The sequence below is a fragment of the Somniosus microcephalus genome, chromosome 1 (assembly GCF_052327205.1).
Source record: "Somniosus microcephalus isolate GS21.2 chromosome 1, FLI_Smic_1.0, whole genome shotgun sequence".
In the NCBI taxonomy this organism is placed as follows: Eukaryota; Metazoa; Chordata; class Chondrichthyes; order Squaliformes; family Somniosidae; genus Somniosus; species Somniosus microcephalus.
Genome location: NC_140987.1, coordinates 423,389,487 through 423,677,844, shown reverse-complemented (window position 1 = coordinate 423,677,844; position 288,358 = coordinate 423,389,487). Strand labels below are relative to the sequence as shown.

The following is a 288,358-nucleotide window of genomic DNA, read 5'->3' as shown; positions in this document are numbered from 1 at the left end:
AACTCTGAACTCATGTAAGAAACAATCAGAAGCTACAATGGTTTAGAGTTGGGGGGGGTTCTGATCTCTACATGGATGAATCGAATGGGCTGAATGGCCTTCCTCATCCGTAATTATCTTGTGAATTGTTTCTTCTCTTGGAAGAGCTCTGGGACATTTTATTATATTTACTGCACTATGGCATAGTGGTTAGCACTGTTGCCTCACAGCGCCAGGGACCCAGGTTCGAATCCGGCCTCGGGTGACTGTCTGTGTGGAGTTTGCACATTCTCCCCGTGTTTGCGTGGGTTTCCTCCGGGTGCTCCGGTTTCCTCCCACAGTCCAAAGATGTGCGGGTTAGGTTGATTGGCTATGATAAATTGACCCTTAGTGTTAGGGGGATTAAATACGTGGGGTTACGGGGATAGGGTGGGATATGTGTTGGTGTAGGGGTTACAGGGATCGGGTGGGATATGTGTCGGTGCAGGCTCGATGGGCCGAAATGGCCTCTATCTGCACTGTGGGGTTTCTGTGATTCTGTGATTTAACAGGCTTAATAGCTGAATGGCCCTTTTTCATGCTATGCTTTCTTACTAAATCACCCATTAACCCTCGAAGTCATAAAGAGATTTACAGTTTCTACTTCTCAATTCAAAGTTGCTTAATTCAAATTATTTAATATTTCAAATGCTAGCACTAAATTCTCACTTTAGTGTGTAATTTACATTGCTTAATTCAAATTAATAAGTGATTCCACCTTTTAGCGCAAAAAATTCAAATTATCAGAAGTGGACTGCGTTATGTTTTATGCAATATATATTAATGATCTAGCCAAGGGAACTAGATGTAATATCTCCAAATTTGCAGATGGCACAAAGCTGGGTGGGCGTGTGTGCTGTGAGGAGGATGCCGAGAAACTCCAGGATGATTTGGACAGGTTGGGTGATTGGGCAGAAGCATGGCAGATGCAATATAACGTGGATAAATGTGAGGTTATCCACTTTGGTGGCAAAAACAGGAAGGCAGATTATTATCTGAATGGCAATAGATTGGGAGAAGGGGAAGTGCAACGAGACCTGGGTGTCCTTGTGCACCAGTCGCTGAAGGTAAGCATGCAGGTGCAGCAGGCGGTTAAGGCGGCAAATGGTATGTTGGCCTTTGTAGCGAGAGGGTTTGAGTACTGGAACAAGGATGTCTTGCTCCAGTTGTTCAGGGCCTTGGTGAGACCACATCTTGAGTATTGTGTGCAGTTTTGGTCGCCTTATCTGAGGAAGGATGTTCTTGCCATGGAAGGAGTTCAGCGAAGATTCACCAGGCTGATATCTGGGATGGCAGGAATGACGTATGAGGAGAGGTTGGGTCAATTGGGCTTATACTCGCTGGAGTTTAGAAGAATGAGAGGGGATCTCATTGAAACTTATAAAATTCAGACAGGACTGGACAGACTAGATGCAGGAAGGATGTTCCTGATGGTCGGGGAGTCCAGAACCAGGGGTTACAGTCTAAGGATAAGGGGTAAGCCATTTAGGTCAGAAATGAGGAGGAATTTCTTCGCCCAGAGAGTGGTGAACCTGTGGAATTCTCTACCACAGAAGGCAGTAGAGGCTAATTCATTAAATATATTCAAGAAGGAGTTGGATATATTTCTTAAGGCTAAAGGGATCAAAGGGTATGGGGAGAAAGCAGGGACCGGGTACTGAATTTGGATGATCAGCCATGATCGCATTGAATGGCAGAGCAGGCTCGAGGGGCCGAATGGCCTACTCCTGCTCCTATCTTCTATGTTTCTATGTTTCAATGTAAATATCTGCTATCTGCCCACTGTCCAGTGTCACTCAGAGTCATTCTTTGGTGCTCTGTTGATGATGTAAAATGATTGGTTGGAGGAAACCTGAGATCAAACTTATTGTACGTAGGATCCTTACAACTGACAGAGAGAGACTTCTCTAACAAGTTTTTTACAGCAAAGGTGAATGACGCTGTCCCAAGTTTATGAATTTTGTTCTGGGGTCCCAAGTAAAACTTAACATCACCAGCATCCAATCGCTCCCAAAAAAAAAATATTTCTCCTTGCGGTGAACTCATGCACAATTGGGCATTTTCTCTGTCTCTACTCTCTCTGGCCCGATCAGAATTCAGTGAAACCTGGGGAGGGAGGGGGAGGGGGTTAGGCTATCAGATAAAATGAAAGCTTTCGTAGAAACTAATGAAAACCACATAGACTATCCCTGCCTATACCTTTAATAATAAGAAGCTAAAATTTGGATCTGCACACATCTTGACAGACGCTGCTCCTCTCCCAGCCCGAGTCTAAGCTGAAGCATATTAGATTTTAAATCTGCATATAGAGTTTACATTTGCAGTAAAATATAGGTGCAGTACTTCTGGAATGTTCTCTTTGAGCTCAACAACAGCTGGTTCCAGTTATGCCCAAAATAAGATGACCCATGTGCTTTCAATTGCTTTCTGACAGTAAGCAGAAATATCTGTATGGGGGAGTTCTGGAATTTCCCTGCTGTTACTTATTCTGGACTCGCAGCACTCTTCAGTTTGGAGACTGTTACCACAGGCTGTCAGTTTAATGTTAACAGAGCTGCAGAATTCCAGAGATAAATTTCACTGGAATGATTTAATAGAATGGGACAACATGCTCCTCAACCTCACCCCATAAAACATGTTGAGAGCTCGATACTGAAATTGTTCATTATTTTTGTGCGCGGGGGGAGGGGTGGAGACAAGTTTGGCCCTGGATTACTGAATTTCATAGTCTTTTGTCTTATTTAATACAGAAAACATAACGTTCGAAGACAGGTAACCTCTATGTATCTGGTATGCCATTTGCACCAAATACCCATGAGAAGCCAGGAGTAACAACTTAACATTTCAATAGTGTTCATTTTGTACAAATAGACATATCAGGCACTTTATGTCCATTCACTATCCATCACCTTGTAGAGTGGATGGGGAAAGAAAGAGGGTGAGGAGGGATCAAAAGCACAGTCGAAGACAAGGGTCTTAAGGACATTTTAAAGACAGGGAGGGAGGTGGCAAGGCAAAGGTGTTAAGGGAAGGTGTTCCAGAGGGTAGGGGTGAAGGTGGCTGAAGGAGGGGCCACAACTGGTAGAGCAAAGGAAGTGGGGCATGCAAAGTAGGCTGGAAGAGGACGAGAGGGTACACAGAGGGACATAGAGCTGGAGATCATGGATGTAAACAAAGGGCAAGGGCTTTAAAGTGAGCATGAGAATCTTAAAGTTGATTCTCTAGCACATGGGAAGCCAATAGAGTTTGGTGAGGGCAAGGGTGATAGGGATGGGGGTTATAGTGTGGGTGATGGGGATGGGGGTTACAGTAAGGGTGATGGGGATGGGGGTTATAGTATGGGTGATGGGGATGGGGGTTACAGTAAGGGTGATAGGGATGGGGGTTATAGTATGGGTGATGGGGATGGGGGTTATAGTATGGGTGATGGGGATGGGGGTTATAGTATGGGTGATGGGGATGGGGGTTATAGTATGGGTGATGGGGATGGGGGTTATAGTATGGGTGATGGGGATGGGGGTTATAGTATGGGTGATGGGGGTGGGGGTTATAGTAAGGGTGATGGGGATGGGGGTTATAGTATGGGTGATGGGGATGGGGGTTATAGTATGGGTGATGGGGATCGGGGTTATAGTAAGGGTGATGGGGATGAGGGTTATAGTATGGGTGATGGGGATGGGGGTTATACTAAGGGTGATGGGGATGGGGGTTATAGTAAGGGTGATGGGGATGGGGGTTATAGTATGGGTGATGGGGATGGGGGTTATAGTATGGGTGATGGGGATGGGGTTTATAGAATGGGTGATGGGGATGGGGGTTATAGTAAGGGTGATGGGGATGGGGGTTATAGTAAGGGTGATGGGGATGGGGTTATAGTAAGGGTGATGGGGATGGGGGTTATAGTATGGGTGATGGGGATGGGGGTTATAGTATGGGTGATGGGGATGGGGGTTATAGTATGGGTGATGGGGATGGGGGATATAGTAAGGGGGGTGGGGATGGGGGTTATAGTATGGGTGATGGGGATGGGGGTTATAGTATGGGTGATGGGGATGGGGTTTATAGAATGGGTGATGGGGATGGGGGTTATAGTAAGGGTGATGGGGATGGGGGTTATAGTAAGGGTGATGGGGATGGGGTTATAGTAAGGGTGATGGGGATGGGGGTTATAGTATGGGTGATGGGGATGGGGGTTATAGTATGGGTGATGGGGATGGGGGTTATAGTATGGGTGATGGGGATGGGGGATATAGTAAGGGGGGTGGGGATGGGGGTTATAGTATGGGTGATGGGGATGGGGTTATAGTATGGGTGATGGGGATGGGGGTTATAGTATGGGTGATGGGGATGGGGGTTATAGTATGGGTGATGGGGATGGGGGTTATAGTAAGGGTGATGGGGATGGGGGTTATAGTATGGGTGATGGGGATGGGGGTTATAGTAAGGGTAATGGGGATGGGGTTATAGTATGGGTGATGGGGATGGGGGTTATAGTAAGGGTGATGGGGATGGGGGTTATAGTATGGGTGATGGGGATGGGGGTTATAGTATGGGTGATGGGGATGGGGGTTATAGTATGGGTGATGGGGATGGGGGTTATAGTATGGGTGATGGGATGGGGGTTATAGTATGGGTGATGGGACGGGGGTTATAGTATGGGTGATGGGGATGGGGTTATAGTAAGGGTGATGGGGATGGGGATTATAGTATGGGTGATGGGGATGGGGGTTATAGTATGGGTGATGGGGATGGGCGTTATAGTAAGGGTGATGGGGATGGGGGTTATAGTATGGGTGATGGGGATGGGGGTTATAGTTTGGGTGATGGGGATGGGGGTTATAGTATGGGTGATGGGGATGGGGGTTATAGTATGGGTGATGGGGATGGGGGTTATAGTATGGGTGATGGGGATGGGGGTTATAGTATGGGTGATGGGGATGGGGTTATAGTATGGGTGATGGGGATGGGGGTTATAGTATGGGTGATGGGGATGGGGGTTATAGTGTGGGTGATGGGGATGGGGTTATAGTATGGGTGATGGGGATGGGGGTTATAGTATGGGTGATGGGAATGGGGGTTATAGTATGGGTGATGGGGATGGGGGTTATTGTATGGGTGATGGGGATGGGGGTTATAGTATGGGTGATGGGGATGGGGTTATAGTATGGGTGATGGGGATGGGGGTTATAGTATGGGTGATGGGAATGGGGGTTATAGTAAGGGTGATGACTTGTAGTTTATGAATGGTAGAAGCAGAAAGGCTAGCAAGGAGAGCATTGAAGAAGTCCAGCTGCAACATGATAAAATTGGGTGAGGATTCCCACTACTGCGTTGAATAGACACTAGTTTATTGAATTGAGTGGTACAGTGACTTCATGCATTGTCCTTTCACCTCTGTGTCCTGTGTTCAGATCTAATCTAGACAAATAGCATGAAAGTTTCCTCTCTCTCTGTCTTAAATAAAAGTTTGAGCAGCATTTGTAATAAGGTGGATGAATTGGCTGCGCAAATCGAAGTAAACAAATACGATTTGGTTGGGACTACGGAAACGTGGCTCAAGGAAGGCCAGGACTGGGAACTCAACATCCAGGGGTATTCGATGTTCAGGAAAGATAGGCAAAAAGGAAAGGGAGGTGGGGTAGCATTACTGGTTAAAGAAGGGATTAACACAATTGTAATGAAGGATATTAGCTCTGATGAGGTGGAATCTGTATGGGTAGAATTGAGAAATACTAAGGGGAAAAAAACATTAGTGGGAGTGGTTTATAGACCTCCAAACAGTAAGGCGGAGGTTGAGGATGGCATTAAAAGAGGAATTAAAGAAGCGTGCAATAAGGGCACAGCAGTCATCATGGGTGACTTTAATCTACATATAGATTGGGCCAACCAAATGAGTAACAATACTGTGGAGGAGGAATTCCTGGAGTGTTTACGGGATGGTTTCCTGGACCAATATGTCGAGGAACCAACCAGAGATCAGGCCATCCTAGACTGGGTATTATGTAACGAGAAAGGATTAATTAGCAATCTTGTTGTAAGAGGCCCCTTGGGTAGGAGCGATCATAATATGATCGAATTCTTCATTAAGATGGAGAATGAAGTAGTTGACTTGGAGACTAGGGTCCTCAATTTAAATAAAGGAAACTATGATGGTCTGAGGAGCGAGTTGGGTAGAATTGATTGGGGAATGGCACTCAAAGGGTTGACGGTGGATAGGCAATGGCAAACATTCAAAGACCGAATGGATGAACAACAGAATTTGTTCATCCCAGTTTGGCATAAAAATAAAACAAAAAAGGTGACCCAACCGTGGCTAACAAGGGAAATTAGGGATAGCATAAGATCCAAGGAGAGGGCATATAAATTGGCCACAAAAAGCAATAATCCTGAGGATTGGGAGCAGTTTAGGATTCAACAAAGGAGGACAAAGGGATTAATTAAGAAAGGGAAAATAGAATATGAGAATAAGCTTGCAGAGAACATAAAAACTGATTGTAAAAGCTTTTATAGATATGTGAAGAGAAAAAGATTGGTGAAGTCAAGCGTAGGTCCCTTGCAGTCAGAATCGGGGGAATTTATAATGGGGAACAAAGAAATGGCAGACCAACTAAATACATATTTTGGTTCTGTCTTCACAAAGGAGGACACAAATAACCTCCCAGAGATGCCGGGGAACATAGGGTCTGATGAAAGGGTGGAACTGAAAGAAATCAGTATTTGTAGGGAAATGGTGTTAGGAAAATTGATGAGACTGAAGGCCGATAAATCCCCAGGGCCTGATAATCTACATCCCAGGGTACTTAAGGAAGTGGCCCTAGAAATAGTAGATGCATTGCTGGTCATCTTCCAGAACTCGATAGACTCTGGAACGGTACCCATGGATTGGCGGGTAGCTAATGTTACCCCACTATTCAAAAAAGGTGGTAGAGAAAAGGCGGGGAATTATAGACCGGTAAGCTTGACATCGGTAGTGGGGAAAATGCTAGAGTCCATTATAAAAGATGTAATAGCAGAGCACTTGGAAAGCAGTGACTGGATCGGACAAAGTCAACATGGATTTACAAAAGGTAAATCATGCTTGACTAATCTACTGGAATTTTTTGAGGATGTAACTGGTAAAATAGATAAGGGAGAACCAGTGGATGTGGTGTATTTGGATTTTCAGAAGGCTTTCGATAAGGTCCCGCATAAGAGATTAGCGTGCAAAATTAAGGCACATGGGATTGGAGGCAAGGTATTGACTTGGATAGAGAACTGGTTGGCGGACAGAAAGCAAAGAGTTGGAATAAACGGGTCATTTTCTGAGTGGCAGGCAGTGACTAGTGGGGTACCGCAAGGATCGGTCCTAGGACCCCAGCTGTTCACAATATATATTAATGATCTGGACGAGGGAATTGGATGTAATATCTCCAAATTTGCAGACGACACAAAGCTGGGGGGGAGGATATGCTGTGAGGAGGATGTCGTGAAACTCCAGCACGATTTGGACAGGTTGGGTGATTGGGCAGAAACATGGCAAATGCATTATAATGTGGATAAATGTGAGGTTATCCACTTTGGTGGCAAAAACAGGAAGGCAAATTATTATTTGAATGGTAATAGATTGGGAGAAGGGGAAGTGCAAAGAGACCTGGGTGTTCTTGTACACCAGTCGCTGAAGGTAAGCATGCAGGTGCAGCAGGCGGTTAAGAAGGCAAATGGTATGTTGGCCTTCGTAGCAAGAGGGTTCGAGTACAAGAACAAGGATGTCTTGCTGCAGTTGTACAGGGCCTTGGTGAGACCACACCTTGAGTGTTGTGTACCGTTTTGGTCGCCTTACCTGAGGAAGGACGTTCTTGCCATGGAAGGAGTGCAGCGAAGATTCACCAGGCAGATACCTGGGATGGCAGGAATGACGTATGAGGAGAGATTGTGTCGATTGGGCTTATACTCACTGGAGTTTAGAAGATTGAGAGGGGATCTCATCGAAACCTATAAAATTCTGTCAGGCCTGGACAGACTAGATGCAGGAAGGATGTTTCTGATGGCCGGGGAGTCCAGAACCAGGGGTCATAGTCTAAGGATAAGGGGTAAGCCATTTAGGACTGAAATGAGGAGGAAGTTCTTCACCCAGAGAGTGGTGAACCTGTGGAATTCTCTGCCACAGAGGGCGGTGGAGGCCAGTTCATTAAATATATTCAAAAAAGAGTTGGATATATTTCTTAAGGCTAAAGGGATCAAGGGATATGGGGAGAAGGCAGGGACCGGGTACTGAATTTGGATGATCAGCCATGATCTCATTGAATGGCGGAGCAGGCTCGAAGGGCCGAATGGCCTACTCCTGCTCCTATCTTCTATGTATCTATGTATCTATGTAGCAGCGTTGCCCAGTTCCATATTGAGCAAACCCAGCAGTAAATTGTCCGCCTCACTCAGGGAGGACAAAGGGATGGCTGGTGTGTGAAGTGAGTAAGTTCACACTGATGCAGCAGGGTTACTCTGGTATGGTGGGGGTTAGCATGCATTGTGGGGGCAGAGTAAAGGGTACTTTGTTGTGCAGCCTGCTATGCTATAACTGACCAGGAAGTGGCTGAATTGAGAATGTGTTCCATTTCCAAGCACTAACATCCCGGCCTTGATGAGCAAAACAACAAAAATCACCAATATATCTTAGAAACATGTAAGATAGTTTCACAGTGAACTGATATATTTCAATACTACCTGTATCTCATCACAGTGCTTAGGGAACATATGGGGGAAAAATTGCCAAATGCTTTCTCAAAAAAATGTGCTACTTTTAAAAGAGTATTTGCATGTAAACAATTACCTAATTCTCTAAACAACTGCAAAGCAAGTATTCATGCTGTGTATGGGATAGAAACATAGAAACATAGAAGATAGGAGCAGGAGCGGCCCCTCTAGCCTGTTCCGCCATTTAATGAGATCATGGCTGATCATCCAAACTCAGTACCCTGTCCCTGCTTTCTCCCCATATCCCTCGATCCCTTTAGCCTTAAGAAATATATCTAACTCCTTCTTGAATATATTTAATGAATTGGCCTCAACTGCCTTCTGTGGTAGAGAATTCCACAGGCTCACCACTCTCTGGGTGAAGAAATTCCTCCTCATCTCAGTCCTAAATGGCTTATCCCTTATCCTTAGACTGTGACCCCTGGTTCTGGACTCCCCTGCCATCGGGAACATCCTTCCTGCATCTAGTCTGTCTAGTCCTGTTAGAATTATATGTTTCAATGAGATCCCCTCTCATTCTTCTAAACCCTAGCAAATACAAGCCCAATCGACCCAATCTCTCTTCATACGTCATTCCTGCCATCCCAGGTATCAGTCTGGTGAATCTTCGCTGCACTCCCTCCATGGCAAGAACATCCTTCCTCAGATAAGGCGACCAAAACTGCACACAATACTCAAGGTGTGGTCTCACCAAGGCCCTGTACAACTGCAGTAACAGGATCTGTGATAGCCACCCAGAGTCAAATAACCAAGGACTAGATCCTCTGTCAATTCAGAGGTTCAAGCTCCTGCAGGAAGAGTGCCAATTCTGCCAGTTTGTCATAAAAAATTGTTCCCCTTCACCCAAATTACCTCTCTCGGTATGCTAATCTACTTTAGCTCCCAGTCCCCCAGTGCCTCAAATTTAAAATTCTTATCCTTGTGTTTAAATCACTCCATGGCTTTGCCCCTTCCTATCTGTATAACATCCTCCAGTGCACACAATTCCCTGCACCCTTCCCCAACCCCAACTCTCCATTCCTCTAACCCCAGCCTTTTGTGCATCCCCCCTTTTCCCCTCCATTGTCGACACTTCAGCTGTATAGGCCCCACGCTTTAGAATTTCCTCCCAAAACCCCTCCACTTCCCTCTCCTCCTTTAAGACACTCTTTAAAACCCACCTCCTTGACCACATTTTATATCCTTCTTTCACTTGGTGTCCATTTTAAACTTGCTCCTTTGTGAAGTTGTTATTAATGATTTTCATCTCTGAAATGGTTAGCACAACAAGACAGTAACTTCATAATGTGGGAGAAAATGACTATTAATAAATGGATTCTCCAACCTAATAATTGATTTTTTTTTTAATGAACAAATTTAAGGGTTTGCTCGTTTCATGGATGATTAGTCTGGGAGCTGCCTTGCTGTCTATTCAATGTGATTTCAGTCTGCATCCGACTCACTTATACTGGCCAGCCAGCTGGAAAAGTCAGACACACTGACAGAAATCCCCAGTGATAAAACTGTTGTTGAAAAAAGGTTTGTGTAAATCAGTCAAATTATTATTGAGATACAACATGTGTGACATCAGGATCCCTACCATTGGGACCCCTTTTAAAAATCAGCCATAAAGAGTTAAGATAGGCTCGTCTATCTACCTCTAACTATGATTGTCTAAATATTTAGAGTTGATCACAGGCAGGGGTACAGACATACACATTGATAGACAGGAAGAAAGAGAGACATAGAGACACACTCAGAAATAGAGAGGGGAAACAAACCATCGATGCACATAGATCAAGGGAGAGCATACACACTGCCAATAACAGAAGCATGGAAAAGCAGAACACAAGCACAACAACAGAGAAAGGCATATTGGATGTAGAAAATTAGACTAAAGAGGACTGACAGAGAGAAACAAACACACAGGCACAAAGAAACACTGATACTTAGACAGAAATATGAACAGAGAGCAGGAAATAGAAAGACAAAAAGAGGGAGACGCACAGATTGGCAAAGACAGAAACACAGACACATATACAGTTGTACAGAGTTGGAGAGAGAAAAAGAAAGAGAAAGAGATGTATACATTGAGATGGGGACATAAAAATAGCAAGGAAGAAAGAGACATATAGAGGCATACTAGATGCAGAGAGAGTTGGAGACCCTGAGATGTAGACTACCTGTAAATATATTGGCCTGGATTTTGCTGTCAGCAGCGAAGGAACGACGCTCTTCATTCACCATGCTGACAGCTGCCCACAGACTTTTCACAGGCTTCTCAGTGTAGATTTCCTCTACTCCGGCGTCTTTTCCAGCACGGCGCCCTCGACAGTGGATCAGTGCCACCTGTGAGTAAGTCAAGAACCAGCGAGGCTCTTCAACCAATCAGATTGAAGAATCCTCACTGAGACACATGTACGGGGGTGATTTTAACCCTACTCGCTCAGCAGAAGCCTAGCGGGTGAGCAGTTAAAATCACCCTGGCTCTTACCTGCCCGACAGCCACCGTGATCACAACATGTGTAATTTTAGGATAGCAAAATACTGCGGATGCTGGAAATCCGAAATAACAACAGAAAACGCTGGAAAAACTCAGCAGGCCAGGGCAGCATCCATGGAGAGAGAAAGAGAGTTAACGTTTCAGGTCGATGACCTTTCGTCAGAACTGGAAAAAAGCAGGAAAAGGAACAGATTGTGAAGCAAGTTAGGGACTGGGAAAAGGGGGAGGGGATGAAAGAACAAAAGGGAAGATCAGTGATAGGATAGAAAGCAGGAGAGATTGAGAGATATTAAGAGATATTCAATGCAAGAGGAGGTGGTAATGGGACAGGTTAAGGAACAAAGGAAGGCTCTAGATGAGGTGTGAATTGCACTGGCAGAATGAAGGACAGCTGCCATGTGGGAGGGAAGAAAAAAGGCCAAACAAAAGGGTTCCCCTTGTCCTCACCTTTCACTCCACCAGCCTCCACATTCAACGGATCATCCTCTGCCATTACCGTCACCTCCAGCGTGATCCCACCACCAAACGCATCTTCCCCTCAGCTCCCCTTTCAGCATTCCGTAGGGACCACTCCTTCCGTGACACCCTAGTCCACTCCTCTACCACCCCCAGCACCCCTTCCCCTTCACCCGGCACCTTCCCGTGCAAACACAGGAGATGCAACACATGACCTTATACCTCCCCCCTTCCCACTGTCCAGGGCCCCAAACACCCTTTCCAGGTGAAACAGCGATTTACTTGAACGTCCTGCAATTTAGTATACTGTATTCGCTGCTCACGATGTGGTCTCCTCTACATTGGGGAGAACAAACGCAGATTGGGTGACTGCTTTGTGGAACACCTCCGTTCAGTCCGTAAGGGGGACCCCGAGCTCCCGGTGGCCTGTCACTTTAATTCACCGCTCCATTCCCACTCAGACCTCACCGTCCTCGGCCTCTTGCATTGTTCCACAGAAGCTCAGCCTAAGCTTGAGGAACAGCACCTCATCTTTCGATTAGGCACTCTACAGCCCTCTGGACTCAACATAGAGTTCAACAATTTCAGATCATAACCTCGGCCCCTATCACATATATGTATATTTTTTATTATTTTTTTTTATCCACCCTTTTGTTTGGCCTTTTTTCTTTCCTCCCACATGGCAGCTGTCCTTCATTCTGCCAGCGCAATTCACACTTCATCTATAGCCATCCTTTGTCCCTTAACCTGTCCCATTACCACCTCCTCTTGCCTTGAATATCTCTTAATGTCTCTCAATGTCTCTCAATGTCTCTCAATCTCTCCTGCTTTCTATCCTATCACTGACCTTCCCTTTTGTTCTTTCATCCCCTCCCCCTTTTCCCAGCCCCTAACTTGCTTCACAATCTATTCCTTTTCCTGCTTTTTTCCAGTTCTGACGAAAGGTCATCGACCTGAAACGTTAACTCTGTTTCTCTCTCCACGGATGCTGCCTTGGCCTGCTGAGTTTTTCCAGCGTTTTCTGTTATTATCTGTAATTTTAGCCTGCTCTCCTGAGCAGGCAGCAAGGACACGCACCCAGAGACATCAGGGTCCTTCTTTACATATGCATGTTGCAGCCTGATGACATCATTGAGACACAACTGTAAGTTTAACTCAGGCCAGAGCAGGGAATCCACCTGGAGTTAAAATTGGAGCCATAGAATCCAAACCCCAGGAAGTATAAAGCAGGAAATATAAATTAGATTTAAATGATGTACAGAAAGCAAAATAAAGATTGGAAAATACAGATGGAATTAAGGGAGGGAGATAAAAGAGATAGACAGAAAAAGTTTTTAAAAAATTAATTTTAATTTTTTTTTAAATCTCCAACATTAATTTTCTTCTGAGGGAATGAGACTCCACACTTGTAAAATTAATTTTTATGGGCTAGAGAGGTTGTTCAGCAGTAATTATCAGTTATCACACCGTTAAAAACTCACTTACTCCTGAATGCACCAGCCCTAACTTTTTCAGCCATTTTTAGTGGGGAACCAGTGCACAAGTACCCCAAGTTCACGCCATTACAGTGATTTCAATGCCGAGTCTATCAACGAGGACTGCAACAGTGCCCCCTGTGGAGGAACGGGGTATGTTTGACAGCAACTTTAGGATTTCTGCATTTAACTGCGCCTGTGTGGACACCAGAAGTTGTGCTTTCAGCCTCACTGTTATTATTACCACAAAATCCGGGCCCTTTTATTTATAGGAACAAATCTGAAAAGATAAAAAGCCAATATAATTGACTCCTTGTAATTAGGAGTCAGGTTTATTCTCACAGATTTTAGCAAGGCCTTCCAAAAATGCTTTTCTAAACAGTCACATTGGTCAGTGACTGAGCCCTTACAATGTGCAGTATACTAATTTACTTAGAAAGAAAGACTTGCATTTATATAGCGCCTTTCACAACCACTGGATGTTCCAAAGTGCTTTACAGCCAATGAAGTACTTTTTGAAGTGTAGTCACTGTTGTAATGTAGGAAACGCGGCAGCAAACTTGCACACAAGGTCCCGCAAACAGCAATGTGATAATGACCAAATAATCTGTTTTTGTTATGTTAGTTGAGGAATAAATATTAGCCAGGACACCGGGGATAACTCCCTTGCTCATCTTCAAAATAGTGCCAGAGGATCTTTTACGTCCACGGCAGACAGGGCTTCAGGTTAATGTCTCCTCTGAAGGACAGCACCTTCCAGGCAGTGCAGCACTCTCTCAGTACTCCACTGGAGTGTCAGCCTAAACTGTTGTGCTCAAGTCTCTGGAGTGGGACGTGAACACACAACCTTCACATCCAGACGCAAGGGTGCTAACAACTGAGCCATTGGCAGACACTAGATTTGATTGCTCCTTCCTTTGTATAGAAACATAGAAGATAGGAGTAGGAGTAGGCCATTCAGCCCCTCGAGCCTGCTCCGCCATTCAATGAGATCATGGCTGATCATCCAAATTCAGTACCCTGTCCCTGCCTTCTCTCCATATCCCTTGATCCCTTTAGCCTTAAGAAATATATCTAACTCCTTCTTGAATATATTTAATGAATTGGCCTCTACTGCCTTGTGTGGTAGAGAATTCCACAGGTTCACCACTCCCTGGGTGAAGAAATTCCTCCTCATCTCTGTCCTAAATGGCTTACCCCTTATCCTTAGACTGTGACCCCTGGTTCTGGACTCCCCGGCCATCTGGAACATCCTTCCTGCATCTAGTCTGTCTAGTCCTGTTAGAATTTTATAAGTTTCAATGAGATCCCCTCTCGTTCTTCTAAACTCCAGCGAGTATAAGCCCAATCGACCCAATCTCTCCTCATACGTCATTCCTGCCATCCCAGGTATCAGTCTGGTGAATCTTCGCTGCACTCCCTCCATGGCAAGAACATCCTTCCTCAGATAAGGCGACCAAAACTGCAGCCAATACTCAAGATGTGGTCTCACCAAGGCCCTGTACAACTGCAGCAAGACATCCTTGTTCCTGTACTCGAACCCTCTCGCTACGAAGGCCAACATACCATTTGCCTTCTTAACCGCCTGCTGCACCTGCATGCTTACCTTCAGCGACTGGTGCACAAGGACACCCAGGTCTCGTTGCACTTCCCCTTCTCCCAATCTATTGCCATTCAGATAATAATCTGCCTTCCTGTTTTTGACACCAAAGTGGATAACCTCACATTTATCCACGTTATATTGCATCTGCCATGCTTCTGCCCAATCACCCAACCTATCCAAATCATACTGGAGTTTCTCGGCATCCTCCTCACAGCACACACGCCCACCCAGCTTTGTGTCGTCTGCAAACTTGGAAATATTACATCTAGTTCCCTCGTCTAGATCATTTATATATATTGTGAATAGCTGGGGTCCTAGGACCGATCCCTGCAGTACCCCACTAGTCACTGCCTGCCACTCGGAAAAAGACCCGTTTATTCCAACTCTTTGCTTTCTGTCTGCCAACCAGTTCTCTATCCAAGTCAGTACCTTACCCCCAATCCCATGAGCTTTAACTTTGCACGCTAATCTCTTATGCGGGACCTTATCAAAAGCCTTCTGAAAGTCCAAATACACCACATCCACTGGTTCTCCCTTATCTATTCTACCAGTTACATCCTCAAAAAATTCCAGTAGCTTAGTCAAGCATGATTTACCTTTTATAAATCCATGTTGACTTTGTCCGATCCTGTCACTGTTTTCCAAGTGCTCTGCTATTACATCTTTTATGATGGACTCTAGCATTTTCCCCACTACCGATGTCAGGCTTACCGGTCTGTAATTCCCCGTTTTCTTTCTACCACCTTTTTTGAATTTCCTTAAATTATCCCTCCTTTTATGTTCTTCCTTTTCTTCTTCTCAAGAGTTTGATTTCTTCACCAATAGTGTTGCATATAAAGTCTCTGCTCCCTTTACCTTCGAACCCCTGTCAGAACCAAATGTTCAACAAATTCTTTTTGAAAGAAGTAAATGGGCTTAGGCATGAATTACCTTTTGCTTGGGAGTCCTTTCCTCATAACTCCTCTATAGGGAGTTGCAGAGAAGTTTTTTCTGATCTCCGTTCTTTTCCAATTTCCCCTTTGCTCGCCTCCTCTATCTGATTCCAGTAACTCCAGCTGAGTGGCAGTTCCAGGGCTGCCTGCAGCCCCTTGGTACCTCACCCAAATGCCTAGACAGTAAATGTTGGTATGCAAGACATAGAAGGCATGACAGTCCTTTTCTCACTCATATTCCAGCAGGGGCCACTGAATAGCAATACAAGACTGCTGCCCTAGGAATTGAACTCGGGACTTTGTGGTCTGTGTAGATTAGCTCTACAACACTAGCCTATCTGGGGAACATGTGGTGCCAATTTCTAATCTTGCTTGCAATCTTCAATTTTGCTACTCTTGCCTTATAGTCATAACATTAGGACAAGTGATTTGACAACAATAAATCATTTGCTGCAAGAAATCGCTTGTCCAATATATGATCACAGTAATTTCTTGCTGGATTGGAAGAGGTTCTGGGTTGGAAAGAGTTAATCGAATCAGGTTCACTAGAACAGGCCTTGTGACCTGAGAATAAATCCTTTGAGGTAACATGAGTCTTACTGCAGTTGCCTTAGCAACAAGTCCTCTGTTTATAGCTGGGGTCACTGCAACAACAGTGTGTTCTGGCCTCTTGCCCTGAAGACCTAAGGAGAGGAGTGAGATGCAGTTGGTTTTTGGAGCATTAAAAAGGCAGCTGGGAAAAGACTAAAACCAGAATTAAGAAAGGGGTCAGTTGCGCAGATTTCTGAGCTTGGTAGTGGATCAGGAAGTACTCTGACAACCCCTGCTTACCTAAGCCTTGAAATTAAAAGGTGGGATAGTAGCATAAGAATGTTTAACACATTTATCTAAAATTACTTTGGTAATTTAGCAGAGGCATTATTAACTGTTTAAAATGGAAAAATTATTGCATCCATTAAACTATTCATAAATTGTTATCCCAGCAGAATTTAAAAGCCATGTAATATTTTTTTAAATCATCATAAAATGTTAACCCCACCCCCATATTTAACCCTGAGTGGGGTTTCTGACCCCATATCTTCTCCATTACAAAGATTGCCTACTTGTACCCCTGCAACATTGCACCATCTCCACCCTTGCCACAGCTTATCTGCTGCTGAAATCCTCATGAATGCTTTTGTTACTTCTAGATTTGACTATTCCAACGCTCTCCTGGCCAGTCTCCCATCTTCCACCCTCCATAAACTTGAGGTCATCCAAAACTCTGCAGCCCGTAACCTAACCCGCACCAAGTCCCGTTCACCCATCACCCCTGTGCTCGCTGATCTACGTTGGCTCCTGCTCCACCAATGCCTTGATTTTAAAATTATCATCCCTTTGTTCAAATCACTCCATGGCCTCACCCCTCCCTATCTCTGTAACCTCCTCCAACACTATGACCCTCCAAGAACTCTACAGTCCTCCAATTCTGGCCTCTTGTGCAACCCCGCTCCCTTTTTCCCCACCATTGAAGGCCATGCCGTCAACCGTATAGGCCCTAAGCTCTGGAATTCCCCCCCATAACCTCTCCGCCTCTCTGCCATTCTCTTACCTTCTTTAAGAGCCTCCTTAAAACCTACTTCTTTAATCAAGCTTTTGCCCACCCATCCTAATACCTCCTTCTTTGGCTCGGTGTCAATTTTTGTCTGATTACGATCCTGTGAAGGGCCTTGGGACGTTTTCCTACGTTAAAGATGCTTTATAAAGGCAATTTGTTGTTGTTCTCTTTTTACTTTTGTGAAAACTACAGCAAGCCTCTTACTCCTCTTAAATGTATATCTCAGAAGCTGACTGCAAGAAATTCTGTCAAAAGGTTGCTGAATTACTGCATATGGCAGGCCTGACATGTATTAAAGTTTGTACACAGCTCTCTTGATGTTCAATTGGTAGGTACACTTCACAGTATAGGACTGAGCCATACTGATCAGAAAGGTTCCAGGCTCCATCCCTGGCCTCAACTATGGATAGGAGCACGAAACTAAGGTCTTTGTATCTGAGACTAGGAAGGAGATAAGAACATCAGTCAGGTTTCCCATCCAAAGCTTTATCCAAAGTCCCTTGCTGGCGATTCATACTCCCAGTGGGAAGGTGGCAGGAGTGTGTCGGAGACTCGGCAGATTTGAACTGCCGAGTGTCATTTGAATTCCGCCGGTCAGCTGTTTGGCCATTTCCAGTTGAAAATGGCAGCTGGTTGGCAGGAAAGGACGGGTATCAGAAAGCCCGGAGACCATGCACTGGCATTGGAAGAAGTGGGGGGAGGGGGGAGGGGAGGGTGGTTGCAGGGTCTCGTGGCTGGGCAAGGAGGCAGGGTTGCAGAGACTCAAACGTTCTTTATGGATCTCACTGGAGCATCCCTGCTCTTCCGGGCTCCATTATGGAAAGATTTTTTAACGTACCTTTCACAGGCCTCGCTGGCTTTCCGAGAGGTTTTCCTGGCGGGTGCCCCATTCAAAAGCTGGTTATAATTCCACCAGGGTCCCATGTGCGTCATGGGACCCCAATTTGCATTTATCAATGAGGTTCCCTGGAATACACCCTCAATAACCAACAACATTAAAATTGCAGATCGATGGGAACTGAGCGGGAAATGACGCCACTCCATTTTAACTGTTCCCTGATTTTATTCCTGCCGGTCGGGGGGGAGTTAAAATTGGCCCTCTGATGTCTGGATAAGGGCTGAGTAGAGGATCGAGTCAGCTGTGATGCTCTACAGTTGAATACGCTACCAGCACTCACTGCCTCGGCACACAGAGAAGGGCCACTTCGGTTAGGTTCTGGAAGGCTGAACCCCAGCCAAAGTCAGCATCTTAAGATGAGGGGCGAAAACAGGAGGGGGTTAAAGCTTGCATGTAAACAGAAAGCAAGAGTAACAGCTTTTGAGAGATTGGACCTTCATTCACTTTTACTCGGGATGTAGGCAATGCCAGCAAGGTCGCACCCTAGTTGCTCTGAGAAAGTGGTAGTGGGCTTTCTCCTTGTGGTAACGGTGCTCCCACCGACAGTGAATAGCTCTGAATAGTTTTCCTTAATACTCCAAGCTGTTGTGCTCTCAGATTACCTTCTATCTACAAAACAGGGCTTCAGGCATCAAATTCCAAATGAGATGTTTAGAGCCCATAAAGAAAATTCCTGTGAAAAAAATGACCTACTTTATTTATTGACGGGGATCAAGGAATAAATCTAAATGGAAACAGATTGTAAGCAGAGACTAGGTGACTCTTGCTAAAATGTTATTTTAATTAAACACAGAATTACTTGTAAAGTTTGGAGCAGTGCTGCCTGGCAACAGTGCATTAGAAACATTCGATTACGGATTGTTTTCCCCCTTACCCTCCAAGCCCACAATAACACACATCTATTTTTCCCATTTTTATTAAGGTGTCTCTTTAGGCACAAAAAGCAAATCTAAAATTATAAAGTGTCTGTGATACTGTGCCAGATATAAGTAGACCAGCACAATTAATGAATGAAATGCTATAGGTAGATTAGAGCTGTGCCTGGAATATTTAGCACTGTCAGCCAATCCTATTCTGGCTTCCTTTTGTGTCTTAACACTCAGTACCTTGCAAGCTTTGTGTTGGCCAGAATAGGAATAGTTGACTATGCCAAATCTTCTGAGGTGGGACCTGATTAGATCTACAGAGTAAGTCCTGGTTCTGGATTGAGCTTCCTGCTGGGAATATGCTAAAGGAAGGGAGGGGCATGGTGGGAGTATCTAGTGCAGGTGTAGCTCTTAAAGGGCCGCAGCTGCCATTTAAAAGGGAACATTTTCTCTGTAGCAAAATGATCACTGGCAGCAAAGGTTGCAAAACTGTTGCACTCTGCTTACAAAAAAACTCCCAGTGATGGAATTGTGGAGCTACTGCTTCACAAAATGGGCCAGAGGAGGATAGCCCTTATGACACTGGAGGGCACCTCCCCAACAAAAGAGTCATCCAGACTGCTTAGGAGGAGGTAGCAGAAAGTGTGAACACGATATCCAACATTCAGAGGACCTGGAGCAGTAGAGGAAGCAGTTTGCCAGCCTCTGCCAACTTAAGACTACCCAGTATTTCTGTACACAAAGCAGATGGGCAGAGAATGCAGGACACTTAACTGAGACCAGATGCAAAGCACTCAGAAAACCTGAGGAAGACACAGGGATATGGGAGATATCAGCAGTGAGATTAGTTTGGATTGTTCTAGTAAAGAGTTGAAACAGACACGATGAGCCAAATGGCCTCCTTCAGTGCTGATGGTTCTATAAACCTTACAGTGTTCTCTAGCTTCATATGCATGACCACACTACAGCACAGTAATTGTTCTAGCTTAAAACTAGAACTGTGGTGACATCTGTAAAGGACTGCCCAGAAAGCAAACTCCCAACAAAATCTGGCTACATAATATGGGTTAATTTACTCACACACATTGGAAGACAGCTAGAGAAAAGCCACACAGGGCACTACACTTTAGGAAGGATGTGAAGACCTTGGAAAGGATGCAGAGGAGATTTACTGGAATGGTACCAGGAATGAGGTATCTCAGTTATGTGGCGAGACTGGAGAAGCTGGAATTATTCTCTTTAGAGCAGGTGAGATTTAATAGAGGTGGTCAGAATTATGGGGGATTTTGATAGAGTAAATAGGGAGAAACTGTTTCCACTGGCAGGAGGGTCGGTAACCACTGGACACAGATTTAAGATAATCGGAAAAAAATCCAGAGAGGAAATGAGAAAAAAAATTTACACATCGAGTCGTGCACTATCTGAAAGGATGGCGGAAGCAGATTCAATAGTAACTTTCAAAAGAGAATTAGATAAATACTTGAAAAGGTGAAATTTGCAGGGCGATGGGGAAAAAGCAGGGGAGTGGGATTAATTGGATCGCTCTTTCAAAGAGCCGGCACAGACACAATGGGCCAAATGGCCTCCTTCTGTGCTGTATGATTCTAAGAGGAAGGCCTGGAAACTTTTTGCTCTTAAAAGCATTTTAAGACACTACTGTCAAATCCAGGGGTGGAGATTAAGAGTGTGATGGGGGAAATGTATTATGTTTTTAATTCTCTCCTGCTCAGCGCCAAAGAACAATCTTGGAAACTAGTCCTTGACTCCCTGCTCTCTACAAACCTGAGTGTGACTTAAAATGTACAATATTTGGTAATGTAGCATTCCCCACAGTTGAACAGAAAAGGTTCTTCCTGTAGGAAGCTCACTGAATTAATGCTCCTAGTTTTCAGATAAAGAATGATAAAAGCTACAACACTTTGCTAGTCTCCTAATAAGTACTGAATTTGGACCAGCATCAGTAATACAAACTTATATGTGAGTGTTTTGTCCAACAACCACAGTGCCTCTTTAAGTATTCATCTCTAGCTCAATGAATCGAGAAGAACTGGAGCAGGCTGCCAAGCCATATCCCTCTATCTAGGCTTAGAGCTATTCAACAACCTCTCCCGCAGAGAAACCTTGTGAACCATCCCCTGCTGTGAGATACTCTGCCCCTCCATGTTAGTTCTCACAGGCATCTGGACTGTCAATGTACATGCTGCAAATGGAATGCCACCTGGCCTGATCTGCACAAACGAGGCTAGGCACAAAGCCTTTTTACCTTAAATTGATTAATTTCAGGACAAAGAAACCAGTCTGTTTTAACTGGTTTCTACTTGCTTTGCAATTAAAATTATTTGTATATGAAAAATACAATCTTGCTGTGAATAGTTCCTCCACAGCGGCAATTTCCAGCCAACAATAAGGAATGTGAATTCTACCCCCAACACAGAAAGTAAGCCTGGAGTAAGACCAATTTAAAATGACGATCCACATAAATATGGATATTAAGAATATAGGGGTAGAATTTCTGCGGGAATCCCTCCGATCTTCCACGATAACTTTGGCAGAAGGTCGGCAGAGGCCCTGGAGAAGTGGCAGAAAGCGCCGATTATGCTGTTGCATCGAGGTTTATGCCAGCTTGTGCCAAAGTTATCCAGAAGATCAGGGAACCCCTGCAGAAATTTACTCCATAGAGGTTTTCTTACAATTTGAAATGTAACAGAAATTCCTTCTGTGTCACATGAAGTCCATCCGGGTCCAAACTAATAAATTGTGATTGTTTTGTCCTTTTTCCTTTCATTACAAAGATAGGGACTAGGGGTAAATGATTTTTTAATGAACTGATTGGTGTTAAAATGAAAATAGTTTTTTTCTTTGAGACCACCAGCTAGGAACAATGTAATGTTGGTATTGTCTGTGAGGAGTCTTTTGATTGTCTGAGCTGGTAATTGATCAGGTAAGGTCAGATGTGGGGATGTTCGCTGATGATTGCACAGTCTTCAGTTCCATTCGCAACTCCTCAGGTAATGAAGCAGTCCATGCCCACATGCAGCAAGACCTGGACAGCAGCAGCAGCGGCGGCGGCAGAGCGGACCTGGGAGGAGTGGCGAGGCTGCAGTGGCGGTACCAACTCAGCACTGGCAGAATTTTCAAAGAGTGATGTCAGAAGTCAAAAGTGAGGTCGGCACAAGGGGAGGGAGCTGATTGGTGAGTATCTGGTAAGTGTTTTTACTTGGCTTTCTTAAAGTTTTTAAGTTTATTTCAGCTAGGTTAGTAAATTAGAGGTTAATTAGAGGTATGGCAGGGCAGCTCACACCCGTGGAATGCACATCCTGTGCCATGTGGGAAGTCCAGGACACCTCCCGTGGTCTGGACGACCACGTGTGGGAAGTGTCGCCAGCTACAGCAGCTCGAGCACTGGGTTACGGAGCTTGAGCGGCGGCTGCAGTCACTGCTGTGCATCCGCGAGGCTGAGAGCTACGTGGATAGCACGTTTCGGGAGGTGGTCACCCCGCAGCTTAAGAGTGTGCAGGCAGAGAGGGAATGGGTGACCGTCAGACAGAAGAGGAGGACCAGGCAGGTAGTGCAGGAGTCCCCTGAGCCCATCTTGCTCACCAACCAGTATTCGGTGCTGAGTACTGGTGAGGGCGATGGTTCCTCTGGGGAGTGCAGTCAGAGCCAAGTCCACAGGTGGGGGGGAAGAGGAGAGGGAGAGCAATAGTGATAGGGGATTCAATAGTTAGGGGAGCAGACAGGTGTTTCTGCGGCCGCAGACGTGACTCCAGGATGGTATGTTGCCTCCCTGGTTCCAGGGTCAAGGATGTCACTGAACGGCTGCAGGACATTCTGAGGGGGGAGGGTGAACAGCCAGAGGTCGTGGTCCATATTGGTACCAACGACATAGGTAGGAAGAGGGATGAGGTCCTGCAGGCAGAGTTTAGGGAGCTAGGAAAGAGATTAAAAAGCAGGACCTCAAAGGTAGTAATCTCCAGATTACTATCAGTGCCACGTGCTAGTGAGTTCAGAAATAGGAAGATAGAGCAGATGAATGCATGGCTGGAGAGATGGTATAGGAAGGAGGACTTTAGATTCCTGAGGAATTGGAACCATTTCTGGGGGAGGTGGGACCTCTACAAGCCAGACTGGTTGCTCCTCAACGGGAACAGAACCAATATCCTCATGGGAGGGTTTGCTAGTGCTGTTGGGGAGGGTTTAAACTAGCTTGGCAGGGGGATGGGAACCTAAGTAATAGAGTCAATAGGGAGGGAAGAAAAACTGGAATTGGAAAACAAAAACATAGAAAGTAAATTGGAAGGACAGAGGTATCTGTAATGATCAATAACATGTCATTCTATAGTGGACACTAGGTGGAGCCATAGAGCTGTGTAGAGCTGTATATAGCTGTATGTATATAAGACTACACTACCCAGCTGTATAGATATTAAGACTACATTACCCATGAGGCACTAGGCTACCCACAAGGCAACAGTCAAGATGGCAGCCTGCACACAGGAGCACACATGCAGAATCTCTACAGATACTGTACCTAGTCCACATGTGTTCAATAAAATGTCTAGCAAAAGCTAGCTGTGTTCATAATAAGAATGTCTATTTATTAATGAACATAAGATGGTACCAGGATGGTGAAGATCTGCTGAAAATTGTGAAAAGCGACATGGAGAATTTGAAGCCACCAGAGCGTTTGAAACTCACAGAAAAAATCGACTACAATTGGCAGACTTTTAAACAGCAATTCGAACTCTACATTGCAGCCATCGGATTCGGTACGAAGCCAGACGCAAGGAAGATAGCGTTGCTGCTTACGGTTGCAGGCCCACAGGCGATAGAGGTATTTAATACATTTGTATTTAATCCAGAGGAGAACAGAGAAAAATTAGAAGATGTGCTAAAAAAAATTGATGCACATTGCTCTCCCAAAAAGAATGAGACGTATGAAAGATACATCTTCCGTTCTCAGACACAGCAACAAAATGAGACTTTTGATAGCTTTATAACTGATCTGAAACTGAAAGCACAGACATGTAATTTCTCTGAGCTCAAAGCATCCATGATTCGTGACCAGATTGTGTTTGGTATTCATGATAAAAAAGTCAGGGAACGTCTGTTGAGAGAAACCGAACTAAATTTGGAAAATGCGGTGAAAATATGCCAAGCCAGCGAGCTAGCTCGAAAGCACGCGAAGACTTTCAGTGAAATCAATAATGATGCGATTGTAATGAGTGATAATGCTGCTGTCGGTGCTGTGTCCTACAAGGGGAAGAAACGTGGGCAGAACAGAAATGAAAAGCAATCGGAGGATGAAATTTTTAATTGTAAACGCTGTGGTTACAAACACCAGTTAAGACAATGCCCAGCATTTGGAAAAATATGCACAAAGTGTAATGGAAAGAATCGCTTTGCCAAACAATGCTTTTCAAAAGTAAAAACTAAGGGCAACGAGTTAATGTAATTGAGGACACTGATTTAAGTGAGACATTTTTTGTAGGAATGGTGTCATGTGACAATATCAAAAAGGATACAGAAAATGTGCAGCCCTCAGAAATGGACAATGCTGAACATAAAGTTAATGCAGTAAAAGAGGACAAATGGATGATCCCACTGCAGGTAAATGGAGCATTAGTTACCTTGAAACTAGACACTGGGGCAAAAGCAAACTTAATCAGTATGAGTGACATAAAAAATATGAAAGAAAAGCCCAAAATACAGAAAAAGTCAGTACTACTGAAGAGCTATAATGGACAGAAAATAGATAACCTAGGTGTATGCAGACTTAAAGTGACAGTCAAAGACAAAGTGCATCATCTCATGTTTTCTGTTGTGGCTGAAAGACTTGATTCGATACTAGGTGACTGTGGTGATTATTACTTGATTAGTAAAAGTATTGTGATTCGTTGTTTGTTAACTGCCTTGGGATATGTGTTGTAATCTCATTGGTAGTTGATGATCACATGATGTGTTGTGGCTACCTTAAATTCAGTCCTTTTCTAGCTTTAGTTGGGACTGGATGTAGAAAGATATGCTGCTGATTTTAAAGTTAATAAAGCCTAACTTTGGAAGGCAAATCTATTCTTTATTTCAATTTATTAACTTTATGTTAGAATGGAGCGATATCTTCAACCAGAACGATTCAAGGCTGACCCCAATTCTGCTGGAGTGGATGATAAATGGAAACATTGGTATTGTACATTTAAAAACTTTTTGGGCGTGTTGGATCAAGAGGCTCTAAATAAGCTGAATATGCTGATCAACTACATTGACCCGGATGTATATAAATATATTTTGCACTGTAAAACTCATGAAGAGGCTACTTCTACATTGGAAAAGATTTTTGTTAAACCAAAGAATGAGGTATTTGCAAGTCATCTTCTATCTGCCCGTAGGCAACAGGTGGGAGAATCTTTGGATACTTATTTACAAGCACTTCGGTGCCTTAGTGTTGACTGTAATTATAAGGCTGTGACGGCTGAAGAATATAAGGACGAATCGGTACGGGATGCTTTTATTAATGGATTACTGTCTCAATCAATTCGTCAGCGGTTGTTAGAAAATAAGACTCTGGATCTTAAAAGTGCTTTTGAGCAAGCTTCTACATTGGATATGGCTCAGAGAAGTTCGGACTCTTATGCTCTTTTTAATCGGCCTGCGACTATGGTTTCGGCAGTTTCGGATGAAAAGGAACTATGTGGACTTAATGGGAGTGGTTTACTAGATTTTGAAACAGTTTCTACTTCGGCGGCCGTTGCCTCTAGGATTCAGAAGTGTTATTTTTGTGGGAATATCCGGCACCCTCATCTGAAGTGTCCTGCTCGGGAGGCTGTGTGTAGTAAATGCGGCAAGAGAGGTCATTATGCACGTGTGTGCAAATCATCAGGTTCAATTACCTTCCCTTCTCCTGGTGTGGGAGGGTCTTCCTCCACTACCTCTTCTGTGACTATTCAGCCTTTAGATAGGGCGTTTATTGCATCAATTTCTGCTGCATTTGCTCATGGCCTAAACAAAGCTATAGTTACGGCTCAAGTTAATGGGTTGGAAGTGAAGGCCCTTATAGATACGGGCAGTACTGAGAGTTTTATAAGTCTTCAGTTTGCGAAGGAGAAGCATTTGAAAATTTCGCCTGTTACGTATCAGGTGTGTATGGCTCAGACGACCCTTATTTCACAAATAGCTGGCTGTTGCTTTGTGAAAATGGTTCTTCTAGGTAATACGTATACTGATATACGCCTATCTGTTTTGCCTAATCTCTGTGCGGATATTTTGATTGGACATGATGTGCTTCAGTTACACGAGTCTCTTAGTCTTTCATTTGGAGGGACTAAGCCACCTTTATCTATTTGTGGATTAACCTCTTTATCTATTCCTCCATTATCACTTTTTTCCAATTTGATGTCGGATTGTAAGCCAATTGCTACCAAGTCAAGAAGATATAGTAGTCAGGATAGAGAATTTATTAATTCTGAAGTTCAACGTCTCTTATTGGAAGGAATCATTGAACCAAGTTGTTCGCCTTGGCGAGCACAGGTAGTTGTCACGACTAATGAGAGACACAAGAAACGAATGGTGATAGACTATTCCCAAACTATTAATAGGTATACTCAATTAGATGCGTACCCTTTGCCTAAGATTGATGAGCTTATCAATAAAGTATCTCAGTATAAAGCTTTTAGCACTATTGACTTAAAGAGTGCTTATCATCAGATTCCTATTGTTAAGAAGGATCAACCATATACGGCCTTTGAGGCTGGTGGAAAGCTGTATCAGTTTTGCCGAATACCATTTGGTGTTACTAATGGTGTTGCTTGTTTTCAACGGGCAATGGATGCTTTTACAAGTGATAACTGCCTCTCTGACACCTTTTCATACTTAGATGACATCACAGTGTGTGGCAAATCAAGGGTGGAGCATGATTCTAATTTAAAAAGATTCCTTCAAGCTGCAGAAAAAGTTGGTTTAACTTTTAACAAAGAGAAATGTGTCTTTTCGACTACTGAGGTAAATCTATTGGGGTATATTATTTCGGGAAATAAGATTAAACCAGGTCCAGAACGTCTGCGACCATTGATCGATTTACCTTGTCCTACTAATTCTAAGGCTTTGCAACGAGTTGTTGGACTGTTTTCTTATTATTCTAATTGGATTGCAAATTTTTCACGGAAGATCCAGCCTCTTATTCGGGTTACGACATATCCTCTATCATGGGAGGCCAGGACATGTTTTGAGAATTTTAAAAAGGATATTTTAGGAGCAGTTGTGCATTCCATTGATGAGCAGGTTCCCTTTGTGATTGAGACGGATGCTTCGGATTTTGCAATTGGGGCTACTTTGAACCAAAATGGAAGACCTGTGGCCTTTTTCTCAAGTACTTTGAATAATAGTGAAAAAAGACATTCCTCAATAGAAAAAGAGGCATACGCAATAGTAGAAGCATTGCGTAAATGGAGACATTATTTATCGGGGCGACATTTCACGTTGGTAACTGACCAAAAATCTGTGTCCTTTATGTTTGATGTTAAACATTTTGGAAAGATTAAAAATGATAAAATAATGAGATGGAGGATTGAGTTGGCATGTTACCATTTTGACATAGTTTATCGTCCGGGGAAGGATAATGTTGCTGCTGATGCACTGTCGAGGGCTTATTGTTCGGTGATTCATGGAGATACGCTTATTAATCTTCACAATGCCTTATGTCATCCTGGGGTTACGAGGATGATACACTTTGTACGCAGTAAGAACTTGCCTTTTTCAGTTGAAGACGTCAAGCGGATGACTTCATCATGTTCTATCTGTGCTCGGTGTAAACCGAATTTCTTTAAGCCTCAACGAGCTCATCTTATAAAGGCTACTTCTCCTTTTGAACGTTTGAGTGTTGATTTTAAGGGACCTCTTCCTTCAACTACTCAAAACCGATATATATTTACTGTTGTGGATGAGTTTTCAAGGTTCCCTTTTGCTTTTCCTTGTGCAGATGTATCAGCTGCTACAGTTATTAAATGTTTGACTCAACTTTTTGTCATCTTTGGGATGCCTGCGTATATCCATTCGGATCAGGGAAGTTCTTTTATGTCTTCCCAGTTGAAGGAATACCTTCAGAGTCGGGGAATTTCTACTAGTCGAACTACCCCGTATAATCCCCAGGGTAATGGACAGTGCGAACGATACAATGGGGTGATCTGGAAGGCAGTTATGTTGGCGTTGACATCCCGGAACCTTAAGAATACACAGTGGGAAATGGTACTGCCTGATGCCCTGCATTCCATTAGATCATTGCTTTCAACGGCTACTAATGTGACCCCCCATGAAAGGCTCTTTAACTATCCGCGGAGATCTACTACGGGATATTCGGTACCTTCATGGCTTACTAGGCAGGGACCTGTGTTGCTTCGACGCCATGTTAGATTGTCAAAATATGACCCCTTGGTGGAGGAGGTGGAGCTGTTGGAGGCAAATTCCCAATATGCTCATATTCGATTCCAAGATGGGAAAGAAAATACTGTTTCAATTAAAGACTTGGCTCCTTGTGGGGGCCAGCCCTCTTCTGAGGATAATAATAATGGTCATGATTCGGATAATGTGGATGCTGTTACAGATACTACGAATATTTCCAATCCGATTGCAGATAATCATACTTCTATTAGTCAGCCTTTGATAGATGTTTATGACCGTCCCAGTGCATCTTCTGATGGGATTTCTAATCCGGAAACCGTTGAGAATCGGGATATGGATAGCCTTCCTGTTGAAGATACTTCTGTGCCTTCTGGCGTGGGAGGGCAAGGAATTTCACCAAGGTTAAGAAGGTCGACACGAACAAGATATCCGGTCGACCGATTGAAAATGGACTTTTAAATTGATAGTAATGTTTTAAAAATTGTTGAAATATTATAGTATATTGTTTTAGTTGAGAGATACTTAATACTTATGCGTAATGTTATTATTTGTTGTTGTTCATTTAGTATTGTGTTATGTAAATAGTTTTATTCTCGTGCATAGTTTAGTTGTAAATAATTAATTGTAAATTGTAAAAGTTATTAGGTTAGCGTATATTTTAAAGGAGGGGTGAATGTGGTGATTATTCCTTGATTAGTAAAAGTATTGTGATTCGTTGTTTGTTAACTGCCTTGGGATATGTGTTGTAATCTCATTGGTAGTTGATGATCACATGATGTGTTGTGGCTACCTTAAATTCAGTCCTTTTCTAGCTTTAGTTGGGACTGGATGTAGAAAGATATGCTGCCGATTTTAAAGTTAATAAAGCCTAACTTTGGAAGGCAAATCTATTCTTTATTTCAAAGCTTGTGAAGACTTAGAACTGGTCAAGAGAGTCTACCATATAAACTGTGCCATAAGCAGACCAGATGACTCAGGTGATGAAGCAGAGAGCCCATCAAGGATGAAAAGGCCAAAGGGTATCCATGTCTTCAAAAAGCCTAGTTTCTCCAAGAAGAAAGAAAAAGACTTTAAGGTCAAAGAGAAGCCAAAGGAAGAAAAGCACAAAGAGGAAAAACACAAGGAGAAAAAGTCCAAAGATATAACCGCAGCAGATGTTGTTAAGCAGTGGAAAGAGAAAAAGAAACAGAAGAAGCCTGCACCAGAGCAGGAAGCAGTTCCGGTGGATACTCCTTCTTCCCTCAGGCCAATCTTTGGTGTTCCATTAGCCGAGGCTGCTGAGAGGACTATGCTGTATGATGGGATCCAGCTGCCAGCAGTTTTTTGAGAGTGCATTGACTACATTGAGAGTTATGGCATGAAGAGTGAAGGAAACACTGAAACCCTCTCCAAGCAAAGATCGCAAGGAGACCTCGATCTATACAAGAGCAGATTGATGACAATGCCGCAACTGCATCTTGTCATTCACCGCCAGAACAATCTCATGAAGACACATCAGACTTACTCGTGTTGAGAAGATCCACACGTGAAGTAAAAAAGCCTGATTGTACTCAAAGATTAAGTCTATGTAAAGCTTTGAAAATGTGTTGACTGTTTTGAAAATGTTTATGTTTATAGAGCACTAACAAAAGTGTTACTGATATTATCTTTATTGTTTTCTTGAAAGTTGATTGATATTGATTTTGTTAAACCTCAAAGAAAGGGGGATGTAATGATCAATAACATGTCATTCTATAGTGGACACTAGGTGGGGCCGTAGAGCTGTATATAGCTGTATGTATATAAGACTACACTACCCAGCTGTATAGATATTAAGACTACATTACCCATGAGGCACTAGGCTACCCACAAGGCAACAGTCAAGATGGCAGCCTGCACACAGGAGCACACATGCAGATTCTCTATAGGTACTGTACCTAGTCCACATGTGCTCAATAAAAGTGTCTAGCAAAAGCTAGCTGTGTTCATAATAAGAATGTCTATTTATTAATGAACATAATAGTATCAAGGGCTAGATAGTAGTCAACAAGGAGGTTTGCCTGTACTAAATGGTATATACTTCAATGCAAGGAGTATAACGAACAAGGCAGATGAGCTGAGGGCACAGGTAGATGCTTGGGACTATGATATTATAGCTATTACAGAGACGTGGCTGAAAGAGGGGCAGGTATGGCAGCTCAACATTCCTGGTTACAGGATTTTCAGACGGGATAGCGAGGGAGGTAAAAAGGGAGGGGGGGTCGCGGTATTGATTAAAGAAACTATTACAGCTGTGAGGAGGGATGATATGTTGGAGGGATCATCAAATGAGGCCATATGGGTCAAATTGAAAAATAAAAAAGGGGCGATCACACTGCTGGGAGTGTGCTACAGACCCCCAAACAGTGAGAGGGAGATAGAAGAACAAATATGTAGACAAATTTCTGAGAAGTGCAAAAACTATAGGGCAGTAATAGTAGCGGATTTCAACTACCCCAATATTAACTGGGTTAAAATTAGTGTGAAGGGTATAGAAGTTGCGGAATTCCTAAAATGCATCCAGGAGAACTTTTTTAGCCAGTATGTAGCAAGTCCAACAAGGGAGGGGGCGGTTCTGGACTTAGTTTTAGGGAATGAAACTGGGCAGGTAGAAGGCGTATCACTGGGGAAGCATTTTGGTGCTAGTGACCATAATTCTGTTAGATTTAAGGAAGTTATGGAAAAGGACAAGGATAGACCAGGAATAAAAATTCTAAATTGGGGAAAAGCAAATTTTGCTAAGCTCAGAGGGGATTTAGCCATAGTGGACTGGAAACAGCTACTTGAAGGTAAATCAGTGTCAGAGCAGTGGAAGGCATTCAAGGAGGAGATCCGAAGGGTTCCGACTAAACATGTGCCCTTAAAGAAAAAAGGTGGGACTAACAAATCTAGAGCCCCCTGGATGTTTAGAGACATACAGGGTAGGATAAAGTAAAAAAGGGAGGCGTATGACAGATACCGAGGGCTAAATACTCCAGAATCTTTAGAGGAGTACAGAAAGTGCTGGGGTGCAATTAAAAATGGTATTAGGAAAGCAAAGAGAGAGCATGAAAAATTCTTGGCAAGTAAAATCAAGGAAAACCCAAAGATGTTTTATAAATATATTAAGAGTAAGAGGATAACTAAAGAAAGGGTAGGGCCTATTAGAGATCATGAGGGTAATCTGTGTGTGGAGGCGGGAGACGTCGGTAGGGTTCTTAATGACTATTTTGCGTCTGTTTTCACAAAGGAGAGGGGCGAAGCAGACATTGCTATCAGGGAGGAGGAGTGTGAAATATTAGATGTAATAAACATAGTGAGAGAGGAAGTATTAAGGGGTTTAGCAGCTTTAAAAGTGGATAAATCCCCAGGCCCGGATGAAATGTATCCCAGGCTGTTAAGCGAAGCAAAAGAGGAAATAGCAGAGACCCTGACCATCATTTTTCAATCCTCTCTGGCTTCAGGTGTGGTGCCGGAGGACTGGAGGACTGCTAATGTGGTACCCTTGTTTAAAAAGGGAGAAAAGGATAGACCGAGTAATTACAGGCCAGTCAGCCTAACCTTGGTGATGGAAAAATTATTGGAAAGAATTCTGAAGGAGAGGATAAATCTTCATTTAGAAAGACACGGATTAATCAAGGATAGTCAGCATGGATTTATTAAGGGAAGGTCGTGTCTGACAAACTTGATTGAATTTTTTGAGGAGGTAACAAGGAGAGTAGATGAGGGTAGTGCATTTGATATAGTGTATATGGACTTTAGCAAGGCTTTTGATAAGGTTCCACATGGCAGACTGGTCACGAAGTTAAAAGCCCATGGGATCCAGGGCAAAGTGTCAAGTTGGATTCAAAACTGGCTCGGAGACAGGAAGCAGAGGGTAATGGTTGATGGGTGTTTTTGTGACTGGAAGGCTGTTTCCAGTGGGGTTCCACAGGGCTCAGTACTAGGTCCCTTGCTTTTTGTGGTATATATCAACGATCTTGACTTAAATATAGGGGGTATGATTAAGAAGTTTGCAGATGTTACTAAAATCAGCTGTGTGGTTGATACTGAAGAAGGAAGCTGTAGACTGCAGGAAGATATCAATAAATTGGTCAGATGGGCAGAACAGTGGCAAATGGAATTCAATCCGGAGAAGTGTGAGGTAATGCATTTGGGGAGGGCTAACAAGGAAAGGGAATACACATTAAATGGTAGGGCGCTGAGTAGTGTAGAGGAACAAATGGACCTTGGAGTGCATGTCCACAGATCCCTGAAGGTAGCAGGCCAAGTAGATAAGGTGGTTAAGAAAGCATACGGAATGCTTGCCTTTATTAGCTGTGGCATATGTAGGGGGGGGCGTGTGGTGGTGTTGTTTGGCGCGTACGTACGCCCAGTCAGTTATGCCCCTGACTGTTTTGTGAGCGGTTCGAATCGCTCCCACGCCCCTGGGTTCTAGACACCGGACTTAGGTACAAGGCGGCGGTACAGAGAAGACTCGAGTAGACAGGTGGTTGGATGTAAACAAGAACCAAGATTTTATTGAAGAGGAAAAACTTGATACAATCTTATGGGAAAAATTACTAGTGTACACTTCTACAGGCAAAAATACAAAAGAGTAATAATAACTATATACTTATACAGGGAATGGGGAACACACGGCACATCGAGGGAAAACAACTATTTTAACAATCCCCTTATCCTTATCCCACCCCCTATACCTAACCAGATTAAGCTATGAGGGGTCAGAACTTCATGCTCACCAATCAAAAGGTTTGTTACACTCAAAAACAGCGGTTGGGTTCGCTCTTGGTGCTCTCTGGAGCCTGTCGTCGTCACGTGGCCTCCAAGCACCGCAAGGGTGTTGTCCGGGTTCGAGTACCCCAAAGTTAAAGTCTCTGGGTACTTTACCTTGCAGGGATGATGCTTCGTCAACAGCCGCCAGATTGTGTTGGTGTGCAGTTATTCGAAGGTCGGCTGAGGCTGAAGGCCCGATAATTTGAAGCCTCCCCTCAGTTTGTCTCCTCAGTTGGTCTTCTTCAGCCGGTCTTCCTCAGGTGGCCTTCCCTCCGGTGGTCTTCCCTCCTCCCCTCGTCGCGTCCCGCCTCGCCTGAATTGTCCGTGACCGCCCGACCCGGTGCCGGGGCTAGTTCCAGATGGAGTGGGGAAAAGGGCACGGGCAAAGGCCAGGGGGTAAGCGCGGGACGGGGAAAGAGCGGGAGCCACGAGGGCGAGGGGCCGAAGAGCAGCACCAGCACACCAACCAACAAGAACACCGAACACGAACACACCCGACTCTTGCTACCGGAGGGGGCCTTCAATTATACCTTCGTCGAAAACCCTTATCTGCGCGCCAAATCAGGTTAGTTCTTTGTTTTAATCTTGGCGGGCTATTTTAAATAATGGTAGCAATCCATACTAACTGGTTTTAGATGGCCGGTAATCGCATCTACCGGCCAAATAATTGACTTGTATTGTCCTGAAAGTTCCTTGATGGGCCTGTCCAGTCTCGATGGCTCTGTTAATCTGTTTCCGATAATATATGTAGACTGCTTGATGGCCTTAACTATAGGCCTAAATTGAATTTAGATTTGCCTCCAATTTGGTCTAATGTATAATTCAGAGTCCTGTCTGGTTCCAAAATACAAAGTCTCTCGTCAAGGAAGCCTGCAGCTTGGTTTCGATTTCTCCAAGCTGTCTGCGTTGCAGAGTCCATTTTAAAATCTCACAGGCTTGCTGCCACGAGGCACGGACGCCATCTTGGGTACCCTTTATGATTTAAAATGTCCACACAGGGTCCCGTTTATTAATAACCTTTGGGGAAGTGCAGAAATTTTGCAAATCTTACAGTCCCTCCTGTGATACTAAAACTTGCTTGAAGTATCATACATATAAAGTGAGCAAAATTTTTCTGACTCTCCATAGTCAACCTTCCCCTGTAATTACCTGTCTAATATACCCACGACACATGCACTTCCCATTCCGCAATAATGTAATGTACATCAGCATTCAGAGAGTAAAATTACAGACTTTACACACATCCAAGCATGGAGGGGGTCCAACACCCCTGCACCACTTGGTACACAAATCTTTATTAAACCGCGTCGCAAACAACAAAAGAAAAACCTTTAATAAAAATAACAAAAACAAAAGAAACGACAATCCTTTAATCAAAATACAGGGAAAAGACTTAAACTGGCGTATCTCCTTCCACCTTTACATAATGTTCCTTCCAAATCCAAATTTTAAATCCTCCAGATTACTGCGGCCCTCTCCCAGTAACCACGTCCCATATAACACGCACACCTCATTCTGCGCAGCCTGGTCAGAAGCATTTCTGTCCTCCCTTATGAGAGCATTTACCATCTTTGCGTGTTTTTCCAACTCGGCTATGACCTCCTTTAAATGGACCATCATGGCCTGGTCCTCATGCAACTCCGAGCCCACTACCTTGTTCTCATCCAGCAATATCCTTTTTAACTGTGTTTTTAAACCGTTTATCTGGGTCTGCAGCTCTATGTCATCCAAGCTGTTGATGACAGAGGACCCAGTATTAAACGCAGTAAAAACATCATTCCATACACCCCTTCTTTGCCTCCCTGTGTTACCCAAAAATTCTCGGTGTGTGGTGTAGAGTTCAGTCTTGTCCACGTGGGCAAAATCAAATTTGTAAAATTTTTTGAATATGTTTTTTAATAGGGCCTGGTATAACTGCTCTGTTTCTTTGGGGCACCACTCCGGTAAATGTACCTCGGTGAGATTTAAAATCACGGAGGCTACCGCGTAGTGTACCCCCTGGTACAGCATCTGATCGGTGGGGACTAATACCAACCCATTCCCTGGTCCCTTGGCGGTGGTGGTGGGGCAATCTTCCCTGGATAACCTCGCCGCCTGCACTGTGGGCGGGGCACAAGTTCAGTGGCATTGACTGGGATCTGGGTGTATGGGACCGCACACACCTTCAGGCTGGTATCCCACTTCATCCACTCCCCGGTGTCGTGCCACTGCCGGTGGAAAACAATGGATATGCCTGCGGGGCAGACCATCTCTGACCCCCACATACAGATGTAAATCCCTTGATCCGGTTGTTGTTTCTCCTTGTGTTCTTATACTATAAATAATACAGACACTTTTAGCTCATTTTAGTTACTGCTTTTACTAGCTGTATTTTTGCCTTGTTTCTGTGCTGCCGCATGGTGCGGAGTGATACAAGATGTCCGACGCTGCACTGTGCACTGCCCGTGCACAGTGTGCCACATAGCAATATAACTACACCATACCAAAGTAGTTCCATACCAAAGTAGTTCCATTTAACGATGTGATACTATAACAATGTAACATCCCTCTTTCTCAAAAAACTAAAACATGAAATTTAACTATTTAAATTAACAAATATTGGGCTAGAAATTCAGTATAGCCACTTTTGGGGCGGTAAAGCCGGGCGGCCGCTAAAGTTTGCGCCCGGCGCAAAGTCGAGGCCACTTCGCCGATATTCAGTAGCTTCGCCCTAAGAGTTTGCTCGAGCGCTAAAACTGGCGATGCACGACTATCTTTAGGCGCTAAGCCGGGAGTGCTGAGCGATACCGCCGAGGCCGGGCGCAGCGCAGGTGCGGTCATTTCTTGATTGACAGCAGACACCCTGGCGCCGGCCAGCTCTTAAAGGGGGAAGGGTCGAGTTGGTCTGCTGCCACGCCCTGGACACTGCAGCCCTCCAGCTAGGCCTGAACACTGCTGCTGGACCCAAATAACGCCTGAAAGGATGGAGAAGGCCCGTGAACGAGCGCAGCGCTTCTCAGAGCATGATCTGAGGGTGCTGGTTGGCGCTGTGGAGAAGAGACGCCATATCTTGTTTCCGGACAATGGGAAGAAGCCGGCAGCCAGCGTCTACCGAAAAGCCTGGAGGGATGTCGCCAACAGGGTGACATCCAACAGTGAGGTCCCCAGGAGCTCTGTACAATGTCGCAAAAAGCTGAATGACCTCACCAGGATTGTCAGGGTGAGTACCCTTTCCAGTGTCCTCCTCATCCTTGCATGTGCACCTCACATTATGGGCAAAGGGACCTGAAAGCCCTAATGGGCAGCCCTCATGCAGCAGCTATGGGACAGTCATGAACATCAATTGCACATTCTGCACTTAACACACTGGCCAAGCTATTCCACCATGGGAGGCAGTGCACACAAGATCAGGGCTACACACTGGCCAGGCTATTCCACCATGGGAGGCAGTGCACACAAGATCAGGGCTACACACTGGCCAGGCTATTCCACCATGGGAGGCAGTGCATACAAGATCAGGGCTACACACTGGCCAGGCTATTCCACCATGGGAGGCAGTGCACACAAGATCAGGGCTACACACTGGCCAGGCTATTCCACCATGGGAGGCAGTGCATACAAGATCAGGGCTACACACTGTACTTAGAGGCCGTCCTTTCTCTTGCAGGCCAAGCTGGCCAATAATAAGAGGAGCCGGACTGAGACCGGGGGAGGCGGACCCCAGATCCAGCAGCTCACCGAGCTGGAACAGCGCGTGGAGCACATCATGGGTGCCCGGGTGATTGGCCCCGTTGCATCTGGAGATGCCGACCCTGTTCTGGGCACCAATGGTAAGGACATCACCTTTTGGACCTCTCTCGTCCCACTTGCGCATCAGATCTACATCCTTTGCCACTGTCCGACCAATGCGCTGAATGCCACCACTCATGCCTCCCTTGGTGACGCCCTCTCCTCACTCGAAAGCTACTCTTGTGCCTTCCTGCTTCCAGATGGTGAGGAGGAGGTCCCTGAAGCTGCCAGTGACAGCCCCTCAGAAGAGGAGGAGGAGGAGGAGGAAGAGGAAGGCGGCCCATCAGGGGAACCCTCAGCCGCGGCAAGCCATGCCAATGTAGGGGACACGTCTTCCCTGGAGGGGAGCCTGGGGGAAGTGTCGGAGGGGAGTGTAGCTCCTGGGACCAGCGGCGTGCAGCAACGCGGGAAGGGTCGGGCAGCTCGGCGGCCTTCTCCCCAGAGGGAGAGTCCGGCCTCCAGTGCGGAGACGGTCACCGCCGAGGAGCTGCGCCTCCTCGAGGACATGTCCGCGGACTCGGAGCGCCGGCACACGGAGCTCATGGGGGTAGTGGCACGGATGCCTGAGGCCATCGAGTCCCTGGCTCGGAGTGTGACCGAATTCGGGGCCTCGCAGGCCACGAGTTTGGTGGAATTCGGGGCAGCTCAGGCAGCGAGTCGGGCGGAATTCGGGGCAGCTCAGGCAGCGAGTCGGGCGGAATTCGGGGAAGCTCAGGCAGCGAGTGGGCAGGTGATCAGTGGTGCCGTGCAGTCAGTGGCTGCTCTGATGCGGTCACAGACCAGGGCAACACGGGCACTCACTGCTGCCACACTCGCTGTGTCAGCCAAGCATCGCCAGGGCACCCGCCGCGCTGCAGCAGCACAGCGGTCTGTCCCTCGGCAGATTGCTGCGCATGCTGCAGTGCTGGCCCGGGCGAGTGCCAGTGTCTCAGGCGACCAGCGAGCGCCTGCCATCCGCTAGCTAGCCCCCATTCCTCCAGCCGCCACTGCCACTCCCCCAGTGGAGCTGCCACGAGCTGCTGCACCGACTGATGCTGCCCAGCCACAGCTGCAGCGTTCACCAGCCGGCCCCTCGAGGGCCAGACCTCGTCTAGGCCGACCCCCAAGGGCATCTGCCGTCACGACATGTGCCCCTCAGGAGCCTTCCCCCAGCCTTGCAGCAGCCACTGGGCTCACTTTGAGGAGGAGCAGCAGGGCGTGCAGGGGCCACAAAAGTTTGCACAAGGCATCGCCCTCGCGGGCCACAAAGTAGAGGGTGTGCCCAAATGTTTTGTTTTTTGGAATGGGTGTTTTGTGAAGGCTGAGGATGAAGGCCATTTTTGTTTACATCTTTTGTTAATCCTCTGCAGGTTGTGGGAGTGAGTCATGTGTGTGACTGTTTTTTGGGGGTGTCGTCTGTTTTTGGTTTTCATGTGGGAAGGGCCCTGAGTTTGTACAATAAACCATTTTCTTTATTCAGATTGTCCATGTTTGATCTTTGAAGTGTTTGTTGCCTTAACCGGCTGAGGGCTTGCGGAGCGGCTGCAATCATGTTCTTTCATTGGCACAAGCCATTCCCTGACAGGGGGCCTAGAAGTGACGTTCAATAAGCCGCCGACGGGCGGCCCTTGGACCTTCTGCCTCCCTCCTGGGCTGGTACTCCTCCTCCTCCTCCTCCTCCTGCTCCTCCTCCTGAGGTGGTGCTCCAACGTGAGGTGGCAGTGCCTGAGTCCTGCGGATAGCCAGGTTGTGCAGCATGCAGCAAACGACGACGAATTGGGAGACTCGCTCCGGCGAATACTGCAGGGCTCCCCCGGAGCGACCCAGACAGCGGAACCGTTGCTTCAGGACGCCGATTGTTTGTTCGATGATGTTCCTGGTCGCTTGATGGCTCTCGTTGTATGCCTCTTCAGCAGGGGTCCTGGGCGCGCGGAGCGGGGTCATGAGCCAGGTACACAAAGGATAGCCTTTGTCCCCGATAAGCCATCCTCTTGGGTGAGGCTGTGCCTGGAACATGTCAGCCACAGTTGTCTGTCGCAGGATAAAGGCATCGTGGCTGCTGCCTGGAAAGCGGGCATTGACAGCTAGGATGCGCTGCCTGTGGTCACACACCAGCCGTACGTTGAGGGAATGGTAGCCCTTCCGGTTGCGGTAATCCTCGGCATTCTCCAGAGGTGCCCGCATAGCCACATGCGTGCAGTCAATGGCGCCCTGCACCATGGGGAAGCCCGCTATTCTTGCAAATCCCACTGCACGCTGCTGCTGCTTCTCCAGGGTCATGGGGAAGGAGATGAATTGACGTCTCCTTCTGAAAAGGGCATTGGTCACCTGGCGGATGCAGCAATGCACGGCGAACTGGGAGATGTTAGCAATGTCCCCAGCAGCGGATTGGAAGGAGCCGGTGGCATAGAAGTTCAGAGCCACCGTCACCTTCACTGCCACCGACAGAGACGTCCTGCGCCTCAGCTGTGGACGCAGATCTCTGTGAAGCAGCTGGCAGATCTCTGCAACCACCTCCCTTCTGAATCGTAGCCTCCTAACACACTGCGCGGCAGACATGTTGAGATAGGAGAACTGCTGGCGGTATTCTCTGAGTGGGTAAGGCCTCCGTTGCCGACGCCTGTTGCCCCCTCTGCGTCTAGCCAGGGCTGCCACTCTCTCACGGCGTCTGTGAGCCCTTCGGACATAATGCTGAAACTCAGCGTTGGCACCCAATGCAGCCCCCATAATATGCTGGCAAACACTGAGATATCAATGAAGGCAAAGAGAATTGCAAAGCTCTGGCCTGAAGCCAAAAATACCTGTCCTAGTGTTGGGCCAAAGCAGTAAGCTCTCTTCCTTGGTCTCTCTCCAAAAACCCGTTGCACAAGAGTGAGTGCTGCAAAATGGCTGCCCTTTATAGTGCAGGGTAAGTGCCCTTTAATTTGCGCTCCCCGCGGCCCGCATCGGCTGTGAACCGTTCCACTTCACAGTCGTTCGGGCCGCCAGGCGCACAATGGGGCGGCGCGAGTGAAGTTCCGGTTCCGGGCGCACAAAGGGCGTTGCACGAGGAAATGACGTCATGATCTGCGCGCGCAGATGAGCGCGCGCAATGACTTTGCGCCGGTGCTAAATGTCTACTGAAGTTGGGGCGAGGCGCAGATCGCGCTGCGCCCGGGCGCTAAACGCCTAGCGCTCGAGATCTACTCCTCCTAAGGCGCTAACGGCTGGCGCAGCCAACTGAATTTCTAGGCCATTATATCTAAACTATTATTATCAACTACAAAGAATCGTGAGTTTTTTTTATTTGCGATATCGCTCAGGTGGTTGGATGTTATCCCTCCATCTTGTGGATTTGGTGGTGACCATTCCTCTCTGCGGTGTTTTGGTGTGTTCCACTCTCGTTGTTGTTGTTGCTGTTGCCTTTGGAGTTGGAGTGTGCATGCTCGTGGTTGTTTGATTTGTAGCACTTGTTTCTGGTGTTGTACTGCTTGTGGTAGCTGGTGTTGTCAATGTTGCTGATGTTGTCTGCTGCTTAACCAGTTCAGGTGAAGGTCTGATGTGGAGTCTGTTCCGTCTGTATTGGTTACCAGGTTCAGTCTCTACGAAGTAGGATCTTGGAGTATCAGCTTTTCCAACGACCTTGGCTGGATTCCAGGTTTTCAACACCGGGTCTTGCACATGCATTGATTGTCCATTCAGCAATTCTGGTAGCGTCTTTGCATGTTTATCGTAATGTTTGCTTCCTACGATTTGTGCTTCTGCCAGCTTTTGTCTGAAGTCCTCCTGGTCCTGGGGAGGATGTATTTTTGCTGGTAGTGTAGTCTTAAACTTCCTCCCATTCAGCAATTCCGCAGGTGATTTCATGTCTGCTTTCAGTGGTGTTGATCTGAGTGATAGGAGGGCAAGGCCTTGGTCTTCCCCCATCTCACTACTTTTGATGAGAGTTCTCTTGACAGTCTGGATCTGTCTTTCGATGAACCCGTGTCCCCTTGGGAAATGTGGGGATGAGGTTACTATTTTGACCCCATACTTTTCTGCCAGAGCTCTGAATTCACTCGATGTGAACTGGGTTCCATTGTCACAGATTACCTTTTCCGAGATTCCTTGTTCAGCAAACAAGCTCTTTGCAATCCTGGTGGTGGTTGTGGCTCTCAAGTCTTTCATCCTTCTCACAAAAGGAAACTTGGAATAGTAATCTGCCACTATGAGATACCATTCTTGATTGCACATGGAGAGATCTGACCCAACAGTGTGCCATGGTCTTGACGGTATTTCACTAGGTATCATCTCCTCTCTCTGTTGTGCAATTCTGTATTTCTGGCATATACCACATGCAGAGACCATCTGTTTGATATTTTTCTACATGCTTATCCAGTATACAGCTGATCTGGTTCTCAGCTTGCATTTCTCCATTCCCATGTGGCCTTCATGTATGAGATGGAGAAGTTGTGTCTGCATCGTCTTTGGCACAATGATCCTCGATCCAGCAAGGAGAATACCGCCTTCTACTGCAATATCGTCTTTAACCGTCCAGTATTGACGAATTGTCGCCTGTGTAGTGTCCGTGTGTTGATAAAGACACTGAAGACAGGAGTTGGTTCATAGGTATTTACTAAGCAAAGTCTGGGGGGGGTTCTAACGGATATACACAATATACAGGCTTATATAGCCTGAGTGGCAATTACCGGCATTACAGCACACCTGGGGCTCTTAAAGGCACATACACCACAATTCCTCCCCTTTTAGCTAACCAGTACATCATATTTTAAGTAATTATTAATTACATGTTATAAGCAAAATAATATACATTGCTGTAGTTAATTAATTATAAGTCAGTCTCTCAGGAGGCTTCCTGACTCGGTCCAGATAATGCCTCGGGGGTGTAGTAGTTTCTGGTGGTGTAGTAGGTTCTTCTGGCAAGGCTGATTTGGCTTGAATGCCAGTGTCGGGTTCATCGGGTTCCAGTATCACCAGATCGGAGGTAGATATGGGTATCTCTACTTCATCGTTAGATGTATAGAGTTGTGGTGTAGGTTGTCCCTTTTCGGATTACTTTATGATTTGGTCAGCATGGTGCCTTATTATGCTTTCTCCGATGTCCACGGTATACATCAGTGGTCCTAGTCGTGTGCAGATAGTTCCAGGCTGCCATTTCTCGGTACAGTAGTCCCGGACCAAAACTTGTTGACCTATCTGGAAGGTTCTAGTTGGCCTTTCATTCATGCCTTGAAACTGCCAGTTCTCCACGTCCCTTCTGATGTTGGGCTTGACCAAATCCAGCCGGCATCTTAGGTTTCTATTGAAGAACATCATGGCGGGAGTTTGGTTGGTAACCATATGTGTTGCATTCCTGTATGCGAATAAGAAGTTATCCACCTTGTGCTGAAGTTTTATGTCTTCATTGCCCATGGCCTTTATGGCCTTCTTGAAGGTCTGGACAAACCTTTCAGCCAATCCATTGGTGGCGGGATGGTATGGGGCGGACGTGTAGTGCTTAACCCCATTGTTTTTTAAGAACTTCCTGAATTCTTCGGACACAAATTGCAGTCCATTATCAGAACAGATCTGTTCCGGCAGCCCATTCCTGGCAAATATGGTCCTTAATACTGTGATGGTTTTTTCCGTGGTGGTGGAGGACATCTTTATTACCTCCGGCCACTTGGAGTGTGCATCAACCGCGATTAAGAACATTGAGTCCATAAATGGACCAGCAAAGTCGATGTGCACCCTTTGCCAGGGAGATGAGGGCCACTTCCATGGATGTAGAGGGGCTTGTGGTGGAGCGTTTTGGACCTTCTGGCATCCTAGGCAGCTCTTGGTCATTTCTTCGATGTCTCCATCGATACCTGGCCACCATACAAACGCCCTAGCTAGGTTCTTCATTTTCACTCCACCCAGATGCCCCTCGTGAAGCTCCTTTAGCACTTTATCCTGGAGTTTGGGTGGAATCACCACTCTGGATCCACACATCAAGGTTCCTCGGCACACTGACAGCTGTTCTCTTCTTTGCGAGAATGCTGGCAACAGTGGTTCGCCATGTGCTGGCCATCCCTTCACTGTTAAATCGTAGACCCATGAGAGAGTCGGGTCATTTCTCGTCTCCCTTTCAATGGCAGAATTTGTCACTGGTAGACATTCCACTATGGTAGAGTGGAACATCTCTACTGGGTCTACTGTAGGTGCCTCTTCTACCGTTGGCAACGGTAGGCGCGATAAACCATCAGCATTCCCATGCTGTTTTGAGCCTTTGTATTCTATGTTGTATTGGTGTGCCCCTAGAAAAAGGGACCACCTCTGTAGCCTTTGCGCTGTCATAATGGGAACACCTTTTTTAGGGTTGAATATGGAGATGAGGGGTTGATGGTCAGTCAACAAGGTAAATTTTTGTCCGTGTAGGTAATGGTTGAATTTCTTCACTCCCCATATCAGGCTGAGTGCTTCCCTGTCGATTTGGGCATAGTTACGCTCAGCTGAGTTTAATGAGCGTGACGCAAAAGCTATCGGCCGTTCTGAGCCATCAGGGAATTTATGGGATAATACTGCTCCTATGCCGTAAGGGGATGCATCGCACGCCAGTCTGATTGGCAGTGATGGGTTGTAATGAGCCAAAACTTCTTCGGATGTGATTAAGTCTTTGCATTTATGGAAGGCACGTTTACAGTCTTCATTCCATTTCCAAATCACTCCTATTTGTAGAAGTTCATTAAGAGGGTGTAGAAGAGTTGATAAGTTCGGTAAAAATTTATGATAGTAATTTATTAATCCCAGGAACGACCTTAATTGTGAAACATTTTCAGGTGCTGGGGCTTTTATGACTGCTTCAATTTTTTCAGGTGACTTATGCAACCCTTCATTATTAATTGTGTGGCCACAATATGATATCTGATTTTGGAAAAATTCGCAATTGGGGCGATTTGCTCGTAGGCTCCGTTCTTTCAGCCTAGTGAGCACCTGCTCCAAATTGGCAAGGTGCTCGTTGTCGTTTTCTCCTGTTACAAGGATGTCGTCTAGGTAGCATTGAGTCCCCGGAATCCCTTGCAGGGCTTGCTCCATAGCTCTTTGCCAGATAGCTGGAGCTGATGCTACTCCAAAAACCAGTCGATTGTACTGGTACAGGCCTTTGTGTGTGTTTATCGTGAGATACTTTTTAGAGGCCTCCTCAACCTCCATCTGTAGATATGCCTGTGCCAAGTCAATTTTGGTGAAACGTTTCCCTCCGGATAGTGAGGCAAAAATATCTTCTATCCTCGGAAGAGGATACTGTACTGTGTGAAGGACCGGGTTTACAGTCACCTTGAAGTCACCACAGATGCGAATTTTTCTCTGTTCTTCAGATTTATCTTTATTCAATGCTTTTTTCATGACTGGAACGATGGGTGTTGCCCATTCGCTCCAATCTATTTTGGATAATATGCCTGCTTTTTCCAAATTCTCCAGCTCTGCCTCGACTGCTGGACGTATTGCATATGGCACCGGTCTTGCCTTAAAAAATTTGGGAATTGCTGCATCTTCCACTTTTATTGAGGCGGTGATGCCTTTCAAGGTTCCTAATTTCTCTTGAAACACTTCTTTGGCGTTGGCCAAGATGTCTTTTAATCGTTCAGGTATGATGTCATCATTGTTTTTTTTCTTACTGGTCACCGTCAGTGCCTGAATGGAGTGCCAGTTTAAACGTATCTTTCTGATCCATTCACGTCCCAACAACGGTGGACCACCATCTTGTAGAATGTATAAATACAACTTTTGTATTTCTTTGCCGTTGTATACAACAGGCACCCTTATTTTTCCTTTGGGGTATACTTTCTGCCCCGTATATGTTTTTAAGATAATGGATGTGTCTTTTAGAGGTATATGCAAAAATAGCCTCTCGTAATCCCGTCGATTTATTACGGTTAGAGCTGATCCTGTATCTAGCTCCATTTTAACTGGGGACCCTGCTATTGTGAGGGTAACCCAAATGGTTTGGTAATCATCTTTGGCAAGTACATTATGTAATTTGAGACAGCTTAGTCTCTTGTTTTCGAAGTCGCTATCGCTTTTCTGGTCTTCGGAGCTACTGTCCGTCATCATTTGTACCTTCCTGTACTTTTCTTTATTGATTTTTTTTTTTCTGTCTGTGGATTTATTTTGTCCAGATCGGCATACCCGTGCAATGTGTCCAATCTTTCCGCATTGCCTGCATGCTTTGTCCTTGAACCAGCATTCCCTCTGGTTATGGGTGGATCTGCCGCAGCGATAACATCTTTCGAAACCCCATGTCATTTCATGGGTGCCGAAGTCCTGTGTCTTTTGTTGTATCTCTGCAGCTCCTTTTGCTGCTACTTCGTATGATACAGCCATACTGAAAGCTTTGTCCAATGTTAAATCTTTTTCAGAAAGCAGTCTTTTTTGTGTTCCTTCACTTAAGAGACCGCAAACGAATTTGTCTCGAAGATAATCTGATAGTCCTGCCCCGAATTGGCAGTACTTTGATAGCTTTCTTAATTCGGTTAGGTAATCAGCGTTACTTTCATTCTCGTGTTGATTTCTCTTGAAGAACTTGAATCGTTCCGCTATCAGCAGCGGTGTTGGGTCTAAGTGCTCCTGCAGGGTATCAACAATTTCTTTAAAATTCTTGTCCTTTGGTTTGGCTGGAGTGATTAAATTTTGTAACAGCCCGTATGCCTTTGCGCCCATTAAGTTCAGAAGTACTGAAGCTTTTTTTTCATCTTCTATTCCATTTGCAGTGCAATATACCTCTACTCTTTCCACGTATGTGGTCCAATCCTCTATTTCGCTATCAAAAGCATCAATATTGCCAGACTTAGGCATTTCAGAAAAGATATGGCGCTTCCCGCGCTTTTTTTTCTTTTCTGTAGCAAAGATATGGCGCTTCCCGCGCTTTCCCGCCGCTGCTACCGATAACAACGCTGTTTACTGCGGTTTCCGTTTTTTTTTTTTTTTACTTACTGTTGGAGACTCGTTCCCGCTGGAGTTTCTCTCCAGGTCTGAACACTGACCTGCTTGCCGCGCCGGCCGTCTCCCGAGTGCTCCCTCCCAGTCCGTTATTGCTTGCCTCCGATTTCGCTGCCTGTTTCAGCTGTAGAGCCAGCCGCTGGAGCCCCAGCCTGACGCCCAGGAAGGATTAGCGCAGTACCTGCCACCAGCTTGGCCAGCTGGTGAAACCACAGCTTCTCTCACTTCCTTGAGTCTTCTGGACGCCCGAGGAATTGATGTCCTTGAGGTGCTGCCGAATTGCAGGTAAGTCCGTTTCCACTTCGTCGCCACTGTAGTGTCCGTGTGTTGATAAAGACACTGAAGACAGGAGTTGGTTCATAGGTATTTACTAAGCAAAGTCTGGGGGGGGTTCTAACGGATATACACAATATACAGGCTTATATAGCCCGAGTGGCAATTACCGGCATTACAGCACACCTGGGGCTCTTAAAGGCACATACACCACAGCCTGTACCTGTTGGATTCTCTCCGGCCACCCCTGTGTTACTTGTTGTGTGAGTAGTTGCAACTCCTCATCTTTGCTAGTCTCATCTCTGATTTGACTGAGCTTTGTAGGGGTAACATTCACTAGGTGGTGGATTTTTACTGTTAGGCCCTCCACCTCGTGTTTCTCATATGGTGACAATCGAGACAACGCATCTGCTAGCACCATTTCCTTTCCTGGCTTATATTTAAGCGTGAAGTCATAGCTTTGGATCCTTAGAAGTATTCTTTGCTGGCCCCTCAGTGTCGGTGACATAGAACATGCAGTTGATGTTTTTTCTTTTATGTGTCCCTTTGATAAAGGTTATTCTGAGTTGTTTAATCTCACTCCCCCCGTATGCTGTCAGCGTGACATTACTTGCCTTTAAACAACCATTTTTCAGGTAGCCATCTTCTCTCAGGCTTTCGGGAAAGATCTGCTGGCACAGTCTCAATGGGAGAATGTTGCTCTGAGCCCCTGTGTCCAGCTTCAACTTTAAGTTGATGGTTTTGGGCCGACCTTTGACCTTTTTTTTGATTTGGATGATGGTGTGCAATTCTCTCCTCGGAGTATTTTCCACTCTGGACATCTCGTGAAGCTATATCTTTATGGTTTCGATGTTTAGTGCATTGTCGTGATCATCATCATCATCCTGCTCATCCATGGCATGGATATTGTGTTTCTTTCTCTGGTTCTGCTGTCCGCCTTTGTTTTTGATGTATGTTCCTTCTTTCTTCGTTCTACACCTCTTTTCCCAGTGGTTTAGTTTGCCACATGCATTGCAGCTTGTTCCATATGCTGGACATTTCCTCTTGTCTGTGTAACCATGCGGTCTTCCACAATTCCTGCACATGTTTCCCCCATTGTCATGTGCATGTCTTTGTGTGTTGTACTTTTCTCTCACTGCATCCACTCTGTTGTCCGTCTCAGAAGCCGTCCGCATGTCAGCCGTTTGAGAAATCAACGTTTTCATTTGCTGCTTCATGGCTTCATGAGCTCTCGCAGTATCTACAGCCTCTGTTATTCTGAGCTTTTCTTTTCCTATCAGGGCTTTTTGTACCTCTACATGCGCTGACCCCCATATTAGCTGGTCCACAAGCCTTTCTTCCATTTCCTTAAATTTACACTTGCTGGCTTCATTTCTCAGCCTTGTCAGGAAATTGTCAGCTGTTTCACCGGGTTCCTGTCTTAGACTCTGGAATTTGTATCTGTGTATATGGTGATTGGATTTAGGCTCTAGATGGTTGCTGAATTTATCAAAAATTGTCACAGGGTTTTCCTTTTCCTCTTCAGTCAAACTCCAGCTATTATACAAATCTAGACCTTTTTCTCCTGTCCACAACAGAATGTAACTAACCTTTTCCTCGTTGGTAGCGCCCTTCAGGAAGCTTTTGAATGTAAGCTCACATTTCTGTTTGAACTTGCGGAATGCTTCTACGATAGCGTCGGCTTCCCAGTTCATGAGGGGTTGCATTTGCACAGTCGTCATTTTAGTTTCCCGTACGATTCACTCTCAAATCACCGCAGACATCGGCACTCACAATCAGCTCATAAAATCACTTTTCGTCTTATTCATAGTTCGTATAGCACAATTTTGTACTCACTTATACCGCTGCCACCATGTTGTGTCTCCTTGTGTTCTTATACTATAAATAATACGTCACACAACACCAAGTTATAGTCCAACAGCTTTATTTGAAATCACAAGCTTTCGGAGCGCTACTCCTTCTTCAGGTGAAGTGGAGAAATGCATAAAGACACAGCTTATATAGTCAGAGAATCATGTCAGATGTTTACAGGTAACCTTTCCAACTGCCATTTATCGCACCTCGGCAGAGAGATAATCACAGCAGTCAAAGGTGTGAATGGTGTCCAAACAGGTCAGTCAGGGAAACATTACATCAAAGAACAATGAGGTGGGGTCACAAGGGGTCAAATATTGCAGATGCTGGGGTCTGTATGAAAAACAAAAAAACAGACAAAAAACATTTTTTTTTTTTTTTGGCTGGAAATCACAGCAGGTCCGGCCGCATCTGTGTAGAGAGAACAAGCCAATGTCGACTCGAGTCTGGATGACCCTGCATCAGGTGGGGTTACATGTAGCGTGACATGAACCCAAGATCTCAGTTGAGGCCGTCCTCATGAGTGCGGAACTTGGCTATCAGTTGCTGCTCGACGATTTTGCGTTGTCGTGTGTCTCGAAGGCCACCTTGGAGAATGCTTACCCGAAGATCGGAGGCTGAATGTCCTTGACTGCTGAAGTGTTCCCCGACTGGGAGGGAACACTCCTGCCTGGTGATTGTTGCGCGGTGTCCGTTCATCCGTTGTCGCAGTGTCTGCATGGTCTCGCCAATGTACCATGCTGCGGGGCATCCTTTCCTGCAACGTATGAGGTAGACAACGTTGGCCGAGTCACATGAGTATGTACCATGTACCTGGTGGGTGGTGTCCTCACGTGTGATGATGGTATCTGTGTTGATGATCTGGCATGTCTTGCAGAGGTTGCTGTGGCAGGGTTGTGTGGTGTCGTGGTCGCTGTTCTCCTGAAAGCTGGGTAATTTGCTGCGAACAATGGTCTGTTTGAGGTTAGGCGGCTGTTTGAAAGCGAGTAGTGGAGGCGTGGGGATGGCCTTAGCGAGGTGTTCATCGTCATCGATGACATGTTGAAGGCTGCGAAGAACATGGCGTAGTTTCTCCGCTCCGGGGAAGTACTGGACGACGAAGGGTACTCTGTTGGTTGTGTGCCACCTGAAGAAGGAGCAGCGCTCCGAAAGCTTGTGATTTCAAATAAAGCTGTTGGACTATAACCTGGTGTTGTGTGACTTCTTACATTTGTCCACCCCAGTCCAACTCTGGCATCTCCACACTATAAATAATACAGACACTTTTAGCTCATTTTAGTTACTGCTTTTACTAGCTGTATTTTTGCCTTGTTTCTGTGCTGCCGCATGGTGCGGAGTGATACAAGATGTCCGACGCTGCACTGTGCACTGCCCATGCACAGCGTGCCACATAGCAATATAACTACACCATACCAAAGTAGTTCCATACCAAAGTAGTTCCATTTAACGATGTGATACTATAACAATGTAACACCGGTTCCCACTACTTGTCTCAACACACGCTTAGTCCTCCATGAGTCCTGGTAATCGTCCGATGGGTGTTGTTTCCCAACCGTTCCCAGTCGACTTCAGGGTTCCTCATGTCCTTGCTCAACTTCCTGAGCCACCACCATCTATCCAGTGGAATGTGTCCTTTACACGTCAAACATATTTGCTTTCCAACGGTGACGCTGACCCTCGTGGTAACGACTCATACCCTGGGGCACAGGAGGGAGGCTTCCCCGTACGTGAATCCGGTTTGGCTGGAGTACTGAGACGAATTGGACCCCAGCCATCCTGGTCACCTTCCCTCGTGGAAGTAAACGGTGGTTTCCTCCGCATCCCGTTCACCACTCCCATCGATTGCCAGGGGCGCCTTGTCTCCTGAACACCCGTAGATGTGGGAGTCTTGGACGTCGCCCCCCCTTTGCACACTCATCCCAATCAAGGCGAATAGGATCACGATCCATTCCATTCCGAAAATCTTTCTGCAAAAAGATACAAAAACATGCAGCCAGGTCCCCAAGAGATTCTCTGGCTTGGTGAAGCATGGTCGGGTCCCGCGACCTCGACCCAAAGATACACAGGCTAATCCCTGGTCGGACTGCGGCTCGCCGCTACCCCCGGCGTGACCGCACTGTCCTTCACTGTTGGTCCCTCGCAGCCCGTGGCTGCTGGCTGAGGACCTCTGTCCTTTGACCTCTCCCTTGCTCGAGGGGCGGCCCTTGGTAACTGGAGGGCTGGTGACCATGGCTTTCTCGGCTGGGGCGTCCGTGGGGACCTTCTAGGGGCTTTGACGGGTGGGGCTATCTTGGCCGCTGGGTCTTTTACCCGAACCGCTGCTCCCCCAGGCTTGACCCCTCCCGAACCTGGGCTGGGGGCAGGTAACCTTTCGCAGCCTGCTGCCGCGAGCTGAGAGTCTCCGCCCCCAGGTCCCATGGCTGGGTCCGGGGCGGGGTTTTCGACCTCAGGTTCTTCCCTCTCTACACCTGGGTTAGGGGCGGGGTTTTCGCCCTCAGGTCCCTCCCCCTTGTCTGGATCCCAGAAGAGTGGGGGAGTGTCCCAACCGATGGGTGGGATGGTCCCTCCCTTCAAGCAAGCCACAGTGCCTGCCTGTGCAGTCTGTGAACTCACTCCTGCTGCAGGCTGAGGATCTTTATCCTCAGACCCTTTTCCAACTGGCTGTTTTCCCCTTTCAGGTGTAAACAGCTTACACTGGTTGATATGGAACCATTTTGTACGCCGGGGCATCTTCACGGCGTATACCATGGGGCTGGCTTTATCTACTTATCTACAATACTGTAGGGCCCCTTGTACAATGGTTCCAAGCTACCTACTCGGGCATAATTCCTTACCATAACCCGATCTCCTACCTCCCACTCGTGGTGCTTTCTCGGCTCGAGCAGCAATCGGTTACTCCCAGCCGCCTGTTCATGGACCTGCTTCAGGTGCTCAAAGAGGTTTCGGGCGAACCTGTCCCAGTTTACCTCCCTGAGCTGACCCTCCATGAGCACCGGGGCTAGTACATGGGTGGGGGTCCGCATAACCCTGCCAGTCATTAGTTCGTATGGGGGATACCCCTTGCTTTTAGACTGGCGAGCCCGATTCCCCATCAAAACCAACGGTAGGACTTCAGCCCATTTACAGGGCGAGTCCACCGTTTCCTTTCTTAACCTTTCTTTCAGGGTCCGATTCATGCGTTCTACAATCCCCGATGACTGGGGGTTGTGGGCTACGTGCCATTTCCCTTCGATGCCTAGCAGCATCAGGGTGTTCTGCATCACCTGTCCGGTGAAGTGGCTCCCTTGGTCGGACTCCACAAACTGTGGTAGTCCCCACCTCGAGAACACTTCCCGGACCAGGATTCTGGCAGTACCCAGAGCTGTGGCAGTTTTACAGGGAAAAGCCTCTACCCACTTGGTAAACACGTCCACCAGGACTAGGCAGTACTTATAGCCTCCCTGGGCATTGGGCAGAGGCCCGATGTAGTCGACTTGTATCGACTGCCATGGTTGAAGGAGATGCAAACATAAAGTAATACCGTTCAGCCCAAAACTGGATGGTTGCTGATTCCTCTTTTGGATTTCAAGGATTCCACCTTGAAGAAATGAGTAACTTCGAGTACAATGCTCAATTTTGGCCTTTTTGTAAATGATGAGAGTTAATTTTGTAAATTGATGGCAGATTGTTAAACGAGGCTCACAATGCAGACTTGTCTGTTTTCCTCAGAGAAAACGAGGCACTGTGGAAGGAGATATCATCCCTGAAACAGAAGTAACTACAGCAGCACAAACTTATTCGGAAGGTGTGTCATTGAATATTTTAACTAAGTGGAGTTTCCCCCTTTTTTCTTAAGTACAAACTTTAAAAAAAAGCAGTTCTGCAAGTGTGTGAAATGAGTCTACATGTACATGAATGGTGTTTTCTTTCATGTGTAACAAATTTTCAATGTTTATAATTCTTCATCTTGGGGGGGTCACCATTGACCAGAAACTGAACAGGACCAGCCACATAAATGCCGTGGCTACAAGAGCAGGTCAGAGGCTGGGTATTCGGTGGCGAGTGGCTCACCCCCTGACTCCCCAAAGACTTTCCACCACATACAAGGCACAAGTAAGGAGTGTGATGGAATACTCTCCACTTGCCTGGATGAGTGCAACTCCAACAACACTCAAGAAGCTCAATACCATCCAGGACAAAGTAGTCTGCTTGATCAGCACCCCATCCACCACCTTAAACATTCACTCCCTCCACCACCGGCGTTCCGTGGCTGCAGTGTGTACCATCTACAAGATGCACTGCAGCACCTCCCAAACCCGCGACCTCTACCACCTAGAAGGACAAGGGCAGCAGGTGCATGAGAACACCATCACCTACAAGCTCCACTCCAAGTTAAACACCATCCTGACTTGGAAATATATCGCTGTTCATCGTCGCTGGGTCAAAATCCTGGAACTCCCTCCCTAACAGCAGTGGGAGTACCTTCACCACACGGACTGCAGCAGTTCAAGAAGGCAGCTCACCACCACCTTCTCAAGGGCAATTAGGGATGGGCAATAAATGCTGGTGCCCACATCCCAGGAATTAATTTTTAAAAAGTCATGAGTTTTAAGGAGGAGGCAGATGTTAATATAAGGACATATTTGCAGGATCTATCTAAAGTGTAATTGTACCCGTCTTTCATGTTTCCTCTGATCTGTGTTCTAGTCCTGGTCTGGATTTTGAATATTAAATTTAAGCAAGAGTGGCATGCCCATAAGAATACCCATGCATGGAAGATATATAGCTCTCTAACAACCATAACTGTACAGGCAGCGGCAAAAGAAACTGTTCCACTTTAGGCCGCTACCAAGAAGGCTGCATCTAATTTAAGATCTTCCTTTGTGCTACAAGGCCAAATCTTTGCAGATATGAAGTTGTTCAGAGATAGCCAGCAATAACACCTATGTCCTTTTAAGATCAAGGATGCAACTGATGGGAACGGGCCTACTTAGAAGTGCCTGATTTAAAGAGGCACTCAACCTATGCTGCTTCTGCCTCCTAATTGTATTATCAGTTGGACTTCTTGTTTAAGTAAAATTGTAGGCTATAATGAGCCTTGCACATAGTCAGTGCACATGCTCCAAATGCACACTGCGCACGTGCACTGCATTTTGCAGTGCTAGGCCACAGACCGCATGCCTTCTAAGACAAGGACCTGGTGCCATTACGCTATTTTATCGGCCCCACAGTATACTGCTATGTAAGTACTATTTAAAAGGATATTGGTATTATGCAACCAGCATTCTAACAAATGTTTCTTTCTGTTTTTAAGAGTACTTTAAAACCAGCCAGAACCCTTAATGGCACTAAGAAGGTAGCACCTCACAACATCCACCATCCCTCACTCCACTTGTTGCAAGCACCAGCGGGAGTACATTCACTCTGGGATAGAAGGTCAGCTTGACAGGGAACATTGGATGACTCACAGGCCATGTGAGCAGAAGCATGTGATGGTGGCAGTGGAGGAGCAAGAACATTAACCCCTGGAATTATTCCCAGGCCTGCATGAGCCATCTCACTTAATCCTCACTCGAGCAATTATTCAAATTTAAACTGCTGTGTAAGTGGGCCCGTGTGTATATGACTGACAGATCCTTTTCAAATTTGAATGGTGGGATATTCAAAGCCGAGAAAGTCATGGTAACTCTGCTCTGGGATATGATTCTGAATCGGAGGCGTACGTTTGCAATTCCTGAAACAGAGGAAAAATTGGTTTGAATTTCCAATATACAGTTTTGATTAATGGCTCCCACAGTGATAAGGGATTTTAAAAAAACACTATTTAGATATTTATATAGGGTTAGCTTAGTTCTTAAAGTTACAATCTTTTATTTATTTTGTCCACTGAAGGACTTGGTTGGAAAGTCTATGGTAACCATATAACTATTTTGTATAGCTTACTTATCTGCTTGATCATCTTTTGTAAAATTTGCTTAATCATATTTTGTAAAATGTGCTTGATATTTTAAAATGAAAACAAGGCCTACTGTGATCCTACACTGCTTTTGAAGATTGTTATGACATCTTATTAAGGCATTGGATAAGTCCAGTAGAATGCAATTACCAGACAGGGTCTGCTGTTCATTTCCTGGCACATTACCGAACGCTTCTCTGAATCTCAAGGCAAGGATATACACTCTTGAAGGCATGGGGAGTTAGGACCTAGCCATGAGAGATCCAACATACGAGAGACAGAGTAAGAAGTTAAGAAAATATTTTAACACGTAACAGTTATATACAGGAGAATAGATACTTAGGAATGTGCTAACATGGCAGAACATACCTAGGAGTGTATTAAACACAGGATAATATATGTAATAATGTTAAACACAGGATAACAGATATTTAGGAGCTTATGGTAAGGCAATAACATACAAAACATATATATGTTTCACTGTTATGTGAGTTTAAATTAAATCCAATATCACTACAGTTCAAGTCATATGGTGCCCCAGAATCAACTGTATATATTATATACAGTAACACAGCATGAATGTGTTCCAAGAACAAAACACATCTCAGGGTTCAGATGGCACAGATAAATTGCTGAACCTTTACTCTCATATTTCATGGGGATCATCTGAACCCCACTGCGCATTAATCCAGGGTAACACACTTTAACCTATATGTTATTTGACATATGTTCATTTTACTGAGGTATAACACTCCTGTATAGAATACATTCTGTGATAGGGACAATAAAACTTTTGCATCCATCATGGAATAATGCACTGTGCTTTACAGAAAGATGACCAATATATTTTATGTGTTACAGAGCAATATAGTAAAATAACTATAGGAGTAAAACAGTTTTTACTTCTCTCTATTTATGCTGATTCAAATATTTCAAGTCTGTCATTTTACTTTTTTGGTAAAGCTTCCAAATTCTTCACATCTTTAAGTAGTTGATAAGCATGTTCCACTTTGCAAAGAATCCATTCTTAATGTGTGGATTAGAAACCACATCTCATAAAAGGGTGGGATGCGGAATGTGCTCCTTGCAGATTCCAAAGGACTACAGCTTCTCCAGCAAAACCACAAACGAGTAACAGGGAATGAAAGAGATGACTGGACTTTCCAATTACTCAGTTGATAAATGCACACTCACTGAGCTATGCAGACAAGGAAGTCCTTGGGGTCAAACCCGGTCTGTGCTGCGTTAGCTAATCTCATCCACGATGGAAATAGCAATCTTTCGACTGGCCTCAACTTCCCCTGAGTTAGAGGGAGGAAAAATCATCGAGGGTTCATGTACCAGAAATTGCATGTATGTGGGCATCAGGTGAGAACAGGCTTGAGCTCATCTATCATGCCCCCTGCATTCAAATAGCTGCCGACGACACACACACATAGAGGATGGCCACGTGGGTGACATTTGGAGGGCAGGAAGGGGAATTTCAAAACAAGTAACTGGCAAGACATAAAGGAAGCAACTGTAGTGTCCGCGTATAAATAACACACGGACTGCAGGAGAACGGTAATAACAGGTGTTTACTGAACAGAGGGTATGCTGGAACTAACTGTACAAATTACTACACGGTGTTATATACAGGTGTGGTCACTACTGGTACTGCAGTATACAGGGGCTGTAAAAGATAGTTCCTCTCTTAAAGGTACATACAATACAATTCCTCCCCTTTTAGATAAACAGTACATAACATTCATTTAACAATTAAATAATAACTAATTACAATTACAATTTTCTTTGTACTATATACATCAGCTGAAAGTAATCATTTATAAATTCAATCTTTGAGGAGGCTTCCTGATTCTGTCTGGATAGCGCCTTTCTCGAGTATCCTGTTCTTGCGGCGGTGTCGATTCTGGCTCATTGTCATTGGTTGGTTCATCAGCTTCCAATACCACTGATTCTGAGGTAGATGCAATCTGTACTTCGGGTTCATCACCAGGTGCGTATGATCGTGGCATGGGTTTGACTTGTTCCTGTGCCTCTAGAATCTGGTCAGCATGGCATCTCATGATGCTCTCTCCAACGTCCACTGTGTACATTAGTGGTCCCTGCCGTGTGCATATCGTTCCTGGCTGCCATTTTTCTGTTTGGTAGTCGCGGGCCAAGACTGGTTGCCCTATCTTGAAGCTCCTGGTTGGCTTCTCATTGATGTGCTGGAATTGCTTATTCTCAACATCTCGTCTTATGTTTGGTTTGAGCAAATCCAGGCAACATCTTAACCTTCGGTTAAAGAACATCATGGCTGGCGCTTGGTTGGTGACTGCATGTGTTGCATTCCGGTAAGCAAACAAGAAATTATCCACCTTGTGTTGCAGTGGTATGTTGTCGTTATACATCGCCTTTATTGCTTTTTTAAAGGTTTGAACAAACCTCTCAGCCAATCCATTTGTGGCTGGATGATATGGGGCGGATGTGTAATGCTTTACCCCATTATTCCTCAAAAACCTCCAGAAATCCTCGGACACAAACTGTGGTCCATTGTTGGAACAAATCTGTTCTGGCAAGCCATTCCTGGCAAAGATGGTCCATAGGACTGCAATAGTTTTCTCCATGGTGGTGGAGGACATTTTGATGACCTCTGGCCATTTCAAATGTGCATCCACGGCGATTAAAAACATTGAGTCCATAAATGGACCAGCAAAATCAATGTGTACCCATTGCCATGGAGATGAGGGCCACTCCCATGGGTGTAGCGGGGCCTGTGGTGGAGCGTTTTGGACTTTCTGGCATCCTGTGCAGCTCTTGGTCATTTCCGCAATTTCTTTATCGATTCCCGGCCACCACACAAACGCCCTGGCTAGGCTCTTCATTTTTACCCCTCCCAGATGACCCTCATGAAGCTCATTGAGCACTCTCTCTCTCAACTTGGGTGGAATTACCACTCGGGATCCACACATCAAGGTCCCCCGGCACACTGACAGCTGTTCTCTCCTTGGCGAGGATGCTGGCAACAGTGAGTCGCCATGTGCTGGCCATCCTTTCACCGTCAAATCATAGACCAGAGAGAGTGTCGGGTCATTTCGGGTTTCCTTCTCTATACTTGAGTTTGCAACAGGTAGACATTCGACTGTGGTCGAATGGAATATCTCAACAGGGTCCACTGCAGGTGCTTCCTCCACCATAGGCAGCGGCAGGTGCGACAGCCCATCAGCGTTTCCATGCTGTTTCGTGCCCTTATACTCTATTTCGTATTCATATGCCCCTAGAAAAAGGGACCATCTTTGCAGCCGTTGCGCCGTCATCACCGGAACGCCCTTCTTTGAGTTAAAAATGGAGACAAGAGGCTGGTGGTCAGTCAGTAAGGTGAATTTCTGCCCGTGCAGGTAGTGATTGAACTTCTTCACCCCCCACACCAGGCTGAGGGCCTCCCTGTCAATCTGGGCGTAGTTACGCTCGGCTGAGGTTAACGAGCATGATGCAAAGGCTATTGGCCTCTCTGAACCGTCAAGGAATTTGTGCGACAGCACCGCTCCAATGCCGTAGGGAGACGCATCACATGCCAACCGAATCGGTAGTGTTGGATTGCACTGGGCCAATACTTCTTTTGAAGTGATTAGGCATTTACATTTCTGAAAGGCACGCTTACACTCATCACTCCATTCCATGCTACTCCAGTTTGCAGCAGGGCGTTCAGTGGGTGCAGAATTGTAGACAAATTTGGCAAGAACTTATGGTAGTAGTTCACCAACCCGAGGAACGACCTCAGTTGCGACACATTTTCCGGTGCTGGAGCCTTGACTACTGCCTCAATCTTGTCTGGGGACTTATGTAACCCCTCTTCATCAATCACGTGGCCACAATACGAGATTTGTTTCCTGAAAAACTCGCATTTGGGGCGGTTGGCTCGTAGCCCATATTCTTGTAATCTAGTGAGCACCTGCTCCAGGTTGGCAAGGTGTTCACTGTCATTTTCGCCCGTAACCAGGATGTCGTCCAAATAACACTGGGTCCCCGGGATCCCTTGCAGGACTTGTTCCATCGCCCTCTGCCAAATAGCCGGAGCTGATGCTACCCCGAATACCAGTCGGTTGTACTGGTAAAGACCTTTGTGAGTGTTTATCGTGAGGTATTTTCTAGATGCTTCTTCTACCTCCATTTGTAGATATGCTTGGGCCAGATCAATCTTCGTAAAGCGTTTCCCTCCAGATAGTGAGGCGAAAATATCTTCTATCCGCGGAAGTGGATATTGTACTGTGTGAAGGACTGGGTTCACAGTTACCTTAAAGTCCCCACAGATGCGAACCTTCTTCGGCTCCCCAGGTGTGCTGCTCAATGATTTCTTCATTACAGGAACGATGGGTGTGGCCCACTCGCTCCAGTCCACCTTGGACAGCACACCCGAATGCTCCAGACTCTCCAGCTCTGCTTCGGCGGCTGGGCGGATCACATACGGTACCGGTCTGGCCTTAAAAATTTTGGGTTTGCGTTATCTTCAATTTTTATCGTTGCCGTTACACCTTTTAGAGTCCCAAGTCCTTGCTGGAACACCTCTTTCGCGTCAGTTAGAATTTTTGACAGTCGTCCAGGTGTGACGTCATCATCCTTTTTGTCAGCCACAGTTAGCGCCTGAATGGAATGCCAATCCAATTGTATTTTTCGGATCCATTCACGTCCCAATAATGGTGGTCCTCCATCTTGTAGTATATATAGATACAGTTTCTGTGTTTCCTTGCCGTTGTATTTAACGGGCACCCTTATTTTTCCTCTGGGGTAGACTTTTTGCCCCGTATATGTCTTCAAGACAATGGACGTGTCCTTCAAGGGTATGTGTGAGAATAGCCGCTCATAGTCTCGTCGATTCATGACTGTTAGGGCTGATCCTGTGTCCAATTCCATCTTTACTTGGGACCCTGCTATCATGAGGGTGACCCAAATGGTTTGGTGATCCTCCTTTGCGATCACATTGTGTAACTTTAGACAACTTAGTCTCCTGCTCCCGGAGTCATTATCACTCTTCTGATCTTCTGAACTACTGTCCGTCATCTTTTGTACTTTCTTGTACTTTTCCTTAGTAGTTCTTTTAGTGTTGGTTTTCTTTCCCGACCTGCAGACTCGTGCTATGTGTCCCACTTTTCCACATTGCCTGCATACTTTGTCCTTAAACCAGCAATCCTTCTGGTCATGGGTTGTTCTGCCGCAGCGACAGCACTTTTCTGCTCCATATGCCATTTCATTGGTGCTATATTCTTGCGGTTTCTGTTGTATTTCCGCAGCTCCCCATGCTGCTGCTTCGTAGGATACTGCCACGCTGAAAGCCTTTTCTAGCGTAAGGTCCTTTTCCGAAAGTCGTCATTTCTGGGTTCCTTCACTCTGGAGCCCGCAGACAAACTTATCCCTTAAGGTATCTGCCAGTCCTGCTCCGAACTGGCAGTGTTTCAATAACTTGCGTAGTTCCGTAAGATAGTCAGCATTACTTTCGTCTTTGTGCTGGTTTCTTTTATGGAACTTGAATCTTTCTGCTATCAGCAGCGGTGTAGGGTTTAGATGTTCCTGTAAGATATTGACAATCTCTCCAAAGCTTTTCTCCATTGGTTTAGCTGGGGTAATTAAATTCCGCAATAGGCCATACGTTCTCGCGCCCATCAAATTCAATAATACCGACGCCTTCTTTTCATCGGCCACCTTATTTGCCTTGCAGGACACTTCAATTCTTTCCACATACGTGGTCCAGTCTTCTATTTCGTTGTCGAAAGCAGTGATGCTGCCACTCTTCGGCATCTTGGGTGGTTTAAAATGGCGCCTCCCGTGCTTTTCCTTCTTCCCCAATGGATTAAAATGGCGCCTCCCGTGCTTTTCCTTCTTCCCCCGCTGCTGCCAACGCTGCTCCTAGCGTTCTAAATAGTAATGGCGGTGCCTCGCGGCTTTCTGCGCGTCTCTCTTTTGTTAATTAATTTTCTTAGTTTTATTCTTCTTTGACGCTGTCCACTGCGCGTCTCTTTTCCTTCCCCCTTTTTTATTTTCTTTAACGCTGCCCGGCTCTTGAGCACCGGCCGCGCCCTGTGTGCTCCACCCTCTCTCTCTCTTTTTCTTCCCGACGACGCTGCTCGGTCCCCTTGCAGAGCCGCTCGATCAAGCTCTAGCCCGCCGCAGTCCGAGAAGGGTCAGCGCACTACCTGCTACCAGCCAGATTTGCTGGAACACCTTGACTGGAGAACCAAGCCAAGCTCTCCTCAGCCTCCCCTGCGATTCTCTGAACTCCGATGGATCACTGGGCGGTTGCCCGCGGTCGACGCCCGTTGCCCTGGCTTCGACCTCCAAGAAGCTTCTTTTCAGGGATGGATCCCCGTGAGGTGATGCAGTACTGCAGGTGAGTTCGAACCTGCTCGTCGCCACTGTAGTGTCCGTATATAAATAACACACAGACTGCAGGAGAACGGTAATAACAGGCGTTTACTGAACAGAGGGTATGCTGGAACTAACTGTACAAATTACTACACGGTGTTATATACAGGTGTGGTCACTACTGGTACTGCAGTATACAGGGGCTGTAAAAGATAGTTCCTCTCTTAAAGGTACATACATTACAGCAACCAGTAGGAGAAAGCAGTAAAAGCAGCTTATTTTGCAAAACTATATCATGTATAGATTAGAAAGGCAAACAGAATAAACATAAATCACAAAGAACTTGAAGCTTTTTGCATATATAGAGATTTCTGTTTTTTTAAATGAGTTTTGCACGTATCGTTGTGAGGGATGTCAACGCAGTGGGATGTAACAATTTTACACTTATGAGCCTGGAGTTTCACTCTCAACCAGTCCCAGGTCATGCATGAGTTGGAGTGTGTTACAGGATGGACCATATCCCCCCAAAAATACTTCTATTCCACTGCAGCAACTACTCCTAGGTCAAGTATAACACAGGCTAAATGTAGATTAAACCTCCCTGTATTCTGCTCTTACAAATATGCCCTAACACCAGCATAAGAATAACCTCCTGAATGAAATGCACCATGGTGAATTTTTTAATTCTCATATAAGTCATCACTATGGCTGGAGCAGCAATGTTTGCAAAATCCATTTTTTTGTCATTGTTTCTGAAGCTCCATCACAGGGGTGGAGGAAAGAAGTTGATGTATTTCCCAGAAGGGATGCCTTCCACAGTCGAATAACCTGATGATATTCACTGAAATATTCACGTATGAAGAATGGCCACTTAGGTGAGGCAGTGGAGGGCAGCAGGCACCCATTGAACTGTGCTTCAGCATGAGTCAGCGCCATCAGGAGAGGAAAGGAGAAAAGGGAGAAGAACAATTCAGAGGGTGGACTGAATAAAAGACATTATAAATGTAATCTTCATTGCATACAGTGATTTTTTTTTACAACTGATCTGACCACTGATGAGTCACAACATGAGAAATGTGTCACATTATAACATAATTATTGTAAATCCAAATGCAGTGATCAATCAATTCGAGATTGTGAAATAAGCTTGGCCGCTATAATTAAACAATAGCTGCCCACAAACCTGGCTGGGCCTGAGGCTAAGTATGGGTTCTTGTACTGGAGCACCATCCAGCAGCATAACATATGGGCCTGGATATTCTGGGGCCTAGAAACATAGAAACTAGAAGCAGGAGTAGGCCATGCGGCCCCTCGAGCCTGCTCCGCCATTCAATGTGATCATGGCTGATCATCTAAATTCAGTACCCTGTCCCTGCCTTCTCCCCATATCCCTTGATCCCCTTAGCATTAAGAAATATATCTAACTCCTTCTTGAATATATTTAATGAATTGGCCTCAATTGTCTTCTGTGGTAGAGAATTCCACAGGTTCACCACTCTGGGTGAAGAAATTCCTCCTCATCTCAGTCCTAAATGGCTTACCCCTTATCCTTAGACTGTGACCCCTGCTTCTGGACTCCCCTGCCATCAGGAACAGTCTTCCTGCATCTAGTCTGTCTAGTCCTGTTAGAATTTTATAAGTTTCAATGAGATCCCCTCTCATTCTTCTAAACTCTAGCGAATATAAGCCTAATCGACCCAATCTCTCTTCATATGTCATTCCTGCCATCCCAGGTATCAGTCTGGTGAATCTTCGCTGCACTCCCTCCATGGCAAGAACATCCTTCCTCAGATAAGGCAACCAAAACTGCGCACAATACTCAAGAGGTGTGGTCTCACCAAGGCCCTGTACAACTGCAGCAAGACATCCTTGCTCCTGTACTCGAATCCTCTCGCTATGAAGGCCAGCATACCATTTGTCTTCTTAACCGCCTGCTGCACCTGCATGCTTACCTTCAGCGACTGGTGCACAAGGACACCCAGGTCTCGTTGCACTTCCCCTTTTCCCAATCTATTGCCGTTCAGATAATAATCTGCCTTCCTGTTTTTGCCACCAAAGTGGATAACCTCACATTTATCCACATTATACTGCATGTGCCCAATCGCCCAACCTGTCCAAATCGTACTGGAGTTTCTCGGCATCCTGTGTGGAGTTTGCACATTCTCCCCGTGTTTGCGTGGGTTTCCTCCGGGTGCTCCGGTTTCCTCCCACAGTCCAAAGATGTGCGGGTTAGGTTGATTGGCTTTGATAAATTGACCCTTAGTGTTAGGGGGATTAAATACGTGGGGTTACGGGGATAGGGTGGGTTATGTGTTGGTGTAGGGGTTACGGGGATCGGGTGGGATATGTGTCGGTGCAGGCTCGATGGGCCGAAATGGCCTCTATCTGCACTGTGGGGTTTTCTGTGATTCTGTGATTTCTGTGATCCTCCTCACAGCACACACGCCCACCCAGCTTTGTTTCGTCTGCAAACTTGGAGATATTACATCTAGTTCCCTCGTCTAGATCATTAATATATATTGTGAATAACTGGGGTCCTAGCACCGATCCCTGCGGTACCCTACTAGTCACTGCCTGCCACTCGGAAAAAGACCCGATTATTCCAACTCTTTGCTTCCTGTCTGCCAACCAGTTCTCTATCCAAGTAAGCACCTTATTCCCAATCCCATGCGCTTTAACTTTACATGCTAATCTCTTATGCGGGACCTTATCAGAAGCCTTCTGAAAGTCCAAATACACCACATCCACTGATTCTTCTTTATCTATTCTACCAGTTACATCCTCAAAAAATTCCAGTAGATTAGTCAAGCCTATGACCGCGTATGTGCGTACGTGGCTGTAATTACTGTAGTGTATGTGCCTTTAAGTCAGAACTACTTTTACAGCTCCTGTATACTGTAGTACCGGCAGTGACCACACCGGTATATAAGCTTTGCGCATGCCTCTGTACCCCCAGTCTAGAGACTACCCTCCTCCAGTAAAGACCTGTTTATTGTTAATGTACAGCATCCGTGTGATTATTTAATAATAGCATATCCACTGAACCACGGATCCAACAATTACCGCGCAAGTTCTGGGTTTACACATGGGCTGCGCATGCGCGAAGACCCAGAACTTGCGATGTCATTTTCTTGACAGATCCTCCGCATTCCTGGGACATGGACATCCGCTGGCGGAGAGCTGGGCTATTTTACCAACTCTTGCCCAGCAAATGCCCATGAAACTCTTACGCCTGGTAAAAGCAGGCGAAAGGCCGTCTTTTACCAGCATAAGGGTGAAAATAAATATTAAAATAAATCATTTTAACACTTAAAATCCGTTAAAATTAGTTTGTGTTATTTTTGGCCCCTTAAAAAATGTTTACATTTATTTTTCAAAAAATTTAATTTTTGTTTTAAATGTTTAATGAAATTGTTTTTTTAATTCATTTTAAACATGTAATGATTTTTTTTAAATTCAAGGTTGTGTAGATGTGTTTTTTGGGTGATTCCTATGAAGCTTATGGGGATTGCGTACGGAAATGAAATTCCCATAAGCATAACGTGAATCCCCTTTCTGATTGGTTGGGCCAGCCCACGTGATCCCAGGGGTACTTTATGCATAGAGGCCCAGGAGCGCGAGTCTCCGTGGATCTAGGACCATCAGGTAGGTGCGTAGCTTTATTGCGGTTCGGAGGCATCCGCCCGCAGGAAGCCTCTGACCGCAAAAATCAGGCCCATGATTTCCAGCGAGTTCAAAAGCATTCTTCTGAGCTTCTGTTTTATTTTTTCAATTTTTCTTCTGGAAAAATTAATTTGCATTTATCTAGCACCTTATCACACAACTTGTAGGTGTTCTCAAGTTCAAATGCAGAACAGCAATAACGTCCAAAACAAAAGCAAAATACTGCGGATGCCGAAAATCTGAAATAAAAACTGGAAATAGTGGAAATACACAGCAGGCCAGGCAGCATCTGTGGAGAGAGAAACAGAGTTAACGTTTCAGGTCAGAACTGGAAAAAGTTAGAAATGTGACAGGTTTTAAGCAAGTACAGAGGCAGGGAAAGTAAGGAGGGGAGGAAAGAACAAAAGGGAAGCAATAATGTCCATCTGTTCCTTAGCAGCAAACAGCCCACGCACTTAAGATACTTGTCCACCAAAAGGTCACAGAGAGGTCACGGGGATGACTGGTGTAAAAAAAAAATTGGAATGTCCCATTAGATGGAAAGAAGTTCTAGTCCCATTTTACTAAGCAGAAAAACTTGGCCAAAAAAAATGCTTTTAGTCTAACCCCCTTCCCCTTCACACAATATATTCCGACCTGGTTTTGAGATTAGCTGTAGCTGAGGTGCAACTTTGGACATGGCATCATTCTACTTTACTCAACCTGCAAACTGTGACCTCTGCCCTTGTCAGGGTAATCAAATATTTCTGCTAACTGACTGTGTTTTTGGTGGGATTTTTTGATGACGTGAGCAGTCTAAACCAATTCGTGGACACAAGTCACTGACAGAGGAGACTAACTGACCCTGGAAACAGCAAGTTAGATTTTTTTTCAATTGAAAACCTTTCAAACAACTGCTGTTGCACTTTCACTGTATGCATTATAACTGAACACTAAGAAGGAACTTGCTTTTATTTATATAGCATCTTTCACATCCTCAGTCGTCCCAAAGGGCCTCACAGTCAGTTCAATACTTTTGAAGTACAGTCACTGTTGTAACGTAGGTAGCTGCAGCAGCTAATTTGCACACAACAAGGTCCCACAAATGGTGCGATAAATGACCAGATAATCTGATTTTTAGTGACACATAAAGAAAATACTGCAGATGCTGGAAATCTGAAATAAAAACAGAAAATGCTGGAGATACTCAGCAGGTCAGGCTGCATTTGTGAAGAGAGAAACAGAGTTAATATTTACGAGAAATAGAGGTAAACGAATATGATTTGGTTGGGATTATGGAAATGTGGCTCAAGGATGGCCAAGACTGGGAACTCAACATCCAGGGGTATTTGATATTCAGGAAAGATAGGCAAAAAGGAAAGGGAGGTGGGGTAGCATTACTGGTTAAAGAAGGGATTAATACAATTGTAATGAAGGATATTAGCTCTGATGATGTGGAATCTGTATGGATAGAATTGAGAAATACTAAGGGGAAAAAAACATTAGTGGGAGTGGTATATAGACCTCCCAACAGTAAGGCGGAGGTTGGGGATGGCATGAAAAGGGAAATTAAAGAAGCGTGCAATAAGGGCACTGCAGTCATCATGGGTGACTTTAATCTACATATAGATTGGGCCAACCACATTAGTAACAATACTGTGGAGGAGGAATTCCTGGAGTGTTTACGGGATGGTTTCCTGGACCAATATGTCGAGGAACTGATATACCTATCAATTCGTCCAATGAAAAGCGACGAGTTAGGAAAGTAACTATAGGTTTTTATTGACTAAATAACAGAGCCCACCCTCATGGGTGATCGGATCCAACAAGGAGGAATACCAGCTAGTCGACTACCTTTATACCTGGGCAGGTAGGTGGAGCCATGGGCGGAGTCAGTGGTGGTCAGCCCAGGTATAACAGCGTGACAAGAGGCGACCTCGTATAGTGCTACAACAGTGAGAACAGTGATAACAATATAACAGTGATAACTATAGTGTAACGATAGTGAACGATAAATGTGGTTTACCACATTCACCCCTTCTTTAGATTTGAGTCCGGCGGGGTGAAGTGTACTACCAGTTCTGGTATGTCAGTCTGTCCGGAGGCCTCGTAAGCCTCTCCGATCGTCGCAGCGGCGGTGTTGCATTATCCGGTGTTAATGCTGGTGTCTGCGTGGTCGGCGAAGGCTCGTGGGGTTCCGGCGAAGGCTCGTGGGGTTCCGGCATGCCGTCTACCTGGGCTGGGATTGGGGGGGGGGTGGGGGGGGGTAAAGGTGGTGCCTCCGGAGTGCCCGAGGGTGCGAGGTCTCGTAAGGAGACAGTATCCTCCCGCCCGTCTGGGTAGGCCACGTAGGCGTACTGGGGGTTGGCGTGCAGGAGGTTCACCCTCTCTACCAGGGGGTCCGTTTTATGGGCCCTCACGTGCTTTCGCAGCAAGACGGGCCCCGGAGAGGTCAGCCAGGTTGGTAGAGTGGTTCCCGTAGTCGACTTCCTGGGGAAAACAAACATTCGTTCATGGGGGGTGGCGTTAATGGCAGTGCAAAGTAGTGACCGGATGGAATGCAGCGCTGTCGGGAGGACTTCCTGCCAGCGGGAGGTTGGGAGGCCCTTAGACTTTAGGGCTAAGAGGACGGCCTTCCATACCGTCGCGTTCTCTCTTTCCACCTGGCCGTTCCCTCGGGGGTTGTAGCTGGTGGTCCTGCTTGCAGCAATACCTCTCGCTAGCAGGAACTGATGGAGTTCCTCGCTCATGAAGGAGGAGCCCCGGTCACTATGTATATAGTTTGGGAACCCAAACAAGGCGAAGAGGTCGTTCAGGCATTTGATGACCGTGGTACTGGTCATGTCTGGGCAGGGGAAGGCAAAGGGGAAACGGGTGTACTCATCAACGATGTTGAGGAAGTACACATTACGGTCAGAGGACGGGAGGGGCCCCTTAAAGTCGATGCTCAGGCGCTCGAAGGGGCGGGTGGCCTTGATCAGGCTTGCTCTGTCCGGCCTAAAGAAGTGCGGTTTGCACTCGGCACAGGTCTGGCAGTTCCTGGTCATGGTCCTGACCTCCTCGATGGAGTATGGCAGGTTGCGGGCCTTAATGAAGTGGTAAAGTCTGGTGACCCCGGGGTGGCAGAGGTCGTTGTGGAGGGTCTGAAGTCTATCACTTTGCGCGCTGGCGCATGTAATTCGTGACAGAGCATCAGGGGGATCGTTCAGCTTACCTGGCCGGTACAAGATATCATAATCATAGGTGGATAGTTCGATTCTCCACCTCAATATCTTGTCATTCTTGATTTTGCCCCTCAGCTTGTTATTAAACATAAAAGCGACCGAACGCTGGTCGGTGAGGAGGGTAAATCGTTTGCCTGCCAGGTAATGCCTCCAGCGTCGTACCGCCTCCACAATCGCTTGGGCCTCCTTCTCGACCGACGAGTGTCGGATCTCAGGGCCCTGTAGGGTCCTTGAGAAGAAGGCCACTGGTCTCCCCTCCTGGTTAAGGGTAGCGGCTAGGGCGAAGTCGGATGCATCGCTCTCCACTTGGAAGGGGATGGACTCGTCCACTGCGTGCATTGTGGCCTTGGCGATGTCTCCCTTAATGAGGGAGAAGGCTGCGCACGCTTCCTCCGTAAGGGGGAAGGATGTGGACTTCATGAGGGGTCTGGCTTTGTCTGCATAATTGGGCACCCATTGGGCATAGTAGGCGAAGAGCCCCAGGGTTCTCTTCAGAGCCTTTGGACAGTGGGGGAGGGGTAGCTCCATGAGGGGACGCATTCTTTCGGGGTCGGGGCCGATGACTCCGTTCTCTACTACACAGCCGAGGATGGCAAGGCGCGAGGTGTTAAACACACATTTCTCCTTATTGTAGGTGAGGTTCAGCCGTTGGGCCGTACGGAGGAATCTCTCCAGATTAACGTCATGGTCCTGCCGGTCGCGGCCGCAGATGGTGACGTTATCTAGGTAGGGGAACGTGGCATGCAGCCCGTTCTGGTCAACCATCCGGTCCATCTCCCTTTGGAAGACCGAAACCCCGTTGGTGACGCCGAAGGGAACCCTAAGGAAGTGGTAGAGGCGGCCGTTCGCCTCGAAGGCTGTATACTGGCGGTCCTCAGGGCGGATAGGGAGTTGGTGGTAGGCCGACTTAAGGTCGATGGTCGAGAATACTCGGTATTGTGCAATCTGATTGACCATGTCAGATATGCGGGGAAGGGGGTATGCGTCCAGCTGGGTGTACCTGTTTATGGTCTGGCTGTAGTCGATGACCAGGCGATTTTTATTGCCGGTCTTAACGACCACGACCTGGGCACGCCAGGGGCTGCTGCTCCCCTCGATAATGCCCTCTTTCAGGAGGCGCCGCACCTCATAGCTAATGAAGGCTCTGTCCCCGGCGCTATACCGCCTGCTCTTGGTAGCGACGGGTTTGCAGTCGGGGGTTAGGTTAGCGAACAGGGAAGGTGGCGGGACCTTGAGGGTGGATAGGCTGCAGGTGTTACGCGGTGGGCGGTTTAACATCCGCTGGTTGTCGACTGTGAGTGGGGGGAGGGGTCCACCGTATGCTAGGGTGACACTTTGGAGGTGGGATTGGAAGTCCAGCCCTAGTAGGACGGCAGCGCAGAGCTGGGGGAGGACGAGGAGTTTAAAGTTTTTATACTCCGTACCCTTAACCGACAGGGTCACAGCACAGTAACCGCTGATGTCCGTGGCGTGGGACCTCGATGCCATCGAGATTCGGTTGCGCGTTGGCAGGACAGGGAGGGAGTATATTTATATTTATACACTCAGGGATATACCTGTTTATACACTGTATGAATAGAACTGCGTTTATGTGGTAAACCATAAATGTATTTTGATGCTTTGGCAACATAAGATGTAACTTATCATGCCAATAAAGCGATTTGAATTGTGAATTGTGAATTGAGTAGTGGCTCACCGTGTCTGGGTGGATGAAGCTCTCCGTGCTTCCGCTGTCGAACAGGCAGGTCGTGGCGTGGCCGTTTACTTTGATGTCCATCATCGACTTGGACAGGTGATGCGGGCGGGCTTGATCCAGAGTGACGGAGGCTAGTGTGTAGTTGAGCGAGTCGTTGTCGTCTGCGGGTGAGGCGGTCGTCGGGTCCGGAGGCACGGTGGCAGTCGAGCGTGGTGGGTAAAATGGCGTCTCCCACGAGGTTGGACAAAATGGCTGCCCCCATAACTCACATGAGGCACTATTGGTGTCGGTTGCCTTGATCAAAAATGGCCGCCCCCATGACTCACGTGTGGGGATGCTGGCCTCTCTTGCCTTGAAGGAAGATGGCCGCCCCCACAGTTCGCATGAGGCACTGCTGGCTTCTGAAGATCCACTCCTGCAGGCCTTAGCAAAATGGCCTTTCTTCCTGCAGGTTGAGCAGGTGGAGTTCCTAGCTGGGCAGCGCGGCCTCGGGTGTTTCTCCTGGCCGCAGAAAAAGCAGCCGCGGGGGTCCGATGTCGGAGCCGGTACCGGGGGTGGCGGTCCCGATCGGGTCCGGGACGTCGACGCTGAGGTAGGTCCCAGAGGCGGCGCGGTGAAGGGTATTGTGGTAGGGGTCGGGCCCGAGTCCCAGGGTCGCGAACAGTACCTGGAAAACGCCTCCTGGTCCCGATGGGCCACCTCCAGGGAGAGAGCGAGGGCTGCAGCTTTGTCCAGGTCGAGGACCCTTGCTTCCAGTAATCGCTGCCGTGAGTAGTCGGACCGTAGGCCTTTCACGAAGGCATCGCGGACGTTGTCTTCCGTATTTTCTGCCGCCGTTACTGCTTTAAAGTTACAGTCTCTGCCTAGTGCTTGTAGCACCCGTAAAAATTCCTCCACCGGCTCCCCTGGCAGTTGCGGGCGGGACCTTAGGAGGTGCCTGGTATACATGGGGTTTGGTACTGTCTTTTCAGCCGGTTGATGGCGTCCTCGTATGTTTTAAGGTCCCGGATGAGCGCGAATACTTTAGGGCTCAGTTGGGCGTTCAGGACTCTTAGCTTGGATCTCTGAGGCACGCTGGACTCTTCCAGGTAGGCTTCAAAGCAGCCCAGCCAGTGATCGAAGTCGAGGGCTGAGTTCGCTGCCCGTGGATTTAGGTCCAGGTACGGTGGTCTGAGGGCTCGCAGCCAAGCCGGCTGCTGTGACTGTTGTGGCTCAGCGTCTGAAGGCTGCTGTGGCTGTTGTGGCTGGGCGTCTGGCTGGTCAAACATCTTAAAATTTAGTCAATAAAATTGATATACCTATCAATTCGTCCAATGAAAAGCGACGAGTTAGGAAAGTAACTATAGGTTTTTATTGACTAAATAACAGAGCCCACCCTCATGGGTGATCGGATCCAACAAGGAGGAATACCAGCCAGTCGACTACCTTTATACCTGGGCAGGTAGGTGGAGCCATGGGCGGAGTCAGTGGTGGTCAGCCCAGGTATAACAGCGTGACAAGAGGCGACCTCGTATAGTGATACAACAGTGAGAACAGTGAGAACAATATAACAGTGATAACTATAGTGTAACGATAGTGAACGATAAAAGTGGTTTACCACAGGAACCAACCAGAGATCAGGCCATCTTAGACTGGGTATTATGTAACGAGAAAGGATTAATTAGCAATCTTGTTGTACGAGGCCCCTTGGGTCGGAGCGATCATAATATGATCGAATTCTTCATTAAGATGGAGAATGAAGTAGTTGACTCAGAGACTAGGGTCCTCAATTTAAATAAAGGAAACTACGATGGTCTGAGGAGCGAGTTGGGTAGGATTGATTAGGGAATGGCACTCAAAGGGTTGACGGTGGATAGGCAATGGCAAACATTCAAAGACCGAATGGATGAGCTACAGAATTTGTTCATCCCAGTTTGGCATAAAAATAAAACAAAAAAGGTGACTCAACCGTGGCTAACAAGGGAAATTAGGGATAGCATAAGATCCAAGGAGACGACATATAAATTGGCCAGAAAAAGCAATAATCCTGAGGATTGGGAGCAGTTTAGGATTCAACAAAGGAGGACAAAGGGATTAATTAAGAAAGGGAAAATAGAATATGAGAGTAAGCTAGCAGGGAACATAAAAACTGATTGTAAAAGCTTTTATAGATATGTGAAGAGAAAAAGATTGGTGAAGTCAAGCGTAGGTCCCTTGCAGTCAGAATCAGGGGAATTTATAATGGGAAACAAAGAAATGGCAAACCAACTAAATTCATACTTTGGTTCTGTCTTCACAAAGGAGGACACAAATAACCTCCCAGAGATGCCGAGGAACATAGGGCCTGATGAAAGGGTGGAACTGAAAGAAATCAGTATTTGTAGGGAAATGGTGTTAGGAAAATTGATGGGACTGAAGGCCAATAAATCCCCAGGGCCTGATAATCTACATCCCAGGGTACTTAAGGAAGTGGCCCTAGAAATAGTAGATGCATTGCTGGTCATCTTCCAGAACTCGATAGACTCTGGAACAGTACCCATGGATTGGAGGGTAGCTAATGTTACCCCACTATTCAAAAAAGGTGGTAGAGAAAAAGCGGGGAATTATAGACCGGTAAGCCTGACATCGGTAGTGGGGAAAATGCTAGAATCTATTATAAAAGATGTAATAGCAGAGCACTTGGAAAGCAGTGACAGGATCGGACAAAGTCAACATGGATTTACAAAAGGTAAATCATGCTTGACTAATCTACTGGAATTTTTTGAGGATGTAACTGGTAAAATAGATAAGGGAGAACCAGTGGATGTGGTGTATTTGGACTTTCAGAAGGCTTTCGATAAGGTCCCACATAAGAGATTAGCGTGCAAAATTAAGGCACATGGGATTGGGGACTTGGATAGAGAACTGGTTGGCGGATAGAAGGCAGAGAGTTGGAATAAACGGGTCGTTTTCCGAGTGGCAGGCAGTGACTAGTGGGGTACCGCAAGGATCGGTCCTAGGACCCCAGCTGTTCACAATATATATTAATGATCTGGACGAGGGAATTGGATGCAATATCTCCAAATTTGCAGACGACACAAAGCTGGGTGGGAGGGTAAGCTGTGAGGAGGATGTCGAGAAACTCCAGTACGATTTGGACAGATTGGGTGATTGGGCAGAAACATGGCAAATGCACTATATGGATAAATGTGAGGTTATCCACTTTGGTGGCAAAAACAGGAAGGCAGATTATTATTTGAATGGCAATAGATTGGGAGAAGGGGAAGTGCAGAGAGACCTGGGTGTCCTTGTGCACCAGTCGCTGAAGGTAAGCATGCAGGTGCAGCAGGCGGTTAAGAAGGCAAATGGTATGTTGGCCTTCGTAGCAAGAGGGTTCGAGTACAGGAACAAGGATGTCTTGCTACAGTTGTACAGGGCCTTGGTGAGACCGCACCTTGAGTATTGTGTGCAGTTTTGGTCGCCTTACCTGAGAAAGGACGTTCTTGCCATGGAAGGAGTGCAGCGAAGATTCACCAGGCTGATACCTGGGATGGCAGGAATGACGTATGAGGAGAGATTGTTTTGATTGGGCTTAGACTCACTGGAGTTTAGAAGATTGAGAGGGGATCTCATCGAAACCTATAAAATTCTGTCAGGCCTGGACAGACTAGATGCAGGAAGGATGTTTATGATGGCCGGGGAGTCCAGAACCAGGGGTCATAGTCTAAGGATAAGGGGTAAGCCATTTAGGACTGAAATGAGGAGGAATTTCTTCACCCAGAGAGTGGTGAACCTGTGGAATTCTCTGCCACAGAGGGCGGTGGAGGCCAGTTCATTAAATATATTCAAGAAGGAGTTGGATATATTTCTTAAGGCTAAAGGGATCAAGGAATATGGGGAGAAAGCAGGGACAGGGTACTGAATTTGGATGATCAGCCATGATCTCATTGAATGGCGGAGCAGGCTCGAAGGGCCGAATGGCCTACTCCTGCTCCTATCTTCTATGTTTCTAGTCGATGACCTTTCGTCAGAACTGGAAAAAAGCAGGAAATGGAACAGATTTTTAAGCAAGTGAAGAGGCTGGGAAAGGGGGGAGGGGATGAAAGAACAAAAGGGAAGGTCTGTGATAGGATGGAAGGCAGGAGAGATTAAGAAACATTAAGAGATATTCAAGGCAAAAGGAGATGGTAATGGAACAGGTTAAGAAATAAAGATGGCTCTAGATGAAGTGTAAATTGCGCTGGCAGAATGAAAGACAGCTGCCATGTGGGGGAGAAGAAAAAAAGACAGACAAAAAGTGTGGATAAAATATATATATATCTATATATATATATATTATATATATATATATATATATATGATAGGGGCCAAGGTTATGATCTGAAATTGTTGAACTCTATTACGATAGCAAAATACTGCAGATGCTGGAAATCCGAAATAACAACAGAAAATGCTGGAAAAACTCAGCAGGCCAGGCAACATCCGTGGAGAGAAATTAGAGTCAATGTTTCAGGTCGAAACCCTTTATCAAGACTAAAGAGGCACAGGGAATGAAATAGATTAAGAGGCCGGGCTGGTAGAGAACAAAAGAGAAGAGACATTAAGAGGTATTCAAAACGAGACGAGATGGTGATAGGACTAGTGGAGACAAAAGACAGCTCTAGATTAGGTGTAAAATGCGCTGGCAGAATGGGAGACAGCTGCCATGTGGGATCGCAAGCTTCATCGACTCTTGGACACCTTCTTCCCCTACACTTTCCTCTGACCCCCCTTCTCCCAATCTCACCCCTGCCGCGTTTTCACTATCCCCTCTGACCTTCCACTCTCTGACCCTGAACGATCAGTCCTCAGCAAAGGCCTGAGCTTCATCCCCTTACGCCCCCACCTCAATGAATTTCGAGCTCGGCACGATGTTGAGCTCTTTTTCCACCGCCTTCGTCTCCGTGCCCACTTCTCTGGCCAGGAGTCTTCCCCCCGCATGACTGACCCTTTCTCCCGCTTTCAGAATTCCCGTTCTACCTGGACCTCTCCCCCTTGTAGTGTCCGTGTGTAGATAAAGACACTGAAGACAGGAGTTGGTTCATAGGTATTTACTAAGCAAGTCTGGGGGGGGTTCTAAAGGATATACACAATACACAGGCTTATATAGCCCAAGTGGCAATTACTGGCATTGCGCACACCTGGGGCTCTTAAAGGCACATACACCACAATTGCTTTTAAAGGCACATACACCACACCCCTGGCCTCTTAACCTCTCTAGATCTTTTCATCGCTAACTGCCGCCGTGACATCGGCCGTCTCCATTTCTCTACTCCCCTCACTCACTCCAACCCACCTCCCTCTGAACTTGCAGCACTTCATTCTCTTAGATCCAACCCTGACATTGTCATTAAACCTGCTGACAAGGGTGGTGCTGTTGTTGTTTGGCGAACTGACTTCTACCTAGCGGAAGCTGAACGCCAACTCTCCGACACCTCCTCCTACCTCCACCTGGACCATGACCCCACTACCGAACATCAAACCACCGTTTCCAAGACTGTCACTGACCTCATCTCCTCTGGAGATCTTCCCCCCGCGGCCACCAACCTCATAGTTCCCCAATCCTGCACAGCCCGCTTCTACCTCCTTCCCAAGATCCACAAACAGGACTGCCCTGGTAGGCCCATCGTTTCAGCCTGTTCTTGCCCCACGGAATTTATCTCTTCCTATCTCGACTCTGTCTTTTCTCCCCTTGTCCAGTCTCTTCCCACCTACATCCGCGACTCTTCGGACACCCTCCGCCACTTTAACAGTTTCCAGTTTCCTGGCCCCAACCGCTTCCTTTTCACCATGGACGTACAATCCCTCTACACCTCCATCCCCCACCAGGATGGCCAGAGGGCGCTCCGCTTCTTCCTTGAACAGAGGCCCGACCAGTTCCCATCCACCACCACCCTCCTCCGCCTGGTTGAACTTATTATCACATTGAACAACTTCTCCTTTACCTCCACTCATTTCCTCCAAATCAAAGGTGTTGCTATGGGTACCCACATGGGTCCTAGCTATGCCTGCCTTTTCGTGGGATATGTGGAACACTCTTTGTTCCAGTCCTACTCGGGTCCCCTCCCTCACCTCTTTTTCCGATACATTGATGACTGTATCGGTGCCGTTTCCTGCTCTCACCCTGAACTAGACAATTTCATTCACTTTGCCTCCAATTTCCACCCTTCCCTCACCTTCACATGGTCCATCTCTGACACTTCCCTTCCCTTCCTCGACTTCTCCGTCTCCATCTCTGGGGATAGGTTATTGACAAACATTCACTACAAGCCCACTGACTCCCACAGCTACCTGGACTACACTTCCTCCCACCCCGCCTCCTGTAAGGGCTCTATTCCATTCTCCCAGTTTCTCCGTCTCCGCCGCATCTGCTCCGACGATGCCACCTTCCACACCAGTGCTTCCGACATGTCTTCCTTTTCCCTCAACTGAGGATTCCCCTCTACCGTGGTTGACACGGCCCTCGAACGTGTCCATTCTATCTCCCGCACTTCTGTCCTCACTCCTGCCCCTCCCTCCCGGAACCACGATAGAGTTCCCCTTGTCCTCACCTTTCACCCCACCAGCCTCCACATTCAACGGATCATCCTCCGCCATTTCCACCACCTCCAAAGTGATCCCACCACCAAACGCATCTTCCCCTCCCCTTTCAGCAATCCGTAGGGACCGCTCCCTCCAAGACACCCTAGTCCACTCCTCTATCACCCCCAGCACCCCTACCCCTTTGCCTGGCACCTTCCCGTGCAAGCGCAGGAGATGTAACACCTGCCCTTATACCTCCCCCCTTCCCACTGTCCAGGGCCCCAAACACCCCTTCCAGGTGAAACAGCGATTTACTTGTACTTCTTGCAATCTACTATACTGTATTCGCTGCTCACGATGCGGTCTCTACATTGGGGAGACCAAACGCAGATTGGATGACCGCTTTGCGGAACACCTCCATTCAGTCCGTAAGGGTGACCCCGAGCTTCCGGTCGCCTGTCATTTTAATTCACTGCTCCATTCCCACTCGGACCTCACCGTCCTTGGCGTCTTGTATTGCTCCACGGAAGCTCAACGTAAACTCAAGGAACAGCACCTTATCTTCCGATTAGGCACTTTACAGCCTTCCGGACTCAATATCGAGTTCAACAATTTCAGATCATAACCTTGGCTCCTATTACACTTTTACTTATATTTTTCATCCACACCTTTGTTTTGGTTTCCCCCCTCCCCCCTTTCCTTTTTTTCTTTCTCCCACATGGCAGCTGTCTCCCATTCTGCCAGCGCATTTCACACCTAATCTCGAGCTGTCTTTTGTCTCCACTAGTCCTATCACCATCTCGTCTCATTTTGAATACCTCTTAATGTTTTTTCTTCTCTTTTGTTCTCTCCCAGCCTGGCCTCTTAATCTATTTCATTCCCTGTGCCTCTTTAGTCTTGATAAAGGGTTTTGACCTGAAACGTTGACTCTAATTTCTCTCCACGGATGTTGCCTGGCCTGCTGAGTTTTTCCAGCATTTTCTGTTGTTATTTTGTTGAACTCTATGTTGAGTCCGGAAGGCTGTAAGGTGCCTAATCGGAAGATGAGGTGCTGTTCCTCGAGCTTACGCTGAGCTTCCGTGAAACAATGCAAGAGGCCGAGGATGGTGAGGTCTGAGTGGGAGTGGAGCGGTGAATTAAAATGACAGGCGACCGGAAGCTCGGGGTCCCCCTTACGGATTGAACGGAGGTGTTCCGCAAAGCGGTCACCCAATCTGCCTTGGCTGAGGGATACATTTTGGCCAGGACACTAGGAAAACTCCTCTGCTCTTCATACAATAGTGCTGTTTGAATCTTTTACATCCACCCAAGAGGGCAGATGGGGTCTCGTTTTAACATCTCATCAAAAACACGGCACCATTGACAATGCAGCACTCCCTCAGTAATGTACCCCACCTCTATTCTATGCTCAAGACTATGGAGTGAGGCATTAATTCACAGCCTTCTAACTCAAGCGAGCGCTCTACTACTCAGCTAGCACTGTACAAATTAAAAGAATAAGGCCTAGAAATTCAGTTGGCTGCGCCAGCCGTTAGCGCCTTAGGAGGAGTAGATCTCGAGCGCTAGGCGCTTAGCGCCCGGGCGCAGCGCGATCTGCGCCTCGCCCCAACTTCAGTAGACATTTAGCGCCGGCGCAAAGTCATTGCGCGCGCTCATCTGCACGCGCAGATCATGATGTCATTTCGTCGTACAACGCCCTTTGTGCGCCCGGAACCGGAACTTCACTCGCGCCACCCCATTGTGCGCCTGGCGGCCCGAACGACTGTGAAGTGGAACGGAACACAGCCGAGGCGGGCCGCGGGGAGCGCAAATTAAAGGGCACTCCTGCAGTAGAAAAGGCAGCCGTTTTGCAACACTCCTTTTGGGAGGAGGAGGAGGAGGTGCCACATAACAAACTGATAGAGAGAAGCCCTCCCCAAAAACACAAATACACTAGTCTCGGCCTTTCAAACATATCCACCCTCCCCCTTTAAGAGCTCACCGGAGCCAGAGTGTCTGCCGGCAATCAGCAGCTCGCCGCACCTGCCCTGCGCCCAACTTCCGGTTTTAGCGCCCCGGGCTGCCGGCTTAGCGCCTAATGATAGTCGTGCATCGCCTGTTTTAGCGCAGCAGCAACCTCTTAGGGCGATGCAACTGAATATCGGCGAAGGGGGCTCGACTTTGCGCCGGGCGCAAACTTTAGCGGCCGCCCGACTTTACCGCCCCAAAAGTGGCTATACTGAATTTCTAGGCCTAAAACTGCAAATATAGGCCAGTCAGCATCTGTAAAGAGAAAAGAAAAGTTAACGTGCTGATAAAGTGAACACCTAAAACATTAGTATGCCCATTTTCCCCCCACATTTGCTGCATTTTCTGAAAGATGCCAGTGCTGGTGTATGGAATGTTTTGCTTCCAATTTTGGCACCTATGGGTTGTAATTTTACGAGTTCGTGCTTCTGACGCAGAGCCTTGTTCACCCGGAGCACATAGCGGGAATTTAAGTGCATGCTTCCAATTTTCTGTCCATTAAAATTCCCAATACATAGTGGTACGGTTTCATGCCGGAAATATGAACTCAGAAAATTAACCCTCTACGATTGGCAAAAAGCACTGCTAGGCTAGATGTCAAACAAATTGGATGCAGAGTAACGGTCCGACTACTTTCCTCAACAATGTGCCTTAGTCCCAAACTCAGAAGAGCAGCCCTAACTGCACCTCTGTAACATATTCCATTTCCCACAGTGGAAATTCTTTTAGCCTCCTGAAAGGAGATTTTAATGCTAAATTATGGGCAATTTTGCACTATTGGCTCATACACACAAGGAACTGGGCTCTGCCAGGTTATTGGCTGCCAAATTTATTTAATGCAGACCCTTTACAACCTTTAGAAAGTGCAGATTTTCATACTCTCAAACTGGGCTAGATTCAAAACCAGGTCCCAGAAACAGAAAGATGGAATAATTAGGGGTGTTATTATAAATATCATTTGGTGCATGTTCACAGAATGCTATCACTATCAGAATGGATGTGGGTTTTAGCAAGTTACCGACAAAGTCTGCAGGTAATGAATGTGTTAAAAGAGTAATCTGTCAGGATATTCACAGACATTGTTCCAATGCAAGGGTGGAGACAGTGGTCGGAGGCAGAGGAAACATACTGTGTATTGTTTGCTACTGTAATCTGAAGAGATGAGAGGGATTTTCCTGCCACAGATATTTAAAGATCATGGCCTGACTGAATGCTAGGGAGTGGCTACAGGATGGAGCAAGGGGGGTAGTGATACTGCAAAAAGGAAGCTTTAACCAAACATATTTAAAAATTATATAATCTGTCCTTAGAAACCACAAAGAATCACCATAAACATTTTAATTTCATTTGGGACGACTTATATGAGCAACTTGTGGAAACATCTTGATATACAGACATTGTTATTAATTTTGAGACATGAGGGAAACATCCAAGAGCTGGAAGTGGTGCAGAGGAGGGTGATAAGATTGATTTCTAGGGTCAATTAACTAGGGGCACTTATGAGGAAATGTTAGAATTGCTTAAGCCCTGATTTAACCTAACACACCCAGCGAGAACAAGCCGGACGGCCATTTACACCCCACCCGATTTTCCACTCCACTGACATCAATGGAGCCCACAGTCGATAGGGGCCGGGGCAGGGGGTGGGGGCGAGCATTTGACCCGAACACGGCTCGGGTCAGGTTAAAATAGGCACTTTAGACTTTTCATTCTTGAGTGGAGGCAAAGGAATCTTGGGAGGTATACAACATACTGTTAGGAATTCAAAAGTTTAATATGGTGCACTATTTCAAGTTAAACCATAACTGCAGGAGAAGGATAATAAGGCACAAATGGATACAAGCCCACGTAGAGGATTGAAAAATACCTGAAAATGTTTTCCAGGTAGTGTTAGTAGAGGTAGTTAGACACTGTGATGGGAGAACAGTAGGTTTCTATGGAAGGATAAGCTAGATAGGCCAAATGGCATTCATCATTTGTACTTATCTTTGTGGAGTCCCAAATGTGCTTTCTATAATCAGCATTGAGCTAGCTGTGCTTTTCAATATAATGAGAGTATTTTGCCTTTACTAACCAAATTCAAACAACAGAATTCTTATTTCCTGTTACATTTGTGCTGCTGCTATCGGCAGTTTTGACTTCAATGGCAATGCTGTAAATGGTCCAGGCGATCTGTCTGTGCTTTTCTAAAGGCAGCAATACTACTGACACTGGCCAAGCTCAGTCTGTCTATACAAGCCAACAATGTGGTTTCCACTCTTTGCCCTATACGGATCTTCTCCAGGTAACAACTTGTATTTATATAGCACCTTTAATGTACAGAAACGTCTCAAGGTGATTCACAGGAGCGTTATCAAACAAAATTTAACACCGAGCCACATAAGGAGATATTAGGACAGATGACCAAAAGCTTGGTCAAAGAGGTAGGTATTAAGGAGCGTCTTAATGAACATAAGAAATAGGAGCAGGAGGAGGCAATTCAGCCCTTCGAGCCTGCTCTGCCATTCAACAAGATCAACTCCATCTTCCCGCACTATCCCCATATCCCTGGATTCCCTTAGTATCCGAAATCTATTGATCTTTGTCTTGAATGTACTCAATGACTGAGCATCGACAGCTGTCTGGGGTAGAGAATTCCAAAAATTCACAATCCTTTGAGTGAAGAAATTTCACCTAATCTCAGTCCTGGTCATAGAGTCATAGAGTTATACAGCACAGATAGAGGCCCTTCGGCCCATCGTGTCCGTGCCGGCCATCAAGCCCTGTCTAATCTAATCCCATATTCCAGCATTTGGTCCGTAGCCTTGTATGTTATGGCATTTCAAGTGCTCATCCAAATGCTTCTTCAAAGTTGTGAGGGTTCCTGCCTCCACAACCCTTTCAGGCAGTGAGTTCCAGACTCCAACCACCCTCTGGGTGAAAAAGTTCTCTCTCAAATCCCCTCTAAACCTCCCGCCCTTTACCTTGAATCTATGCCCCCTAGTTATTGACCCTTCTACTAAGGGAAAAAGCTCCTCAGTATCCATCCTATCTATGCCCCTCATAATTTTGTACACCTCAATCATGTCCCCCCTCAGCTCCAAGGAAAACAAACCCAATCTGCCCAGTCTTTCTTCATAGCTGAAGCGCTCCAGCCCTGGTAACATCCTGGTGAATCTCCTCTGCACCCTCTCCAAAGCGATCACATCCTTCCTGTAGTGTGGCGACCAGAACTGCACACAGTATTCCAGCTGTGGCCTAACCAGTGTTTTATACAGCTCCATCATAACCTCCTTGCTCTTATATTCAATGCCTCGGCTAATGAAGGCAAGTATCCCATATGCCTTTTTTACCACCTTATCCACCTGTTCCACCGCCTTCAGGGATCTGTGTACTTGCACACCCAGATCCCTCTGCACCTCCGTCTTGCCTAGGGTCTTTCCATTCATTGTGTATTCCCTTGCCTTGTTAGTCCCCCCAAAGTGCATCACCTCGCACTTTTCCGGGTTAAATTCCATTTGCCACTGTTCCGCCCATCTGACCAACCCATCTATATCGTCCTGCAGACTGAGGCTACCCTCCTCGCTATTTACCACCCTACCAATTTTTGTATCATCCGCGAACTTACTGATCATACCTTTTACATTCACATCCAAGTCATTAATGTAGGCCGCAAACAGCAAGGGACCCAGCACCGATCCCTGCGGCACCCCACTGGCCACAGGCTTCCAGTCACAAAAACAACCTTCCACCATCACCCTCTGCCACTAAGCCAGTTTTGTATCCAATGTGCCAAGGCACCCTGGATTCCATGGGCTCTTACCTTCTTGACCAGTCTCCTGTGCGGGACTTTATCGAAGGCCTTACTGAAATCCATGTATACCACATCCACTGCGTTACCCTCATCCACACACTTGGTCACCCCCTCAAAAAATTCAATCAAATTAGTCAGACATGATCTTCCCTTGACAAAGCCATGCTGACTATCCCTGATTAATCCTTGTCTCTCCAAGTGGAGACTAATTTTGTCCCTCAGAATTTTTTCCAATAATTTTCCTACCACTGATGTTAGGCTCACTGGCCTGTAGTTCCCCGGTTTTTCCCTACTTCCCTTCTTGAATAATGGTACTACATTAGCGGTTCTCCAGTCCTCTGGCACATCCCCTGTGGCCAGAGAGGTCCTGAATATATGTGTTAGAGCCCCCGCAATCTCTTCCTTTGCCTCACACAGCAGCCTGGGATACATTTCATCCGGGCCTGGGGATTTATCCATTTTTAGGCCTGCTAAAACCGCCAATACCTCCTCCCTCTCGATGTTAATATGTTCGAGCATATCACAGTCCCCCCGCTCTATTTCTATGTCTACATCGTCCTCCTCCATAGTGAAAACAGATGCAAAAAATTCATTTAGAACCCCTCCTACATCTTCCGGCTCCACACACAGATTGCCACTTTTGTCCCTAATGGGCCCTATTTTTTTCCCTAGTTATCCTCTTACCCTTAATATACTTATAAAACATCTTAGGATTTTCCTTTATTTTGCTCGCCAGTGTTATTTCATGGCCCCTCCTTGATCTCCTAATTTATTTTTTAAGTATCCCCCTGCACTTTTTGTACTCCTCTAGGGCTTCCTCCGTCTTTAGCCTTTTGTATCTGCCAAAAGCCCTCCTTTTTTTCCTAATCCATTCTCGTATATCCCCTGACAGCCAAGGTTCCCTGTAGTTTTTGGAACCACCCTTGACCTTTACGGGAACATGTTGCCATTGTATGATCTCAAACTCCCTTCTGAAAGCCTCCCATTGCTCCGATGCGGATTTTCCTACAAGTAGCTGATCCCAGTCCATTTTGGCCAGATCCTGCCTTATCCTATTAAAATTGGCCTTCCCCCAATTTAGAACCTTTATTTCCAGCCCATCCCTGTCCTTTTCCATGACCACCTTAAATCTCACCATATTATGGTCACTGTCACCAAAGTGCTCACCTACTAGCACTTTTTCCACTTGGCCGGCCACATTCCCTAGAATTAGGTCCAGTACTGCCCCTTCTCTTGTAGGACTTTCTACATGCTGGCTCAAAAAGCTCTCCTGGATGCACTTTAAGAATTCTACACCCTCTGAGCCTTTCACACTTTGACTATCCCAGTTAATATTGGGGAAGTTGAAATCCCCCATTATTATTACCCTATTATGTATCACACTGTTTGTCGGACCCCTTATTGAGACTGTGACCCCTAATTCTAAACTCCCCAGCCAGGGGAAACATCCTCCCAGCATCTACCCCTCAAGCCCTTTAAGAATTTTATACGTTTCAATGAGATCACCTCATTCGTCTAAACTCTACAGAATATAGGCCTAGTCTACTCAATCTCTCCTAATGGAGGAGAGGTTTAGCTAGGGACTTCCAGAGCTTAGGGCCTAAGGCAGCTGAAGACACAGCTGCCAATGGTCGAGTGATTAAAATCAGTGATGTGCAAGAGGCTAGAATTGGCTAAGCGCCGAGATCTCTGACTGTTGTAGGGCTGGCAGAGATTACAGTGATAGGGGTGAGGCCATGGAGGGATTTGAAAACAAGGATGAGAATTTTAAAATCGAGGTATTGCCAGACTGGGAGCCAATGTGTATCAGCGAGCACAGCGGTGATGGGTGAACGGGACTTGGTGAGAGTTAGGATACGGGCAGCAATTTTGGATGAGCTCAAGTTTATATAGGGTGGGAGATGAGAGGCCGGCCAGGAGAGCATTGGGATGGTCAAGTCTTGAAGTAACAAAGGAATGGATGAGGGTTTCAGCAGCTGATGAGCTGAGGCGGTGAGTAGTCGGGTGATGCTACAGAGTTGAAAATAGGCGGTCTTTGTAATGGAGCAGCTATGTGTTCGGAAGCTCCTCTCGGGGTCAAATGCAACACCAAGGTAGTGAATGGTCTGGTTCAGCCTCAGCCGGGGAGGGGGATGGAGTCGGTGGCTAGGGAACGGAGTTTGTGGCAGGGACCGAAGACAATGGTTTTGGTCTTCCCAATATTTAGTTGGAGGGTATTTCTGCTCATCTAGAACTGGCTGTCGACAAACAGCGTGACAAATACTAGGAAAGATCCTTGGCCAAAAATCAAAAAGAAATTGGAGCTTTCGAATGGTGCATGCCAATGCTGTGGAGATCCCCCCCTCCCTCCTCCCCACACCCCCCCCTCCTCACAACTCACCCAACCCCCCTCCCCAGACTCCCCCCACCCACCTCTCTCCCCCCTCACACCCTCCTCCACGCCACCCCTCCCCACACCCACCCTACCCCGCCCCACATGGCTAACACATCAGGGTATTCATTCCATTATTAAACCCCTAGCAAAATTACAAAGCCCTTTTAAAAAAGAACACAATCCTGAACTAATATAGTAACAAACAAGTCTCTCAACCGCTGGACCATCTGAAGTTGTCCTTTTGGCCTGGCAAAGCTCCAGTGCTACACTTAATTTCATGTAAATGCAGTCAGGGTAGAGTTCAAAGAGCTGAAAAGTCACGGATGCGATTCAAACTGTCACATTAAACTCTGCTCTCTACATGAACATCTTCATTATGGAGGATCAAAAACTGAAGCAGTTGGAAATAACAGCCTCCGTTCCAGCTAGGTCCACACCAGCTACAATTGAGAGAGCGACAAGGCATCGTGTTGCCAAGGCTTCTACTGATGCTGTTTAAGGTTGTTGTGAGGGGGCACGTCAGAGCAGCCCAGTGATGGTCTTCTCTTTTAAGATACATGATTGACTTAGTACTTCTCGCAGCACCACGGCTGCAATAAGGAACTCGGCAGAGTGGGAATGGAACTTGCACCCCACTACTGCATGGCGCTTGGCCCCTGTGACAGGCCTTGTGTTAGTGTTAGAGTTGGCACTCTTGTAATTAAGAGTTTTTAGATTAAATTGGTAACTCAACTTAAGATTATTGCCTTTCAGTATTAATTAAAGGGGTAGGGAGGGAGTCAGCAGAGTCCGATTCTGGATAGGATCAGTTGCTCTTTTCCAGTTTCTGTAGAGTGGTGGGCGATTACAAACACATTTCAGTCTTGTCCCTGGGGTAACGTGCTTTCAAAGTCAGATTACGTTGACTTTGCCTGGTTGGCACCAGCATCCTTCAATATCCTTTAAAACAGTTCCATGGAAACCAAACAGGGTGTGGAACCACACTGTCAGTTGTAATAAATCTCAATTTGAAGCATCTATTCTGATTAAAAACATACTTTATAAAATGGCACCATATTAAATCAGAGTGTGCAAGGATGAAAAGCCTTTATGACATATCTGCTATGGTCTAAAACTCTTGTATGGTTGGACCCCAATTGCTGGTTCAATGACCTGTGTTTTGAGATTTGAACACAGCTGTCTTGGCATCCTGGATCATTTAAGGAGGCGGTGAAATCCAAGGTGCTCATTACATTGCCAGAGTCTGAAAAGACCACCCAAGGATTCCAAGATTTGGGAAAATCCTGTATAGTTTAAAATAGACACTTCTAAGCTGGAAGTTAACAGGTTTTTTTTGTTACAGCCCACCCAATAAATATTTTATAACTTCTTTTTGGTAACCTATTCTGTGTTAATATTTTTTTTTTTTTTTTTAAAAAGGGGGTGAAATTGATCTTGGTTGGTAGCGGGAAATGGGCGAGAGAGAAGCGACAGTCCATTTTACAAGTCACCCGATTTTCATTTCCATTGAAGTGTTGATGTGGAAAATGAGAACTTGTTATTTGAACAATGGTGTTCACATTCATCATTCAGTATATGAATCTGTGAATCAAACATTCTGTATTTTAATCTTTGTTGAGGGATTTACCGCCCCATAGCTGCTCATGAAGCAACTGGACGATGAATTTGGTGGCAGCGGCACAATAGTCACTTCATCTGTGCTCTAGTTACTGATTAAGGCATGTAAACATCACCGGACTGGGTTTTACTACATGTTCCCTACTCAGTCCTCTCTCTACGTTGCTCTTATAATGAATAAAATTACTTTGCTTTGACATTCGACATTTTAAGTTTTTCACTGTTTATGTAGGTCGCATTTGTAGGTCGCATTATGCTAGAATACAATTAGCAAGAAAGACAACACAGAGCTGATTTGATTACAATTTAGAAAACATTTCTATTAAATATACAATAAACAATACAACTGAGAAAATACAAAATACAGTTGGTTTTAACTTAAGAGCAAAAAGCCAGCTTTAAAAGTCTAACAATAATTTTGGATTATATACAACAGAGTAAAAAAAATGTTTTTTTTTTAAAAAGGCACCACACATCTGAGATTTATTTCCTAATTGTTAAGTGCACAACTTTGAGTAATCAGATGCCTGCATATCAAAACCTTGAAGATAGGCATCATTACCAGTTCCTAGTCCTTTTTTTTTTTTAAGTCTTGCTCCACCCTTACAATGAGGCTAATTTTGAAACTTGAATAAAAATCAGCTTTTGAAATGCTATATACAGTCATGACTTGGTATTTAACTAGGTTATTCACAAATTTGAACAAGAAATTACTATTTTTATGTGCAGGACAGAATGGTACAGTGCAATGTTACAGGCTTTAGAGCCAGAGCTATTTAAATATATGTACATTATATACCTTTTCCCTCTAAAACAATTGGTTTAGTGCCTCAATATGTAGGTGAAGTGACTGTTACTTTTGAAGGTTAGCTGGGTGACTTATTTTTCATATGTAACTGACTCCCATTTACCCATTAGTTTCTGACATTAGTCAATTCTGTTTCTAGCCTGTGCATCTCATTTATTCTTTTGCACAGGCGAGTTTCATTAGTTTGAAATTGGCTTCTTAAAAGCAAACTCTTTTTATATAAATTATTGTACATACAACTTTCTGAATTTATTATAATTATAGGTTTATGACAGAGCTCTTCATATAGTCACCCATTACTGAACATAGTTCGTTTCTACTAACTGGGCTCTGATAATAAGAGGGCACCACTTTACTCCCAAACAGGACATCACCATCTCACTGGGCTAGTCAGTGCAGCAATTTCCATCAACTTGAAGTCATCGAAAAGTAAAAATTGGTAAGACTCAGATAAATATATGTTGGATTAATCACAACTGATTAACACACTATAACAAACACTGCATGAGGAATTTCTATTGCATTCTCCTTAGCATTGTCTGGATTTAATGCTCAGCATTGAATCAAGACTCAGATACTCCTGTTTTGTAACTCCCTCCTAGGTATCCGTTATTCTATGGCCTTTTAACAGGGCTCCTACACTATTGTGGGGTTATGGCATTTAAGGGATATAACTGTTGAATAGCAGCATTTCTGATATATTCCAGGCATAACATTATGATGCAACCAGTCACTAACATATGTAGTAAAAAGATATCAAGTCACAACTGTAATATAAATTAGGTAAATCTACATTAGTTATACACATTTCTTGTACAAATGATGAATAGAAATATATTCAAAAATATTGAATCTAAGTGAGAAATTGGCTGGGAAATTTGACTGTCAAAAGTAATTAATTGCATTTTTAAATAAAAAGAATGTAAGTTCACCCTCTAGTGATTATGATCACAGCTATCCTAGCAGAAATGCTGCCAAGTAGAAGTGGGCCACATTTTCATATGAAACAGGCAGACAATTAAGAGAGTCTACGCTCTACTCTACCCACACGCTCCACAAGCTCCCTCGTCACCCAGTTCCAAGCCAACTCAGGACCAGCATTAAGAGGACCGGACATAGGTCTCCTATCTGCGCTCTCAGTCAGTAAATGGCACTGAATGGGAGGAGGAGCAGTGAAACAACCTGAACGGGAGGGAAAAGATAAATTTAAAATGGAGCAATTCGTGTCATCAAAAAAATGTGTGAACCATAATTGTGGGCATATGAAGTTTCCATTATATGTCCACTTGAACTCCGAAAAACATCCATTTGATCAATTACTGTTTTTGTCCTTCCAAAGTTTTTTGAGCTATCCAACACCAGAGTGAAGTACTAGGGTTATAGGTCTATCACTAATGGTGGTAGCGGTAATGGCAGTGGGAGCAACTGACAAGTACAATTTTTTTTCCTACAGTGCATTGGTAACAGCATGCTCAATAAAAACTGTTCACAAGGCTGCAAATTGTGTTACTAATTTTTTTTCTGGATTACTGAGCTATCATAATGCCTTACAAATTATAAAAAGGTTTGAATGCAGATCGATTAAGCAGAGCATAAGGCTTCTTTTATGATCTGGTTATACCTGCGGAACAAAAGATGAACACCTGTGCATTAAATGCACACCAAAAATATGCTGCCTACACCAAATGCCACAGATTTGGGACTCAGCTGGATTATTATTGACACCACAGGACTTACATACAAGTAAAAAAAAGTCTGGTGCATTTACAACAATCCTATTTTAACCAATAAACTGAAATGTACATGAACTACAATCTGCCTGAAGCTATAAGATACATTAAGACTGGACAAAATTCGCAGGATCTCAGGATGATGTAACAAAACTAACCAATTATCCTATAAACAGTGCACAGGAGATACAAGTCAAAACCCCATTTGTCAAGGTACTCTGCAATACATGGTTGCAGTGTTACAAGTTTCTACACTACAGTTTACGTATTTAAGAAGCAAATTGCTAAAGCAGACTGATGTCCTGAATGGACACACCATTTTTTCTAGGGGGGGGGGGGGGGCATTATCACATAGCCTGCATCTATATGGGTCCACATGTGTTTTAGCCCCATCAGTTGTTTATACAGTGAAACTGGTCTATTATGACAATGTATGGGACATATTTCAGATGGTCTTCCAAGACTGGTTGAAACCTGAAGTACAGGAAACTTTCGATTAACCGGCCCCTAAATAACCGGAAATGTCAGTTAACCGGCAAAATTCAGGAGTCGGTTCAGGTAACTTTTATTACTTGCACAGCAACAAATGGAGGAAGGCATGGGTTTGGCTGCAGCTGTTGCTAAGCTACAGAGACGCTTGCAACTTATGGACGTTGTTCTGAAGCTGTTGCTAAGCAACAGGGTTTGTTGCTTTATACAGAGCTCTAACGTCCGTATCTTTTACTATAGCGTTCGGTTATCCGGAATTGTTGATGAACCAGCACCATGTCGGTCCCATCCGTGCCGGATACCAGAAAGTTTCCTGTAGTTGCCTGCGGTAAACTGGCTAATCCTAGCCAGGGAAGCAGTGGTGGGGACTTTAGGGAGCTTTACAATTAGTCTGGGTGGTCCATTTGCTACAGAGAAGGAGAAAATAAATCAGCCAGGATTCATGCTCCTGAATGTTATCCAGTGACGCGAGTTCAAAAGCGCCCATGCATGGATGATAGGTACAAACAGAATTGGGGTCAGCTGGGAGGTCCTCACAGTTAAATAACCGTTCCAACACTGTTTTGGCTGATGCATCAAGAATATTCACTTCAATTAGGTACTGGAAGATTGTCAGTGCCACAGAACCATGTGTCGGTATGAGTCAGTGGCTTTAGTCAGAAAATGGAGAAAATTGGAGGGGAAACCCTGGAACCATTAAATTCAGTACTGGGACTTAAGAGTCTCTCTATACATGACCTAGGGGACCATAAAGGCAGATTTAACTTCAATTGTTAATGAACAGCTTCATATGCCTTTACACACAATTGAGACTGTTTGAAATATCCATCTTCAAATTGTGCATTCCGGTTTTTTGTAATCCTGAATAAAAACAGGAGGAAGCCTGATCTTTTTGCCAGGATTGAATGGTTTGGAGATTCGGTGCGACTCTGGCCATAGTCTTTTCTCCTCCTCAAAGGCTGTTTGTCCACCTTTACTACAATGTTCAATGGGCAAAGAGAGGCTCTCGAATACATAGCTGCTCGTGGTCTTATCAATATTCTGCTCTATTTCTTTGTGTACATAATACTTTCATTTACAAATGGCAAATGTATTCACTCGAGTTGGAATGTATTGTACAAGGCAGTGCAGATACTTGTTGAAACAGTTCATACTGATACTGGTCTATGAAAAGCCAGGTGGATAATTTATCTTTCCATGTATATTGTTTATAAAGAATGAGAATATAAAGCATATACATCCTTTAATCCATGTTTTGTTTCTTCCTTTAGTGCTTTAGCTTTATATGCACTTCACCTGCTATAGATCAGGATCCACTTGACATATTTTTCCCCCCAATGGACCTCTATGATCAGGTTTTGTATTTCCGATTCCCTTTATTGCCTCCTCACTCTGTCTAAGACAAGAAGAATTCAAATCAGGATTTCCACCATCTCGTTATCAGTAAGGTCCTGCCCAAATGGAGAAGAGGGGGCTCTCCTGTCAAATGCACTGCTCAGGAAAGGAGCACCATCTGTATAAAAACACAAAAACAGAACAGATTTGTGACTAAATTGAGTTTTTACAACTTCAGTATCATATACTCTTTAAGGGAAAGCTTCAAATAAATCTCAGCATTTAATACATAGAACACTCCCCCAATATCTGGTTCAGATTGAAGATTTGGGACACGTTTCAAGGTCACTCAATTGCAACAAATTATTTTATTACTTATTGTTACGGTCATATTGGAACAGTGTATAACTTTGGGCACTTTTTCTTCAAAAGATTACAGAAGTATTAAATAGCGTTCAACAATAAGCAATAGCAATTCAAAGTTATGAAGTGATAAAATTGAACTTGTATTCACTGGAGAAAATGTTTAGATTTTTAATATGCTAAAAGCCATCAATCATACAGATGTAAACATGTGACTGTAGAACTACAGCATAAAAATACAACACTGGCAGGTTTCAATTGAGACTAGAAATTGGAATAATTTATTTTATCTTCTCTCAGAGGAGATTTGTAGAAGGCTATCATCTAAGTAATTAAAGCGAAATACACTGAAAAAGTACCTGGATGAATATTTGATTATCAAAAGGATTGAAGGTTAAAAGTATAGAGACATAGATGATTAAATGCTGTATAGAACAATTATGGTTCCAGTCTTTTTGGGACTTTGGGCAACAACTAAGACTGCCTACTTCCACCTCCGTAACATTGCCCGACTCCGCCCCTGCCTCAGCTCAACTGGTGCTGAAACCCTCATCCATGGCCTTGTTACCTCTAGACTTGACTATTCCAACGCACTCCTGGTTAGCCTCCCACATTCTACCCTACGTAAACTTGGTCATCCAAAACTCGGATGCTCATGTCCTAAATTGCACCAAGTCCCATTCATCCATCACCCCTGTGCTTGCTGACCTACATTGGCTCCCAGTTAAGCAACACCTCGATTTAAAAATGCTCATCCTTGTTTTCAAATCCCTCCATGCCCTCGCTCCTCCCTATCTCTGTAATCTCCTCCAGCCCCACAACCACCCGCCCCCCCCCCCCCCCCCCCCGAGATATCTGCGCTCCTCTAATTCTGGCCTCTTGAGCATCCCTGATTTTAATCACTCAACCATTGGTGGCCGTACCTTCAGCTGCCTAGGCCCTAAGCTCTGGAATTCACTCCCTAAACTTCTCTGCCTCTCTCTCCTCCTTTAAGACGCTCCTTAAAACCTACTTCTTTGGCCAAGCTTTTGGTCACCTGCCCTAATTTCTCCTTATGTGGCTTGGTGTCAAATTTTGTTTTATAACACTTCTGTGAAGCGCCTTGGGAAGTTTTACTATGTTAAAGGCACAATATAAACACAACTTGTTGTTGAGAATGTCATCTGTGGAATGCAACCAGTCAGGCTTATACAACGTATATTGCCATGCTTGACAGACATCCGGGAGTTTTGCTGTTTGCCTTTGGTGAGGAAGAGTCATCTGAAAATATCACAGGAGAAAATTCCATTTCATCTCACCACTTACAGATAGCAGCCTCTGATAGCTTGAGAGATTACTGACTGCCTTTTCTTACCAGATTATGATGTCACTGCCCGCTACTGACTGTAAGTAAAAAAACTAGGTGTTGTATTTCTTTTACTTTTTTTTGTGAATTTTCTGCTCATCTTGATGAGAAATGTCAGTGTTGATGAATGGAAAAAATTTCTATTTTTGTCACCTAATATCTGCATTCATAGGTCAGGTATAGAATCTCACCGCCAGTAGGCAGACAAGACTTCCGTCTCCTCAGTGTCTGCAAACAGGATTTCCACTTCTGATGGTTACCCAGTCACCACTTTAGGAATGTGAACCCATGTAGGTATTGGTTGAGGACAGAACTTAGCTTAGATGTTTGTTCCCTACACCAACCCCACTCTTCCTTCTCCCACCCGCCCCCCCCCATGTGCAAACAGTTAACCAGTCATCATCTGTAATTATAGAATCATAGAATGGTTACAGCACAGAAGGAGGCCGTTCGGCCCGTCAAGCACATGCCGGTTCTCTGCAAGGTATAGGAAGACTGGCCAATTAGACAAGATACTAGAAGGCTACTAGCATCTATGAAACCATAACCAAACAAAAGTCACTTCTACTCACACGTCCTGAAGGCAAACGGGTATTTTTTTTTTAAGTTAAGAAATCACTATGGCTATATTTTGTTCCCATTGACTGAATGATGGGTATCTAGGCCAACAGGTTTTTTTGGACTGCGTTCCAAGGTAATAGTAAATCTCAAGGTTAACAATTGATGAAATGGCCAATCTTTACTCTAGTGATTTATGCTATCTCAACTCTTCAATGTACTACAGCCTGGCAACACATGATTAAACTATATGTAAACTGAGGGCACAGGACATATACCATTAAATACAATACCTGGTTTTTCCATACATGCAGGGCTGCTACTGCCTAGCTTTCCTTGCGATGGCGAGACAGTACCCAATTTGTTATGCTCGGGACCTCTTTCTGTCTGGGTGCTGCTGTCCCGGCTTCCTGTTTTAGAATGTGCTGACAAAAGTGGCGTGGAGGGTAGTACTGGTGAAGAGGAGGAAGAATGCAACTCATTTCTATCTGTGCTTAACAGAAAACCTGAAAGAATGGGGGGGGGGGGGGGGGAAAACACAAACTTAATATAATGTAATTTTTTTTGGCTATCGAAGTAAGTGATGGTTTCTGCTGGGTAACACAAACAACTAATGCCCAAGTAGTCACTGCCAGTCGTAAATAGAAGGAAACAACCAACCTACAAGCAATTCTATTTTACAACTCTGCTTTTTGGTCAATCTTATTTCAGTTTTAAACCCAATACATTTAGAAACACACTTCTTTGACAGACACTTAACGAATTCTGTAGAGTCAAAAAAATACTTCATTGTTATCTTAACTCCTTTGCTTGAATTTTAGTACTATTGAATTGTATCATAATTTTCATATGGTTTATGATGGTCATTATAAATCTTGTAATTTAAAAAAAAACATGTTTACCCAAACTGCCTTTCCAGCTCTTGTCTTCCCTCTTCTCCTCAATTATTGGGTTACTGGACAGAAGTGTGGGGTAGGAAGAAAGCCCAGACGTAGCATTGGAAATAGAAACTAGAGACTTTGAAGGTCTTAAAGCAGTTGGTTGTTCCGTTTTGACTTGTTCTCTCCGTGACCTCTGTTGGAGGACTTTGATCATAGCATCCTTCTCAATAATTTGAGCATGAAGAGTCTTAATCCTGGAACAACACACACACAAAAAATAAATAAATATATTCAATGTTACAAAACAATGCTCCTTTAAAATGTTTCAGAATCAGGGTGCATTAGAAATCATGTACAGGAATGGTATCACCGGGAAAGCAGACACCTCCCAAAGGGATGGATGAAAGATGCATGTGAAATAATTCAGTCACCCTGCACTGTTCTTCCTCAACTCCTGGCAGACAATTCTTTAGCATTGGAAAAGGCCTAGGAACAGGTCACTCATCTTTAATGCTGGCTGGAGAACTTTACACGGGAAGTAAAGGATAACAGCCATGTGCTTCACCCAGAGGGAGATATGTCAATTATTAAGTCACTCTACGACATGCTCACACATTTTCTAGTGGCTAGTTCCAGATCAGTGCCCTGCTCTTATATTCTATGCCTCGGCTAATGAAGGCAAGTATCCCATATGCCTTTTTAACCACCTTATCTACCTGTCCTGCTGCCTTCAGGGATCTATGTACATGCACACCAAGGTCCCTCTGATCCTCTGTCTTTCCTAGGATTCTACCATTCCTTGTGTATTCCCTTGCCTGGTTAGTCCTCCCAAAATGCATCACCTCACACTTTTCAGGGTTAAATTCCATTTGCCACTGTTCTGCCCATCTGACCAACTCGTCTATATTGTCCTGTAGCCTGAGGCTTCCCTCCTCGCTATTTACCATCCCACCAATTTTCGTGTCATCTGCAAGCTTACTGATCATACCTCCTACATTCATATCTAAATCATTAATGTACACTACAAACAGCAAAGGACCCAGCACTGATCCCTGCGGTACACCACTGGACAAAGGCTTCCAGTCACAAAAACAACCTTCGACCATCACCCTCTGCCTCCTGCCACTAAGCCAATTTTGGATCCAATGTGGCAAGTAGCCCTGGATCACATGGGCTCTTACCTTCTTGACCAGTCTCCCATGTGGGACTTTGTCAAAAGCCTTACTGAAGTCCATGTAGACTACATCAACTGCACTACCCTCATCCACACACCTAGTCACCCCCTCGAAAAATTCAATCAAATTGGTTAGACATGCTCTTCCCCTGACAAAGCCATGCTGACTATCCTTGATTAATCCTTGCCTCTCCAAGTGGAGATTAATTCTGTCCCTCAGAATTATTTCCAATAATTTCCCTACCACTGATGTTAGGCTCACTGGCCTGTAATTCCCTGGTTTACCCCTACTACCCTTCTTGAATAATAATACTACGTTAGCTGTTCTCCAGTCCTCTGGCACCTCCCCTGTGGCTAGAGAGGTTCTGAAAATTTGTTTCAGAGCCCCTGCAATCTCCTCCCTTGCCTCACACAGCAGCCTGGGATACATCTCGTCTGGGCCTGGGGATTTATCCACTATTAAGCCCGCTAAAACCGCTAGCACCTCCTCCCTCTCAATACTAATTTGTTCAAGTATATCACAATCCCCCTGCCTGATTTCTATGCCTACATCGTCCTTCTCCATAGTGAACACAGATGCAAAATATTCATTTAAAACCCCACCTACATCTTCTGGCTCTACACACAGATTGCCACTTTATGTAATGAGAAAGGATTGATTAGCAATCTTGTTGTGCGAGGCCCCTTGGGGAGGAGCGATCATAATATGAACGAATTCTTCATTAAGATGGCGAGTGAAGTAGTTGACTCAGAGACTAGGGTCCTGAATTTAAAATAAAGGAAACTACGATGGTATGAGGCGCGAGTTGGCTAGGATGGATTGGGGAATGTTACTTAAAGGGTTGACGGTGGATAGGCAATGGCAAACATTTAAAGATCGCATGGATGAACTACAGAATTTATTCATCCCTGCTTGGCATAAAAATAAAACAAAAAAGGTGACTCAACCATGGCTAACAAGGGAAATTAGGGATAGCATAAGATCCAAGGAGAGGACATATAAATTGGCCAGAAAAAGCAGCAAACCTGAGGATTGGGAGCAGTTTAGGATTCAGCAAAGGAGGACAACAGGATTAATTAAGAGGGGAAAAAGAGAGTATGAGAGTAAGCTTGCAGGGAACATAAAAACTGACTGTAAAAGCTTCTATAGATATGTGAAGAGAAAATGATTGGTGAAGTCAAGCGTAGGTCCCTTGCAGTCAGAATCAGGGGAATTTATAATGGGGTACAAAGAAATGGCAGACCAATTAAATACATACTTTGGTTCTGTCTTCACAAAGGAGGACACAAATAACCTCCCAGAGATGTCGGGGAACATAGGGTCTGATGAGAGGGAGGAACTGAATAAAATCAGTATTTGTAGGGAAATGGTGTTAGGGAAATTGATGGGATTGAAGGCCGATAAATCCCCAGGGCCCCGATAATCTACATCCTAGGGTACTTAAGGAAGTGGCCCTAGAAATAGTAGATGCATTGCTGGTCATCTTCCCAAATTCTATAGACTTTAGCACAGTTCCCATGGATTGGAGGATAACTAATGGAACCCCACTATTGAAAAAAGGTGGTAGAGAGAAAACGGGGAATTATAGACTGGTGAGCCTGACATCGGTAGTGGGGAAAATGCTAGAGTCCATTATAAAAGAGGTAATAGCAGAGCACTTGGAAAGCAGTGACTGGATCGGACAAAGTCAACATGGATTTACAAAAGGTAAATCATGCTTGACTAATCTACTGGAATTTTCTGAGGATGTAACTGGTAGAATAGATAAGGGAGAACCAGTGGATGTGGTGCATTTGGACTTTCAGAAGGCTTTCGATAAGGTCCCGCATAAGAGATTAGCGTGTAAAGGTAAAGCACATGGGATTGGGAGTAAGGTACTGACTTGGATAGAGAACTGGTTGGCAGACAGGAAGCAAAGAGTTGGAATAAACGGCTCTTTTTCCAAGTGGCAGGCAGTGACTAGTGGGGTACCACAGGGATCGGTCCTTGGACCCCAGCTATTCACAATATATATTAATGATCTAGGTGAGGGAATTAGATGCAATATCTCCAAGTTTGCAGACAACACAAAGCTGGGTGGGCGTGTGTGCTGTGAGGAGGATGCTGAGAAACTCCAGGATGATTTGGACAGGTTGGGTGATTGGGCAGAAGCATGGCAGATGCAGTATAATGTGGATAAGAGTCAGAGTTATACAGCACAGAAAGAGGCCCTTCGGCCCATCGTGTCTGCGCCGTCCATCAAGCCCTGTCCAATCTAATCCCATTTTCCAGCATTTGGTCCATAGCCTTGTATGCAATGGCATTTCAAGTGCTCATCCAAATGCTTCTTGAATGTTGTGAGGGTTCCTGCCTCTACCACCCTTTCAGGCAGTGAGTTCCAGACTCCAACCACCCTCTGGGTGAAAAAGTTCCTCCTCAAATCCCCTCTAAACCTCCTGCCCTTTACCTTGAATCTATGCCCCCTTGTTATTGACCCCCCTACTAAGGGGAAAAATTCCTCTTTATCTACCCTATCTATGCCCCTCCTCATTTTGTACACCTCAATCAGGTCCCCCCTCAGCCTTCTTTGCTCCAAGGAAAACAACCCCAGCCTGTTTAGTCTTTCTTCATAGCTGAGGCGCTCCATCCCAGGTAACATCCTGGTGAATCTTCTCTGCACCCTCTCCAAAGCAATCACATCCTTCCTATAGTGAGGTGACCAGAACTGCACACAGTACTCCAGCTGTGGCCTTACCAGCGTTTTGTACAGCTCCATCATAACCTCCCTGCTCTTATATTCTATGCCTCGGCTAATGAAGGCAAGTATCCCATATGCCTTTTTAACCACCTTATCTACCTGTTCCGCTGCCTTCAGGGATCTATGTACATGTACACCAAGGTCCCTCTGACCCTCTGTACTTCCTAGGGTCCTACCACTCATTGTGTATTCCCTTGTCTTATTTGTCCGTCCAAAATGCATCACCTCGCACTTTTCAGGGTTAAATTCCATTTGCCACTTTTCCGCCCATCTGACCAACCCGTTTATATCGTCCTGTAGCCTGAGGCTTTCCTGCTCACAATTTACCATCCCACCAATTTTCGTGTCATCTGCGAACTTACTGATCATACCTTTTACATTCTCATCCAAATCACTTATGTAGATCACAAACAGCAAGGGACCCAGCACCGATCCCTGTGGTACCCCACTGGACACAGGCTTCCAGTCACAAAAGCAACCTTCGACCATCACCCTCTGCCTCCTGCCACTCAGCCAGTTTAGGATCAAACGTGCCAAGGCACCCTGGATCCCATGGGCTCTTACCTTCTTGACCAGTCTCCTATGCGGGACTTTGTCAAAAGCCTTACTGAAGTCCATGTAAACCACATCCACAGCATTTCCCTCATCCACACACCTAGTCACCCCCTCGAAAAATTCAATCAGATTGGTCAGACATGATTTACCCTTGACAAAGCCATGCTGACTATCCCAGATTAATCCTTGCCTCTCCAAGTGGAGACTAATTTTGTCCCTCAGAATTTTTTCCAATAATTTCCCTACCACAGATGTTAGGCTCACTGGCCTGTAATTCCCTGGTTTATCCCTGCTACCCTTCTTGAATAATGGTACTACGTTAGCTGTTCTCCAGTCCTCTGGTACATCCCCTGTGGCCAGAGAGGTTCTGAAAATTTGTGTCAGAGCCCCTGCAATCTCCTCCTTTGCTTCACACAACAGCCTGGGATACATCTCGTCCGGGCCTGGGGATTTATCCACTTTTTGGCCCGCTAAAACCGCTAGTACCTCCTCCCTCTCGATGCTAATATGTTCAAGTATATCACAGTCCCCTTGCCCGATTTCGATGTCTACATCGTCTTTCTCCATAGTGAACACAGATGCAAAAAATTCATTTAAAACCCCGCCTACATCTTCTGGCTCCACACACAGATTGCCACTTTGGTCCCTAATGGGCCCTACCCTTTCCCTGGTTATCCTCTTGCCCTTAATATACTTATAAAACATCTTAGGATTTTCCTTTATTTTGCTCGCCAGTGTTATTTCATGGCCCCTCCTCGCTCTCCTAATTTCTTTTTTAAGTATGCCCCTGCACTTTTTATACTCCTCTAGGGCTTCCTCCGTCTTTAGTCTTTTGTAACTGCCAAAAGACCCCCTTTTTTTCCCTAATGCATTTTTGTATATCCCTTGTCATCCAAGGTTCCCTTTGCTTGTTGGTCCCACCCTTGACCTTTACGGGAACATGTTGGCGTTGTACTCTCTCTATTTCCCTTCTGAAAGTCTCCCACTGCTTTGATGTGGATTTTCCTATAAGTAGCTGCTCCCAGTCCACTTTGGCCAGATCCTGCCTTATCATATTAAAATCGGCCTTCTCCCAATTTAGATCCCTTATTTCCGAGCCGTCTTTGTCTTTTTCCATGACCACCTTGAATCTCACCGAATTATGGTCACTGTCGCCAAAATGCTCTCCTACTGACACTTCCACCACTTGCCCGGTTACATTCCCTAGAATTAGGTCCAGTACCACCCCCTCTCTTGTAGGACTTTCTACATGTTGGCTCAAAAAGCTCTCCTGGCTGCACTTTAAGAATTCTGCACCCTCTAAGCCTTTCACACTCTGACTATCCCAATTAATATTGGGGAAGTTGAAATCCCCCACTATTATTACCCTATTATTTTCGCACTTCTCTGAGATTTGCCTGCATATCTGTTCCTCTATCTCCCCCTGACTGTTTGGGGGCCTATAGTACACTCCCAGCAAAGTGCTTGCCCCCTTTTTGTTTTTAAGTTCTACCCATATGGCCTCATTAGAGGAACCCGCTAATATATCATTCCCTCCTTACAGCAGTAATTGACTCCTTAATTAATATTGCAACACCCCCTCCCCTTTTACACCCCCCTCTGTCTCGCCTGAAGATTCTATACCCCGGAATATTGAGCTGCCAGTCCTGACCCTCCCTCAACCATGTTGTCTCCGTGATAGCAACAATATCATACTCCCATGTGTTCAACAACAACTTCAGTTCATCCACCTTATTTGCAAGACTCCTTGCATTAAAATAAATGCCTTCTAGCCTTGCCATATTCCCTTTTGCCTTCACATATTTGCTCTGCCTTCCCAGCTGACTTGTTTTTTCCTCCATATTTGGCTGTAAATCACCCCCTACTATAGCTCCACTCTGTATCCCATCCCCCTGCCAAGTTAGTTTAAACCCCCCCCCCCAAACAGTGCTAGCAAACCTCCCCGCAAGGATATTGGTCCCCCTCTGGTTCAGGTGCAAACCGTCCGACTTGTACAAGTCCCACCTTTCCCAGAAGCAGACCCAGTGATCCAGGAAACTAAAGCCCTCCCTCCTGCACCATCCCTTTAGCCACGCATTCATCTGTTCTATCTTCCTATTCCTATACTCACTAGCACGTGGCACCGAGAGTAATCCAGAGATTACAACCTTTGAGTTCCTGCTCTTTAATCTTCTACCTAGCTCCCTAAATTCTTGATGCAGGACATCATCCCTCTTTTTACCTATGTCGTTGGTACCAATGTGGACCACGACCTCTGGCTGTTCGCCCTCCCCCTCCAGAATGCCCTGCAGCCGCTCAGTGACATCCTTGACCCTGGCACCAGGGAGGCAACAAACCATCCTGGATTCACGTCTACGGCCACAGAAACGCCTATCTGTTCCCCTTACTATAGAATCCCCTACCACTATTGCTCTCCCACTCTTTTTCCTCCCTTCCTGGGCAGCAGGAGCACCCCCAGTGCCAGGAAGTTGGCTGCTGCCGCCTTCCCCTGGTAAGTCATCCCCCCCAACAGTATCCAAAGCGGTATACCTGGTTGAAAGGGGGATGGCCACAGGGGTCCCCTGCACTACCTGCCTGCTTCTATTGTTCCACCTGGTGGTCACCCATTTCCCTTCTGCCTGTGCAGCCCTACCCTGCGGTGTGACCAACTCACTGTACGAGTAATTCGCGACCCTCTCAGCATCGTGAATGCTCCACAACCCATCCACCCGCAGCTCCAGCGCCCCAAGACAGCCCGTTAGTAGCTGCAGCTGGATGCATTTCTGGCACACGTGTTGGTCAGGGACACTGGCAGCGTCCCTGAATTCCCACATAGAGCAAGAGGAGCATATCACGGGCTGGGCTCTCCTGGCGTGACCTACCCCTTTAATCAAGTTAAATTTAATTAATTCAATACCACCAGTAAAGTAAGCCTTACCTGGTCTCTGGAGCCCTTTGTAGGCCCGCTCTACCGCTGAAGCACCCGCCGAAGCTCTGAGGTCTTGCCTCACCTAACTCCCTGATTCACCCAACTCTCAGCACTCAGTGCAAAATCGCACTTCAAAGCCTGTTTTTATAGGCCCTGAAACAAAGACTTGCTGAGCCCAGCTACAGGAGAACCAGGTTAACCAGATTACTCCAGTTTCCCTTGTTAACTGCCTTCAGCTGCTCTGAGTTGAAGGACTTGTAGGACTTGTTTATCCCTTTTTAACCCTGCTTAAAGCTGGGAAATTTAGATTTTAAACAGTAAACAGTTTAATGCGAGGTTATCCACTTTGGTGGTAAAAACAGGAAGGCAGATTATTATCTGAACGGCAATAGATTGGAAGGGGAAGTGCAACGAGACCTGGGTGTCCTTTTGCACCAGTCGCTGAAGGTAAGCATGCATGTGCAGCAGGCGGTTAAGAAGGCAAATGGTATGTTGGCCTTCAAAGCGAGAAGATTCGAGTACAGGAGTAAGGATGTCTCGCTGCAGTTATACAGGGCCTTGGTGAGACCACACCTTGAGTATTGTGTGCAGTTTTGGTCGCCTTATCTGAGGAAGGATGTTCTTGCCATGGAGGGAGTGCAGCGAAGATTCACCAGGCTGATACCTGGGATGGCAGGAATGACGTACGAGGAGAGATTGGGTCGATTGGGCTTATATTCGCTGGAGTTTAGAAGAATGAGAGGGGATCTCATTGAAACTTATAAAATTCTAACAGGACTAGACAGACTAGATGCAGGAAGGATGTTCCCAATGGCGGAGGAGTCCAGAACCAGGGGTCACAGTCTAAAGATAAGGGGTAAGCCATTTAGGACTGATTTGAACTCTCATCTCCGGATCATCAGTCCTGGCCTCTGGATTACAAGTCCAGTAACATAACCACTATGCTACCGCTCCCGGTGATCTCCCGTGGTGTTACTCGTAGGTAGTCTGGGGTCTGATGTTTAGTGGCTTTAAAGGCACTGTTAAGGTGCTCCCTGTGAGAAGTGGTCTAAATTGGCACATCGTGAGGTCAATTAAATGCTAACTACTGTTGGACCTATCTCTACATCAGCAGCAGCATGGCTCCTCTCCTTGGGTGGAGGTCAGGTTACGTATAGATGAGAGAGAGAGAAATGACAGGCTTTCTTTTTCTTTTTGTAAAAAAATGCTTATGATTCATTATTTCATAAAAAGTGTGATATCTGAAGTGTGACATCTGAAGTGCGAGGATACAGAATTGCATATAAAATAATATAAATCTATATAAAGTTAGCATATTAGTGCCAATTAAGCAAAACACTAGTGAAATTTTTTCCATTGCAACTTTAAAAAAGTATATACCCTGTATATATTTTTTTTTTTACAAACACAGTAGCACATTCTAGTATGAGGTTACCAGTGCATCTTGGCCCACCTGCTTTCCATGTCAAGACACCTCCTATTAGCCATTAGGATTTCCTCCTCTTCCTTCTGAATCCGAGCTTCCAAGGATGTTTCGTAGCTGCCATTTGGAGAATGACCTAGAACTGTGGTATCCCTAACAACAGACAGGACGACCGAAATTAGTACTGCAGTTGACTCCACCTAAATTCACATCATTTAGCTTTGCCCATGATTTAGTGAGCAAATTCGCCAACCGCTGTGTTGCCGAGTCATACAGACATGGGGTTCTCAGGCTTGATTCCCAGCCTATGCTACATTAAATGATCTTAGCCTGGGTGGCAATGAGTGCGCTGCAACTGGCTTAACCTCCCTGGGCTAGGTTCCTGGTGCTGATTGTTGTTCAGTAGTCCCTGATGGAAATTGTGCATGAACATTGGGCGAGAATGTGTCAGGGCTCAGCTGTGATGCCTGCTGTAATTAAAAAGGCTGCTGACACGGTCTAGGGTGATAGATGAAGAATGGTCACTTGGATGAGGTACCAGAGGGTTGTGACCTATATGGAACCCTACAGCTGTAAGAGTCAATGCCTTCATTAGGTAATTAGGGGAAATAATAAGTACACATCTCATTCAAAGATTTAGTTGGTATACACCAAACCCCAATCATGTTCACTCTGTTGCTCATCCTCATTCAAGTACAACCTTTGCAATTCTGATAAACAAAATTCTTTTCAATTATTTAGTTTTAATGCACATTGCACCAGCTGTACTCAAGTCCAGAAGTTTCAGTAAGAAAAGAGCAAAACATTTCAAAAATCTAATCTCTGCGTAAAATGTGTTTTTCTTCAGAGCTTTCTGTTTTTATTTAGTCTGAATTGCTGAATGAAAAACTATTCGGGTTGCAGTGCAAAGATTTGGTGAATTTGCTCACTAAATTGGCTATATTGAATCTGGAGTCTAATAAACATCTTGATCCAAGTGTTACCCTAGCAAAGTAGCAATGTGTTTATTAGGACCAAACTGTACCTAAGCCTTTGACACGGCCCTCGACCGTGTCCGTTCTATCTCCCGCACTTCTGCCCTCACCCCTGCCCCTCCCTCCCGGAACCACGATAGGGTTCCCCTTGTCCTCACCTTTCACCCCACCAGCCTCCACATTCGACGGATCATCCTCCGCCATTTCCGCCACCTCCAAAGTGATCCCACCACCAAACATATCTTCCCCTCCCCTCCCCTTTCAGCATTCCGTAGGGACCGCTCCCTCCGAGACACCCTAGTCCACTCCTCTATCACCCCAAACAGCCCTTCCCCTTCGCCTGGCACCTTCCCGTGCAAGCGCAGGAGATGTAACGCCTGCCCCTATACCTCCCCCCTTCCCACTGTCCAGGGCCCCAAACACCCCTTCCAGGTGAAACAGCGATTTACTTGTACTTCTTGCAATCTAGTATACTGTATTCGCTGCTCACGATGCGGTCTCCTCTACATTGGGGAGACCAAACGCAGATTGGGTGACCGCTTTGCGGAACACCTCCGTTCAGTCCGTAAGGGTGACCCCGAGCTTCCGGTCGCCTGTCACTTTAATTCACCACTCCATTCCCACTCGGACCTCGCCGTCCTTGGCCTCTTGTATTGTTCCACGGAAGCTCAACGTAAACTCGAGGAACAGCACCTCATCTTCCGATTAGGCACTTTGCAGCCTTCCGGACTCAACATCGAGTTCAACAATTTCAGATCATAACCTCGGCCCCCATTACATTTTTACTTTTATTTTTTCCACCACTTTGTTTTGGGTCTTCCTTTTCACCCCCCCCCCCCCTTTCCTTTTGTTTCTCTCTCCCACCTGGCAGCTGTCTCTTATCCTGCCAGTACACTTCACACCTAATCTCTGCTGCCTTTTGTCTCCACCGGCCTATTACCATCTCGTCTGGTTTTGAATACCTTTTATTGTCTCTTTTACTTCTTTTGTTCGATCGCAGCCCTGCCTTCGATCTATTTCATTTTCTTTCCAGTTTTGAAAAAGGGTTTCGACCCGAAACGTCAACTCAAATTTCTCTCCGCAGATGCTGCCTGACCTGCTGAGTTTTTCCAGCATTTTCTGTTGTTATTTCCATTCTGCCCTGCCTGAAGCTGGATACGAAGGCAGCTATAATTTGTTGTTTTGAAAATACAGATGAACCTCTGGCCCAAGGTTAGCATAGTGGTTAAGACACTTGCTTCACTTTGTGGGTCTAGCAATGATGTGCACAGAAACTCAAACATGATGAAAGTCATCTGTGAAGATTTCATCAAGTCTCAGCTGATGGGAAGAACTAAATTATAAAAAGGGAGTGACATAAATCATAGAAGATAGGAGCAGGAGTAGGCCATTCGACCCCTCGAGCCTGCTCCGCCATTTAATGAGATCATGGCTGATCATCCAAATTCAGTACCCTATAGAAACATAGAAGATAGGAGAAACATAGAAGATAGAAAACTTTACTTTTAATGCAAGTTGCACCAACTGTACTTAAGTCCAGAAGTTTCAGTAAGAAATAAATAAACTCAAAACAAAAAATTAGTTATTTAAAATCAATCTGTCACTGACAGTTTGCATGAGGCTTATATGAAATAATTTCCAGATGCTTCTGTAACTTGGCCCCATATCAGTTCTCCTTCCTTTTGCTAGTTTCAAAGCAGAATTCCTGAAAACAACAAATGGCGTGAATAACTATTCACATTTATAATTTGTCTTGATTCTAAAAAGGATCCTTCCTTCCTTCCCCTCACTCTTGTGCATGGTAAGAGCACAGAGATTACACTATCTGTTGCAAAGCTCTCGTCTGAGTCAGAAGGTCATGGACTCAAGCCCCACTCCAGAGACTTGAGCACAAAAATCCAGGCTGACATTTCAGTACAGAACTGAAGGAGTGCTGCACTGTTGGTGGAGGTACCAGCTTTCAGATAAGATGTTAAACCAAGACATCTGCGCTTTCAGATGGACATAAAAGATCCCATGACATTATTCGAAGAAAACACGGGCGTTCTGCCAGTGTTCTGGCGAATATTTATCCCTCAACCAACATCTCAAACAGATTATAATAGCAAAATACTGCGGATGCTGGAAATCTGAAATAACAACAGAAAATGCTGGAAATACTCAGCAGGCCAGGCAGCATCCGTGGAGAGAGAAACAGAGCTAACGTTTCAGGTCTGGGACCCTTCCTCAAACAGATTATCTGGTCATTTATCCTGTCTGTGGGGGCTTGCTGTGTGAAAATTGGCTGCTTTGTTCCTCTACATTACAGCAGTGACTACCGTTCAGAAGTTCTTAATTGGCTGTAAATAAAGTGCTTTGGGACGTCAGACAGCCTTGGAAAGTACAGTATAAATGCAAGTTCCTTCTTTCTATCTGAGTGTATTTGCCTTCTTTTGCCCTTGGTTATCTCTACTTTTCAGTCTCTTCAAAGTCACATTTCTCTGCTGCAACCGTGGGGGGGGGGGGGGGGGAAAGCAGTTAGGGGTATATGAAGAGGACAACCTGCTCTCAGACCACCACCAAGATTGCTCTTGATCAGCTACTGGGAGGAAAATGGAAGTATTATGTAATAGGCTCTCCATCTGCTATTTTTCCCCTCTTTACAATGGAGGTCAAAAACTCAAAGTTTGGAAGGGGGGAGGAAGGAGGAAGAGGGTGCAATTGATCCTGCGTCACTCCATTTTGAGGCCACTTCCTTTTTTTATAATTTGTAAAAAGTAGAAACAAAATTGTAATCGTGTATAAGGCTCATTATATTCAGCACTCCTAGAACCTGGCTGTGACAATGCGGCTTACAGCAGAGATGTGCGTTTGAGGCTACTCCAACATAAGCTGTACCTTTGAGCCGCTACTGTAGCTGCTGCATCCAATGCAAACTGGCGCATCACGCTTTCTTCCAGATACTTCTGTTCCCACTTGGTCATATCAGCCTCCAAGGCCAGGATTCGCTCCTCCTTCTCGCGCAGCAGCTCCATTAACGCTGTGGCATTATACTCGGGGGTACTGGCTGTCTGGGAGGTACCCTGACGCTGTGCAAGACCCCCCCAAAAAAAAGACAAACAATCAAATGACATCTTACATTTACATATCTCAACATCAGCATTTGTTTCTGGAATTAGACGGGCCTTTCCAGAAGTATGTTCAAGAATAAAAATCCATTTTGATTTAAAAGTAGTGCTTCGTATTTTACCTCTCTCTATAGGTTCTCCCTCCCCATTAGGCAACCTTCTTCTGCAGAGAGGACAACCGGGTGGTCTGCTCTCAACTCTCTGCCATTGAACTCTTTGCTTGGCTAATGCACAACAATTGCAGGATTTGCATAGCCCTTCATATTTATGCTGCGGGTGGGGGGGGTTGTTTCCTTCAATTTTCTCACCTCTTCTCCTGAAGATTATGGCTCATGCTGAGATATAGTTCAAAAGTGCAAGGCCATCCTACAGTACCTCATACAAGTGGTCATTCTTCACATTGAGTTGAGTCAGAGTATTGGTAGCCTATACAACAATTGTTAGTAAATGTGACAGCAGGGGCTGACCTCACCCAACATCCAGGCATTCCACAAGACTCACTGTACAGTCATCAGGAACAGGAATCCTGGATGACTTTTCCTCTCCCTAATCAAGGACACTGAGGCTAACTGTAGCTGTAGATCGGTTAAGAACTTTAAAAGCATGGAACGAAAAAAGCCCATTCAGCTCATCAATTCAAGCCCAGTTTTTCCACATACTGTATAATATCTGCCCATCAGGGAATGTACCCCAAATATCTAATCTTCTGAGGAAAAAGTACTGCTTAAACTCCCTAGTCCCCAAAGGTAATCATATGAAAACATTAAAATTTAAAATAGCAATGACATATAAAGCTGACAGAAGTTTGCAATATACCTGCTGCATCCGAAGGGACTCCAATTCCCTTTCAAGCCTGGTTCGTAGCCGATGTTCAAGCTGCTCCCGTTTCTCGCATGCTGCTTGGAGCTGGATCAGGGCCTGCTGCATTCTTTCTACTTTGTCCACATACACCTGCTTCCTCTTCAGCTACAACCAGAATAAAGAGAAAAGTGTTTGAGCAAGACCATAGAGAATACACGGCAAAACCACAGGGACTGTGAATCACAAGGTAGACAATGAATGCACATCATGACTTGTTAGCATTTAAATCATTGCACCATCATTAACTCACTACTGCTGCAGTGCGTCTAAGCAGCTTATACTGGAGATCAGAAAGCATGGTCAGATTTGAACGCATCCAAAAGTATTAAAACCTCTCACTTTCAGGAGAGCCTCCTGATAATATTTATTTCTATCAGATAACAGTATGCATTTTGGCTGAGAACAAACTGGCATAATACCATTAAGGTCTAAATTCAGTGGAACTAAATTAAACTCTCATACTGTACTCACAGTATGGCCCATGGGTTATTTGTAGACTATCTCCCCTTCACCAGTGTCTCACAGCAGCATATCGGGGTTTCCACTCTGTGCCCCCAAAGCTGACAATCTGGCCCTCGAAGCCAAGGCAACTTTGTCCTATTTGGGCTTATTTTTATTTTTTTATTTGTTATTATGTTCTGTTTGACCTTTGACAGCCTTGAGATTTGAAAAGGGCTGTTCTTGGCACTATTCATTAATACTGTAGATAAATCCTAAACCAGAACACCAAGATCTGTTTGTATCAGCAGTTTAAGATATCTGAACATTAATAGGAACATGGGTTTAATGTGGCCCCACAAAGTTGCATGGTATGCACCCAAGTGGCCCATGGAGACAAAAAGTTGAAACAACCCTGTGGCTCTGGGTCTCCATGCGTGGCCTGGGATATTGGGATTCAGCACTCCTCCTTCTTGTACTCACCAATAAAAGGAGGCAAGGTTATCCCAGATTCCATACAGCAAGAGCAGTATTTTTGTGTTTAAAACAGAACTGCTTAGCAGAAAGTTTGGTCTAACAATTTTCCTCCCATCTTCTTGTGGGGAAAGTGCCTGCCTGTCAGCAGCTGCCCAACAGTCGCACGTTTAAAACCAGGTGTTCACAGTGTGGGTAGTCACAGGCACCGGCCTGCGTCCCATTCTTATGGTGCAACATAATAAACAGCCCGGAGAGCAACCCTCAATCAAGACACTGTGTTTGGGATTGTAGCCTTTGCCCTCCCTCCACATAAAAAGGTGAGTAACCACTTGCAAGAATCATTGTTCTTCAACCATGAATTATCAACACTGAAGAAAAGGCAGAAAAATAAAGCAGAGCTGTAAAGCAAAGTGATTTATATTCTCATTTTACACTAACGTAATTGCTGATCACACTGTGTTCGAATCTCTCACTTCCTCACACTGGTTGCATCATCTCTAGGCTTGCAAGTTTAGAGATTTTTATGCTGTCAATCTCCAGTTATTGTGTTTAGGTGTTTTTTTTCCTCTCTCTCTTGCACCACTAACATTTACCGAGTTCAGAGAACAGGCAAGTAACTTGCTCCTGAGCCTCTACTGACATCACTAATCAGCTGCATGGATTGCGTGCGACACAGGTGTTACCAAGAGGAAAAAATGAATTTTTACTCTTTTAAAAAAAATAAGGATCTGCTCAATGAATATTGCAAAAAAATTACTTCAAACAATACATGAGGGTTCTGACCATGAAGTCAATACATTTTACTCCATACATCAACATACCGTACCAGAACTTAATTGGCTTTTTGAAAATATCCTATGTGAGACAACAGCAGCAAAAATTAAATATGAAAAGGTTAACTTCAGTAAAATTAAATTCTATTTTTAAAAAATTACACAAAAACTTTGTTCGTAGTTACATTCACTAAAGAAATTCAGTTTCTTTTAGGGATACGTTTCCTCCGTGTTTAGTCATTTAATATCCCTTCCTGCATCTCTATGGCTCTTCCTGCCCCCGTATAACCAAGGACAAGTGCATAAGGCTGTTCCCAGGTGGCTGTGAAAGCTATCTAACCGTGCACTTAGAGGCAACAGGTGTTGCCTAGGCATGACTTTTCTCTATGATTATCTCCAGCCCTTCCATACCAACAGCCAGGAGATCTGTTAACCTCCACCTAGCACAACTCATAACAGGAGTTCAGCAGAGACCTCCTTGAATCTGCATTCATCCCTGTTCTGTGGCACAACACATAAGCATGATGAAGAACATGCAGTTTGTGTACATGCCGAACGTGCTCTCATATACCTCTTTCTAGCAAGTTCAAAGTGGCATTCTCTCCTGGATCAGTGGTGAACGGGTGGTGAAGTGAACTGCAAGTGCCCAAAGACCTCAGCTTAGCTCATTTGGTAGCACTCTCACTTGAGTCACAAGGTTGTTGCTTCAAGCTCCACTCTAGTACTTGAGCATAAAATTTAAGCTGACACTCCAGCTTGGTACTGCTACATTTTCAGAGGTGCCATCCTTCACGAGATGTTAAACACAAGACCATGAGATTGATAGTAACTGCACCCCCCCCGCCCCCCCACCACCACAATAGGGGGGCGGGGTTGGAATAAACCCTAAAAGTCAAGGAGCACATTTTTATGGCGGCGGGTTGCAAAGCATGTATGTGTCCCATCTTGGAGAGGCGGGATACTTCATTATCATATTTAAATCTGGATCCCACAGTACAACTGGGAGCCAGATTTAGATTTAATAGCTGCTGGCCGGGTTTCCCAGGGTTTGGGAAACCAGGCAGTGTAAGGGAGGCGAGTTCTACCAGCTCAAAATGTTAAGTGTTTTTTATAGCAATTACAGTGCTCCCCCCGGCCCCTCAAGCAAACCTTTGGCCTAACCTCTTCCGATTGCAGCCTTTCTCTCCCCACCCCGCTGCGATCGGCGACCTCCCCTCTTCCAACTCCCAATCTCCGGCCTACCCCACGATCGACTCGCTACCCCCTCCAACCCCCGCTTTCTCTCCGCGGCCCCCCACCCCCACCCCACAACCTGCCTCATGATCGCCGGGGACCATCCCCAAGGGTCACAGGTTGCGGCCTCCTGCCGTTGGTTTTCCCACCCGGCAGCCGGCCAGCCTGTCAATTTGTCTAGTTTTTGCCCAGTGGGAAACGGAAGGAAAAAATTATAATGATGTCCTGCCGTTAAATTTGGCATAACCTTCGCAACCTCAGCCTTGCTGGGTTTTCCCCACCATCTACTCCGTAAATATTGGGGCCCATGTTTCAGATGGACATTAAAAATCCAAGGCACTACTCGACGAGCAGGGAGCTCTATCAATGTCCTGGCCAGTAGCCTTCCTCAAGCAATACCACCAACAGCTTAACTGGCAGTTTATTTTATTGCCGTTTGTGGGATATTGCTGTGCGCAAAATGGCGGCCACGATTGTCTGCACAACAGTAACTGGAATGCAATTTATTGTAGTCGCAGCGTTGTCGGACATTTCTACGAGACGTGATAAAGGAACTTCATGAATGCAAGTCTTACTTTATTATGAGTACCATATATAATTAGGATAGAACAGAGGGATGAAAATATTTAGTAAATACTGTACTGAAAAAAGGGAAGTAAAATTGATTTTTGGCCACTGATCTTTCATTAACCTTGCCTCAAAATGTCCAGAGTTTGAATTTTCATAGCATTCTGGATATATTAAAAACATCACACAGCATACAAATATTACCTAATTGTAACTGTATTTCTAATGTACTAAAAGTTTTGCTGTTATACCAGTCACTGGATTTCCTTATCAATTACTAAAGTCATAATTCTGTGCATAATTTAGGGATCCAGTTTTAGCCAATTTTCTTGGCCTGATAAGCCGTGGTCTGTAGTTAAGAGATGCAATCAGGACAGTAACTTCACGCATGCAGCGAAGAGCCAAGCTAAATGTATTAAATTACATTCAGGAAGGGCGATACTTCCTTCAGGCTTGGGGAACTGAGACAGGACAGCATCAAAACTGACCACAAACTACCAAGCAGTCAAGACACAGGGAATGCAATAAAAGATTTTTAAGTCAATTTCATTCTCCAAATGCATAAAGTACCACAGAGTCAACAGTTAAATTCTCAAAAGGCATGAACTAAAAAATAGCAAATATTGAGGAAAAAAGCTATAATGTGGAGGTTAAACAACTGAAACATGATGGATACTGTGCTATATTTTCCCTCTCCCTAACCTTCCAGCAAGTCCTGCAGAGAGTTGAACTGCTCTACTAATGTCACTAAAAGGCAGCAACAGCTGTCTGGGGCTGACCCTCCAATTATTGTGCCCAAACTTTCCCCTGTAATGCAACCAGTAGGGGAAAGGGCATTTTATATATACAAAAAAAGATTGTACATATGTGGAAAGCTGATGTGATCTTGCATGCTCAAAACTGCATGTGTGAATGTGAAACAGACACACTTGCACATCCATGCATGGATTTTTAAATACAATCATTTAAAAGCTGACATTTATTGTCCAGTTTTCATTTCTAAAAATTACTGGACTGCCACTTCAGAAACTTGACTGCCCAATTCATAAGTGGATGGACGATCACCCAATCCTAAAATTCACTTATTTCTCCAAATTTTCCCTACTCCTGAAGACATTGAATCAGATAGGATAAGAGGTTCTGTGGTGCTAGCAGCCCACTGTACGTCACCTACATGGCCATTCTGCTTTTGTGACCATAATGCATGCTGGCAGGCTAAGCAACCATTGGGCGATCACAGCTGAACCAGATCGTGTCCTCACCCATCATTCACACATTTTCTGGTAGGGATCAGTGAATATTGTGAAGCAGTGATTTTTCCTCCTCATCCCAGGGATACCGAGGGCAGCCACTAAATTTAGAGATTAAATCGGAGATCTTCCTAGTCTGAGTGGCTCAGTGACATACCACACAACATATTTAAGCACATTGCGAGAGTCCCAAATTCAATTGCTCAAGTGAAAATACAATATAAATCAACAGAAATTAATTTAAAAAGTGTTGTAGTTATATTTGTTTAACTGCAATTGTTTTTTTGTTTTTTTTAAAATGTTAATATCCCATTGGTCATGAAACACATTATAAGAGCACCCTATCCCCCTTCCTACCTCCTCCTCCAATTTGACCACTTTGCCCTGTGTGTTATTCAAGGCCTGATCACGGATTTCAATGTGTCTTCGCTGATCCTCATTGGTAGACCGGAGGGCAGACAGCTCCATTTCCAGCTTCTCTTTTTCTCTCAAATTTTCTTTATCTGGAAAGGTGACGGAGGCAGGGAAAGAGGAAAAACACATTTATTACAGGACAAAACTAGAAACTGGTCTAATTTAGAATATAGGAGAGGAGATGCACATTATACAAAGTGAACTCTATAACACAGAACTGTCGCATTCCATTAATGGATTTCAGTGAGAATATGGGCCTGTCCTTGTGTCATCCCACCAAAGTGAGGGGGAGGGGGAGGGGGAGAAAAGAGAGAGGATTTCAGATGATGTAACTAAAATTCCTGGTTATCTGCTTTTCTAGGTGACTTCTGCAGTGAGATTACTGAACTTTAAATATACTTTAAAAATTGTAACTTAGGCAAGGTGGAGCACAATGCAGCCTCAAACTATTGCACATCTTGGACTGTGGCCACTGTCTTCTACCCACCACCCACTCAATTACTGGCAATTGCATTTAAAGTAATAATAAATAAAAGCTTTAGTATAGGAGCAGTTTTGCTTGGGCTTCTTGGTGCCATGCTCAAATCAAATTCTGTCTTCATGCTGGGTTACTCCCACTTCTCCTCCGGCATTTAGCCCTAGTGTGTGTGCGAGTGTGTGGATCAAGGCCGTGTAGAAATCTGGAGCATCATTTTTACAAACCTCAATCCTATTCTAACCAGGTAGTAATCCCGCTCATTTTAGAGGGTGCAGAGGAGATTTACTAGAATTATACCAGGGATGGGGGATTTCAGTTACGTGGAGAGACTAAAGAAGCTGGGATTGTTCTCCTTAGAGCAGAGAAGGTTAAGGGGAGATTTAATAGATTTGTTCAAAATTATGAAGGGCTTTGATAGAGTAAATAGGGAGGAACGGTTTCCACTGGCAGGGGGTTGGTAACCAGAGGGCACAGATTTAAGGTAGTTGGCAAAAGAACCAGACGGAAGATGAGGAGAATTTTTTTTTAAATGCAATGAGTTATGATGACCTGGAATGCACTGCCTTAAAGGGTTTGATGTGATTCGCATGGCTGCTATACTCATTTAAAGTGCTGTACTAATGAGCAGTGATTCCTCCATTTGTAACACAAGTATGTCCTGCTTCCTGTTTTTTTTTTATTTTTTAATTCATTCATGGGATGTGGGCATTGCTGACAAGGCCCATCACTAACTGCCCTTGAGAAGGTGGTGGTGGTATTAGCTCTTATACTGCAATGCACAAATTTGCAGTGTGCAGGAACAGGAGGGCCACAGAGACATGCACAGATCATACAATTATCAGAAACATTGATATAACTGAACAGTCTTCAAATCCGTCCACAGTTTCACCCCATCTTATCGAAGCAATCTTCTCCACTGTATGTCCCAGCCCGCGTCTTTTATTCCTCCGACAGCTTGTCCTAGCTTGGTAGCCAATCCTTCACTTATTATACACCTCTGTTAAACTTTATCCCCAAATCATTTCACCTTGTTCGCTCTCTTCCTTCCTTCAAAAGCCTCTTATAAATCTGTCCGACTGTGTTGTCAGCCCACCCGCCATCTTTCCAGTGTCCATCTGCCTTCACAGAAAGTCTTCCAGGTGAGGGTTGTTACATTAATGAAAGTTGTTGTGCATTAGTAGTAGTGTATTGCATTGCCCAAACCCAAGCCTGGGGAGATCTATTGCATGAATTCATTACAGGCCATCAATTTAGATTTTATTAAACATTTCAGTTGTCTAGCTGGTTTTCAAGTGCTGCTTTGGACACACCCTAGAGCTTTACTCCTGAACTGTCACGATTGGAATTCATGCATTGTACATACTCTGATTAATTTTGGATTCACCAGAAAATAGCCAGAATGTTGCAGATCATTTTTTTTTCAACGCCTCCTACCTACTGTATATTAAACTAAAGCATATTTATAAAAAATAGTTTTATCGGTTGTGTGTATTTGACATCCATTTTTGTGCCTACACCAGCTGTCAACGTGGAGACCCCTAGTGGAAATGCCCAGGTCATTGATGCACTATAATGTTCACACTGAGATAGTAATAAAATTGCAATATTTTGACTGCATATTTATTAAGAAATCTGCATTTGACTACTGGAAATTCTACAGCCATTATATGTTATAACCCAATGGTTCAGTAGATAGCGAACATCACACTCAGGCAAAAGTCCAGGAACTCCACAGCACCCCATTCTGTGATGAGACATACAGGGCTGGATTTTGATACTGGGGCGGGCTGGGGTCGTGTAATCCGCATTTCGTGTTATCCACCCGATTCTAAATCAATGTGGGAGAATGATGTCATTTTAACTTAATTGGCCAATTGAGTTCCAACGTGTGGAAACCCATGGCCAATGAGTTTTTCCAGTCTGAAAGTCGCCTCCGATGACATCATCATTGCTGCTGCAGTTAAGGTCTGCAACAAGCCTTGCTTCTTCTGCAGACTTCCAAGCTTTTGCCCTTGCATGTTAGAGGCACCTGCAGGAAGAATGGCCAGCCAGAGACCTAGGTCTGCACCCCGCTTTGATGACGTTGCCCTGCAGGCTTTAGTAGAGGGAGCAAGAGCAAATAAAGAGGTGCTCTTCCCTTCTTTAGGGAGGAAGAAGCCTCCCCAGCAAACCAAGGCTGTGTGGATCCAGGTGGCAGAGGAGGTCAACTCTTCGTCAATAACCCGCAGAACCTAGCTTCAGTGCAGGAAGAGGTTTCATGACCTTCTGCGCACTGGAAAAGTGAGTATGAATTTCCAATCACCCTCAATCTGATCCCCATTGCCTCTCCTCACCAGCACTCAGCATTAGCAATCTCTTCCTCCACATCCCACTTGACACAGACATCCATGCACCCTCACCCATTCCCTCGCGCTCTATGGTCACATTCACCTAACTATTCATCTATGCAGCCCTCACACGCCCCATCACTGTGATGCAATTACAACTTACAACACAATCTTACCACCTCACTCCATCTTTGTCTCCTAAGCATCCATGCTATGGATTCTCTACACTCACTCCTTCATTCTCACTCAAACTCCACTTGTCTCCCTCATTGCAGGAAAAGAGAGCTCACAATAAGAGGGAAAGAGCAAGGACAGGAGGAGGGCCACCCTCATTAGCCCAGCTCACCACCTGGGAGGAGGTGGTCCTGGAGATTGTGGGAGTGGAGGAAGATTCTCAAGTGGGGGGGCGGACACACGGGCGCATCACAGCAAGCTGGTGACAGGATAGTTTTCCATCTCTCTCAATGACATTGCATGAGTCGCTGATAATGATTCTGAAGCTCTAACAGATGGACTTATGATCATCTGCAATATGCAATGTGCATGTAACCTTGGCCTCACATCTCTGACTCTTTCCATCGCAAGCACCCGTCCCCACTATCCAGGAGGAAGAGCATGAGCCTCAAGATTCCTCAGAGGAAGCTGCAACCTCTGAGGGCGCAGCGTCAGCAGAATTCACCGCACCCATCACCAGCGCAGACACTCACACCTCGGAGGGAACATCGCGAGATAGAGTAGTGTTGTGAGCTGTGATACACCAGGTGACAAGTGAACATCAGCAGATTGTGGAGACAGGGACAGTAGTGAAGAGTCCTAGTCGGAGGGCACAGGACTCTGCCAGCTTGGCTCAGCTGCATGTTGACCCTCTGCCTCTGGGTCCATCCATAAGATCAGTGGTGCTGAAACTCCAGGAACAGATGCAGGAGTCTCTGGCAGGTTTTGTCTCCAGGATCGCTGAGAGTGTGGAGCGAATGGAGGAGTCCATTGCGAACATGAGCAGAGCCTTTGTGGAGTCATTGGCGCATGAATGCATCACCATGGAAAGGATGGCAACCTCCATGGAGGTGATAAGTCGCCAGAGTGCAGAAAACATGGTGAGTGTCCTGAATAGAATGACATCTCTGGAGGAACGATGGTCATCTATTGAACAGAGAAACCAGACCTTCATGGAAGTCCTTCTGAGTAGGACTGCCATTGCAGATACGGGTCCCCATGGCCCCCCTGATGTGCAGCAAGGTGCTCTCAAGCCACTTGCAAGCGCTGAGGGGGACCTGACCCATGAGAGGGAAGTTGGTGGCAGACATCAAGGAAGTGGGGGCTCCTCTCCAAGCGCTCACACTTTCATGCCACTGCAGAGCCCTCGGTCAGAGCCCCATCAGAGTCACACCCAACTGAGATCGGTGTCTCAACCCCTGCACAGCCGCAGGAGTAGCAGACTGTTGGCGAGCCCTCACAGGTTCACAACCCCAGAGGACGCCCGCCAAAGGTGTCGAGACAGGAGCAGCAAGAAAGTGAGCAAGGGGCCTCCACATCTGTTGAAGCCACAGCGGAAGCACCACGTAGGAGCACGCGTAAGAGAAAGATAATGCACAAATACTCACAAGGGTAGTCACTTAAGTGAAATTTGATGTTATGTTAAAAAGCCATCAGGTGATTACTGTAAATAAAAAAATCTGATGGCTACTGCTGTAGTTGTGACGTGTGTCATTTCGCAAATGAGACTTCCACATTGAGGGCTTAGGATTACTTACAATTGTCAGTATGGTGGTCAAATTGCTAGGAATCCGCTGGTTCTCGGCCATTGTCGATACTCAGGTAAGAAGCTGCGCGGCAAAAGTGTTTGATTGGCTAGGCTAAGCAAATCTGGCCACGGTGAGTGCGTTCCTTGCATCCTGGGCAGCAATGTGCTCGCGTACTGCTGCCGCTGATTGATGGGCCTCTGCAAGATGTTAGTCTTCGCTCTCCTCCTCCTCATCTGAGGAGGATATGTGACGAGCCACTTGGTCCTCAGGAATCTGCAAGCCACGATGCTGTGCATTGTTATGAAGTGCACAACAAACCACGACGATTCTGGAGACCCTGGCTGCCGAGTACTACAGGGCTCCACCTGATCTATCCAGGCATCCGAAGCACATCTTCAGCAAACCGATGGTTTGCTCGATTATGGCTCTGGTGGACATGTGGCTGTAGTTGTAGCTCTCCTCAGCTTCGTTGGATGGGCTCCTCAACAGCGTCATTAGCCACGTCTTCAGGGGATAGCCCTCGTCTCCAAGTAGCCATCCGTTAAGTTGGTCTGGCGGACTGAATAGCGGAAGCACACTAGACTGGCACAGTATGAAGGAGTCATGGCAACTGCCAGGGTACTTGGCACAAACATGCAAAATTTCCTTCTTGTGGTCATACACCAGCTGAACATTAAGGGAGTGGAAGCCCTTGCGGTTGACAAAAATACCTGGATTGCGATGGGGTGCCTTAAGGGCCACATGTGTGCAGTCAATGCCGCCCTGCACCCTTGGAAAGCCTGCCAGATTAGCTAATCCAACCGCACGCGCCGTGACGCTTGCTTGATCCTTGGTGAAATGGATGTGATTGCCCTCTTTGCAATCGCGCACATCGGTTACCTGCGTGATGCAAGTGTGTGCGGCCGCCTGGGAGATGCCGCTGATGTCTGCTGCTGATCCCTGGAATGAGCCTGAGGCAAAAAAGTTGAGTGCGGTGGTGACTTTGACGGCCACTGGTAAGGGTTGTCCACCTGGTACTCTGGGCTCCAGGTCTTGTTGCAGCATTGCGCAGATGTCACCCACTACCTCTCGCGAAAGTCAGAGCCACCTTTGGCACTGCTGCTCAGACATGTTGAGGTAGTGACCCCGTGTCTGTGGACCCTGTTTGGGGGGTATCTCCTGCGCAGACGGGCTTCCATGCATTGGCCCCTTCTGGCCTGTGCAGCTTCAGGTGGGTGAGCAGCAGCTTGGTGCTCCTGTTGCTGCTCCTGCAGTTGGTGCTGCTGTTGTTCATGGTTCTGCCGCTGCTGCGGCTGGTCATCGTCCGAATCTGATGTCCAGAAGGGAAGGAAATAAATGCCTCCCATGCTTCTGGTATATGCCTCAGTTGAGGAAGCGCTCAGTGAAGGTGGCGAGAGGGGTTTCCCAGGAGGTCACACTGGAGATGGGTGTCAGGCTCCAAACTTCCACAGCTGTGGTTATGCCTTCTAAAAGTTCCTCCAGACCTGAGACAACAAAGTCCTGCCACCTGCAAATGATGGCTGATCAAATCTCCTATTTAATGGTTGAGCTGCAGCTTATAGTTAGCAATTCAATTGTGCTCCCGCCAGGTTTTACCATCGTGTTTCAGAACAGGCGTGCTTCACGTGGGAAAAGGGTTAAAATCACAAAGGCCTATCAAAATGGCATTATAGAGGCAATTTAGTGCTTTTTAAGGAGACGGGACCAGTAGACACGATTTAATGAAAATTGCTTGGAGGCGGGATGGAGGTGGGTTTGGGCCCGCCTGCCAGTTTTTGCAATTTTAACCCCCCACACGCCTCCAATCCCGCCTCAACGGCCTGATGAAATTCAAGCCCATAGTTTCAAATCAGGGTCCCAAGACGTAGGTTGCAATTTTTCTCAATGTCCTTGGTCTAAAAGAGGGTGAAAAAAAATAGAAATCCCTGCTCGGGATTGCTATCCAGTAGATCCACCTTGCTGGCGCATGTGTGGACATTGGATGAGGGTAGGATTTGGCTCAATTGTGATGCTACACACAAGTGAATAGCCAGCTGATAAGCACTGTCCAGGCATATACACGAAGAATGGCCAGGTGGATGAGGTACTAAAGGGTCGCTGATGCCTGTGGAACTGTACACTCTACAGGAGAGGAAAAGAAAGACAATAGGTGGCAAAAAGCTTAATATAGATTAGCCGAACATCTAATATGATTATTAGATGAACTGTGATATAAAATAATTCACAAGATACAGTGTGGATAAAGCACTACAGATTTTCAAGAACTGCAAGACTGAACCCAACGCCTTCCTGACCTTCAAGGCTCAGTACCATTCCATTTACCCATTGGGATATCAGGGGACAACTAAAAAAGTTCTAATACATACTGGTCATAGAATGTACAGCAATCAGCTGTAGGTTACTGACTAAATGTTCAGCCTATTTGATTTCAGCCTTCCAGAATACCAACTGCTTTTTACACTTATAAGCAATGCTGTGCAACAATTTCAAGAGCATGGGTGTTCTTTTAACCTTGATGTTTTACTGGGTGCAGCTCAATAACTGAAGCAGCAGGAGTGCTTGGTGCCCATTCTGTAGGTGGAAAGTCTAGTCTTAATTCGCAGTCACAATTTAACTCAATTGGCAAGCTTGGTCAAGTTTGACATGGACTGAACACTGCAGGAAGGTAAGTTGTCCCGTCACAAGCAGATAAGAGGTTCCAGTATGGAGGAAGCCCGGGAAGAAGAGGGGAAAGACCACTCATTGGTTCACCATGCCGGATTTATGCATCCTAATGGGAAGTTCATGGAGCATCAATGACAGCATCTTTGATACATCATTGAAACAAAATGAGAAAGGAAGAAATGATTTATATATATTTAATAAAACTTGAAAACCAAACCAACAATGCAGCAAACAAAAGCCAAATGAAATGGGACTGACTTTTATTAGGTAAACAGCTCGGCCATGGTCATCATGTTAACAAAAAGACTGACCACCCAAAAGAAACAAAGTGGATGATAGAGATGCAAATCAAGGGTTTTGTTTTCTTTACATAGGATTACTTTGGCTATACAGCACAGAAACAGGCCATCCGGCCCAACCAGTCCATGCTCCACATGAGCCTCCTCCAGTCTTTCCTCATCTAAATCTATCAGCATAACCCTCTATTCCCTTCTCCCTCATATGCTTGTCTAGCCTCCCCTTAAATGCATCTATACTATTCGCTTCAACCACTCCCTGTGGTAGCGAGTTCCACATTCTCACCACTCTTTGGGTAAAGAAGTTTCTTCTAAATTCCCTATTGGATTTCTTGGTGACTATCTCATATTGATGGCCTCCGGTTATGCTCTTCCCCACAAGTGGAAACATTCTCTCTGTATCCACTATATCAAAAATTTTCATGATTTTAAAAGACCTCTATTAGGTCACCCCCTCAGCCTTCTTTTTTTCCAAGAGAAAAGAGACCCAGCCTGTTCATCCTTTCCTGATATGTATACCCTTGTATTTCTGGTATCATCCTTGTAATAATAATAACCCTGTGAATAACAAGTATTTTTTTTAACAGCTACAAAAATTATGATCTTTATGTAAAAAAAACTACTGTAAAAACAACACTTTGTGAAAACTGCACTTTGAAAATAGTTCAAGAAAGGGCCTTTGTTGGGAATTCTGTGGGAAACTTACTGATTAGCTGCTTGGTATGCATGGGGTAATTTCTAAGCTTGTGAGCCAAAAGGAAATTCAAGCAGCTGAAGGGGTAATCACCAAATCCACTACTTTGTTCCAAGCAGTCCTCATCTGTCAGAGAAGTGCCTGGTCTCAATCTCAACAGCCAAGAGCTCAAGGTAGGACCTAGACACTTACATGCTTACATTAGAATGTCAACCCATCACTTATTGAAACAATCATCATCAATAGAGCAGGAATATCCAATTCAATATGCAAGATTCAATCCATATTGTACGGTTAGCTGCAAAAAAGTTATTTCAGAGTGCCAAAGGTGGCTATTCTTTTCTTTTTGTTATCATTTGTTTCTTGAAAACTTAAAAAAACAAAAATCCCATCTGCTTTCTACCAAAGAACAAAAAAAAAGGGGGAAAAACACATTCAAACATTCCCTGGCCTTCAATTATTCTGACAACTGCTGCCTCCCCACTTGGCTGCCTGTATTATACTAAATTGTGTACTTGAATAGTTCCCCTTGTATAAAGCAAAGCTTGGGACACCATTTTTAGCAAAGAGACAGGGTGCCTGTTGCACATCAAAGCTCATTCCACATTCCAGAGACACTGCTCTTGGAAATAAAGTGCAGAGCATTTGGGGAATCAAAGATTAAACCTGCCAGCCACGTTGGTGTGGGAATGCCTTGAAGTTCTGACCGTATTCGTGTATGGAAATTCAGAGCTGCACTTGGAGACTATGATTCAGAGACTTTCACATTTAACACAGATAAGCCTCAGGCTGATAACTGAATCAGTTTTAAACTTTTTTTTCTCCAAAATACCATGAGGGAATTTTTTTTTTAAAGGAGGCGCGACTGTGATTAAAGAGGTTGGATGGATTGAATTAAGCCATAATGGATGCAAGAGAGTTGTAATTGAAGAAAATATGTCCATTAAAGAATGAAGCAGATATCCTTAAACACAACCTTGTACATGATGCCAAATTTATTAGGGATTTAATTATGATTTTAAAAATAAAAATTACACATTTAAAAACGTCGTCACCTCTTGGTGGCAACAGGATTGAGTGCAGGAGTAGGTGTCAGGAACTCATTTGTTAGAATATGTTTGAAGAATTGTGGTCACTAGACTTATTTAATGTAAAAAAAGTTATATTATTCACCTGCAGGAAAAGTAAACTTGTCACAATACAACTTTACATTGTGCCAACATGTATTAACATTGTGTGATAAACTCTTCAGATGATAATTGAATTCATGACCTCAAACTATTCTCACCACTACCAGTGACATTATTTCAATAACTCAGAATGCTTGGACACAATCCAAAGTGGAAGGATACAATTTGTAGTTGCACTGATGGATATTGTTCACAGTTCAAGTGGACATAGTATGAAAATTTCACACTTGGCCCAGAAATTCGGGTCTCCACGGGTGAGTAAACACGGGGTACTCACCCGTAAGCCCAATGGAAGTGCCGGTTTCGTGCATGCACTGCACATGCGCGGGAAACCAGAACTTCCGTTCCCTTAAAGGAAGGGGTTCAGGAGGTGGAACACGTGCGCAGGAGAGGCAGCGCGTGCGCATCGAACTTACGTTTTTTTTTTTTTTGCAGGTTTTCCCGGGAGGGCAAGTCTCCAGGAGTTACACTTTTAAAAAGCAGGCGCAAGGCCTGCTTTTTACAAGGTTAAGTGGTGAATTAATTAAAAATAAAACATTTTTTCCACAGGTTTATTATTTTTAAATACTTTAAAGAAAGGTAAGTTTATTTTTAGCCCCGTTAGAAAATGTAATTAATTTTTTCAAAAATTTAAATTATTGTTTAAAAGTTATTTCATGTAATTTATAGTTATTTTAAAAATGTGATTTTTTAAAAATTTATTTGAAGATTTAGTGATGTTTTGGGGCTTATAGTATTTATAGGTTTGACAGCTCTTCCTGTCAAACTTATGAATGAAGCATTTCCTGCTACCATTGGCTCTCCATGGCCCACGTGATCCCAGGGGATGCACTGAACTAACTGCGCCCCTGGGATACACAAGCACTGCGTGCCGGCAGTTGGAGGAGGCCCAGGATCGGAAACCCACGCGGGCCCACAGCTCAACGGCCGGCGCGGTAGGTAAGTGCAGGTCGGGGGCTTGCACCCGCGGGAAACCCCCGACCCAAATTTCTGGGCCAATATGCTTTACTGAAATCCTAGTGATGACCAATAAAACAGAAAATATTAATTGCAGAGTTGCTGGGGTATTATTACAATTAAAATGTCAAAATATTGCCTGTGTTTTTACTTAGCTTCCTCAGAAACTATCGCTGGGTCAAAATACTGAAACTCCCTCCCTATCAGCATTAAGGGAGTATCTTCACCACACGGACTGCAGCAGTTCAAGAAGGTGGCTCACCACCACCTTCTCAAGGGCAATTAGGGAAGGACTATAAATGCTAGCCTTGCCAGCGACGTCCACATCCAAGGAACGAATAAAAAAAGTCACCCGAGATGGTGACTATGCTCCACGATCAGTAGACGATACATTTTCCATTTCTCGGTTGCCATTTTAGTACAATAGTGAAATGAAGCAGCAACATCACCAACTGCCAATGGCACGATAAATAATTGTTCAGCATAATAGCCATTAATACAATGACGCCCAGCAAAACAGAACAGGCACAGATGCAACTTCAAACTGAGCCATGTTGAGCGGTGTACTGTCTCCCAGAAGACAGGGTAGAAAAATCAAAGAGCAGAGTCATACTTGGGCAGTCTTTGACATCTTCTGGTGGCTGGCTATATCGGACAATGGCAACAGTCCAGAAGAAAGCCTTGCACCCATCCTCACAGCTCCAGGCATGAGGACAGTCAGATAAATAGGGGATAAAAATACAAAAAGTAAAAGGGACAACTTACCTAAATATCTTCCATAAAAATAAAGTTGATAATTTCAATGAAAGCTAAGGTATATGTAAAGTGGCACTTTAGAAGATATTGCATCGCATTCCACTCCGCACAACTTGGTAGTCAGCATGTCAATGGCCGAGGAAAGGTTTTTGTAGCATTTTGTTTCTCAAACTGATGCCCCTTTAAGTGGGGTCAAAGGTAATCATAGTAATGGCTACAAAAGCCTTTACTGTATGTACTCAGCTTTGCAATGACAACATCCAACTTAAAACTTCAAAGGCCAGTGACAGAGTCAGAATAGAATCCTTTCAGAGGCCAAGTGATTGTGGATTAGTTCCCAGGCTTTCGCACTAGCCTTGGTTATTGAATTAACGAACAGTTTCTCTGAGTTCAAACAAGAAAAGCCCACTTACTCTGCCCAATGAGCTGAGCGATAGTTTTTCGGTTGTCTTCGGAACCTTCGCACTCTTTAACAGCAAGCTGCTTGTTAGCAGTCTCCAGTCGATCTGCAATTCACAGAACACAAGACAATGAAACAACCAAACCTTGAGGGGAAGTGAACGTACAGAATTGAACAAAAGAATTCTGAAAGTGTCATTTTACAGCATATGAATATTGCAAAACTACTCAGTGGTTCTGAAAAAACAGCTTCTGGTTTGCTATGTATACTGGCTCATTTATACCACAAAGCAGTTTCTACAGAAGTAAGCTTGTGCAGGTTCTTTTTAATTTATGACCTGGCGTCTGTACCTACACCAGTGTTGGGAAAGGCCAGTGCAAACCAGCAATTTTTAGCTTGCTTTCACTGGCCTATGCAAATAGGGATGAGCACTCAATCCATCAACAGCCAAAACCCATGGTCACCTCAACCTCCAGTGACAAGCCTGCTTTGTGTTTGTTGCCACTGGGTGAAACCAACCTTTTCAGGGTTGGGAATACACTTGTTCAAGTAGCTACTTTGCCACTGGTGTAGCCTCACCAGTTACGATGAGATGCACAGTTTGCATCTACTAAACTGACATGAAATCGAAACAGCGGTTTTAATTTTAGGTACATAGGGCTTCAGGAGCAGTCAAAACAAACCGTTCAATCTGTTATCGGTATCCTGCTTACTTATCACAACTTAAAATCATAGAAATTAAGCACAGAAGGAGACCATTCAGCCAATCATGCCAGTGCTAGCTCAACAACCACTTATGGTTTTTCACTGTATGCAAAAAAAAATTCTTCTATCTCCTCCCTTCATTCTTCTGGTGATAACCATTGTTACTGATTCACTAACCATGGAAACGTTCATTCACTAACCATGGAAACGTTCATTCACTATTTACCCTCTCTTTTTCAACATCTATAGTAAGGGCAAACAATGGGACTTTATGGCCTCATTAAACTGACACTATGGTCATTATTCCCACTACATCTCTTTCTCCGTCAATCTTTCTCCCCATTTTCCTCTCCAAAATGCAACCTAATTTGAGCAAAAGAACTGAGGTGAATAACATTGTAATCAATTTCCAGTACTAATCTATACTCGGCAGGGTGAACGCCAGCAGCATGTTGCTGCTTTTTCTCGCTAATAACACATCTATATTGCCAGCTTGTCCTAGAAACTAGCTTCAACATCAATACTAAAAGTAAAAATATAAATAAAGTGGCACTACTACTACTGCTGGAAGCGACATCCACCAAAAGTCCTGCCAACAACTCCAGCAGCCGCACATCTCTGATGACGATATAAACGAAAGAGTTTGCGGTCAGAGGCAACCAGCAGGTGGGACCGGCTGCAGTTCTCCTGTTCAACCCGGCAGAAGCCAGTAGAGCACTGTGGGCCTGTATGGACCTTACCAGCCATTGCGAGCAGCAGCTTTTAAAAACAACTGCTTATGAACAAGCTTTTGCAAGATGTGCAGTTGTTTAAATGTAAATCCACCACTGCAGACAGTTCCCTGCAATATAAACAAGCAGTTTCTACAGCAACGGGAGCTACAGCCATAATCGCAGAACCACTTCCAAAGTTGTTTTCCCAATATAAATGCACCATTAGTGCAGCCCCTCCATTGTGGGCAGAGATGAAACGTATCAAGTCAATGGCTGTCAATTCAAATGCCGGCCAACCTGGAATGCTCAAATTACAACGGAAGTACGGCAAGCATAAATTCAATGGAGAGTTTCAAATTGCATATTAATGGCTACCTGGAAGTGAGTTACAAGCTGGAATCTAACAGAGGTTCAGGTGGCATATATAATAAATACCTATGTGTAACTCATATGGCTGCAGTATAATCCAATGCTTCAGATGCAATCAAACTGAAAATGTAACGCTTTCCTGGGTTTTAAAGATCTTAAAACAAAACAATGTTGCAGCCTTATAACTTGTCCAATGGTGTCCATTTTAATAGTTGCTGTATATATAATTGTACAATTAAAACATTTAAAAAAAAAATAAAAACAGTCCCTTCACACGAGTACCTCATTTTCAGCAACATTCTAGCGTCCCACCACCGTGTAGCAAATAACGTTCATGTAAGACTATTATATTCTTTTGCAATATCGCTAGTGCAGGTTTACTAAAAAATCATTTATATTAGCTTACGGAAGATTTATTACACATGTTTTCACTTGTCTAAATTACTGAATACCAGCCCCATTAGCTCATCTGAAAATCTAGTTCATGTCCTGCACAACTTCATTCTTTCACACACTTCCCCTTCTCACCTACTTTGCAGTATTTGTCATTTCATTTTCCAATTCTTTTATCTCAAACCTTTTGTATATATTATTTTTATAGTGCTTTTTAAGTGCTACTCAAAATTCTATTCTGTCCATCCATCAATGCGTCACAGTGTATGTGACATAAACAAAGCATTAATTTCAAAGTATAGCACCATGTAGGTAAGGAAAGTGTTGCTTTTTAACAGCTAAAATACAATAAAGTCTTAATTCATGTAAAACATTAATGTAGTAACGGAAGGAGCAGCAAAAACAAAGAAGGGAAAAAGCATGAGAATCACCATTTGCAATTTTGACCGTGTTATACTACTTATTTATATCCCCCTTGACTTCTCTGCAACATCCTCCAACCTAATTGCCAGCATGTATACCCCATTGCTCGGACTCTGGCCTCCCTTCCCTTCACTTTCATTAACAAAGCCTTCAGCCTTCTTAGTCCTACAATCTGGAACACTCCTAAACCTTGCTACCTTCCTCTGCAACCTTCAAAATTTTTCTCCAAAACTACCTCCTTGACTAAACCTTCGGTAACTTCTAATTCTGTCTGGCATCAGTTTTCATCTTTGTGAAGCCCCTTAGCACCCTTTATATAGTGAAACCGAAGTAAATGCGATTCATTATTGTTGACAGCAAAAGCAGCTACAACAGGAGGGGAAAAAGCTCAGGAGAACAAGACTGGAGGGAAAGTACACATGCAAGGGAAAGGGTAAAAGCAAATAGAGCCTACGCAAGTGCAAGGAGGGAAAATGAAGTTCACAAGAGCAAGGAGGGGAAAAAAAACATATACAGATGAGCTAGGCCATTTGACCCATCTTAGTTCAGCCATCCAGAAAGAGTCACTGGGCCCGATTTTGTGGGAAATGGTCGGATTCCCCCGAATGTGGGGTTCTGTCACACAAAAAAATGTCAGCCAGCTCCACGCAATTTTCCCTCAAGTGGCCAATTAAGTTCCAGCGTGTGGGCAGCCTTGCTAATTGTCCATTTCTAGTCAGAAAGCCCCACAGTATGATGTCATCATTCGTGGTGCTTTCAAGGTCCATAGCAAGCACTGCATCCTCTGAAGGCTTCCAAACGAACCATACAGGATGGCAGAGGAGCCTGCAGCAGCTGTGGCCAGTGCCAGGCCCCGAGCTGCCTTCAAATTTGACGAGGCTTCACTGCAGGCATCATTGGATGGGGTTAGGGCCCACAGGGAGGTCCTCTTCCCTAGGTCAGGGAGGAAGAGGCCTCCCACTGAGACCAATGCTGCATGGATGCAGGTGTCAGCAGATGCCAACTCGCTGGGAGTCACCAGAAGAACCTTGGCATTACATCTCTAACTCCTTCCTTTACTCCCCCATAGTACCATCCAGAGCCCCCGTCCTCACTGTGGAGGAGGAAGAGGCTGTGCAGCCAGACTCCTCAAAGTAAGCTCAAACCTCTGAGGGCATAGCGTCAGCAGAAGTAAGCGCACCCAGCACCAGCGCAGACACTCACACTTCAGGGGGACCTTCAGGACATAGAGTAGTGTTGTCACCTGGTGTTTCACAGCTCAAGTGAGCCTCAGCAGATTCTGGAGACAGGGACAGCAGTGGAGAGTCCTCGTCGACCCTCTGCCTCTGGGTCCATCCGCAAGAGAAGAGGTGATGGATCTCCATGCACAGATGCAGAAGTCTCTGGCAGGTTTTGTCTCCAGGGTCGCTGCGAGTGTGGAGCGAATGGAGGAGTCCATAGCGACCATGAGCAGAGCCTTTGTGGAGTCATTGGCGCATGAACGCATCACCATGGAAAGGTTGGCAACCTCCATGGAGGAGAGAACTCGCCAGGGTACCGAAAACATGGTGAGTGCTCATAAGAGAATGACATCTCTTGAGGAGCGTTGGCCATCTATTGAACAGAGAAACCAGATCTTCATGGAAGTCCTTCGGAGTAGGACTGCCAGTGCAGAAACAGGTCCCCATGGCCCCCTAAAGTGCAGCAAGATGCTCTCAAGCCACTTACAAGCGCTGGCCCCTTCTGGCCTGTGCAGCTTCAGGTGAGTGAGCAGCAGCCTGGTGCTCCTGGTGCTCATCATGCTGTTCCTGGTTCTGCTGCTGCCGCCTCTGCTGCTGGAGATCCTCTAATGGCAAGAAGGGAAGGGAAAAAAAGGCGTCCCATGCTTCTCGTAGATGCCTCCGCTGAGGAAGCGCTGAGTGAGGGTGGCGAAAGGGGCTTCCCAGGAGATCGCATTGGAGAAGTGTGTGAGGCTCCAACCTTCCACAGCTGTGCCTAAGCCTTGAAGAAGTAGCCCCAAAGCTGCAACAACAAGGTCCTTCAACATACAAGTGCTGTCCCTTTAAATTGCAGCTTCTCCGATTGACCTGCAGCTGACAGCAAGCAAGCCGGCAAGTTTCACGCCAGGTTTCATCAGCGGGGTTCCCCGCAGACGTGTTTGATGTGGGGAAAGCCCCAAAATCGCAACGGCCCCTGAAAATCGACTTAAACAAGGTAATAATTGCTCATTAGTGTTCCGACGGCCAGTCCTGCCAGCGGTGGGCGGGACTGAAGCAGGTCGCGGAGAAACGGCGGCCCGAAAGTCGGACGGGGCAGGGAATCAGGCGGGGGGGGGGGGGTCGCGACCCGCTTTTTCGGTGATTTTCGGCCCCCGGCCGCCTGAAAAGCCGCCCGATGGCTGGCAGAAAATCGAGGCCACAGTCACCAACCACCATCAAAGCATCAGATTTCTTAAATGTTTCTGCCTCCGCTACTCTATCTGGAAGTCCAATCCATAACTGTGATCACTGTGTGCAGAACAATTTCCTGACATTCACTCTAAACTTACTTTTCACTAGTGTGACCCCGTGTCCCCTTTGTCCTACTTTCACAGTTTAGTTTGAGTGCAAGGGAAAATATCGTGCACACACAAGAGGAAGGAAGGAAAACAGAACACAGCAATATCCCTCGTATAGTCATTCTTCCCAGAGTTGGAAGTCTAAGGATTGACTCCTCAAGTACTGGCTGGTATTTTCATGAATTAAACCTGTCCAGGACACACATGGATCACCCTCGTAGTCTACATTACCAAAGCAGCTGAGGAGGAAGGTGGACGAGGAAAATGGATACACAAATTGTTAGTTCTCCATGAAGCTATAAAATTAAATATATTTCAGCCCAGCTGACCTATACCTTTATATTTATTTATTTTAAGATAGGCATTGGGGAGACCCATTTCCCACTTCCCCTGCCACCCCCACCTCCCTCCCCAGCACTGTCTATCCTTTTCAGGTAACATGCACCTGCCATGGTATAGTTGTGTTTCTAATTAACATTGTGTGGTACTATTGTTAATTATGGTTAGTGTTTTGCTGACAGAGCAGGGATTAAAACTCACTATACCAGGAATTGTAACAATGAGCTTGCCTCCCAGCACTTCACGGCACCACCGTGACATTTTATTGCAGTTGCAAAATGCAGAATATTAAAGAATCATAGAAAGCATAGCACAGAAGAATGCCATCCAGATCATCACACTTGTGCTGGTGTTAGCTACACCATTCCCATTTCCCTGCATCCTTTTATATTGGTCCTTCTCAAATATTTATTTGATTTCCTATTGTGGTAAACCACTGTTTGTATTCCACTGTGTACATGTCTGTACATGCCTTGGCTGACTCCTCCCACAAGTCCAGGTATAAAGGTGACTGCTCCACAGTCCCTCTGTATTCTGGACTGGTCGACCACTCGAGGCACACCTTCATTCTCTTGTTAATAAAAGCCTGTTAGTTACTCGCTTAACCTCAGTCTTTTGAGTAATTGATAGCGCATCAATTTTATTAACAAGATTTTTTATAATGGAGAAGATCCTCACACCAGCATGCCTGGGCTTAGACCATCGGGAGGCGGACGCATCCACCAAGTTTGCTCACTGGCTTAAGTGCTTTGAAAAATTCCTGATCGCCTCCGCTGCAACGGTCAAATCGGATGAGGACAAACTGGATGTCCTGATCTCCAAAGTGAACCACCGAGCATACTCGGTCATCCAGGACGCGACCTCGTACACGGCTGCTCTCAAGCTCAAGGACCAGTACACGCGCCCAGTGAACGAGGTGTACGCCAGGCACCTCCTGGGGACTCGTAAACAACAACCTGGGGAATCGACCGAGGAATACCTTCAGGCACTGTCTGTGCTTGGCCGGGCCTGTGGTTGTAAGGATGTAAAGGCCGCTGTGTACACAGAGGAACGTATCCGGGACGCTTTTGTGGCGGGCCACAGGTCCAATTACACCCGACAGCGACTGTTGGAGCAGAGTGACCTCGACCTCAACAAGGCCTCTGAACTCGCACTATCATTGGACGCAGCCTACCGGGGCATGGATGCCTACTCCTCTGCACCGTGGACGCCGCGGGGAACGACAGCCTGGGACACGGTAGGACCGTCTCATAGCGCCGTGCCACCCCAGCCACATCCCAGCAACGGCCCAACTACCGCAGCAGTGTCCCAAGGCCAGAAACGCTACTTCTGTGGCCAGGCCAAACACCCCAGAGCACGCTGCCCGGCGAAAAATGCGATCTGCTCGGGCTGCGGGAAGAAGGGACACTACGCCAGCATCTGCAGGGCCAAAGCCACCCCGAACCCCAGCAGCACCGCGTGTGGGCCGTGCGGGCCGCCATCTTGGGCCTCCCCAGCCATGTACGAACCACCGGAACAGCAGCCATTTTGGACGCCTCCAGCCACATGGGGATCATGGACGCCGCCATCTTGGACGCCAGCCGCCATCTTGGCCCCCAACACCGCCTCATCTGATACCCGCAACGACACACCGACCCCTACGCTGGCCTCCGTTACGCTGGACCAAGCGAGACCGCACCAACTGGCTCGGTCCACAATGGACATTAAGGTAAATGGTCACGAAACAATCTGCCTTTTTGACTCTGGGAGCACGGAGAGCTTCATCCACCCCGACACGGTGCGGCGTTGCTCTCTCCCAGTCCTGCCTGCGCACCAGCGGATTTCTATGGCCTCCGAGTCCCAGTCGGCGGACATTGGCGGCTACTGCGTGGTGACACTCTTAGTAGACGGGACTGTGTACGATAATTTTAAACTTCTGGTCCTGCCCCACCTCTGCGCTGCCGTCCTACTGGGGTTAGATTTTCAGTGCCACCTTAAAAGTGTTACGATGGCGTACGGTGGACCCCTCCCCCCACTCACAGTCCGCAGCCAGCAGCTTCCAAATTGCCCGCCGCGCACCAGGTGCAACCTCTCCACACTCAGAGTCACCCCCCCCCCCCACTGTTTGCTAACCTCACCCCCGACTGTAAGCCCATCGCCACAAAGAGCAGGCGATACAGTGCCGGGGACAGGGTTTTCATTAAAACCGAAGTGGAGCGGCTCCTGAAGGAGGGGATTATTGAGGGCAGCACCAGCCCCTGGCGAACCCAGGTTGTGGTCGTTAAGACCGGCGAGAAGCAGCGCCTGGTCATCGACTACAGCCAGACAATAAATCGCTACACCCTGCTGGACGCTTACCCACTCCCCCGCATAGCTGATATGGTCAACCAGATCGCGCAGTACCGCGTCTTCTCGACCATTGACCTGAAATCAGCGTACCACCAGCTCCCTATCCGCCCTGAGGACTGCCAGTATACTGCCTTTGAGGCAAACGGCCGCCTCAATCACTTCCTTAGGGTTCCCTTTGGCGTCACCAACGGGGTCTCCGTCTTCCAAAGGGAGATGGACCGGATGGTCGATCAAAATGCGTTGCAGGCCACTTTCCCATATCTGGACAATGTGACCATCTGCGGCCATGACTTGCAGGACCATGACGCAAACCTCGAAAAATTCCTCTGCACCGCCCAACTCCTGAACCTGACGTATAACAAGGAGAAGTGCATATTCCGCACAACCCGCTTCGCCATCCTTGGCTGTGTTGTGGAACACGGAGTCATCGGTCCCGACCCCGACTGGATGCGTCCCCTTATGGAACTCCCACTGCCCCACTGCCTCAAGGCCCTGAAGAGGTGCCTAGGGTTTTTCTCCTATTACGCCCAGTGGGTCCCCTACTATGCGGACAAGGCCCGTCCGCTGATCAAGTCCACCTCTTTTCCCTTGACGGCAGAGGCCCGCTTAGCCTTCCACCGTATCAAGGAAGACATTGCCAAAGCCACCATGCACGCAGTGGACGAATCCATCCCCTTCCAGGTGGAAAGCGACGCGTCCGACTTTGCCCTGGCCGCTACCCTTAATCAGGCGGGGAGACCCGTGGCCTTCATTTCACGAACCCTCCAGGGCCCGGAGACCAGGCACTCCGCTGTTGAGAAGGAGGCCCAGGCTATTGTGGAGGCTGTGCGTCATTGGAGGCACTACCTGGCCGGAAAACGATTTACCCTGCTCACTGACCAGCGTTCAGTTGCTTTTATGTTTAACAACAAGCAGAGGGGCAAAATCAAAAACGACAAGATCTTGAGGTGGAGAATCGAACTTTCCACCTACAATACGAGATCTTGTACCGGCCCGGGAAGCTCAATGAACCCCCGGATGCTCTATCGCGTGGCACCTGTGCCAGCGCGCAGATCGATAGACTGCGGGCCCTCCACAATGACCTCTGCCACCCGTGGGTCACCAGGTTCTTCCACTTCATCAAGGCCCGCAACCTGCCTTACTCCATTGAGGAGGTCAGGACCATGACCAGGAACTGCCAAGTCTGCGCTGAGTGCAAACCGCACTTTTATAGACCAGACAGGGCTCACCTGATGAAAGCCACTCGCCCCTTCGAGCGCCTGAGCGTTGATTTTAAAGGGCCTCTCCCCTCCTCCGACCGTAATGTGTACTTCCTCAACATTATTGATGAGTACTCCCGTTTCCCGTTCGCCATCCCCTGCCCGGACATGACCAGTGCCACGGTCATTAAATGTCTGAACGACCTCTTCACCCTATTCGGTTTCCCCAGCTATATCCATAGCGACCGGGGCTCATCGTTTATGAGCGACGAACTCCGCCAGTACCTGCTAGCTAGGGGTATTGCCACAAGCAGGACCACCAGTTACAACCCCCGGGGGAACGGACAGGTGGAAAGAGAGAATGCGACAGTTTGGAAGGCCGCCCTGCTAGCCTTAAAGTCTAGGGGCCTTCCGACCTCCCGCTGGCAGGATGTGCTCCCCGATGCGCTCCACTCTATTCGGTCACTGCTCTGCACTGCCACTAACGCCACCCCTCATGAGAAAATGTTTGTCTTCCCAAGGAAGTCCACATCGGGGACATCGCTACCGCCATGGCTGACGTCCCCAGGGCCGGTCCTACTGAGAAGACACGTGAGGACCCATAAAACGGACCCCCTGGTCGAGAGGGTCGACCTCCTCCACGCCAACCCCCAGTACGCTTACATTGCGTACCTGGACGGGCGGGAGGACACAGTCTCCATACGAGACCTCGCACCCTCGGGGGCCCCAGTAACCCACTACCCACTACCAACGCCCCCCCCCCCCCACGATCCAATATCCAACCCCAGCAGACGGCACGCCTGGGCCCCGCGACCCGCTCGACACCCACGAGGACTGCACACCAGTGCCCCAGCCTACGCAGGACTCGACGCCGGAAGCTTCACTACCCCTGCCGTCGCCACGTCAATCACAGCGGCAGACAAGACCTCCGGAGAGACTCCGATACACAAACTTTTAATACATTTCACCCCGCCGGACTCATTTTTAAACAAGGGGTGAATGTGGTAAACCACTGTTTGTATTCCACTGTGTACATGTCTGTACATGCCTCGGCTGACTCCTCCCACAAGTCCAGGTATAAAGGTGACGGCTCCACAGTCCCTCTGTATTCTGGACTGGTCGACCACTCGAGGCACACCTTCATTCTCTTGTTAATAAAAGCCTGTTAGTTACTCGCTTTGAGTCATTGATAGCGCATCACCTATTAAATAATGTTATAGTGCCCGTCTTACTAGCCACTCGTGGTAAAACATTCCATGATCCTCTATATGAAAAAATTCTTCTAACCTTTGTCTATGATTCTACAAAAGGCAAGCACAAGAACCATGTTGTCATGGGAGGCACCAAGGCACTCTCACATGAAGGTAAAGGGTGGAAGCACAAAAGAAAAATTGGGCCATTGTTACGCAGCTCCAAGTACTCAGTTACAGAACAGCACTGGCAGAGGCACAGAGCCAAATCGCACTCCCATTTTCCTTCCAGAGGATGGGCTAGAGAGATTAAATAAAGTGGATTTTTTTTTTAATGTAACAATTAGTCACCAGGAGTGAATAAATACTTTGCAACCTTTCCAATACATTTACTGCTTTAGAAAGTCACTAAATAACAAAACTAACATCTATTTATCATCATTTAATCTATTCCTATTGAAGCACGGAGACATGTTTTACCTCTTAGGTCTCGATTGAAGTCATGAAGTCGTCGGATTTCTCCTTCTAACTTGTTCCGCATGGCTTTCTCCAAGGCCTCCTTCTTGGAAGAAGACTTCACCAGGTTTTCGTAAGCTTCTGAAACCCGCTCGATTTCCATCTCCAGCTGTAGCAAGAGAAAACGTTTGTATTGAACTCCTTCACTAGTGCCTGAAGCAGAGATCCATAGCATACGTCACGAAACATTCTGGGGCTTGCAATCAGAACCAAAAGCAATGCTGCAGCTCGATGCTGGGCAAAAGAGATCGAAACCAGCACCTTTGGCCAGTTCAAGCCAAGTACAGCGATTATACTGCTGATTGGAGCTGCGTCAATTCCCAAAGTGTAGTATGTTGAGAATGTCAAAGAGACATTAGCAAATTACAACATTTAAAATCATAGGTTTTGAAATGGAGTCCTCAAGTATATCCCGGGGACTCGGAGATCAGATTTCTGTCAGCCTGTTATCAAATTTCTGGATTTGTTGACTCACTAGCGTGTTATTTCCGTTGCAAACACTTTCTGCAGTAATAGTACCGTTTTCCTTTGGGTAGCTGACACCATCTTTCAGAAATTAAAACAAGAGGTTCTTAGAGTGTGTCAATATCTCCAGGGAGCACTGCAGATAGAAAAGCTTGTAAATCAATGGACATGCCAGTCAGTGCTGCAGCTATCAATATAATGAGACACAGATATTGTGGAATTTTACTTCATTTTTTTTTTAAGGCAAGAAGAACACTGCAGAACCGTACCTTTAAAAAAAAAAATAATTGGTATGTGGGTGGCACTGGCATAGCTGCCTTTATCGACTATCCCTAGTTGCAGTGAGAAGGTGGTAGAACGATACATTAGAGGGCATTAGGAGTCAGCAACATTTAAGGACTGGAGTCATGTGAAGCCAGACCACGTGGGGTGATAGTTCCCTTCCCTGAAGGATGTTAAGGAACCAGTCAGATTTTTGACAACAATCTGGGAACTTTTCATGGTCACTTTTTTCTGGTGTTGGCCCCCAAATTACCGGGCTCGATTTTCATTGTGCCGTGGAGTCGGGAGTGGAGGCGTGCGGGAGGTTAAAATCCCAAAATCGGGGGACCCAACCCCATCCCGCCCCCATGCCAGTTTCAAAGGAGGCGGGTACCCGCCCCGCACTGGGACCCGCCTCCCCGAGGCGGGAAGGGATTAGTGCCAATTAACTGCCTGTTAATAGGTAGTTAACAGGCAGATTTTAGCCTAATCCCTATTTTTAAGGTTGAACTGTGGGATTCCCGATGGCTCCAAACCACGCCAAGTTAGAGTCGTCGGGCCGTCGGGTTGAAGGGGTCGAGATGTCGGTGTTCAGGTGAGTGATGTGTGCATGAGTGCAAAAATAAGTGTGTTTGGTGTGTCTAAAGTGATTAAAGAAGTGTAAATTACCTTTTCTTACCTTTTCAGCCTTCCTTCCTTTAGGTTCCGGGAGTCCCTCAACTCACCGGCACAGAAAGCAGAATGGCTGCGAACTGTCAAAAGTGACAGCCTGCAGCTTTCTGTGCAGGAGAGATTTCTAACTGAGTCTGTGGAGAGGGACTCAGGTTGGAAGTAAGACTGTCAGTGTTTGACAGCTTCAAACAGCTGTGAAACACGGATATTTCATCTGTCAAAATCTCTTGACAGATGAAATTTCAGTCTGTGACGTCACCTGTTGCCGGTGGCCCTTAATTGGCCTACTGAGCCCGCTGGGCGGGCTCAACAAGGTCAATCAAGTTAAAATCGCGTGGATTGGCCACATCTCGATGGAGACGGGACTACAACCCCGAAAGTTGTAGTCCCGCCTCCAACCCGACTTCTGAATGAAAATCCTGCCCACTAGTTCAATTTCACAATGTGCTCTGGTAGATCTCAACTTATGACCTCTGGGTTGCTAGTTGAGTAGCATAACCACTAGGTTACTAGAGTGTTAAATGAGTGAAGTCCTAGAGAGGATTACACATGGCCTGTGGAAGAAATAGGCTGAATGGTTTTTCCCCACCAAAATAACCACCACTCTAATTTATATTAGAATTACTTCCTCCTCCTTTTTCCAGCCATCCATGCTATGTACTATTCACAAGCTTAGATGTCAAGTGTCAAAGCAGCAAGAGATGATGAAAAACAGCAGCCTGGATTAATTCAGTGAATGATCTTCCCTATTTTTTTCCCTTGCTTTCTTCTCAGGAGCGTTATTTCTCTGTTGGGTCCTCTCCTCAGCAGCTCAGCTGAGATGAGAAATATCATTTACTTCTCATAGTTGGAATGCATAAAACTCATTCCGCATTCAGGTCTACTCATTCCAATATTAACTGGTGCAATTGCCCACAGCTCGCTATTCACAAGTCACAGTCTACATATTCACATTGGGCTGTCCTGCTCAAGCCAGCTCTCTCAGGAGAGCACACATGGCTCTGATGCTCCTCCCACCTCCAGCAACTCTGCCTTCAGTCTAGAAAAAGTTTGCCTCCACTAAAAGGTAGGCAGAAACAAATGACCCACTGGGTACAGAACAACGCCAACACAAAGCACCTCTGCCTCACTACCTCTGTCTTACACTCGCAGTTCAATGGGTCAAACTGGTCAAGATAGCTGGCAGCTGTTACTGAAGCCCCACACCTCCAACTACTGGGACTTTAATGGGTATGGTGTGCATTCATGCTGTGATCAAGAGCATGGTGGCAGTGTTGATTTGTACTGTTCACCATGCTGCTATGAGGAGATCCTAGTACCTGCTGTCCAACGAATGAGAACTCAGACCTGCACTTGGCAGTTGCCTCACAATCAACTAGTGACCTCTGCAAGTTCCTCTCCAAGTTGCACATCATCCTGACTTGGAAATATATCGCTGTTCCTTCATCGTCGCTGGGTCAAAATCCTGGAACTCCCTCCCTAGCAACACTGTGGAAGTAACTTCATCACAAGGCAATTAGGGATGGGCAATAAATGCTGGCCTTGCCAGCGACGCCCACATCCCAGGAACTAATAAAAAATACTCCCGTCAAGCTTTACCGTTCCACAGGCACTAGGCAATGGCCATTTTTCAATAGAGAGCAGAGAAGGAAGGAGATTGCACCTAAACCCAATCTAGCCTCACTATTATCCAGTGCTCCTTGCTGGATGTCAGTCAGGAGAATGAACTCTAGTTCATTTTCCCTCCCTAGTCTAGAAGGCACTGAGACCATTTCTAGCATTTAAACTGCTACCCAGCAGAAATCACATAACTCAACACGTGCCAAGGATCTCTACCCCAGAGGGCTGTGGAGACTCAGTCATTGGGTATATTCAAAACAGAAGTCAATAGATTTCTGACTAGTAAAGGCATCAAGGGATATGGCAATAGGGCCGGTGAATGGAGTTGAGGCAGAAGATCAGCCATGATCTCACTGAATGGCGGAGCAGGCTCGAAGGGCCAAATGGCCTACTCCTGCTCCTATTTCTTATGCTCTTATGTTCTTATGTACTCTTTTGGAGGAAGGGAAAAGGGATGAGGGGAGATAAGCAGGGTCTCTTTGGTGTCAATCTGGCTCCAAGGTGAAGAGCCTGCTGATGAAAATTCACAACCAAGTCAACCCTTATGTGGCAGACTTGGTAATCCAATAGCTGGACCAGACAGTTCCATAGTACTCCAGAGCATGATGACTGGCCCGCTAGCTTGGCTCATTAGTGGAAGCTGGAGAAGCAGACTGCTCACTCGAGACTGGGACTCTTTCCATTTGGCTCCAAATAAACCTGCAAACCAATAGCCTAACATAGGTTATCCCAGCTGAACAAGCAATTACATAGATACATACATAGATACATAGAAGATAGGAGCAGGAGTAGGCCATTCGGCCCTTCGTGCCTGCTCCGCCATTCGATGAGATCATGGCTGATCCTTTAATTCAGTATCCCGTCCCCGCCTTCTCTCCGTAACCCTTAACCCCTTTTGCCCGTAGAAATATATCTAATTCCCTCTTAAATATATTTAATGAGCTGGCGTACACTGCCCTCTGTGGCAATGAGTTCCACAGGTTCACCACTCTCTGAGTGAAGAAATTCCCCCTCATCTCTGTCCTAAATGGTTTAGCCCTTATCCTTAAATTATGTCCTCTAGTTCTGTTCTCACCCGCCAAGGGAAACATTCCTTCTGCATCCAGTCTGTCTAGACCTGTCAGAATTTTATACACTTCTATGAGGTCCCCTCTCAATCTTCTAAACTCCAGTGTGTACATCCCTAAACTACATAGTCTCTCCTCATAGGTCATTCCCGCCATTCCTGGTATCAGCCTGGTGAATCGCCGCTGCACCCCCTCCATGGCAAGAACATCCTTCCTCAGATGAGGCGACCAAAACTGTACACAGTACTCGAGGTGTGGTCTCACCAGTGCCCTGTACAGCTGCAGCAAGGTATCCCTGTTCCTGTATTCTAACCCTTTTGCTATGAAGGCCAGCATACCGTTTGCCTTCTTGACCGCCTGTTGCACCTGCATGCTCGCCTTCAGTGACTGGTGTACAAGAACACCCAGGTCTCTCTGTACTTCCCCCTCTCCCAATCTATTGCCATTTAAATAATAATTTGCCCTCCCGTTCCTGCACCCAAGGTGGATAACTTCGCACTTGTCCACATTATAGTGCATCTGCCATTTATCCGCCCAATCGCCCAGTCTGTCCAAATCGCTCTGGAGCTTCCTGGTCTCTTCCTCTGAGCCCACCCCCCCTCCTAGTTTAGTGTCGTCTGCAAATTTGGAAATGCTGCATCCGACTCCCTGATCCAGGTCATTAATGTAAATTGTGAACAGCTGGGGGCCCAGGACAGATCCCTGTGGTACCCCACTTGTTACTGCCTGCCATTCAGAAAATGAGCCGTTTATTCCAACTCTCTGTTTTCTATCTGACAGCCAGTTCCCTATCCACGCCAAAACTTTCCCCTTTATCCCATGAGCCTCAATTTTCCATGCTAATCTTTTATGTGGGACCTTATCGAAGGCCTTTTGGAAGTCCAGGTACACCACATCTACTGGCTCTCCCCCATCTATTCTACCAGTTACTCCCTCAAAAAATTCCAATAGATTAGTCAAGCACGATTTACCCTTTGTAAATCCATGTTGACTCTGTCCTATCCTGTCCCCATTTGCTAAGTGCTCCGCTATTTCATCCTTAATGATGGACTCCAGCATTTTGCCCACAACTGATGTAAGGCTTACAGGTCTGTAATTACCTGCTTTTTCCCTACCCCCCTTTTTGAATAGTGGGGTAACGTTAGCTACCCTCCAATCCATCGGCACTGTTCCCGAGTCTAATGAATTCTGAAAAATCATCCTTAGTGCATCCGCTATCTCTAGGGCCACCTCCTTCAGTACCCTAGGATGCATGTTATCAGGCCCTGGGGATTTGTCCACCTTCAATCCCTTTAGCTTCCTTAACACCATATCCTTAGAGATATTGATTTGCGTCAGTTCCTCCTTTGCCAATGTCCCTATTTTTCCCGATATCCCAGGGAGGTTTTTTGTGTCTTCCTTCGTAAAGACTGACCCAAAGTATGCATTTAGTTGATCTGCCATTTCCTTATTTCCCATTATATATTCCCCCGTATCTGACTGCAATGGACCAACTTTGGTTTTCACCAGTCTTTTCCTTTTGATATATTTATAAAAGCTTTTGGAGTTAGTTTTTATATTTTCCGCCAGCTTGTTTTCGTAAGCTATTTTGCCCCTCTTGATCATGCCCTTTGCCCTCCTTTGCTCTATCTTAAACTGTTCCCAATCTTCCGCTCTGGCGCTTTTTTTGGCTATTTTATACGCCCTATCTTTGGATTTTATGCTGTCTCTAATTTCCCCTGTTATCCACGGTTGAGTCACCTTTTTAGATTTCCTTTTATGCCAGATTGGTATAAACAATTTTTGCAATTTTGTCATTCTATCTTTAAATGTTTGCCATTGTTTATCTACCTCCAGTCCTCCCAGGAACGTTGTCCAATCAGACCTACTCAGTTCCCGTCTCATGGCATCATAATTCCCCTTGTTTAAATTCAGGACCTTAGTCTCTGAGTCAATTTCTTCGCTCTCCATTTCGAGTGAGAAATCGATCATGTTATGATCGCTCTGACCCAAGGGTCCCCGTACAACAAGATTACTGATTAGTCCCTTCTCATTGCACAGTACCCAGTCCAATATAGCCTGTTCCCGAGTTGGTTCCTCGACATATTGATCCAGATAACCATCCCTTAAACACTCAAGGAATTCCTCCTCATTATTTTTACTGATTAGGCTAGTCCAATCTATATGTAAGTTAAAGTCACCTATGATGACAGCTGTGCTCTTATTGCACGCTTCTCTAATTTCCCTCGTGATGCCCTCCCTAACCTCTATTTTACTATTTGGAGGCCTATATACCACTCCTATTAATGTTTTTCGCCCCTCGCTATTTCTTAGCTCCACCCATATAGATTCTGTATTAACTGAGTTAATATCCTTCCTTTCAATTGCATTTATCCCCTTTTTTACTAGCAATGCTACCCCTCCTCCCTTTCTTTTTTGTCGATCCTTCCTAAATACTGAATACCCCTGTATGTTAAGCTCCCAGCCCTGCTCACCCTGCAACCATGTTTCCGTAATCCCAATTAGATCATAATTATTAACCTCTATTTCCACAGCTAATTCATCTACCTTGTTCCTGATGCTTCTCGCATTAAGGTATAAAACCCTCAGGCTTTTTTTATGCTCACATTTTTTATGAATTAGTTTGGCCCTTTGTTTTTTGTTCCTCACCCTTTTACCATTTATTTCTGTCTGCCTTTCACTTTCCTCTATTTCACTACATAGGTTTCTAGCCCCCTGCCATACTAGTTTAAATGCTCCCGAACTGCTTTATCAAAAATTACCCCGAGAACATCAGTTCCATCTCTGCACAGGTGTAGACCGTCCCTTTTGTATAGGTCACACCTACCACAAAACTGGTTCCAATTAGAAGCTCTGTACAGATAAACTGTGCAGTTTTAGCTGGTTAAACTCAGCAACAGCCCCAAACACACTTGGCTCTACTAATCTGCACCCAAGCTCTCTGGACTCAAATTAAGTGAGGTGTGTCGTTATGTGCAGACTATGTGCACTCCATGCCAGGAAATGGGAAAATTCTACATGTATGGATTTCTCAGTAGTTTGGTTTGGAAGCTCGAGTAATATGAGAGGTCAGACACAACTGACAAAAAAATAACAGTGGCTGTATCTTGAATTTGATTTTGCTAGGATTGGTCATTTTGGTGCAATGAAATCAGCAAGCTCACCACCTACACATCAGAAAGAAAACAATTACAGACTACTTACAAACACCACTCCCACAGACACAAAATGTATTATATGTTAGATTAGTAATATGTCATGCAATTTGACATGTGCTCATCAAGGTGAGGGTGTCAATGGTCAGGAGTTAAAATATTTTCCTACATTTTACACCCAATGCAACTTTCAAGCATTTCCATGTCAGGTATTGCATGAGAGGTTGCAGGTTTACCTCTCCTTTACCTTAATGATGTGCATCAACCCCATCTCCAGGAAAGCACCCTTACTGCATTTCCATTTACAGCTGGTGGCCTTTCAGCAAGTCTCATTAGTTTAGTGCCAACTTAAGGGCAGTTTCATGGTATAGACTTGTGCCCACAAGGATTGGCACTGCCCCGAGACCACTTAATTTAGGCGACTCTGATAAATGACAGACTAGCAAAATTAATGGGACTAAAAGTCGATAAATCCCAAGGACCGGATGACCTACATCCTAGGGTTTTGAAAGAGGTGGCCATTGGAATAGTGGACACATTGGTTGTCATCTTCCAAAATTCTATGGATTCTGGAACGGTTCCTGCAGATTGGAGGATAGCAAATGTAACCCCACTATTGAAGAAAGGAGGGAGAGAGAAAACAGGGAACTACAGACCCATTAGCCTCACATCAGTAGTTGGGAAAATGCTGGAATCTATTATAAAGGATGCAATAACTGGGCACTTAGAAACTAATAGTAAGATTGGGCAGAGTCAACACAGATTTATGAAAGGGAAATCCTGTTTGACAAACCTATTGGAGTTCTTTGAGGATGTAACTAGTGGAGTAGACAAAGGGGAACCGGTAGATGTGGTGTATTTGGATTTTCAGAAGGCCTTCGGTAAGATCCCACACAAGAGGTTGGTGAACAAAATTAGGGCACATGGAATTGGGGGTAATATACTAGCATGGATTGAGAATTGGTTAACAGACAGAAAACAAAGAGTAGGGACAAACGGGTCTTTTTCAGGATGGCAGGCTGTGACTAGTGGGGTATCGCAAGAATCGGTGCTTGGGCCCCAGCTATTCACAATCTATATCAATGATTTGGATGAGGGGACTAAATGTAACATTTCCAAATTTGCTGATGAGACAAAGCTAGGAGGCAGTGTTAGTTTCGAAGAGGATGTGAAGAGGCTTCAAGGGGATCTCGACAGGCTCAGTGAGTGGGCGAGAACATGGCAGATGGAATATAATGTGGAGAAATGTGAAGTTATCCACTTTGGTAGAAAAAACAGAAAAGCAGAGTATTTCCTAAATAGTGAAAGATTGGGGAATGCAGATGCTCAAAGGGACCTGGGTGTCCTTGTACATGAGTCACTGAAAGTGAATATGCAGGTGCAGCAAGCCATTAGGAAGGCAAATGGTATGCTGGCCTTCATTACAAGAAGATTTGAGTACAGGAGTAAAGAAGTCTTACTCCAATTATATAGGGCCTTGGTGAGACCACACCTGGAGTACTGTGTACAATTTTCTACCTAAGGAAGGATATACTTGCCATAGATGGAGTGCAACGAAGGTTCACGAGATTGATTCCTGGGGTGGCGGGACTGTCGTATAAGAGATTGAGTAAACTAGGTCTGTATTCTCTTAAATTCAGAAGAATGAGAGGGGATCTCATTGAAGCATACACAATTATTACAGGGCTTGATAGGATGGATGCTGGGAGACTGTTTCCCTTAGCTGGGGAGTCTAGAACCAGGGGCCACAGCCTCAGGATAAAGGGTAGGCCATTCAGGACTGAGATTAGAAGAAATTTCTTCACACAGAGGGTGGTGAATCTTTGGACTTCTCTACCCAAGAGGGCTGTGGAGGCTCAGTCATTGGGTATATTCAAAACAGAAGTCGATAGATTTCTGACTACTAAGGGCATCAAGGGATATGGCAATAAGGCCGGTGAATGGAATTGAGGCAGAAGATCAGCCATGATCTCATTGAATGGCGGAGCAGGCTCAAAGGGCCAAATGGCCTACTCCTGCTCCTATTTCTTATGTTCTTATGTTTATTCCCATCACCGAGGGATGACTTTGAACTCAGTCCCAAAGATGAAAGGACAACAGCGTAACCTACCTAGTCACCAAACCCTCTTGGAAAGAGCTTATGATATAAGAAAATAATTAGTCATTTATGCTACCTGTAGTGTAAATGATACTAACAGAACATTTTTTACCTTCTGCAATTTAGCCACTTTGTCATAGTATCCCTCTAGCTCCTGTCGAAGAGCACGATTTTCCTCTGACAAGATTTCTACCATTTGCTGAGCTCGCAAGACAATGGCCAATGGGTCTCCCTGGAATTGCTGATGCAGGTGGTTTGCAAGGGGGGCCTGTTGGGGCTGGGCAGCTGTCAGCATTGGTGAGGGTGGTGGCTGCATCACAGACACAGATCCCATTGATGTCTGAGATGATGATGGGCTGTGCAGATAGGTTCGCTGCTGTAACTGCAATTGCTGAAATATCGGTCCCTCTTGAGTTTGCCTGTTAATACAAAAGAGATTACTCATTGTAGATAACAATGAATAGACAAAGTACAGCTATCAGATAGAGAATTTATTGCCATTTACTATAAAAGGGAGGGCTCTTGTCATGGAATCTGGCAGTCCTGCATCGTTATGCCATTAGTCTCGTCACGTTCAAATAAAATCAGAAAAATGTTTCCAAGAAATCAGCGGCAAGAGTGGTAGTCTTCCATCCTATATAGTACAGCATTTTCCCACCTAACAGATGGACACCGATTCAACAGGAGTGCTGGGAAAGCCACCTCTCATCCAAATCTGAAGTGCACTGCCAGGAGATTCAGTTCTTCACTAGACAGAAGCATCACTTTTGCCTGCTAATCTAATATGGCTCCCAATCAAATGACTTTCCTTTTATGTTTGCTTAGTATGAGTAATTGAAATAGAAATAGTGGCTAGTGGTGGAATTTCCCAAATATTTACAGACTAGTAAAACAAGTACATTATAATACATTTGATTGCTCTTGTGGTGTTTTTTTTTTTTTAAAAACACGCACCGCCAATGGGTGTATTGCTGGTAAACAACCAAACATTATTGTTTGCTGCTTTACACTGATTGGTGCAGTTATGACCTCAGCCCTCCAGTTACTGTCAATCAGAGCATTTTTCCAATCAACATAATAAAAAAAATATCTTGAGGGCTCAGTCAGCTGAAGCAGGGCTGAAAAAATCTGCACCTGCTGACTAGTTTGAAGCAAACAGGTATTGGCGAGGTTGAAAAACAAACTTGCCAGGTTTCAAGCACTCTGCTTCCTTCTATCTCTTGATACTTCATAATTTCTTTGTCTGATTAATTGCTATAGAATATTTTTACTTATAATGCAGCCCAGGGGGCACTTGTGGTCCACCGCTCCCCCCTTCCTCTTCAAAACAACTTTATAGCACTGTCACATGGTGGAACAGCACCGAGTACTTCATAAGGATAAGCAGAGGACACCGACTGGGTGAAGAATGACTGCATGGGGCAGGACCAAAGGCAAAGTTAAAGCAATAGATTTTGTTAGAGGCTTTTGAAGGATGGGAGAGAGATAGGAATATAAAAATCTAGGAACAGGAGTAGGCCAATCAGCCCCTCAAGCCTATTCCGCCATTCTATTAGATCATGGCTGCTCTGTACCTCAATTCCATTTACCCACCTTTGTTCTATATGCCTTGATACCCTTACCTAACAAAAATCTATTGATTTGGGTCTTGAAAATTTCAATTGACCAAGTACCTATAATGGTGCACAACTTCAGTGCTCTACTCAATCTCAACCCAAGCCTTAAACCTTACCAAGACCACCTACTTCCATTTTTGCAATATTACCAACCTATAACAACACTTGCATCTATATAGCACCTTTAATGTAGAAAAATGTCCCAACGCGATTCATAGAAGTATAAACAGACAAAAATGGATGCCTAGGTAAAGGTTGAAATATTAGGAGGGGTGACTTAAAGCTTGGTCAAAGAGGTTGGCTCGAAGGAGAGTCTTAAACTAGGCCGACAGTGGAAAGGCAGAGGGGTTTAGGGAGAGAATTCCAAAGCCTAGGGCCTAGGCAGCAGAAGGCACAGCTTCCAATGGTGCGATGAAAGGAGTGTGGGCTGTACATGAGGCCAGAGTTGGAGGAACATCGTTCTCGGACATTTGTAGGGCTGGAAAAGGTTACAGGGATAGGTAGCGGCAAGACTATGAATGGATTTCAACATGATGAAAATTTTAAACGAGGCATTGAGAGAATAGGAGCCAATGTAGAACAGTGAGCAAAGGGGTGATGGGTAAGCACAACTTAGTGCCAGATAGGATACGGTTAGCAGAGCTTTGGAGGAGTTGAAGTTTATGGAGGGCGAATGATGGCAGGCCGGTCAGGAGATCAGTGGAATTGTTGAGTCTGGAGGGGGACAAAGGCATGGGTGAGGGTTTCAGCTGTAGATGAGCTAAGATGGAGCATGGACAGCCAAAGTTACGAAGGTGGTCTTTGTGATGGAGATGATATTGTGTCAGAAGCTCAGCTTGGGGTCAAATAGGATGTTGAGGTTTCAAACAGTCTGGTTCAACTTGAAAAACACTGGCCAGGAAGGAGATGGAATTGGTGATGAGGGTATGGAATTTATGGCAGGGGCCAAAGATGATGGCTTCAGTATTCCCAATGTTTAACTGGAAGAAATTGTGGATCTTCTAGAACTGGATGTCAGACGAGCAGTTTGACGACAGAGAGTCAGTGGATGGGTTGCGGTAAGTGATGGAGAGGTAGAGTTGGGTGTTGTCAGTATACATGTGGAACCTGGCCTCATGTCTTCGAATGGTGTTGCTAAGGGGCAATATGATGAGGAAGATGAGGAGGCCAAGGATAGAGCTTTGGGGGGCTCAAGAGATAATGGTGCGAGGTGGGAAAAGAAGACAGTGCTGGTGATGCTCTGGCTACAACTGGATAGCTTAGTGTGGTACCAAGGAAGGGCAGTCACACTGAGGTGGACAATGGAGAAGAGGCGTTGAAGGAAGATGGTGCGGTTGACTATGTCGAAGGCTGCAGAGAGGTCAAGAAGGACGAGAAGAGATAGTGCATCACAGACACAGTCTACTTTCTGACTTTGGTTAGAGCTGTTTCAGTGCCCGCCACTCTTCCGAATGGTCAATTGTGTAACCTATGCTCCAGCAGTGCTAGAAGAGCCATCAGCATCACCCCTTTGCATTATGGAATTCTATCCCTATATATCTATCCATATAGCAAGGCATCTCTCTCCCCCCACTTCACAAGCTACCACTTTGACTGATTTCATATGCCCCCTAATTCCCTTCCTCTTCCTGCTTGAGCACCCATGCCCCATGTATTGGGCCTTGAGACATTTTACAAGAAAGATGCAACAAAAGAGCAAGCAGTAGTAGCACTAATAGTACTAACACTAATAGTAGTAGCAGCAGTTATGTACAATGCTAAACATGGCTAGAAAATTCCCACAGTTTTAACTTTGCTGATGTCTCTACAGCCTGTGTATAGTTTATCTGAAAGAAGAATAGCCCATCCCTGGGACATTTCTTTTTCTATAGCATTTGCTTGTTGGAGTCGAGTTCGACTTATCCCAGCATAGAACTAAAGAGGATGTTGAAGGGTACTTTAAACAACAGAAAAAAAAGTTATTGTGTCTGAGTTCCTGATCCCAGCTGTGTCATCAGGGGAAGGCACCAAGTGAAGGCCAGGTGTTTCCCCACAGGAAGGAAAGGAGGAGAGAAACAAGAATTCAGATCCTGAGTCAGGCACACTAGTGCACTTCCGCGTACTTGTTCAAGAGGAGTACGGTTAGACGGCTTGGGAGCAGGTTGTCCACTGGTCCCTCTCAAAAAGATTGGAGGAAGGTAATAACTAATTGCTGTGTGCCAGTTTATAACAGTTTTATGTACTAATGAATTCTCAAATTCTTTTCAATGTACCAAGGTCATTATGCCTTTGAGACATGCTGCAAACCAACTGCACAAAAATTCTTAAACATTGGCATTTATATTAATATTTAAAATATCAACTCTTCCTCAGAGTGATAGGCATAAACTGCAATCCCCAGAGTCCATGTAGTCTGAATGGGCTTAGATTAGGTCAGATAAACTAGTTTTTGTCTGATTAAAATTTCTCAGATTTAGACTTTTAAAAAAAAATAATGCTTCCATTTTCAAAATGTCATCAGTCAACTCCCTGCACAAAATATAAATCGAGAGCAACAGCAAAATCCTCATTTCTGCAGTTTTCCCATTTTCTTCATTTCCTCCTGAAAACAAAGAGCCACCTTGACAAGTAAACATTCTTCATATACAAGCCTCAACATGGAGTGTTTGCAACCCTTTCGATTGTTAATGCTGTAGATTTCAAGGGAAGACAGTAGGTTTCTGAACCACTCTGGTCACGACCCTCCCTGACCCCGGTAGTCCAGGAGGGATTATGCCAGTGAACAAAAAGCAAAATGCTGCAGATGCTGGCAATCTGAATTAAAAACAGAAAATGCTGGAAACATGCAGGTCAGTCAGCATCTGTGGGAAGAGACAAGTCGACGTTTCAGGTTTGCATACCCTTTGTCAAGACTAGTTCACCCTTTGTCAGACTGAGTCTTGACAAATGGTCCGCACGTCTGAAACATAGGAGCAGGAGAAGGCCATTCGGCCCCTCGAGCCTGTTCCGCCATTTAATGAGATCATGGCTGATCATCCAAATTCAGTACCCTGTCCCTGCTTTCTCCCTATATCCCTTGATCCCCTTAGCCTTAAGAAATATAATCTAACTCCTTCTTGAATATATTTAAGAATGAATTGGCTTCAACTGCCTTCTGTGGTAGAGAATTCCACAGGTTCACCACTCTCTGGGTGAAGAAATTCCTCCTCATCTCTGTCCTAAATGGCTTACCCCTTATCCCTAGACTGTGACCCCCGGTTCTGGACTCCCGCGACATCGGGAACATCCTTCCTGCATCTAGTCTGTCTAATCCTGTTTGAATTTTATAAGTTTCAATGAGATCCCCTCTCATTCTTCTAAACTCTAGCAAATATAAGCCTAATCGACCCAATCTCTCTTCATAAGTCATTCCTGCCATCCCAGGCATCAGTCTGGTGAATCTTCGCTGCACTCCCTCCATGGCAAGAACATCCTTCCTCGGATAAGGCGACCAAAACTGCACACAATACTCAAGATGTGGTCTCACCAAGGCCCTGTACAACTGCAGCAAGACATCCTTGCTCCTGTACTCCAATCCTCTTGCTATGAAGGCCAACATACCATTTCTTGCCTTAACTGCCTGCTGCACCTGCATGCTTACCTTCAGCGACTGGTGCACAAGGACACCCAGGTCTCGTTGCACTTCCCCTTTTCCCAATCTATTACCACTCAGATAATAATCTGTCTTCCTGTTTTTGCCACCAAAGTGGATAACCTCGCATTTATCCACATTACACTGCATCTGCCAAGCTTCTGCCCAATCACCCAACCTGTCCAAATCATACTGGAGTTTCTCTGCATCCTCCTCACAGCACACACACCCACCCAGCTTTGTGTTGTGCTCAAACTTGGAGATATTACATCTAGTTCCCTCGTCTAGATCATTTATATATATTGTGAATCGCTGGGGTCCGAGCACTGATCCCTGCGGTGCCCCACTAGTCACTGCCTGCCACTCGAAAAAAGACCCGTTTATTCCAACTCTTTGCTTCCTGTCTGCCAACTAGTTCTCTATCCAAGTCAGTACCTTACCCCTAATCCCATGTGCTTTAACTTTGCATGCTAATCTCTTATGCGGGACCTTATCAAAAGCCTTCTGAAAGTCCAAATACACATCCACTGGTTCTCCAGGAAACGCTGACTTGTCTCTGCTCACAGATGCTGTCGGACTTGCTCAGTGTTTCAAGCACTTTGTTTCTGAGATTATACCAGTGTTGCTCTCTAAATAACTCACTTACCCACCCTCCCAATCACTCTCTGGGATAGCGCCTCCCCCACAACCCAAGTAGAGACCAGGAACTCAACACACAGACAATCTTGGTTGCAAATCTGTGTACTGCAACTCTATGAATCTATCCTTCAATTGTTAAAGCACACTGGTTGCAATAGTCCTACTTGAAATGTGGTTGGGCAAGTCTCAACCCAGCTCTATGGGACGCTGGCCTCCAGTTGAAGTTGTTCCTAAAAGCATTAGAAACTAGCAATGTCACAGAGGAGCCACAAGGATTACTCAAGTGGGAATTGGAAATGTTGCACACCTGGTACAATGAAGCAAAGTGTTACCGTGAAATTGGGTCTAAGGCACATCATTGGGACAGGGTAGAGGGAGATTCACTCTGCTATACCTGACCTGGAGTGCTAGATGTTGACAATGAATGTCTGAAAGCGGAAACTGTTCCTTTCTCCAACACTGGCATTTCTCACCTTGGTGAACAAAAAAAAGCCAAAAACGTCACAGCACTTGTAACCAATAAAATTACCAATAAAATTAATTATTCTAATGTCAGCTGACAGAGCAGAGGGGAAGCAGTTGGTGCCAACACTCTCTCAGGTTTGTAGCAGGATGACACAGAACTGTTGTGCTGTAAAGATTTACTTACATTTGCAGCTAATGTTTGGCTCTGACTAATGGATTTTTATTTTTCTTGGAAATGATACAGTACAGGAAACTTTGTTTTATCTGGAGGCAAAATGTCCGGCAAGCTCAAGCCACCGGCAAAAATCAGGAGCTGTTGTGTTAGGCTTTTTTTCTTCTCGTGGCTTTTTTTTTCCAACAGTCAGGCTCTGCAAAGTCTCTCTGAAGCTGTTGCTAAGCGACAGAGACGCTTCCAAGGTACGGCCGACTGTTTAGAAGCTGTTGCTAAGCAAGAGTGTTTGTTGCCAGATACGGAGCTGAAAAGCTCCGTATGCTTCAACATTAACGCTGGTTTGTCCGGCAGTTTTGATGGGACGGCAACAGCTCGGTCCCGTCGGTGCCGGATAGCACAAAGTTTCCTGTACTACAGTAAAAACTGGATATAATTACTGGCGTGGGCTTACTGAAGATCTCGGTGAGTAAGGTTGTGATTTCTTATGGTAATGGGTCATCTGATGACCCAAACCAAAGTTAACCATCAGGATCCAATGCTCTACCTCATGCACAGTCCCCAAAGAAACTGCTGCTCTGCTCCCACAGGGGGCTGTTAGTCAGAAAATCCTCAAACATAATCAGCACATAGATGAAAATGCCACATTTTATTTTCGCATTCATGCCAAAATTTTCATAACTTACATCGTCAAATATTAGAATACAGTTGAGGAAGTAAAGGCGAGGTGCAGTTTTGGTAAATACTTGTGCTAATCAATGCAAGGGATATCAGTTCAGGATCCCTCTGGAAGTGTGCATATGTGCACAGCAGCAAGTTTAACTGTAATGCCCGCATGCCCAACCAGTCCGGAGACAGTGGTTGTGTGGGTTTATTGAACAACCGCTGAGCAAAGAAATCGAAGAATTTCTGGCACCCGTTGAAACAGAGTCAAACCCTTCAAGAAGGAAAAGTAGTTTCATCTGTTTAATGAAGGTAATTTTGCACTTTGTGGAGGAGACATCTGTTTTGGCCTGTGAGAATATGAGCAACATGACACAAGCTTGTTTCTGCTACAGCAAGTCAGACACAAAACATAAAATAAGTCTCAAAAAAGAGAAAAACTATGGGGGAAAAAGTTAAGAAAAAAAAACAAGGAACAAAGCCAGGGTCAAAAAGGATATTTCCATGTTCCCCTGCCAAGGCCTACTCTTTCTCCACCCCACCCACCCCCCCTCCACCATCATCATTGCCACCACTGAAATAACAGAAGAATATTTTCAGGTGGCACAGGGACAGCGCACACAATGTAGCCTCAATACACCTGCCAGAGAGTGGAAAGGTTGCAACTGCAACTCTTCCAGATAAACAATAAAAGCAGCCATTTGACCTATCTTAGTTCATCCATCCAGAAAGATATTAGTGTCCCCTTTGCCAGCCTCCAATCTTCCGTAAATTTGAGCTCACCCAAATCTCTGCTGCCAGTATCCTAACCTGCACCAAGTCCTGATTACCCATCAACCCATGCTCGCTGACGTACATTGTCTCCTGGTCCAGCAATGCCTTCAATTTAAAATTCCCATCCTCGTGTTCAAATCCCTCGAGGGACCAACCCCTCCCTATCTCTGTAACTTCCTCCAGCTCTATAACCCTCCAAGAGCTCTTCGTTCTTCCATCTCTGCTCTCATGTATATATTTTGTTGGATTGTCACCTGGCCTACTCTCATGCACCTTCCAGCAGACTATTATGGAAGAGTATGGCCAGAGGTCTGGGGCCAGGTCACAGGGCATACAATACATATGTATATATCCACAGAAGCCAAGAAAGTTCCAGGTTTGATCCATGGTCTGTGCCGAGTTAGCTTTCTCAACGGGGCAACAGTCAGGATGACCTCAACATCTTGTACTAGGGAGAAAGAAAAAAAATCCCGTAGGGCCCACATCAGATTGTTAACCAACAAACCTTGATGGAAAGTACGCATGTGTGGCATTAGGTGAGAACAGGATTGGGCTCAGCTGTAATGCCCCTATTTAGTTAAATAGCCTGTAATCACTTTTTTTAAGTTCATGTATGGAAAATGGCTACTAGAGCAAGACACTGTACTTCGCCACAAACCAGCTTTACAAATCAATATTTATTTTCTTATGTTCTAATGGAATAAAACTTGTATAGAAACTTGGTTAGACCACACGGAGTACTGTGCACAGTTCTGGTCTCCGTATTATAAAAAGGATATAGAGGTATTAGAGAAGGTGCAAAAAAGATTTACAAGGATGATACCAGAACAGAGGTTGTACCCATCAGGAAAGATTGAACAGGCTGGGGCTCTTTCTCTAAGAAAGAGGAGGCTGAGGGGGGGGGGTGACCCAATAGAGGTCTTTAAGATTATGAAAGAGTTTGATAGGGTAGATGTAGAGATTATGTTTTCACTTGAGGAGACCAAAATTAGGGGACATAAATATAAGATAGTCACTAATAAATCCAATAAGGAATTCAGGAGAAATTTCTTTACCCAGAGAGTGGTTAGAATGTGGCAATCGCTACCACAAGGATTAGTGGAGGCGAATAGTATAGATGCACTTGCGGGATAGCTAGAGAAACACCTATGGGAGAAAGGAATAGAAGGTTATGCTGATTGTGTTAGATGAAGAGGGGTGGAAGGAGGCTCGTGTGGAGCATATACACCATCATAGACCTGTTGGGCTGAATGGCCTGCTTCTGTGCTGTACATTCTATGTAAAACCATAGTCTGAGACTTTGCTCTTCCCTCCTCCATAAATATAAAACCATTATTGGAGAACAAGATGTTAGAATGGTTCTTCAATTATTTACCTGACAGCCCCATACTCTGGAGGTGGCTGGTACCTCATAGCAGGAACATCTGGCCTGATGTGTTGCAAATTTGGGCCAGGTTTTAATACCTCAGTCATCATCCCCAACCGAAAGTCACTGTAGAAATTTCCATAATCCTGAGCCTTGGAAGTAATAGGCAACGTTGACATATTTTTGTATGGATATTCTGGTGGAGGTCCCCGAGGGTCTATTCCTTTCATGGATGTCTGAGATAAAACATGCCCAGCATTTGTATAGAATTCGTTTGCCTGTTGGGGCGAAATTACGCCACTCGCAACCGAAGATTGTGCTTTGACACCATTTGTCGCTAAGGAGAGTTGCATAAGCCGTTCACTCAGAGAGCGGACATGGCCTTGTTTCAAGTCTTTAAGCCCATCATCCTGGTGAACCTTTCCGGCACCCACCCTCTGGACCGTGGACCGCCCTTCAGTTCTCATCTTCTGATTGTTTATTCCAGTAACAAAGAAAGCAGTTCCCGCTGCTGAATGCTGCTGTCCTCTGAAAAACTGTGATTGGACCTTCGCTTCTTCATAAGTTGGCAGTTCCTCGCTATTCTGCGCTTGTGCTGCTCGGGTCTGCAGCTGCTTCTCCATGACACTATTGTCAACTTGCAGCTCCTGGCCCTGGGGTTCCTGTCGTGCAGAATGTGGGACCATTTGACGCTCATCTTGTGTCAGGCCATCATTTGGAGGTACTACAGACCCATTACTGTTGAATGAGATGACGTTTACTGTGGCCTGCTGGTGCAAGGCAAGGAGGTTTCGATTCTCAGTGGGGTTTCCATATCGGAGCTGCTCTTGCAACAAACGCTGTAGAACTGTCCCACTTGCTCCTTCTTCTGAATTTCTCATTTCAAGCCCGTGTGTTCTGTGAATGTCTTGCAGATGGTGGACATCAAAGTGAGCCTTGCCTTTAAGAAAAAGCATTACACAATCATTAGAGATAAAAAAAAACTGTGATTCGCAATCTCAAATTTTTGTTTACATTCTTTATGTATGCACAATAAAAATATTTTAAATACTGAAATAGATTAAGAGTAGAATTATTTAAGAATTGGTTTCAGTACCAAGTACTTGCCTCGTTTATGTTTCCATGTAAAGTTTTAAGACAAATTTCCAACCCGATGAGACCTAAAAGAAATATCTATTTTGCATTTTTTTAAATCTTCTATTCCCTTCCTACTCCCTCCCTGGCTCAGTGGATACTGGATATATCTGCTGTTTATAATGACCCAGACAAACCAGGTAGGTTCCAGGTGTAATCCTCAGTCGGAGTTAGCCAATACTTTCCTTGGTACAGAGGGCAGGGGTCGAGGGAGGGATGTGCTTCAATTGGCCTCAGTGTCTCTGGACACTAGAGGAAAAAGAAAATAGAACCTAACCAGGGTTACTGCTCCCCATTGCTGTCGAGTGAGCCCTAATAGAAGTACATGTATAGAAACATAGAAATATAGAAGATAGGAGCGGGAGTAGGCCATTCGGCCCTTCGAGCCTGCTCCGCCATTCAATGAGATCATGGCTGATCATCCAAATTCAGTACCCTGTCCCTGCCTTCTCCCCATCTCCCTTGATCCCTTTAGCCTTAAGAAATATATCCAACTCTTTCTTGAATATATTTAAATGAACTGGCCTCCACTGCCCTCTGTGGCAGAGAATTCCACAGGTTCACCACTCTCTGGGTGAAGAAATTCCTCCTCATTTCAGTCCTAAATGGCTTACCCTTTATCCTTAGACTATGACCCCTGGTTCTGGGCTCCCCGGCCATCAGAAACATCCTTCCTGCATCTAGTCTGTCCAGGCCTGACAGAATTTTATAGGTTTCGATGAGATCCCCTCAATCTTCTAAACTCCAGTGAGTATAAGCCCAATCAACACAATCTCTCCTCATACGTCATTCCTGCCATCCCAGGTATCAGCCTGGTGAATCTTCGCTGCACTCCCTCCATGGCAAGAACATCCTTCCTCAGATAAGGCGACCAAAACTGCACACAATACTCAAGGTGTGGTCTCACCAAGGCCCTGTACAACTGTAGCAAGACATCCTTGTTCCTGTACTCGAACATCGAATGGATGTCTAGCAAGAACAAAATTGGGCCAGGCAATGGCCAGGCCCTCATGGTCAATTGCTGACACTGAAGGAATGACACTTGACAACCTGCTAGCATCCATGAAACCGTTCCTCAACAAACTTCAACCTTCAGCAAAAGAAGGGCCTGGTTAGAAATATTAGAGTGTTGGAGGGGAGTGGGGCAAGATCCTCACCATACACAGAACTCTATTCTCCTTTAAATGTGGTATTCTTTTGCACTTGGCAAGAATACAACCACTTTGATCACAAAGGCTGGAACAATCCGTCACATGAAAGGCTAGTCTGTCATTTCACAGTTCAAATATAGAGAAGTATGTAAAAGTAAGAAGTGCTATTGTCCAGCTGCTGTTTAAAAGAAAATGAGTCAATAATACTATCCAGTTCATTTGTGTGTATGCAGTGATTAAACTGTGTGGAATGTGGTTCAACCTCTTATGGAATTTTTATAAGCTCTGTTGATCCTATAATATACACCAACTTGTAATTTTATCAAGGAGTGCTACACCTACAAAATCAAGTACCATGTACCACAGCTAAAAAAAATTTTTTTTAAGAGAATACCAAACCAATTTCTACTGAAACTGAAGTAAAAACAGAAAGTCCTGAAAAAAGGTTATCATTTTGGTTGGTTCTGTTCATCTAAATTAAGTTTGAACCGTTTTGATGAAGGATCCTACATGAAACGTTAACCTATCTTTCTCTTTCAGATGCTGACCGACTTGCTGTACATTTCCAGCACCTTGTTTTTATTTCAGACTTCCCAGCATTTGCAGTATTTTTTCTTTGTAATTAATTCTAATGAGTTTGAACCTAGATTGGCTTATCATTTTGTTGCACAAAGAACAGTCAGTGGATTAGATGGCTATTGTTCAGCTCATTATCAAATTAGTCTGATCTGCTTTTAACATTATATCTATATGAATCACTGAGTGTTAATACGCCACAATAGTGATAAAATACCTAACAAGGCAGATCATGAGTGCAGCATTTTCATCTAAAAGATCATGAATTGCCACTTTCAATGACGTAAAGATGTACCTATAGACTGTCATATGATTTTCTTGTGTAAAGATTATGTAAAAAAAGGACCAGAAATGTCTAAGGCAAAGTAATGTTATCACTTACTAGATTATTGGCGTAAGTACATGAAAGGGACATGGTGGGATGAAAATCATACCTAAGCCAATATGCTATAATATTACATTACATTTTTCTCGTCCAACGATCTTCAATCACCATCTCAAATTGCTCCCCCGACTACCAGTATCTCACCCTCTCTCCAAACAACCCAACATTAGGACCAAAATATACAATTGTACTGTTTCCATAGTTCAGGTGAACACAGTATGAAAATTTCACACACCTACCATTATCCTTTACTAGAATCTTAGCAACACTGCAAAAGTTACCATGATATTGACAGAAAAGATTATGCAGCTTCATCCTCCAGACTTGACTTTTCCAACACACTCCTGGCTGGTCTCCCACATTCTACCCTACGTAAACTTCAGGTCATCCAAAACTCGGCTGCCCGTGTCCTAACTCGCGCCAAGTCCCGTTCGCCCATTACCCTTGTGCTCGCTGACCTACATTGGCTCCCGGTTAAGCAGCGCCTCGAGTTCAAAATTTTCATCCTGGTTTTCAAATCCCTCCATGGAGTTATCCCCAGTGTCCTGGCCAATATTTTTCCCTTAGCCAACATAACAAAAAACAGATTATCTGGTCATTATCAGATTGCTGTTTGTGGGACCTTGCTGTGCGCAAATTGGCTGCCACGTTTCCCACATTACAACAGTGACTCCACTTCAAAAGTACTTCATTTGACTGTAAAGCGCTTTGAGATGTCCGGTGGTCGTGAAAGGCGCTATATAAATGCAAGTTTTTCTTTCTTTTTCCCTCTAATTCTGCCCTCTTGAGCATCCCTGATTATAATTGCTCAACCATTGGTGGCCGTGCCTTCTGTTGCCTAGGCCCTAAGCTCTGGAATTCCCTGCCTAAACCTCTGCCTCTCTACCTCTCTTTCCTCCTTTAAGACGCTCCTTAAAACCTAACTCTCTGACCAAGCTTTTGGTCACCTGCCCTAATTTCTCCTTATGTGGCTCGGTGTCAAAATTTTTGTCTTATAATACTCCTGTGCAGCGCCTTGGGACGTTTTACGATGTTAAAGGCACTATATAAATACAAGTTGTTGTTGTTCTTCTTCATTAGTTAGTGTCTGCACACCTCAGATCACCAGCTTCTCTGTAGGAGGCATTGATTAATTAAGAAATTCATTTTATTTATTGATTGCTCTGTTTAGGTAGTGATAGGCAGTGAGGAAAAATGAACCGAAGCAGAGCCAAGTTAAGGCAGCACCAAATAAAATTCAAGCTGCTAGTTTCAGGGATTCACTGGGGAATAGAAACATAGAAGATATAGGAGGAGTAGGCCATTCAGCCCTTCGAGCCTGCTCCGCCATTCAATGAGATCATGGCTGATCATCCAAATTCAGTACCCTGTCCCTGCCTTCTCCCCATATCCCTTGATCCCTTTAGCCTTAAGCATTATATCCAACTCCTTCTTAAATATATTTAATGAACTGGCCTCCACCACCCTCTGTGGCAGAGAATTCCACAGGTTCACCACTCTCTGGGTGAGGAAATTCCTCCTCAGTTCAGTCCTAAATGGCTTACCCCTTATCCTTAGACTATGACCCCTGGTTCTGGACTCCCCGGCCATCAGAAACATCCTTCCTGCATCTAGTCTGTCCAGGCCTGACAGAATTTTATAGGTTTCGATGAGATCCCCTCTCAATCTTCTAAACTCCAGTGAGTATAAGCCCAGTCGACATAATCTCTCCTCATACGTCATTCCTGCCATCCCAGGTATCAGCCTGGTGAATCTTCGCTGCACTCCTTCCATGGCAAGAACGTCCTTCCTCAGGTAAGGCGACCAAAACTGCACACAATATTCAAGGTGCGGTCTCACCAAGGCCCTGTACAACTGTAGCAAGACATCCTTGTTCCTGTACTCGAACCCTCTTGCTACGAAGGCCAACATACCAATTGCCTTCTTAACCGCCTGCTGCACCTGCATGCTTACCTTCAGCGACTGGTGCACAAGAACACCCAGGTCTCTTTGCACTTCCCCTTCTCCCAATCTATTGCCATTCAAATAATAATCTGCCTTCCTGTTTTTGCCACCAAAGTGGATAACCTCACATTAATCCACATTATAGTGCATTTGCCATGTTTCTGCCCAATCACCCAACCTGTCCAAATCGTACTGGAGTTTCACAACATCCTCCTCACAGCATACCCTCCCACCCAGCTTTGTGTCGTCTGCAAATTTGGAGATATTACATCCAATTCCCTCGTCCAGATCATTAATATATATTGTGAACAGCTGGGGTCCTAGGACCGATCCTTGCGGTACCCCACTAGTCACTGCCTGCCACTCGGAAAACGACCCGTTTATTCCAACTCTTTGCTTTCTGTCCGCCAACCAGTTCTCTATCCAAGTCAATACCTTGCCCCCCAATCCCATGTGCCTTAATTTTGCACGCTAATCTCTTATGCGGGACCTTATCGAAAGCCTTCTGAAAGTCCAAATGCACCACATCCACTGGTTCTCCCTTATCTGTTCTACCAGTTACATCCTCAAAAAATTCCAGTAGATTAGTCAAGCATGATTTACCTTTTGTAAATCCATGTTGACTTTGTCCGATCCAGTCACTGCTTTCCAAGTGCTCTGCTATTACATCTTTTATAATGGACTCTAGCATTTTCCCCACTACCGATGTCAAGCTTACCGGTCTATAATTCCCCGTCTTTTCTCTACCACCTTTTTTTGAATAGTGGGGTAACATTAGCTACCCGCCAATCCATGGGTACCGTTCCAGAGTCTATCGAGATCTGGAAGATGACCAGCAATGCATCTACTATTTCTAGGGCCACTTCCTTAAGTACCTGGGATGTAGATTATCAGGCCCTGGGGATTTATTGGCCTTCAGTCCCATCAATTTTCCTAACACCATTTCCCTACAAATACTGATTTCTTTCAGTTCCACCCTATCATCAGACCCTATGTTCCCCGGCATCTCTGGGAGGTTATTTGTGTCCTCCTTTGTGAAGACAGAACCAAAATATGTATTTCGTTGGTCTGCCATTTCTTTGTTCCCCATTATAAATTCCCCCGATTCTGACTGCAAGGGACCTACGCTTGACTTCACCAATCTTTTTCTCTTCACATATCTATAAAAGCTTTTACAGTCAGTTTTTATGTTCCCTGCAAGCTTACTCTCATATTCTATTTTCCCTTTCTTAATTAATCCCTTTGTCCTCCTTTGTTGAATCCTAAACTGCTCCCAATCCTCAGGATTATTGCTTTTTCTGGCCAATTTATATGCCCTCTCCTTGGACCTTATGCTATCCCTAATTTCCCTCGTTAGCCACGGTTGGGTCACCTTTTTTGTTTTATTTTTATGCCAAACTGGGATGAACAAATTCTGTGCTTCATGCATTCGGTCTTTGAATGTTTGCCATTGCCTATCCACCGTCAATCCTTTGAGTGCAATTCCCCAATCAATCCTACCCAACTCGCTCCTCAGACCATCGTAGTTTCCTTTATTTAAATTGAGAACCCTAGTCTCCGAGTCAACTACTTCATTCTCCACCTTAATGAAGAATTCGATCATATTATGATCGCTCCGACCCAAGGGGCCTCGTACAACAAGATTGCTAATTAATCCTTCCTCGTTACATAATACCCAGTCTAAGATGGCCTGATCTCTGGTTGGTTCCTCGACATATTGGTCCAGGAAACCATCCCGTAAACACTCCAGGAATTCCTCCTCCACAGTATTGTTACTAATTTGGTTGGCCCAATCTATATGTAGATTAAAGTCACCCATGATGACTGCTGTGCCTTTATTGCACTCTTTAATTTCCCTTTTAATGCCATCCCCAACCTCCGCCTTACTATTTGGAGGTCTTCGGGGGACTTCAATCACACAAATCTAAAAACTGTACTACCGAAATTCCACCAGAATGTCTCCTGCCCCACAAGAGGGGAGAACACACTGGATCAAGTCTACACGAGCATTGTAGACGCTTACAAGGCCATTCCCTGCCCCCACCTTGGGAAGTCTGACCACCTCTCCCTGTTTCTAGCCCCGGCATACAAACCGCTCATCAAAAGAGAGAAAACATCAATGAGAGCAGTGAAAGTATGGCCAGAGGGGGCAGTATCGGAGCTTCAGGATTGCTTCGAACGCACTGATTGGGGCATGTTTGCCCACAATGACATCGAGGAATACGCATCCACAGTGCTATTCTACATCAACAGCTGCGTCGAGGTCGTCACGACCCACAAAAATATCAGGTCATACCCCAACCAGAAACCCTGGATGAACGGAGAGGTCCGCTCACTGTTGAAAGCACGCGACGCAGCATTTAAATCTGGCGACACGGCGGCTTACAGAGCAGCTAGGACCAACCTAAAAAAGGGTATCAGGACTGCCAAATGGAAACAGACACTGCGGATAGAGGACCACTTCCGCAACAACTCGGACCCCCGGCGCATGTGGCAAGGCATCCAGGCCATCACTGACTACAAGGGCAAAAACACCAGTCCACCGGTCAGCGACGCCTCCCTCCCGGAGGAGCTTAACAACTTCTACGCTCGCTTCGACAGGGACAACAAGGAGCCGGCTACCAAAGCCTTGCCACCCCCGGAAGACCAGGTGCTCACTCTGTCGACCTCCGACGTAAGGGGCGCTTTACGCAGAGTGAACACACGAAAGGCTACTGGACCGGATAGCATCCCTGGACGGGTACTCAAGGAATGTGCTGATCAGCTGGCTGATGTCTTCACCGCCATCTTCAACCTGTCATTGGCCCAGGCAGTAGTCCCTACATGCTTCAAGACCGCCACCATCATTCCTGTGCCTAAACAAGCGGCTGTGACGTGTCTGAACGACTATCGACCTGTCGCACTCACACCCATCATAATGAAGTGTTTCGAGAGACTGGTCTTAGCCCACATCAAAGCCAGTGTTCCTGCCTCCCTTGACCAACACCAGTTTGCCTATCGGGCAAACAGATCAACGGAGGATGCAATCACTACTGCTCTACACTCGGCACTGAATCACCTAGATGGTAAGGAGACCATCATCAGAATGTTGTTTATAGACTACAGCTCAGCATTCAAACACTATCGTCCCCAATAAGCTGGCCACCAAACTCCAAACTCTTGGCCTGAACACTTCCCTCTGCAACTGGACCCTGGACTTCCTAACAAACAGACCCCAGTCTGTCAAATTAGGCAACCACACCTCCCCGCCCCCCCCCCCCGACCCTGAACACGGGGGCCCCACAAGGATGTGTGCTGAGCCCCCTCCTCTACTCCCTCTTCACCCACGACTGTGTGGCTGTTAATGGTTCCAACACCATCATCAAGTTTGCAGATGACACCACAGTAGTAGGCCAGATCACCAACAATGAGTCAGCCTACAGGGAGGAGGTCCAGCATCTCGTGAAGTGGTGCGCCGACAACAACCTGGCCCTTAACACCAAGAAAACAAAGGAAATAATCGTGGACTTCAGGAAGTCCAAAGGCGGAAGTCACACCCCCATCCACATCAATGGGGCGGAGGTGGAAAGGGTGGCCAGCTTTAAGTTCCTCGGAGTCCACATCACGGAAGACCTCTCCTGGTCCCTCAACACCTCCTCTCTGGTGAAGAAGGCCCAGCAGCACCTATATTTCTTGAGGAGGCTGAAGGGATGTAATCTGTCACCCCCGATCCTCTCTAACTTCTACCGCTGCACTATAGAGAGCATCCTGACAAACTGTATCACGGTGTGGTACGGCGGCTGTAGCTCCCATGACCGGAAAACCCTGCAGCGGGTAGTCAAAACTGCCCAACGCATTACCGGCACCCGGCTACCGACCATAGAACATATATATCATAAACGCTGCCTACAGAGGGCACGGACCATCATCAAAGACCCTACCCACCCCAGCCACAGTCTGTTCGCCCTCCTACCATCTGGAAGACGCTACAGATGCATTCGCACCCGTACGACCAGATTTAGGAACAGCTTCTTTCCCAGGGCTGTCATCCTACTGAACTCCACAAATAAACACTAAAGCCTGCACATCTGCCGATGCACTTTATTATGGTCATATTTATGCTAATATATATGTACAAATGTATGTTGAAATGTTTAAGTGTCCTAATCCAAATTGTACACTCTCGGGAGCCGCAAGCCTACATTTCGTTGTACTGCACTTGTGCACTAGCAATGACAATAAAAGTTGATTTGATTTGATTTGATTTGATAAACCACTCCCACTAATGTTTTTTTCCCCTTAGTATTTCTCAATTCTACCCATACAGATTCCACCTCATCAGAGCTAATATCCTTCATTACAATTGTGTTAATCCCCGCTTTAACCAGCAATGCTACCCCACCTCCCTTTCCTTTTTACCTATCTTTCCTGAATATTGAATACCCCTAGATGTTGAGTTCCCAGCCTTGGCCACCCTGGAGTCATGTTTCTGTAATCCCAATCAAATCATATTCATTTACCTCTATTTGCACAGCTAATTCATCCACCTTATTACGAATGCTGCTCGCATTAAGACACAAAGCCTTCAGGCTTGTTTTTTTAACGCTCTTAGACCTATTAGAATTATTATTTACTGTGGCCATGTTTGATTTAAACCGTTGATTTCTCTGACTGCCACTTTTGTTTTTCTCCTTCCTATCTTTTGCTTTTATCCTTGTTTCCCTTTCCTCTGTCTCCCTGCTGGCATGAGTCATGAGGCATGAGTCATCATTCAGTGGAAAAATGACAGGATATGGAGTAAGATAATATTCTCTAGAACAAGCACATTTTTCTTTTTTTTTTGGTGAATTATTCAATATTTTCTCCCATCCTCTCAAGTGAATTTCTGGACTATACCATACACAGAAATCACAGAAACCCCACAGTGCAGATAGAGGCCATTTCGGCCCATCGAGCCTGCACCGACACATATCCCACCCAATCCCCGTGACCCCTACACCAACACATATCCCACCCTATCCCCGTAACCCCACGTATTTAATCCCCCTAACACTAAGGGTCAATTTATCATAGCCAATCAACCTAACCCGCACATCTTTGGACTGTGGGAGGAAACCGGAGCACCCGGAGAAAACCTCACGCAAACACGGGGAGAATATGCAAACTCCACACAGAGTCACCCGAGGCTGGATTCGAACCCGGGTCCCTGGCGCTGTGAGGCAACAGTGCTAACCACTATGCCACCGTGCTAACCACTATACCCCAGCCATGAGCTGCTCTGCTCTCAGGCATCTGTAATAAAAGCACCTTTACTTTACCTGAAGAAATTGTTCCCATTTTAGGAAAGTTACCTCAATGTTTGGCTCTCCCTCTTTTAATTTTAGCATTGGGTGCTGAGCTCCAAAGGGATGTTGGACTCCAATGGAAACTAGATTACTTTAATGTGCGAACATGCAGGTCTAGCTCTCCTGTTTCCTTAGCTGCAAGAGGAAGCCTTAATCCAAAGGCAGATTCATGGGTGTACATTTTCATGGATCTAGAATACAGTCTATTTCATGCAGCTCCGGCTATTTGTACTTCAGCAATGGCAGGAGAATACAAGTAATTGTCTGCAAGCCTCGAATATAAAAGCACTTTAAAAAGTGCACAAGAGTAGCTTAGTGTGATCTGTTCTAAACCTCCCCTTCCACTCAGCACCTCATCCTGATGGTGAACTTGTGATCAGAAACTCAAATGGTGGACAATTCACAGACAACAAACCCACATCCCAACATTCTGTAGTAGACTCTAATTTTCTTTTTAAGCCTCTCTTCATTGTTATAGTTCAGAAATTTAAATCATCAAGCTCCCATTACCTGCATTCCCAGTTAAAAGCTGCAGTATTATTCCCTTTTCAAGTGGGTATCTTTTAACTTTAAGAGTCATCCCGTAGCCCAGTTGGTGGCATTCTCTCCTCCGAGTCAGAAGGTTATGGATTCAAGTCCCACTCCAGGGACTTGAGCACAATATCATCTAGGTTGACACTCCAGTTCACTACTATGGGAGTGCTGCACTGTCAGAGGTGGCATATTTTGGATGCGATGTTAAACCGAGGCCCCATCTGCTCTCTCAGGTGGATGCAAAAGATCCCATGGCACTATTTCGAAGAGCAGGGGAGTTCTCCCTGGTGTTCTAGCCAACATTTATCCCTCAACCAACACCTAAAAACAGATTATCTGGTCATTATCACATTACTGTTTGTGGGAGCTTGCTGTGTGCTAATTGCTGTCGTGTTTCCTACATTACAACAGTGGCTACACTTCAAAAGTACTTAATTGGCTGTAAAGCGCTTTGGGACATCCGGAGGTCATGAAAGGCGCTATATAAATGCAAATTCTTTTCAAGAAATCTAAAGTCACCAATCATATTCAGTGCAGAAGCAGCAGAAAAAATACATGCATGTGGAATACAATGATGGGAGAATAAGTAATGCAATTAAAACAGACAGTGTAAGTTATTAAGTGGTCTTCCATAAGACACCAGCAAACAGGACATGATAAATTCACCTTACCCAAAGAACAAGCTGACTTCACATGCACATTCATGTCCTCCATTGCGTTCATGTAAAAAGGCAAGAAGCAGAGGGAATTTCTATCTCACTCTCCAGTCATGGTCCGTGGAGGAAAATCTGCCTCATACATTATTTTTTTTAAAGTTGGTGCTTTTAAGACCGAGCTCCGGTGCTTTTAAAATCTGTCAATTTGTGGAAAGTCTTGTACAAATTCTGCAATCGCTCCTCAGTCCTGAAACACCGTAAAGTGCAGTAACAAAGTAGTGCCGTTTACAGCAGTGGTTACAAGTACCTGTTTCTGTTTCACTCTTTTCAATGTCCTCCTCAGCTATTGTGGAGAGCTCATGCCTGTGCAGTAACTGGCTGTGTTCCTCCAAGTAAACGGCATCCTGCTCAAACAGGCACTTGGTTCCTTGTAGGATAGACTGCCGATCACCAAGATCCTTCACACCCAGTGACTCTACCAAAAGTTAAAAAAAAGGGGAAATAAAACTTCAGCAAGTCAACAGGTTTAACTTCCTTCACTGCCCTATTGCAAACTGCAGCAGTTATGTAAATTACACTAGCACAACATCAAAAGCATACCAAAGAAGTGAGATCATCTGAATTGCCCAGATAATCTTTAAACAATAGTACCCGAGTAATTCCCTTAAAGGCAAATGTGCCTGCCAAGTTATTAAGCATAGGAACATAGCATAATGTGTACACTTAAATCAACAAAATAGATTACAGCCTTGCAAGCTTAGATTTTGTTTTCAAACTTGGAATGACCCTATGGCTTCAGTGGTAAAGTTTTGTGGCCTACTTTTGTGGCTGTACGACTCCAGCAAGAAAGTGTCAAGACTCCCATTTCTTGAACTCTGATAGATATAGTGGCAGAATATCTGGGCTTCTTTTAACAGAGCACAAGTAGCTTCAGTGGTAGAGCACTAGAACACCCAGAAAGTCCCATTAGCTCTATAGTAAAATACAGATTTGCAAGTGGTACAGGGAGCCCTTGTAGTCGAGCCTGATTCAGAAAGCACCTGTTGGAATTTCAGCTACACTCAACAATCACAATTCAATAAGATTAGGGTAAACTTCTGAAATGTTCACCCCCTCACCCAAAGAAACATTTGTTCACGCACACACATTGATAAACCTAAATATCTGCCCTGTTGAGTACAGTATTCCAACTTACAAAAAAGTTAGACAATGATTTATTTATTTTTTAACTTGAGTTATATCAAAATAAGAGCGCAATTTAATACTAGCCACCATCATGTGAACCACCTTTATCATGCATCATGCCAAATGCAACTGGATGCCACCTTGAAAAAATAAACATTTAATAAATTCATGAGCCCATTTCAAGAGTGACAAATGAACAGCTTTAAAAATAATGTCCTGGAATTTGCAGTCAGCACTGGCCCTGAAGTAAGTTTGGCACAGAGATCCTGCGAGCTCGGTGTCGAGAAGTTTGGGTTTTCCAACGCGTAGTTCAAATCAACGGAATATAGTGGGGATCCCCTAGTGCGAGCTGCTATAACGTCAACAAGCTATCTAAGTAGCCAATCAAAATGCAGAATTCTTAGACAGCAAACAAGGACGCTCTTAAAATACTAACTTTTTAAAAATGTTAAGAGAGCAAAACAAAGATTTGAGCTCTCACATGGGAAAAGGCGAACCTGAAATAAAGATGAACAAAAAGTTTCTTAAAAATGTAAATTTTTATTAAAATGGATAAATTTGACACTACACAAACTTAAAATTAGTTTTTCAGGGCCATAACCTTTGTCTAGCAGTCAATACGCTGTTAAAACCCCAGTTACACCTAATCCCTTTGGGTTTAACTTTGAGTGGGGAATTTAACAGCAGACTTACTGCGGAAGAGCCAAAGTTTGTCTCAGTTTCCCTGATTTGTGAGATTACACTGATTGCCGGCTTTGTGGGTTGGGGGCACAGCGCAGCCTGTGGAGGAGCAGTGAATGACAGACCCCAACTTCAGGAGTTCCGCATTAGGCTGCACATGCGCCAAATCCCGAAGTTCCAGTCAGTTTCAAAGGCGGAATGACGGCGAACGTTGCCAGTTCACCGTCATCCAGACCGCAAATTCCGGGCCAATATAAGCTTCATGACTACATACGAAGATCTCTAAAACTAAATATTTTGCCAAATTCAACAGTGGCAATTATGTGAAAAGAAACCACAGTCTTGTCTCTTCATATCTGTACAGCAGGCCATTGAATATAATACGATCAAAGTACAGAGAGTGAAAAGTAGCTCTCGTCTTAACAGAGCACAAGTTGAAAGTTAGCAGATCAGCAGCAAGGCAAGTCAGGAAAACCTCTTTACACAAAGGTTGTAGTAGACTTGTGGAATAAATTAACAGAAAAGACCGTTGAAGTGGACAGTATAAATTGCTTAAAGAGCCAACTAGATGGATAGGAGAGCGAAGGGTTGAGGGAAGCTGTCTCTTTGGTATGTTGGGTAATAATAAGACAATTCAAATTGTGGGGTTTTTGTATGGAGTATTGAAGCTTGCGTTCTTGTACTTAAACTGGTTCATTGCACTATATGCTGAGCTTTCCTATTACATAGCGATATAGGTCAAAGGTGCTATATAAATGCAAATTGTTGTCGGTTGAGGCATACATATATCATAGAATCATAGAAATTTACAGCACAGAAGGAGGCCATTCGGCCCATCTTGTCCGTGCCGGCCGACAAAGAGCTATCCACCCTAATCCCACTTTCCAGCACTTGGTCCGTAGCCCTGTCGATTACGGCACTTCAAGTGCATATCCAAGTACTTTTTAAATGTGATGGGGGTTTCTGCCTCTACCACCCTTTCAGGCAGTGAGTTCCAGACTCCCACCACCCTCTGGGTGAAAAAGATTCTCCTCAAATCCCCTCTAAACCTCCTACCAATTACTTTAAATCTATGCCCCCTGGTTATTGTCCTCTGCTAAGGGAAATAGGTCCTTCCTATCCACTCTATCTAGGTACCTCAATTTTATACACCTCAATTAGGTCTCCCCTCAGCCTCCTCTGTTCCAAAGAAAATAACCCCAGCCTATCCAATCTTTCCTCATAGATAAAATTCCCCAGCCCAGGCAACATCCTCGTAAATCTCTTCTGCACCATCTCCAGTGCAGTCACATCTTTCCTGTAATGTGGTGATCAGAACTGCACACAGTATTCTAGCTGCGGCCTAACTAGTGTTTTATACAGTTCAAGCATAACCCCACTGCTCTTATATTCTATGCCTCGGCTAATAAAAGGCAAGTATCCCGTATACTTTCTTAATCACCTTATCTACCTGTCCTGCTACCTTCAGGGATCTGTGGACATGCACTCCAAGACCCCTTTGTTCCTCTACACTACTCCGTGTCCTACCATTTATTGTGTAATCCCTTGCCTTTTTAGCCCTCCCTTAATACATTACCTCACACTTCTCTGGATTGAATTCCATTTGCCACTGTTCTGCCCACCAGGCCTGTCCATTGATATCTTCCTGCAGTCTACAGCTTGCTTCTTCATTATCAACCACACGGCCAATTTTTGTATCATCTGCAAACTTCTTAATCATACTTCCTACATTCAAGTCCAAATCAGTGATATATGCGAGTCTTTCTTTTAAAAAAAAACTCGGTGTCATTAATTCTGTTTCAACCTGTAACAGGGCTCGACTTTCTCCCTTGTGATGACCAAAACTGCTGTGGTCTAACCAGAGCATTATACAAAAGCAAAATTGGTGCTCCACAGTGATTCCAAACTCCTATCTCACAGCAGCTGTGCCAGATCTAAGAAGCGGCTGCTTTACAAATCATTTTGCACCAGCAACACACACCGACTACAAAAGGGAGCAAACATTGTAGGGTTTCTGCTTACTGTAATAAGAATTTTATGTTCAAGCCAGGAGGGTCCCCACAAAGCAGTCAACCCAGAAATTGAGAGGCAACTGGGGTGATGGTTGATTGGGGGATGGGGAAAGAGAGCACCTAAAATCAATGCAATTCTTTCACATTAGGCTGTATAGCAGTGCCAGTCACTAGTGACACAAGAATCAGAAAATTTCTGACTTGCCGGGCCCACGAGATGAAATTTGTTTCATACCAGGCTATTCTATACTTGCACTTAGCCCATGCCAAATAAATTTTGCTTTAGAAGGTTGAACTTTGTGGAACATTTTGATCATCAGAATTACACCAGCGGAATCACTGAATCAGATTCCATTTTTTTTTTTAAAAAGGGATTTTGTCCACTGCAGCATTTACAAACAAGGAGTTCTGTATCCACTTTTTCAGACTTGGAGAGATCTCCTGAGGCTTGGAAATGGAAGAGAGAAGAGGTAGCATTGGGTCACCACCTGTTGCCAACTCCAAAATATCCTTCACTTTACACACCATCCTGACTTGGACATAGATTGCCATTTCTTCCTCGTCACCAGGTTAAAATCCTGGAAATCCCCACCCTGGGAGCACCTTCACCACACCATCTGCAATGGTTCAAGGAGGCGGTCCAACACCACCTTCTCAAGGGCAACTAGGGTGGGCAATAAATGGCAGCCTTTCCAGCGATGCCCACACCCCAAGAATGAAATGAAAATTGGACTGGAGTCAGAACAGGGGTGGATCAGGGTCTTGAGATCATGGCTTCAGGTATGATATTTGCTTTGCTTATGACCCTACACTGAAAATCTTTGTAACTTTAAAAACGAATGGCTCCGCACATTAAGACAGAAAAGAGTGTTAAAAAGACATTGATTTTAAAAGCCAGACTTTTGAGGTTTAGCTTACATATTTTAAATTTCCAGACAGCTTACTCAGAAACCAGTCCAAAATTGAGCAGATGACAACCCCAGAGGGGAGGGATTAAATTTCCATTTCATATCATTACCTAAAATCTGCAATACCAGCATGAGTTCTGCAATGGTTAGGACACTGCCCTTTCACCTCTGGGGCCCAGGTTAAAAATCTAGCAGGAGATGAAAATGCCTTAAGGAAATTTTGAAACAGGAAAGCAGTGGCAAGGCGATGGAATATAGGAAGGGAGTTCAAGAGGGCAGGGGCATATGGCTGAAAGAGCAGATGGGAATAGTGCAGCAAAAGGAGTGAGGAAATTGGAGAAATGGAGGGGGCAAGCAGGGATGTATGGAGTGAGGAGATTACGGAGGATGGGTAAGGCGCTGCCATGGAGGGATTTGAAGGAGAGGACAAAGACCTTGAAATCAATTTGCTGGAGCAAGAGGGAACCAGTGAGGCCTGGCAAGGAGCAAGTAATGGGAGTGCAAGTCTTTGTGCAGGTGCAGATGCAGACATTCTGAATGCGTGTAATTTGTGGAGGATAGGAGCAGCAGGGACAGCATTAACGAAGTCAAGATCCAAAGTGGTAAAGGCGTACAGTAAAACTTTAGCAACAGTAGAGAATAGATTAGGCAGTGCCACTTACTGTTTTGAAGGTGGAAAAAAAGTCATCTTGGTAATGGATCAGATGTGGAAAAGGGAGCCAAATTTGAGCAACATGTTAAGATTGTGGGCAGCACGGTGGCATAGTGGTTAGCACTGTTGCCTCACAGCGCCAGGGACCCAGGTTCGAATCCGGCCTCGGGTGACTGTCTGTGTGGAGTTTGCACATTCTCCCAGTGTTTGCGTGGGTTTCCTCCGGGTGCTCCGGTTTCCTCCCACAGTCCAAAGATGTGCGGGTTAGGATGATTGGCTATGATAAATTGACCCTTAGTGTTAGGGGGATTAAATACGTGGGGTTACGGGGATAGGGTGGGATATGTGTTGGTGTAGGGGTTACGGGGATCGGGTGGGATATGTGTCGGTGCAGGCTCGATGGGCCGAAATGGCCTCTATCTGCACTGTGGGGTTGCTGTGATTTCTGTGATTCAAAAGGCAACACAGCAGCACAGAGGTGATGAGCCATGGGATGACAGGATGGGGGTTTGTATTTCATGAGTACCTGACATCAACTAGCTTGAGATACTTCCCAAGACAAAAAAAACCTACCCCACTCCCCCAAATCCAAGTGAGAACCACCCCACCCCACAATATACCAAATCACAAAGCGATCTTGCATCATTATTGTGCACTTCCTTAAAACAGCACCAGCATGTGTCTGGGAACCGGACTAGAGAAAAAAGAAAACTTCCATAATTCCTGCTGCGTACACAATCTTTGATGACTGTGGTAGCTATTCTGACAAAACCAGCAGTGGAATGGCACAATATTTTTCTTGTGTACTTCAAGCTGTTACAAATTTGTGCATTGCCTTAGATATTTTCTCAGGTACAGTGATGGTAGTCACTCCCATAAGTGGTCTACGCATCTTAGGTTTAGGGGTGTGCCCATACTGACCAATAGCTAACTATATTATAGGATAATCAAGGATAAAGAGTGCCCTGCTGTGAGTCAAACTGGATATTCGTGTCTTTCACAAGTGCGCCTTTCCAATCTTTTCAAAGGCAGGCTGAGTAAACACTTGATAAGACAAGGCCAGATACGAATTATTAAGCGGTTTTATTTCACAGCAAGTAAACATACATAGCAATAGTTATGATGGGTCTCAGTTCAAATTAGTACAAATTTTTTGTGTAACAATAAAAAAAGACAAAAACACCAAGCTTCCCTACATCAGTGGGTCATCTTGCTTGACTTTAAACAAAATTAACTTCTACCTGCTCTCTCGCATTTTAACCTTCTGAGTCTGACAAAAGCTTGTCCACATAGCTTTCGGTTTTAAAAACTTGTTAGTGTTTCCAGTTCTGCTTTTATTTCTTCGTGTTCACAATCTGATGGGACGGCCTATGTCCGATAAGCCCTACTCACACCCGCGACCTCCCAACACAATGAATGTGAGGGGTTTATCAATTACTGAGACAGGCTAACAAATTGCTTATTGTTTAGTTTCTGGGGTGGGGGGGGGGGGGGAAACAACTTAATTGCCATGGTAATTAGCATTATAACCAGATTCCATCACATACTTTTATTTTTAAAACTTGTGTGAACTTTGCTTTAAAACGTTAATATTTAAATGTAACTATTTTCCAAATCCTTTGTGGAAAAAGTCAAAAAATCCCAAAATGTGACACAAGCGTATCATGAAAAAACTCCATAAGAGACAATGAAGGAATGTTGTCTGCAGGGCAGCATGAAATAGTGAAGATGAGAGTATTGAACAATGTTCTGAATTTTGCAGTATGACAACAGTGGGGATAGATAGAAGAGAAAGGAGAAATGGGATTTTAAAACCTATTGTGTGTACAATTAAATATATTTTGAACATCTGGGCTCTTTTTTAAAGTGGCAATGCTAAAGAAAGGAAATGGGTGGTGATGAAAACAGTCTCCTCTTTAGTAAACACAGCTGACTGAGCAAATGAGCACACAATTCAACACTTACGCTGCACAATTTTCATACATTGTTTGTGGCACAACAATGGTTTAATTCATTCACAAAATGTTAACTGCTTCCAGAATTTATTTTTGTAAAACATAATTTTTCTCAGAAGTCAGGGAAAGATGCAATTCCCAAGGTTCTCTCACTCCCAATGCTTCCCTTACTGCTTTCCGCCCTGTACGAGTTATTTTCGGCCAGGAAACGACGTTCCTATTTTTCTTTCCGGGAAACCATGACCTACAAAGGATAAGTCTACTTTTGAATTCAGAGAATGGCCCATTTGAGATGGTCAGTATTATAATATAGACGCGAGGCAAGTACAGCATGTTTAATCAGCAACAAGTCCACAATTGCTTTAAAAGGATACACGAGAAGGTATTTACCTTGCCGATTTCCTGCGGAAAATTTAAATCTCCCTTCCTAAAAAATACATTTACCATTCCATAGCTGAGAGCGCAAGCATAAGGACCTACACTTTCTGCCAATGGTACCCCTCAGTAAATCACCTGGTGGCATACTCAATTTTCTCCACCTCTCTCCCTTCCTGTGAGAACTGTCTTTGATTTTGTGCATAAATAAAGATGCACCATTGACTGGAGAGAGTTTCCATGGAAGAATTATTCCAGGACGGCAGTTCGGTGGTGCAGTATACTGGAGTGCTTATCCACTGTTCTATAAAGCCACAGGTATCAAGCAAAGGTTCAGTGTTTCCGTAGTGGTAGAAATAAAAAAATTTAAACAGGGCATTATCCCTCCTTCCCAACTCCTTTAATGCAGTTTCTGTGCACCTTCCAGCAACAAGACCAAAAGTGGTATTAATAAGGCAGCTTGGGACAGTTTTGTAAGCCAATCTCTCATTCAGGGAACAGCAAAGGATTGTGTGTGTGAGAAAGGAGAAGATAGTAGCAACAAAAATTGAACAAATAAAATAACCTAGGGCGAGGAGAGAACAGAGCGAGAAAGACCAAACATATCTGGTTTACTGTATCATCCCAGTTCTGTTCCAGGACTCCGTTTTGCCAAATTAATATTTTTTGCTTACCAACCCTCCCTGATGAATCCCCCCCCCCCCAAATTATATTCTTTTGCTACCAAATTACCCTCACCTTGAAACAGAGTAAAATTGGACTGCCTTTACAACATTCTATGCATGCCACAATTCAACTGCATGCCGTGCTCGGAAATAAACTACCCTTTCCCCAAGTTTTTGGAACCCTTTTGTATTTATCTAGTCAAAAGACATTTCTTTTCCACAAGATTTAGACAGCTTGAGTTTTTAAAATTGAAGTCACATTGTATGAATCCCGAGAGTAGAGCCATGAATTAGATTAGTTACTGCCCAAAACACCAGTTACTTAATAACTGCTGTCTGCTTGGAGCCAAGCTCTCATTTATGCTCACAGCCAGTTTGCATTTATCACAATATGAAGGACCATGAACTGCAGCTTACCCCAAAGCTACATGTCCCAGTGTGATCAGTATTAACTGTACAGAATTATCCCCTTCAGTAATGCCACAGCACCACCAATCTTGGTTTTTTTTTTTAAAAAGCTCAGTCAAAAACCCACAATTCACAAGTATAAACAGATCATATACAGTAATCCTATTAGGAACCCATCCCAGATTCTGTCCCGCAAATAACATTTAGTGTCCTGATATTAGCTGATTCTTCCTGTGTCACACTTCAAAGCTTTTCTCTCATTTTCACAGCTTTCTCCCCTGTATTCCTGAGTCATGCTAAGGTACAATTCCACAGGTATCAGCAGTTCTCCAATACATCAACCAACTCTTGCCCCACGCTGCTCTTTCTACCAGATCCATTCCCCAAAGTGGCCTGATAGCAAAATACTGCGGATGTTGGAAATCCGAAATAACAGCAGAAAATGCTGGAAAAACTCAGCAGGTCAGGCAACATCCGTGGACAGAAATTTGAGTTGACGTTTCGGGTCGAACCCTTCTTCAAAACTGGAAAGAAAAGATAGATCGGAGGCAGGGCTGCGATCAGACAAAAGAATAAAAGAAACAAAAGAAGTAAAAAAGAGACAATAAAAGGTATTAGAAGCTAGACTAGATGGTAATAGGCTGAGATTGGGTGTAAAGTGTACTGGCAGGGCAAGAGATAGCTGCCAGGTGTGAGAGAGAAACAAAAGGAAAGGTGGGGGGGGGGAAAGGAGTGGAAAAATTACAAGAAAAAATGAAATTGGGGCCGAGGTTATGATCTGAAATTGTTGAACTCAATATTGAGTCCGGAAAGCTGCAGAGTGCCTAATCGGAAGATGAGGTGCTGTTCCTCGAGTTTACGTTGAGCTTCCGTGGAGCCCCAAAGTGGCCTTTTCTCCACCTTTTCCTCCCAGTCCTACAGTGCAAAGCTGCGTTCTTGTCTGCAGGGGGCGGTGGGGTAAAAGCTAGGCTACATAGTTTATATCAATCAATCAATGTCCCTGTTAATTTGCATATATCCTATGTTGCTGATGCGGAAAGATCTTGGTGTTCTGATTTAGGATTTATCTTATGAGACAATAATACGGAAAACAGCCCTTTCTATATCTCCAGGCTCATAAAATTCAAAACAAAAAAACCCCAGCAAGAAATATAAACGCAAACAGGACTGAGTTGCCTGGGCTTCAAAAGCAGGATGGTCAGGGCTTGGAGCTACATGTGGCACTAGTATGGACAGTGCTGGCTTAGTGGTTAAATGCACCTCCCAGCGGGGTAATGAGTGAGACAGGCCTGGAAATTCCCAGGTTGAATCTCCAACCATTGCTGAGTCAACTGATCTCAACCAAGGTAGCAGTGTAGGTGCTGCAATTGTCCTCGGTGCCCATGGGTCATAGAAACATAGAAGATAGGAGCAGGAGTAGGCCATTCGGCCCCTCGAGCCTGCTCCGCCATTCGATGAGATCATGGCTGATATCCAAATTCAGTACCCTGTCCCTGCCTTCTCCCCATATCCCTTGATCCCTTTAGCCTTAAGAAATATATCCAACTCCTTCTTGAATATATTTAATGAACTGGCCTCCACCGTCCTCTGGCAGAGAATTCCACAGGTTCACCACTCTCTGGGTGAAGAACTTCCTCCTCATTTCAGTCCTAAATGGCTTACCCCTTATCCTTAGACTGTGACCCCTGGTTCTGGACTCCCCGGCCATCGGGAACATCCTTCCTGCATCTAGTCTGTCCAGGCCTGACAGAATTTTATAGGTTTCGATGAGATCCCCTCTCAATCTTCTAAACTCCAGCGAGTATAAGCCCAATCGACACAATCTCTCCTCGTACGTCATTCCTGCCATCCCAGGTATCAGCCTGGTGAATCTTCGCTGCACTCCCCCCATGGCAAGAACATCCTTCCTCAGATAAGGCGACCAAAACTGCACACAATATTCAAGGGTCACCTGAATAAAGGTACTTGTGAAATAGCCTTCGAGAGAGGACAGGAGGAAAGAAAGGAGGGAAAAGAATCAGATTCCCGCTCTGTACAGAGCAACGAGCAGCCAACAGCTTCCCCTAGACTTGGATTTCAAACTCGTACCACAGCGTCTGATCACAACTCGGTTCTATCTGCCAACTGCCTCCACAAATCAGCCACCTCACATGTCACAACGGTTTGCACTCTCTAGGCCGATTGTTGTGCAATACTTTTTGAACTGAAAAATATCCACAGAAGACCTTCAAGGACTGCTCCATTAAACTTGCATGCCTCCACCCACCAAAATTAGGCAAAAAGCCTTACCCAAATTCAGTTCAGAAATCACACAATCAGAATAAAACAAAGCAGGAGCTTGTAATGAGGTGCCAACATAACAACAAACAAACATGTTTCTTTGGCTTTCTCACAAGTAGAGAACTAACTCAGTCACTAAAATATCTCTCTTTACAAGTTTCTGTAAGATTTCCAAAAAGAGAGCCTTAGAGAGAGTTCTACTGCATTTCCATACACTGGATTGCCTTAACACAACATGGTGCAAGATTTGCTCCATACACACATTGTAGTTCTCACATTAACCAAGGTCTTACCAATTAAAGCAACAAAAAAAATACATAACTTTCTCCAAGAAAAGCATGGCTCACACTCATAAAAGTGACATTACCTTAAGGCTGTCGCTATACCAGATATTAATTTGAGTTAAGTACTTATTTAGAGTGATACAGTGCAAGCAGGCCTGTCAGCTCCAAAACACATTCTAGCTAGGAGAAACTGGCATCCAACAACTTGCATTTATATAGCACCTTTTATGCAGTAAAATGTCCCACGGCGCTTCACAGAAGATTTGACACCGAGCCGCGCCAGGACATATGAAGACAGGTGACCAAAAGTTTGGTCAGAGAGGTAGGTTTTAAGGAGCGTCTTAAAAGGAGAGAGGTAGCGAGGCAGAGAGGTTTAGGAAGGGAATTCCAGAGCTTAGGGCCTAGACAGCTGAAGCCATGGTCGCCAATGGCGGAGCGATGAAAATCGGGGATGCGTAAGAGGTTGGAATTGGAGGAGCACAGAGATCACGGAGAGTTGTAGGGCTGGAGGAGGTTACAGAGATAGGGAGGGGCGAGGCTATGGAGGGATTTGAACACATTTTTTGCTATTAATAATCTCTGTCATAGAATGCTGCAGGTGAAAAGGGTGTCTGCATATTGAAGGCGTACTGCATACCTTCTAAGGTAAGCAAGATTCACGCTTACAATTTTTCACCTTCCAGTTAATATTGAAGGCTCAGCAGGATAGATGGCTCTACGCGAACATTAAAAATGAAATCTAAAACCTTTTAAAACTTTGCGCATTCGGTCATTATCGTACTGAAACCAGCGTCAAGACTAAATGGCACAAGACCAGTCCCTGGAGGTGGCCTCACACTGCTTGGCTAAATGTGATTCCAACAACATCACAGACAAGTTTGCACTGATACAAAGCCAAAACTCTCATTACATCAACATAATAAAGTATGTTTAGCACTGACCTGTAGATCTGGATGATTGAGGAATAACTGACCACATAAACACAATCAGACCAAGCTTAGTATTTCACTAAACAATTTAAAGCTGCACATCATTACTGAACAGTAACACAATACCATTCTTTTTGCTGCCCACCAGTTTTCAAAGTTTACAGTAAACAGAAGGCATGCATACCTGGGTTTTCATTCCTTCCTCCCCCCCCACTCTACTGTGAATCTTAGTTACTGCGGTGATCTCACTTGGCCGATTTAGGATTCGACAGTAGCAACGTACTACATAAAATAAATTTCACAATTGGTTGAGCCTTCACACTGTGCACTTTTTCAGCACATGCAATATTGCTATTATCTATCTTTCCCTTCAGTGTCCAATCCTATTGAAACTGCTTTACGGTGAGAAACAAGCAGTCTCCTCCTCAATCCCTATGGTATGACCGGTTTAGTGTCCGTAGCAGCTGTCAATTGCTAATGTCATAGCTGAACCTGCCCTTGTGTGGTCTCAGAGTACAGAGATGCTAAAACTATCGCAAACAGATGTATTTATGTAGCCCAAAAAGATTCCGAGCACATTATTTTGTCAACTTCAAAATTTATATTATGTAATAACAGGCTATGCAATGGGAAGTGCACACATTTTTTTTGTTATTAATAATCTCTGTTATAGAATGTCGCAGGTGAAAAAAAGGTGTCTGCATATTGCATACCTTCTAAGGTAGGCATGGATTTTAAAGGGTACGTCATGTCTAACGAACCTAGATGAATTTTTTGAGGAAGTAAAGTAGTAGACAGGGGAATGTCTATGGATGTAGTTTATATGGACTTTCAGAAGGCTTTCGATAAGGTTCCACACAAGAGACTGTTAGCTAAAATTAAAGCTCATGGAATTGAAGGCAAATTATGGACCTGGTTAGGAGATTGGTTAGGCGGTAGAAGACACGAGAGTAGGGGTAAGGAGTATGTACTCGAATTGAAAGGAAGTGACTAGTGGTGTCCCACAAGGATCTGTGCTGGGGCCTCAACTATTCACTATAATTATTAATGACTTAGATAACACAATAGAAAGCCATATATCCAAGTTTGCTGATGACACAAAGATTGGGGTACAGTAAGTAGTGCAGACGGGAGCATAAAATGACAAAGAGACATTGATAGATTAAATGGACAAAACTGTGAGAGATGGATTTCAATGCAGGGCATCTATTTTGGACACAAAAAAGGACAGTTCCGAGTATTATTTAAATGGTGAAACGCTAACAGTGGAGGTCCAAAGAGATTTAGGGGTCCATGTACACAGTTCTCTAAAATATAGTAGTCATGTACAAAAAAATCAAAAATGCCAATGGAATGTTAGCCTCTATAACTAGAGGGCTACAATATAGAAAGGGAAGTTATGCTACAGCTGTACAAAGCCCTGGGTAGACCACATCTGGAATACTGTGTACAGTTCTGGGCACCGCACCTTAGAAAGCATATATTGGCCTTGGAAGGAGCGAGGTGCAGATTCACCAGAATGTTACCAGGGTAGTAGAAGTGTGGATCACTCCCACAAAAAGCCGTAGATGCTCATAGAGTCATTGAGACATAGAGTTACACAGCACAGAAAGAGGCCCTTCAGCCCATCGCGTCCGCTCCGGCCATCAAGCCCTGTCTAATCTAATCCCATTTTCCAGCATTTGGTCCGTAGCCTTGTATGCTATGGCATTTCAAGTGCTCATCCAAATGCTTCTTGAATGTTGTGAGGGTTCCTGCCTCTACCACCCTTTCAGGCAGTGAGTTCCAGATTCCAAACACCCTCTGGGTGAAAAAGTTCTTCCTCAAATCCCCTCTAAACCTCCTGCCCCTTACCTTGAATCTATGCCCCCTTGTTATTGACCCCTCTACTAAGGGAAAAAGTTCCTTTCTATCTACCCTATCTATGCCCCTCATAATTTTGTACACCTCAATCAAGTCCCCCCTCAGCCTTCTCTGCTCCAAGAAAAACAACCCCAGCCTATCCAGTCTTTCTTCATAGCTGAAGCACTCCATCCCAGGTAACATCCTGGTGAATCTCCTCTGCACCCTCTCCAAAGCAATCACATCCTTCAGTAAGGCTTTCGATAAAGTCCCGCACAGGAGACTGGTCAAGAAGGTAAGAGCCCATGGGATCCAGGGTGCCTTGGCACATTGGATCCAAAACTGGCTTAGTGGCAGAAGGTGATGGTGGAAGGTTGTTTTTGTGACTGGAAGCCTGTGTCCAGTGGGGTACAGTATTCCAGCTGTGGCCTAACCAGCGTTTTGTACAGCTCCATCATAACCTCCCTGCTCTTATATTCTATGCCTTGGCTAATGAGGGCAAGTATCCCATATGCCTTTTTAACCACCTTATCCACCTGTTCTGCTGCCTTCAGGGATCTATGTACATGCACACCAAGGTCCCTCTGATCCTCTGTCTTTCCTAGGGTCTTACCATTCATTGTGTATTCCCTTGCCTTGTTAGTCCCTCCAAAATGCATCACCTCACACTTTTCAGGGTTAAATTCCATTAGCCACTGTTCCACCCATCTGACCAACCCATCTATATCGTCCTGCAGACTGAGGCTACCCTCCTCGCTATTTACCACCCTACCAATTTTCGTGTCAGCTGCAAACTTACTGATCATACCTTTTACATTCACATCCAAATCATTAATGTAGACCACAAACAGCAAGGGACCCAGCACCGATCCCTGCGGTACCCCACTGGACACAGGCTTCCAGTCACAAAAACAACCTTCCACCATCACCCTCTGCCACTAAGCCAGTTTTGGATCCAATGTGCCAAGGCACCCTGGATCCCATGGGCTCTTACCTTCTTGACCAGTCTCCTGTGCGGGACTTTATCGAAAGCCTTACTGAAATCCATGTATACCACATCCACTGCACTACCCTCATCCACACACCTAGTCACCCCCTTGAAAAATTCAATCAAATTGGTCAGACATGATCTTCCCTTGACAAAGCCATGCTGACTATTCCTGATTAATCCTTGCCTCTCCAAGTGGAGACTAATTCTGTCCCTCAGAATTTTTTCCAATAATTTCCCTACCACTGATGTTGGGCTCACTGGCCTGTAATTCCCTCGTTTATCCCTACTACCCTTCTTGAATAATGGTACTATGTTAGCTGTTCTCCAGTCCTCTGGCACATCCCCTGTGGCCAGAGAGGTTCTGAAAATTTGTGTCAGAGCCCCTGCAATCTCAATTAATAATTTTAAATGAGATTTTTGTTTGACATGGGTATAAAAAGGATATAGAGCCAAGGAGGGTGGATGGAGTGAAGATGATCAGCCATGATCTCACTGAATAAAAGGAACAGGCTTGAGGGGCTGAATGGCCTACTCCTGTTCCTAGCCAAGGTTCACATTTACAATTCCTCACCATCCTTGGTGATAGGATAATGAGCAAGGGGTGAGGAACCAAATTAGGACCAGGTACTGCCACAATGGGAAACAATTATAGGTTACTTCTGAGGAAGGGTTTATACCCGAAATGTCAACTGACTCGTGCTTTCTTACGGATAATGCCCGACTTGCTGAGTGTCTCCAGCGTTTTCTATTTTTGTTTTAAATTTTCAGCATCTGCAGTATTTTATTTTTTTGCTCAAAGCTTAATGCACCGTGTTTGCTTAACAAATGGCACAGTTGTGCTTTTCAGCGAGGAACTGAGCCCCACAGACAAAGACAGTCCCAGGTTAGATCACAGGTCCATACCCAAGTTAGCCGTCAACCAGCATGGTCACTGCAATAATACTCCGGCCTAGGAAAAATGAAACAAAAATCAGCTATGGCTCCTGTTCCTGATCACTATCAGGCAATTCCTGTTAGAAAGCGCACACATATGGATGCAGAGTAAGCAGAACCAGGCTTGGCTGTGATGCCCCCAAAGTTGAATAATCTACTAACATTTACTCTCTGGGATCAAACATGAAGAATGGCTATTTAAGCAAGATCCAAGAAGGTGACTTGTGCCACAGCATGAATAAGCACCTACACAACAGTAGGAAAGAGAACTGGAGGGGGAAATAGTCTCTGTAATTCACTGGTTCTAATGGTTTGGGCAATCCTAATTTGCTGGGATTTCCCCACACTCGCATTGGAAAGAGGATGTATCCAAGAAGAGAGAATGGATGCATGGGCAGTGATAATGTTGATTACAATACTGCTCTGTCTTTGCTCTCGATTTTTAAAAGCTTTTTGGGGTCTTGTAGAACACTTGAAACTTAAAGATCAAATTCCTTTTGAAATCCCAATTTAGCGGCTCCAAAACCGACCCATCCCACACCAGCCTCTTTGCCCGTCTGCTATTCACACTGACCAATTCAATAATCTTTCCTTGCCCTCCGCTGCTCCAAGTCATGGCACCTCTCTTGTTGCATTATCAACCCTGCCCTTTTAAGTACCTGCTGGCTTCCTTCCCCTGGAAGTATTTCTCCTCTGTTCATCCTCCGCAGTGTTTGACATTCCACTCTCAAAATCTAGACAGACTGTTAATGGTCTGTTGCAGTGTTGTAAAATATCCCTGTTAATGAGGTGCTGCAGTCTAACTATTGCAAAGAGCTAGCAGAAAAAGATGTTAAATCAGAGGGGGGGGGGGGGGGGGGCAGAGAGAAATTAATCTGAAGTGGTTAATTACCAACCACTGCATTATCTTCTGACACTATCGGGTTGATATACAAGTAAATAAATCTGCAAAGGTCAACAACAGTTATATTGGGAAAGAAAAACAAAGAAAGCATTTTTCACGACCTCAGGACGTCCCAAAGCGTTGTACAGCCAATGAAGTACTTTTGAAGTGTAGTCACTTTTGTAATGTAGGAAACGTGGCAGCCAATTTGCGCACAGCAAATACCCACAAACAGTAATGTGATCATGACCAGATAATCTGTTTTTGTGATATTGTTTGAGGGATAAACATTGGCCAGGACAACAGGGACAACTCCCCATCTCTTCTTCGAAATGATGTCATGGGATCTTTTACGTCCACCCGAGAGAGCAGTCGGGGCCTCGGTTTAACATCTCATCTGAAAGACGGCACCTCCGACATTGCAGTACTCCTTGTAGGACTTGAATCCACAACCTTCTGACTCAGGAGAGCGCGCTACCAACTCTCGGCTGACACTCCTTCATTGGCCATTCCTTTAAACTGCATGCCATAAAATATTTATCTTTGCTAGTAATACATAAACTCTACAGGAAGACCTTAACCATTTCCCCCCTCCAGTTCTCTTTCCTACTGTTCTGTGGGTGCTTGTCCATGCTGTGGCACAAGTCACCTTCTTGGATCTTGCTTAAATAGCCATTGATCCCAGAGGGTGAAAAAAAAATTTAAAAATAGAAAACGCTGGAGACACTCAGCAAGTTGGGCATTATCCGTAAGAAAGCACGAGTCAATTGACATTTTATGTATAAACCCTTCCTCAGAAGTAACCTATAATTGTTTCCCATTGTGGCAGTACCTGGTCTTAATTACAGTTATGTGAATATTTGAGAATTTACGCAAAATTAGTCAAAATATTCACAGAACACGGAGGCCGAGTCCTGCTGTAATCCAAAGCAGGATCATCTATTCTATTCCAATAGCCCCATGCCTTTTTTAATGATAGCTCACATTTTTCACATCACTCACAGCATTATGAAGCACTTGCATATGTACAATGTGTTATATAAATGCCATGCAAAGCAATAATTATACTTTGAATAGGAGAAAGCTGGATGATATGCAAGAGCAGGGGGATTTAGGGGTTCAGGTTTACAAGGCATTAAAAGCAAAACCTCAAGTGGAAAAGGCCTTAAAACAGGGTGGGTAAATGTGATTAGAATTTTGAATCACGCGGAGCATAAACGCCAGCACGAACTGGTTGGGTCAAAGGCCCGTTTCAATGTTGTAACTTCTATGTATTTCTGTGCTAATGGAATACTGGGTCTTATGGCAAGGAACATAAAAGTCAAGATGCAATTGTGAATCTATATTTGATGCTGCCGTACTATTCCATTGGTGCCAGCTACACACTGTTGTTTTGTCCACAAGTCCCCTTAATTATGTGCGACTCTAGATGGTGAATGGTGCTAGGAAATTCTACTGTAGGAGGCATCACAACCATACTTGATCCTCTCCTTTATGATCTATAGTTACTCAATCTAATTGCTTCAACATCCCATTTGTACCCTTTCACTCCTATTAGCACCCATCTCTTAATAGGTTGTGGGCTCAAGCTCCACCGCCGCCACCCTCCCCCCCCTCTCCCGACACCCCCTCGGATTTGAGCACATAATCTAGACTGGCACCATATTGAATTATTAGAAGTGCCATGTTTTGGGTAAGATGTTAAACTGAGGACCTGTCTGCTAGGTCAGATAGATGTAAAAGATCCCATGGCACTATTGAAAGAGCAAGGCATTCTCCTGCTGTCCAGGCCAACATACCTCCTTCACCCAGCACCACCAAAGAGATTCACTGTGGACCTAGCTGTGTAAATTAGCTGCCACGCTTGCCGACATAACAATAACTGCACTTCAGAAGTATGCCATTGATTGTGAAGCACGTTGGGATGTCCTGAGGAAAAGTGAACTTTCACTTATATAGCATCTATAACACCTTTAAAGTCCCATGACCATTTACAGAGAAGGGGGAAGAGACAGAAGATAAATATGGTGGAAGAGTTATGAGATGACCCAAAAGCTTGGTTAAAAAGATGGGTTTTTAGGTTATATAAATGCAAGTTTTTTGTGAAAACCCAGGCAAATTACTCATACAGCACATCCTTCATCCTCGGAGAATATTTTCTTTCTTGGTTCTAACCGGCACCATCATTTCTTTAAATATTTTTTCTTTTTGTGTGTTTTACAAAGTTCTTTACTATTTCCTTTTATTACCTGCCAATCATTTTTCATACACCCTCTCGGCACTTTCTATATTCTGCTCGATTTGCTTTTGTATTGGCTCTAGATTTATCGTATAACTCTTAAGTCTCATTTTAATTTCACTACCCATTCAAGGAACTCAGTTATTGCTGAACCTCTTACTTCTTGTGGGAACATGTCTACTTTGTATCCTAATAATCTCCTGTTTGAAAGTTTCCATTATTTAACCACTGTTTCATCTGCCATTTTTTTCTTTCCAATTTATTCCCTTTTTATTTTGTTAAAACTTGCTTTTATTCTAGTCACCTTTACCTTTGACTGTTTCCTCTTTTTTCAGTTTTTACACTGAACTTAATTTTGTTATGGTCACGGTTTCTTAAATGTTCCCCATCCCCTTACATTACCTACTTGCCCCACATCCATTTCCTGGAACTAATTTCACACTGAATGTGCAATCATGTTATGTCAATCTCTTTCAGCACTGTAAGGCAATGCTTGAACACTGGCTGGGAAAGTGCACTCAAAATTCCATATAAATGAATTAAGTAAAATATCAGTTACCAAGGAATGCATTAAAGAAAGTAACCTAATCTCAGGTTTTACAGAGCACTTATACACTGCTTAAACTTTGCTCTCTTGGTTTAAAACATAATCTGAACTCCTTAGTTACAGTAACTTAACCACAGGCATCCACAGTTAGGGACAGGGACAAAGCCAAATCAGCTCAGGATGCAAAACAATCCAGGAAATTCAGGGACAGACGGGACCTCTATAAATGTTTTCACACAAAAGTGCTGTCTGTCCCTGAATTTCTCTGAATCCTTGACTGGTTTACCCTTCCCCCATTCAAATCAACAAGAAATCCACAATGCATGTGTAATAATTTGAATACCAGCTTGGATAGCACATCTTGTTTAGTGGTGTAAAGAATAGTGACTCAAAACGGTGCTTTCCTCAAAAAAGCCGTTTGAAAGTCAGAATGGCACTGTGCACATGTTGGACTATATTTTCCTCCATTTGCCAATTTTAAAGTGATTCGTTTTTTCTAAAATTTGCAACGAAAATAGAATCCTTGAAGCTGTAAAATTTCTTTCCAGGCATTTTGTGTACAGCATGGACTTCCTGTTACACTTTAATGATAACAGCCCCATTCTAAAACAGTATCCTCTGGCTCACTGTGGGTAATGCCAGTATATATTTTTTGGTTCTGATCTAGGTATAACAGAGGAAGACTCCAACCTCCAGGATTAGCTTTAATTTGGCCAGAGTAACAAAGAACAGTGCATTACTCTCATCACAATGATAGTGTTACCAAATTAAGTTTAGCAAAAAAAAGTTTTGCTAGCATTTTTCCTGAGAAGTGAACTCCTTTAATGGATACAGGAAACATTTTTCGGGATTCTTGCTTTCCTCTCCCTCATTTCCTCTTCAAGTAGTCAAGTGAAATACTAGTACATGGGCATCATTTTTGCAATCATACAATTCAGATCATTTGCTGTTCAAATTCTGAGCTGAAAAGAAATATAAATTGCTCCTCTCTATTTCCAGCGTGGTTGCAAGTCCAGTAAAATCATCAAGTATACAGTAAATCGCTGGACATAAATACTGCAATAATTAATCAGAGTGAAAAAAAAAACAATCGAATGAAATCAATTAAAAAAAGTCCCGACGTTAATGAAAAGTTATCAGGAGGATGTAAACAGACTGAGAAACACATTATTATACGGTATGCAGCAGAGACAGATGCCTACAGCTTCTGGCTGAGACGCGTGATCTGATGATACAATCAACCATTCACATTCCTGCCCCGATGACAGCGGGGTGCATGCAGATCGAAAACTTACCTACTTCAGGAGGTTTCTCAATACTGCAAAGGATCGGGCTGGGATTTTGCGATCATTCCTCCCACATCGCCACGTAGAGGCATATCCTGCCAGGCACGTTGGCGCTGTTACTTTGAAACAATCTATGGCCACAATGCAACTCCCCCGCGCTCCCTCCTTTCCTCCACCAGTCCTTCTTGAACAAGATGGAATGTTGCACATAACAATTGCAACTAAAAGACAAATCAGTATTTGCTTTCCTTTCTCAGCGTACAAACTACAGTTAATATAGTCGACCGTTTTATAAGTGAAGCCACAAATTAAACTTTTCAAGAATCTCAAACAAAACAAATCATACTTCTTTCTTGTTCCTCTCCTTTCCCCCCATGTAGTTCCTTCCACTTCCTTTAGGAATCAAGCTGGGAATCATTATTAATTTGCTCTCGCTCATTCTGGGAGTATGATAGGAATGCAGGAAATGAACCTCCCCTTGGAAACCACAGCAACCGCGAATAAAGCTTGCAATAACTTCACAGCGACTGAAACGCACAAAGAAAGTTGCATTTGAACTCCACAGGGAGTGGGGAGGGAAGGGGAGGGGGGGGGGGGGGGTCCGGCAACTTCTGGATGGGAATGGGAGGCAGGGGAAGTCCCGCCCGCACCTTCTCCCATTGGTACTCTGGCAGTCACAAGACACATCAGATTCGCTATTTGCAAGTCAATCTGTCAAGGCAGCAACAAAGCTCCCAGTGTAGCCGTGTTCCATAATGACACATTGTCCCTTTGATAGTCCGCATGGGATGCGATTTTCAACTCTGCGGAATCCATTTACCGAAAGTGCAGATTGCTGCCTATCAATTATTTTCAGAATTGCTTTTTTTTTTTAACTGGGATTAACCTTTCCACATTTTCAGGCTCGATTGCAAACAGGTAAATGACAATGAAGCAGCAACCACATTTTCAAAAAAAAAGGTCTGTAGTAAAACAATCAAGCTCCCCCTCCCTTTTATTTCACCCAGAGCTGTCCGGCATCGGAGAAGTGCTAGGAATTAGAACTAGACCGGTTGCAAGCCGTTGTTAACATACGGAACAGTGAATGATAACAGGACTAAACAGACTAGATGCAGGAAGGATGTTCCCGATGGTCGGGGGGGTCCAGAACCAGGGGTCACAGTCTAAGGATAAGGGGTAAGCCATTTAGGACAGAGATGAGGAAGAATTTCTTCACCCAGAGAGTGGTGAACCTGTACAATCTAAATGTACACTCTCAGGAGCCGCAAGCCTACATTTCGTTGTACTGCACTTGTGCACTAACAATGACAATAAAAGTTGATTTGATTTGAATTCTCTACCACAGAAGGCAGTAGAGGCCAATTCATTAAATATATTCAAGAAGGAGTTGGATATATTTCTTAAGGCTAAAGGGATCAAGGGATATGGGGAGAAAGCAGGGACAGGGTACTGAATTTGGATGATCAGCCATGATCTCATTGAATGGCGGAGCAGGCTCGAGGGGCCGAATGGCCTACTCCTGCTCCTATCTTCTATGTTTCTATGTAATGCGTTTACTGTTCGGCGCAATATTTATTAAAGGGCGCAATTATATCACACATTTTGAATCAGTCAGTGCTTTAAAGTGTCACGGAGCCAGGAGCGCGAATTATGTTGAAAGAACAACAGAAAACGCTGGAAAAACTCAGCAGGCCAGGCAACATCCGTGGAGAGAGAAACAGAGTCAACGTTTCGGGTCGAAACCCTTCTTCAGAACTGAGAAAAGGCAGTTTGGGGGAGGGGGATGAAAGAAGAGACATTAAGAGATATTCAAGGCGAATTATGTTGCCAGCTACACATTGGAGAGCGAGGTCAGGAAAGATGGAGCTCTGTGCTTGTGTACCAACACAAACAGCAAAGCTCCACTCACAACCACACAGACGAGGAAGGCCATTCGGCCTGAACAATCTACAGTTCCCCCATTACTACAGCCGACTGTTTCCTAAATGATTCCAAGGTGTTTGCCTCAACTGCTCCACTCAAAGGACCATTTCACATACCGATCACTCTTGTGTGTGAAGAACCTCCTGCCACAATTGCTAAATTTGCCTTTTACCAGTTTGAACCTCTCCTTATCCTACTCTCTTCGGTTAGCACAAAGTAGCATTCCAAATCTACTGAAGACCTCTGACACTAGGAATTAGTCTTGTGTCTCAATGGCCAGAATGTGTCACACTGCTCAAGATGTGGGCTGACCAGAGTATTACACAATTTCAACATAACTTGATCTGACTGGTATTCTCCTGCTTTGTCTACAGATGTTTAATATTCTATTTGCTTTGTTGATTGCTTCTCCTCAATGATTGGGTGTGCGGAGCAATGTCCACTAAAACCCCTAGCTCCCTTTCAACTTCCATGAATGGTGGAATAGAATACTTTACACTTGTCATAATAAATAATATATTTAATTTTTCATTGTTCTGCTCACTTACATATTTTGTCTAACTCATTTTCTATTTCCCAGGCTGCCTTCTCATTCAACAGCCCCTTCTAAATTGATCAGTTTGCATTGAGACTCTGCATCCAAGTCGTTAATGTAACTGTTTGAGTGTCAGCTGTGGCTCAGTGGGTAGCACACTCGCCTCTGAATCAGAAGGTTGTGGGTTCAAGTCCCACTCCAGGGACTTGAGCACATAAATCTAGGTTGACACTCCAGTGCAGTGCTGAGGGAGTGCTGCACTATCGGAGGTGCCGTCTTTCGGATGAGACATTAAACTGAGGCCCTGTCTGCTCTCTCAGGTGGACGTAAAAGATCCCATGGCGCTATTTCTATCCTATGCATTATACGAAGAAGAGCAGGGGAGTTATCCCTGGTGTACTGGCCAATATTTATCCCTCAATCAACATAACAAAAACAGATTATCTGGTCATCATCACCTTGCTGTTTGTGGGAGCTTGCTGTGTGCAAATTGGCTGCTGCAGTTCCCACATTACAAGTGACTACACTCCAAAAGTACTTCATTGGCTGTAAAGCGCTTTGAGATGTCCAGTGGTCGTGAAAGGCGCTATATAAATGCAAGTCTTTCTTTCTTTAAATAAGAAATGATACGGATTCCAACACGGACTTGGAGCACCCCATTCAGCACTCGCCCGTATCAATTCCAACTCCTTTAACAAGTACCTGCTGCTTTCCACTTTTGGGGGAGCTAGTTCCAGATTTCCACTACCTTGTGTGGAGAAGTGCTTCCAGATTTCACTCATAAATGGCCTAGTTCTAATTTTAAGCTCATCTCCCCTTGTTCTGGATTCCCCCCAACAGAGGAAATAGGATGGATACAGAGAAACTATCATTTTAAACACCCTGATTAGATCACCCCTCAAGGGGTGCAATAGATCCACTAAAATTGGCCCAAGCATCCTGGACCAGGGAGTGGTGACTCTGGTCCAGGGTGCTCAGGCCAAATGTAGTAGATCTATTGCACGCCTGGTGTGATCGACTAATTCAGCATAAGCCAGGGGCTATACCTGAAGCCTTTGATCCATATGACTCAATAATCGGTTAGGCCGTGTACTCACCCACTGAGCAATCACATGAGCCCTTAACTTAATTTTTCTAAACTAAATTAAATTAACTTTTAAACCATGGAAGTTTTGCAGCACAGTAAAATGGTCTATTTCCACAGTAAACCTTCAAGTACTGTTGTCTATGCGCTACAGGAAACTCTTTTAACCGGCACCTAAATATCCGGAAATCTCTTAACTGGCAAAATTCAGGAGTAGGTTCAGGTAAGTTTTACTATATATTAGTGGCAGTGTAACCGGGGTTCCTGGATCTGTGGCCGTGTAACCAGGGTTCCTGCACCTGTGGCCGTGCAACAGGGACTCCTGGATCTGTGGCCGTGTAACCGGGACTCCTGCACAAGTGCCGGGTAACCGGGGCTCCTGCACCTGTGGCCGTGTACGGGGCTCTCTTACCTTGGCAAGTACACCTCTGTAATCTGGACTTTTTGATCAACCAGCACCACACCGGTCCTGGATAAGAGAGTTTCCTGTACATAATGCTTTTATAGAATCTTCTACGAAAGGAAGCTGTTGGCCATCAGATTGGAGAGCAGAATGACCAACACTGCAGGAGCAGGGTGTCCTTCATGAACTACCAGGTCAAGGCAAGCGGACTGCAAAGGGCAGAATTTGTGTATCACAAAGTGAAATTCCGTTTCTTTAGCAGCTAGTAGATTGGGACATAGACTGGAAAAGACCATGTGAAAGGTCAAAGCTGGGATTGTGTACGACAAAATTTGAATTAAAGGGCAACAACATGCAGGGCGCTACAAGAGCAGCCAGAGTGAAGTCTGTGCCTATCCGGATTATAACTAGTAACTGGCAAAAACTACCAAGTGTATTTTAATTCCTGGTTCTAATTCCATCTCTCATCCCTTCCTCAGCCCTCCCGCACACTAAAAGGGGAATAGGGAAAAATACAACTCAAATAAAAAGTCTGGCGCCTTTCATGATCCCAGGACGTCCCAAAGCGCTTTACAGACAATGAAGTACTTTTGAAGTGTAGTTACTGTTGTAAACGCGGCAGCCAATTTGCGCACAGCAAGGTCAGCTGTGGTTCAGTTGGTAGCACCCTCGCCTGAGGTTGTGGGTTCAAATCCCACTCCAGAGACTTGAGCACATAAATCTAGGCCGACACTCCAGTGCAGTACCGAGGGAGCGCTGCACTGTCGGAGGTGCCGTCTTTCGGATGAGATGTTAAACCGAGGCCCCGGCTGCTCGCTGAGGTGGACGTAAAAGATCCCTTGGCACTATTTCGAAGATGAGCAGGGGAGTTATCCCCGGTGTCCTGGCCAATGTTTATTTCTCAATCAACATCACTTAAAAACAGATTATCTGGTCATTACCACATTGCTGTTTGGGGGAGCTTGCTGTGTGCAAATTGGCTGCTGTGTTTCCTACATTACAACAGTGACTACACTTCAAAAAATACTTCATTGGCTGTAAAGCGATTTGGGACGTCTGGCGGTCGTGAAAGGTGCAAGTCTTTTTTCTTTTCTTTTTTCTACAAACAGCAGTGTGATAATGACCAGATAATCTGCTTGTGATGTTGGTTGAGGGATAAATATTGGTCAGGACACCGGGAATAACTCCCCTGCTCTTCTTCGTATAATGCATAGGATCTTTTACATCCACCCGAGAAAACAGTTTAACATCTCATCCAAAAGACGGCACCTCTGACAGTGCAGCAGTCCCTCAGTACTGCCCTGGAGTGTCTGCCTAGATTTTGTGCTCAAGTGTGGAGTGGGAACCCACAACTTTCTGACTCAGAGGCAAATGTACTACCAACCGAGTCATGGCTGACACCTGGTAGAAGCCTTTGCATATTTGTCCCCATGCCAAATAATGTCCTAGGACTACTTTATCAACAGCAAAAAAAGTCAAATGAAGGAAAATCATTTGAAGAATCATGAAACATTTCATCCTACATACAGTATTAGAAAACAAAAACTCATGTTTTATTTTTAAAATGTATTTAAATTCAGTAATTTTCCTTTTTATGAAAATACACTTCTGTTCAGTGAATGATGTTATGCAATTTTCACCTGGTGTGCTGGCTATTTGGAAGCCTAGAGCATTGCTTGAGACACATCTGTAATAATCTTTGGTTTTGGTAAAACCAAGTTTTAAAACAGCAGGTAAGTTCTGCCATGTGGAACCCTGCCAACACTAGATGCAGGAAGGATGTTCCCGATGGCGGGGGAGTCCAGAACCAGGGGTCACAGTCTAAGGTTAAGGGGTAAGCCATTTAGGACAGAGATGAGGAGGAATTTCTTCACCCAGAGAGTGGTGAACCTGTGGAATTCTCTACCACAGAAGGCAGTTGAGGTCAATTCATTAAATATATTCAAGGAGTTAGATATATTTCTTAAGGCTAAAGGGATCAAGGGATATGGGGAGAAGGCAGGGACAGGGTACCGAGTGTGGATGATCAGCCATGATCTCATTGAATGTCAGAGCAGGCTCGAGGGGCTGAAAGGCCTACTCCTGCTCCTATCTTCTATGTTTCTATGCTGTTAAAGATCCAATAGGTACATGGAGAAGCAGACGTTTTGAGCAATACACTGTAGTGGTAGTAAGTCCGAGAGAATATTAATTCTCAGATTGTTAGCCGGTCTATGCCAATGATCATCTCCTTGGGCTGGCCGATAGACTAACTTTTTAGCTCACTGAAACAAATATGATTATATTAATAAAACTGCTCAAATGCCAGGAGTGACTATTACGGCACTATTAATCTAAAACAAAATGAAAACACAATTTTAAATTAATAAAAATGTTGAAACACTAGTCCCGCCCAAAATGCCTCTGTCCTACTTTAGATGTGAATTTGACTTTGTTTCTTTCTAATCTTTGCTATTTTTTATTCCGCTCTAAAATTACATTTGAACTCTTCACTTATATTTCTGCCTCATCTCACCATCCATTTTCAAGGTGGGAGAAAAGGGACTTAATTGGTTTAAAAACTGTCAAAGGTCTTTGTTTAGCTAATCAGAAGACAGAAGTGCAAAGACTGCAGCACAGATTTAATTGGGTCGATCTATGGCAATATTTTAACACATCAAAACAGGAAGAGGCTGCTGGTGAACAAGTAAACTCAGCCCAGAGGGGAACAAGTACATTCAGTTGACCAAACGCACTAATGATACATTAAGACCTAAAGGAATATTCTGCGATAAGCCTACAATATTCGCTACATTTTTTAAAAAAAGCAGCAGAGGTGATGCTGTACGGCTGATAGTTTTTTTTTTAGAACTAGCTTTACCCTGCAAGATACTGACTTAGGCCATTCTCATCTCCCAATATCCAGGAGCAGCAGGTTGCCCGACTGTTCTTAAATACAGGAAACTTTGTGCTATCCGGCACCGACGGGACCGAGCTGTTGCCGTCCCATCAAAACTGCCGGACAAACCAGCGCTAATGTTGAAACATACGGAGATTTTGAGCTCCGTATCTGGCAACAAACCCTGTTGCTTCTAAACAGTCGGCCTTACCTTGCAAGCGTATCTGTAGCTTAGCAACAGCTTCAGCGAGACCTTGCAGAGCTTGACTGTTGAGAAAAAAGCAACAAAGAAAAAAAACCTAACGAAACGGCTCCTGATTTTTGCCGGTGGCTTGAGCATTCCGGACATTTAACCTCCGGATAAACCAAAGTTTCCTGTACATGTAGCATGGGTGGGGAGAGGCATTAGGAAGAGCCAGAAATTATTGCAATTAAAATTTAAAAAATGATCCTGAAGACTGGTTTTCCTGATCCTTGGCTAAACACCCAGGATTATCAAACAACAGTCACATCCATTCTGGTTTCATCATCACTTGCTACAGGAGCAGATGCATTCCGATTAGGCTGAAAAAGAGAGCGAGCACAATGCAATATTTAGCCTTCCAGGTAGGGCAGCTCCCATCGTGACTCATTTGACTTTCAATTCTTCAGAGACAGGTGATTATATTTATCTGCCCTTGTTGCGACGGCATTTCTGTATTTCCACAACACCCTGCGATGCATGCCTTTGAAAGGTCAAGCAAAAAGGCTGAGAATTCAGAAGAACAGCTCCGAGTAATGACAGTTTATATTCTACACAAGAGCTTCAAATTGAAAGGGGTTCGTATGCGCCTTGGCTCCTGGTGCTGGCACCAGTGGCAACACAGAAATAACTACGTGTTCATAACCATACGTACTAGTGAGAAGTTACTTCTGGCCGGCAGACCGCCCACCCCCCCCCCACCCCGCCGCCGGCTGGGGAAAATGCATTGCAAAAAATACACATTGCTGGCGCGTATGTGAAAGCTCAATAATTTTCACTTCCATCCAGGAAAAAAATGGCAGCAATGCATGTTTCAGATTTCAGAGGCTATAAATCCTGAGAGCGAGCTTTGAGCAGTTTAACGTCACCCGAATTCTCTGATGAGTTACTGACTGGCAATTTCACTGAAATTACTGTATGAAAATAGATTACTGGCTAACAAAATTCACCCATGAAAGCCCAGTCACTGAGGTTCCAGATATTCCAGTTCACATGGATACAACCACATGTTTTTTTTAAATTCTGTCGAGATGTGGGCATCGCTGACCAGGCCAACATTTATCACCCATTCCTAATTGCCCCGAGAAGGTGTTGGTGGGCCTTCTTCTTGAACCGCTTGATACAACGGAGTGGCTTGCTAGGCCACTTCGGAGGGCAGTTAAGCGTCAACCATGTTGGTGTGGGACTGGAGTCACATATAGGCCAGACCAAGTAAGGGCAGCAGGATTCCTTTGCTAAAAGAACATTAGTGAACCAGTTGGTTTTTTAAATTCGTTTTTTATGGGATGTGGGCGTTGCTGGCAAGGCCAGCAGTTATTGCCCATCCCGAATTGCCCTCGAGAAGGTGGTGGTGAGCCACCTTCCTGAACCGCTGCAGACGTGTGAAGGTACTCCCACAGTGCTGTTAGGGAGTTCCAGGATTTTGACCCAGTGACAATGAAGGAATGGCGATATACTTCTAAGTCAGGATGGCGTGTGACTTAAGGGGAACTTGGAGGTGGTGGTGTTCCCATGCGCCTGCTGCCCTTGTCCTTCAAGAGGTCATGGGTTTCGGAGGCACTGCCGAAGAAGCCTTGGCGAGTTGCTGCAGTGCATCTTGTAGATGGTACAAACTGCAGCCACGGTACGCCGGTGCTGGAGGGAGTGAATGTTTAAGGTGGCGGATGGGGTGCCAATCAAACGGGCTGCTTTGTCCTGGATGGTGTCGAGCTTCAAGTGTTGTTGGAGCTACACTCATCCAGGCAAGTGGAGACTATTCCATCACACTCCTTACTTGTGCCTTGTAGATGGTGGAAAGGCTTTGGGGAGTGAGGAGGTGAGACATTCGCCGCAGAATTCCCAGCCTCTGACCTGCTGTTGTTGCCACAATATTTATGTGGCTGGTCCAGTTAAGTTTCTGGTCAATGGTGACCCCCAGGATGGTGATGGTGGGGGATTCAGCGATGTTAATGCTGTTGAATGTCAAGGGACAGGGGTTAGACTCTCACTTAGAGTCATAACGGCACAGAAGGAGGCCATTCGGCCAATCAAGTCCGTGCCGGCTCTCTGTAGAGCAATCCAGTCAGTCCCATTCCCCCGCAAGTTTATTTCCTTCAAGTGCCTATCCAGTCTCCCCTTGAAAACATTGATCGTCTCCACTTCTGTCAGCAGCAAGTTCCAGGTCCTCACCACTCGCTGCATAAAAAGGTTTTTCCTCACATCCCCACTGTATCTCTTGCCCAAAACCTTTAATCTGTGTCTTCTAGTCCTTGTACCATCAACTAGTGGGAACAGCCTTTCCCCGCCTAGCCTATCCAAACCAGTTATAATCTTGTACACCTCTATCAAATCACCCGTCAACCTCCTTTGCTCTAATGAAAACAAATCCAGCTTCTCCAACCTGTCCTTGTAGCTAAGATCTCCCATCCCTGGAACCATTCTGGTAAATCTCCTCTGCAACCTCTCAAGGGCCTTCACATCCTTCCTAAAGTGTGGTGACCAGAACTGGACGCAATACTCCAGTTGTGGCCTAACCAGCGCTTTATAAAGGTTCAGCATAACTTCTCTACTTTTGTACTCAATACCTCTATTTATGAAGCCCAAGATCCCATATGCTTTGCTAACTACTCTCTCAATATGTCCCGCCACCTTCAGGGACCTATGCACCTTAGCTCCCAGGTCCCTCTGTCCCTGCACACTCTTTAAAACTCTGCCATTAAGTGTATATTGCTTCTCCCTGTTCCTTCTGCCAAAATGCATCACCTCACACTTCTCTGTATTAAATTCCATCTGCCACTTGTCTGCCCATTCTGCTAGCCTTTCCAATATCCAGGTCATTTATATATATCAAAAAAATGCAGTGGTCCCAGCACTGACCCTTGGGGAACACCACTGTCTACCATCTTCCAGGCTGAAAAACAGCCATTTATCACAACTCGCTGTTTTCTGTCCTTAAGCCAATTCCTTATCCCAGCTGCCACTGACCCACCTATTCCATGAGCCTCAATTTTGTTAACCAGCCTTCTATGTGGTACTTTGTCAAACGCCTTCCTAAAATCCATGTAGACAACATCCACTGCATTCCCTTCATCAATCCTCCCGGTTACCTCATCAAAAAATTCAATTAGATTAGTCAAACATGATCTGCCTTTTACGAATCTGTGTTGGCTCTTAATTAGCTTAAACCTCTCAAGTTAATTTTTTCCTCGATTATTGTTTCAAAAACTTTACCCATCACTGGTGTTAAACTGACCGGCCTGTAGTTACTAGGATTGTCCTTACACCCTTTGAACAATGGTGTCACATTTGCCAATTTCCAATCCTCAGGCACCTCCCCCGCATCTAGGGAAGATTGAAAAATTATGGCAAGCCATTCCGCTATCTCCTCCCCCAATTCCCTTAGCAATCTGGGATGCAAGCTATCTGGACCATGCGACTTATCCACTCTAAGCAGACCCAGTCTTTCTAGTACATCCTGTCTATCAATTTTCATCCCTTCCATAGCTTCTACCTTTTCCACTTCTACTGATATTTTGTCAGCATCCACCTCTTTAGTAAACACCGATACAAAGTACTCTGAGTATTCTAGCCTTGCCCTGCGCCTCTAAGCATATACTGTATCACCTGCTTTGTCCCCAATAGGCCCCACCCCACCTCTTACTACAAGCTTACTGTTTACATGCCGGTAGAAGATTTTTGGGTTCCCTATGTTAACTGTCATTCCACTCTCATATTCGCTCTTTGCCAATCTTATTTTCATCTTCACTTCCCCTCTCAACTTATTGTATTTGGTCTGGTTCTCCCTTGAAGAATTCACCTGACATTCACATCATACACCCTCTTTTTCTGTTTCATCATCTTCTCAATCACCCTCATCATCCAAGGAGCCCTTGCTTTGGTTCCCTTACCCTTCCCTCTTGTTGGGATGTACCTAGCCTGTACTTGGAACATCTCCTCCTTAAAGATCACCCATTGTAATGTTACAGTTTTTCCTGTCAGTCTTTGATTCCATTTTTCCCTAGCTAGATTCTTTCGCATCCCATTGAAGTTAGCCCTATTCCAGTTTAGAAGTTACACTCTAGATTGTTCCTTGCTCCTCTCCATTGCTAATCTAAATCTTATGACACAATGATCACTCGTACCGAAGTGTTCTCCCACAGACACTTGGTCGACCTGGCCCACCTCATTCCCCAGCACCAGATCCAGCAATGCCTCCTTCCTAGTTGGGCCAAGAACATACTGGTCATGGAAATTCTCCTGAACACATTTCAGAAATTCCGCCCCCTCCTTTCCCTTTACACTAGCATTATCCCAATTGATAGTTGGGTAATTAAAGTCCCCCAATATCACCACTCTATAGTTCTTGCATATCTCTGCAATTTCCCTGCAGATTTGTTCCTCTACCTCCCTCTCACTATTTGGAGGCCTGTAGAATACCCCCAATAGCATGATCATACCCTTTTTGCTCCTCAACTCTAACCAAATGTCCTTGTCCCCTCAAGAACATCCTCCCTTTCAAACACTACAATGTCTTCCTTAATCAGCACTGCCACCCCACCTCCCTTTTTTCCTTCCCAATCTTTTCTGAACACCTTGTACCCTTGAATATTAAGTGCCCAGTCCTCAGCATTTTTAAGCCACATTTCCAATAGTGCCACATCATATTGCCACATGGCTAATTGTGCTTGTAGTTCACCAAACTTATTCACCACACTTTGGGCTTTTACGTACATGCATTCTAAACCCATTTTGAATTTTTCGTAGTCTTTCTTAGTCTGCTTGCTGGAGATAATCATTGCCTAGCACTTCTGTGGCACAAATGTTACCTGCCACTTATCAGCCCAAGCCTGAACGTCGTCCAGGTCTTGTTGCATGCGGGCATGGACTGCTTCATTATCTGAGGAGTTGCGAATGGCGCTGAACACTGTGCAGTCATCAGCGAACATCCCCATTTCTGACCTTATGTTGGAGGGAAGGTCATTGATGAAGCAGCTGAAGATTGTTGGGCCTAGGACACTGTCCTGAGGAACTCCTGCAGCGATGTCCTGCGACTGTGATGATTGACCTTTAACCACCACAACCATCTTCCTTTATGCTAGGTATGACGCCAGCCAGTGGAGAGTTTTCCCCCCGATTCCCATTGACTTCTGTTTTACTTGGGCTCCTTGATGCCACACTCAAATGCTGCCTGGATGTCAAGGGCAGTCACTCTCATCTCACCTCTGGAATTCAGCTCCCTTGTCCATGTTTGGACCAAGGCTGTAATGAGGTCGGGAGCCAAGTGGTCTTGGCAGAACCCAAACTGGGCATCAGTGAGCAGGTTATTGGTGAGTAAGTGCCGCTTGATAGCACTGTCGATGACATCTTCCATCACTTTGCTAATGATCAAGAGTAGACTGATGAGGCGGTAATTGGTCGGATTGGATTTGTCCTGCTTTTTCTGGATAGGACATACCTGGGCAGTTTTCCACATTGTCAGATAGATGCCAGTGTTGTAGCTGTACTGGAACAGCTTGGCTAGAGGCGCGGCTAGTTCTGGAGCACAAGTCTTCAGCACGATAGCCGGGATGTTGTCGGGGCCCATAGCCTTTGCTGTATCCAGTGCGCTCAGCCATTCCTTGATATCACGTGGAATGAATCGAATTGGTTGAAGACTGGCTTCTGTGATGGTGGGGACCCTCAGGAGGAGGCCAATATGAATCATCCACTCGGCACTTCTGGCTGAAGATGGCTGCAAATGCTTCAGCCTTGTCTTTTGCACTCACGTGCTGGGCTCCACCATCATTGAGGATCGGGAAATTCATGGAGCCTCCTCCTCCAGATAGTTGTTTAATGGTCCACCACCATTCAAGACTGGATGTGGCAGGACTTTAATGACAATCCAACAGCTTCATGGTCACTTTTACTGATGCCAGCTTTTTATTTCCAGATTTTTTTTAAACTGAATTCAAATTCTCAAACTGTCATGGTGAGTTCTAAACTCACATTAGCCCAGGTCTCATGATTACTAGTCCAGTATCATAACCACTACACTCCTATACCCACCAGACACCTCTATGATTCTCACCATGGCCACTCGTCAGACACCCCTATGGCTCCCACTGTGGCAATAATGTGCTTAAGCCCAAGCTGAGATGGAGACTTCTACTCTTACTCGCCATTATAGTCCTGGTCTAATGTCACAATGCAGTGATACAGTCCACCTGTCACAAGACAAAGTATAGTACAAGAAAACTAGGTAACCATAATGCACTGTCAGCAGTGAGCAGAAAGGATACACATACCACCAGGAAAATCCTGAAAAGTTGGAAACCCTGAATATCTAATATTTATTCTTAAAAACAAACAATTTTTGAGATCGCATTCAACATGGAAACACTTTTGCAGGGTTCATGTCATTTGTTTTACAAGCCAAGTGATTATATTTGAATATATCTTGTGGTTTAAATCTTACAATACACCCTGTCATCATTGTATTCTCTATAATCACTCATCACATTTGGATTATTCAAAAATGGTTTAGCTTCCCCCTACACAGTGAGTCTGGCAAAAATGCAATTCAATGAGCTATGCTGTTGCAGCTAGATGTAGAGCTGAAATCAAGCACTTCTTTTCCCACATGAGGGAGGGAAAAAATTGGGTTGAGTCACTTCAGGCCACTCTCAACTCAGTTATGAAGTGGCATGACCAGATTTGCCTGTCCATCCACTCATTCATACTGAAAGACCAAGCAAGAAGAAAAGTATAACATCTAACCTTAAAGCCACAATTGGTGCCGATACCTACAATCGCAAACAACTGAATGCTCAACATTGGTCCAAACAGTTGTAACAAAATGCACTGAATTGGAGAATGGTACCTAAAAGCAGTGTTAAAAACCATTTTATATATGTAGCCCTCCAATGCCTCAGGTGGGCCAATAAAGCTCTAGTGTAGAACTGAGTCTTACAGACCAAAAAGATCTCCGGTACAATCCCGTTCTGTTGCGAGTCAGCGGATACCAGCCGGGAGCAGCGGGAGGGTGCTAAATTGGCCTCAGCCTCTTTGGACTGACAAGGAGAGCAAAAACAAAAAAAATTAAACCAGTGTTCCTGTCCCTTTGCTGGAAGGTAGTTAATGTCAACACAAGAGGACAGGATCAGGCTCATCCGTGGTGCCACCCTACCATGGTCACACTTCTTCATGCATGAAGAACAGCCAGTTGGGTGAAGGTACCAGAGCGCACCGATAGAACCATATCTATGTCAGCATGAGTTTATGCCTTTGTAACAGGAGAAGTAAAAATTGGAAATAGAAAAAGGCCAGTGCTCGTTTCAGTTTTGAGTATTTTTCCGATTCCCTTGCAGAGTCTGCAACTCATATACTGCCATCTTGCAGATCTAGCAAACAGAAAGAATGGGGATTATCATTATCATCAGATTATCACACGTTCGCACAAGTCCTCTCTTACCTAACAGGGCATCATCCAATTCAACAAGTCTTTGTCCACCCACAGCATTTTCTGCAAACAGAATATTAAAATGATTAAAAGAGAGCTTCACAATCCAAACCCTTTTCAAAGAGCAAAATGTGATCACCTCTTAATCGTCAACTGTTCTGATTTTTTATTTATTTTTTATTTATTTATTTATTTATTTATTAATTAAATACAAGCCTGTTTTTCTCTAATACAAAAAGAAAATGCTGCAGATGCTGGAAGTATGAAATAAAAACAGAAAATGCTGGAAATACTCAGGTCAGGCAGCATCTGTGGAGAGAGAAACAGAGTTAACGTTTCAGGTCGATGACCTTTCGTCAGATGAGAGGAGTCAGATGAATTCTGACGACAGGTCATCGACCTGAAACGTTAACTCGGTTTCTCTCTTCACAGATGCTGCCTGACCTGCTGAGTATCTCCAGCATTTTCAGTTTTTATTCCTGTTTTTCTCTACTTTGTCTTTTTTTGAAACAATAGTACTTTTCAGACAGCAAGTGCCGAGGACAGTACAGAGCTACTGGCTGCAAGATGTTACAGAGCCTGGAACCAAGGGGAAAGGGAATAAGATAGGTAATGGTCATCTACACGAAGAAGTGCAGGCCACAGAGGCAGAACTAGGTAGCTGCCATTTCAGCCTTCCTCACAAACATCTACCACTTTGACAGGAATGGTAGCATAGTGGTTATGTTACTGAACGAGTATGCCAAAGGCCTGGACTAATGATCCCGAGACGCGAGTTCAAATCCCACCACAGCAGCTGGGGAATTTAAATTCAGTTAATTAAATAAATCTGGAATAAAAAGCTAGTATCAGTAATGGTGACCACCGCGCCAAATGGGATAGATTCAGAACAGATCTAGCAGCTCAAAACTGGGCATCCATGAGGTGCTGTGGGCCATCAGCAGCAGCAGAATTGTATTCCACCACAATCTGTAAACTCAGGACCCGGCCTATCCCTCACTCTACCATTACTATCAAGTCAGGGGACCAACCCTGATTCAATGAGGAGTGTAGAAGAGCATGCCAGGAGCAGCACCAGGCGTACCTAAAAATGCAGTGCCAACCTGGGAAAGCTGCAACAGAGGATGACATGCATGCTATAAAGTGGAAGCAGTATGCTATAGACAGAGCTAAGCAATCCCACAATCAATGGATCAGATCAAAGCTCTGCAGTCCTGCCACATCCAGTCATGAATGGTGGTGCACCATTAAACAACGAACAGGTGGAGGAGGCTCCATAAATATCCCCATCCTCAATGATAATGGAGCCCAGCAAGTGAGTGCAAAAGATAAAGATGAAGCGTTTACAACCATCTTCAGCCAGAAGTGCAAAGTGGATCATCCATATTGGCCTCCTCCGGAGGTCCCCACCACCACAAAAGCCAGTCTTCAGCTAATGCGATTCACTCCATGTGATAGCAAGAAACAGCTGAGCGCACTGGATACAGCAAAGGCTATGGGCCCCGACAACATCCCAGCTGTCGTGCCGAAGACTTGTGCTCCAGAACTAGCCGCACCTCTAGCCAAGCTGTTCCAGTACAGCTACAACACTGGCATCTATCCGACAATGTGGAAAACTGCCCAGGTATGCCCTGTCCACAAAAAGCAGGACAAATCCAATCTGGCCAATTACCGCCTCATCAGTCTACTCTCAATCATCAGCAAAGTGATGGAAGGTGTCATCAACAGTGCTATCAAGCAGCACTTACTCACCAATAACCTTCTCACTGATGCCCAGTTTGGGTTCTGCCAGGACCACTCAGCTCCAGACCTCGTTACAGCCTTGGTCAAAACATGGACAAAAGAGCTGAATTCCAGGAGGTGAGGCAAGAGTGACTGCCCTTGACATCAAGGCAGCATTTGACCGAGTGTGGCATCAAGGAGTTCCAGTAAAACTGAAGTCAATGGGAATCAGGGGGAAAACTCTCCACTGACTGGAGTCATACCTAGCACAAAGGTTGTGGTGGTTAGAGGTCAATGATCCCAGCCCATTGCTGCAAGAGCTCCTTGGGGCAGTGTCCTAGGCCCAACCATCTTCAGCTGCTTCATCTGACCTTATGATGAAGGGAAGGTCATTGAAGTGGGGATGTTCGCTGATGATTGACAGTGTTCAGTGCCATTTGCAACTCCTCAGATAATGAAGCAGTCCATGCCCGCATGCAGCAAGACCTGGACGACATTCAGGCTTGGGCCGATAAGTGGCAGGTAACATTCGCGCCACACAAGTGGCGGGCAATGACTATCTCCAACAAGCGAGCATCTAACGACTGCCCCTTGACATTCAACGGTATTACTATTGCTGAATCCCCCACCATAAATAACCTGTGGGGGGGGGTCACCATTGACCAGAAATATAACTGGACCAGTCACATAAATACTGTGGCAACAAGAGCCGGTCAGAAGCTGGGTATTGTGCGGTGAGTGTCTCACCTCCTGACTCCCCAAAACCTTTCCACCATCTACAAGATACAAGTCAGGAGTGTGATGGAATGCTCTCCACTTGCCTGGATGAGTGCAGTGCCAACAACACTCAAGAAGCTCGACACCATCCAGGACAAAGCAGCCCGCTTGATTGGCACCCCATCCACCACCTTACACATTCACTCCCTCCATCACCGGCGTACCGTGGCTGCAGTGTGTACCATCTACAAGATGCACTGCAGCAACTCGCCAAGGCTTCTTTGGCAGCACCTCCCAAACCCGTGACCTCTACCACCTAGAAGGACTCCCTCCACCACCACCTGCAAGTCACACACCATCCTGACTTGGATGTATATCGCTGTTCCTTCATTGTCGCTGGGTCAAAATCCTGGAACTCCCTCCCTAACAGCACTGTGGGAGTACCTTCACCACACGGACTGCAGTGGTTCAAGAAGGCGGCTCACCACCACCTTCTCAGGGGCAATTAGGGATGGGCAATAAATGCTGGCCTTGCCAGCGACCCCCACATCCCATGAACGAATTAAAAGGTCTCCCGTCTCTGCATGCTACCACTTTCTTCCCATAACACCTAGAGGGCCGGGGAATGATACTTTTGATTGAAAGTAATCTCCAAGTACTTTCCTTCTTGAATATCAGCAGATAAATGTATTAACCCGGCTTGCTTCAGTGACCTTGTCATTTCCATTGCATGTTAATTCAGTTCCCACCCCATATTTGGCTCATAACTTCCACAAGTAGGTCCTTGAATAACAACACTAGTATTCACGGTGGATAAAATCAAAATGAAATTAACAGAGAAACAGATTTTTTTTTTTTTTTTTTTTTTTTTTTTAAATATACTGTAATTCCCTGCAACAGTTCAATTTTTGCAAAGGAATCCCAATGGTTTAACTTCCATTCTAAGCATCAGACATTTAAAAAATCAATAAACGTATCAAATATAGGCAAACTTATTTGTTAGCACTTTGTTTTGAAACAGATTATGAAGCAGGACTGAGAGTGATGACTGATGTTAGACTATAAAGAGGTGTGCAATATACAGAATTCAGAGGAGAAAGTGGAACTGGCACGTTATAAACACTGCCATTGTGTCTGTGGAATATAAAATTGCAGTAACCAACCTAAAGTTCAAAACAAAAAAAAAACACAAGAATTCTCATTTTATTTTTTCCAGATGTCAGTGTAGTCTGCAGAGAAAATCCCTCCTGCTGCATTTATATTGGCTGGGAATTTTTTTGCAATGCGAATGTTGGTGACAAACACCATATATTAGACTGTTGTGCACCCCAAACCTCCAGTGGTGAATTTATACCAAAGTTTGCTGGAAAACTGATTAGAATACGCCGCAGCGTGCACAGTGGCGAATCAGAAATGGCACAGCCAATGACAGCAGGGAAATGGAGACCAGCGTTCCCCACTACATGCACCTTCATGGTCAGGGATCTGTACTTACTAAATAAAATGCAACAGTTTGATTCGTTTGGCTTTGACAAGTCCCAATTGAAAAGCGAGAACCAAGATTCAACAATTAAAATGAATTGAATCTGTATGTGTCAAGTTACAGTAATTTGTTCAGATAACGATTTCTATAAATTACCTGTACACAAGCACTGCCATTATCCAAGTCGATCAGTTCAATGCATAATATCTTTCACGAGTCCCTTCGTGTTGATAATGTGTCCAGCACGGCAAGCGAGCCCCAGGTGGGCAGAGGAAACACTTCAAGGACACCCTCAAAGCCTCCTTGAAAAAGTGTAACATCCCCATTGACACCTGGGAATCCCTGGCCCAAGACCGCACAAAGTGGAGGAGAAGCATCCGGGAAGGCGTCGAACACCGAGTCTCTTCGCCGGGAGCAAGCAGAAGCCAAGCGCAAACAGCGCAAGGAGCGCACGTCAACCCAAGCACCCCACCCACCCGTCCCTTCAACCACCGTCTGCCCTACCTGTGACAGAGACTGTAGGTCCCGCATTAGACTCATCAGTCACCCGAGAACTCATTTTTAATGTGGAAGCAAGTCATCCTCAGTTCCGAGGGACTGCCTAAGAAGAAGAATGTATTTACTATACAATAAGTTCATCCCCTCATTTGGAAAACTACCAAGCATTTGAAATTCATTAACATATTAATGATGAAGCTGATGCATTAAAGTGACACAATTGTCAGGGTATCCAGTCTTGAGACACTAATAATTGGGACAATAGTTTATAAAGAAATCAGGAATACTGTATAATGTGAATGAATTTCATGCATTGAAACTGCATGTTTGGATCAGAATTGTATTCGAATAAGGTTTTGGTTTAGCTCGCATATTCAGTATTTAGAGTGCTCTTATTTACCAGGTATTGTGAAATTGCTCGGTTAATTTTTTTTTTAATAATTAACTTTGACATTTTGAAGTGGCAATAGTACTGCAATATCCAAGGTTTATTATAGAACGGATTCCACCTGACTTTTCCCCCAAAACCCCTTGTTCAGACTAATCAGGATAAAAGTTTTGCCTCAGTAGCAAATCCAACATCTGGACAGTGAGGCGGCTCAGCAGCCGAGGTTATTTATTGCCGGGAACTAGGCAGTCTCCACATCAGGATCGTGTTTCAACTTCAATGCGATAGAAACAGGTCCAGGGAGAGCCTTAAACTGTTCCATCACCTAGAAATGAAATCTCATTACAAAGTGACCAAAAAGGCTTGTCCAAACTGATTTAAGTTTAATGGGAGTGCTCTTATAACTCAAGGGCCTTGATATTAACCCGCATCCCCCACCGCACGACAGGCGGGAGTGTGTCAGGGCGAGGGGGGGGTTTTAAAACTTAAATACGGAGTCACCGACACACCGCGCACACCCTCCGCCTTTTTTAACGGCAGCGAATATCGTGTCGTCAGAGTGTCCCGCCATGGAGAGACAGGACAGTTAATATATTTAAATAGGGCTCCCACGGTGCAATTGGGAGCACGGTTTAAAATTCACTGCTGCTGTGCGAGTTTCCCAGGGGTCAGGAAACCCAGCGGCGAAAGTGATGCAGGAGCTGCTAGGTCCCCAAGGCAAGTGTCTCTTCCAGCACTCCTTGTGGGCCAAGTAGAGGAGAGCTCTCACCAGCTCCTCAAGGAAGCCTTCGGCCTCCCTCCTGCCAATCGCAACCTTTCTCACCCCCAAGCCACAATGGCCGATCTCATCACCCCCATCCCCCTGCGATGGTCGGCCTTACCCCCCCGCGATGGTTGGCCGTACCCCCCCCAGCCCCGGATTGCCCCAAAGGTTCCCTCCCAGGTGTGGCCTCTTGCTGCTGGTTCTCTCTCTCTCGGCCAAGATCTCCCTTACTTTAAAATGAAGCTTTTCAAGCAAACGTTAAGCACGCAGGAAACTTTAGAGGATTCCTCCTGAGCCATACAATCCAGGAAAATTCCAATTTGGATCATCCATTCATGTTGATCTCAGCTGGGGATGTGATGGAAATATTGGCCATTGTGGCCGTAGACTAAGGAAGGGGTAGAGAAGAAAAACAAAATCACCATGGCCCAGGTTTTGCTGGAGTGGGTCATCTCATGGCGTGCCCCAGTTAGACTTTTTCCCTCAACCTTCAGCTCAAAAAATTTCCGCCCTGCAAGTTACTGGAAGTGGGAGCTGATAACGACACGGCCAAGGCAACGGGGCATCTGGGACCTTGGTGAACGATGGGAGCAACAGTCCATCCCCTTAGCCAATGATATTCAAGGATTGAGAAAGAAACAGATAGAGAAGTTGGCCGAATTAAAGTCAAATCAGGTACAGAAAGAGAACTAAAAGAGAGGGAAAGAAATATTGGATTGAGAGAGAGAGAAAGAAAAAAAAGAGACAGAAAGGAAAAGATGGGCCGGAAAAGTTGAGTGGCATTGCAGGAACTTAAATCTCAGTAAAAAGGTGCAGTGATTTCATGTAACTCACGGGGAGGTTGAGGGCAAGCTGTCGTTTCCGCGAGGTGAACGGCAGAGTGGTGCAAATTGTCCAGCAATTTGTGGTGATTCACAACTCACAGGGTATTTCTTGCCCGCCACAAGTTGCTGGACGATTTGCACATTAATAACGGTGAGTGCCATTAAACTCGGTTACTTTGGCAGCAAAATCTGGGCCTTTGTTTCTGCTCATGACCTTTTTCCAGTGACTTCTCCCCCACCAGAAACTGCATGTGGATGAGATGTCCTCAACAGTTTATTAGCCTGCTGACATTCACTGTGTAAGCTCACACAAAGAAAGACTATTTGTATCAGATGATAGTCCACACCCCTGAAACTATACCACAGCAGAATTCAATGTCTTCAGGAGAAGAGGGCAGATTTTTATTTTTATTTTTTTTTAAATTAGAACACCTGGAGATGATGAATTCAAAATGCTTTACACATTGTAAAAAACCTACTGGAAAGCAATTACATTCTCCCATCCCTCAGCAACTTAGCACTACCATTCAGGGCACAATCAGGTATAAAGAGTTGGGAGTGGGAACAGGGGGCTAGATTTGTTCTCCAATTGTCGCTACTGAGCAGAAAATATAGTCTGTGGTCTTGCAATAAGCCAAGCCAAGTTGTTCTAGTAAATTGGCATCAGTAGGATACACAAATCCTGAGCATTAGGCAATGCTATCTGCTTTCATTTGAGGGGCTAGGGTCCGAACACATTCTAAAAAGAATTTTGGGGGGAGGGGTTGCAGGCAGGACAGGACCCTTCATCTTTCCTCTCCCCAGTGATTGCGCCTGTGACACGCTCAGCACCAGTACGACTAATGTCAATTTTTTGGCTATAAATTCAGATGGGAGTTCTCTTGGACTGAACAGCATTGTTGATGGTAAAAACATATTTTTTTAATTCATCATGCCTGCCACTCCCATCAGTTAGAAAGGGTTTGGCAAAAACGAGAGATGTTCATTAAACTGAATTTGAAAATGATTAACCCAAAGACTTGCCAACAAGTTTTGAAATTCATTGCGTTTATTGAGAAACTCACGAGCAAACAAATCAATCATATTTACTGAAATTCCATAAGGCTGTCTTAGTATTACACACTTAATAAGTGTCAAGCTCAACCTACTGTTTAATACTGGGCTCCCTGTCTCTTAATTACTAACAGTACTGAAGAATAGGCAAACAAAAGCTGCCGTTATATTGGGTTTACTGGGTTACTCGGGCTGCCAGCTCCTGATGTCAGTTTTGCACAGTCAACGGAAACCCCGGTAAACTTGCCAGATTTACTAAAGCTGATGGCCAGAAAGACCCCTTTAAAAAAAAACTTAACAATGGGAGTTAATGGCCCTAGCTCTCCAATAAACCCAATATAACAGCAGCTTTCACCTTATTTCTTACGATGCTGCATTGATATTCACTGATTTTATAGAGGAGTGAGACTGATTAGATCGCTCTTTCAGAGAGCTGGCAGAAGCACGATGGGCCGAATGGCCTCCTTCTGTGCTGTAAGATTCTATGATATTATAGGACTTCCTACTTGACAATTCCACAATACCAGCTGCAGCTCCCGATACTGTAGATATTGAACCATTTATATTGCAGGTGGTTTCTACAATAGCCAGCATCCAATGTTTTAAAGTTGCAAAGTTTCAAACAGCAACTATTTTCACTACCTAGCAAATCACAAAGTATTTTTGAATCATTTCTTATTCATCCAGAAAACATTTGGCATTCATTTATTTAGGATTTCTGGGTTGTCATAAAAATGTGAACTGAGAATTATTGGAGGACATGGCTCCTGTTTAAAGTGGAATCAAACATCTAACTTCATTATTCAAACGAGTGACACGATAGAGGCAAGAAGCACCATTCTCTAATGACTATTTAATAATAATTCTTGTTGAAATGGGAGAAAGAGAGGTCATGGAACCAGAGATAAATTGAGCACAGATTACTTTGACCAGATAAACTGCAGGAGCATATTCACAGTACAGTACTTTAAAATAGAAGCTAGCGTTTACAACTATTTTATTCCTACTGGCAGTGGTATTGTTCATGGTACATCAAAGGCCGTGCGAAAGTGTGATTTCCAAAACCTGACAGCTAACGTGTGATAGGGAGGTATGCGTAGTGCTTACATGAAATGTGTGCTATACGCAAGAGTTTAATATATATTAATAAATGATGCTTCAACATTATGCTGCATGGTAAAGAAATCCAAACAAAGCTTCATTCTTACTATTTCTCCTTGTGCTCAGTGGTTGAGAAAAATTTGGAGATTCCACGAAATTCTACCAGGAAGAAAATAATGGTGCTGCAGATAATCTTTTAAAAAACCTATGCACAGGCTGTTACCATTTATGCACTGGCATCAGACACAGTTTTGCAAGATCTTTAGCACCCTCTGCTGGCCAAACAATACTTTTTTGCAATCTAGCAACTGTATATCCTAATATAAAATGCAAACAGTAAATCCTGATAATTAACTGGAAAATAAAACTTAATATTGTTTAAATGGCATTACAAGGCATTAATACCTCCTGTGATAAGGGTTTGGCGTCAGACATCAAAGCCAAAAGCACCACTCAAAAACACAATCCAAACTCCAACTTCTCACTGGGTAATTACAACATGTGGTGTGGCACTTAGCCACACAAACCAGGAAGGTCCCAAGTTCAAAATCATTAAAGCCTTACTCCGCATTGCTATCCAGTGACTCTTGCTGGAAAGCATGCATATGTGGACAAATAGCCTGCTGACACTCACTGTCTAGGGTCATACATGAAAAATGGGCATGTTGCTGGAGACGTAATGGTGCACATGGAACTGTATAGCAGCATGAGTCAAAGTAAGCAGGAAGCAATTGCAAGACTCCAACTTAAGAGGGGTTTACAAAGCACAAAAGCAAAGCTGTAACTGCATCAAGCCTTAGTGCTGATTTGATGTGAACACAGCAAAATGGATCAGCGTACTGCTATAGCAAATGGACTGTTCTACCAAGTTGTGCGGTCTTTGCTCAATGATAGCAAATTTAAATCAGCATAATGGTCTCTCAAAATACCCAAAGCAGATATCACCTGCTTTAAGTGACTATTATTCTGCTTGGAGGCTATAGTGCAAGGAAGTTGAATTAACGCCACTACAGGTAACCTGTCGCTAACACAACAGCATAAGCACTACAATAACTTGGGGCGGATCAGTGATCACACCACTTTAGACAAATATGTTAATTGATCTACAGTGTACTGCTATGCTCAGTAAGTCCTCCATGTCAGTTGTTTCAATGATGCCAGCAGCAATGACTAGCAAAACAAAGTAAAACAGAGAGAAAAACTAAGAAATTATGTCAATCTTAATTCTTTGTAATTGATTATATATTTTTTTAAAGGCCCGATGATAATACAAATTTTTTAAGGAACTAGTCAGCAGATTCTCAGGAAACCAACTCCCACAAAAACTTATCCTAATTCATTGCAATTTTGTTCCAAACAAATACAGAGTTGCTCTATTTAAAGAGTTCAATAAAATCTACTATACAAAGTTCCAAAATATACAATATTTCTAGTACCTAAAAATTTCTGTGCATATTGCTGAAAGCCAAGTTGATTCAACCAGTTGGCTATATCAGAGGGACGCCACTCTGTCAGCGACTGCATGCTCCCCTCCAAGAAAGCATCCTCTCGCCTCACCTCACTGAAAGGATGAAACAGAAACGCGTGATATTTTTGTGATATCTTACAACAAACTTTTATCTTTTTAAAACATCACTGTTGTTCACAAGCAGAAAAGAAAATCCTATTAGGGAATACACTATAGTGGGCTCACTCATCTGGCACTTCAGTTAGTTGCTGGCCCCATATTCCAGCTTGGGTCACATTGTCCGCATGCCCGGGCCACATCGTCCGCATGCCCGATACGAGGCTCCCAAAACAAGCGCTCTACTTGGAGCTCCGGCACGGCAAGAGAGCCCCAGGTGGGCAGAGGAAACGCTTCAAGGACACCCTCAAAGCCTCCTTGAAAATGTGTAACATCCCCACTGGCACCTGGGAATCCCTGGCCCAATACCGCACAAAGTGGAGGAGAAGTATCCGGGAAGGCGCCGAACACCTCGTGGCTTCCGCTTGCGCCTGGCGAAGAGACAAGTGCAGGCAGCGCAAATCAACCCAAGCACCCCACCCACCCGCCCCTTCAACCACTGTCTGCCCCACCTGTGACAGAGACTGTAGGTCCCACATTGGACTCATCAGTCACCTGCGAGCTCATTTTTAATGTGGAAGCAAGTCATCCTCGGTTCCGAGGGACTGCCTAAAAAGAAGATTCCAGCATAGATCTTCGCTGCTCACGATGCGGTCTCCTCTACATTGGGGAGACCAAACGCAGATTGGGTGACCGCTTTGCGGAACACCTCCGTTCAGTCCGTAAGGGCGACCCCGAGCTTCCGGTCGCCTGTCATTTTAATTCACCGCTCCATTCCCACTCGGACCTCACCGTCCTTGGCCTCTTGTATTGTTCCACGGAAGCTCAACGTAAACTCGAGGAACAGCACCTCATCTTCCGATTAGGCACTCTGCAGCCTTCCGGACTCAATATCGAGTTCAACAATTTCAGATCATAACCTCGGCCCCTATTACACATTTTTTCTTGTAATTTTTCCACTCCTTTCCCCCCCCCGCCCCCTTTCCTTTTGTTTCTCTCTCACACCTGGCAGCTATCTCTTGCCCTGCCAGTACACTTCACACCTAATCTCAGCCTATTACCATCTCGTCTAGCTTCTAATCTCTTTTACTTCTTTTGTTTCTTTTATTCTTTTGTCCGATCGCAGCCCTGCCTTCGATCTAGTTTCTTTTCTTTCCAGTTTTGAAGAAGGGTTCGACCCAAAACGTCAACTCAAATTTCTCTCCCCGGATGTTGCCTGACCTGCTGAGTTTTTCCAGCATTTTCTGTTATTATAGATCTTGCAAGATAAGCTACCAGAACAAGAAGTAAATAAATATGCACACGGTCTCATAAGCAAAAATTAAAATCCAAGTTTTAATTTAATGACTGCTGTCATGATAGTAGTGTTTCACAAATGTCAAATGTTCTCCTTTTCTCTCCTTGATTATGGGTATTGTTACACAGGTGGTAGCAGCTCCATGCCTTTCACCCAAGTGGGAATACTTCATCACTTAATCCCAAGTGTGAGGGTCTGCAGGCTATTCAAACATGGAGAGCTTCACAGCTAAGTCCAGTCCGATTTAACATGACTTTTGAGCAGGTGTCACTGGATACAAATTCGAAGCAGAAACCCTGGAAGGTAGTTCCCTCCAAGGACTCCTAGGTTCCCTCCAAGGACTCCTAGGTCCCAACAATTATCCCACCAACATCAGCTAGCGGAACACAGATCAGGAGTCGAACTAGGACCTTCTGATCTGGTAGAGCTGTATATATTACAACAGACTGAGCTTTTAACCATCAGGCCATTGGGAAACCGTCTGGGCAGTTCTAATAAGAAGTACTAGAATGCAGAATAAGCAGAATACACAAACTAGATGGCACAAAGGAAGAAGAAGTGGTGTGTGCTTGATACCAATTGGTGAAATCAGCATTCAATCTTACATGTCAACCTATTAATAGAGACCATCAACCTCTTCAAGGTTGATGGCAGTTAGTGTTGCCATTAAAATCAATGTTATGAAATCAGATATCCATCCCAGAATTTGTTCAAAGATCAAGTGCGTTGCAACACTCATTTTTTTACTACAGTAACGGTATTTTACAAGTGAACATTTTTTCCTTCTCATTTTTTAAAATCCAAATATATTCCCCACCCCCCTCCTCCACATCTCAATATTCATTCCCCAGTACAGAAGATCAGAAGGTAACCCACTCTAAAACCTCTCCAACTCCTCACTAAATCATAAGCATAATCAACTTTGTCATTGTTAGTGCACAAGTGCAGTACAACGAAATGTAGGCTTGCGGCTCCCGAGAGTGTACATTTAGAAAAGGCACACAACAGTGACTCTAGGTAATGCAAATTTACAAAATGAGAATGACATTTTCTGATAGTGCAGACATTTTACTCTGGCTTTTCCCAAAGCAAACAGGCTTATTATCACATATTTTGTGGCATTCTTCCAAACTACACATACACAGACTTATAAGTAAGATACAGATCCATTTTATAAAAAACAGTCTAGTTTTAGTGGTTGCATGGTAATTTTGAAAGTCAAAAACTGGACAAGAATGAGAATTTTATATTTGAGGTGTTAGGGGACTGGGAGCCAATGTAGCTCAGGAAGAACAGGGGCGAGAGATGAGCTGGAGTTGGTGCTGGGCTTGAAACAGGCTGCTGGTTTTAGATGAGCTGAAATTTACAGCGGGTGGAGGATGGGAAGCTGGCCAAGAAAGCACTGGAATATTATTCCACGTGGATTCCAACTAAACTTCCACCCTTCGTGTTGGGGATCCACCCAGGATTACAAATATCTCCAAGATATTCATCGTTCCTCGAACTATGGCTCTCGCCGCATCCTGAGATCCACGCTCAACGCCATGCGGCGCCACATGAACACTCTCGACCTCTCTTCAGCAGCACCGACGCACCCTATCTCAAAGCTGTCCGTGTTCCACGGTTCCATTTCATCCTTCGACTCATCCGACGCTTCAACAAAAACTTTTTTTCTTCCTTTCCGATGCCAAGGATCGCAAGCTTCATCAACTCTTGAACACCAACGCCCCTCCGGAACCTTCTTCCCCTTCCCCCGCTTCTCCCAATCTCACCTCCTGCCGCGTTTTCACTATCCCCTCTGACTTTCCCCTCTCTGACCCCAAATGATCAATCCTCAGCAAAGGCCTGAGCTTCATCCCCTTATGCCCCCACCTCAATGAATTTCGAGCTCGGCACGATGCTGAGCTCTTTTTCCGCTGCCTTCGTCTCCATGCCCACTTCTTTGGCCAGGAGTCTTCCCCTCGCACGGCTGACCCTTTCTCCCGCTTTCAGAATTCTCGTTCTACCTGGACCTCTCCCTCTGGCCTCTTACCCTCTCTAGATCTTTTCATCGCTAACTGCCGCCGTGACATCGGCCATCTCCATTTCTCTGCTCCCCTCACTTACTCCAACCTACCTCCCTCTGAACTTGCAGCACTCCATTCTCTCAGATCCAACCCCGACATTGTCATTAAACCTGCTGACAAGGGTGGTGCCGTTGTTGTTTGGCGAGCCAACCTCTACCTAGTGGAAGCTGAACGCCAACTCTCCGACACCTCCTCCTACCTCCACCTGGACCATGACCCCACTACCGAACATCAAACCACCGTTTCCAAGACTGTCACTGACCTCATTTCCTCTGGAGATCTTCCCCCCACGGCCACCAACCTCATAGTTCCCCCAGCCCGCTTCTACCTCCTTCCCAAGATCCACAAACAGGACTGCCCTGGTAGACCCATCGTTTCAGCCTGTTCTTGCCCCACGGAACTTATCTCTTCCTATCTCGACTCTATCTTTGCTCCCCTTGTCCAGTCTCTTCCCACCTACATCCGCGACTCTTCGGACACCCTCCGCCACTTTAACAGTTTCCAGTTTCCTGGCCCCAACCGCCTCCTTTTCACCATGGACGTACAATCCCTCTACACCTCCATCCCCCACCAGGATGGCCTGAGGGCGCTCCGCTTCTTCCTTGAACAGAGGCCCGACCAGTCCCCATCCACCACCACCCTCCTCCGCCTGGCTGAACTTGTTCTCACATTGAACAACTTCTCCTTTGACTCCACTCATTTCCTCCAAATTAAAAGGTGTTGCTATGGGTACCCGCATGGGTCCTAGCTATGCCTGCCTTTTCGTGGGATATGTGGAACAATCTTTGTTCCAGTCCTACTCGGGTCCCCTCCCTCACTACTTTTTCCGGTACATTGATGACTGTATCGGTGCCGTTTCCTGCTCTCGCCCTGAACTAGACAATTTCATTCACTTTGCCTCCAATTTCCACCCTTCCCTCACCCTCACATGGTCCATCTCCGACTCTTCCCTTCCTCGCCTTTTCCGTCTCCATCTCTGGGGATAGGTTATTGAACAACATTCACTACAAGCCCACTGACTCCCACAGCTACCTGGACTACACTTCCTCCCACCCCGCCTCCTGTAAGGACTCTATTCCATTCTCCCAGTTTCTCCGTCTCCGCCGCATCTGCTCCGACAATGCCACCTTCCACACCAGTGCTTCCGACATGACTTCCTTTTTCCTCAACCGAGGATTCCCCTCTACCGTGGTTGACACGGCCCTCGACCGTGTCCGTTCTATCTCCCACACTTCAGCTCTCACCCCTGCCCCTCCCTCCCGGAGTCACGATAGGGTTCCCCTTGTCCTCACCTTTCACCCCACCAGCCTCCACATTCAATGGATCATCCTCCGCCATTTCCGCCACCTCCAAAGTGATCCCACCACCAAACGCATCTTCCCCTCCCCTCCCAGCATTCCGTAGGGACTGCTCCCTCTGAGACACCCTAGTCCACTCCTCTATCACCCCCAGCACCCCTTCCCCTTCGCCCGGCACCTTCCCGTGCAAGCGCAAGAGATGCAACACCTGCCCTTATACCTCCCCCCTTCCCTCTGTCCAGGGCCCCAAACACCCCTTCCAGGTGAAACAGCGATTTACTTGCACTTCTTGCAATCTAGTATACTGTATTCGCTGCTCACGATGTGGTCTCCTCTACATTGGGGAGACCAAACGCAGATTGGGTGACCGTTTTGCGGAACACCTCCGTTCAGTCCATAAGGGTGACCCCGAGCTTCCGGTCGCCTGTCATTTCAATTCACCGTTCCATTCCCACTCGGACCTCACCGTCTGCGGCCTCTTGCATTGTTCCACGGAAGCTCAACGTAAACTCGAGGAACAGTACCTCATCTTCCGATTAGGCACTTTACAGCCTTCCGGACTCAATATCGAGTTCAACAACTTCAGATCATAACCTCGGCCCCTATTATATTTTTATATTTTTTATCCACACTTTTGGTTTGTGCCTTTTCCTTTTTTTCTCTCCCACATGGCAGCGGTCTTTCACTCTGCCAGCGCATTTCACACTTCATCTAGAGCCATTGTTTGTCTCTTTACCTGTCCGATTACTATCTCGTCTCACCTTGAATATAAGAAGTAGGAGCAGGCCATACGGCCCCTCGGGCCTGCTCCGCCATTCAATAGGATCATGGCTGATCCGAATCTAGACTCACGTCCACTTCCCTGCCCTCTCCCCGTAACCCCTAATTCCCTGTTCTGCTAGGAAACTGTCTATCTCCGTTTTAAATTTATTTAATGTTGCAGCTTCCACAGCTCTCTGGGGTAGCAAATTCCATAGATTTACTACCCTCTGAGTGAAGAAGTTTCTCCTCATCTCAGTTTTGAAAGGGCAGCCCCTTATTCTTAGATTATGCCCCCTAGTTCTAGTCTCACCCATCAGTGGAAACATCCTCCCCGCATCCACCCGATCAAGCCCCCTCACAATCTTATATGTTTCGATAAGATCGCCTCTCATTCTTCTGAACTCCAATGGAGTAGAGTCCCAACCTACTCAACCTTTCCTCATACGTCAACCCCCTCATCTCCAGAATCAACCGAGTGAACCTTCTCTGAACCGCCTCGAGAGCAAGTATATCTTTTCTTAAATATCTCTTAATGTCTCTTCTTTCATCCTCTCCCCCATTTCTCAGCCCCCAAACTGCCTTTTGTTTCATTTCCTGCCTTTTCTCTCAGTTCTGTAGAAGGGTTTCGACCCGAAACGTTGACTCTATTTCTCTCTCCACGGATGTTGCCTGGCCTGCTGAGTTTTTCCAGCATTTTCTGATGTTATACTGGAATAATTGAGTCTGGAGCGGAGAAAGACATGGGCGAGGGTTTCAGCAACAGATGAACTGAAGTAGGGTGGATGTGGGCAATGTTAGAGGTGAAAATAGTGATGGAGAAGATAATGGAGTTGGAAGCTCAGCTCCAGGAAGAAGCATTTTTAGACATTTCTTGACAATTCATTCCAAAACCAGACAGGTGGCAAGAATGCCTTTCATTGAAGTGTAATTACTTTTTCTAACAACACAGATACACCATAAGACTTTTTAAAACATTTTAGTTACTGCAAGTTACTAACCATTTTCCGTCTCCATTCAATTTAAATGAAGTCTGTTCTTTGTCATCAGGTGTCTGGCCAGTAGAGGTGCAATTCCCTGCAAAAAAAAATGTTACGGTTGCATTTCCAAATCCACGTTTTACCAAGTAATGTTTTCTCTTTTTTTCAAATAAGACTGTTGTTAAAATATCCCACATACCTGTCCGTGCTCTCCTCCTTTATACTGCCGTTTCCCAGGTGAGAAAACAAATGTTCACCACCTGCTGCACCGACCCTCTCGACGGTACTGCGCTTGCGCAACGGGCCGCGGTGCGGCGCGGGAGTTGTAGTCCTTTGGTTCCCTGAATTGCTCTCATTGTCTCGCCACGTCTCGCCCGGCCGGACTGCAACTTCCAACACGCTTCCCGCGGCGCCTGCAGAGGGCGCTTTGGCTTGTTCCGCGGTTGAAGGAGCCAAGCCGCACAGTTGACATTGAGGAACGGCTGAACTGCACAGCCACCCTCAAAAATACATTGAAACTGGACAATATAGTCGTACATTCAATTTAAAACCCCTTAGATTTGATCAAAATGAATGCACTTACAAAGATTACACTTTATCTGCAAATCTTTTAGATTCCTTCATAGAATCATAGAATGGTTACAGCACGGAAGAAGACCATTCGGCCCGTCGAGCCCGTGCTGGCTCTCTGCAAGAGCACTTCAGCTAGTGCCACTCCCCCGCCCTTCCCCGTAGCCCTGCAAATTTATTTCCTTCAGATACTTATCCATCTCCCTTTTGAAAGCCGTGATTGAATTTGCCTCCACCACCCTTTCAGGCAGTGCATTCCAGATCTTAACCACTCGCTGTGTAAAAAAGATTTTTCTTACATCGCCTTTGGTTCTTTTGCCAATCACCTTAAATCTGTGTCCTCTGGTTCTCGACCCTTCTGCCAATGGGAACAGTTTCTCTCTACTCTGTCCAGACCCCTCATGATTTTGAACACCTCTATCAAATCTTCTCTCAATCTTCTCTGCTGCAAGGAGAACAACCCCAGCTTCTCCAGTCTATCAACGTAACTGAAGTCCCTCACTCCTGGAATCATTCTCGTAAATCTTTTCTGCACCCTCTCTAAGGCCTTCACATCCTTCCTAAAGTGTGATGCTCAGAATTGGACATAGTACTCCAGTTGCGGCCGAACCAGTGTTTTATACAGGTTGATCATAATTTACATATGGTGTGGAGATGCCGGTGTTGGACTGGGGTGGACAAATGTAAGAAGTCATACAACACCAGGTTATAGTCCAACAGTTTTATTTGAAATCGCAAGCTTTCGGAGCGCTGCTCCTTCGTCAGGTGAAGTGGAGAGATGCATAAAGACACAGCTTATATAGTCAGAGACTAATGCCAGATGATTACAGGTAATCTTTCTAACTGCCATTTATCACACCTCAGCAGAGAGATAATCACAGCAATCAACATTTGACCCCTTGTGACCCCACCTCATTGTTCTTCGATGTAATGTTTTCCTAACTGACCTGTTTGGACACCATTCACACCTTTGATTGCCTATCTTTGTATCGTCTGCAAATTTGACTACAATACACTCGCTTCCTTCATCCAAGTCATTAATATAGATTGAAAATAGTTGAGGCCCCAGCACTGATCCCTGATTGCCAACCTGAAAATGACCCATTTATCCCGACTCTCTGTTTTCTGTCAGTTAGCCAATCCTCTATCCAATCTATTATATTACCCCCAACACCATGAGCTCTTATCTTATGCAGTAACCTTTTATGTGGCACCTTGTCAAATGCCTTTTGGAAATCCAAATACACTACATCTACTGATTCCCCTTTATCCACCCTGCTTGTTACCTCCTCAAAGAACTCTAATAGATTTATCAAACATGATTTCCCTTTCAAAAATCATGTTAACTCTGATTGTATTATGATTTTCTAAATGCCCTACTACTACTTCCTTAATAATGGATTCGAGCACTTTGCCAATGACAGATGTTAGGCTAATTAGCCTATAGTTTCCTGCTTTCTGTTTCCCTCCTTTTTTGAATAAGGGCATTATATTTGTGGTTTTCCAATCCGCAGGGACTTTCCCAGAGTCAAGGGAATTTTGGGAGATTACAACCAATGCATCCACTATCCCTGTAGCTGCTTCTTTTAAGACCCTAGGATGCAGGCCATCAGGTCCAGGGGACTTGTCAGCCTTTAGACCCATAAGTTTGCCTACCACTTTTTCTCTAGTAATAGTGATTGTTTTAAGTTCCTCCCTCCCTTTTGCCCTTTGATTTTCTACTATTACTGGGATGTTTTTAGCGTCCTCTACTGTGAAGACAGATACAAAATATTTGTTCAATGCCTCTGCCATTTGCTTGTTTCCCATTATTTTAGCTACTCTCTTCCTTTTTATATACTTGTAGAAGCTCTTACTGTCAGTTTTTATATTTCTTGCTAGTTTACTCTCAAAAGCTATTTTCTCCCTCTTTATTATTTTTTTAGTCATCCTTTGCTGGCTTCTAAAATTTCCCAATCTTCTGGCCTACCACTAATCTTTGCAACATTGTATGCCTTTTCTTTCAATTTGATACCATCCTTAACTTCCTTGGTTAGCCATGGTTAGTTCATCCTTCTCTTCGAGTCTTTCTTTCTCACTGAAATATATCTTTGTTGAGAGTCATGAAATAGCTCTTTAAACGTCAGATGCTTTTCTGCCATCTGACGTTCTAATCTATTTTCCCAGACCACTTTAGCCAACTCTCTCCTCATAACTTTGTAATTGCCTTTATTTAAGTTTAATACTCTAGTCTCAGACCCAAGTTTCTCACCTTCAAACTGAATGTGGAATTCACACACAGAACACAGAATCACACAGAAACCCCACAGTGCAGATAGAGGCCATTTCGGCCCATCGAGCCTGCACCGACACATATCCCACCCGATCCCCGTAACCCCTACACCAACACATATCCCACCCTATCCCCACGTATTTAATCCCCCTAACACTAAGGGTCAATTTATCATAGCCAATCAACCTAACCTGCACATCTTTGGACTGTGGGAGGAAACCGGAGCACCCGGAGGAAACCCACGCAAACACGGGGAGAATGTGCAAACTCCACACAGACAGTCGCCCGAGGCCGGATTCGAACCCGGGTCCCTGGCGCTGTGAGGCAACAGTGCTAACCACTATGCCACCGTGAATTCTATCATGTTATGATCACTCTTCCCTAGAGGATCCTTTACTATGAGATCATTAATTAATCCTGTTTCATTACATATTACCAGATCTAAAATAGCCTGTTCCCTGGTCAGTTCCACAATGTATTGTTCCAAGAAACTGTCCCAAATGCACTCTATGAACTCGTCCTCAAGGCTGCTTTTACCAATTTGATTTGTCCAATCTATATGAAGATTAAAATCGCCCGCGATTATTGTAGTACCTTTCTTACAAGTCCCCCATTATTTCTTGATTTATACTCTGTCCTATAGTGTAGCTACAGTTAGGGGGCCTATAGATTACTCCCACCAGTGCCTTCTTTCCCTTACTATTTATTACCTCCACCCAAATTGATTCTACATCTGGAACTTCCGAGCCAAGATCATTTCTCACTATTGTACTGATCTCATCCTTTATTAACAGAGCTACCCCACCTCCTTTTCCTTTCTGTCTATCCTTCTGAAATGTCAAATACCCCTGAATATTCAGTTCCCAGCCTTGGGCACATTGCAACCACGTCTCTGTGATAGCTATTAGATCTTACCCATTTATTTCTATTTGTGCCATCAATTCATCTATCTTGTTACGAATGCTGCGTGCATTCAGATAAAGAGCCTTTATAATTTTTCCCTACTCTGACCTTATTTGCTGGTGCACTCTTATGTTTGTACGCTCTGTCCCTTCCTGTCACACTCTGTTTTTCATTGTCCATATCGCTACCCTGCACTATTGCCCTGTCCTTTCTCTTTAACTTTCTAAATTTCCCCTCGCTTGAACCCTCCCCCCCACTATTTAGTTTAAAGTCCTATCTAGAGCCCTAGTTATTCGATTTGCCAGATCACCGGTCCCAGCATGGTTCAAGTGAAGGCCGTCCCAACGGAACAGCTCCCTCTTTCCCCAGTACTGGTGCCAGTGCCCCATGAATTGAAACCCATTTCTCCCACACCAATTCAACTCTCTGATCTTATTGACCCTATGCCAATTTACTCGTGGCTCAGGTAGTAATCCAGAGATTATTACCTTTGCGGTTCTGCTTTTTAATTTAGACCCTAGCTGCTCATACTCCCTCAGCAGAACCTCTTTCTTAGTCTTACCTATGTTGTTGGTTCCTACGTGGACCACAACTGGATCCTTCCCCTCCGACTCCAAGTTCCTCTCCAGCCCCGAGAAGATGTCCTTAACCCTGGCACCGGGCAGACAACACAGCCTTCGGGACTCACGCTCTCGGCTGCAGAGAACAGTATCTATCCCCCTAACTATACTGTCTCCTACCACTACGACATTCCTTTTTACACCCCCCACTTGAATGGCCCCCTGTACCACAGTGCCATGGTCAGTTTGCTCATCCTTCCTGCAGTCCCTGCTCTCGTCTATACAGGTTGCAAGAACCTCGTAACTGTTGGACAGGTGCAAGAGCTGAGGCTCCTCCAATGCTAACTCATGGATCCCCATACCTGCCTCACTCGCAGTCACACACGCCTGTCCCTGACCACGGGCAAATCTGAAGTATTTAACCTAAGAGGTGTGACTGCCACCTGGAACAAAGTGTCCAGGTAATTTTCTCCCTCCCTGATGTATCGCAATGTCTGCATCTCAGAACCCAGCTCATCAACTCTGAGCCGAAGTTCCTCGAGCTGCAGACACTTACTGCAGATGTGATCACCCTGGATCATGCTGGTGTTCACCAGCTCCCACATGCTACAGCTGCAACACATCACCTGCCCTGCCATCTCTATTGTATTTTATTTAAATATCAATCAATTGTCTATTTATAGTTTTTAATCTAGGTAAACTAGGTAATAACCTTGTTTAATTTATTAAAATAAGTTTAGTTATATGCTATAGGTCTTTACTGTAACTTAGCCCTCAGTCTTAAGAGAAAATAAATACCACCAATCACCTACCTGCTTACCTGTGACATCACACATTGATTTTTTTATTGAATTGGAGCCTCGCTGCTCCTCCCCCGCTGGCTCTGCTCTCAGGCCTCCTCTCACCACACTCTTTATTCTGCTCCTGCTGCCGCTCCGGTTCCGCCCAGGTCCGCTGGCTCTGCTCTCAGGCCTCCTCTCACCGCCCTCTTTATTCTGCTCCCGCTGCCACTCCGGTTCCGTCCAGGTCCGCTGGCTCTGCTCTCAGGCCTCCTCTCACCGCGCTCTTTATTCTGCTCCCGCTGCCGCTCCGGTTCCACCCAGGTCCGCTGGCTCTACACAATTTCCACACTTTTGTACTCTATACCTCTATTCATCAAGCGCAGGATCCCTTAAGCCTCTTCACCTGCTTTCTCAACCTGCCCTGCCACCTTCAATGATTTGTGTGCACATACCCCAAGGTCTCTCTGTTCGTGCATCCCCTTTAGGGTTGTACCATTTAGTTTAGGTGTCCTTTCCTCATTCTTTCTACCAAAATGTATCACTTCGCACTTCTCTGCGTTAAATTTCATCTGCCACGTGTCCGCCCATTCCACCAGCCTGTCTATGTCCTCTTGAAGTCTATCACTCTCCTCCTCACTGTTCACTATACTTCCAAGTTTTGTGTCATCTGCAAATTTTGAAATTGTGCCCTGTACACCCACGTTCAAGTCATTAATATATATCAAGAAAAGCAGTGGTCCTAGAACCGACCCCTGGGGAACACCACTGTATACCTTTCTCCAGTCCGAAAAACAACCATTCACCACTACTCTCTCTTTCCTGTCACTTAGCCAATTCCGTATCCATGCTGCCACTGTCCCTTTTATTCCAAGGGCTTCAACTTTGCTGGCAAGCCTATTATGTGGCACTTTGTCGAACACCTTTTGGAAATCCATGTGCACTACATCAACTGCATTACCCTCATCAACTCACTCTGTTACCTCATCAAAGAACTCAATCAAATTAGTTAAGCATGATTTGCCTTTAACAAATCCGTGCTGGCTTTCCTTAATTAATCCATACTTGTCCAAGTGACTGTTAATTTTGTCTCTGATTGGTGTAACATTTGCAATTCATTCTTCTGGCACCACCCCCATATCTAAGGAGGATTGGAATATTATGGCCAGTACCTCCACGATTTCCTCCCTCAATTCCCTCAGCATCCGAGGATGCATCCCATCTGCTTCTGGTGACTTATCTACTTTAAGTACAGCCAGCCTTTCTAATACCTCCTCTTTATCAATTTTTATCCTATCAAGTATCTCCACTACCTCCTCCATTACTATGTCTATGACAGCATCCTCTTCCTTAGTGAAGACAGATGCAAAGTACTCGTTTAGTACCTCAGCCATACCCTCTGCCTCCATGCATAGGTCTCCTTTTGATCCCTAATCAGCCCCACCCACCCCCCCTCCTCTTACTACCCTTGTACTATTTATAGTTCAAGTTGAAAAGATAGCTTTTTTTTATTATTCTCGGGCCAGCATTTATTGCTCATCCCTAGTTGGCCAGGGAAGGTGATGGTGGGCCTTCTGCATGAACTGCTGCACTGTGTGTGGTGAAGGTACTCCCACAATGCAGTTAGATAGAGCATTCTAGGATTTTGACCCAGCGATGAAGGTACAGCAGTGTATGTCCCAAGTGAGGATGGTGTGACTTGGAGAGGAACTTGGAGGTGATGTTGTTCCTGTGCACCTGCTACCCTTGTCCTTCTAGGTGGTGGAAGTAGCAAGTTTGGGAGGTATTGCCGAAGAAGCCTTGGCATGTTGTTGCAGTGCATCCTGTCAATGGTACATACTGCAGCCATGGTATGCTGGTGATGGGGGGGGGGAATAGATGTTTAGGCTAGCGGTAAAGTGATCAAGTGGACTGCTCGGTCCTTGATGATGGCGAGCCTCTAGAGTGTTATTGCGGGAGCACCCATCCAAGCAATTTGAGAGCATTCCATCACATTCCTGACTTGTACTTTGTAGGTGGTGGATAGGCATTATGGGGTCAGGATGTGAGCCATTCGCTGCAGAATACCTAGCCTCTGGCCTGTTCCAGGAGCCACGGTATTTATCTGGCTAGTCCAGTTGAGTTTCTGGGCAATGCCGACCCACAGGATGTTGATGGTGGGGGACTCAGCGATGGTAATGCCATTGAATGTCATGGGGAGATGGTCATTGCCTGCCACTTGTGGGGGATAAATGTTACTTAGCAGCTCAAGCTGGATGTTGGCCAGGTCTTGCTGCATGCCAGCACAAACTGCTTCATTATCTGAGGAACTGTAAATGGAGCTGAATACTGTGCAATTATCAGTGAACAGCCCCACTTCTGACCTTATGATGAAAGAACAGTAATTGATGAATCAGCTGAAGATAATTGGGGCTAGGATACTGCCCTAAGGCACTCCTGCGGCAATGTCCTGGGGTAAGATAACTGGCCTCCAACAACCATAACCATCTTCCTTTGTGCGAGGTATGACTCCAACCACTGGAGTTTTCCCCTGATCACTATTGGCTTCAGTTTTATTGGGTTCATTGGTGCCACACTCAGTCAATGCTGACTTGATGTCAAGGGCATCTGGAACTCAGGTCTTGTTCCCACGTTAGAGCAGTGTGGTTCTGGCACAACCCAAACTGAGTATGAATAGGTGGTTATTGGTAAGTGTCACTTGATAGCACTGTTGCTGACTCAATTACTTTGCTGATGATTTGGAGTAGGTCAATAGGGCCATAAGTTGGCCGGGTTGGATTTGTCAGTTTTTTTTGGTGAGGACATACCTTGGAAATTTTACAGTCGGGTAGATGCCAGTGTCGTAGAAGTACTGGAACAGCTTAGCTGGTGGCGCAGCTCGTTCTGTAGTGCATATCTTCAGCACCACAGCCAGGATGTTGTCTGGACCTGAAGTGCTTGTGAAGTACAAGCAGATCTAGATGCGCTGGGGGATTGGGTCGCATCACTGGCAAATGACATTTAACTTAGAAAAGTGCAGTGTTATGCATGTGGGCAGGTCAAATGCTGGACATACATGCACCTTTCAGAGTAAAGAACTACAGCCAGTGGTGAAAGATAACTGGGGATTTTAATACATCCATCGCTAAAGGTTCATGACCAATGGCCTGAAGCTATAGCTAAAGCGATTAAGGTGCAATTCACTATACAACAAAGCACATCCTGTTGTCCTTGTGCAATACCTCGATTCGGCCTCAGTTGAAATACTATGTTGAGTTTTGTTCGCCTCACATAGTGGGTGGTAGAAGCTTTAGCAAGGGTGCAGAAGAGGGCCGCAAGCTTACTTCCCACTTTAAAGCATACCCAGATGTGCTCAAAGAGCTGGATCTCTATAATTTAGAGAAGCGTAGGCTTAAGGGTGATTTCATCAAGGTTTGTAAGATGAAGGGACTAGATAATGTTTGTGTAGATCAATTGTGTCCTAGGCTCAACCATCTTCAGCTGCTTCATCAATGACCTTCCCTCCAATATAAGGTCAGAAATGGGGATATTCGCTGATGACTGCACAGTGTTCAGCGCCATTCACAACTCCACAAATAATGAAGCAGTTCATGCCCGCATGCAACAAGACCTGAACGACATTCCGGCTTGGGCTTTTAAGTGGCAGGTAACATTCACGCCACAGACGTGCCAGGCAATGACTATCTCCAACAAGCGAGAGTCTAACCACCGCCCCCTTGACATTCAATGGCATTAGCATCGCCGAATCTCCACCATCAACATTCTGGGGGTCACCATTGACCAGAAACTTTACTGGACCAGCCACATAAATACTGTGGCAACAAGTGGTCGTCAGAGGCTAGGTATTCTGCAGCGAGTGTCTCACCTGACTCCCCAAAGCCTTTCCACCATCTACAAGGCACAAGTAAAGAATGTGATGGAATACTCTCCACTTGCCTGGATGAGTGCAGCTTCAACAACATTCAAGAAGCTCGACACCATCCAGGACAAAGCAGCCGCTTGATTGGCACCCCATTCACCACCTTAAACATTCACTCCCTCCACCATCGGCGTACTATGGCTGCAGTGTGTACCATTTAAAAGATGCACTGCAGCAACTCGCCAAGGCTTCTTCGGCAGCACTTCCCAAACCCGTGACCTCTTCCACCTAGAAGGACAAGGGCAGCAGGCGCATGGGAACACCACCACCTCCAAGTTACACACCATCCTGACTTAGAAGTATATCGCCGATCCTTCATAGTCGCTGGGTCAAAATCCTGGAACTTCCTACCTAACAGCACTGTAGGAGTACCTTCACCACACGGACTGCAACGGTTCAAGAAAGCGGCTCACCACTACCTTCTCGAGGGCAATAAATGCTGGCCTTGTCAGCGACACCAAGATCCCATAAATGAATTTAAAAAAAGTTAAAACTGAATGTTAGGGAGGACCAGGGGTCATTATTACAAGTTATACAAGGGTAGAACTAGTTTAGATGTTTGGAGGCTCTTCTTTTCCCCAGAGAATAGTGGATCAGCAGAACAAGTTGCCAGCTCATAGGGTATGGGGTGATTCGCCAAATCGCTACAAGCGACAGCTGGATGTGTTGCTGATTGGGGCAGCAATCAGCTCGTAACATTAATCAGGGCCAGGATGGGCTACTGGACTAGTTTTGATCGCCTAAGGGGATTGGAGAGGAGTTCTCCCCCCAAATTGGCCTCGGTTTTTAATGTGTTTTTTTCTGCTTCTCCCAGGAGATTACATGGCTCCGGGTGGGGAGTATATGTATTGTGATGCACTAGACATTACGGCTGGATGCATCTACCTCCGTCATTTTTTCATATGTACTTGTATAAAAGCAAGCTCTGTTCAGATGTCCGAAGAAGTTAATTGTAAATCAGGATTTTGCTGTCCACTTTACCCAATCTCCATTTCTGAATAAAAGAACCCAGTGCTTGTGCACGTTTATTTATTCAGCATTCATTACAGGCCATCTCCAGTAAAACTGAAAACCGTAAACTTACTTTGTGACATCCGTGCGCTACAGTTCATTAAAGACCTCAATTCCTTGGAGAGCTGCTTCAACATTATGGCAGACAATGGATTACACAGGATTTGGACAATACTAAACAAAATATTTTAGGACAATATATATATATAGATAAGTAGACATCAAACTCATCATATACAGAGATCTACAGTATTGAGACAATTACTTTTCGAATGCTCTAAAGCACAGCAGTGAAACTCTGGAGACGTGTGTGCTGGAGAACTCAAATCATTCTTTTGTCCTTAGATGTTGCTGAGAGCATCAACTCCTGGGAGAACTTTACCTATAAATGAAAAACAAAGGGATGGGGGTGGGGGGAAAGAGAGAGTCAGGAAGGTTGCCAGGAGTATATTTTAAAATTTGCTGTGCTCAAGATCTAGCATTACGTTTCATTTGTTAAGAAAGAATTCTGATCTCCACTTGCCCCAGCTTAGTAAAGCTATTCAAACATATTTATGAACTGAATCTCAACATGCCCAGTATAGATTAGAATTCACAAAATACTGCAGCAGATTTGCAGCTGTTACATGGAACTCTGACATAAAACAGTTCATGTTGAATTTTTGCATTTTAAAAGGTCTGTTTGACGAGCCCATCAGGTAGTTACGAGGGGATTTCAGGATCAAGGTAAGTTTCGGAGACTTGTGCGAGTTTTTAACTACAAGGATTGGCAGCCAAAAAACGCAACACAATAATTCTGCTTATTTTTTGTGGCTGATTAATTTTCGTCTGCTTGGTGTGGCATTGAGCAGAGGCCAAGCATTTCACCATGAGGAAGGGAAAAAAAAGGGAGTCTCACTGGTCTGCTTTTGCAATGACCAATTCAAGTCCTTAATTGAGAGGTGAGCCCATCCTCACTGTTGCAAACAGTACTCAGCATGGTGATACCAGAATAATTAGTTGCATTTTTTTAAATTATTAAAGTTAAAATCAGCTCTGCTTATCAATAGTTTTAAATTGTAAGAATACAAGGCTATATCAAAAGGAAATGTTAAACAAATGGATAGTCACAATAAAACTTCTGAGCCAGCATTCATAATGCTTACCTACTACACTGAATACGCAATAATGTGTTAAGAAGAGAACTTTTTAGTTTTCATCAATTGTTAAACAAAACTCAAAACAGAAGACATCAAAAACTACAATTCACCTTCAAGCAGTTCCAAACTGGCTCCACCTCCAGTGCTAACATGGCTGACTTTGTCTTCAGTGTTCCACTTGGCACAGCAAGTGGCTGTGTCTCCACCACCTAAAAAGTCAAAAAAGGTTTGAAAACAGAAGAGACTAGCGATAGCTCTGAGCTACTAAAGCTTATTGAAGTGTGGCACTGAACACTTAGTGGCATTTTGTTTTTCCAACACTGAAGATACACAAATGTAAAAATATATATTTAGTAATTCTATAATCTGGAATGTCTTTTAATACATTCTTCCTATCTTTCATTTCAGATGTTAAGTACGAAGTCAAAGACCAAGGTAATTCAAGATAGAAAAAGTGTTTAGAATAATTTTATGTTTTAGAGATAAAAAATGAAAAAAGGAAGCATTTTGTCTAATATTTAGCTTGATATTGGCCTCTTCAATTCTGTCATGGTATATTTGTGGTTAAAAACCAGCTTCATTCACAGAAATTATGTCCCAGCTCAATACATTGCTGCCATAACCAGTCAGTTTGGTCTCCTGGCAGTTCACTCGAAGAAGTAACCAAGTCATTCAATTTAAATATAAAATTGGTGTGCGGTTTATTCAGATACAGGTCTCTGCCAACCCTACGTTGGGTCTCTGTGGGAGCTGAGAAAGGTGGAATTACAGATGCAGCGAGTCGCTGCCCTTGGTCCTGTCCCATTTACACTGATGACCATGTTTGGGGAGGGCAGAGGTTTCACCCCCAAGAGACCATTCCAGATACTCCAGTTCAAGGCCGAGACCCAGCATTTCCAGGCCCTAGCCTCATTTGAGAGCCTCGTGGCAGACTCCAACCAAAGCCTCTGTTTGCAACTTCTGAAGAGAGTTGAATTGTCAACTCTTGTAATTGGCAAAAAAAAGAAAAATATAAATCACAACACAAGAAATATTCATTATAGTTATGCCATTAGAATTACAAACTATTAAAAATGTAACAGCAATTTCTATTTAACAATGCTGTACACGTTCTCTTAAAATGAAAAAGCTAACTAGCTTGCAGACTCAGAAAATGGGTGTTGGCACACAAGGACACCACCATTTTTAATTAACTTATTTGAAACTTTAAAAAAAACAGCCTTCACATCTAGTGGTATTTTGGAAATGACACCTGTAATTCCTCAGACAGCATCTCCCTGGTCTCCTCTGAGCCAGAATAAGGCACAGAAGATGTGGGCATATACACAGAAGTTATGTGCTTCCAGGCAAGCTGGAAGTTGTTCAGAGACACTTCTACTTGACCTCAAGCAGCCTGGCTGAGTGGCATTCGTCAAAGTTTGGGAGCAGGCTGTAGGCGTTATTTGGCTGAGTGTAACACAAGATACATCCTTCATAAAGACCGCGCCTTCAGAACTGCTCTGAAATAATATAAATGAAGCAGATTCATTTGTTTGCGGTCTTCTGTGAATCAAAATACTGATCAGTACCATCAAATTGGAATCCTGACTGCAGAATTTCTTTAGAACAACTGCAGACAAGATCCCCTGATGGCTCAGGTGAGTTTACCCAGCAAATAGCTCAGCCAGGAAGACTGAATGTTTATACAGAGTTAACTGATCTCAGACACAGTAATAGGATTGTAACAATTGGCCTTGGGGTCCCTGGCCTGGGAGATGGGGATAAAAACAAATCATCCACAGATCCAGTCTTGATTGTTCCCAATGACCCCTGTGGAAGTACACGTATGTGGATGTTGCATGAGGGCAGGAGCAGGCCAGCTGTGTTAATCATTTACCAATTTTACCACCTGGGCTGTACAAAGTATTCCCCATCCCTAGCACCATTTCTTGTCATTGAAGGCTATTAAAAAAAATGATGCTTTGCACTGTAACCCTCTCTCCAAAACTCAGGGAAATAAAAATACACTTTGCACCCAGGTTGACTCATGATTTTATTTGAAAGCCATTTTGAAAATAATTTATTAAATCATGAAGCACATTTAAGAAGAATTACTTCATAGAAACAGAGAAGATAGGAGTAGGAGTAGGCCATTCAATGTGATCATGGCTGATCATCCCAATTCAGTACCCGGTCCCTGCTTTCTCCCCATACCCCTTGATCCCTTTAGCCTTGAGAAATATATCCAACTCCTTCTTGAATATATTTAATGAATTGGCCTCTACTGCCTTCTGTGGTAGAGAATTCCACAGGTTCACCACTCTCTGGGTGAAGAAATTCCTCCTGTCCTAAATGGCCTACCCCTTATCCTTAGTTAGACTGTGACCCCTGGTTCCGGACTCCCCAACCATTGGGAACACCCTTCCTGCATCTAGTCTGTCCAGTCCCATCAGAATTTTATAAGTTTCAATGAGATCCCCTCTCATTCTTCTAAACTCCAGCGAGTACAAGCCCAATCCTTTTGTAATAAAGGCCAACATACTATTTGCTTTCCTAATTGCTTGCTGTACCTTGCTGTGATTCGTGTAGAAGAATTCTCAGGTCCCTCTGAATACCAACATTTCCCAATCTCTCACCATTTGAGATGTCCGTTGGACGTGAAAGGCGCTATATAAATGCCAGTTTTTCTTTTTATTGAATATTCTGCTTTTCTATTTTCCTACCAAAGGGGATAACTTCACATTTCTCTACATTATACTCCATCTGCCATGTTCTTGCCTACTCACCGAATCGGTCTATAACCCTTTGCATCCTCCTCACAGCTCACTTTCTCATCTACCTTTGTATCATCAACAAACTTGGATTCATTACACTCGGTCCCCTCATCCAAATCATTGATATAGATTGTAAACAGCTGAGGCCCAAGCACTGATCCTTGCGATACCCCAACTAGTTATAGCTTGCCAGCCCAAAAATGACCCATTTATTCCTGCACTCTGTTTTCTGTCTGTTAACCAATCCTCAATCCATGCTAGTATATTACCACCATGAGCCCTAATTTTGTGTAATAACCTGTGTACTAAAGAAATATAAGCTTGAGCATGAGAATTTTAAATTGGCGCATTGGGGAGGGAAGAGGACCAGGAGCCAATGTAGGTCAGTGAACACAGGGGTGATGGGTGAGCGGGCTTGGATGCAGGATAGGATATGGGAAGCAGAATTTTCGATGAGCTGAAGTTTACAGAGCATGGGAGGATCAGAAGCTATCCAGCATATCATTGGAATGATCAAGCATGGAGATGAAAAAGGAACAGATAAGAGTTTCAGTAGCAGATGGGTTGTGGTGAGGTAGGCACAGGTTCATATTAATCAGTGCAAAGTATTTTGGAAGAGCCTCCATGCACTCGGTACTAAACTCAGTAATTTACTCTCAATTGTAACAGACTTCACAAATGTATTAACCTGTCCAACTCCACCAGAAAGTTATACTTTTAAATTGTACAAATTTTGAACTGCATTACATGAAAATCTGAATACAAAATGGTAAAATCTATCTATATGAATAGTTTAGTACCAGCACAGCCCCATTTCAGCCCATGAAGGCTATGAAATGGTACAATTTCTTTTCTCATCAGGCTTAAACCACCTTTCCAGTTCTACACTTCATACTTACCAATAATAGAGATGGAACCTTTCTGGGTAACTTCCACGACCTTGTCCATAACCGCCTTGGTGCCATTGGCGAACTTGTCCCACTCAAACACACCGACTGGACCATTCCACACAATCAGCTTGGCCCTGCCCACAGCAGCAACAAACTTCTTAACACTCTCAGGACCACAGTCTAGACCCTGATTAGGAAAAAATAATTTAAAATACATCAAAACCCAGGTTTGCTGAAAAAAATTGCTATATTTCACTACTTGTAAGGAGTGGTAAGATATCAACACACTTGTTTCATAGCTCCAGATCAAAAAGAGATACAAATCATATTTGTCCTGCTCTATCTTACTGCTTGGAATAGTCAACGTGGCAGAGATATGGACTATATAAAGGCCACATATTGACACCATTTAAGTTACACAACATAATTCAAACACCAACAAGTACCATCCCCCAGCTCATTCACTCTTAGTATTACATTCCTGTTAAAAATAATCATTTATTTTAAAGAAAGACACAGAAGAGCAAATGTTTGCACTTTTATCCTCTACACAACTATGCAGATGGGGCGACCGCTTTGCGGAACACCTCCGTTCAGTCCGTAAGGGTGACCCTGAGCTTCCGGTCGCCCGTCACTTTAATTCTCTGCTTCACTCCCACTCTGATCTCTCTGTCCTCGGCCTATTACATTGTTCCATGTAAGCTTGAGGAACAGCACCTCATCTTTCGATTAGGCACTTTACAGCCTTCCGGACTCAACATCGAGTTAAACAATTTCAGATATTGGCCCAGTAATTCCGGGCCCAACGCGTGGGCCCGATGGAAGTGCCGGTTTTCAGCATGCACAGCGCATGCGCGGAAAACCGGCATTTCCTGTCCTCTGAACCAAGGGGTTCAGAGGACGAACGCGTGCACGCAGGAGTCTGCGCGTGCGCGCTGAAATTCCTTTTTCCCCCCCCACAGGTTTGCGCGTGTGTAAGGGCCTCTCCTTTTTACAAATGTAAAAAGGAGACGCAAGGACTTCATTCTTTAAGGTAAGTGGTCTATTACTTAAAATTATAACTTTTTTCCACAGCTTTATTGTTTTTAAGGACTTTACAGTAAGGTAAGTGTAGTTTTAGACCCGATTTTAAAAAAAATTATTTTTTTCAAAATTTTAATTAATTGTTTAAAATAGTTTTTAAAAGTTATTTATAGTTTATTTAATTATTGGGATGTTTTTTTAAATTTTATTTAAAGTTAAACTAGTCTTTTGGGCGCCCGTACTTTTCATGAGTTTGACAGTTCTTACTATCAAATTCATGAATGAAGTTTCCCCTCCCCTGATTGGCTGCACAGTGCTCACCTGATCCCAGCCGGCACATCGAACTAACTACGCCGCTGGATCAGGTAAGCACAGCGCGCCGACATCTGAACCGGGCCAGTGACAGGAATTCCAAGCAGGCCCAGGCTTCAGATGTCGGCGCGCCGGGTGAGTGCACATCGGGGGCTTGCACGCGCGGCAAGCCCCCGAACCTAATTTCTGGGCCAATAATCCCTGCCCCCATATTTTCATGCTGTATGATGTTTGCCATTCCCATTTGCAACATTTTATCTTTCCTGCCTCTTACAAAAGTACAGTATGTTCTTTCAATTCCTTCCTCCCCTCCTAACACCCCTCCCCCATCTCTGCACCTGCTTACAGGAGACGCACGCACGCATGCACACGCGTGCGGGCATGGTTCCACCCCCATTCAAAGTTTAGATGTTGAGAGCATCTGTGGCATCCACACTCTCTAAACATTTAAGTACTCAAGAGGTCCAACAGATGATCTGAGCATTTGAAAACCAAGGTTTAATACCACACTGTAGCTACACTGCAAGCAGCATTAATCACAAGCTGTGTACAATTGCCTGATCCAGACAGTTTCATACTGTCTCACTGCAGTCAGATCAGGACCCTACACCAGAGTTATTCTGTAACTTTATCACTGCTGGAAGCCAGTCATCACTTTGCCGAGACACTAAAGTTGCAAAATAAAGGCACCCAGAGGTCATGGTGAGACAGAATCGAACTGTTTGTCAAAACTGCCAAGCATAAAACTTCAAAAGTTCCAACTGGGCTGATTATACATAAGCCTTTGAAAGCTTTAATTTCACATACTTTTCCCCCTTTTACTTGTACATTCAAATTATTTTACACATCATTAAGCTGAAACAAACGCTTTAGTTGTTCCTAATATGTTTCCCCATTTGGCTGATCATCACTTAGTAGGTTTCAAAAACTTGAGGTTTTATCGATATTACAATGGTAGAAAATTTAACATGGTGGATACCACTGCAGTGTAATTGTGCACCCCTTCCCAATCTATTAATATCACAGCAATACAGGTAGACAACACTAGACACCAAATACATCAGGTCCTCAAGTGCTCCTACTCTATTCATACATGTACAAAATATAGTTTATTTTAGGTTTTTTGCAACTCTTTTAAACCATTTAAAAATAAGGGTGAAACTTCAAGACTGACTACCCTTTGGTATCTGAATATACAGAAGGCCTATGCAAAGTAAACTGATTCACTACTTGAGAAATACATACACAGAGAACCCCCACAAATGTTGAGAAATAAGAACATTCTCAGCAATTAACCTTTAAGTTGCTTCTCCAAGGATTGAAAAGGAAGTTGCCAAAGTTATTAAAAACAAGTCATGTTTAGAATAGATTATGAGGTGCAACACATAGGGTTGCAAAGGGGTGGAAAGTTTCCAGTAAATTTCCTGAAATTTTCCACGGGAAGTTTAGCTTGGGAATTTTGCCCAAAAAAGCACATGCTAGCATAATTCTTTCCCCCCCCCCCCCAAAAACAGGTCCTCTCAAAATTACTAAGAGATGGAATCTTAATTATTAAGGAATTTCTTAATCAATATATGTTTATCTTCTTACTTGGCTTGTTTTAATAATTACAAGTTTTGTGTGTGACTGTGAACAAAGGTGTCCTGATTGGTTGGATGAGTGGATGAGCGATTAGCTCCCTCTATTGGTGATGTAGCGTCGTGCATGCACAGGTCATGCTTCCATCACATGGAGCATCAGGAAAAATTTACTCACCTTGTTGCAATCGTGCTGATCGACCGCAGTTCAACACAGAGACGAATGCCCTTTATTTCTCTGCACAGAACAATGCCACGTTTACCGTCGGATGTGTGGAAGCATTTTACCCCAGGCATTAAAGATGGAAAGACTGTGTACATGTGCAAACACTGTACAAGGCCATATGTAAAGAAGGCCACAAAGATGCAGCAGCATTTATCCAAATGCAACAACTTCACTCAAAGCTCACAGCAGTCAGCCCAGAGTTCCTCTACTTCCATTCAAGAAGATGATGGGTCACATTCAGCATCAGGCTCCTTATCATCAGCAACTCCTGGCCCACTTGGAAGGTTCTTTGATATAATGGATAACCATAGCCAGAAGAATGCAGATGAGTGCCTTGCTCGAGCTGCATATGCGACAGGCTCACCCCTCATGCTCACAGACAATGTGTACTGGAAGAGATTTTTCAATGTTATTCACCCTGCATACTGTCCTCCCACCAGACATGCTTTGTCTACTTATTTGCTGGAGGCTGAGTATAACAGAGTCCAAGGAAAGCTCAAAGAAACGATAAGAGATGGCAGACTGTGTTGCAGTTATCTCAGATGGGTGGTCAAATGTACGAGGGAAGGGCATCATAAACTACATCGTCTCCACTCCTCTCCCAGTGTTCTTCAAGAGCACAGACACGAAGGACAAGACACACAGGCACATACATTACTGATGAGCTGAAAGCGGTCATCAACAATCTTGGATCACAAAAGGTCTTTGCAGTAGTTACTGACAATGCTGCGAATATGAAGGCTGCTTGGGCTCAAGTGGAGGAGGCCTACCTTCATATTACGTCTATTGGGTGCGCAGCTCATGGGCTCAACCTGCTCCTCAAGGACATCATGGGTTCTCAAACCCATGGAAACACTGTACAAGAGAGCCAAGCAAGTTGTTAAGTATGTCAGGTGAAAACAGGTAGTTGCAGCAACCTACAACTCCAAGCAAACGACAAGAACACCACACTGAAGCTGCCCAGCAACACTAGATGGGGTGGCATTGTCATTATGTACAACAGCCTTCTGGAGGGTAAGGAGTCGCTGCAAGAAATGGCAATATGCCAGTCTGGGGATATGGAAACCACCATCAAGAAAATACTGCTGGATGATGTGTTTTGGGAGAGAGTGGTTAGCAGCCGTAAACTACTCTCACCAGTAGCATCTGCAATTGCTCAGATTGAAGGAGATGATGCTGTCTTGTCAGATGTTCTCAGGCTTTTTGCTGATTTCAAAGAACAAATCAGCATTGTCCTACCCACATCCCTGCTGCTCAAAGCAGAGGAGAAGGCAATTGTTCAATTCATACAGACGCGTCAAGACTTTTGTGTCAAGCCGATTCATGCTGCAGCATACATGCTGGACCCAAAGCATGTTGGGAGACCAATACTTTCTGGAGAACAGATCAACAGCCCTTAGTGTGATTTCTACCCTCTCACTCCACCTCAATCTGGACGTGGGCAAAGTTCTGGGAAGTCTGGCAAAGTTCTCTACCAAGCAAGGTCTTTGGAATGGGGACGGGATATGGGAATCATGCAAGCATATCAGTGCACATACCTGGTGGAAGGGACTTTGTGCATCTGAGGCCCTGTTACCCATTGCATCGGTGATACTCCAAATCCCACCTTCATCAGCGGCCGCTGAACGAAACTGGTCACTTTTTGGGAATACGCATACAAAGGTGCGCAACAGGTAACAAGAGAGTGGAGAAACTGGTGGCTATCCGGGCGAACCTACAACTTATTGAGCCAGATACAGAAGTGTCCACCACACAGCTAGACAGTGACACAGAGGAGGAAATGGACACGTCAGAGCCAGAGAATCAGGAGAAGACTCACGAGTAGAAGACTCAAAGGGACAAAATAAGGACAAATTACAGGCTAAATAAGCTGACGCTCTTTTTATTTTATTTTAGATGGGTCTTTTTTGTGGGGGTTCAATAAAGTTCAAAATTATAACCCAAATAATGTTTTGAAAGCCTGTTTTTATTTGTATGGAACAGTATGTCTATTTTGATGACAAAGATAATAAGGGTCAGAGACAAAAACCATCAGTGTGCAAAAAAACTCAATTCCCAAAAATTCTCATGTAAAGTTTCCTCTTTTAAAAATTCCCGGAATTTTGCAACCCTAGCAACACACCATTATTTTGGCTGGTATTTTGGGGCTCGTTTATTTTTAGTTCTGTATCCTTGACTTAGTACCATTATTATAAAATACTGAGAAGTGCTGCAAAATTTACAGCCTACTTCTAATAATTCAGTCATTTTTGGATTAAAAAATTTGAGTTGACTAATAATTTAAATTCAACAATGTAAATAATGCAGCAAAGTGGAAATGTAGTGCTAAAAAATTTGAATTTAGATAATTTGAATTAAACAGCTTAAAAGTAAGAGTGGACTCGAATAGAAGATTGGTACGGTCACAGAAGTGATCACAAGCATTCAAATACCTAAAACCACAATATGTGGGGCAATAGTTTACTCATCTTTGCTGTAAAACCAATACCTGTATGTGTTTCTCTGCAATTGTCAAGCAAGCAAGTCAAAAATGAAAGAATGGCTCTTATATTTCAGTGCAAGAGTAAAATACACTAAAATAATTCACAACCTGCACATCCATAGCCTACATCCAAAAAACTGCAAATGTTGGAAATCTGAAATAAACAGAAAATGCTGTGTATTTCCAACAGTTGATCTTTTTCATTACCCATAATCTACATGTAAGCATCAACATGGTCCACAATGGATTTTTCGAGCTTTACTTGAAATTTCTCTTGAAAACTGATTTTTATTTTCCAGAGCACTGGTTTGATAATGCACCATCATCTCACCCTAGACCTGGTTTCATGTCCAGAAAAAGCTGATGGGATAAAGTCTCCTTTTTCCACTAACTGCAAGAGTCAGACATGAAGTGAACTTAAGTGTTTTCAATCCAGTTATGTGTAGGTGCAGGTCCACATTACAAACGGCTTCTAATTTGGAACTAAAATGTGCAAAGACCATCGTGAACAGGTGTAAGGGATGAAAATATCACACTGGTGTAGCGTTAGTACTTTCAGGTTGGATCTAAAGCCCATTATTGGGCTAGAGAAGAGGACGCTTTACTCTGCAGCTGGCTATAATGTGCACAACCCAGGAGTGCTTAATGTTGACTATTGGTGCCCAAAAATGGGAAAGTGTTCCATTCCCTTGACATCCCTAGCCTCGATGAGCATAAAGTGGCAGGTAACATTCGCGTCACAGAAGTGCCAGGCAATGACTATCTCCAACAAGCGAGAGTCTAACCACCGCCCCATGACATTCAACGGCATTACCATCGCCAAATCCCCCACCATCAACATCCTGGGGGGTCACCATTGACCAGAAACTTAACTGGACCAACTACATAAATACTGTGGCAACAAGAGCAGGTCAGAGGCTAGGTATTCTGCGGCGAGTGTCTCACCTCCTGACTCTCCAAAGTCTTTCTACCATCTACAAGGCACAAGTAAGTAGTGTGATGGAATACTCTCCACTTGCCTGGATGAGTGCAGCTCCAACAACACTCAAGAAGCTCGACACCATCCAGGACAAAGCAGCCCGCTTGATTAGCACCCCATCCACCACCTTAAACATCCACTCCTTCCACCACTGGCGTACCGTGGCTGCAGTGTGTACCATCTACAAGATGCACTGCAGCAACTCGCCAAGGCTTCTTCAGCAGCACCTCCCAAACCCGCGAACTCTTCCACCTAGAAGGACAAGGGCAGCAGGCGCATGGGGACACCACCACCACCTCCAAGTTCCCCTCCAAGTCACACACCATCCTGACTTAAATATATATCGCCAATCCTTCATCATCGCTGGGTCAAAATCCTGGAACTCCCTACCTAACAGCATTGTGGGAGTACCATCACCACACGGATTACAGCGGTTCAAGAAGGTGGCTCGCCACTACCTTCTCAAGGGCAATTAGGGATGGGCAATAAATGCTGGCCTTGCCAGCGATGCCCAGATCCCATAAACAAATTTTTTTTATTTTTATTTTTTTATTTTTTATTTTTTTAAATGGGAAAGTGTTCCATTCCCTTGACATCCCTAGCTTCGATAAGCATAAAAGTCACAACCAACATCACTAAAACAAATCATATCTGGTCATTTACCTCATTTGCTATTTGTAAGATTTTAATATTGGCAAGTTGGCTGCTCGGGTTCCCCCATAACAGGGATTACAGTTCAAAAAGTAATTCATTGGCTGTGAAATGCTTTGGAACGCTGAGGATGTGAAAGGCACTATAAAAATGATTAAGAGCATCAGGCAACCCATTCTACAGGAAACTCGTTGGTATCCGGCACCAACGGGACCGGGATGGTGCCGGTTGATTAAAACTTCCGGATGACGGAGAGGGTTATCTACCGAGGCTATTTTTAACAAACAAAAATTGAGAAATGTGCAGTATACAGTAATTGGCGGATCGGAAGAGACTACCGGCAGCGCGGGAGAGTCAGACTCCTGTTATTGAGGTGTTCGGACTTCCGACAGCGCCAAGAAGCCGAGTAGTGGCAGTTTGGAGAACTACCTCCACTGACTAACTCAGCCACCGTGGGAGACCCGGACTCGGCAACATTTCCGGTTATTGAGGTGTTGTTTTCGGAGTATGAATTTTGCCGGTTAAGAGAGAATTCCGGATATTTAGGTGCCGTTTAAACGAGAGCTTCCTGTATTATCTTACCATCCAGTTTGCTGGGATTCCCGCAGCCACAGTGGCAACTCCAGTACTGGCGTTTTCATCGAATTTATCAGCAGTAACAAAATCTTCAGGCAGTGTGATGATCACCCCATTCTTCTTAGCCTTGGCCATCAGGTCATTGACTATTTTAGACCCTTCTTCATCATAGAGGGAATTGCCAATCTAAAAGGAAAAAGTTACAAAATATTCAAAAAATATCCAGAGACCATTAGACACTGTTCCCTTACTGCTGTGGACATCGAGACCTTTACCAAGATTAATTAAAATCTATCTGCAGCAAAGGTCATCGAATATTTGACACCATTTCAATATTAGAGTTATTTTATTGTGTGAAATCCTTCCATTATTCTACAAATAATGGACCTAACTAGTGCACATATATATATATCTACACCCTACATGTGTGACAATTAAGCAAGAGCAGAGAAGGAATACACATCATATTTCAAGTACTCCTCCTACTCCCTAAAATAGTGCCTGCTCTCACATCAAGAAACCGAACTGCTATTATCACTTATATTCTCCAGGCTCAGGCCTATAATCTATAGTGGAAACAGTTGCCTCCAAGACATAAAAATATCAACTGGCAACACAGCAGTTTTTTTTAATAAAAGGGAGCAGAAAGGGGGGGGGGGGGCAGAGAAAGTAAAAAAATTATCTCCTAGAAAATAACAGTTTATAACCTGCACATAGACAGCAGGGGTGGGGGGGGGGGGGGGGGGAGGAGGAAGTACGATGTAATCTTTGTCTAGTGTACACCATGTCTGATGTAGATGCATACTTCTCGGTGTTTGAGGTTCTGGCACCACAAAGAGATGGCAACAGCAGAGCCACGGGGCTCAGAGCCAGAGAGCAGGGCAAAGACTGGAACTCAGAGAATCAGAGATTGTGATGGAAGAGACCAGGGCCCAAAACTGGAGAAAGCAGTAAGGGTAATGTATAAAAACACAAGGTTTGTCCTGACACGCCAAAGAAAAATATACATATTACCACAACAAATTCGGATGAATGTGGTTTGACCAGTTTACCTGATGGCCAATCTTCACCCATTATAAATAAATAGTGCGAGTGTATTCCTCTACACCCATTCTACAAATAGAATCATGAAAAATGCACTCTGGAAGACTTAAGTCAGAATTGATTAGGCTGCATGTGAATTGTGAAGATCTTGGAGCAGAGAAGGTTAAGGGGAGATTTAATAGTTTTGATGAGAGTAAATAATGAGGCACTGTTTCCACTGAGGAGGGTCAGTAACCAGAGGACATAGAGTTAAGATAATTGGTAAAAGAACTAGAGGAGGGATGAGAATAATTTTTATTTTACACAAGAGTTACGATGATCTGTAATTCACTGCCCGAAAGAATGGCGGAAGCAGATTTAATAGTAACTTTCAAAAGAGAATTGTATATATACACTTGGAAAAGGAAACATTTGCAGGGCTATGGGAAGGGAGCAGGGGCGAGGGACTAATTGGATAGCTCTTTCAAAGACCGACACAGGCACGATGGGCTGAATGGCCTCATTTTGCGCTGTAAAATTCTATGATTCTATCTTCCTTATTTAAGAAATGGAGATATTTATCCATTGTAAAGTGACTCAGATAAGAAATCAATCATATAATATACATACCAAAACTGAAAAAAAATTAAGTGATGTTACCAGAGAATGTTGCGGCAATAAGTCCAGAAAAGAGAACGCAGTCTAAGAGTTCAAGATGGTGTAATATAGGAAACTTTGGTTTATCCGGAGGTTATATGTCCGGAATACTCGATCTAACGGCAAAAATCAGGAGCCGTTTTCTATAAGTTTTTTTTAGTTCTCGTTGCTTTTTTTTTCCCCCCCAGTCAGGCACTCCAAGGTCTGTAGCTATAGCAACAGCTTCAGCTAGAGACGCTTGCAGCTGCAGCCGACTGTTTTGAAGCTGTTGCTAAGCAACAGGGTTTGTTGATTCACAGAGCTTTTCAGTTCCGTATGTTTCAACATTATGCTAGTATGTCCGGCACTTTTGATGGTACGGCACCAGCTCGGTCCTGTCAGTGCCAGATATCAGAAAGTTTCCTGTAATTGCTACATCAAAATTTGCCACGCACTGCTTTAAACTGAAATTCAGTGTTGCAATAACCACATGAAATCTATTATTTGACTTAGCAAACTGGAAGCTTGATGGCGCAATTCTGTTGGCACACATACCTCCATTTTATTAAGGACCTTCAGGAATGTAAAGGCCATGCCTCCTCCAATAATCATTTCATTAACCTTATCTAGCAAGTTATTGATCAGCTGAATCTTGTCCTGGACTTTGGCCCTGTTGAACAGCAGCAGAAGCAGGTATTAAAGCTACATAATTCCATGTTTTTTAACTGCTGTACAAACAAATTAAGCAGCGGTGATAACTGGTATTTGCTGGAATAACAGAAAAACACACTTCAATCATGTCAGATTTAATTGATTAGAAGAAGAGGGTTTAATGCACTTCTATTAATTTAAAAAAATTATCGCTTAAGAAGAAAATCACACTTCTAAGCTTTCCTCTGAAGGAATTGCATCCTGAAATGGTACGGTCATCTAAATCTTACAGTTCAATTCTCAAAACATGCAGTTTTAGTTTAGACACCATTATGCTGAGCTGGCAGCTTGTAAAGACATTGAACAATGGAGCACAGTTCAGCTTCTGACAGTAACTCAAGTTATTCTCTCGACTGTACTGACTACAGCTGCAACTCCCATTTAAAATACTTAATATAGTCAAAATAGAATGCTATAAAAGCAATTCCCCCAGATAGATTATTAAAACAGATGGCATGAAGATATGTCCCCGGTTGCAAGTTTCAGTAGCACTTCTTGGGCCTCATGTTCTAGTCTTCATTGTGGACGTACAAGATGCAGTTCTATAAAGGCTTAAGAATTTCCAGAGACTTTCGAACAAGTGCCTGCGTTTCATAGGTTTCCTGTTTTTTGTACTACATTGCCACCAAGAGGCAGTGTGTTTGTATTGTAATTCCCTTCTCGCACATAACTGTGAGCACTTTCTCTATTCTCAGCCATATTACTCCCACTCAGGAGTATTTTATTCCCTCACCCATAACTGTAAGTTATAGAATGGGTGCATCACCTGTGTAAATAAGGTTCCAGAAGTTATAGCTTGGTCTCCCTTATAAGTACTTTCTGTGTAAACTACATAGCAGAAATGGTAAATGGCATTTTAGTTAAACTATAATGAACCATTATAGTTCTTCGCTTTACCAGAGAAGGCAAATCTAGCTAATGTTTGGTGCTTTACCCCTTCCTGAATAAATTCAGTATTTTAAAAATGCATTAATTATGCAACATCTCTGCAGCTTATATCGCAGGTTTTCGATTTTATTTCAGGATTAGAGTATTTGCTCATAAAGCAGGTATGCTGGCAGTTCTAAAAATTCTTACAAAGCCAACTAAAGAATGGTTTGAATAATTTTGGCACTTACCCGCCCAGAATGGCAAGGAAGGGTCTCTCAGGGGATTCCAGAGCTTTGGCAAAATACTCAAGCTCCTTTTTCAACAACAAGCCAGCAGCCTTCTTTGGCAAATTTACACCAACCATGGAGCTAGAACAAAAATATAAATAATCAAAACAAGGGTATTAATCATCTACAGTCAGTCAGAGGAACAATCCAAGTAAACTATTTTTTTGCTATTTCATTTACTAAAGTTTTGGGTTATTAAGCTCCAGTTTCAACAACTGGTTAAGAATTTACATTGAAACCATGACTTAGTTCTCGGTGTGCTACAGACCTTTTAAGAAAACAGTTCCACAGAGTACTCTAACCGCAGACTAGTCAAGTTTTTATATAAATTCATTACTTCTTTACCCTTGTATTCTATGCCATTTATAAAACCTAAAATTCTACTGGCTTTTTTAAAAAATGGCTTCACCTACCGACACTTGCAGGGAATTATATATTTGAACCCCTAGGTATCTGTGTTCATCCACATCTTCAGTGTCTTTCCATTGAATGCATGCCACCATTCAATGTTCCCTGTAATTTTTTTTGGCCCTGTGCGGCCTCTTTAAGGGGCTGCGTGGGCCATTTAAAATACCGCGCATGCACCGCTTTTACATTGAAAATCCGGCTGAGCAGGTTCCCTGGAGCGCTGCGCAGCTTACAGGGAATGTTGCTCCCATTCCTTCTTTTTGTTACCAAGTGTATTACCTCACGCTTAACCACATTTAATTGCATCTTTCACCGATCTGCCCATTCCACTAAACTGTCTATGTCTTCTTGAAGTCTTCGACAGTCCTCTTCAACATTTGCCAAACCGCCTACTTCTGTGCCGTAAGCACATTTTGAGATTCTATGCCCAAGTCCAAATAATATATGTCTTTATTTCAACCCTTCTCTAGTCTGGGAATTTCTTCAAGTGAAAGAAACATACAAACAGCTCACCTGTGAGCTCTGTGCGCTGTTCCGAAAGCATCGTTGACATACACATCACCCAGCTTAGACAGTGAATCTCTGAAACATTTAACTTTTTCTTCATCCGCTTTTATCTGGAAAAGATTATATTTATTTAAGTAAATAGATCAGTGTTGGGGGGGGGGGGGGGGGGGGAAGGTTCCCCTCCTTCCATGTATTTTTATCCCTTTCCCTCGTTTCCACATCAAATCTGGCAAAGCAGGCGAGAAGGTAAACTGCTCCCAAGCTATTGCCAATAATCCTCTGCAACCAAATGCTAAAAGTGGTCCCATTTTCTCATGTTTAACTCCAACTCATTTCTCTTCTCTAGGAAATATAGCAGTATTGCAGATAATGAAGTATCACAGTCTAGCATAAATCCAGAAACTCCCATAATGATCCAGAAAAATCTGTACTATACCCAGATGTATTATTCACTCCATATATATGCAAGTGTAGTTTAAAAGTGAGCAAGCGTTACATACAAAGAGATTACAAACATGCCACTACTTATTTAAGGGAGGAAAACAAACTATAATTTGTACCCTGTTTTCTTGCTGGGCTACCAGTCTATAGGTGCCTCCAGGCTTCCAATACCTTGCCTATGAGAAATTGCCACATAGGTAAGTTCAGAAAACGTTGCGGGCTATTTATTTATGGCAGGGCATTGAGGGCAAACCTGAGACTATATTTGCCCAGCGTCCCAGCAGTTGCACTTTCTAGCACTCAAACAGAAATCTTAGCTGCACTCCCTTCCTATCTTAGGAACACGGAGGTCAACTAAAAAAAGAACAAGCTAAACACTAATGAGACACCGTGGATGAATAAAGCCATAAGGGAAAAAAGTGAGGGTAAGGAAAGAGGCATACATGAAGTACATGGACAGCAGGAGGAGCATGATAAGGGAGAATACGAAGAGATTAGGAGAGAAGTCAAAAAAAAATTAGGAAGGCAAAGAGGAACTATGAAATTAAATTATCAAGGAACACAAAACAAAATAGTAAAATATTTCACAGGCACATAAGTAAAAAAAAAGGAAGGTCGGGATGGGAATAGGGCCACTAAGGGATGGAGAGGATAATACCACAGGCAACGATAGAGAGATGGCAGAGATATTAAATAATTACTTTGCTTCAGTATTTACCAGGGAGATAGAACAGGTGGAGACAACATCAGATGATGAGATGAGTAATGAGTTAACTGCATTCAAAATAAAACAAGGAGATATACTAAATAAACTAATCAAACACAAAGAGGATAAAACCCCATGTCCAGACAGATTACATCTGTGCATTTTAAAAGAATCTAGAGAAGAAATAGCAGAGGCATTACTACACATATTTAGTAATTTGTTAGAAAAAGGTGTAGTGCCAGAGGACTGGCGGGTAGCTAACGTAATACCTATATTTAAGAAAGGGGATAGAACATGTCCAGGGAACTATAGGCCAGTCAGCTTAATAATGGTGGTAGGAAAAATAATGGAATCCCTAGGAGAAAAAAGATCTAGAAACAAAAAATAATAATAGTCAGCATGGATTTCAAGAAGGAAAATCTTGCTTGACCAACCTAATCGAATTTTTTGAAGAGGTAACAGAGAGAGTAGACAAGGATAATGCAGTAGCTGTAATTTATCTAGATTTTCAAAAGGCCTTTGATAAGGTACCACATAATAGACTAACGAATAAGGTCAGGGAATGCGGAGTCAGAGGACAAGTAGCAGAATGGATAGCTAGCTGGCTTCAAGAAAGAAAGCATGGGTAACGGATAGCTATTCAGAGTGGCAGAAGGTGGGAAATGGTGTTCCACAAGGATCAGTGCTGGGACTCCTGTTGTTCACAATTTATATTAACGACTTAGACCTTGGAATCAAAAACACAATTTCTAAATTTGTGGACGACACCAAATTGAGGGGGGGGGGGGGGGGGGGGGATAGCCAATACGGAGGAAGTCTGCAACAAATTACAGGACGACATTAATAAGCTTGCAGAATGGGCATATAATTGGCAAATGAAATTCAACAAAGATAAATGTGAGGTATTACATTTTGGTAAGAAAAATAGGGAGGTCACATATTACTTGGAAAATAAGAATCTAAATGGGGTAGAGGAACAAAGGAGTACAAATACACAAATCACTAAAAGTATCGACACAGGTTAACAAGGCCATTAAAAAAAAGCAAACCAAGCACCAGGGTTTATTTCTAGAGATAGGATTGAAAAGTAGTGAAGTTATGCTAAACCTGTATCGAACCTTGGTTAGACCACACTTACTGTGTGCAATTCTGGTCGCCATATTATAAAAACGATGTGGAGACACTGGAGAGGGTGCAGAGAAGATTTACAAGGATAATACCAGAAATGCGAGGATATACCTATCAGGAAAGGATGAACAAGTTGGGTCTCTTTTCTCTTGAAAAGAGAAGGCTGAGGGGTGACCGAATAGGGGTCTTTAAAATCATGAAAGGTTCTGATAGAGTGGATACAGAGAGAGTGTTTCCACTTGTGGGGAAGAGCATAACTAGAGGCCATCAATGTAAGATAGTCACCCAAAAATCAAATAGGGAATTCAGAAGAAACTTCTTTACCCAAAGAGTGGTGAGAATGTGGAACTCGCTACCACAGGGAGTGGTTGAAGCAAATAGTATGGATGCATTTAAGGGGAGGCTAGACAAGCATATGAGGGAGAAGGGAATAGAGGGCTATGCTGATAAGAGTTAGATGAGGAAAGACGGGAGGAGGCTCGAGTGGAGCATAAACGCCGGCATGGACTGGTTGGGCCAAATGGCCTGTTTCTGTGCTGTATATGTAATTAATACCTCTGCTGTGTTGAAGATTAACCTACATAATCTAGCAAGAAATTCCACAACTGCTAATTAAGTTTATATGGTCTGAAGCAAAATAATTTAATTTATAAAGGATGCTGGTAGTGACTGACACAAAAAGACTCAATGAACAATTACAGCTTAGCCTTGTTTAAAAAGTACAGCCTTTAAATCTGGTTAGACTGTTTATCTTCTGCTGAACTATGTGGCTCATTAGAATGGATCCATGATTATTTTAAAAAATAAATTACACTAAGCTATAGTTCAGTGACTGCAAACTTGAAGCAGTAGGAGTGCTGCAATTAGCTTCAACACCCTAGGAATGGGAAGAGGCAAAGAAAAAAAATAGCTTAGCCCGGTCTCACGTTCCTGATCATTATTCAGTGGCTCTTGCTGGAAAGTGCATTTGCGGGATATCAGGTGAAGACAGAATCAGGCTCCGCCACAATACTGCTACCTATCTTTACCTTTTCATGAATATCCTGCCAGCCAGGCTCACAGATGAAGACTGGCCATTTGGTAATAGACTGGAGGTCTATCAGTTCCTATGGAACCATACCCTAACATGAATCAGCGGATACTTCAATTGTAACTTCAATTGTGACAAGTACAAATGCAGTTCTAGTGGCATCAACAGTATTACATGACACCACTGATGGATAAATCAACAGTTTATAGACAGGCTTCCACCAAAAGCCTTCAGTAGTCAGTGTTCAACTCACTTCATTCCACCATTATACTGAAGATCTTCAATTACACCCAGTGATTCCTGGATGTATCTCAACACCATTTATACTATGCTGTTAATCCAAACTGGCTATTCATAGAAAATCCCAGTTTTTTTTTTTAATTAAAGCACTGCAAACAGCAGAGATGATTGTAGAATAGTTTTAAGAACAGTGAGAATGGTGCACACATACACTCGAACAAGCTTGGAAAAAAAAACTGATGAAATATCTAGCACAGCAGAGTCTGCAAAAAGATCACCACCGCAAGTAACTTTGTTACAGCTATTCAGTGTCAGTATGTGTGCTAAATTAAGTTACGGCAAAAATCCAGCAGCCTTAGCAGCCCATGTAGTCCGAGATCAGGGAGTCTCCAATGTCAGCCTGTAAAGGTCACCATGACTGACAGCAACTGGTTTTACTGTATCTGGGGCGATTCCAGTACAAGAAACCAATGAGATTCTGTAGCTCAAGAAAGACACAACAATCCAAGAGTCAGGATACCATTTGACCTTAAGGAATAAGTCACCAGTCTGAGTATCAATGTATTGGTGACTTTTGGCATTCAGAGACATGGTTTAAACTAGTACCTAAAAACCTTTTAAGAAAATAGGACTTCAAGCAAATAGCCTTTGTAATCAAGACATACACTAAGTAGACTTTTAATAAGGTGGAGGTGGAGTTAATAATAGGAGGAATCCATTCATTCAGTGTAATCCTAGAAGATTTATCTACCAACAGAATAGATCTAATTTTCTTCATGCCAAGCACATAAGAACTAGAGTCACTGGGCTTATTACTGTATTGGTACCAAAATACTATAGAGAAAACACAATGCTATGAGATACATTACATGTGCACTGTTCATCACCTCAAACTACTACAACCACTAGTAACACATCTATAGATAGATACTAATACTTCACCTTAATGTTACAGGGCTCAAAATGCTCTCTCTGGACACACCATAATACTGCTGGGAAATACACAGTTCAAGTGGATGCAATACTCATAGGAGCAAGAATCTGATCTCGATGCCAGATCAGCATTCAACCACCATATTGCTAAGAGTTGGGGTAGACAAGCTGTCATTCCTCCATGTGCTCAGCTCTTAGTTTCAGCCACTAGATGCAAGGCAACTATTACATTTCTTGGACGTGTGAAGTTTGGTCAAATCTGCTGATATAGACCTCAGTATTAATGGTCTAGATGATACTTTGATAGTAAATTTGCCATTATTGCCTGATCTCAGCCCTGTTGCCTCAGATGAGTCATTCTCTGGCCACTCTTGCACACTTCTTCGTAAGTTATTTTAGGACAGGATTTCCACTGGGAGATGAAGGGGTATGGAGGGGGTAAAACAGAATAATTTTTAAAAAGAACGTGTAATGTTCAACACCAGTAGTCCACTAATCCATCTGAAGGGACGTTTTCTCTCCACCCTAATCCTTTGCACTTCAGCAATTCTTGGGCCTCCTGCATACCTTTACTACCTGTATTACTAACCTTTACTCGTGTTAACAGAATTAAATCTCACCTTATGGCCAGATGCATCTTTCCCTTTCCCTTCCTCTTCAACATGGAATCGTAGGTTTTCCAGGAGAATCACACTTCCATCATCTGGATTAGCACATGCCTCCTCAACTGCACATCCAACACAATCTTTGAGGAAGATAATATTCCTATTTGTAAAACAAAAACAAAAAAACTTCAGCTCCAACTCAGTTCTGCACCCTTACCCAACAAAAATCCACATTCCACAAGCATTCTCCATTTACAAATTAATATATTAAAAAGTTGTCCTGCTCTATAATGCTCAGCAATCTTACAGGTGCTACATTTACACTTTTTAAAGATATCCAACAGTTTATAAAGTCACATGCATTCTCACCTCAGACAAAAACAGTTATTTCTAGTGCACAACTATCAAGACTGTATAAACATGTTGAAAGCACCAGTCTGTCTCCTTGGAATACTTTTGGATATTTTATTAAAAATAAGGCATCTGGTTGTTCGGTTTCCACTTTACCTTCCCATAAGTTTTTTCAATTCCTCTGCAACTGGCGCCAGTGAATACTTTTTGGGCATGGGTGTACCATCAGGCCTCCCCAAGTGGCTCATGAGAACCACCGACTTGGCTCCATTGTTTAAACAGTGCTGAATGCTTGGAATTGCAGCTTTAATCCTGTAGAAAAAATAAAGTAAGTTCAAATATATTGTAGTGGTGCTTTTTTCCCTTAGTTCAGAGTCCCGCATTTCTCTTTTTGTTGCCTCCAAATTTTTCTTGTTCTAGAACATTTCCAAAAGGGACTGGACGACCTTAAATCATACATTGTTATTGCATGTTATAGTACAGCAAAATTCAAAGAACATCTGATCCCCAGATATATAGTACAAGAGAACCTAAATAATGTTTATGTTAAGGTGAGTTTTGCTTGCATATTACTGTACCACAACTTTACTTAATCCCATATGTTCAGTGCACCGGTGTTCCTTGTTTCATACATTGCATTGAACTCCATGCAATGTACACCAATACTCTGGGTATATATTTACAGCAGCAAAGCCCCACTATATTAGGATTATATACTGTAATATAGCACACAATTATGCTCCCGTGTAATCTACTGCCAAAAAAGATAATAGTGATGAATGTAAATGGTACCACACTATCCCGGATAACTTCCGCCTTGACATCTCCACCTTCATTGTTACACCTTTATCTACATTACATTTGTCAAACATTGCACTGAAATTTGCAGGGCTACAGGGAAAGGGCGGGGGAGTGGGACTAGCTGAAGGGCTCTTGTAGAGAGCCAGCACGGGCTCGACGGGCTGAATGGCCTCCTTCTGTGCTGTAACCGTTCTATGATTCTAGGTCTGATAGCTGGAGTGGCCATTCCTGTCCTATTGTCACCTGCTGCAAAGTGTGCACATGTGGATTATCAGGCACACCCGTGATGATCCTAATGGTGGAATCGTTTGCCAAAATTTAATGTTTTGACTCATACGTGTAAAATAGCCACTTGGACAAATAAATACTAGACAATCAGCAGTACATAATGCAGCACGTGTCACTGTCTTCAGGAGTTAAGGGAAGAGAGAAAAATATAAACATCTCGTTTCTTTCAGACTTTAATGTAATAATCCAATCTTATAATTCTGATAACACTGAATCAGAACCACCTGACTGAATTACTGTTTTATACTACATTGTATATAGAATTAATAGGTAGCATCAAAGTGCATCTTACCTTTGGTTGTTGGTGATCTGATTATTCTTCATTGGTACATTGAAGTCCACTCTGTAAGACAGTGACAAGTCAATAATAGGGATTCAGTCTCAGTAATATAGTATCAATGATTCAGTCATTTTTAATGCATGGGTATTACTAAGACATTAGGTTTGTAGCAAAGGTTGATGTACAAAAAGTATTTGTACACAGTAGTTGCTTGCAACTACCAAAACAATGGCCCATATTTTGCGGCCCCTATGGGTAAGTACGTGCCCATAAGGGCCATGCAAGTTCCGGGCTTTCACGCGTGAAGCGCATGCGCAAAAACCCGGAACTTGCGATCTGTCAAGAATCTTCGACAGATCCAACGCATTCCACGGGAAACGGGCATCTGCGGGCGGAGATTTGCCCAACTTCTGCCCAGTGAAACTCTTACGCCTGGTAAATGCAGGCGCAAGGCATTGAATGGTAATAAAACTGAACCGTACAAACCGGAAGGTCCCAGATTCTACTGCTGGTTCGTGCTCATTTAGCTGATATGAGGTGGGGTAGCACCAGAGAGATTATAGTTGCGTCAGCACCAATGAGCAAGAGGGAGAAATGAGGTAGGGTTTATGTTCCGGATCATGATCCCTGCTAGAAAACACGTGTGAACAATGGGCAAAGACTGAATCAGGCTGGGCTATGATGTTCCCAGTCAAATGGCCTACAAGTATTCACTGTCTATGCTCACGCTTGAACAATGGGCACTTGGATGAGATACTGAAGGGTGGACAGGTCAGTGTGCTGGATCCTTAAAGTGCTGTGCTATGGAAGGGAAAAAAAATAGAGAATCAGTCCCACACACACTATGCGGTTCCTAACCTCAGGTGTACCACCACAAGTCAAGAATCCAGACGTCTCTCTAAAGGGCAAGGCACTACAGAGAAATCACCCTAAAGATGGTTCAAGAGGTCAAGCAGTAGATTGGCAGCCTGTCCTCTCATCTGTAGTTGACACAGAGACCCAAGAAATTGGAGAAAAGACCTCAAGGTCTGATAGGCTCAAAAATAAGCACTAACAATACAGGAATCCCGCCCTATACGTGGATTTCAAGTACACACGGTTTCCTCTCTGCGACAACTTTTGCCGACCGCAGCAGTGAATTTTGTGTATACACGGTTTTTAATTTAGGATTAAGGTAAATAACATGATTTTATTGCTTTTACATTCTTTTTTATTGTGTTATTTGAACATTTATACTGTATTTGCCAACCGCGGTTTTGCTAACCACGGGGGTTTTCAGGGACGTATCCCCCGCGGTTGGGGAGGGATTACTGTACCAGAGAAAAACACATGAGAAGTCAGAGTATGGAATATAATCCAAAAACAAACTCACTGCATTGTATTCTCATCCACAGTTGTCTGTATGTGCAAGATACCGCAAATACATTTTTAAATTATTTGGAAAAGGTAATCAATTCAACAGTGCTATATTACAACAGTAACTACACTTCAAAAATACTTCATTGGCTATAAAATGCTTTGGTATGTCCTGAGGTCGTGAAAGGCATGAAATGCTAGTTCTTTCTTTATTAACTGTTTTATCTGTACACCACTGAAAGATAGAGTTTTTTTTTTATACTGGTTAGTAAAGGCAGATAGACTGGCAGCAGCGGAGTTAGGGAAACCAAGACGAGAACATTATACAGTGACCTCTATTGAAAAGTGTGCATCTGGAAGTTGTGCAGAGACAGGATTAGGTTCAGCCGTAGGCCATCCACACTCATGGAACATGTTGCCAGTCACTATTTGGGATCACTTGACCTAACGCTCACTTGTGCAAGGTAAAGAGCCCAGCATTCATGAAATAAGAGTGAACATTATCGAAAGAGATGGAGAAATTAGGAGGGGGCGAGATGGAAAGCAGGTATATTGGGAGCTAGATTTTTTTTTAATAAATGCAGCTGGCCTGAACATGAGGCTGTTGCTAAATCTAGGATCTAGAAAGTCATACCATAATCTGGTAAACGGTTAAACTTGGTGTTAGTAGGACATTATAATGGTAGCGCTCAGTGCTGATATTTGCAAGGTCAGTAATCCTGATCCTCAAATCCTTTACAAAGGCTCTCTACAGTGGAAACCCTCAACTCTGCAAATCCAGCCCCTTCTTAAGCTCATTTTAATAAATGGTTACAATCAAAACTTAGCCATTATCTTTAAACCTGACGGTTATTCCTTTCCATGCTTAATACTTAATTCCACGTTTCCTGCATTACAACACAGTGACTACACTTCAAAAGTATTTCATTGGCTGTAGAACGGTTTGGGACATCAGAGGTTGTGAAAAGCGCTGTATAAATACAAGTTTTTTCTTACTAGAAATCATACTCAAGATTACATAAACCATGTCATGCAGACTTGTGTGGATTGCATAAATTTTACACAAAGTTCAGAGGTGGCTTGGCTAAATTATTTTTAGCAAAAGACTTCAAAAACAAGCGTAGGCAGCAGACTGGACAGCACAATGGTTTCAGCACTGTCCTTTCACCTCCAGGATCGGACAGGAATCCAATCCAGGGCAACAGCAGTCAAATCTCTTTTTTGACAGCTGCAAGGTCTAGGTTTTTGTGGTAAACCTTTAGTTACGTTCCTAACTCGTCGCTTTTTATTGGACGAATTGATAGGTATATCAATTTTATTGACTAAATTTTAAAGATGTCTACTACTGACCAGCCAGGAGCCCTCCCAGAAGCACAGCCACAGCAGCTTTCAGACACCGGGCTACACCAGCCGGCTTGGCTGCAAGCCCTCAAACCACCGTACCTGGATCTAAACCCACAGGCAGCAAACTCAGCCACCAGCACTAACACCGGATAATGCAGCACCGCCGCTGCGACGATCGGAGAGGCTTACAAGGCCTCCGGACAGACTGACATACCAGAACTGGTCGTACACTTCACCCCGCCGGACTCAAATCTAAACAAGGGGTGAATGTGGTAAACCTTTAGTTACGTTCCTAACTCGTCGCTTTTTATTGGACGAATTGATAGGTATATCAGTTTTCAAACTGGAACCCCAACACCCTACGGAGCGCCACACGGTCATCAGACTTTCATCTGTCATCACATTTCTGAATTTACCAACTTATTACATTATTTCAGTAGGTTAATAAAACATACTTTCTGCAATAATAGTAGTGTTTTATTTAGGGATATTTCACTGTCTGTTGGAAGTTGGGACAGGGGTTTACTGGAGAGGTTAAATATTTACCAGGGTGAATGGTAGTTTGTCAGTATTTGGAAGGGGTACCCAGGAGTGTGTCAGTGTCTACAGGGTGGTACATCCCAAAGCAATGCAGTGAAGATTAGAAACAGAGAAAACAAATTTACAGCAAAGAAATCTGCTGGGCAGTTTTCAAATTCAAAACTGACCAACATAAGGTGAATGACCAGGAGCATACTGCAATGTTAATTTAATACACCGAGAAAGTTTTACGAATTCAGTCTCTAAATCACCATCCATTTTAAATAATGGTCCTGAAAACCTATAACTGCAATGTAAAATGTCACCCACTCACCCTCACTTCACATTCCACTACTTAATCATGGTCTTCAGATTACTCATCTGGTAGAATATCTGAGCACTCACTCGCCTTCTGCTTCTGAATGTACTGCACAATGGAATCGATGAGCAGCAGAAATCACTCAGACAGTGGAATTAACAAATCTACACACATTATACATGTGTGAATGAACTCAAACCAGAAACCCATGTTACTATAATTAAAGTTTACACGAGTTCTTGGCCGGGTCACACCAGCAGGCAAATTTCATAGTTAAAATGCCGTAGGTTCAACAAGCATGTACAATTCAATTACCCCTGCAGGATATTCCAATCACACCAAAAACAAAAAAATCATGCTATTTTCCCACCCCCTAAAAAAGCTATATGCTTCGATGACAGTATTCAGATTTTTTACTTGATCATTTGTGCAGTTATTAGCTACCGAGATCTCTTATTCAGGCCGACAACACGTGCTCTGATTGCAGCTTTTGATATCCACATGCAGGATATTGTGACTTCACTACTACATCCTGCTCATAACCTCACAGTTCATTGTGGATTGAATGGTCCGAGTGTTTTAACAATTAACACCAAAGGAATTTTAAATCAACAGTCATTCTCCCATTTAAATTTTGCCAGGACAACCATCTTGGGTGGAATTGGCTCTCAGATAGCCAGACCATCACGCAAAGGTGTAGCAGTTAGCAATATTAGCGTTTAAATAAAAACATGTTATGAAATTGCTGCAAAAGAAATAGACCGCGCTACTAAAAATGTTGAGTATGACTTCAAATTTAAAAGCCTCAGTTAAGCCAGAATTACAGCAGGCTACTCCTTTGCCAGAACACTAAAAAAATTGACACAAGGAGAGCCTGCAGACAATTCTGATCTGCAGTTCCAAACTGATGTATATTTCAGGCTCTCAGTACCAAAAATAATTATGGCCATCTGTCTTGGACTATCAAAAGCTGCATAAGGGCAACTCGTCAAGTATGGAGTTAACAGTAACTTGACATGCCAGTGCTTTTACTGGTAGGAAGGACCTGGCTTCAAATGCAGCCCTCGTTCATTTTAAGAGTTCAACTGTAACTAAACCAAGACAAGAGAGAAAATTTCAAAGTCAGTGCCCTGTGCACACACCACCCACAGCATAAAACTAGCCATGATTTTTTTGTTCTGAACTCACTCATGTCTACAAGTGGAGTACTGGTGCAAGACAATGGAAATATCACTGCCATACAAGCACTCTTCGAGGGCGAGAAACAAAATACAGTGCAGTCTAGAATGAGCTTTGAACTGTATCCATTATGTGCTTAAGATCCTGGGAATTTTGGCAGCCATCTTTGAGAGCAGTTTTACTTTTAATTTTGCAATTTTCCTCAAACTCCCAAGAGCACAAGAGGTGGGGAAATGACCTTGCCCTTCATTTCATTCATTCATTCATACATACATACAGACTTTTCATACAACTACATACTACTAATCCAGAAATACTTTTACATCTGTGCTCTGGCATTTAAGATTAAAGGTCATCTGGATAAAGTATTCTCCTACTCATCAATTAAGCAAAGGGTAGCAGCCTTTGGGTTTGCACTATTAAGCCTTCATTCTCTCATTTAAAAACGTGCACAGGAAGTATTTTGCAAAGTGAATTAAAACTAGTAATGGTTAGTAAATTTAGTAAAAATTGGAATAAAAACACAAAAGTATCATATATATATAAAAAATTACAAATGATCAAATTAAAGCACTGAATAATGTTGATTTGATTCATAGAAAGTATAAACCCGTTAGCTGCAACTACTTAAAACCAGCTCCCAAAAAGATAAGTTTCATGTTTTTTAAAATAAATACTTTAGGACCAACAAAGGTAAATGTTGAGCAAACTTGAAAAACACAATTTAGGGCTTAAATGCAGTTTTGATTACCAACTGCTCATGAATGACAGTCTATATGGATCATACATTTTTTTTGCTATCAAAGTAGCTTCAGATAGAGAAAATATGAGGGTGCGCAGTTAACCAGCCGCTCCCCAAAAACGTTTTGCAATTCTGCACTTTATTTCAGCACGTTGCACAGCTTGAGGATGCTTTTCACAACTCCACCAATAATTTACAGTTATCAAACGCATTGCAAAGTACAATGTGTCTAATATTTTGTTTTAATCCACCAGCACGTTTGCGCGGTGGACCGAGAAGCATCTCCTTCAGGAATGCAAACACTTAAAGAAATTACACTCTGGATCTTTATATTTTTGCACATTAATTGTTAATGATTTTGAGATCTCACATTTCCCATTAAACCACAAGCTCTAACTAACACACTGCGACACAATCTACTGGCGGCGCAGTATCAATATAAACATGATTCTCAATTAGGAATATATAAAATTAGCAGCACTTTGCAATTTGGAAGCAGTTGGATTTGGGTTATGTCCTAATTTAATGAGGCCTCCCCATCTCACTCACCTCATGATCACTCTCTGCCCCTTCACGTCGACTTTATCCAAGGTCAGTTTGCTAGACAGAGACATTTTTGCTTATTATTATTATTTTTTTTAATTCGCTTCTTTTTGTTTTAAGTTTGAGATTCTCTTCTCACAACCTCCACTGCTTCACTGACCTCGAAATAAGTGGACGGTGTCTGGGTGCTTTGCTGCCACCCGCCAACCAATCTTGTCCCGCCCCCCTGCTCGGCGCTGATTGGTGCTGCTGGGCGGCAGCTGCCGACCCGACCGGCCTATCCTCCTTCTGATTGGTCCATCCTGCCATCCATCACACTCGGCGCCGGGCGACTGACGCAGTCACGTCGGTTTCTCTCCTGCGGCTGCGGCTGAGTTGCAGCGTGACGTTCGGCACGTAGCTGCGGTGGGGAGGGGAGGAGGGGAGCAGAATGGAGGCGTACCCCTTTTAACAATGTCAAAGGCAGAGCCCAGGAATGGGCAGAATTAATATAACAGAATTTGCAGCACAGAAATATTGCCATTCGGTCCAACTCGTCCATGCATGGTGTTTATGCTCCACAGGAGCCTTCTCTCATCCTGCTTCATCTAAGCCTATCATAGAATCATAGAAAAAAAATTTACAGCACAGAAGGAGGCCATTCGGCCCAGCTTGTCCCTGCCAGCTGACAAGGAGCTATCCACCCTAATCCCACTTTCCAGCATTTGGTTTGTAGCCTTGTAGGTTACAGCACTTCAAGTGCATATCCAAGTACTTTTTAAATGTGATTAGGGTCTCTGCCTCTACCACCCTTTCAGGCAGTGAGTTCCAGACTCCCACCACCCTCTGGGTGAAAAAATTTCTCTTCAAATTCCCTCTAAACCTCCAACCAATTACTTTAAATCTATGCCCCCTGGTTATTGATCCTTCTGCTAAGGGGAATCCGAGGATGACTTGCTTCCACATTAAAAATGAGTTCTCAGGTGACTGATGAGTCCAATGCGGGACCTACAGTCTCTGTCACAGGTGGGGCAGATGGTGGTTGAAGGGGCGGGTGGGTGGGGTGCTTGGGTTGACGTGCGCTCCTTGCGCTTGGCTTCTGTTTGCTCCCAGCGAAGAGACTCGAGGTGTTCGGCGCCTTCCTGGATGCTTCTCCTCCACTTTGTGCGGTCTTGGGCCAGGGATTCCCAGGTGTCGATGGGGATGTTACACTTTTTCAAGGAGGCTTTGAGGGTGTCCTTGAAGCGTTTCCTCTGCCCACCTGGGACTCTCTTGCTGGAGCTCCGAGTAGAGCGCTTGTTTTGGGAGTCTCGTATCAGGCGGAGCCCTACACACAGTACAATACAATGGAAATGAAACTGAAACCAACCACAGTCACAGGCAGAGAAATACTGATGAGTGATGAATGGAATATTTCATCACATTCACCCCTTCTATAGATTTAGTCTGTTCGGGGGTTTGATAGTCCTCTGCGACCGACGTGGCTGTTGTGGTGCCACGGGTGTCGGCTGGGTGTCCCCGGTGGCCTCCTGGGTCTTTGCCGGGGGTGCCGCCAGGGTTGTTGAAGGGGTAGTTGGTGGGGGTACCATTGGTCGATGTTCTTCCGGGGGTGATGAAAGAGTAGTGGGTGGGTAAGAGTTGCTGTGGTCGTTGTTGCTGCTGTTGTCGTGGTTGTTGTCGTTACCAGCTGGGGCGACGTCTTTTATGGACACGGTGTCCTCCCTTCCGTCGGTGTGTCGGACATACGCGTATTGGGGGTTGGCGCGGAGTAGGTGCACTGACTCCACGAGAGGGTCCGTCTTGTGGCCCCTCACATGCCTTCGCACGAATACCGGACCTGGGGTGGAGAGCCATGACGGCATGGATACACCTGAGGTGGATTTCCGCGGAAAGACAAACATTCGCTCGTGAGGTGTGGCATTAGTGGCAGTACACAATAGCGACCGTATCGAATGGAGCACATCTGGGAGGACTTCCTGCCAGCGGGAGATAGGGAGGCCTTTGGTCCTTAGAGCTAGAGTGACTGCTTTCCATACTGTCCCGCTCTCTCGCTCCACTTGACCGTTACCCCGGGGGTTGTAGCTGGTGGTACGGCTCGTGGCGATCCCCCTGGACAGCATGTACTGGCGTAGCTCTTCACTCATGAAGGACGCCCCCCTATCCGTATGGATGTAGCTCGGCATACCGAACAGGCAGAACAGGCTGTTGAGGCATTTAATGACCGTGGCGCTGGTCATGTCTGGGCAGGGGAAGGCGAATGGGAAACGAGAGTATTCGTCCACAATGTTCAGGAAGTAAACATTGCGGTCGACGGACGGGAGGGGGCCCTTGAAATCTAAGCTGAGCCGCTCAAAGGGCCGTGTAGCTTTGATTAAGTGGGCTCTATCTGGGCGGTAGAACCGAGGCTTGCACTCAGCGCAAGTGCGACAGTTCCTGGTCAGGGACCGAACTTCCTCAATCGAGTAGGGTAAGTTGCGGGACTTTATGAAGTGGAACAGCCGCGTGACCCCTGGGTGGCAGAGGTCATTGTGGAGGGTCTGTAGCCGATTCCCGGTGGTGCTGGCACACATCCCTCGTGAGAGGGCGTCGGGGGATTCGTTAAGGGCCCCTGGCCGGTAAATGTTGTCATAATCGAAGGTGGAGAGCTCGATCCGCCACCTAAGAATCTTATCATTTTTAATCTTCCCCCTCTGTTTATTATTGAACATAAACGCTACCGACCGCTGGTCGGTAAGTAGGGTGAAGCGTTTGCCGGCTAGGTAGTGGCGCCAGTGGCGCACTGCCTCCACGATGGCTTGGGCCTCCTTTTCTACGGAGGAGTGTCTGATCTCGGGCCCTGGGAGGGTCCTCGAGAAGAAAGCTACGGGCCGCCCCGCCTGGTTGAGGGTGGCCGCCAAGGCAAAGTCAGACGCATCACTTTCCACTTGAAAGGGGGTGTTCTCGTCCACTGCCTGTAGCGTGGCCCGCTCAATATCCTGCTTAATGCTTTTGAAGGCGGCATGGGCCTCAGCAGAGAGTGGAAAAGAGGATGCTTTCAAGAGGGGGCGGGCTTTGTCGGAGTAGTTGGGGACCCATTGGGAATAATAAGAAAATAACCCCAGGCACCTTTTCAGGGCTTTGGGAGTGTTGGGCAGGGGCAGCTCCCATAGGGGGCGCAATCGGTCGGGGTCTGGTCCGATTTCCCCATTCTCCACCACGCTGCCTAGTATGCAGAGGCGTGTGGTGTTGTAAACGCACTTGTCCTCGTTGTAGGTGAGGTTGAGTTTTTGTGCGGTTTTCAGGAACCTCTCGAGGTTCGAGTCGTGATCCTGCTGGTTGTGACCGCAGATGGTGACGTTGTCGAGGTAGGGGAAGGTTGCCTGCAAGTGGTGGTCATTGACCATGCGGTCCATCTCCCTCTGGAAGACCGAGACCCCATTCGTCACCCCAAAGGGGACTCTGAGGAATTGGTAGAGGCGTCCGTTCGCCTCGAAGGCGGTGTACGGGTGGTCCTCTGGTCTGATGGGGAGCTGGTGGTATGCTGACTTGAGGTCGATGGTGGAGAACACCCGGTATTGGGCGATTTGGTTCACCATTTCTGATATGCGGGGTAGCGGGTAGGCGTCTAGTTGGGTGTACCTGTTGATCGTTTGGCTATAGTCGATCACCATCCGTTTCTTCTCGCTACCCCTTACCACCACCACTTGGGCGCGCTATTGCTGCGTTCAATAATGCGCTCTTTCAGGAGCCTGTCTACCTCGGTCGCGATAAACCGCCTGTCCTCCCAGCTGTACCTCCTGCTTTTGGTCGCTATTGGCCGGCAGTTAGGGGTAAGGTTCGCGAATAGCGAAGGCGGCTTTACCTTCAGGGTAGCCAGACCGCACACTGTGAGGGGCGGCTGGGACCCACCGTAATTGAGCGTGATGCTTTGGTGGTAGCACTGGAAATCCAGGCCCAAGATCACGCTCGCACATAGATTCTTCATGATTAATACTTTAAAATTATCGTATACAGTTCCGTTAACGGACAATTGTACCGTGCAGTAACCCATAATGGTCGATGTCTGGGTTTTATCAGCCATAGAGATGGTACCCCGAGTAGGGACCACCTTTAGGGAGAGTTGTTGTACCAGTTCAGGGTGGATAAAACTCTCCGTGCTTCCACTGTCAATTAAACATTTAACCCTGCACCCGTTTACCTCGATGTCCACCATTGATTTGGATAGCGGGTGCGGCCTGGTCTGGTCCACTGTGACCGATGCCACTGTAGGGCCCTGATCGAGACAAGATGGCGTCCACGCTGTCTGCTCACAAGATGGCGGACCCCACGAGGTCGGGCAAGATGGCGTCCAAGATGACTGCTCCCACAGCGCACACGCGGCGGTGGCGGGTTTTCCGGCGGGGTTCCCTCTGCACACCTTCCCGAAGTGCCCCTTCTTACCGCACTTAAAGCAGGTGGTGCCTTTCGCCGGGCACAGGCTTCTGGTGTGCTTCGGCTGCCCGCAGAAGTAGCAGTTGGGTCCCCGACGCGTCGCGGCTGTCGTAGGGCTTCTGGGGGGAGAGCGGGGCCCCGACGGTGTCGGGCTGCCGGGCGGGGAAAATGCCTTCCAAGATGGCGGCGCCCTTGGTGCACACGTGGCGGCGTGGACGGCGCGGGCTGAAGAGTAGGCGTCCGAGTTTCTCTGGGCCACATCCAGGGATCGTGCTGTGTCCGCAGCCTGTTTCAGGTCCAATCCCGTTTTTTCCAGCAGTCTCTGCCGGATGTAAGTGGAGCTGAGGCCTGTGATAAAGGCATCGCGAACAAGCTCATCAGTGTACACTGCGGCTTTTACATCTTGGTACTTGCAGTCTTTGCCAAACGTTTTCAGGGTGCCTAGGAACTCCTCCACCGATTCCCCAGGTCGCTGTGCGCGAGTAGCGAGCAGATGCCTAGCATACACCTCATTCGTAGGCTGCTGGTAATGCGCCTTTAAGATGTCGCAGGCGGCCGGGTACGTGTCGGCGTCTTGGATGAGGGGGTAAACCCGGTGGCTTACCCAATTCTGCAGAATTCCGAGTTTCATACTCGCAGCGTCCGTAGCGTCTTTGACGGCTGCGGAATTGTCCAGGAAGAATTCCATACACATAAACCAGTGTCCGAAGTGTGCTGATGCGTCCGAAGCATGCTGGTCCAAATCCAAACGTTCGGGTTTCAAGAGTTGATCCATTGTGTTGAAAATTAAGTCAATAAAATTGATGTGCCTCAATAAATCCGAGACTCGATGTTAGCGAAACAAAACAAGGCTTTTATTGACTTAGAAGGTAACACACAGAGGAGAATGTATCTTCCATCCAGAGGTCTGCCATACTGGATGTGCTGCAGGCTGGGCCAGCTTACATAGGAGCCAGGTATGGGCGGAGCCCTACACACAGTACAATACAATGGAAATGAAACTGAAACCAACCACAGTCACAGGCAGAGAAATACTGATGAGTGATGAATGGAATATTTCATCACAGGCTCAACCTTTGATTCATTCGTTTATTGAACACACACACACAATTACTTCCCCAGTATAAATCCCTATGATTTATATCAGGCTAACAACCCCAAAATACAAACCCCTACGCAAGGGTCATTTGCATCGACACAATATGAAACAGTTAAACCCGTCCGCGATTTGACTGTTACATATGTAGTTACCCAGACTCAATCACAAAACCCTTATTGTGATCTGACTGAAACACTCAAACTTACTCAGACTCAATCATAAAAGTCCCCTCTATGATTTGGCTGAAACCTACAATCACCACTCCCGATCGGCTGTCTCTTGGAGTTGATTGTAGGCCCGAATCTTTCTGTTCGCTGTTCTGTCGGCTTCCCACCCCACTATCTTCGAAGTGATCTTACTTTAAACCAAAACCAACTTGCAGTATTTCCTGGCCCCCTCCTGAGCATGATGGCCATATCAAAATGTGTGAGTTGTCTCTAGCAGAGAACTCTTGATGGCTAATGTCCATCATATTGTTCATTGATTAGAGATTCCTTTCTGACAATGCAACCTTCCCAAAGGGACTGCATATGCAAAGTTGTTGGTTTCTGTTAGCATTCATATTCAAAAGGTTCAAGGCCCGGCCCATTGTCTAGGCCTGCACTGAAACTAGTTATTCGGGGGCCATGGTCTAAGGTGAACAATGTAACCCCTTAAGGTACATGAATATGCAGATGTTCTTGTTCAGACTTTAGATTCGTAGTTTCGGCTGCAATGTTTGAATTAACCCTTTATTGCTGAGCCCTTTTTGTGGGCTCTGCAGTTCTGGGTTTTTATATTTCATCGTCCAATATTTTTACCTTTTGTGGGGGAGGAATCGATCCTACAAGCTTTCTTCATTATCAACCAAACTGCCAATTTTTGTATCATCTGCAAACTTCTTAATCATACTTCCTACATTCAAGTCTAAATCATTGATATATACCACCAAAAAGCAAAGGACCCAGTACTGAGCCCTGCGGAACCCCACTGGAAACAGCCTTCCGGTTACAAAAACACCCTTCAACCATTAGCCTTTGTTTCCTGCCTCTGAGCCAATTTTGGATCCAACTTGCCACTTTGCCTTGGATCCCATGGACTTTTACTTTCATGACCAGTCTGCCATGTGGGACCTTATCAAAAGCCTTGCTAAATTCCATATAGACTACATGGATTTTAGTCTGCATAGCTTTCTATTCCTGAAACGTTAACCCTGTTTCTCTCTCCACAGATGCTGCCGAACCTGTTCAGTAAAAACAGACAATGCTGGAAATACTCAAGTATTAGTATGCTGAAAATCTCTGCCATCAAGAAGATGGAGCCACCGAAGAACCACGCAGAGCTAGAGACAGTACTAGGCATGGTTAACTACTTAGCCAAGTTTGCCCCGAGCCTCTCCGAAATCAACGCACCCATGCGTCAGTTGCTCAAACAATCCAATGAGTTTCTGTGGGACAAACAACATGACACAGTATTTCAGAAAATGAAAGACCTAATCACCAGAGAACCAGGACCAGTTCTTGCCTACTTAGACTCCAACAAAGAGCTCAGAGTACAAGTGGACGCGTCAAAGTATGGACTAGGTGCAGTATTACTGCAAGAAGGAAAGCCCATCGGCTACGCTTCCAGATCTGACAGTGAAATCAACTATGCTCAAATCGAGAGAGCTATGTGCAATTCTGTTTGGATGTAAGCGTTTCCACCAGTACGTCTATGGCCGACAAGTCATTGTGGAATCCGACCACAAGCCCCTTGTGTCAATCATGAGGAAACCACTAGCCGCAGCCCCACCAAGGCTACAGAGAATGATCCTTCAGCTACAGAAGTACGACTTCACAATCATTCACCGTCCAGGCAAAGACATTCCTGTCGCAGGCACGCTCTCCAGAAAGTCTCTTAGCTACCAGGACAGCAGCCTCAGTGAAGGCATGGATGTGCAGGTGCACATGGTGTACAACAGCTTACCTGTGAGTGACTCAAAACTGAAGGAGATCCGAGCAGGAACAGAGAAAGATGCATAACTCACATTGCTGAGCAAAGTCATACATGAAGAATGGCCTGAGGAAAGGAGGAAATACCCTCAGAGCATATCTGAATTCTGGAACCACAGAAAAACTCTCACAAATCAACAGAATTGTCTTCAAAGGGGAGAAAATCATCATTCCTACCAGTCTCAGAGGAGATGTTGACAAATTCATGCTGGACATATGGACATGGAAAAATGCAAACAGAGCACGTGACATTATGTTTTGGCCCGGAATGTGCAAACACATTGAGGACATTGTCGGAAAATGTTCCATTTGTCTGGAACGCCGCCCATCAAATGTCAAAGAGCCCATGATACCTCACCGTATCCCAGACAGACCCTGGCAGGTCACGGCAATGGATCTGTTCACATGGAACAACGACGACTACATAGTGACTGTTGATTACTACAGCAGATTTTTTGAACTGGACAAGCTTCACAGCACCACATCTGCAGCTGTGATCCACAAACTAAAGGCAGCCTTTGCCAGGCATGGCATGGTAGAGACTTTAGTCTCAGACAATGGCCCCCAATACAAATCAAAAGAGTTCGAGTCGTTTGCCAAGGCATGGGATTTCACACATGTCACATCAAGCCCACATTACCCTCAAAGTAATGGCCTTGTTGAAAAAAACTGTCCAGATTGCAAAAACACTCATGGACAAAGCCAAAGCGGACAAGAGACCCCTACATCAGTCTCCTTGAGTACCGCAACACTCCGGTTGACAACTTCAAGTCACCAGCACAGCTGTTGATGAGCTGCAGACTTCGCTCAATCCTTCCAAGCACCAACCAGCAGCTGCAGCCAGAGGTCATCAGCTGCAAGCAAGTGCATGCAAAATGTGTACAGAGACAGCAACACCAAGAGATACTATGACAGGTCAGCTAGACTACTGCCGCCGCTGCACAATGGAGAATCCATCAGAATCCAGGAGCATGACTACTGGAAGCCAGCAGTCGTCATCCAGCCAGCTGACACTGAGCGATCATATCACGTCCGCAACCCAGAAGGACAGGTGTACCGCCGCAATCGCAGGCACCTCCTGAACACCAAGGAACAACACCGTCATTCCGACGAGAGGATCAGTTCAACAGAGTGTGATGAACAGAGCAATACACAAAACACATCATACTTACCTGAACCTAAACCAGAACCTGCATTGTTGACTGATTCAGGAGCATGCTCAGGTCCATACCACACAAGGTCGGGATGAGAGGTCAAGCCTAGAGTTATCCTTGACTTGTGAACTGTCAAAGGGTGTAGGCGGATCGCTGCCCCCAAAAAATACTGTACATCGTTATTGAAACGTTGAGATGTTTTCAGTGTTAATTAAATGCTGAGTTTACTTATGTTTATGCTACCGAGAACATTATGTAGAAAGGTTTAAAAGTAATGCATAACATTTTTCTTTTAAAAGAAAGGGGATGTAACATTTGCATATTGAATTATCATTGGCCCGCAGGCATCTAAGGACTGCTATTGTTTTGAAGACCCAGGCTAGGGATCCTAACTCCATCTTTTCCCCACTGTGCTGCATGAGTAAGTTCACAGACCTAATGCTTCATTAAGAGTTAAACTGTAATACCCCGTTGTCCTGCAATTTATTATTTTTGTACAAAGTGTGCAAAACAAGACACCATGGGGGAGAAATTGGGTGAGTAGCGCCACCTGTTAGCGCCTAAAGAGGCAGTCAGTGGCTGTAGCGCCACTGGCTGCATCTCCTGCGATATTCAGCAGGGGCGCTAATGGTGGCATTAGGCATTTGTGCTGCGCCGCCACCGATGACATCATCGGTGTGCGCAGCGCCCCATTCGCGCCCCATTCGCGATATTTGGTAGCGAACACCGCAGCTGCGCCGTTTGCTACCCACGCCCGGTTCACGGGGCCTTACTGTGCCGGCAGCGGCGCAAGTTAAGGTGGAGGTGCGGGGCGGCCGCCTTTTTCGGCGGCTGCCTGCCAGCACCTTCATCCCCGGCCTCCTAACCACCCCCCCGCGGCATTGCCGGCTGTTTCCCGAGAGCCCGGCACTTCTCCTTGGTGCCGGGCTCATTTGCCGGCACTCGCGAGCGGGGATCGCGCTGTTGCAGGCACCTCCCCCTTAACAGTGGGAGGAAGGCCTGCAGTACCACAGCATGCCATGCTGCAGCGTGTGGCGCTGCGGCACATTGCACTGCGATATTCAGTTTCAGCGCCCTAAGAGGGACGCGGAGCGCCTCGCCCCGTGTCCCTCGAGGAGCAATGAAACTGAATATCTGACGATCGCTAAAGCCTTGAACGCTGCGCTAAATCCTGCGCTCAGGCGACTTTTGCGCCACTTTGGCGCCCCAACCCAATTTCTAGGCCCTAGGCTCTTGCCTTGAACTCCTGCAGCAATGTCCTGGGGCTGAGATGATTAACCTCCAACAACCATAACCATCTTCCTTTGTGCAAGTTATGACTCCAGCCTCTGGGGTTGTTCTGCCAAACCCCATTGAGTTCAGTGAAGATTGGATGTAGGCTGATGGGACAGTAATTGGCCGGGTTCGATTTATCCTGCTTTTTGTGGACACTGTAAGCAGATTCCTTCCTGTAGTTACTATCGCAATGTAAGGTTGTAAGTCTTTCAACAATAACTTCCGCTTGATTCAGGCCCAAGTGGTCTTAAACAACAAGCTTTAATATACATTGATTCACAACAGTGTTATAATACAACTGTCTTCAGATTACATTAAATGACAAGCAATACTATAACCTGGTTCCTGCGGACTCAAGGTGATCAATCTCGACCTCCGTAGGCTGCCTTCTTGGCTATGGACTTCCGACTGTCTTAAGAATTCTAACAACCACTGACCACTAGCCCCACAATTATACCCAATAAGCTGTGGTCTAATTACGTACATACTGGCCTTGTCCTTGACTGTATCATGTTGTTAACCATCTGTTATCTGTTGTTCTTGTTATCTGTAAGTGTCTGGTCCTTGCAGCTACAAGCTCAGTCTGTTCCCAAACAATACAAGCTCAGCCAGTATGGCAAGAGCCAGCACATTACAAGGACATTTTAACTTGCTGTACACAGGCAGGGTCTGGTGGGAAAATGGTCAACTTTCTTACATCTTCCTCCTTTTGAACCCGAGTGAAACCACTCTGGGTCAATTTTCACCTTGCTCCTTAATTTTCTTTCTGGTCTCGCCTTAGATCACCTTGGGTTTATATTTTATTAACATTATTTTTCATAAACACATAGACATATACATATGGCTTCAACGGACCCTCTTGATCTTATTTATCTGTTGGTAATTGTGCTTTTGGTCCTTTATACTCCATATTTGATGGAGCTGTCCTCTAACCAAGCTCTCTGTTTTCCTCTTCAATTTTTAAAGGGCCTGTCTAAGCAGCATGTACATGATAACTAGTCTAAGTTTCATTTGGCCGATACTACACGTCATGATACAGACAGAGAAAATCATAATACATCATCGAATACATCGTCGTGAAAGGCGCTATATAAATCCAAGTCTTTCTTTTCTTTTTTCTACATTACAGGGAAAGCTACAGTGTATCATATTAGCAAGAAATCATGGACTTAAAAGATTCTCAAGCTTTCTCCAGCTTCCTTACACACACCTAGACAATTTTCTCTATTGTCGGGTAGATGCCAGTGTTGTAGCCGTACTGGAACAGCTTAGCCAAAATAATCACTACGCTACCGTGCCCATTCCAGGATGAACTTAGACTATCCTAGTTTAACAAGTATCTTGATTAAAGATACCCAATATAAATATTTTAACAATATTTTGACTTCAGGTTCTAACCTAACACCAGCAATTACACAAGGTGAGATCAGCACATAGCATGAATGAACTGACTGTCCTGTGGACAGCACAGTTTTATTCCTTATCTCAACCATACACAAAACTATATTACACTTGAGTTATTTCAGGTAGGACAAAGGGCTATAGACAGTTAATTTTAATAAAGAATTCTCTTTTATTCCAATCAACTGTTAGTAGGTTTCTTTTAAAGTACATTTCCCCCCCCCCCCAGTTTTCTCCATCTCCTCTCCTGAAGATGCTGACTCATGTTGGGTTACAGTTCCATGGCGCTGGCTGGCTTCAGCATCTCACTCAAGTAGCATTTTACATGTGAGCTCATAGACAATGAATGGCAGCATTTTTGTTGAACCTGATTCTGTATTCAGCCAGCATCTAACACACACAGATGGTTGCCTATTTCCCTCTTTTTTAAACATAATTACTTATAAGTTTCTTCATTTTAAATTTACTATATCCATTAATTTTATATTACAGCGTTATATTTAGCTATTTGAAAACTATAAATGTAGTTTTGCCGAGGAGCCACTAGATGGTGATCAGGAGCAAGAAAGCAGGCTGATTTTTCTTCTGAACAAAAGCGAAATAACTGCAGGTGCTGGAAATCTGAAATAAGTGCAGAAAATGCAGAAAACACTGAGCAGGTCAGGCAGCATCTGCAGAGTAAGGAAAGGGGCTAGGTTAATGTTTCAGGTCTGTGAGCCTTCATCAGAACTCCTGAAACTGGTATCAGGGTCTAACCTGACACCAGAACAAAGCAGAGTGAGACTCCAAGGAGAAGAGTGGCTCATTTTGCTTGGCTTCGGAGTCAGTTCATGACTTCACACGCGATTTACACTCCAAACTTGAGCAGCATGAATGCACCTTTAGAAAGCTTTGGCTGTATTAGACAAAGAATATAAGAATGCATTCAGTCTCACTGGTTCTGCTGACAGCAGTCTTACCCACAATTGGATATTATCTCTCTCTCTCCTGCTCTGCCTCCGGGAAATATTCCCATTAAAATAATAGGTCAAAATCAATAAATTGTTAAAATGACTACTAGCACATTGTGAATAGAGCAAAATTTTTAATGAAACATTAAGGCCGCGATTTTGCAGGCGCTCAGAGGGCGGGTTCGGAGGCAGGTCCGCTGTCAACATTAAAATGCTTGATAGCGGGTTGGGAACCCGCTCTGAACCCGCCTCCATGTAAGTTTCCAAATCCGCCTCCATGTAAGTTTCCAAATCTGCGATTTCAGAACAGACCCGACCCAAGCGGCGGGGGAGGCATTTAAGATAGTTAAATGCTTGTTAAATCTTGTTAACTACTATTTTGCCAGCCTATTTCTACTTTACCACTTTTTTAACGAGGTTCATGTCGTTCGGAGCTCACGTCAGGTAAGTAGGTCGGGTTCTCTGTGTCTCCCCATTGCTGTGAATAGGTGACAGCTGCAAAAGTGGCATGAAAGCTACCATTTCACAGCTGGTCACTTTCCAATGTCAGAAGCTTGATCCTTCAGGACTTGGAAGACACTTTTGAGCTGTATGCAGTTTGGAAGTGTTTGGAGTAAACTCTCTATCCACTGTCACCTCCTTGGAGCAAGCTCTCTCACCATTGACGGATTGCTTCTGTCATCTCAACTTCAGCTGCCATCTATTCCAGCAACATCGGTGCCCTTGAAAAAATCTCACCTTGGTCCTCAGAATACCTCCACGATCAGCCCCAACACCAGCATCACCAGACACACCAACATCACCAACAACTATACCAACCTTCTCCGCAATCACCTGTTGCTGCACAGGACACAGGGCATCAGCGCCTGACAACATTGCTGCCCGGGAGGCCAGCGATGGCATCATCATGACCACATTTACTTCACTTGACGCTGTACAGCCTGGCTGCCACATGATGCGCCAGGTTGACACCACCCCACACCAGCACCATAAAGCAACCCTATAATGACCAGGCCATTCTTTTCACACTCATCACAATTGGAGGGGGGAGTTATTTCTCAATATTCACTGCAACTCACTAAGACACTTCCAAAGGTGAGCACAGATCTGTCCAATAAGATAATGTGTTGAAAATATAGATTTTAATATTTGACAACACATTAACAGAAAATTTACATGAACATTGGCTAAACCACCCAAGTGCCTACCCTTGTGTGTTGTTGGTTGGTATGATTGCACTAGGATGAGGGTGAGTGTGAGGGGTGGCTACTGAGATGGGGAAGTGATAATGTAGATAGAGAGGGATGGGTGGAGGTGAAAGGTAAGTTAGTGTGAGTAAGGATGTGCAGGAGTAGGGTAGGGAAGGCAGAGTGATGGGGATGTGATGAGTGGCACAGCAGGATGAGGTTGAGTGTGGCTTTACAGTAACGGTTCGTGATCTACTGAGATCATTGAAAGGCTTGCGCCACTGCAGCCTGGTCCTCCTGACGACATCCCTGCTTGTGCCCTCCTGTGCAATGTGCAACCAGGCTGTGTTGTGTCCTGGGGAGGTCTCTTCCGCCCTTGGAAGGGAAGAGAACCTCCCTGCATGCTGTGACTCCCTCCATATGCTTATGGAGGGAGTCATGGGAGAGCCTGGGTGCAGCCGTGCACCTTTGTGCAGTGCTTGTCAGTGTTTGCAGCACCTCAATGCTGTAGAACACTGACAACAGAACTGTCAAAATCAATTTGGACATGGCCCCTTTAAGGAAACCGGCTGATGACACGTTATCAAATGACGTCGTCAGACCCGCTTCCTATTAATTGTCCAGGAACCTCGGTGGGCGGGCTCAACAAGCCCAATCAATGTAAAGTCACTAAGAGAGTGCTGGCTGCAGTAGGCAGCGGGCTGGGACCGCGACACCAACCCCAGCCGCCCCGGACCCACCTCGGTTGGCGAAATCGAGGCCTAAGTGTTGGCAAGGCTGTGATTGTTCAACTTACCCTGAATAATTTCTGATTTATCTTTAAAATGGAGTGTAGATTTTTTTTGAGGGCACAATGCACTTTTCATCCCTGGGTTTTCACACCTTACTACTCTCTCACCTACTGGAGCCAAGTTAGCAAGACAAGCGAATCGCTTCCTGGCCGCCGCCAATGGGGCATTTAGCTGGACACCAGCAGGGACATGACAGTGGGCTGATAAAAACTTGCAATCAGATTTTCCACCATCCTTTCACTTCCATCTCCCTGGAGGGACATGAATACTTGGGCCTAGAAATTCAGTTGGTTGCGCCAGCCGGTAATGCCATAAGAGGGGTATATTTCCAGCGCTAGGCACTTAGCGCCCGGGCGCAGACCGATCTGCGCCAACGCCCAAATTCAGTTGACATTTAGCGCCGGCGCAAAGTGTTTGCGCCCGCTCAGCTGCGCGCGCAGCTTATGACGTCATCTCGTCGTGCAACGCTGTTTGTGCGCCCCAAACCGGAAATTCAGTGGCGCCCGCCCAATGTGGGCTTGGCGCTGCTAAGAACTGTGAAGTGGAACGCAACAGAGGCCCTGTGGGCCTCGGGGAGCGCTAATTAAAGGGCACTTACACTGACCTATAAAGCCCAGCCATTTTGCTGCAATGACTACTGCTTTGGATTTCTGGACAGAGACCAAGGGACAGAGCTTACTGATTTGGGACAACATAGGAGAGGTATTTTTGGCTTCTGGCCAGTGCTTTGACATTTGATTCATTTGATTTCACTGTTTTCAACTTTATTATGGGGGCTGTATGGGGGTCCAACCCTCAGTTGCAGCATTATGTGCGAAGGGCTCGCAGACGCTGTGAGAGAGGGCCAGCCATGCCTAGACGCAGAGGGGCCATCAGGCGTCGGCAACGTAGGCCTTACCCACTCAGGCAATGCCGGCAGCAGGTGTCCTATCTCACCATGACTGCGGCGCATTGTGTTAAGAGGCTGCGCTTCAGAAGGGAGGTGGTTGCAGAGATCTGCCAGCTGCTTCACAGAGACCTGCGTCCACAGCTGATGTGCAGGACGTCTCTCTCGGTGGAAGTGAAGGTCACGGTGGCTCTGAACTTTTATGCAAGCGGCTCCTTCCAAGCCGCTGCTGGGGACATAGCGAACATCTCCCAGTTCGCCGTGCATCGCTGCATCCGGCAGGTCACCGATGCACTTTTCGCGAGGAGACACCAATTCATCTCCTTCCCCATGACCCGACAGAGGCAGGAGCAGCGTGCAGTCGGATTTGCCAGGATCGCGCGCTTCCCCATGGTGCAGGGCGCCATTGACTGCACGCATGTGGCTATGCGGGCACCTATCCACAATGCCGAGGATTACCGCAACCGGAAGGGCTACCATTCCCTAAATGTACAGCTGGTGTGTGACCACAGGCAGCGCATCCTAGCTGTCAATGCCCGCTTCCCAGGAAGCAGCCACGATGCATTTATCCTGCGCCAGACTACTGTGGCTGACATGTTCGAGGCACAGCCTCCACCAAGGGGATGGCTTATCGGGGACAAGGGCTACCCTTTGTGTACATGGCTCATGATCCCGCTCCGCGCGCCCAGGACCCCAGCAGAGGAGGCATACAACGAAAGCCATCAAGCCACAAGGAACATCATAGAGCAAACGATAGGCGTCCTCAAGCAACGGTTCCGCTGCCTGGATCGTTCCGGCGGATCGCTACAGTATTCGCCGGATAGAGTCTCCCAGTTTGTCGTCGTGTGCTGCATGCTGCACAACCTGGCTATCCGCAGGACTCAGGCACTGCCACCTGACATTGCACCACCACCTCAGGAGGACCATGAGGAGGAGGAGGAGGAGGAGGAGTACCAGCCCAGGAGGGAGCCACAAGGTCCAAGGGCCGTCCGCCGGGGGCTTATTGATCGACACTTCTAGGCCCCCCTGTCAGGGAATGGGCTGTGGCAATGAACGCACCTGAAGGCAGCCGCACCGCAAGCCCTCAGCCGGTTAACGCAACAACCACTTGAAACCTGAGACGTGGACATGCTGAATAAATAAAAAGCTTTATTTCACAAACTCAGGGCCCTTCCCACATGAAACAGAAAAACAGACAAGACCCCAAAAAACAGTCAAAAACATCTGTCACTCCCAAAACCTGGGGAGGACTAACAAAAGTTGCCCATCCAAATGGCCTTCATCATCGGCCTTACAAAAATAAGCCCCCCCCTCCACAACACAAACACCCCCATAAAAACAAAAAATGCCTTGATCCTCGGACTTACCAAAATAATGCCCCCCCAGAACACAAGCCCCCCAATATAAAATAAAACGCTATCACCACACTCTAATGGGTGTGCCGAGAGGGCGAGTCCTTAGACAACCTTCTCTGGCCCCTGCCCGACCTGCTGCTCTGCCTCAACCTGGGCCCTGCGGGTGTGGCAAGGCTGGGGGAAGGCACATGAGGGCCACAATGCGAGTCGGCAGATGCCCTTGGGGGTCGGCCTAGACGAGGCCCGGCCCGGGAGGGGCCGGCTGCTGACTGCTGCAGCTGTGGCTGGCCAGCATCAGTCTCAGCAGCAGCTCGTCGCACCTTGGCTGGGGGAGTGGCAGTGTCGGCTGCACCAATGGGGGCAAGCTGGCTGATGGCAGGCGCGCGCTGCTCACCAGAGACACTGGCACTCGGCCGGGCTGGCAGTGCAGCAAGCGCAGCAATCTGGTGGAGGCCAGGCCGCCGTGCTGTAGCAGGGCGGCAGGTGCCCTGGCGATGCTTCCGTGCCACAGCGAGTGTGGCAGAAGTGAGTGCCCGAACTGCCCTGGTATGTGCCCGCATCAGCTCTGCCAGTGTCTGGACGGCACCACTCATCTCGCGAGTCGCGTCCTGGGCTGCCGCGAGTTGCTGGACACCCCTGTCGTGCACTGCCGCGAGTTGTTCGACCCCCCTGGCCTGTGATTCCCCGAAAGCGACCACACTATGAGCCAGGGACTCAATGGCCTGAGGCATCTGTTGCACAACCCCCATGAACTCCTGGTGGCGCCGCTCAGATGCCGCCGACATCTCATCGAGGAGGCGCACCTCCTGGGCGAGGACCGTCTCCGGACTGGAGGGCGGACTCTCCCTCTGGGGAGAAGGCCGCCGAGCTGGCCGACCCTTCCCGCGTGCCTCGAGCCCACTGGGCCCAGGATCTGCCCTCCCCTGCAACACCTCCCCCCTCTGGGGAGAAGGCCGGCGTGCTGCCGGACCCTTCCCGCGTGCCTCGAGCCCACTGGGCCCAGGATCTGCCCTCCCCTGCAACACTTCCCCCTGGCTCTCCTGCAGGCCAGACGTCTCCCCTCCATTGCCATCCCCTGGCGCGGAGGAGGGTTCCCCCGATGTGCCGCCTTCCTCCTGGTCCTCGTCGTCCTCCTCCTCCAAGGGCCTGGCACGCTGAGCTTCAGGGACCACCTCCTCCTCACCAGCTGAAAGCAGGAAGGCACAAGAGTAGCTTTAGAGTGAGGACAGGGCGTCAGCGAGGGAGGCCTGAGTGGTGGCATTATGCGCATTTGTCGGTCAGTGCAAAAGGATGTAGATCTGAAGCGCAAGGGCAACGACAGAGGTCCAACCGGTCATGTCCTTACCAGTGGGTCCCAGTACAGGGTCCGCATCTCCGATCGCAACAGGGCCAGTCACCCGGGCACGCATGAGTCGAGCCACGCTCTCCTCCAGCTCACTGAGCGCCTGGTACTGGGGACGGCCTCCCCCGGTGGCAGACTGGCTCCTCAAATTCCGCGCCAGCTTGGCCTGCAAGAGAAAGGACGGCCTCTAAGTACAGTGTGGTGCCCTGTTGCTGTGTGCACTGCCTCCCATGGTCGAATAGCTTGGCCAGTGTGGTGCCCTGTTGCTGTGTGCACTGCCTCCCATGGTTGAATAGCTTGGCCAGTGTGGTGCCCTGTTGCTGTGTGCACTGCCTCCCATGGTCGAATAGCTTGGCCAGTGTGGTGCCCTGTTGCTGTGTGCACTGCCTCCCATGGTCGAATAGCTTGGCCAGTGTGTTAAGTGCAGAAAGTGCTATTGATGATCATGCCAGTGCCATTGCTGCGGGAGGAGGGCTGCCCATTAGTCCTTTGAGGTCCCTTTGCCCATAATGTGAGGTGCACATGCAAGGATGAGGAGGACACTGGAAAGGGTACTCACCTTCACCATCCGAGTGAGGTCGTTGTACTTCTTGCGGCATTGGTCCGCACTCCTGGGGACATCGCAGGTGGATGCCACCCTGCTGGCGATTTTCCTCCAGGCTTTCCTGTACTGGCTCCTGGGAGCCTTCTTGCCACTGTCCGGGCACACGATCTCTCTTTTGTTTTCGACACCATTAATCAGCACCCTCAGAGCATGCTCTGAGAAGCGCTGTGCTCGTTCACCGGCCCTCTCCATGGCTCCAGGCGCTATTTTGGCCCACCAGCAGTGTTGAGGCCTAGCTGCAGGGCTCCAGTATGCAGGGCGTGGCAGCAGTCAAAGTCGACCCTTCCCCCTTTAAGAGCTGGCCGGCGTCAGGGTGTCTGCTGTCAATCAAAACATGACCGCACCTGCGCTGCGCCCGGCCTCGGCGTTATCAGGCCGCATCGCCGGCTTAGCGCCTGAAGAGAGCATTGCAACGCCAGTTTCAGCGCTCGGCCAAACTCTTGGCCAACTCTACTGAATTTCGGCGATGTGGCCTACACTTTCCGGCGGGCGCTAACTTTAGCGAACGCCCAACTTTAGCGCCCCAAAAGTGTCCAGACTGAATTTCTAGGCCTTGACCTTCACTCAGCACCTCCAGCTAAAATCAGGAATTCAACAGATCAAGATCCAAATATCCTGTATTTCCCCCTTCACCACTTTATAGGACCTCATGTTGCACAGCAAGGTGCTCCAAGATAAATATCTGAAGCAGAGGAAAATATAGGGTTATGGGGAGAGAGCAGGGCCGTGGGATTAGTTTTGCATTGCTCCAGTAAAGAGCTGGAAGAAACACCAGGGGCCAAATGGTCCTCTTCTATACTATAAACTTTTATGGTTCCTCTATAATTCTACTGTCTTGTTCTGAATGCTACAATTTTATTTATAAATCTCACTTATTCAGCTACATTTAATTGCATATTGCTTTCATCTACTGTTTTTTGCCTCAAAGCATTTTCAAGTCTGGCCCAAAACAGTTGTCTTTCACGTGGGTCCTCAGGCCAGCTGATGTGGGTCTGCTTCTTCACTAGTTTTCTCACTTTGTGATAGTTAGAGAGTCTATAGTCTGGGATTTTCTCCAGAAATATCAAAATGAGGACATCATGATAATTATCGAAAAGTCTCAAGCTGGCCAATTGCACCTCCAGCCTGCACCATTCGCTCCTGAGATAATCATTACTTATAACACACAGCGTCTTCCTGCTGTTGCTGATGGCACTCTGTGTGATGAAATATCCCATTCATCACTCATCAGTATTTCTCTGCCTGTGACTGTGGTTGGTTTCAGTTTCATTTCCATTGTATTGTACTGTGTGTAGGGCTCCGCCCATACCTGGCTCCTATGTAAGCTGGCCCAGCCTGCAGCACATCCAGTACGGCAGACCTCTGGATGGAAGATACACTCTCCTCTGTGTGTTACCTTCTAAGTCAATAAAAGCCTTGTTTTGTTTCGCTAACATCGAGTCTCGGATTTATTGAGGCACATCACTCTGAATGTTCTCGAAGATGTCCACCCCCAGCTCAAAGTCACGGTGGTGAAGACACAGCTTGAATGGTGGTTTCATATTTTCTTCTAAATTGGGAACCAGCTCTTTGAAGATCCATTTTTCATCATTTGAATTGTAGGACACAAATGCATTGTATCTGTACAGCTTTTGGACTCTCCGAAACCTGGAACTCAGCCAAGCTTTAGCCATATAGATGGTGTACCTAATAAACCAGGCCAGTTTGGCAGTCACCAATGAACTGATCAGTGTAAGTAAAATCACCATGCAGGTTGAAATGAAAAGGAATTTTCCAATGTTACTGTTGCAGATGCTAAAGTCAAAATCAACGAATAGGGGCTTCGGAACTGGCCCAGCACACAGATAACTGCCCAGGTATGGGACCTGCACAGTGGAGCTGTAGACAGACCAGTTTCTGAACCAAGCATTATCACATGAACAGTCAAGTGAATTTTTACACAGATCAAAATAACTCAATGATCTCAAACTCTGAACAAATTCTTTATTGATATTTTTGATGTAATTAAAGCGAAGAGAGAAGATTTGCAATGACTTCAAGCTGGAAATCAGTTCTATAGGAATGGTCTCCATGTAGTTTTTCTCCAGTCGTAGAATTTGCAGTCGCTTCAAGTTCTTGAACACAGACGCGTTTAAAGTCAGACCCCTACCTCCAACTCCCGATATGTCTAAAACTGTTAGGTTTGTCAGTGGATCCAGTGAAGGACTGTCAAAGGAAACCATCTTGTTTTTTCCCATATATAACATTCGTAGATTAGTTAGTCCCTCGAAAAAGTTGACTGGGATGACTTGTATTCCTTGAGGGATCTGTCCTTCTAGATTCAGATATCTTAGAGACTTAAGGTGTGAAAACGGAAGATGTTTCAGTTTTCTAGTGGTTTCAAAACTGATTCTGTTTGACCGAAGATCTAACTGTTCAAGTGACTGCAATCCCTTAAACATATCGTGACGCACAGCCTGCAGAAAGTTAAAAGCCAAATCAAGGTATTTGAGATTGGTGAGCCCCTCAAAGGCATCATCATTTATTTCTGAAATCTTGTTCGATGACAAGGTAAGCAGGGTAAGGTTTTTCAACTGACTAAAAGTGTGTTTACTAACTTTACGAAGATTATTTTGCTGAAATGTTAAATTTAAAAGAGCTGCCAAATGTGTAAAAGAGGATGGCTGCAGTGCGGTGATCCAGCAAGCCCTCAAATTAAGATACTTCAGCCTGTTCAGACCATAAAATGCTTGACCATTAAAATCTGACAACGGATTCCAAGAGAGCTCCAGATACTGTAGGCCCTTCAGTGGCGTGAAGACATAATCCTGCAGACTTTTAATGTTGTTGTGCTTTAACTGTAAATGTGTCAGGTGCTTCAGCATTGACCAGGAATTATTACTGATGATGCTGAGGTTGCAGTGTTCCAAAGTAAGATGGACCAGGTTCAGGAAGTGTTGAAATTCATTATCTGTTTCCAAACAGATCAAGGGACAGGAGATGAGTGTGGTTTCCAATCTGCTTGAGATCCTGAGGTTCCATCTTATTACTCTGAATGATCAATGACACTATCTTTGGCAGGCTCTGCAAGAGATGACTGACTGCATGCAGGCTGCTGTGAATGGTTGTCAGATTAGACAAATCCAGGTCAGTGATATTCTTCAAGTAGTCACTGTCTAGCTGGGCAATATCAATTAAATTGCCACCAAGATTCAAGACAGCCAGGCGAGGCAGATTCTGAAAAGATGACATGTTAATATGTTTTAGCCTGTTGTTGGACAAATCAAGTTTTGCCAGGTTAGGGAGAGTCAAATTTGAAAAGTCCAGTGTCTGAACATGGTTTCCTTGTAGGCTCAAAGCGTGTAGTGAGTGGATTGTGTAAGAACTCAGACTGACTTTTGTAATGCTGTTGTTTGTAAGATCAAGAGTTAAGAGTTGTTTTATACCATGTATTGCAGCTATAATATTTTTTAAATTTGACATAGGGTTTCGAGCAAAGTTTAGATTCTGTAAATTAATAAGTGGCCCAAATGCTTCTTTGTCAATCCACGTGATCTTATTTTTATTCAGTAACAATGTACGCAGGCTTACAAGACCTTCGAAATTTGACTTATTGAGACTTCTAATGTGATTTTCAATCAGGTTTAAGAGCGTGAGATTTTCTAGGCCCTGAAAAGCATCTTTTTCAATGTCCTTGATCTTGTTCCACTCCAGCCTCAGGTCGACAAGGGAAGGGAGGTGAGCAAAACTCCTGGTATGCAATCTCTGAACTTGGTTGTGAGTTAGATTCAGATGGGTTGTACTTGAAGGTAATTTGCCAATGGCTTCCGTCAAGTTTACTATATGCTTGTTAATACAGATTATGTGGCTGCGGTCAAGTTCATATTGGGCACATTTACTAAATCCATATGCTTCACTGCGAGATGAAAAGCAAAAGAGTATGACCAGAAAGGTTGTCAACCATCCACTACAGATGTTTTCCATTATTATTTCATATCTGATGGATACTCTAAATATTTGACATTTAGACCTCTGATCTAGGTCTCATTCCATGGCAGTTTCACGGCTTTTGCTGTAAATAATCCTCATTTTTGGAACGTAGCCCTGTTGTAGGGAGAAGAGAAAAGATTAAGTAAACTCTGGTAACTCCAATTTTCTGTATACTCGCCGGGTTTTTAAAACAATTTTTTCAGCTTGTCATCTTGAGGCATATTAATGCTGGGAATGGAACAATTTCCCATTTCAGGCACCTGGACTCAGCATCAAGCACTCCAAGGGTAGCTATAGCACAGCCAGCTGCAGGGTAAAGCTGCCGATCCTCTGCTCAAGCAATGTGTCTTAGTCCTAATGACAGAAACACACAGCCTACTCCACCAGTAAAACCGCACTAGCCATCGCTCTAAGTGATTACCAGGTTAGCGTCTTGGACCCACATCTACGGGGAACTGGGTTAAGACTGCCAAGCTCGTTTCATGTAGGACTATTACAACCAGCAGGGAAGAGGCTTTCAGCCCATCAGTCTGGATTGGATTTGAACTGAAATCGCAGAGATGAAAACACAACATATTGCACTCTAAAAAAAACCTCATTTCTTTGGAAAGAAGTTTATTGATTCTTAATTTTTTTCTCCACAGATCATCTCGCTGTCTGCATAGCCCCATGCATGAGAGTAGCAGAGGGAAGGTCCTTACTAAATCACTTTCAGCCCATCTGCTAGTAGGGGTATAGTTGTGATGCTTGTTGCCTGTTAACCTGATCCTGCTGAGAGATGACTAAGGCCCTGGTCAAGATCTTAACTCACTGATCCTGAGTGGCAAACAAACACTCAGCTTTGAATGCATTGAGAAGAAATGAGGAGCGTGATGATCAATGTTAGTGCAAACATATTATTCCTATGCGATCCCACACTAAATATTTTTTGATACATGCCAAAAATCTTTTGGTTGCACTGGTAACAGTCAAAGATATTCTTTGGCAGCCTTGCACCAGTGAACAGGTCACACCCCACCCCTAGATTTTGATGGTATAAAGACTTGTGTAAGAGTGTGAGTTAGCCACTGGATTTTACAGAACTTGAATGAAGTAAGAAATACCAATTTAAATACACATTAAATGGAGTTCAAAATGGTCATTAACTGCGCCAGAAGTAGGAAAGCAGAGACAAGCAGATGGTGCAATCAAATTTCAGGCTATCAGTGTGCGCATCAGAGTTTCCAACTCTGTAATTAACAATCACAGTATTGAGATCACTTTATAGTCACTTTATATCATTATATACATTCCCTAGAATTCTGAAGGAGGCAAGGGAGGAAATTTGTGTAGTTTTAGCTATTATTAAAAAACAAGGTTGGTTCGGTCTGTTCCAGTTGAATGTGGGTCACCAGTGGGTACTTTGCTTGAAGCCACCGCTGCCTCTAACAAACTATGTTAGTTAACGATGCAACGCCATAGTGCAAATCTGCAGAATGATTATATGAGCCATTGGATGCTATATTTACGAGGAGGCAGGGAGGGAACGAGGAGGAGGGGGGTGTGCAGATTAACGCTCGGGAAACCCGGAAGTATGGGTTCCCCTCAGGTCCTGCTGAATTTAACAGTAGGACCCGATTACCATTTTTGGAATCCGTTTCCCGGCCGCAGCCAGCCAGATTGAGGGGCTGGCTGGCTGGCGGGTGGGTAGGCCTGCAGCACCAGGCCACAACCGGGGAGCACAGAGGAGGTAATGAGAGATCATGGGTTGGGTGGGACATTAATGGGGGTGGGGGGTGCCCCAGAGAGATCGTGGGTCAGTCAGGGGAACATTGGTGGGGCGGGCTGGAGAGATCGCGGGGGGGGGGGGGCGGCGGAGGGAGAGGAGAAGATCACAGCCGGGGAGGGCATCGGATCGTGGGGGAAGGGGCCGTCAGATCACTGGGGAGGTTAACAAGGTACAAACAGAAAATACTGCAGATGATGGAAATCTGAAATAAAAACAGAAAATGCAGGAGAAACTCAGCAGGTCAGGCAGCATCTGTGAAGAGAGAAACAGAGTTAACGTTTCAGGTCGATGACCCTTCGTCAGAACTAGAAAAAGCAGGAAATCCTGCTTTTTTCCAGTTCTGACGAAAGGTCATCGACCTGAAACGTTAACTCTGTTTCTCGAGGTTAACAAGGTAGCTTGGTGGGCTGGAGGGAAGCACCCTGCCCCTTAGGTTATACTTCTCAGCAAAGATTGAACAGGCTGGGGCTCTTGTCTCTAGAAAAATGAAGACTGGGCCGTGGGGGGGTGGGGGGCGGTGGGGTGACCTGATAGAGGTCTTTAAGATTAGGTAAGATTAAGTTTGATAGGGTACACGTAGAGAAAATGTTTCCACTTGTGGAGGAGACCAAAACTAAGGGCCATAAATATAAGATAGTCACTACTGCTTAGAATGTGGCACTCGCTACCACAAGGAGTTGTTGAGGTGAATAGCATAGATGCATTTAAAGCAAAGCTAGATAAACACAAGAGGGAGAAAAGAATAGGTTATGCTGATAGAGTTAGATTAAGTGAGGTGGGAGGTGGCTTGTGTGGAGCATAATCATCAGCATGGGCCAGATGGGCCAAATGGCCTGTTTCTGTGCTGTAAGTGCTATGTAATTCTATGTAATTGCTCACCAACGTGTATCAATCAGGCTTTTGGCTCTGCTGATGGTAGTCAGCGCCCTGTGAGATGCCAGGTTTCTGGTGCCATCATGGTGGATGAGCATGTTTTTCACCCAGGAGGTCAGGGCTGAGGATTGGGCAGGTAGGGAATTGCCATGGAGGGTGCGGCTCTCTTTTTTGCCGAATGCGGTTGGTTAGAATCATAGAAAAATTACGACACAGAAGGAGGCCATTCGGCCCATCGTGTCCGTGCTGGTCGTAAAAGAGCTATCCAGCCTAATCTCACCTTCCAGCACTAGGTCTGTAGCCCTGTAGGTTACGGCTCTTCAAATGCACATCCAAGTACCTTTTAAATGTGATGAGGGTTTCTGCCTCTACCACCCTTTCGGGCAGTGAGTTCCAGACCCCCACCACCCGCTGGGTAAATTTTTTTTTCCTCATCTCCCCTCTAATCCTTCTACCAACTACTTTAAATCTATGCCCCCTGGTTCTTGACCCATCTGCTAAGGGAAATAGGTCCTTCCTATCCACTCTATCTAGGCACCTCATAATTTTATACATCTTAATTAAATCTCCCCTCAGCCTCCTCTGTTCCAAGGAAAACAACCCCAACCTATCTAATCTTTCCTCATAGCTAAAGATTTCCAGTCCTGGCAACATCCTTGTAAATCTCCTCTGCACCCTCTCCAGTGCAATCGCATCTTTCCTGTAATGTGGTGACCAGAACTGCACGCAGTACTCAAGCTGTGGCCTAACCAGTGTTGTATACAGTTCTAACATAACTTCCCTGCTCTTATATTCTTTGCCTCGGCTAATAAAGGAAAGCCTTTTTAACGACTTTATCGACCTGTCCTGCTACCGTTAAGGATCTGTAGACATACACTCCAAGGTCCCTCTGTTCCTCCACACCTCTCAGTATCCTCTCATTAATTGTGTATTCCCTTGCCTTGTTGCCCCTCCCCAAATGCATTGCCTCACACTTTTCCAGGTTGACTTCCATTCGCCACTTTTCTGCCCGACTGACCAGTTCCTCAATATCTTCCTGCAGTCTAAAGCTTTCCTCCTCACTGTCAACCACACGGCCAATTTTTGTATCATCTGCAAATTTCTTTATGATGCACCCTACATTTAAGTCTAAATCATTAATATATACTACAAAAAGTAAGGGACCGAGTACTGAGCCCTGTGGAACCCCACTGGAAACAGCCTTCTAGTCGTAAAAACTCCCCTCAACCATTACCCTTTGCTTCCTGCCACTGAGTCAATTTTAGATCAATTTTGCCACTCTCCCTTGGATCCCATGGGCTTTTACATTTTTGATCAGCCTGCTAATGTGGGATCTTGTCAAAAGCCTTGCTAAAATCCATGTAGACTACATCAAACGCACTGCCCTCATCGACCCTCCTTGTTACCTCCTCAAAGAATTCTATCAAGGTTGGTCAGTCATTTTTTTGTGAAATGCGATTAGTTCAGAGGGGTCAGAAATTGTCCACAGATCATACAGACTAGATCACCTTTAACCTGTACGTAAATGGATCCAAATGAGTTTGGCAGAAACTTCCCTTTGAGCAGAAATAAGTGGCTGTAAACAGTCCTTTGTTATCACAGAATTAAACGCATATTAGGTGATTGCTTTGCTGTATACGTTTGTTCTGTCCACAAGTATAACCCTGAGCTCCCTGTCACTTACCACTTTAATAATTTACTAATAAAGCCAATAAGTAATTCAGGAGAAATTTCTTTACTCAGAGAGTGTTGACAATGTGGAACTTGCTACCACATGGAGCTGTTGAGGCGAATAGCATTTAAGGGGAAGCTAGATAGGGGAGAAAGGAATAGAAGGATATTCCGATAGGGTGAGATGAAGTAGGGTGAGAGGAGGCTCGTGTGGAACATAAACAACAGCATAGACCAGTTGGGCCGAATAGCCTGTTTCTGTGCTGTAAATTCCAAATGTAAAATGTAATCATGAAGGAATCATTGGGTATTGGTTAGGTTCTACAGGACTGAGAGAAAGCAAACATAGAACCAGTATTTAAAAAGGATGACAAATCTGACCCAGACTGTGGAAATATATGTACCACAGTAGCTTAACAGGGAACAGCCAGCATGGATTTTGAAGGGGGACATTCAAAAGAAACACTTCCCTTTTCCAAATTACATATCGTTCTGAGTGACACATCTCATTGACCTTGTTGAGGATATTACAAATAAAGTATGCAGTGAAGCTCCCTATGGTATTAGATTTTTTCACTTTGAGAAACCTTTTTACAAAGTTTTGTACAAATGATTTACAATTAAACTAAAAACCACAAGATTTCAACACATAGGACTTGGGTAAGACATTGATTAAAAATACGGAACAAAGAGAACTCAGGAGAGGTGTAGTGTTAGACTGGGAGAGGTATTGAGTAGAGATTCACAAAAGCCAATATTTGGAACTTTGGTTTCTGATCGATCAAAGTGACGTGAATGGTAAAATTAGTTGGAAGCTTGTCAAATTTGCAGACAACATTAAGATAGGGAGAGCAGTAGAAACACAGGATCTAGTTATATTAAAGATCTGCAGGACTTGGATCAGTTATACAATTAGGTAGATCAATGGAAAATTAAATGTAATACTGACACAACTGAAGTTTCACACAGTGGGCAAAAACATGTGCAGCATAAGTATACAATGAATGGAATATAATAAGCACAGCAACATTTAACAAGGGAGCCGGGAGCAATATAAACTAAATAGGGGAAACATAAACTAACATAATTAATGTGAAACTAGGGTTGGGAGAGGTGACCAAATGCTTGGTCAAAAAGATGTTTTTAATGATGAAGAGCTAAGTAGCGAGGTGGAGGGGCTTAGGGTGGGTGCTCGGAGAGTAGAGCTGAGGTGGTTGATGGCTCTGTCATCAATGGCAGGTCAAAGTGGGCGGGAATAAGGGATGCACAGAGAGCCAGAGCTGAAGGACCAAAGGGTGCAGGAGGGGAAATAATGCCAGAGGAGGTTGCAGAGGAGAATGAGTGAGGCGGTAGAGGGATTTGAAAATAAGGACGAAGATTTTTAATTTAATTCATTGTGGGATAGGGAGCCAGTGTAGATCAGCAACAACAGGGGTGATGGGCAAGCGGGACTTACTGCAGGACAGGATACAGGCAGCTGAGTCTGGGAGAAGTTGGAGTTTATGGAGGAGGCTGACAAGACGTTGGAGAAAGAAACTGAGCCGAGAAATAACAGAAGCATAGATTAGGATTTTGGCGACTGCCTGGGTAATATAGGTGAAGATGTGGAAGTATTTGGTCTTAGTGATGGCCAGAATGTGGGGTTTGATTCATCATCAGCAAGTGGAGCAGGGTGGGAATTGAGGCAGGTGGGGTTCAAGTCAAGTCACGTCTTCCTGATAAGAACATAAGAAATAGGAGCAGGAGTAGGCCAATCGGCCCCTCGAGCCTGCTCCGCCATTCAATAAGATCATGGCTGATCTGATCCTAACCGCCAATCTACTATCACAGAACCATCTCCTGAATCTAACAGAATTAGACACACGAAATAGGAGCAGGATCAGGCTACACGGCCCCTGGGCCCACTCCGCTACCCACAGGGCCATGTCCGATCCGAACCTAGACTCATGTCCAAATTCCTGCCCGCTGCCCGTAACCCTTAATTCCCTTTACTTCTAGGAAACTGTCTATTTCTGTTTTAAATTTATGTAATGATGTAGCTTCTACAGCTTTTTGGGGCAGCATATTCCATGGACCTACCACCCTCTGAGTGAAGTAGTTTCTCCTCATCTCAGTTTTGAAAGAGCAGCCCCTTATTCTAAGACTATGCCCCCTAGTTCTAGTTTCACCCATCATCGGGAACATCCTCCCCGCATCCACCCGATCCAACCCCTTCACAATCTTATATGTTTCAATAAGATCGCCTCTCATTCTTCTGAACTCCAATGAGAAGAGTCCCAATCTACTCAACCTCTCCTCATATGTCCATCCCCTCATCCCCGGGATTAACCGAGTGAACCTTCTTTGTACTGACTCGAGAGCAAGTATGTCCTTTCTTAAGTATGGACACCAAAACTGTACGCAGTATTCCAGGTGCGGTCTCACCAATACCTTGTACAACTGAAGCAATACCTCCCTATTTTTATATTCTATCCCCCTAGCAATGAAAGCCAACATTCCATTGGCCTTCTTAATTACTTGCTGCACCTGCATACTAACCTTTTGAGTTTCGTGCACCAGGACCCCCAGATCCCTTTGTACTTCAGTACTTTCCAGTTTCTTGCCATTAAGATAATAACTTGCTCTACGATTATTCCTGCCAAAGTACATAACCTCACACTTTCCAGTATTGTATTCCATCTGCCAAATCTCTGCCCATTTACTTAGCCTGTCTATGTCCCCTTGCAGGTTTTTTATGTCCTCCTCACTCACTACTTTCCCTCCCATCTTAGTATCATCTGCAAACTTTGATATGTTACACTCGGTCCCCTCCTCCAAATCATTAATATAGATTGTAAAGAGTTGGGGACCCAGCACTGACCCCTGCGGAACACCACTAGTTACTGATTGCCAGTCTGAGAATGAACCATTTATCCCAACTCTCTGCCTTCTGTTAGATAGCCAATCCTCTATCCGTGCCAGAATATTACCCCCAATCCCGTGATTTTTTATCTTAAGCAATAATCTTTTGTCTGGCACCTTGTCAAATGCCTTCTGGAAGTCTAAATACACTACGTCCACTGGTTCCCCTTTATCCACCCTATATGTTACTTCCTCAAAGAACTCCAGCAAATTTGTCAAACATGACTTCCCCTTCATAAAACCATGCTGACTTTGTCCTATTAAATTATGATTATCCAAATGTCCTGTTACTGTCTCCTTAATAATGGACTCCAAAATTTTACCTACCACAGATGTTAGGCTAACCGGTCTATAGTTTCCAGCCTTCTGTCTACTGCCCTTTTTAAATAAGGGTGTTACATTAGCAGTTTTCCAGTCTGCCGGGACCTTTGCCGAGTGCAGGGAGTTTTGGAAAATTATTACCAATGCATCCACAATCCCTACCGCCACTTCCCTCAAGACCCTAGGATGTAAGCCATCAGGTCCAGGTGATTTATTTGCCTTCAGTCCCATTATTTTACTGAGTACCACTTCCTTAGTGATTTTGATCGTGTTTAGCTCCTCCCCCCCCCTTTAGCCCCCTGTTTGTCCAGTGTTGGGATATTCTTAGTGTCTTCTACTGTAAAGACTGATATAAAATATTCATTCAGTGTTTTTGCCATCTCCATATTTCCCACCATTAATTTCCCGGTCTCATCCTCTAAGGGACCAACATTTACTTTAGCCACCCTTTTTCTTTTTATATAACTATTAAAACTCTTACTATCTTTTTATATTTTTTGCTAATTTACTTTCATAATCTATCTTCCCTTTCTTAATCAATCTTTTTGTTATTTTTTGCTGTCTTTTAAAGTTTTCCCAATCCTCTATCCTCCCACTAGATTTGGCTACCTTATATGCCCTTGTTTTTAGTCGAATACTATCCTTAATTTCTTTACTTAGCCACGGATGGCTGTCTTTTCTTTTACACCCTTTTCTTCTCAGTGGAATATATATTTTTTGGAAGTTGTAAAGTAACTCCTTAAATGTACACCACTGATCATGTATCGTCTTACCCTTTAATCTATTTTCCCAATCCACTCTACTCAATTCCGCTCTCATACCTTCATAGTCTCCTTTATTCAAGCTTAGCACGCTTGTTTGAGATCCAACCTTCTCACCCTCTAATTGAATATGGAATTCAACCATGTTATGATCACTCATTCCAAGGGGATCCATTACTAGGACATTTTTTATTAATCCTGTCTCGTTACACAGGACCAGATCTAAGGTTGCTTGCCCCCTGGTCGGTTCAGTTACATACTGCTCAAGAAACCCATCCCTAATGCACTCAATGAACTCATCCTCAAGGCAGCCCTGCCCAATTTGATTTGTCCAATTAATATGATAGTTAAAATCCCCCATAATTATAGATGTTCCCTTATTACAAGCCTCAACTATTTCCTGATTGATACTCCGTCCAACAGAGTTGCCACTGTTCGGAGGCCTAGAGACTACGCCCACTAGTGCTTTTTTCCCCTTATTATTCCTTATCTCCACCCAAACTGTTTCATTATCCTGATCTTTTGACCCAATATCATTTCTCTGTATTACAGTGATTCCTTCCTTTATTAACATAGCCACCCCACCTCCCCTTCCTTCCTGCCTGTCCTTCCTGATCGTTAAATAACCTGGTATGTTTAATTCCCAGGCATTGTCACCCTGCAGCCATGTTTCTGTAATGGCCACAAGATCATACCCATATGTAGTTATTTGTGCCATTAACTCGTCTATTTTGTTACGAATACTACGTGCATTCAGATAGAGAACTTTCAAATATGTTTTGTGACACTTAGTTCCTGCTTTTGCCCTTTTTATTACTTTACCTTTTACTCCATACCTTCTGCCCCTTCCTGACACACTCTGGTTTTTAATTTCCCCACTGCTACCTAAGTCTATGACCTTCTCTGTTGTCATTTTTATTATTTGCTCTCTAGGAACCTCCCCCCCATTAGTTAGTTTAAAGCCCTCTCTACAGCCCTAGTTATATGATCCGCCAGGACTCTAGTCCCAGCACTGGCCAAGTGAAGCCCGTCCCAACGGAACAGCTCCCTCCTGCCCCAGTACTGGTGCCAGTGTCCCAGGAAGCAAAACCCATTTCTCCCACACCAGTCTTTGAGCCACGCATTTAACTCTCTAATTTTATTTGTCCTAGCCAAATTCGCTCGTGGCTCAGGTAATAATCCAGAGATTATTACCCTTGTGGTTCTGCTTTTTAATTTGGCCCCTAGCTGCTCAAACTCCCTCAGCAGAACCTCCTTCCTTGTCCTATCTATGTCGTTGGTACCAACATGGACCACGACAACTGGATCCTCCCCCTCCCACTCCAAGTTTCTCTCCAGTCCAGAGGAGATGTCCTTAACCCTGGCACCGGGCAGGCAACACAGCCTTCGGGACTCTCGCTCTCATCTGCAAAGAACTCTATCTATCCCCCTAACGATACTATCCCCTACCACTACAACATTTCTTTTAACTCCCCCCACTTGAATGGCCCCCCGCTCCACGGTGCTGTGGCCAGGTTGCTCATCCTCCCCGCAGTCCCTGTTCCCATCCTCACAGGGAGTAAGAGCCTCGAACCTGTTGGACAAGTGCAAGGGCTGCGGCTCCTCCAACACTACCTCCTGGATCCCCGTACCTGCC

At 45.0% G+C, this 288,358-nt stretch overlaps 3 protein-coding genes across 6 annotated transcripts; all 3 read right to left on the bottom strand.

The window, feature by feature from the left end:
- Positions 1-85,468: 85,468 nt before the first annotated feature.
- Positions 85,469-216,484, bottom strand: amot (angiomotin). Of its 4 annotated transcripts, none has more exons than XM_085999907.1 (15): positions 216,386-216,484; positions 216,208-216,283; positions 199,686-199,736; positions 164,445-164,612; positions 152,443-153,373; positions 143,244-143,550; positions 133,758-133,902; positions 123,096-123,188; positions 111,522-111,667; positions 106,382-106,531; positions 105,336-105,526; positions 101,515-101,637; positions 92,708-92,940; positions 92,099-92,311; positions 85,469-89,717 (listed from the first exon to the last, which is right to left on the bottom strand). In XM_085999907.1, the coding sequence occupies exons 2-15, from the start codon at positions 216,221-216,223 to the stop codon at positions 89,617-89,619; spliced, it is 2,868 nt and encodes a 955-aa protein (XP_085856033.1). In that variant the 5' UTR covers positions 216,224-216,283; positions 216,386-216,484; the 3' UTR covers positions 85,469-89,616. The 4 variants fall into 4 exon arrangements, with proteins under 4 accessions (XP_085856033.1, XP_085856045.1, XP_085856041.1 ...); XM_085999919.1 differs by lacking the exon at positions 216,386-216,484 and adding an exon at positions 209,659-209,783 and having other exon boundaries at positions 216,208-216,274; XM_085999915.1 differs by lacking the exons at positions 199,686-199,736; positions 216,208-216,283; positions 216,386-216,484 and adding an exon at positions 185,539-185,770.
- Positions 216,485-226,201: 9,717 nt separating this feature from the next.
- On the bottom strand, positions 226,202-256,272 carry pgk1 (phosphoglycerate kinase 1). The gene is made up of 11 exons (XM_085999901.1): positions 256,062-256,272; positions 250,066-250,116; positions 248,841-248,996; positions 248,349-248,493; positions 243,257-243,360; positions 242,297-242,416; positions 241,023-241,137; positions 238,815-238,994; positions 230,992-231,169; positions 227,450-227,548; positions 226,202-226,582 (listed from the first exon to the last, which is right to left on the bottom strand). Exons 1-11 carry the CDS (start codon positions 256,124-256,126, stop codon positions 226,542-226,544), a joined length of 1,254 nt encoding a protein of 417 aa, XP_085856027.1. The 5' UTR covers positions 256,127-256,272; the 3' UTR covers positions 226,202-226,541.
- A 19,058-nt stretch (positions 256,273-275,330) lies between these two features.
- Positions 275,331-278,533, bottom strand: LOC147125249 (toll-like receptor 13). The gene is given in 3 exon segments (XM_086010130.1): positions 275,331-275,654; positions 275,919-277,410; positions 277,412-278,533. Coding segments are annotated over 3 exon segments (2,826 nt in total). The 5' UTR covers positions 278,422-278,533.
- Positions 278,534-288,358: the final 9,825 nt, after the last annotated feature.

Coding starts and splice junctions, on each gene's coding strand:
- pgk1 (XM_085999901.1), bottom strand. CDS start 256,126: ATGTCTCTGTCTAGCAAACTGACCTTGGATAAAGTCGACGTGAAGGGG. Junction 241,138..242,296: donor TTCCTTGCCATTCTGGGCGG/GTAAGTGCCAAA, acceptor GCTGTTCAACAG/GGCCAAAGTCCAGGACAAGA. Junction 226,583..227,449: donor CAGTTTGGAACTGCTTGAAG/GTGAATTGTAGT, acceptor TTTCATTTATAG/GTAAAGTTCTCCCAGGAGTT.
- amot (XM_085999919.1), bottom strand. CDS start 209,746: ATGCAGTCGCTGACAGAGTGGCGTCCCTCTGATATAGCCAACTGGTTG. Junction 143,551..152,442: donor CCAGAGTATGGGGCTGTCAG/GTAAATAATTGA, acceptor TTGTATTAACAG/GCAAACTCAAGAGGGACCGA. Junction 92,312..92,707: donor GAGCTGGAAAGGCAGTTTGG/GTAAACATGTTT, acceptor CCATTCTTTCAG/GTTTTCTGTTAAGCACAGAT.